This window comes from Caloenas nicobarica, chromosome 2, assembly GCF_036013445.1.
Source record: "Caloenas nicobarica isolate bCalNic1 chromosome 2, bCalNic1.hap1, whole genome shotgun sequence".
Lineage (NCBI taxonomy): Eukaryota > Metazoa > Chordata > Aves > Columbiformes > Columbidae > Caloenas > Caloenas nicobarica.
In genome coordinates this window covers 44,091,232-44,334,862 of record NC_088246.1, presented here as the reverse complement: position 1 = coordinate 44,334,862, position 243,631 = coordinate 44,091,232, and the positions used below count along the sequence as shown (strand labels likewise).

The window sequence follows — 243,631 nt, the reverse complement described above, 5'->3', positions numbered from 1 at the left end:
GCGACAGGTATTTAAAAGGGGCGGGGCGAGCCCCACGCAGCCAATCGGAGTCGCGGGCGTGAAGGCGTGGCAGCGCGCGTAGAGGGGGTTGCGCTCGCCGCCAGCCATTGGTGGGGTAAAAAAGGGGCGGCCGTGACTGGCGGTGGTTCGCTCTAATCAGGCCGAGGCTTGTGAGTCACGTGGGCGCTCTCATGAGCGGCGATCCTCCCCTGATGGCAGCCGGCGCCGCGCCAGGGCTCCGCAGTGCGTGTGGGCTGGCGGGGCGGCACCGCTCCCGCCGTGCCCTGCGCCGGGGCGCCCTGTGGAGCGGAGTCTGCCGGGAGCCGTAGTCCGCAGGGTGGGGGCGTGCTCCAGCCCCTGAGCGCGCGAGGGGCCGCGCCAACGGCTCTAACGGTTCCAACGCCCCTCGCTTGTCGGGGCGGTGCGTTTGTGGCAGGAGGCAGCAGCGATGCCAGCCGTCCCTGGGCAGCCCTGTGGGCTCGTCTCCCGCCCCTGAGGGGGCCCTGGGCCGGTGCGAAGTGTTGGTCATCCCCCTTTCAGCCCTCCAGGCTGCTTCTGGTTGTCTCTCACGGTATGAGCTTGCTCTTGGGTGCTGTGCCCCTTTGAGGCTCACGTACTTTAGATCTGTTTGTTTCACATGTTTAATTACCATTGTGGAAATAGTGTCGGCTGCAGCAAGCATTGTGCCAGAGCTTGAGCCTCGGGCAGTGAGGAGGAGCAGCTGAACGCAAGGCCTGGCAGCCCTCACCCTAGTGCATCCACTTACCTCTGCTGGGATCACTTTGTCCAGTTTGGTGCAGAGCCTGGCAAATGGAAACCTTGGTGCTTTTTTGCCTTCCTCCCCTCCCCCCCCCCCCCTTTTTTTTTTAAGTGATATATCTTTTAGGAGTTTTCATAATGAAATGCTCTTTGAGAGTCTCGTAACTTCCTCAAACGTTTTGTGAAACCTGTGGTTACAATAAGGGCTGAAGAAAACTGAAAGACAGTGAAGTTTTGCAGTCACGCTTTTTGCATGGTCCTGCTGACCTTCCATCTACTCTGAGATGGCAGGAGACTGCCTGCTTTTAGAGAAAGTATGTTGCTGAGCACAGGCAAAATAAAAGCTAGATAGTTGTTTGCACTCTTTACGCCAGCAGCTCATTTTGTGACTTTTATGTAGGGCTGTATTTTTGAAATTAAATAGCCTGGGTTTTGTTGTCTGAGCACCAGGCATTCCCTTTGATACACAAGCATGGCTCTCCAGAGGTCCTGAAGATTTGCAGTTCAATTTCACAGATACAGATGGGGACTACGCTGGGCCTTAGCTGACTAATATAATTCTAATTAGCCCTTGCTATTGTCTCTGCTTTTATTTTATTTGCCAGAGGAAGAAAACAGCATGTGTCTTTGTAAGAAAAGTGCAAGCCTTTTTATTAAAGTTTTTCTTTTATTGGAAAGCACTAACAATTTGTAGAGGATATAACTATTCTTCCTCAATACTTGAATTGGTCGCTGGGGTTGAAAGCAGAGTTATTGTATTGTAAGGTGTGCGTGTATGTTTTAAGATGAGCACTTTGATATACTGTTGCTCCTAAAGGACTCCATTTTACATACTCTTTTAGAATAAGGCTTCGGAAAATTTCCAGAAAATTTTGAGATTCAGTTTTGCTGAATCTGGCTCTTAAAAGGCTGTGTTTTTTGTTTGACAGGATTTTTTTTGTTGTTGTTTGCTTTTTAGTACCATGTTCTTTCTTATTTTTGTTAGAATAGGCCAATAATATGTCAAAGGTAAAATAAATTAGGCATTTGCCCCTTTTCTAGTGTTGTCAGTGAGGCTTTTTTGATGAGCTGACCAACTGGCATTTCAAGTGAAGGATTTTTTTTTTTAATTGGCTCATGAACAAAGAACAGAAGTGGCTAGAAATTTGCAGCTATTAAATGTTTTCTAAAATGCATTGACTGATTTTACAACAGACTCAGTCCTGGTCTACTTTTCTGAAATGGCAATGTGATATTTCCATTCTCACAGTTGGGATCCTGCGTTTTGGTAACAGCAGTTCAAGCTTAACAATGCAGTAGAGTAGCTGCTTTAAATGGTAGCATTGTATGTAGCATACCTTTATCTTTTCTTCTCCCCTGCCCCTGGCCATTTTTCTAGATGTTAAGGAGCCAGAAAGGACTGATGATGCATATCAGCTGGAGATAAAATGTGTGTACCAAAACTTCTTTTTATGTAAAATTTACTATCAGTGTTAACTTTCCTTGATTGTGAGTCTGGTTTATTTAAAAATTAGTGCAGATCATGATGTGGATAAGGTTATATGGTGTTTACATTTCAGTACTATAGTTTTTATATCCAACAGGGAGGTTATTGCATTCTGACTATACTGACAGAGTTATATCAGACAATATTTTGAGCATAGACAAGCCCAGACAGAATGTGATTTATCTGAATACTGGCTAATAGTAAAGTGTTTCTGTCATTGGTAACAAATGATATTGTTGCCTATTCATTTTCAAACTGTTCAAAATTCTGTACTGTTGAATACCTCAGAGCTTGGGCAATGAAATTTAGTGGCAGCAAAAGCAAAGTTCTAGTAAAAGCATTTATTAATGTTTCTGTAAATATATTGTTGGAATTTTTGTATGACATAAGGTTTAGTAGTCTTGCAATAAAATTCATCAAATGCACACAGATGAAAATTCATAGACTGCTATAGTTAGATGGAAGGATTCAGTGATTTTGATACTCTACTGCCACAACAGCGACGGAAAGCACATTTCTGTAGAGGAGATGCAAAACATGCATACTGGAAACTGCATTCAGCCCATACTTGATGGGGAAAGGTGTTTTTCATATATTCTTTAAAAAAAAAAAAAAAAAAGCAACACTTTTTTTGTCCTCCTATCATCTTGTGTTCTTTCATTTGTTTTAAGGTAATTTGGTTTGATTTGTTCCACTCTGTGTGGTGGTGTTTTTTTGAACACAAAAAACCACAAAAACATCCACATTAGTCAGTGAGGAGTTGACTTTGCATAGTGATTGTGAACCATTTTGCATATAGAGAATCAATTCCCTATTCTGAGCGTGCAAAATAATAGCCAAATACGTTAAGGAAAAAAAAATTATTTCGTTTTCAAGCTTCCTTAATAATGGAATTATTCAGGGGATAATGCCAAGTGCAGAATCCATGTTATGGTTATACAAACCAGAGCATCTTGGAAGTTGTGGAGCTGCGTACACTAAAATGTCAGAGGAGAGTACTCATTCTTCAAAACAGCTACAATATATCACTGACCTTCAGTCTGCTATTTGAAAGAATGGCAAACAAAATTTGTGCTGAAAAAAACTACACATGGACACATCCAGGCAATAAGTTATTAATCAGAAGTACAAACTTGTGGTTGGTGGGAACAATTCATACTTTTCACCAAACTTTATTGGCAACAGTTCAGAAATGTTTATTGACTGGAGTAGGTACCTTAGTTTAGAAAGCCATTCAAAGAGCAGTTCAGGTTTGAGGTGAATAAGCAAGTCTCTGAAACAATCCCTGCAAATTTATGGTCCTGCAGATGAACAAGTTAATAAGTTTGTTAAGATTTTTTGAGGAGGGCTTTAGAAATTAATGACACAACATTTTCTGAACTGAAGAATGTTATAATGCAAGTAGCACAGTTGAACATAACTTGATATGGTAGAGGATGATTTCAGCTATGTGCTGAGATTATCATTGTTTAAAATGCATGACAGTGCCTAAATCAGAGAAAACATAATACTGTTGCACATAATTATCCTCAAGAATCTGAGGTTTAATGCATTTAAAAATAACTCTCTATTAGTCTTCATATAGACAAAATGACACGAGTTTAAAAGAACTTTAAAATCAGTTTAATCAAGCAGGTGCAACCCTTTGTGGATACATGTAAATCAAGCCAGTTGTAAACTGATACAAGATTGTCTGCAAAGAGCTTTGCACCTGTGCAACCATAATAAGGTTTTTAATCGGTTTGAATTAAAATTGCACAACTGTTGTGTTTAGACAAGGCCTTCATCAAGCATTTAATTCAGTAACAGTAGAAACTTGACTTACTCCTGATGATGTTCTGCTGGTGATTTTTCCTCTTCTTTTCAAATAATTTAAACATGTTGATATTCCTCCTCTGATTCTCCTATCTTAATTATCCTACTTAATTTCCCTTTCCCATGACCTGCAGGGTAGAAAAAAAAGAAACTCTGGTTTGCATGCAAAGACACAATGGTTTTTGCTCTCTCTAACCAACACCTAGCATATTCTTCTGCCACCAGCACCTTTCGTATCAACCTCATCTTCACTTCCTGAGAAGAAATTGGGCTTTTCCTTCTGGTGGGCTGGTGCAAGCTCTGCAAAGTCTCCATCCCTTGTTAGAAAACCTGAGGGAGAGGCACACACTGGGCCTTTCTTGAAGTAAACAAAAAATTGCATACTCAACATTAAACATGTATATATTCTTAGCCACATGCACAAGTGCTGTGTAACATTTAAAACCTGTGGACCTCTGAAGTACCTTTCTTGAGTTGTGTTTTGTCATCTCTAGTGTTTGCAAGCACCTTAACCAGAACTTGCTTGTTCTTGACAAATGCTGCAGCCAAGTGTTTTTGCAAAACTTTCATTTTATTCCTTCTGGTAAGAAGGAATGTGCTGCCTTGGGGATGATCAGCAAAAAATAACGTCTTAAAAAAGGCCATTTTCTTCAGGGACATCACTAAAAGGCCCATCAAATAGCTGAAGGGTGATGTTTAGCATGTAAATGCTAAGTCCCCAGAAGTTGTAGATACTAGCTCTTATTAAAATATTATGTTGGAACAGCAAAGCTGCTAAGGGAACTAGCTGGAGGTAAAGCTAACCTCTGGGGAGTAAAGTGAGAGAGATATCAATTTTAAATATCTGGGATCTGTTACTGTTTACTTGCAATTAAGGTGAATTTTGTCGCTAGATTGAAGTGAGAGGGGCAAGCAGAATATAGGAAAGAGGCATTCTGCTGTTAGCTGTAACAACAGCTGCATGTTCTGGCATCAGAGCAAGATGTGGAAACAACACAGACCAAGGGGCAGAGAGGAAAGAAAATTTTTCTGCTGTTTAAAGCCTTTTGAAATCGGTGGGAGTTTTTTGTTGGTAGGATTTCGATCACCCTTAAGTTGTATTTTTTTTCATTGCCTCCCTCACCAGAACATTCCACGTGGTTCCTGGCAGTGATTGAATGTAGGGGAAGAGGGTATTGTTCGCACATTTTCTGTAAACTATTATCATACTTCATCAAAGCTTTACTCTTCCGATTTTAGTTTGGCTGATAAATTTGAGCAAGTTGTTTACATTGCAAAGTTCTTCTACAGTATCAAAGAGATTTTAGTGCATTAACTAATTCAGCAGGAAAAAATGTGAAGATCATGTAGTATAATACCAGCAAAGAATTCCCCCTGCCTGAAAATTTCTCTATAAGTATTGTGCAGTATTTTTTCATAATTGAGTTTGTAGTCTAAATGCGCATGGCCTTGAGGAAAGAGGAGTTATTTTACAAAGGGTTGTTTCTAGTACTTTTCTGTTGCTAGCAATTCAGACAAATTATTGTCTCCTTGCTGTTTCCTAGACTGCTTGTAGATATTCTTCTAGTCAACTGCTGCATTAATAACTGCATCAGAATTGCAAAAGAATTTAAGTAATTTTGTTGTGGAAGGAACTGTGCAAAAATGCACAATGCAGTATGAAACAGGAACTTATGGGTGCTTTGGGACAGTATAATTTCAACCCATCCTCATCCTCACATATAGATCTGAAGTGAGGACTTCATCATTGTCAAGAAAATAATTCAGCAATGACTACTTTATGACTTTACATGACTGGAACTGTTTTGGCTGCTGCAGTGGTATCAAATGATTAGACGCTTCAAAAATGGAGAAACTGCTGAATGGCAGAAAAGCTACTAAGAGGCTTTTAATGACTTCTGTCCACATGTGAGCTGAGACATTATGTTCTGTGATACCTAATCTCTAGGTCTTTAGTACTTACCACAAGAATCTCTTTTTGTAAATGACTGTAGAAGTTAAATCCCAAATGTATTGTTATCCAGTTGAATTTCTGACATGTTTTTGATTTTTGATTTTTTTTGTAGATGTATCTGGAACAATTAATCTTAATGTTTAAAATCTGATCCCGAAGAAACTGATCCCAGAACAATTAGTCCTTACTGCTAAACTCTCTTTATATGCATCCATCCTTTAAATATTTTTTCCACTTTTACAAGTCTTACGGCACCAAAATCCCTATTGATATGTCATGCCAGTTACTGATACGTGCTCCCAGACTTAAAAACCCAGTTAGTATTTCAAATTAATTTCCTAGAAGAGAATTTGTAATTGCTAAAGGAAAGCAGCCACATAAATCTGAGGGGGAAAAAAAAAAAAACAAACACCAAACCTTTTCTTATTTGACAATATAAGAACTGCTGCTGCAAAAACAGGACCAGAGGAAAAACTCTGCTGCCAAAGCTCCTGCGCCACTGTTAAAGGCAGACACTTGCAGGACATATTGGGCAGGTTATGCAACTATTATGTGCCCTGTTTTCTTTCCTTAATGTGGCAATCTGCCAGGGTAATATACCCTAACGTAACAAACTGTCTCGACTTTAAAAAACCTCTCTTGTTTTCTGGTGTGAATTCTGTCCTCTAGAACTTGGTCTTGTTTTTTTCCCCTCTTATGCTTGCTGTACTTCTGCATTTAAAAACATGTTGGGGGGATTCCGTGAAATTGTCTTTAATGTGAAGATACAAAAGTTCCTTACAAATGCTGGTTGAATAACTCTACTCCCTGGCACATGCATGCAGCCTGCCTGTCCCCTCGCTTCCCCACCTTGTCGATATGGTGTCTCATTTTTGCATGGAGCCAGTGTTACTTGAGACCATCCAAAGTTGCTGAGACCTGTGTGCTAACTCTGATCTCAATATTGCTCTTTTTGAAGCTAGAAGAGATGCACGTTGGTTTTGCACAAAGGACTGTGTTCAGTGTTGCTTTAGCTTCTTCGTGACATGGAAATCATACAGTAGGAATAGCCAAACTGTTGACCTTTGTAATTATATGGGTGAGAGACAGACAAATCTTCCAGCTGTTCCCTCTACCGATGCTTAAAGTGTGGACTATTATAGACAATATTCAAGTTTCATCCTGAGAGACTTTTCAGTTCCATAAGCTATTGTGTCAAATGTGCGTTGTTAACGGAGAGAGGGAGAGGGCAGGATAGCACCAGCATCCAAACTGTATGGCAGCTTCCCTGCCTCCTCTTGTCCTCTGTCATCTAACAGACACACAATGTCATAAGGCGCTTATCGATGTTAATTTGAGAGAGATGTATTTTGTAAGTGTAGTTGTAGTCTTTCAAATGTAAAGTTAATGTCTCATGGGCTGCAGGGATTATCCATCATGGAGCACTTCCTCCCGTTCCTCCTCCTTCACCTCTGATCTTGGTGTTCCCTCTATTGTTTCTATCTCTTTTTGTTCCCTCCTCCTCTCTCTAGCTGATGTTTTCTTCTCTTTCTTAGATATGTTCATAGAAGTGCCACTAACTTGGTTGATGGGCTCAGCTTTGACCTGCAGTGAGTCCATTGCTGAGCCATCTGGAACCCTTTGTGTCCAGCATAGGGCAGCCCTTGATCTCTTCTCACAGAGGCTGCTGCTGCAGTCTCTCTACTACCAAAATCTTGCTACATACACCCAGCACAGGTTTCCAAGTTCACACAGGCAAGCTGGACAGGGAATGTGACCAAGCTATCTGCACCACAATATCTTTTTGCTGGTTACTAGGAATTTTTTACTTTACTCAAAGGTCTTTTTATTACATACTATGCTTGTTTATACAACATCACACATTCAATATTATGCTCGGAAGCTGTACATCTTTATGGAGTCACACAACTTTTTATTTTGAGAGGATCTTATTTATCAATGTCAAGAATAAATTTAGGAATTTCTAAGATGATGGGCATCTTTTTTTTAGAGAAAATGCCCCATTATCTTGACGTACAAAGTACTTTAATTTGCTAATCGGTTCTACTTTCATCTCCTTCATGTGACTTCCACTTGAAGCAGAGATACACTACATGGGGTTTATTGCATGCAGATGGTAAGATTCATGTGGAAATCCTAGGCAATTTTTATTGGGCTCTTAATTACTGGCATTTGAATTATTAGGCATGGTAATCTTATATCTGCAACATTTATCCTTCTTCTGGAGAGAAAAGTGACTTGTATTAGTCTGTGACTTTCTTGTTTTCTTCATTAACTGATTGTATTAGGTAACAATGAGGAGAAGACAGTGTTCAAATGCTTTTTTAACAGTATTAGAGTCATTTTGTCAGGCTTGGGAAAAGTGTAGTGTCATTCCACCCTACTGTGGCCTGTAGCTTAGTGTGCATTGTCCTAACCTGAACTGTCAGGTAAGAGTTTTATGTGGTTTCTTGTAATGTGATAGGAGAAATTTTCTATTAATACAGTCACCACTAGTTGTCACAGCCAGGAACTAGGAGAACTGTGAAAATTAAGTACAAAGATTGACTATCTTCTACTTAATTCTCTATATTAGTTGAGATAGAGCTATGCCTCTGAAGATCAGCCAGATCCTCTAGAGTATCATATGCATTGTCTGTCAGCATAATGCAATTATGTTTTGGAGTACTATAGAGACTCCTAAAAATTCAGAAATGCAAGGTCAAACCCTGAGTACTTTTAGGTGTGCAATCCCGAATCATATTAATTTATGATGGCAAAGAGCTTTCTCTGTCTGTCACATATTAGAACCACCTGAAAAGCCACAGATCCCCAGTAGGATTAAAAAATGAAATATAAATATTTTAGTTCCTCTGCCTCCATATGGTATTATTACCCTTTTATTCATAGAGCCAACATCATCTCACCTAGTTTCTTGATAAGGAAGCAAAAGCATTCAGCTTCCTAAGCACTAGTGCAAGGTAGGTCTGTAAGAAATGTCTATGGTAAGCTTTCCTTTTCTCCAGGATGAAAAATATAATGTGTTCCACCTATCCTTGCTTCAGAAATGAATACCTCTCAATGCAGGTTTTAATTTGGTAATTAGACGTTCTTCATGTTTAGTTCATTTTGAAAGCAGTACTCTCATCATTCTTAACCATTGCTTTTTATTAACTATTGGGAAGCCACCCTTTTGTATATTGGGATATTAACTGTCATTAGATTCCATCTCACTAAAGCACTGGTCTGTAAACTACTTCACCTCTTATTTAATTGAGAACCTAAATGTGGAGAGGCTTTATGTTAACAAGGAAAGAATGAATATTTAAATTGGCCAGAATGGTATTATGGCCCTTCTGAGTCTCTTAGTACATAGTTACTGGCATCACCTCCTTTCCTGTGCTTATGTAGTCCTTATTTTCAGGCATCTACAAGGCTTGAGAAATGCTCTGGAGTTATAAATAATACACCAGTAGCAGAGTTGAGATGTCAATATTCAAAACAAGCTCATCGGTGTATATATGTCATGAGCAAACAAACACTGTGTTTCTACCGGTGTATCTAGTCAACTCTGAATTTTTGGAAAAATAGTTTCTTAGACCTAACTTACATGTGGCAGAGCTATTTCCCACTGGAGGAATGGAGTCACAGGGGCCAGTTCTTTTGGTAGCAATGCTGTTTACAGATTTCAAAATGTGGCCAGTGGATCCCTATCATGGCTACCTATAAGGAGTGTGCAAAAGGAAGCCCAGTACTGATGACCTGAGGTTGACTATGGAGAAATACATCTTCAATGGAAAACTTTTTGGAGTATAAAAATTGAAAAGGACTGAAAACAGCTATTTTGTTGCGATGTTTATGCCCTTGGTCTAGTGCGGGGTCTCCTACCATGAGCAAGGAGCTGCCTCAGTCCTATCTGCTGATGAATAGAGTTTACACATAGAGTAAAAGAACTGTGAGGACGCAATAGTTTATTTTGCTTTTTAGACTCTCTTTTGAATGTCTGTCCCTAAGACTAATAAAATACAAGTTTCTCAGGGCTCTGAAGAAGAGTACTGCAGATTGACACATGTCTTGGTGTGATGAGAGATGATCTTCTATTCTTAAACCATCAGTAATAAATAGCCCTAAATTTCTTGCACTTCAGCTGTGTTGCAAGGGTACCAACTGTGATACCTGAAAGAGAAGGGAAGAAAACTGTGATGATAGTTGTGGAAGACTTTACTTCAGTTGTAGATAAATGTAAGAAATATTTTAAATCCAAAACTTTTATCCTATGACTGTGGTGGGGGGAAAAGAAAAATGCCTGTGCCTTAAGGAGCACACATGAAATCCTAATCAGTAGGAGCATTCCTGGTGCTTAGCTACCTGGTTAATCTAAACAACTTGCCTACAGTAATAGAGTTAAGCATTTCTTGCTGTGAGTTTTCAAATTCTTTTGAAGATGGAGTTGCTTGGATTCTGACAGGGCTGAATCCATGACAGAAGAATGGGGACTATGAGAGGAGAAAAACCTGTAGATTTTCCTTTGAAGGTTTCCACCTCGGTGAGGTAAAGTGCTGCCAGAGCACACTTATAGTGACATATGTCTTAGACTTGTGTCTTTTATGTCATGCTCTTCTTAGAAGCCAGGAAGATGCTGCTGCTGCTGACTATTAATCAGGATCAGAGTGATAACTTCTTGCAGAAGTGCTTTGGTTTAGGTATTGGATCAAGAAAGCATCTTTCATGTCAGTTTTCCAGGTATATTGTTTCAACAGTTTTTAGGTATATTGTTTCAATTTTTTTTTTTTCCTAGGAAAATTAACAGAAGAGTTGTGATTAAAAAAAATGGCTTTGCTCCCTCTAGAGATCAGGTTGCCTTGGGCATTTGTAGTTTGGTTATATGTCTGGATATAACAAAAGAGACAGATATGAGGATTAGGTGAGGGCATCCCTGCAGATTCTGGATGATGGGAGAAAAATTGCTTGCAAGCTCAGAATCGTTTTATAAGATCCATTTTTATAAAATCTATTTTGGCATGTTTTATCTGAAGACTGTAATTTTAACATTGTTGAAATGTCTGAGCATTAAGTTGAGCACTTAAGTTAGTATTTCTCTCTAAGCATGTGAATAGCCCCATTAAAGTGCATAGAGCTAATCTTATACTAAAGCATTGTGCTGAATAGAGTCGCTAGAGAATGTAATGCGCACAAAGAAAAATATATCTAAATATATGAATATCATTCCCAGGTTTGCTGGAAATATTTTTGCTTTCTATATGTACTTCTTAGTATGTGCTTCCCATGAATGGAGCTTTAATATAATTCCGCTGTTCAGCAACCTGAATGCAAGAAGCATGCCATAAATATCTTTGCCCTCTCTCCCCCAAAGTTGCATTTGGGAAGTGTATCGTGCTATATATTGATGTTACTATTTTATTAAGAATTTATAAAATGCTGGACAGTAATAAGATCCTTTTTTCTTCAACAGCCCGAGGGCTGGATCTGTGCACTGTTCCGTACTGTTATATACGCATAGAGAAAGTGCAAGACATCACCTGCCCTCCTACTCCAATCCAGTACAATACTAGTCACTGCACTCAAGAAACTCATTTTATAACTCTGCAAACAGGATTAAGCCACTGTTGTCAGAGTTATTAATAATTTGTTTTGGAAGAATCAGCCCACAGAGTGGATCTGTGGTTTCTGTTTTTGGTGACGGGGGTGTATATGCTCTCAAGAAGGTGCATGGGATGTATCCTGAGGGATGTGAGCGTGTGAGGAACCCAAAGTTACTCAAGGCTCACCCAAGCATAATAAAGAGTAGCTGATAGGCATGGCCAGTGCACAGCCCAGTTACTGCTCTTTCTGTCCTATAGGAAACTCTGTATGGTTCCAGCATATGACCCTTCTGTTCCCTGTGGAGGGGAGAAAGCAACAGCTGGGGCTACCTATCACTATGAGATCAGCTGCAGCATTCCGCTGTAATAGGTGAGTGGCTGGCATCATGTGGAGCATTATCTGCTAACGTTTCCAAGGAAGGAGATGTGTTTGAGCTCCCAGGGGTGGCTCAGACTGTACTCCCTGTTGGGGCAGGGATCGATAACTGAGGCTTCCTGCTCAGTCTCATGTTTTTCTTTCGGATTGTAGGTGGTCTGAATTGCATGGTAGAGCAGCTTTCTCATAAGTGGCTGTAGGTGGAGCTCAAGGTGACAATGTTAATTTAAGACATTTTGTTAAGTATCCGAAATTAGGCTGGGAAGACTCTAGGCCCCTGTGTCATTTCAGGCATTCTCACGGATGTGATCAATCATTTATTGATCTAACTTGACTAATAGATTTACAGCTCAAATCAGGCTTAAATTCTTGTTGCATACCCTTTTTTTACCTGTATGACTTGCCGTTTCACTTTGCTCTGGACATACAGCAAGCTGTGCTGGACCACGATTGAATGTAAACATGTCAGAAAGCATAATATTTTAGAAGTATAAGTGTAATACAGTACTTATGAAACGGTAGTTAAATCTAAATAATGGATTTTATTTTGTAGCAATTTTAGAACCATTAGTGGACTTGTCGGACTTTTCAACCTTGTTATCTCCCAGAATAATGGACAGAGTTTTCATAAGATGCTGTGGTTGTCAAGAAATCCTTTTTTTTTTTTTTTAATCCTTAGTCATTTTCATGTTCTATATCAATCACAAAATCTAGATAGGAAAGACGTATTAGGTTACGTAGTCCTTTGCCTTGCCTCTGCAAGATGGTTCTCTACCAAAAACTTTTCCAGTGCTTCATGCAATTCAGTTTTAAATATCTCTGCAAATAACAGGATTTTGACTGCTTTCTAAGGGAAGTCATTGAAAAATTTATTCAAAACTATTTCATTGTATTTTAATGTATATTTAGCATACATATATAGATAGATAGGTGGATATAGATAAATTTTAAAGGGCAGCAATTTGTTATCTGATCTTTTCTGGGCTAGGGAGAAAAAAAAAAATGAAGTATTTTCCAGTCCAATGCTATATATACCCCAGTGCCTTAGCAAGTATTGAGGCTTTGCAATTATGTTTTCATAACTATTTTGTTGCAGCAGGGCCCTGAGCCCCCAAAGAATGAGAGTATATACTCTTGAATTCTTTCAAATACATCCTGACTGGAAAAAAAAAAAAGCTTCTCCTGTTACCATGACTTCTTATCATAGCCATTTAATGTACTGCTAATTGCAATGACAGGTAAACAAAAGAGTAAGTAAAAATGAGATTCGTAAATTATATCTCTTTATTTTAAATTTATGTCTACACATCTCTGCTACTGTCCTTAATAATTCTTGCTGCCAAGCACTGCAGAGCTTTATAGGCATTCCTTCTGAACTAACAATGTTATTGTTGAAACAAATTGCACAGGTCTTATTATTTGGGACCAGTATTATTCAATATATTCATCAATGACTTGATTGATGGGAGGAGTGGCTGACACGCCAGAAGGCTGTGCTGCCATCCAGCGAGACCTGGACAGGCTGGAGAGTTGGGCAGGGAAAAATTTAATGAAATATAACAAGGGCAAGTGTAGAGTCTTGCATCTGGGTAGGAACAACCCCAGGTTCCAGTATAAGTTGGGGAATGACCTGTTAGAGAGCAGTGTAGGGACCTGGGGGTCCTGGTGGACAGCAGGATGACCATAAGCCAGCACTGTGCTCTTGTGGCCAAGAAGGCTGATGGCATCCTGGGGTGTATTAGAAGGGGGGTGGTTAGTAGGTCAAGAGAGGTTCTCCTTCCCCTCTACTCTGCCCTGGTGAGACCTCATCTGGAATATTGTGTCCAGTTCTGGGCCCCTCAGTTCAAGAAGAACAGGGAACTGCTTGAGAGAGTCCAGCGCAGGGCAACAAAGATGATTCAGGGAGTGGAGCATCTCCCTTATGAGGAAAGGCTGGGGGAGCTGGGGCTCTTCAGCTTGGAGGAGACTGAGGGGTGACCTCATTAATGTTTATAAATATGTAAAGGGTGGGTGTCATGAGGATGGAGCCAGGCTCTTCTCAGTGACGACCAACAGTAAGACAAGGGGTAATGGGTTCAAGCTGGAACACAAGAGGTTCCACTTAAATTTGAGAAGAAACTTCTTCTCAGTGAGGGTGACGGAACACTGGAACAGGCTGCCCAGGGAGGTTGTGGAGTCTTGTTCTCTGGAGACATTCAAAACCCGCCTGGATGCCTTCCTGTGTAACCTCACCTAGGTGTTCCTGCTCTGGCAGGGGGATTGGACCAGATGATCTTTTGAGGTCCCTTCCAATCTCTGACATTCTGTGACTCTGTGATTCTTTTAATCTCTCTAAAGGATTAAAGGTCAAGTAAAGAAGGATATTATAGAGACACAAGAAGTTAACATTCATTTTCATTTTGTTTCACCCTTTAATGAAACCGTTACTATTCCTGCTAGAAGATGCAACAGAAATAATTTCTAGTGTTTTAAAACATTGTAGCACATCTATTTGCCCATAAATACAATGATTTGTCACCTCTTTCGGATAGTTTACGTGATAACAATGACTTGCTGTGTAAGAGTGTACAATGAGAGGGTGATTAATAGAAATGTTAGAACTGAAAACAGGTCAGTTTAAGTAAATAAGCCTAAAAATACAGCTTGCTAAAGCAGTTCATATCAAACTAAATATAGTATTCTCTCTAATTTAAAAATTGTATGTATAGCTTTAATATTTAAAGTTTTAAAATAAAACTTTTATTCATTTTCTGAATAGGTAGAATCCCAATAGATAAAGGACTTCCAATATTCCTAGTCTTGGTAGTAAAATCATTCATGGTTATGATTTGGCATGCTTAAGTTCCTTAATGAATTGTATCTTAATGAAATAAAATAATTGCCTATGTACCTGTAGGTCAGTTCATGACCAAAAAAAGGGATGTGAAACTCCTGTGGCCTTCATCTTTTAATTACACACAGCAAGTTCCTGATATCTTCCCTCTATAATGATAACGGCCTTCAGAAACAGACTTGCTCTCCTCCCTTCCCAAAAATATTGATATGACTTATACCTATGCTAAAAAGTTTTAAGTACTTAATGACTTTTAAAATAAATTGGATTGGGCATTTGTCTACATTCTTTTCTAAGGACTTTGGTTTTGTACATAGGATGCCTGTGAGGATATTTTGCTTAAAGAAAGTAAAAACATGAAGTAAAAATGAATCTCCCCTCTGAGAAGGCTTTTACTACTTTCGATTCTTGAAGTTGCTGAGCAAAATAAACAAATGAGCAAGATTGTTGCCCAGGAAGTTAAAAATAGAAATCTTCAAAATGTATGTGCCATTCCTGAGGAGAACCTCTTGGACTAGGATCTGTTCCCTGTGAGAAATCTTCCCACCAATGCTTCAAGTGACTGAGGAAATATCATGTACTTCACTAGTTAGGAATTTACTGGATAACCAGCACTGGCGGGAGCCAAAACCGCTCTGAGCAAATGTGATTAGATGCTAAAAACATTACTAAATTGTCATTAATCAGGCCTTATGCCCAAATGGCAATTTCCAGAAAGTAAAATCTTATTTCCTTAAAAATTTTGTCTTTGTCTCTTTCCTGCTCTCATTGTGAACATTTTTTAATTTTTAAAGCTGATGAATATCTATGGTCATCTCTCATATCATACATCTACACTGCGACCTATACTAGCATTGCAGCTCTAGCTCCTCATGATACACCTGAGCGGGCTTTAAAACAGGTAGCTTGGATACCAAGCCTAGCATAGCCAGACAGGGGCCTGGAGCTCCATTTAAGCTGTTTGATGTATTTAGCCTTGAACAGTCTTTGCTGAGACTCATCCTGCTTTGTGATGTACTTCTGTCAGTCACCAAACAGGGTAGTTAAGTCAGCTTGGGTATATCCACCTAAGCTATGCTGCCTAGTGGAAAACCAGACACTCGAATTTGCATAGGGTAAAGGAAGGTCAGACTGCTGTGGAGGCAATAGAGAGATTTGCAACACCTAAGTGGTTTGCGGTGACTTCAAACTGAAAAAAATTACAATACAGGAGTTACATTACTGTCTTGAAAGTTTATAATATTTGATTTCTCTCCCCAGCAGATGCATAAATGACCAGATTCTGAAAGAGCGATGGATTTAGACAAATCAACTTTAACAGAGAATCTCACAACAGTCTAGAGCAGGGGTGTCACACTCATTTTTCACCAGGTGCCACATCAGCCTCGTGGTTGCCTTCAAAGGGCCGAATGTCATTTTAAGACTATTTATACAGCAAATATTTGTAAAATATTTGTAAAAACAAATATTTGTAGTAATCTACTAGATATGAAACTGGTTTTGAGAGCGACAGGAAAGTAAAAGGCTTTCAGAATAGAATCAGAAAAGGTGTGTGACTTCTTTCCACTCCATGGCAATTCAATAGCAGTAGTTTCACCAGTTTCAATAACACTAGTGGAAACTCAATAGTTTCCACTCAATAACTGCAATTACATAATAACTAAAAAGGGATAAAACGTTCAGGTACTCTTATGCAGCCTTTGGCTTTTTCAATACTTCTCTCCTCTCTGAGCCTCCTCATCCTCCAAACTGTTACACATGAACACATCTTCTAATCAGAAATACCAGAGAAATTACAGCATACTACTCCTCCACACTTAACTTGAGCAACTTGAAATATTCCCGTTAGCACAAGCAGAAGAGGGAAATGCTGACATCAAGTAATAATGCAATATATAGGTGGTAAAATTATAAATACTCCAGAGAAAAACAAACAGACAGAACAAAGTTATTTTAAAAACTATGCTGTGCTCTCTCCTGCAAGGCCCATTTGATCTGTGCACAGAGAAATCCCAAAAGGTGTTTTCTCTAACCATAACTTTATTGCAATGATAATTCTGTAATGCAGGGGTGTCAGGAGCCTGGGGACAAGGAGCTTGGTGCTGCTGCTGGGTCAAAATAAAGTGCTGGGCTGGATACAACAAGTAGGGGGGCTGCATACAGCCCTCGGGCCAGGTGTTTGACACCTGTAGTCTAGAGTATTCAGCCAGTCCTCAAGTCATTTAACATAAAAGCAATCAAGCAAACCAATGCCAATTTCTTATATCACTCACACCCTTCTTAGATTACTTATCTGAGATTTGTTTTTACAAGTTTTCATTTTTATAGTATATTTTTATTACCATTGGCAGAAAAAAAATTTTTTTTCAAGTGGGATGTAACAATATTACAGTGTGCTTGCCTTTGTTCTAGACTATATTTATTGTTTTTTTCTTAGTAGTAGTAACAATAATAATATTTAACACTTTTATATTACCCCATGTATTGAAAACAGCTTTGCTGCCAACAACTTGGTGTCTTCTGAGGGGTAGCTAGATATCGTATCTCCGATTTAGAGATAAGCTGAGACAGATCTTTAACAGCTAGCCTTTGGAAAGTATCCATAATTGTTGATCTTTTAATTCTTTGTTGTCCAACTGTAATTTCCAAAGGTTCCTGGCACACCTGCCTCTTCTGTTACCTTCAACACAGGAATCAAGTATTACTCTGAAAATAGGAACTGAGGAGGATAATTGACGGAGTGTCTGCATTTGTGTAAGATGGCATTTCCTCATACGTACATTCAGTTCTTCAATCTCCAGCTGTTTCATTACTATACCCAGCATATGCTCCACCCATCTTGCGGCCACAGTCCCACTGCTGCAGAGCTGAGCAGGCCAACCTCAGTCTCTAGAGACTCTAGAGGGTCTCTAACTACTCTGCTTTTCCTTCCTTCTCACTTTTCGTCCATCAATCATCTCTATATTCCTGCTTGTTATCTGCTGATTTATCCATGCATTCTCTCTAATTGTAGTCCCTTCCTACCATTCTTCTATTCTTACGTTCCTATGCTTGCTTGCAAATGGCTGAAGAATCTTAGTGGTATAAGTGTGATGAATTTACCAGTCCAAAAGAATGTTGAAATTAAAAGGAGTGTTTCCATCATATGTTACACCCCACACTTTCTACCACAGTCATTTTTATGCAGGAGTTCACATTTGGTTCTGCTTTCCTTCCCTCCTACACTTACATTTTTGCCCCTACCCCCCTCCGCCTCCCCCATATGTGTTTTGCTTTCTCCAGTCAATGGTAAGATTTAGCAAACGGATATACATTACTGATTAAATAAAACCACAGTAAAAATCTATTGGTGTATTTGTGGGTGTGTAGATGCAACATTCAGAATGAAAATACCACCAATTTTATCTGTTTATGAAAAATTTTGTAGAAGAGCCTGTCATGAGAGCATTTCTAATGCAGGAAAAGAGAAGGCGGCAGCATGAAAGACTGTGAGACCTTGTGGTACCTGTACTTATATTATTTCATAGTGGAAAGCTGATGAGTTTGGTGTGTGATATTTAATATGCATTGAAAGATGCTTGTATTTTTAGGATTTCTGCAAATGCTGCTTATAGATCAATTTATCACATAGGATAGCATATGAAGGTCTTTATCACTGAGTTTTAATCAAAACTGTGTAGAAAATAAAATTGGATAATCCTCTTTTTCATTTGGAGGATTTTTTTTTTTAATAGTTCATCTCTTCCAATGTTGGCTTAAGTAAAAAAATTCTGATCTGAAATGGGCTTTTGAACAAAGGTCTGATTTAAATATAGATAGAAAAGGGCAACATTTTTTCTTTACTGCATTTTAGTTCATTCCAGCAAAGTTTGCCAGTGCATGTTGATAACTATTTACAGAAAAATCCAGACAAATTTCTGTGCCTTTCCCCCCAAATATTTTGCAGTGCATCTTGAGAATATAGTATTCCAATAGCTGTTTCATGGTTAAAGTTGTAAAACATTTTTTATTGGAAGCTTTTAATGTTGACTTTCTTAGAGGAGAACTTTTTTCTTTTAAAGGTTGGATTGTGATGTGTAGTCAAAAGAAGGTACTTGGAAATGACCCAAGTTCAGCTGCACAAGCTGTTTGTTGAGAAGATGGAAACTGAAAAGAAAATGTTTTCGTTTTTACAGCAAAAGATTTGTTTTTTGAAAAGCCTTATAAAAATGTCTTGTCTGGAGACTTAATGCTCTTGACTAGTATGAGAAAGCCAAGGGTTATTATTAAGTACATAGGACTTGGTCTGTAAGATTGTGTTCAATGCACTGGAGCTACTACAAATACTCGAACATCAGTTAAAAAAAAAAAAAAAAAAAAGTTTTAGCTGAATCTTGTGAGATTTAACAGGTCTTTTTACACATTCGTCAGGAGTGTGTCCCTGGGAAGCAAGGGAAGAGCAAAAGGCAGAGAAGCTTCCCTGTTTACAGACATCATACTTGGGTCTGTAAATGGGCAAAGAGATGAGATCTCTGAGCCCATTTAAGAGTTTGGTACAGCTGAAAGGAGGATTCCACGTTCTGTTCTCCCTGCTTCCTCTTCTGCCTTCCCTTCTGCCCCATGGTCCAAACTCCTTTTTACAGGCACTATTACTTGTTCAACTACTCATGAGCTGATTCAGCTCATTAAGCCAGCAGAAAGAAGGGAGGAGGGTTTTTTTGCTGAACCAGGCAGTCTTTTGCCATTTTATTTGTTATGTTTGTCATGGAAGAGTCTGCACAAACATATAACAAAAAGACAATCATAGTCCTGAAAAACATATGGTATTTTAGAAATCAGAAGAGTTTGGATATGTGCTTAAGCCATTATTAGTTCAGGGCCCAAAAAAGAAACACTTTATTTTATCTTTCCTGGTGGAAAAAAAAAAAATCAGGATATTCTGATGGGCAACAGCATACCAGAATCACAGAACTGTGCTCTTTGAAGTTCTGCAATCCCTGTCACCCCAGAATAGTTGAGAAGCAGGTTTTTTTCATTTAAAGGTCTGCTTGGATGTTAGCATGTCACAAACACTGGAGAAGTCCAGGGTAAATTGACTTCCTCTTCAGTCTTAAAGCTGGCACACTTTCCTCCCCTTAACCTCTCTGGTTTTAGCCCCTTGTGTTTTCCAGAAAGTTCAGAGACAGATTGCATTCTCTACCTTGTTCATAAATGCAACTCCCCCCACACTTTTGTTTGTCTGTTCAGTGCTCTGAAACGGGTGAGTTGTGTTTCCTTTCTATTGAAAATGATGATGTAATGGGTAAAACATCAGGAATTATTAATCAAAATGCTGAAGTCTTAATTCCACGTGGAAAAGGTAAAGGTGCTAAGCTAAGCTTTACTACATTACGTTTACCACATTAAATCCATTACAACTTTTTAGTTTTTCTGCTCCTTTAACAGCTCTGGTCACATGAATGTTGTTTCAGACCATAATTAATGACAATAATGAAGTGACTTTGTTTTTTGGTAGAAATTATCGTTTTTATTTTATTCTTTCAAGTGAGTAGAAAACACCATATCAGTCTTGATTTTTTTTTGAAATGTGGTTGCTACTGAATCAAGATGATAATACTTTATTTCTGCAACTATACTAAGACATCAGTAAAATATGGTGTGAAAATAGTAGGCCTCCCAAAAGGCCTAAATTAGACATGACATCCTTGTAGGTGCGTGTGTTCAAAAGTAGGGTATTTCAAGCCCTACATTTTAATCTAAATATGTGTTTGCTATTAGCAATGGAGGTCAGACCTTCACAGATTATCCTGTGCACAAGGACAATCTTTGAGTTTGCCTCTTATGAGACATACTGTGGATGCTTTTAACCTTAGCTACTGACAGTGGTGAAGACAAAAGGATTTGAACCAATGGTTCAGCATCTTTTAGCCTGGCTCCAGCCTTTTTTTTACCTCCAAATGTAGAGATACTCTCTGAACAGCAAAAACTGCAACCCATCTACAGTGATATGATGCTCATTATTGCATGTCATGAGACTGCAGGGACTCAAGGAACTATCATTTTGTAAGGAAAACCTATTTATAATGCCTGGTATTAAATTTTAAATGGATATTCTTGTATGTCTTCAGGAAAAAGCAACCTTCTACAAAGGAATTAAGTCTAATGCACACCTCAAATATAAGTATCAGTAATAGCATTTGTTCTATGGACAGTAAAAGCACAGAAGGAGCTCTAGATGACAATGGTAAATTAGCCGAATTTACAACAAGCAAACTGGTGCATAATTTGACCCAAATATCAATAATATTATAGAGTCATGTAGTTCCTTCCCCTCTGGAAATGGAATATTGAACATCCAGAAAGCAGAAAGGTTAATAATGCCATTTGTCCCGCTGGCTTTCTAATACCATATAAGATCTAGATTAGGTGGAAGTTGTCAAACATAGATTACATAGATTACAGAAATGGAAAAAAAGAGTTTTGAGTTTTATTTTGTTCTTTTTGCCTCCAGCAGTTGAACTCGGAATGAAAAAAAGATAAAAGAAAGCTGCTTTCATGACATGTCAGTAGTTTACAACTCTTTAATTATAAATCTTAACCTTGGCCTAGATGCCTTCCAAAATGGAGTTTCCTAAACTCTAAAATCTTGGTGTAAGACTAGCTAAAGAGCAATGATAGAGCAAGTAGTTTTCAATGTGAAAAGTATAGAATGAGCCTCACTTGGGTGTTGTCACAAAAAGAGTTATTCGAGAGCTTGTTACTAAATCTTGTCCTTCAGTGTGCAGATCCAGAGTCATTGTGATTACTCACTGTTGCCTTTGCAGCTGAACAAGCTGTGTTGCAACTGTTTTTAGAAATGTTTTGTTGCCATTAATTTAGCAGTCACTTTTCTTTTTGTGGTATTTCCTCATTTCAGAACCGGAGACTTATCTACACGGAGCAATTCATGAAAATTAATGTGAGTCAACTAAAGATGCGACTTAGAAATAGATCAGTTAAACGTCATTAAAACCCCAAAGGACCTTCTTATCCAGAATTGAAGTGGTCCTAATTTAATTTAATTTACTTCTACAGTGAAGTTAGATCATTCAAATGTAATTCTAAAGGAGAATATCCACATTAGGGTTTAATATAGTTTTGCAGCTTCTCCTTAAAGTAACATCTTCAGTTAATTCACTTTCCTGATTGTCCCCATATAAATAAATCCCTAATCCCACAAGTGTTTTTAGTTCTGGCTAATCCTTGACACTTCTTAATAAGAGACTGCATAATCCAGATAGTGTCTATACCAGTTGCTGAGCTGGAAAACATCCAATTTCCAGTCTCAGCTGCATCTGGTAGGACTTGGACTCTGACTATTCAGCTTTACCAGCAAACTATAGGAAGTTGTAAGACAGGCTAAACCTAATGCAATAGGTTTTTCTTCCCCAAATCAATTAGCTGATACTAATACAATCAGACTCTCATCTATTAACCAAGCTAAAAAGCTTTTAAGCTGATCTGCAGGGGATTAGCATCTTCATTCAAACTTTCCCTGAGGGGTGAACCATTTTCAGTTAAATGTCATGCGTGAGAGGATGCTCGAACCTTGCTGTAATGTCAAAGTGTAATTATTGGACAGAGATCTTGAGAAGTCTGCGTAGGCGGAGATTTAAATTCCATACTGGATTTCTTAGGTCTCAGTCAGCAAAGGCTGCCTAGAGGATGCATAGGTTCAGTATATGTTTCAGCAGACCGCTCAGTACCTCAGGCATTTAGGCAACTTTAGGTGCTTTGTGTAGATTATGCCATTATATATTTCTCCAAGAGGACTTAATGCTGACAGGAAATTATACCATTTGAGCTGTGGTGTTAAACCAAGTCTGAACTGTTATGCTTCTGCTTTGTTTGCCTTTAAGTGGAGCTTTGAGGTAAAGACAGAGGTGAAGTACAGATACAGATAGTGATGACACTGCGGAAGTAGAGTGTCTCTTATGGTATGTAGAGATCTGCATTTCAGTCTATGACAAAAGCATGTGATTGATCCTGGTATGCATGGGTCCTTCGTCGCTTGGGTTCTGGAGTTGAAAGTAATGAAGTGGGTTGACAGACACATCATTCATTTGTACAAAATTGGCCACAGAAACAGTGCTCGTAATCATGCTGGCCTTATGAGCTGCCCAATTCAGAACAGACTCTTGACCTGAATTGCTTTTGGATTCTATCAACTGTATTGATCAGATCTCCGCTAACTACAGTGTGAGTGAAGACAACTAGCTCATGTAGGATGCTACGTTTAGATGTCTTAAACTAGAGGTAAGTCCCATCCTTATAACTTTTTACTGAACATATATTTTTTTTTTACATCTTTTGATCTGTGTACAAGCTATAACACGATGATAGAGTAAATCCAACATTAGAGGTCTTAGTCTTGGATGGAAGCCACCCTGGCCACAGGACAAAACAGCCCCCTTCACATGTCTAAGTTAGACTTGTCTGAAAATTTTTGATGGGCTAGCTTTGCTCCTGCTGACTTTATGCCATTCAGTTATGGATGATCTGTATCATCCCAATATTAGGGGGAAGCAGGTGTTTCTGTAGTGACATACAGCTACCACAAAAGTGTGAATCCAGTATAATCTTCAAGTTTTGTAATCTAGCAAATTCAATAGAACTGTGGTTACATGGCCACAGTTAACCCAGAAGAAATGTTTACTGCTACATGAACTGGCAGTGCACAGAACTACATCCTCATATCCCACTGAAATAAGTCATGCATTTCTTCTTGTAGGGAAAAACAACAACAACAACAAACTCAATGATATTTTGAAAGCCTTCTGCTAATTACACTCTATTTTAGATCTCAGTCAAAAGAAGGCAATTTGAGTGGCTAGGTACCTACTACCCTTGTTCTCAGTTTATGGTAGTGCAATAGTATCATTGTCACTTCTTCCTTCAGCACCAAGTTTTCCAAAAAGGTTTCCTAACCACATATTTTAAAAGACCCTCAAACCTTAGCTTCTGAGCTCTGATAAATCATAGCCTGAGGTGGTCTGATTGGAAAATGAGAAGCCACTGAATAAAGAAAATGCTGAAATTTCACTTTCCATAGAGATTACCAGTTTCATTAGCTTCAGTGAAAACCACATTTCCCTAAATTTAGAGCTGCAGCAGAGCTCAATACAGATAATGCATTTAATATATGCTCTGGGCAGTGAAGTTGAAACTATTTTCAAGTAATTTTCTTCAGTGTTGGATGCAGCCATCCTGTAGGTTTCCCGATAACTTAGGATTCTTCTTTCTCAGAACAGCAAGTGATATTCTTCAAAAGCAGCCAACATTCTCTATGACAGGGGCATATCATCATTTCACATAGTGTAATGTTTTATCACCACCTGGTAATATAATGGCACAGTATGATAGCACATGCACTTCAAAGATACGTTTTTTCCCAGTTCTGTACTAATGTCAAACACTGTTGAATAATATAGAGGCTTTTCATTTTTTTTTCCACATGCATCTTAACTTCACCAAAATAAAGACAGTTCAAACGTGATGGCAGGGCAAAAAAACCCAGATATATGCTCGCTAGAAATATGAAGATGTAGGTATTGTGTATTTATACAAAGCAACAAAGGTGTGCAAACAGGAAGTGAATGTAAGGGATACAAAGCAAAATTTTATGGCAAATATGATTTTTTCTTCATAGTATTGTTAACTGCAGAAGAATGGCACTGAATTTCACTGTATTATGGGCAGACACCTGACATTTATCTCACTTTTGGTGACATCAAGTGTTCAGTTTTCTGCCCTGAAGCATTTGATAATTACCTTTGACAATGTACAAGTAAGCTCAATTACATAGTAAATATTAATTTTTCAATAGTTAAGGTGATGTGACTTCCTGGTCCATGACTATGGCTCTTGGTGACAACAGTCCAACAACAGTAATAGTAAACAGAATTTTATTGGAATGTTTATGTTTGCTCTGGAAAGATTATTTTTAGCAATGTGGGTTAGACTTCTTCTGGATTAAATCTGCAGTTTGCTAGGACAAAAATATTTGTCTCTAATTTGTCTCGCTCTACATTTTAAACAATTTGTCTATTGAACAGGCTGCCCAGAGAAGTTGTGGAGTCTCCTTCTCTGGAGACATTCAAAACCCACCTGGATGCCTTCCTGTTCAGTCTGCTCTAGGTGACCCTGCTGTAGCAGGTGCGTTGGACTAGATGATCTCCAAACGTCTCTTCCAACCCCAACCATTGTGTGATTCTCTGATTCTATATGGTAGTATAACAATATTTAAGAATTTACATTAAAAAAAAATTCTTCAATGTGGAGCACATTGTGCTATTGCGAAGAGGATGTTATACGTCCCATCAGTACTGGATGGCCACCTTGCCTACTCTTTATTTTAAATTAGAATAAGTATAAATGATTGCACAGGGATAAGACATAGGGGAGTCTGGCCAGATAGAGTTAAATATCTGGTGACAGAATTAACATGAGGTGATAGAATTAATGACTGTTGAAAAAACAACTCTTTTCAATGTTATGTGCTATATTCCACATGGCTAGGTTGTAACTAAACACTTCAAGCCTCTTGCACGCTGTTTCTCTAAAGGTCGTATTTGTTGCAGAGGTTTTTAGAAGAGACTTGTGTTTCTTAGCAGGGACTTGTGTTCCTTGGGATTGATACAACAGGAAATTGCAGTCCTTCCCACATTGCTAAACAGGCGGGAGCATTGCAAAGAATAAAGATCTACTATAGAAAAGATGAACTGATCTACTGTATTTTGTTTTCTTTCTAGAGTGCAATTGATTTTACAAGGCTCAAGGGTGATTAGAATTACAGATCTTAGAAATAAATGGTTTTGGCATTGTTGTTAATTTAAACAGTGGGATTATCTGGAAATTGCACTGTTGGGGTCCCTACCAGATTTTTCAGCTTTTTCCTTTTTTTTTTTCCTTGGTAGGAAGGAAATTGTAGCCAAGAAATTAAATTGTACTAGAAGGGTTCCCACAAAGCATATGATAAGGGCAATATGGAAGTCTGTGGTCAAACTAGGAATCAAATGGTACAGATAACAATTCTGTCTCAAATCCTGTCATTTATGGTTCACGGGAATTCTGGTCCAAATAAGCAATAACTGAGGCACTGTTCCATATTTAAAATCTTGCCTAAATTCAGAGGGATAAATTTGATGTATGGAATCTGACTCTAGGGGTGGTGAAGAGCTGTCTAAGAGAGACTAGGTCTTTTTGGCTGACAGATGCAATCACTGCTTCCATGAGGCCTAAGCACTGAGGAGTGCAGGGGCTCACTGCTAGGGATGATTTGGTTTTGTAAGTTGATTTAGTGGCTGAAACAGTGTTTTTCAGATAATTGCTGGAACTGAGCCAATGCAGTGTCTACTGTGAACTCTATATGGTGAATTATAGATTCTACTAGTGATGGATACAAAGCAGAGGTGTCGCTTAAAAGATTTTGGAAGCGAAGCTCTGTATTCTGCTCTAGTGAATTGCACAGCATAGAATTTTTCTTGCATTCATTGACCTCTGTAGAAGAATAAGGACATAAGGGAAAGAAACACAGTTCTTAATATAGACATGTGACAAGTGGATCTCAATTGTCTTCCACTAGCTGGGAACTAAGTAGAGCCTTTTCTCATTTAGCAGTTGTGGGAAAAGCAAACCCCAGTCTGTAGTGTAGAGGATTACCTGTTGTCTACTAAGTTTCCTAGTAGCTTCAGTTAGATTCCTCTTTATTTTGTCCCCTCGATTGTGATGAAATGTTACTCATTGTGCAACAGATGACACATTCTGCACTAGAACTAACTTTGTAGTGCAATGCAGGTTTGTCATATCAGTGGTCTACTTCCCAAGGCGGTTGTCAGTCTATATAAATGTTGATGAACCATCTTTACCTCTGGGTCTTGGCCCTCCCAAAAGTGACAGCTTTCCACATTCTGTTCTATCAAACTGTACTTCCTCCAAGGTTCTTCTGACCCTTTTTTTCCCCTCACTGCTTCCTTCCAGTTAGCCTGCTTACCTTTACCCTTTCCCTATATAACTCTGATATGCAGCCTCCTCCAGGTGTGAACTTGCAAGGATGAGGACACAGGAGATGAATGTTCTTGGCAGCAAGAGAAACAGTTTGGGCTCATATTTTGCTCCTTTTGTGTTTCTTCAGAGACAACTCCACTTTGATAGTGCTTCGCTTTTGAATTCCTGGTCTGAAACGGACTATAAACCACAACTTTCTCAAAGTGCTGTGAGATGCAGGTGAGACAGAAAATGTATATGAAGAGCCAAGTGTTATTATTATTGTTAGTAGAAATAGTTAACTACCTTTTTTCAAAAATAAATCTTATAGTCTTTAGTAGCATCCTCATGATAAGGCCCTGGAACTCTTTGCACAACTGGGGCCTAAATGAAGAAAAGTAACAAGCTAAGGAAGGACAAATGTGTGGGTGACAGTCATCGGAATGTGTAGAGTGATAGTTGGCCATATGACTGACTTGTTATGATATCTTTGTACCTCCTAAGTTATATGAATAACTGTTACTAGCCTCCAGCCATACCTACACATTGTATGTGAGCTGCATGGCCCCAAAATGCTTTGAAACCTTTACATTATATGTTTCCATTTGAAGCAGTTTTCCTTGAGCTGGAGCTTGAGCTCACACTTTGCAGTAGGAGTAAGTGGGGCCTCCCTGGAAGAACCTTCAGCCATCTCATTTGGCTGACCTCCATGACATGATGCTGTCCTGAGGGCAAAACAGTCAGAGTATCCTGTAGTGCATCCATGTAAAAAGTATACATAACCAGATGTGCTTTCAAAAGTGCATGGAGTTTCTCTACTAGGTGTGCTAGTTGGATTGCTGTAGAGCTGACTTACAGAATCATAGAATAATTTTGGTTGAAAGAGACCCTCAAGATTATTGAGTCCAACCATTAACCTAACTCTGGCCCTAAACCATGTCCCTAAAAACCTAATCTATACATGTTTTAAATACCTCCAGGAATGGCGACTCAACCGCTTCCCTGGGCTGCCTCTTGCAGTTCTTGACAAGCCTTTGAACAAAGAAATTTTCCCTAATATCCCATCTGAACCTCCCCTGGTGCAACTTAAGGCCATTTCCTCTCATTCTATCACTTGCTACTCAGGAGAAGAGACCAACGCCCTCCATGCTACAATCTCCTTTCAGATAGTTGTAGAGAGTGAGAAGGTCTCCCCTCAGGGAGGCCCAGGAACTGCTAACAAATGTACAGTGCCATGGTGGCTCAAGAAGTTTTGCAAAGGAGACAAGAGCCTTGAAGATGAGGATTGCAGCGGCCAGCCATCAGAAGTTGAAAACGACCAATTGAGAGCAATAATCAAAGCTGATCCTCTTACAACTACGTGAGACATTGCCGAAGAACTTGACATTGACCACTCTATGGTCATTTGGCATTTGAAGCAAATTGGAAAGGGGAAAAAGCTCGATAAGTGGGTGCCTTGTCAGCTGACCAAAAATCCAAAAAATTGTCGTTTTGAAGCGTCACCTTCTCTTATTCTGCACAACAACAACGACCCATTTCTTGATTGGGTTGTGATGTGTGATGAAAAGTGGATTGTATACGACAACCTGCAATGACCAGCTCAGTGACTGGACTGAAAAGAACCTGCAAAGTACTTCCCAAAGGCAAACTTGCACCAAAAAAAGGTCATGGTTACTCTTTGGCGGTCTGCTGCCGGTCTGATCCAACTACAGCTTTCCGAATCCCGGCGCAACCATTCCATGGGAGAAGTATGCTCAGCAAATGGATGAGACGCACCAAAATCTGCACCACCTGCAGCCAGCATCAGTCAACAGAAAGGGCCCAATTCTTCTCCATGAGAACGCCTGACCACATGTTGCACAACCAACGCTTCCAAAGTGGAATGCATTGGGCTACAAAGTTTTGCCTCAGGCACCATATTCACCTGACCTCTCGGCAACTGACTGCCACTTCTCCAAGCATCTCAACAACATTTTGCAGGGAAAACACTTCCACAACCAGCAGGATGCACAAAATGCTTTGCAAGAGTTTGTCAAATCCTGAAGCACGGATTTTTCCACTACAGGAATGAATAAACTTGTTTCTTGTTGGCAAAAGTGTGTTGATTGTAATGGTTCCTATTTTGATGAATAAAGATGTGTTTGAGCCTGGTTCTGATGATTTAAAATTCATGGTCCAACACTGCAGTTACTTTGCACCAACCAAATAGTAGTTGGAAGCCAGGCAAGATCTCCTCCTCATATGAGCTGTGTCTGTCCCTAAGAGCTTCATCTATACATGTTTTAAACCCCTCCAGGGATGGTGACTCTACCACTTCCCTGGGCAGCCGGTTCCAGTGCTTTACAGCCCTTTCTGTGAAGAAATGTTTCCAAATATCCCATCTGAACCTCCCTTGGCACAACTTGAGGCCATTTCCTCTCGTCCTATCATTTGTTGCTCAGGAGAAGAGACCAACACCCTCCATGCTACAACCTCCTTTCAGGTAGTTGCAGACAGCGATCAGGTCTCCCCTCAGCCTCCTGTTCTCCGGGCTGAACAGCCCCCGTTCCCTCAGCTGCTCCTCATCAGACTTGTGCTCCAGGCCCCTCACCAGCCTTGTTGCCCTTCTCCGAACTCTCTCCAGCACCTCAATGTCTTTCTTGTCATGAGGGGCCCAAAACTGAACACAGGATTTGAGGTGTGGCCTCGCCAGTGCCAAGGCTGGGGGGATGATCACTTCCCTGGTCCTGCTGGCCATGCTATTGCTGATACAAGCCAGGATGCTGTTGGCTATTTCTACACGATTGCCTATGTGCAGCTAGTAAACTCAGCTAGCCACTTGTTTAGATGATACCAGTTAGTTGACAACTTACTGCCAGCATTAAGCCATAAGCGAAACAATATTTTTAAAATTCATAGTTTGTTAAATCTTCTGACTTCACACACCATATATTTTTGTCATCCTATTTTTTGTGTTCAATAAATGTGCTCTTCTATAATGTTATTGTTCTGTACTTTGCTTTTGTCCTTTTTGCTCTAGCTGTGCTCAACAAACCCCTTGCAGTGACAGTTCATATTAATATTAGAAACTGACTTCCAAAAACTGGATCTTTAAAAAACTACTGTTTATTATAAATGACCTTGCCTCATTTATAATTTAAAAATCAATTTCCTAGTAGTATTATGCACATTCCAGAAGACAAAAAGAAGGTTTATCCATAGAGCTGATGGAAGCTAATATCAGTGAGAAAAAATTACCTGTCCAACTGAATATATATGGATGTTGATAATAATTACATGATATGGCCTGCTTAAAACTGGTCATACTGAATCATTCTCATGACAAAAGAAAACCACTATAATCAGTGTCAGAGATGATGGAGTTCTATTGCAAAATATTTATTTTTGAAGAACAAGTAGTCTTTTTTTAATATAAATTTGTGAGAACAGCACACATTTTAGGATTATGCTGAACAAACAACCCCAAGTTCTCCATGAATTTTAGTTTTTCCTTCAGTCATTCACAGATTATGTTTGTGCATTCACCCAGCCTGGGTGAGTAGGAAGGTATTTTTGCTTGTCTTCCATTCACTGCCCAGTGAAGGGCTAAATGTAGTTGGTGTGTGACGTGCCTATTCAGTGTGGAACATCCCATCACGTAGTCTCCCCATGAAAAATATATATGTTCTATACAGGGCCGTACCCAATTCAAATGAGGAGTACTGCAAGCTGTGGAGCTGCTGAATCCTCACGGCTAAACTGAAGAAGTGTGGACTGGACAATCAGGTAGTGAGGTGGACGGCAAACTGGCTGAAGGGAAGAAGCCAGAGAGTCGTGGTCAATGGGGCAGAGTCTGGTTGGAGGCCTGTATCTAGTGGAGTCCCTCAAGGGTCAGTTCTGGGGCCAGTATTATTCAATATATTCATCAACGACTTGGATGAGGGAATTGCGTGTACTATCAGCAAGTTTGCTGATGACACCAAACTGGGAGGAGTGGCTGACATGCCAGAAGGCTGTGCTGCCATCCAGCGAGATCTGGACAGGCTGGAGAGTTGGGCAGGGAAAAATTTAATGAAATATAACAAAGGAAAATGTAGAGTCTTACATCTGGGCAGGAACAACCCCAGGTTCCAGTATAGGTTGGGGAATGACCTATTAGAGAGCAATGTAGGGGAAAGGGACCTGGGGGTCCTGGTGGACAGCAGGATGACCATGAGCCAGCACTGTGCCCTTGTGGCCAAGAAGGCCAATGGCATCCTAGGGTGTATTAGAAGGGGGGTGGTTAGCAGGTCGAGAGAGGTTCTCCTTCCCCTCTACTCTGCCCTGGTGAAACCTCATCTGGAATATTGTGTCCAGTTCTGGGCCCCTCAGTTCAAGAAGGATAGGAAACTGCTTGAGAGAGTCCAGCGCAGGGCCACGAAGATGATTAAGGGAGTGGAGCATCTCCCTTATGAGGAAAGGCTGAGGGAGCTGGGTCTCTTCAGCTTGGAGAAGAGGAGACTGAGGGGTGACCTCATTAATGTTTATAAATATGTAAAGGGTGGGTGTCATGAGGATGGAGCCAGGCTCTTCTCGGTGACAACCAACAGTAAGACAAGGGGTAATGGGTTCAAGCTGGAACACAAGAGGTTCCACTTAAATTTGAGAAGAAACTTCTTCTCAGTGAGGGTGACAGAACACTGGAACAGGCTGCCCAGGGAGGTTGTGGAGTCTTCTTCTCTGGAGACATTCAAAACCCGCCTGGACACCTTCCTGTGTAACCTCATCTAGGTGTTCCTGCTCTGGCAGGAGGATTGGACTAGATGGTCTTTTGAGGTCCCTTCCAATCCCTAACATTCTGTGATTCTGTGATTCTGTGAATATGATACATCATAGATCATTCTTTAAGAGGATACAATTTGAACTGCGTTGCAAAGCTTTAAGCTTTTTATTATGTTGCTCATTGACTTTTGCTATCTCAAAACCTAAATCTCTTACATTTCTCTTTTACTATTTAGACAATTTGGCTGCCTGCTGTTAGGTGCTTATAATTGAGAGTTGACATTTATATGCTTTCTGGGTATGCACAAGTGAAAGGAGTCCAATGTTTTAAAACCATTCAGCAGTGATAAAATCAGACAGAACCACAATAACTTATGATGTGTATAGATTTCACATTCCAGACTTCATGCTGTTGTTCTTTTATTGTTAAGTTGTTTGTACCTATATAGCTATCATTTTAGCAAACACCTCTTCAGTTGTATGAAGTAATGGGCAGGAAGGCTAATCTGGCAGAAAATATGGAAGCATTTGCATCGGTAACCATCTTTATAAAAATGTTTATCATTGGAGCTGAGAAGCTTTCCCATTTGTTGTCGAGAATTGTAAAAAGTTTTTCTCTCTTGAGATGAGGAAATGGCACCAGGTCATTACTGCTCTTCACAGAAACACTGCAGGGAAATACTTGCTCTTAATATTTCTTGACTCAGGCTCTAAAAGTAGTTTTACAGAAATAGGTATTCTGGTCATGTACCTCCAGTAAATTAAAATCCCAGAAAAATGCTAGAAAATAGAAATTGCAAGTGTGCAGTGTGCAGTGCAAACTTCAGTGTGTCCTTAGTTATAATTTTTTTATGACCTGAGGTAATTTGAGTGAATTTCGGATCAGATTATATGAAATGAGATGAATCAAGGTCTGTTCTTGGATGCTGTTATTCATCAATCAATTAACTCAAGAAATTTTTTAAAATTCTAATCTTCCTGCTTCAGCTATATTGAATTAAACTGTGACACCCAGGCAGTTAAATTTTCTCCTTGAAATATATACTCTGATACAGTATTTGAACATCCATCTGCTTTCTGAGGTGAGCAGATGTGGCCAATTCTACTGCAGTGTGAAATAAGAAAACATACTATGTCTGCCTTCCTGGAAACATGCAATATGCCTCTATATATGTATTTATTTTTAAGTAAGACTGAATATATTTTGATGAATGAAAATTAGCTGGATTTTCTTAAAAGCAATATAGCCTTAATTATGTAATTGGTGCCATGTATTGTATTTATAGCTGTTTGTTTAATTTCTAAATGTGAAATGAATCTTTCCCTGATGGTTTACACTAAACAACACAATGCTTTAAGCATAAGGTCTGAACTGCCATTTCTTTTTCAGATTTGCCTGAATTATTACAGGATGTTTCTAGATTAACACAGGAGCTATTGACTAAAGAGCCCTCCACAGTAGATGCCACATTTTAATGATCGTGTTTTAATGTCCCATCAAAATATTGTGATATATTTTGCCATGTTTAGCTGCTTGAGTCAAAAAGTATAGGAAGAGCTTCGGGTTTATTTTTAGTAGCTCATATGTTTTAGAACATCTCCATATACATTTGAATTTAGAAATAGTAATATTTAAATTTTTAAGCGAAAGTAATTTTAAATGTGCCTTTTATCCTTATCTGGGCTATACCATCATAGTCTCTGATCAAAGAGTAAATCTGAATATGTTAAAAGGTTTTTCTATCAGTACAATATACTGCTTTATTAGGCACAGACTTTTCAGTCTTTACGGGTGACAGAGTCCAAGTGAGATAAGGGGTAAAAGTCCAGTGATGGGGTTAAGAAAAGCTCATCAATGCCCCAAATTGGTAATTTTATCTGCATATGCCTGTAGAATATGTGCAACATGAGTGGAAAGTTTTGTGGCTTTGGTGTTAATTGCAGTCTCAGCATCTGTGTAAATAGTTGCTTATTAAAAAGCCAGGTCAGCGTTATAAACACGGAGCCTTCTTGTATTATCATCCTGTACATGATGCAGAAACATGTCAGTAGCAATAATTCCAGAGAGATGCACCTCCCCCTTTGAATATGATTAACTAGAAAATAAAGCTAGGAGTAAACAGATGGCCTGGAGGGACTTTTAAAAATGTGATGGTGGATTTCCAAACAAAATAACCTACACCAACAAGAAAGTGGTTAAAAAAATAATTGAATCTATGCACAAAGGAATAAAGATGAGAAAATGACAGTAAAGGTTTTTTTTACTGTCCTTTTGGGAAAAGATGGAAAAGAAGTGAATAAGATACTGTTGTGCCTGCAACACTGATAAGAGTACTTAATGAGTAATGTGACCCCACTGAAGAAAATAATGGACAAGAGGCTGTTGTGCTATTTTTGTTATTTTCTTCTTAAAGCCAAGCAGAAGAGGAAATAATTATACTAAGAGCTGAGAACTCTCGTAGCCTCCTGAAGCTCCAGCAACAGTAAAGATTCCTTGTTAATGACAGATTTTTACATGGGGTACAAGTTTCTCACAGGATAGACTGTCAAGAGACATACATCCAGTGCAACAGCATGGCTTCCAGTAACCAAGACTGTTGCACTATCCAGGGAAACTATTAAAGCACTAGCAGATATTAGGAAAAAAAAATCTACTGGCTCAAATTAGAGAAAGCCAGGAAGTAGGAGACATTGAGCCTGATTCTGTGATCCTGGACAGACATCAGAAAGCAACAGGAAAGGCAGGGATGAGGACTAGAAATACTTATCCCAAAACTGAAATATGGTAAGCAGCAGTGTGGATAATGAAGGAAACCTATAAAAGAGATGTCTGTCACATGTGAGCAATCCCAAAGCTAACACACACATATTTTATTTATATCAAATAATGTTTGAAGCTATGTTATTGGACCAGCAACCAATTAGATTCCAGCTGCACTATAATACCAGTTGATAAATGAGACTGAGAAGTGGTTAGGTTTAAGAAGGGTATCTACTGAGTGATGAAAGATAATAAAACCTTTCTGAAATCAGTGGAATGCATACATACTGTCTGTAAGAATGTCCCCTCCCCAAAAGTTATATTATTTGTTAGAATTTCCAGTAGTCCAAATGCAGGTGCATCTCCCATTGTTGAACAGCAATGAAGACCTTGATGGAACAGAGAAATGAAAATTATTTAGCAGCATCCAAATAGAAGGCTGATAATATATTTCAAGGAAAAGGACACCTACAGTTCAGGGTTATTTGAGAGGCATGTTTTCACATTTACTATGTGAGACAATGAAATATTTTTAAACTCCCCATAGAAAGGAACTGGCAAATGTGCCAATGAACTGCCATACTTTGTACAGTAATTACTTACAGCAGACTGCAGTGGTAATCTAGCTCCCCAAGAAATGAGGGACTCTTCAGGTAATATCAGAACCTACACTGAACTCACACTGAAAATAAATCATTAGTCTTATCCAAAGACCAAGGATGTAAGATCTGCTTTAAAATAAAAGTACCATTTTAGGTGAAGTCCAGTACAAGTTTTGGCATGATAAGGCAATGCAGCTACCTTTACTGTTATCATTGTGCTAGCACAGCTGGCCATGAGTAGCTTTAAGTATCTGTCCATCTTCAAAGGAATTCTAATGTCAGTTGAAACACCCACTAGAAAAAGTCCTAGGAGCAGTACTGATGATCTTCTTGAAGGTAAATGAGGCATCAAGGAATGAACAATGCAGGTCCGTAATATCAAGGTGCACCAATTTATAATGAAGTACTGGGAAGAGAATATTAGCAAAAACACAGACAAGGTGACGGTAAAGTGAAATGAACTCAATAGACTTCTAGGAAGTAACAGCCAGGCCTTGAGATGCTATTAAGAATATGTAAGACAAATGCATGAATAACTGTCTTCCTAGATACTGTGCGCTCTTACCAATAGCCATTGAAGCAGGTTTTAGCTCATAGTGATGCAGCTTGAGAAGAGTCATGGGTCCAGGAAGAGGCATTTGAAGAATGAAAATATTCTAGCTGAAGCATTTGCCTAAAGTATTTGTCCTGGTGGGAACTGAGGATGCTGTGGCTGCTAAGGCAGCAGCTTATAGAAGTTGTTAGAAAGCATCAAGAGACACAAAAAATGGCTATTAGAAAAAGAGCCACAGACTGAGCTTTTTGCAAACAAACATTTTCAACAGCTCACCTCTAAGCACCAGCGCTGTGAGCAGTCTCGTCTGAGAAGCTGCATTCAGAGTACACTTTGGATGACTGAGTGTTGTGAAGACTCCAGAACTACAGTGTGGAGCAAGAGTCACTACTAGTAGCAGATACTTGAACTGGCTTTCCTGAACACAGTGCACGCATCTCAGATTGATTCCGGCAATGGACTACATTGTATTTGCTTCTTTTCTTGAGTTGTGTGTGCACTCTCTCTCACTCTCACTCTCACTCTCACTCTCACTCTCACTAATAAAACACTGTACTGACAGTGGGGATTAATGAGAGTAAAATAGTTTATACTCTGGCATTGACCAGTTTGTGAGGAGTAAGTACCACACGAAGCTATCTCTTGCATGAGATTATGGATGAGCTGTGTGGTTGAGACATTTTTCTCATGGAGAATTGAGTCATAATCTTAGGAATTAATATGAACTGAACAACATCTCATATATGAAATTACAGACATCACTAAGACCAGTTAGAGAGCCTGTCTGCTTGGCAGACATAAATACCAAATTGAAGGCACATATGTAACTGGATGATGAATTCAAATATGGTATGCAATACAGTCTTTCTGGCAGAAAGTGAGAATAGACTACTTCTGGTAAAAGCCACCTATAAGACACTACACACATTTCTGGGAAGTGCCTGTCTGAAGGACATGCAGGCAAGAGCTCTGACTAGGGACCCCCAAGGGTGTTTTGCAAAGTATGTGTTTGGCCTGAGATTACTGTACTCAGACAACAGTCCATATTTCACTGCAGCTGGATTTAACCAAGTCAGCATCAACAGGACTTTGAGCACATGGGCACCTTCTCACGGGCAATACAGAATGATGGTATGGCACATCTGGCAATCAAGGTGATCAGGAAAATTTAAAGCAAAACAGAAAGGAAGACAGACAGGAAAGATCCCAACAGATAAGCAAGAGAGTTTGTGGGAGCAAATAAGGGAATGCCAAGCTAAACAGACAGACCAGGGCAACAGATGAGTGAAGGCCTTCTCGTTGTGCTCAGATGATCAGGTTTGGGTTCATGCAGTGGAATACTAATTATTTGAGTAACAGAAATAAAATGGAAGAAAACCCAGGATTTTTGAGTAAGACTCAGGAAACAGTTGTGCTGATGCATGAGGGAAAGAGGAAATGCCCAGAAAGAAGCATAGTGCAGGGAGCTACAGTGAAAACACATTAATGGGCATTGGAGAAAATTTATTAGAACTTCTTGCACACCCTGAGAAGTCCTAAAAGAACAGCAGCTGTATTCAGAAGAGACTATGCTGTTACTGTGCACTACCTGTCAAAACATCTGCACACACAAGGGGAAAAAAAAAATAGATCAAATGTATTATGAACATCTCACATAACGCAATAGTAACCTTCCATTTTGAATATGCATTCAGTTTGGCCACTTTATTTCACCTAGGCTATAAGTGAAACAGGAAATAGAAAATACTAATGAGAATGATTAGAGGCATGGAAAGACTTCCATACAGGCAGAGATTAAAAAGATTAGGGTATTTACGTAAGAGAAGAGATGAGTAAGAGGTGACATGAAAGATGTGTATAAATTATTAATGGTTTAGAGAAGGTCAAGAAGGTGCACCAATTTAACCCTCTCAGAACATAAGAACAAATGGTTCACAACGAAATTGCAGCCTTTCAGTTTGATAGCAGGAAAGACTTTTTACATAAATGTGGCCTCACTGCTTGAAGATTTGAGGTGACAAACTTTGTGAGACTAATAAAAGGGTCTCGCTACCTTGTGTAATCATCCAATAACATATGATCTGAATGTTTAAGAATCCTTAGCGTATTGATGCTTACAGCAGGCTCTTAAGGCAGGAAAGTATTATAATGCCCCTAATGCAGTGAATATAACTGATGCCAAGGGAACACTAGATCGTTTGCCCCAGACCACAGACAGAATCTCTTGTACAGAAAAACTGAATTTTAGTGACCTGGATGATAGATTGGTACCTTAAGATATGAACAATCTTTTTTTGCCATTATTTATTCATGTTGATGATGACCAGTCTTTATGAGAAAGCTGGCCACACAGCTTCTTATAAAAACATTTGAGTCATGTGCCATGACTCTTCCATGGTCACGTGGCCAGCACATAATGGACTGACCAGAGTCCACATCACACTTACACATTAAATTAGATTAATCCTTATGGTACTGGATTTACTGAACATGCCCAAATCAATGAGACTGAGTGTGCTTGCTAGATCGAATGCTTCCCTGAAGTGATGGAAATATTGGTGAAGCACGATGCAGCATATGTCTGTCCATACCCATCAAGGAAAGCTTTGGCTATTTTTCAACTTCTTCCTCCAGAATCATTGATCTATCCCAGGCCCTGCTGTTTTCTTTCACAAGAGCCCTTCACTGCCATTTTCCCATTTTTTCAGTGACTACCACATGCTGGGCTGCTGGAAAAGAAAACTGGGCACAGAACTACTCAGGTGGCTGGCAGCTCCCTCCTCACTTGTACCTCAGGAATAATAAGAAAAGAGAGCAGCCAGACTCAATCGATTGTTTTGACAAGTCATATATGGCCTGTGTTTCTAGATGCCCCTTCCCACTTTACAGGGACATTTAGTACACAACAGTAATGCTAGCTTGGATTAGAAATATTCAAAGGAATGACTATCATCCAGGATGTGAGTTCTGAGGATATAATATAACTGCTACCTGCCATAGGTGAGGAAGGAACTTTCTACATCAATATGATATCAAACAGTTTCTTATCAAAGAAGAAAGTTTCAATTGTTGCATAGATTATCTGCCTGTGGCTACTGTGGAAGACAGGATAACAGATTGAAAAGACTACTACTTTGATTTCGTGCAAAAAATCATAAGTAAGATGTAAACCGGTAAAAATGCGACAGTAAGCTATTTGGAGGAATGAATGAAAACGCAGCTTTTGCTGTTTTGTCTTTGTGCCAGCTAATCCAGGTTACAAAAAAGATGTTGCACAAATGCACTTTTTTTTGCCTTAATAATCAGAACACTTTTAAAATAAAAAATTATTTCTTTTTGCTTGTTTGTTTAACCCTGGAAATTTTAGAGTATGAGGCTATAAAAAGTCTTCGAAGGCATTATGTTTCTGTGTGTTGGCTCAAGGTGAGAGAATCTTTCTTTATGGGACTGTGTTATGATGTGGTGATAATTGCCTTCTCGCAGAACACAAATATATCACTCTCTGGTTGCGTTACTGATTCTTTCTTTGAGTGTACGATGGTACAATGCACTCCTACAATGGCATGAAAAATCTACCATGCAAACAGAATTGTTATTTTTTAAAATATCTCTTCTATCTCTGTAATCTTCAATATGCATAAAGCTGTAAATATAAATCTCAAGCTTTGCTAAAAAGCCTGTTAAGATACCTGTGCTGTTATGAGACCTATTTTAAAAACAAAACAAACCAAAACTTTTTGCTTCCAGCTCAGGACTGTCACTTTACTTACAGTAGAGACAGGCTAACAAAGACTGCCGATTTCAACCCAAGAAAAAAGGACTGGCTGAGACTTCCTGCAACTTAAGCTTCAGAGCTCTGCTATTACATCAACCGTAACTCTCGTGCTTTTCCTAGAAGTCTCTCTCCACCTGTTTCTGTTCGTGTCTTCCTTTTTTTTAAGGCATGACTAGATTTGTTACCAATGCCTTCTATAAAAGCACACATGGTTCTGTGTCCTTGGAAAATACCTCAAACAATACATCCTGATTTTGCCTTCATTATTGTCACAGCTGCTCTGCTCATAGCTGTTCTGTGATCAGCCCTTAAGCATGCCGTGATCTGACAGGGGCTCTGGGCAGCTGCACAACTGAAATTGCATCACATGCAGCGGGAGTATGTGTGCTGTACTTGCTCTAAGGTAAATGCTGGTGCAAGAGAGGAAGGACATTATAATTTCCTGGTAAATCTGTGCCTCATGGCCAAGATAGGTCCTTTTTTCAGTCATTTGCCCTAGTGATTTCCTACATTCGCTGCAGAAAGGTTTGCAATTAGGTCCTCAAGTAAACAGCGTTGCAGTCCGCACTCTTTTTTTTTCCCATTACTCCTGTCCTCAGATCATTCCAATTTTTCTCTGCAGTGACTTGATTTTGTTTTGTACTGACGATGCTTTTTTTGCTTTGTGTCATAATGCCACTTATTTTTATGCCATGATCATGAAAGAAAATTTAAAGAGAATCGGCCCCAGAACTGATCCTCGAGAAACTACCCTTAAACTCCCTCCGGTGTCAAATCGGCCCTTTCAACACTGTCAACTATTCAACACTCTATTTCCATTTTTCCTTTGGCAGTATTCATCTAACAATTCCTCTTTTACTTCTTTCTTCTCCAGCATTATTTATTAATTTCCCACATAGCCCTGTATCAGCTATTTTACTGAAGTCCACACAGAGGACATCTAAGGATTTTCTTTTAAAGCCAGGTGTCTTTAAAAAAGAATGCTGTCAAGTTTAGTCTGAACTTACCTGTGTTTGAATCAGTTTTTATTTATTTCTGTCTACCAGCATCATGTGTTCGAAAGCACTGTGTTCCACTGAGGTCCAAAGAGTGCAGTAACTGGATCACTTTTTCTGTGCCTGCTGCTTCATCAACACAAGCTCAATAATTGCTGCTGTCTGATCATATGACAACTTAAGACATTTATTAAAAATATTTTCAAGTGAATGCATGTGCTAAGTCTTTCAGAATACCAGCTTGGAAACTGGCAGATAACCTATAGCTCATGAAGCCCCTTGAGTTTTATTTCTGTGTCCTCTGTGGTCACCACCATTTCTCACTTGCATTCCCAATATCCAGCTTTTCTTTGCCCCCAGGTCAAAAACATGGCCCTTTCTGTAGTCTGGTGAAATATTAATTTAGTTTTGGACCTAGTCATCTTGGTTTTCACCTTTTGACACAAATCAGGGAAACTGCTAACCCTTGAGACTTTCAGGGCTGTTCCAAACGATTCACCCCGCTGAGCATTCTCTCATAATCTGGTATCTCTGAGAGCATTTCAGCCAGTTCCTTTGTAACTGAAGATCCAGAAGAAAATCCCTGCCCCAAGAATAATTGCCAATCATTCCAGCCAACACAAATTTAGCTTTTTGCCAAAGCCTCTTAGGTGGTTGATGCATATATATGTATATACATACAGAAATTTAAAAAAAAAAATCCTCCATTCCTATAAGTCTCAGGCTGAGGCCTTCTGATCTTTTTTTTTTTTATTTTAATCACTTATTATCACTGGAATTTAAATGGTAGGTAAGCTTTTCAAAGACGTGCCTAACCTAACTTTTCTTTCAGTGGCTGCTGTCTTGAGGTACATTTTTAGCTGTTAGCACATCTGAGCACTTCTCATCCTGTTCTTAGCCCCTTCCTCTGAGCTCTGAGTCAAACTTTCCTCCATGTCATCTTCTGTCGTACTCTGGTGCTGAGGTGGTGTCTGTGGTTTCTTGTGCTTTTTCTGTCTCGAAAGTTCTCTTTGGTCTGAAATTGGTGTGTTGATAAGAGCAGATTCCTGTGTTGCTAAAAGGACTGACCTGGGAGACAGGCTTATCATGGCAGGTTTTTAGCTCATCAGGATCAGACTTTGCCTTTACAAACCATGAGCTAGCTTTATGAGTTCAATATCCCCATTAAAATAAGCAGCTCAAAGTAAGGTAAAACACCAGAATCACCATTGGCTTCGCCTCCTTTGCATTAGCTCTCCAGCACTGGTAGAACCTTGAATATCGCACCCTTGTGTCACCAGTTTCGATATGCAGACTTCTTCCTAGCTTCTGTGATATACATTCACCTCCCTTGTTCATCTTAGCAGAAGAAACTGGATTGTGTTATTGACCTCAGTAGACTGGAGCTCATGTTCCTCAAAGAAACATCATTCTTCACGGTGGTTTAGGACTTCTATGTGTCAGTATGATAAGTGATACAAAGTCTCTGTTGATGCACTGGCACATCATTTGACATGGCAATATGATCAACTATGTATGTGGGTCTAAAATAACCATATTGCAGGAAAAAAATACAATGCTAGAGAGCATAAAGTATTAAGTGCAAAGGGTACCTTGTGGATCTAGGGAATCCCACAGTAGAGGTACAGCACAAAAATGCAGAAAAGACCTCCACCGAAATGACCCAATTTCTTCTGTACTGTGATGGACTGATAGTTGTGAAAAAAAACCAGGTCTTATATAGTCAAATAAACATTCATAATGTGTAAAAGCCTCCTGTTTGCCAGCTAGAAATCATTATATGTAGGCACCATCCAGAAAAAAAAAACCCAAAAATTTCTTTGGGGTCTGTCAAATTACTACTGGGTTTGAGGTGAGTTTGGGATTGTATTTTGTATGAAGTGAGTATAATCTCAGTATCTCATGTAAGATTTGCAATAAGATTTTGCTTTAAAAGAGCACTGACCATTGATCATGAGTGAAGATAAACACCTGAACTACATTTCAGAGATTTTTTTCAGAAAAAATATCACTACCCTGCAATGACTACTCGCTTCATAAATTTCCCATTTCATTCTGAAACAAATATGGTGTTAACTGAGAGCATCTGCATGTTTTCATTTTTGTTCAGATTAAGCTGTGGGGTTTTTTTGTTTATAGGTAGAGGGGGGAAAAGAAAGAAATGTGGCTCTCAGCTAAAATTTACACTGTAAATCTTATTTTCAATTTGGGGCAAATCCTGCATCTTTATTAATGTGACTCAGTAACAGGACTCCTTTCACAAGTCAAGATTACTCACTCAAGTAAACTAAGTAAAATAAAGCCATTATCTTTTAAGGCTAAACAATAAAACCTGTGAATTAGACACTTATAACAGAACCATTCACAATTTTTAGTTACAGTACAGCTACCAGCCACATCAGTAGTATATGGTAACACATGCTAATTTTTTTTGCCTGCTGTTTCAGTGTGGCATATCATTAAGGAAGGAATATTTAAGTCCTATTTTTACGTTTAAAATTTTGCAGAGAGAAAACAACAGAAGCTGGAGGAGCTGTATGAACAGCTCTCATGTTATTTCAGGTGGTTTTAAGCGAAAAGAAAGCAGTAAAAGATAATTATTTCTTGTGGTCAGAGGGGCAATTCAGGTGGCCCAGAGGGACTCAGGGTCAAATGCTATGTGGTGTGCATGACCTTAGAGCCAGAGAACAGTCTCTGGACTCTTTTATTAAGATTACAGACTTAGCCATTCCAATTAGGTGCCAAAAAAAGGATTTGAAGGCATACTGTGGTTCTCTAACAACGAGAAGTTTATGACAGATTCAATGTGTACTGTCCAAGACTGCCAGACCTGTTCCTCTGTGCAGCCTAGTTAGAAAACTGAGAACTCTGGTTTGGGACTGCAGGTGACCAAATTAAGTACTACTCCTAACTCTTCACTTACAGCCAAGTCTTACAGACTGTGGATAACACATACTGTGAATAACCAGTTGCTCCTGAATATAGATTCCTTATTAGGCTCTTAAGTCCTCTTTGTGCATGATGATAGACGGTTTTAATATTCCTTACAGTGTCCGTCTGTCTGTCTTGGATGGCTTTTTAATTAAAAAGTGTGAAAGGAAACTAATGAAAAATGCTATAAAAAAATTCATCATCATGAAAACGCTCAAGAATTCAGATAAAATTTTCTAATGAAAATTCTTTTGCAAAAAAAAATGGTCACTTAGTAAAGCTAAATATTTCTGCAGAAATATACTCATTTTCATGAGATGTCTGCTGGGTGGAAGCTTTCCAGGTGCAGAGACAGAAAGGCTCAGCCCTTGTATCATGATTCAGGTGATGGCACTTATCTGGGATATGAAATACTGACAGATCAGTGGCATGAGTTGGTTTATAGAGTTGTAAGTTATAGTAAAAGATGTATTACCTTTATTGACAGAAGGTTGACTGGGAGGTGCTTTCTCTTGCCTGCATCTCTTTCAGAATTCTGGCTTTTGAATATTGTGTTAATTAATGATCTTGTAACTTGCTCAAAAAAGAAGTCCACTTCCATGAAATCTTAAGTAAAACATCTGGTTTGTTCATATTTCTAAAGATCATCTATTTTACCTCCTTGTCTAATACAGAAGTTGTTTCCTATTTTCCATTTTCCCATACAATTTTTTGCTAGTAGATTGTGTCATTTTTGAGTCCCAGATGATGCAAATTATTTTTCACTTGTAATGAAATGAGAATATTCTTGCTTTAACATTATGGACTGCTAATAAAAAGGACTCCAGTGAGATATCCTTTTAAGATTTTACTGAGAAGATGAGAGACGCTTTGCTGTCAGAAGATGGAAAGCTGTTGGATTTTTTAAAATAAATTCCAATTATGTGTGCGAAAAGTGAAAAAACCTACCACTGCCTTGTATAAATCAAGGTCATAAAATGTATTAATATCTTCTGAATATATATGGTCACTTTTTCTGTGGAGGTGCCTTGATATGATTCACCTTGACAGTGTTCTGCTGAGGAAAAAAGAGGAGAACTGAGAAAATGCAGGATGACTGAGAACCTGTAGAGTATTTAGAACACACTAAGGAAAATCTTTCATATATTGGACTTTAAAAAATGCACCTTCAATGGATGTTCATGTTTTTAAGAGAGAAGTTTTCTTCTTCTAAAATGGGCAAATTAAAAAAAATCCCCACAAACAAAACCCAAACACATAATCACATATCTCCAGAGAAAGCCTGAAAGAAAACTCTCCATTTGCCAGTTTCTACATTGTTAGCCTTTATAGCTCTATTTCCTAATTTCTTATAAAATAGCAAGCAGGATGTTTGATATATAAGGCCAGAAAGAACTGTGTGTTCATTGTTGATGGTAGGTAAAACAAATTCGTATTATAGGATCTGAATTGGCCTGGGATCTTCAGAATCTCTTTCCACCGTGTTTTGAGCTTGTAACTGGGGAAAGCTGAACAATCACATGGAGCTGGTATCCTTGTTACTTAGAAATATGTGATATTTTGGAAAGAACAGAACTGTAAATTTGAAGCTATTTCCACACAAATGTTACCTGGACAGGCAGTGCTTCTTCAGCATCAGATTGGACTATACAAGTGCCGTGTTAGGTATTTAGAAGCCACATTCCTCTGATTGTTAAATAGACTGCTAAATTCAGTATAATGGTAACAAAGGGGATATTAATCAGCATTAGGTATGCCTCATCCCTTATCACCTATTTTAAAGATAGAGACAGTGACTAACAGCATATCAAGGAAGAGTTTAACCTTTCATTTTTTATTGAATTTCTCTTGTGTCTCTATTTAAATATCTCAGTATAATGCCAGTGCATTACACTCTTTATGCTTCCCCTTTAGACAAACCAGTCTAGGATGTTGCTGATTGAGTTGCAGTATTGCCCTGTGAATATATTACCACATTTTTAGAGGAAATAGTTGTGGGATACAATCTGATTATTTCTCACCTTAGTATGTGATGCTGCAGAATAGATTCAGTCCTGCACTGATTAAAAATGAGTGCATGTAAGAATGCATCTTCTTCCCACTACTTCATTGTCAGTCACATTTTTATACAAAAAATGTATTGTATCCAGGTGATTCTGTTTTGCATATCTTCTAATCATTTAGTCTTTCCATACAACCTGTTCTCATTCGTCTGCAGTAATAAAAACAGGCAAGAAAATGACAAAATGTCTTCAGAACTTTGCCTTTTCATTTGTTCCATACTGTATGTTATACGTTTCATTACTGAGGTACTGTTTTGGCAGATTTGTAACTTTTTTTATTTGCCAATGCAAGGCACAAGCTGATCGATTTTCTGGATAGACAGTCCTCCTGAATGGCACACAGTCTAGGAAGCAGGCATGTGACTTTGGAGCAGTTTTCAGTTGCATTTTTAAAACAGTAGCCAAGCACAGATGTTCTGCATCCCCCGTTTTGATTCCATTATACACCTGGCTGACCCTGAGGTAACGAGTTAACCTTTGTGTGCCTTTGTTCATCTCTGAAATGAAACTGAAACTATTTCCTAATTTCCACATAAATTATAATGCTCACTTCTACATCAATATTTGTACAGCTTTCCATGATCTTTAGAAAGAAGTTGCCAGTGCTATTACTATTTTATTGCTCTACCTTTTAAATTATGTAACTGTACTACTTTTTACACTTTGAAAGATGGATTTTACTTTGAGATTTCATAATTGTCTCCTATGACACCCCTGCTCTGAGAATCGATATCTTTAAAAAAGAAGGAATTTTACTCTTATTTTTAAGGAAGATAATTTAAAATATTTTGGATGTTGTATGTAAAAAGATTAATCATTTGGAAACAGCTAAATTTGAATATGATGTTTGTCTGAAAGAAAGAAAACACACTGGGATAAAATATGTAGGGAATCTACAGTTTTAAGTTGTTCTTAATGACTTCTCATTGGGTATGTGATCTCCACCAGTTTTAATTAGTTCTGTGCCACCAAGGCTTTTCCATTTTTTTCCAAAGGACCCCTTGGTTCATTCAGCACACAAGATAAGCCTGCTTTGGGGTTTAATAAAAACTGAGGAGCAATGGTTGCTGTTTCCTCCGAACAGTCTTTTATTGTGTCACCACTCCTACTTCTGTTCTATTAGTGATTCTGGCTTTTCATGTCACTCTTCTTTTTCTTGTTTTTGAGGACTGCTGGGTGTAGGACATTCTTCAGTCCAAATTACCAGCCCACTATTCTCTGTTCTTTCAGACATCTCATAGAGTCATCCTCAAGGATGCCTCAAAGAAGTGAATAAGAAAGAAAGAAGGATAAAAAAGGATAAAGAAAAAAGGATAAAAAAAAAAAAGAAAACATGAACCTGGTTGCTCCTCTGTTTTTCTTGGTTTCTCTTCCCACTATTGAAGGTTAATTCCTGGTCTAACGAAGAGGCAACAATGTATCACCGATTTCAGGGGCAATGAACCAATTGATAAATGCTGAATGTCTGACCTACTCTCTTTTAAAAAGTTAACTGTAGCACATCAGGAATATTGATGTATTAATGAACAATAAAAGAATATAAGAGAAAATCATGGTTCTGGTAAACTTAAGAGCAGTGGGTATTGTACACCTGGACTTCACTGAGGCATTCAACACTGCCTCTCAAAAGATGCTCACAGAGAAGCAGAAGTACGGACTAGATGAGCAGGCAGTGAGAGGGACTGACAACTGAGTGAACACCTGAGCCCAGAGGGTTGTGATTAGTGGCACAAAGTCTAGTTGGAAGCCAGTAACAAGCAATGCACCCCACGGCTCAATACTGGATCCAATACACTCCCTTCAGGTATTTATATACATTCCGCGACTTGCTGGCAACCCTCCTCCTAATTCAGCCCAAGATATTGTTAGAGTTCTTTGTTGCAAGGGCACATCGCTGGCTCACGTTGAACCTGGGGGAAACAGCCCCCTGCACCAGTAAATGATGGGGGCCACCTAGCTGGAAAGCAGCTTGGCAGAAAAAGACCTGGGGGTCCTGGTGGACACCAAGTTGGGCACAAGCCAGCAGTGCGTCCTTGCAGCAAAAAAAGGCTGGCTGGGCTGCATTAGGCAAAGCACAGCCAGCAGGTCAATGGAGGTGATCCTTCCCATCTACTTGGCACTGGTGAGGCCACACCTGGAGTATGGTGTCCAGTTCTCGTCTCCCCAGTACAAGAGAGGCATGGACATACTGGCAAGAGTCCAACGAAGAGCCATGAAAACTGTTAAGGGCCTGGAGTATCTCTCCTATGAGGAAAGGCTGAGAGAGCTGTGACTGTTCAGCTTAAAGAAGAAAAGGCTTGGTGGGGGGATCTTATCAATGCATGTAATACCCGAAGGGAGGGCACAGAGGGCAGAGCCAGGCTCTTTCCAGTGGTGCCCAGAAGCAGGACCAAAGCCAATGGGCACTAACTGAAACACAGGAGGTTCCCTCTGAACATCAGGAGACACTTTTTTAATGTGATTGTGACCAAGCACTGGCACAGGTTACGCAGAGAGGTTGTGAAGTCTCCATCCTTGGAGATACTCAAAAGCCATCCGGACACAGACCTAGGCAACTGGCTCTAGGTGGCCCTGCTCATCTTGGGGGGGTTGGACAAGACGACCTCCAGAGTTCCCTTCCAACCTCAACTCTGATCGACTTTGATTAAGCATTTTAGATGCAAAACAACATGCAGATTCAAAGTACCTTGAAAAACATAATATCTGTGGTTTAGGGGAAATTTTCAACACAGTATTGGAGATATTTGGGATTTTCATTAGTGTGCATGAGAAAATGCTGTTATATCTCAAAATGTCACAGAGTAAGTTTACCTCTAAATATGCTCTGACAAATATAATAAAAAAGGTTTCCAGACAGCATACCAGATGGATGTCAGAATTAGATGTATTCTTGTGTGTAAAATGAGGCTGCCCCCATATAAACATTTTTTTTGTGCAGAAAGTGGTAATAGAAACATGAAAATAATTGAAAACTGAAATATAAATGCAATATGCATTAATGGTATTATTGGAACTTCATGCCCTTTAACTCAAAAAAAAGCTTTATAAAATATTATGCTGAACTGTGACAAGACTGAAGTTATTAAGAAGGACCACAGTGGAAGTGCTTCTGCATTAAGAATTGAATATTTTTGTGGGAAATATGGGATGAGAATCTCTAATGACAAAAATAGAGTGGACATGTAAAAGGACATTTGGACACCCCTGATCTCTGAGCACAGTTATGCAGAAATCTGTGGTTAATTCAAGCAGCACTGTTCTTATATTATTGCTAAAGTAGAGCACTAAAAAAAATTCTAACATTACAGATAACAGAATTTATTCCTTTGATGTATAATTAGGTAGACACCATTATATTTTTTTCTTTGAAGGTTCTTAAGATATGTTATCTTGCACTTCAGCTGACTTTATAATGATTCATTGCAGCAAATGAAATTATACAATGTAGAAAGATTTTTACTGTGATAAAAGTGTGGACTAAAAGCAGTCTCCTGTGCTATCCACAGTTTTCCGTGGAATTCTTCCTATTAAAAAAAAAAAAGTGAGAAATATAGGAAGAAGTGGTTAACATACTCAAGAGAAGTCAAATGAACAGGCCTGGAAACAAATCTTGCATCTGTTTTAAAAGGAACAGTAGAAGCACAACTTACCTTCTTAAAGGATATGCACAGTCAGTTGGAATATCACTTTAGAGGATTCTTTCTGTTCTTGTAGGCTTTGTTTTCCTTGAGCCTGCCTGTGCCATAGGGGTTTTTCTTCCAGCAAAGTGTATCCAGTGAACCATCTTGCTTCCCACAAGTTACACTTGCACTGGTGCATCGTAGTTGTCCAGAGCAGAGGTGTCCAGGCTTGATGAGGTGTTGGAAGTCAGAAAGGAAAATCTAATCCAGTCGCCTCTCTTAGTTTCTGATTTTACAGTAGGATTGGGTGATTCTTCTTTGTGATGAATGTACTTCTATGCACTTCCTAGCAATTTTGCTTACCTATGTTGAGTTTACACACCAGATGAGGGCGAGCTAAGCAATCCATGAGTCCTTTCCCACCTATGTCACCATTTGGTATGGTCTTTATACTTCCCGGTCACATGGCAGGGTAACAGCTGCCTGACGGTGCTGTTCACTCCATAGTTTCTTAAGAGGAAGAGTATGTACAATGAGATTTAGGTTAAAATATATACTATTCCTACTATGTGTTAATTCTAGAAGACAAGGAGAGAGAAAGCCAACCTGTACTTGTGTGGTGGGGTTTGGACTGCTCCCATAATGCAGCCTTGGAGCATGGGATTATGTTCGTCATAATGTTCGTTTTGGAGATTTTGTTGATCTTTTAGACACCCGGCCACCTGGTAGAACTAGAACTTCATTTGTTGCCTGTTGAGAAGCCACTTTCAAGTGAGGAGAATAGATTTGATGCACTGACAGCAGCATGCATTTCTGAGCTCTCTGACTGCTGGAATTTCCAAAGCATTAAGAGGCTTTGTGTTGAAGTACATGGCAATTGTACACAAGTCAAGAAAGGGCAAAGACAGAAATACATGTGGCTGAGGTCCTCTTTTGCCAGAACAGCTGAGCAGATATAGTAAAAATCATTACTCACCCATTTGCCCTAAAACTGAGGAAAGATCCAGGGAGCAGTTCCAGTTCTAAGTAAACAGTTCTGCCTGTATATCTTTGACCAAAAGAGACTGTACTCTGATTTCAAACTCTTTGAAGCACTTCCCTATGCCTACCAGCACAGTTTTCTTCTTCAAATAGCACTACTTCATCACATTCAAGAACGGCTCATGCTCTCAGTAGTGGTAAAGTCATGTGATGAGAGATAGATGGTGTTACTGATTTCAGCAGAAGGTGCCAGGCTCTGAGTGTTTTAAAAATCTAATAAGTATGTCTATTTTGATATACTAACATAGATTTAGGAAAGTAATTTTATGGGCCAATGTTAGAAAAAAATCTTTGGTCCTTTGTTTCCTAGTGCTGTGATGTTTGAAGAAAGTTAGTTTAAAATAATCCCTTGAGAAATCAAGTGCAGATATTAAAACCAGAGAGACACAAGCAACCTGGCTTTGGTTTGCTCTTTTGTAGTGCTTGTTCATTTTAATTGTATCTTGGTATAAATCCTTGTCATTAAGTGCTCATGTACCTTACAGGCAGCATTTGATGCTTTCTTCTGAATGGATTGGGTCAGTTCCAGTAGCAGATACTGTAATATTTATAATTGACTTTGACAGTAGATTATGTGGAAGTGAATGTCCCAAGGCCTGAAAGTAAATTACATCAGCCTCAGGTTCTCAGCCATTGTGGTTTTTGCTGCTTTAATATTGATGCTATAGATTCCTTACCTTGTTTGGTTTGACATTTACCCGCCTGTTTGCCTTCTCATTCCCCTTCTTTACTTTACATTCCTACCCACTCACTGACTAAAGTTTTATAATTCAGTGGCACCTCCGTGAAAGGCAGAAATGACTGACTACAGGAAAAAAAAAGAGGTGGAAGAGAGGTCCCCTTGTTGTGTTTGCAGGTAGTGCAGTTGCAGTGTTGCAGATGAGAACTAGAAAGTGGAACAGTAAGGAAACAGGTGGTTCTTCTTTATTGTGTTGGGTTTTTTTTTTCTGTCTCGCTACTGTCTCCTTTTCCTCTGTGGCATAGCACAACTTGTTTGCACTTGGCTGAAGGAATCACGTGGGACTCTCTGTCTGGACATCTGTGCTTTTCCCTCTCCTTTTAATTCAGCTTCATGGCTTCTCCATTGCTTGGGCCCTGTGGGAGATTCACTTCTTTAACCCATGACAAGTGTGCCCCTGCTATGTCTCCTCATGTTCTCATTCAAGAATATAAAGATGGAGTGGCTACATGCCTTCATTAAATTCCTTCCAGCTTCTTCAGAAATCCTTTGAGTGACTTTGTTTTTTTGACAACTGTGATCATATTGATCCATTTTCACCTACTCTTGATGAACATACTCCTCTGCATGGGCCTACCTGTGTTGTCATGCTGGTCATGATTATGTTAGTTGCTAAACAGATTGAGAAAAGGTAGCAGGTGTCTTCAAAGGTCTTCAAGTATGTCAATATACACCCTAATCCAGGCTCCAGTTGTGTCAGTGATTCAGGAAATTTCAAATTGAAGGAAGTACACTATCAAAGTTACAGGTCAAATGACGGAGGAAGAGGAGATGGTAAAGTTTTGACTACATTTTCCTGAAGCCAACTGCTAGTCCCAGTTGTGCTGGAGCTGTAGTACAGATAAACACCTTCACAAGTGTCCTAGTTTCAAAGATATGCATAGGTGTGAAGTGAAGGAACCCTCTGAACCCTCTGTAAAAAAGTGTTCTGTAGTTATGCCTGTGTGATCAGGTGCTAGGGTTGTATCAGTCCTCCAGTTATGTTTTGATCGATAGTCTTGGAACACTTTGCACCTGTCTTTCAGGAAAGAGTCTGATGGCCAGTCACTAGGAATGGCATCTGCACCAGCATGTAGTGGAGGGAGAATAGCTGTCTTTTCAGATTTTGTCACTACAGCATGACTTACCTGCTACTCCTGCTGCCTGAGTCCTCAAGTACCATTAACTGTGAAGAAGCTGTGTCCTTACATCAGCCTTGTCTTCACACATAAAGACAAGGAGTTGCAATGTCTGTAGCAGAGAGTGCCACACAAAACTGTGACTTTTTTTCCCCAGGATTCATTTGCAGCTGCAGCAGGGGCCACAGAGACCACAGTTTAACTGCTAATGATTGAAGCAGAACCCCCAGGTGTCTACTTTGGTAGACAGGCGTTCAACAAACACAAGTCAGAGGAGGCTCAGTGCACTGGTGACTAGATGAAACATAATGGGTTATGATGTACCTGAACTGGATGGGATGATCTGATGGTCTCCTTTGATTTAAAGCTGTATAAAGCCATGAAATATCTTAGTGCTATTCCTTGCTACGGTATGTGTCTGCCTTTGGCATTTTACTCAATGCAGTGAAAATAGGAAAAGAGGACAAGCTCCATGGTGAATCAGATGGTTTTTTTTAAATAAATTCAGTTTTATTAAGCTAATGGATTGAATCTGTAAGTATACTGTGCATATTTAAGTACAGTGGGACACTTTTCAATTTCCTCTGCAAATTTTCCAAGGGCAGTGCGAATTGGTGAGATTAACTAGCACTGTACATCAACAATAGTTTCAACAGCAAAACCAGAAGTGTTGGAGGATCAGCCTTTATCATGTTGCTTTATTTTAGAACATGTGCCAGCACTTGAATCATAACAGCTGAGAATGGCCTTTCTCCATAACCGCCTATACCCACAAGGACGAGCTCAGAAACTTTTTAATGAAAATGAGAGATATTAGGAAGTTTGCTTCTGGGAGAGAAGAGGAATTTGTGGGCTGACTTTTGGGGAACACCTGCCCCTAAAATTTCTTAGCTCTTTAGAAATATTTTGGCCACCTATGAAGTAATCACCAAGTATTAGTAGTACATCTGAAATAATTGATTTTAGAAGTTTTTAAAAATTGATAATATCACTTTTTACTAATGAAAAATGTTAATAATAAAATAAATGTTGGCCTTCCTATTATCTTACAATAAGATACAATATCAATATTTAATAGGAGGAACAACAAAAAATGGAAAACTGAAATAATGCAGAAGGGACTTTTGGTTGCAGTGAGAGGAATATCTGTTCGATTTTTGGCCTCAGTCTTGCAAACTGCTGTGAATAAGCCATGTCCCATGTCAATCCTGAGTCTAATTGATCTCAACTAGTTTCAACAGAGAGCAGTTTCTTGGATCAAGGCTTTGTTTATTCCTGTGTGTGCTGAGATGTTTTGCTCTGTCATTTTAGTGTGAGTGATACCCAAACCATTGGGATTCCTGTAATGGATGAAACTCAGGCTATTACTTCTTTTATTTAGAAATCAGATTGGACATTTTGGACAGTAATATTTTTTCTGTGTATTTTGGCACTTCCAACCAGAGTGATATACCCGGTAAATCTCTTTTGAGATGTTCCTGCTTCAAAACACATAGAGAAATTCTCTTTTATACGGTTTGACATTAAAAGATGATGACAGTAAACCCTTTGATACTGATTTGCAGAATCATGAAGAATTTACTGATTTTGTTACTTTTTCTTTATGTTTTTTTTTCCTAGTCTTCTAAATACGCTTCTTTTAATATGTATTGGTTTTAAGGGAGCATTATGATTCAGTCTAATTAGCTGTAGTCCTTGAGTCTGAGGAGCAAAAGGTTTTACATTTTTAATTTGGATTGCTAAAGCTGTAGGAATATTTAATTTCTTCCAAGCATAATGATTAACTCTTTCTGGCTTACCCAACAGTATTTCCTCAAGTAGGATTAAATTCCAACCAGGAGTAAATCAGATATTTAGAATAACTCTGCATATGCAAATATTTCCACCTTTGGGTCATATGCAGGTGCAAAAGACTACCAGACTTGAGAGCTTCTTGGCAACAAATTGGACCTTCTACTATCTTTACCAGTATTAATTTTGTCCTGGCTGATGTGAAGGTTAGAAAGCATTTTTAAACAACTTTACAGGTAAAAAGGTCTGTGTAATTGTGGTATTCTGATCCAGCATTCTGATTTAAGACTGTTTTAGTTTAATTTAAACCCATGCACACTTTGTTAAACTAGTGCTACAGTTTATAGATGGCTCTGTAGGTTTCCATCTAGAAAACTGGCACCAGTACCAGCTAGTTTAGACAAACACAGATCCCTGAAAAATGCAGCAACTGGAACAAAATACAGTTTATCCCACTTTAGTCTGGTCATCTAATTATTGTGCAAATTCAGACCAGTTTTATTCTGTTCTCACATTCCTCATCCAATGCAGTGCCTTGACAAGATATTGCATATCAGCTGATCTACAGTGACTGTGCATCTGCCCAAGACAGGTGAGAAATTATTTGAATTAGTTTAGGTTTCATGGACAGATGGCTAAGCCAACTTTGGTTATCTCACTATTTGTTACAGGCTAAGAAAACTGACATGGACCATGGCCATGTATCAGCTGATACACAGTACCCTGTTGTCCTATTGGAATTTGTGTGCGTGGCAATTTCTGAGAGTTTCCAGACAGCTTATTATCTCTTTAAAATGTTAGCCTAAATTAAACAGAAGCTGCTTTCTTCTGTTGACATGCATATTCCCAAATGAAGCTAAGCTGGTTTTTAATCCTTCTATCAGTCTATTTTATCTCTAAATATACAACTTGCTTTACATCACAGTAATTTGTGTATGCACATACTTCTAGGAATTTCCACTGATGTAACTGTTTTGATAGTTACTACTAAACTTGTGTTTTGCCAGTTTTTAAAATCTACATGACCAAATAAATGTTTTAATTGATCCTGGTATTGTCATAGCTAGCAATAACAACACTTGTGTCACTGTTGTATAAAACCCCACAGTAAAATGAACTAGAATCTGTAGATGTAAAGCAAGAGGAAGTTAAGTCTTCTGGTTCGTGTTTATGCTGTAGCCCTGCATGCAATGCAACTACTAATAATTAAATCAGGTAATTAATAATTGTTAGATTATAACTAACATTGCCACTAGACTGCAGATCTTATGTGGTAGCATTGTCTGCTTTTTTACACAACCGATGTTAATTACTTACCTTATTACAAAAAAAGGATATCTACACACATCCTTTTGTACCAAAGTAAATAGCTTGGTTCTCATCTTATTTCCTTTCCCTTGGCATTTCCAAATATAAAACTCAAGTAAAACCTTTTATTTTGCTCTGCTGTTATTTCCAGCTTGAATGCCGCAAATATGCAGACATTGCGTGGTTTCCCTAGCAGGTGGCTATGACGAGCTTGGAACTATGTGAATAGCAGTGATAAACAGTTGTTGACTTCTTCAGGCTTTTTTTGTGTCAGAATTGAGATGTACCCCATAGTATGGCTCCAAGTTTTTGTTGCAAAGGAAAAAAGCTGAGACAGTGCCGCATTTTTAATGGCTGAATCACCTGCCTATGTCCCAACACTAGAATCTCATTTTAGAACTCTGAAATTCAAGTTTGTCCATATTGATAAGCCTGCTGCCTGTGTTAATATAGTTTATATTATTATAGTATTTGATAACAGTGATTTTTGATGTAATACTATTTGAAATTACATGGTGCGTTTGATTGAAGGATTTCAAATTGTCTTAGAATAAAATATTTGATTAACTGTTACCTCGGCATTACCAGCAGCTTTGCTTGGAATACGTTATGATGTGCTCACCTAGAGAAGGATTAGATTGTAGGTCATGAGAAATGTGACCTTCTGAAAACGTGGCTTGGTTACAGTTCTCTTCAGGACAAATATTTACATTTCTAATGAAGGGAGTGGTATATCACTTCTAGCTCAGAAGAAAAAATATCTCAGGTTTGTCATTGTTATGGCACACAAGAGAGTGATTGCTCTGCATGTATAAAAAAAGGTGAATCTGAAAAGACTTTCTTGTATCCTTATAAAGGACAATTATATAATTAAAAATTAACATTTGAAATTTATAGAACAGCTACAAATTTTGTTATAAAAGAAATAAGATTACAATGTAAGATATTATGAAGTGTTTTTCAATGCCAAAAAGGAGATGTCAATGCATCATAAAAATCATAAGTTGCAAAACACTGTTACTCATGACATCCCAAAGTATATAAATGTGATACATTTTTAAGCTTCTGTTTATTACAGAACCATCTATTAGCATTTAATGAGAGTACTGTCAAGACTATGTAGGAAATAGTTTATATTTGAAGGGATCTAGTAATTTTAAATATTTTAAAATTAATAATTCAGCATGCTATTGTGTCTTGGTCCTATAACTTGTCCTGTGCATGTGACTTTTCTGCCTGGAGGGAATCCCACTTAGTTCAGAGCAACCCTTTGGGTGCAATTGGATTTTTTTGTCTGGGATGCCATCTGAAACCAGGCCAAGAAATGTAGTCTTAGCACTCCAGGCTGCTTATTGATCTGGTGACTCTGTTGGCTGTAAGAAGGGAAAAAATACATGCATTTTTTTTAATGTAGGCTTTAAGTGTTTGTTTCTCTTGCTGCACCTCTGAAAAGTTAGGTGCTTCTAACTGCCCAAGAATAAATGCCTCCTTTTTTCTCCTCATGACTAGACTAGATGAGGATTTAAGAGAACTGGAATCTATGTTTAGGTCTAATAGTAGCTTGGCAAGTCTTAATGAAGGTACTTCACAGCTTTTTGCCTCAACTTCCTTATCTGTAAAATGGGCATAGTGATACCAGCCTCTTTCATGTGGCGCTTTGAGATATACTGATGAAAAATCCTGCTATGACCTTTTCTGTAGCTACTGTCTCCTTGTGAGAGGCCTTATTCTGTTAGATGCTGCCTGGATGGTATTGAGACCTCTTAAGGATTAGTAGTGCTAAATACTTAATGTTCAGCTTGTGCTCAGAAGTAGGTCTAAATAATGATGCCTTTTTTTTCACACATAAGTTTGTTCTTTATTTTGTCCTCTTACAAGACTGCGTTATATTTTCTATTTAATATTTTGGAAGTCTTCAGCTAGAATAAGAGGAGGGAATTCTGCATGGAATTGAATGTTGACATGTTAACTGGATTATATAGCTTTCCCGGTTTTGCATTTTGTTCAAGAGAATAAAGAGTGCAGCTGAGCTGATGCCACCATTACTTCTAATGTTAAAATACATATGCTTTCTCATTGTTTGGGGCTAAATTATCCTTGAGTCTTGTGCATAATAGTTAATTCTGACTGCAGCAATGCTCAGCAATACTAATGAGTGTGGGTCTGATGCACGACAGGTTGCCTTTCTGCCAAAAAGCCACTCATACCTCCTGCAGCTGCTGTTTTTGCTGTTCAGCCTGGAAGGAATTTTATAGGCCTGATCTTCCTATTCCCCAGAAACAGCCCAGTGCTTCAGGAGAGAGATGAGGCTGAAACTCATGTTCAAAATGTTGTCATATTAACAGGATCCTATCAACAGCTTCTTGAGATGAAAATATATTAATACGTAAATATATGTAATTTCTCTCTGATGCCTCCTATACCATGTCTCCCAGATTTAAGTACTTGACATATTAGTGCACTTACTTGGTAGCCTGTTAACATTATAGATAATATAAGGAAACTGCTTAATAAGTTTGTACTCTATTTAAGCAAATTGCAAACTGCTGTTTAGCAGCCAGTTAACAAAGCTGCTCACACAGCTGAAGTAATTTACTAATTTTAGTATGGAGAAGATAGCATGAGATTTCTTCTGTCCTAAGGTGAGGAACGTTTATTCCCAGATATTGCTTTGTTGATTGCCTATGGAAATAATACTGTCTTGTTCTTTCTGAAGTTGTGAGATAAGGTGACCATAGTAAGGAATCCAGTATTCCATCACCTCCTTGTATCTGCATAGATGAAGAAAGAGTAAGACTGAAAAAGGCAGCAATCTGATTAGTTAGAAGTGGTTATAATTTGTTTTGCTGTAGGTCAACAGTTGTCTGGAGGATGAGATCAGAAACCTGTTCTACTTTGCTTTCTTTGGTCTTGCGCTGAAATGGATCTTTTGCTACTTGGCCCTTTACCCAGGGATCATTGGGAATTTAGCTCAAATGATTTAGTATGCTTTTTTTTTTTTTTTCCCCCAGCTGAAGAGCGAATTCTTCTAGGTGTACAAATTATACTTGCTTTATTAATGATTCCTTTACATGACAGGGTAGTGCCTAAAGGCATCAAATCAAGATTCAAGTAATTCTGTTTAGAACTTGGCTATTTGATGAAGCTGCATCCTTTATTGCAGAAGTGCCTAATTTTATGCACTGAGCAAGTGAGTTATTTCAGAAGGTTTCCAGAATGATTTCTTTAGGCAAAAAATTAATGGCAAGTGTCATGAGAGTCAGCAGCAAGGAATGAAGGCAATTGATGCAAATATTGAGCAATCTAAAAGAAACTAATGACAAGGTATGGCTCAGAAGATAATACATGGAGGGTGCAAAATTTTCTGTGTAACTCATAAAGAAAGCTACAATCCTTAATCTTAAGAAACCGATTTGTTAGTAAGGAGGGAAAAGAAATTATGTTAAGATTACAGGTTTCCTGAGTTGTGGTGCGATCAGTCTTTCAGAATTTTATTCTCAGATCTCATGTGTGGCCACCTCTGAGCACACACAAAATCTTCGTAATTATTTCTGGCTTGTTCTTTTGTTTATGTCTTATAAGCTGATCTATTACGTGGTAACTGATGAGAAGAGGAAGAAAGGGTTATTTTAAGTTAAATAGATCTCTTTGTGTCAGCAGGATCTGGCTGATCATATCTATTTATTATTAAGACCAACAGGTCAGGTGGCTAAGAGAGTTTTAGTGTTGTTTTATTTAAAATACACTTTAAAATACATACAGCCTGAAATCCTGAGTTCATGATTGATTGTATAGCTGGGGGCTTGCGTGTTCGGTGAGTTGACCTCTCTACTCAATCTGGAGAGCTCAGCTTGAGACAAAGTTCAGTTTACAAGATGTTTCAAAATCATCCTGGACCCACCTTGTTGCTGCCCAAGGATTTGTGGAAGAAATTGGCACACGAAGAGCCTGAGGGTAAGTATTGAATTCTTGTTCCAAGAAGGCGTATCTGTGTTCTCTAGCCTGAAAACCCTTAACAATATCTTGTGAAGTTATCTGTTTCACGGACCATTACATTAGAGAGGCTCCTTATGCCTTAATTTCACTTTTATATTTTTGTACCGTTGAATTATTATATGCGACAATGCCCTTCGCAAGGAAGCATCAGCACAAAATGATTGTTTTCTATTGCAAGCCCATAGGTAGGGATGCTTTTTAAATTGCATCCAAAGCACATTCTGCTCCCATAGATGCCAATTAGCAAAAGCAAAGAGGAGTGGTCGTTTGCTGGTCAGAAGTCACTGGGGCAGCAGCACACAGGTGTACCACAGGTAGCTAAGATGGGGATTGGAGGCAGCCTTGTCATGTTAGTGTAACATGTGGCCTGAGTTCTGCTGAGGGAGGCTATTTATACCCTGGTACTGTAGCACTCCTGCAAGAGGGTCTGTTGATTCTCTGGTACATAAAGACAGGACCAATAGTGTGACAATGTGGGGAATATGCCCCCATCAGGACAAGAATTCTTTGTTTTATGAGCAGCGTTTATGGTTGTAACCTCCAATGCAGAGAAGAATATCCATTTTATAGCAGTGCAGAGTGCATCTGGGAAGCAGAAAGAGGCCAATCAAGGTCTCAGCAAACATTTCCACTGTGGTAGAATAGAAGGATTTCTACTAGAAGAATCACCGATTTTCATGTGTTCCCTGCTCAGCTGCTGATAAAAAAGGGGAGTCAGGGGTCAGAGGTGGGAAAATCTCGAGAAGAGAAAGAAGAAGAAGAATAGTGTTCTGTTACCATAAAGGAAACATAGCTGTAAAAGAAAAGGAGGTATGTCCAACCTATGTCTGGACAAAGCAGACAGCTGAAGGAGCTGGGGACAAGTGAAGTGTTGTCCTTCCTTAAGGACACAGACCAAATCCAAATGCTCCAAAGGGAGAGGTTTTTCAAGGATTTGTGGGTTTTTTAACAAACATTTCACTAGCTAAAATTAAAGTACATGTTTGTAGGAAATTCTTTTGAATGTCTGTTTTATATGTATAAATATACACATACATATACATCTATATTTTTTAACATGATCCCAAACAGCTACAGCTAGCTGTAATTCTGGGAGAACATGCCTAACAGCAGAGTTGAGTTTGGTTTTACCACTGGTGCCAGGCCCTGGGTAGTTGGACTCAAGGATCCCTTGCAGAAGGCTTTAGACAGGATTTCTATATCCAGAAATTTGCTGGAGACACCCAGACTAAACACAGTATTTGGAACCTTGACAGATCCAGCTAGCTTGGAAATGTGTGGGATGCAGCTATTGGGTCCAATTACAGCAGATTGATGATTGTCTATGAAAAGGACTCAGCCAGGACTATGGCAAATAGTAATTCGACTTTCCATTACATTTTTCCAAAATCTTTAATGAGAAAGAAAAATACATATGCAAATATTTGCTGTCTCAATACAGAGCTGAGGCCATAAATAAAAAAATAATATGTTTGTACATTTTTCATGTGGAAAAGAGATGCTTCCCCTTCCTCTGATATTTTTCCCTCTTCTCAGCTTTTGACAGTTCCAGAATGGAAAGAGAAGGGAATCCTGAAGTGGTGTTAGAGATGATAAGTTCAGACTTCTAACTATTTGCCTGTCATCTGTCTATCATGGTACCCAGAGCATGCTGTTTGTTATTGATGGAAATGGATATGTTTCCTGCAAACAGTTCAATTAAGACAACATGTTTTGGTTTTATTTGTATTTTTCTCTTTGAGAAGTCAGCACTGTAAATTAATCTTTAACATGTGCTAGGAGTTAGCCTTTAAGGAGGATTTATTTAGGTGATATGTTTGTGAAGCATATTTTTAAAGAGCAAGTATTCTTAAATAATTTTTGACTAGAATTTCCTAAAGTTTCTCTTTTTAAATTTTTTTTTTCTCTCTCCTTGTTCCCTGGTGTCTGAAATAAAGTGGCCTATTGCTCCTTCAGTGATCTACATCTTTGAGTCCTAAAAGAGAATTGTGGGTTTTGCATTTGTTTATTTAGGAAACTCAGAGATTTATACCTTCATAAGAGGCCCATTTATTTTAAAATCTGGCACTGGGCTTCTCCCAGAAAGCTCAAAATCTTGGCTAAGCCTAATCTTCTGTTTAAAGGCTTAAAGCCCTGAAGTTGGTGTCTCTTCTCAGAAGAACGATATCTCTGCCCTTTCTATGATCCTTTATTGAGTGTAGTATGTTATAGCAGCTAGAGAGTTCTCTCTGATAAATATGGTCATAAGTAGTAATATTTTGTATTTTCAATCGGTGGCTGTTGGCAAGCAGATTCCATTACGTGTTCTTAGCTTTTTGGCTAATGTCAAGCTAGCTTGGATTCTGATGATTTACTACTTTGTAGGATCTATCACTTGCTTTTATAAGCTTTGTAGAGAAAAACTGATACACTGTAGAATCTATGTTGAAGAAGCAATTGGAAGGAAAAAGAAAACATTCAATTTTCTAAATAAGTATGTGTTTTGGGTGTCTCAGAGTGTGATTCTGTCAACCTTCTTTGGGCAGGAGACCTTTAAGTGTGTTTGGTACAACTCCACACGCATCACTTAGGGGAGCAATATATGGATTCTTATTCACACCTGAAGTGTAACATCTGTCATTAAACACTCATTTGTATTACAATGGCACTAGTAGATCAGATTGGTTCCTAGGCTCCTATTGTAGTTTTCAAGGCTTGTTTCTGTCTTTGTTTATGCTTAATAGTGATGACACATCCCTTAAGGATAAAGGCATTTTAATAAAACTCTTCTAGCAGGAAGGAATTTTGGTACCTGCATCAGTGTTGATAGCAGAGAGCATCTGCACAGTTTGCTGTCATCATGTGGAGAAAGAGCTGACTTCATTTCTGCAGCAGTTATGACTATAATTTCTCTTGATTGTAGTCTACTTTCATTTAATTTGTGCTCAAGGGCCCTTCACATAGAATGATTTCTGCTGGGTGAGAGATCTTGCTACAGCTGAGAGGTCACAATATAATATAATCTATTGATTGTAATGAATACTTGGTGTTTGCTGTATTCAGGATACATGAAGGAATCCATTTTAAGTCCTGAAATAAAAGTAAAATGTAGGTTGATTGTGTCTACAGCTTGCAATTTTATTCATGAGAGTTACTATCAGGTAGGAGAGGGCTGTCACCAGCTTGACTATGCATACCCTTTTTTTTTTTTAAGTTTACATTTGTAACACAGCCTTTTGGTGGTGTTATTGTCTGATATAAATGCAATCAAAACTCTGCAGAAGGAATAGTTGTGTGACGCTTACTGCTTTGTTAAAGTCTGGAAAAAAAGATTATTTAATGCAATATGAGAAATAAGATTGTAGTTCCCATGGAGTTAAAAAAGTGTTTGCTAACTCTAACCTGAACACAACATTTTTCTAGCAGATGATAAGTAAAAAGAAATGACTTCTCAATGGGGAAAAAAATAAAATAGTCTACAGGTGTCTTCCCAAAAGACAGAGATCAGGAGAATAAGGACAAAGCCATTCATTCCTCTCATTTCTCCCTTTGTTCCCAAGATCTGTTGGACCATCTGTGGGTTCCCTGTGTGCACAGGTCACAAGCTCTCAGATAATTTCCAGGTAAAAATCACTGCTTCTGAATTAAATTCAATTCTGTGTGCACTTATGAAGGAAAAGACCTGACTGTTGGGATGGGCTGCAGGTGGTCAAGAGCATTCTTACTGATGAAGTGTTGAGTAATACAGCTGGAGACAATATGATCAGTTTTGTTTGTAGGACCTGAGAGCACATGGTGAAGAAGCAACAACTGTAGTGTTAGATCTAGAGAACAGGCACTTGGATACAGAAGATCACTGCCCATCATAATGCATCATACTTTTTGGCATGACTACTGTGATCATCTAATGAAACAGAGGATTTTTTTTCCCTGTTTGAATTCAATAGCCTTACAGAAAACCCATCGCTATATCCAGAAATTAAGATGCTAGAGAAGACACAATTTTCTGTATATTTATTTGTTAAAATCCAATGAAGTCCTACTTAAACAGGAGAAAAAGAACAGGAACAAAAACCTTAAAACCTAGACCCAACCAACCTGGGGACAAGTCTGTAATTATATAAATTATGCAACATTGTTGACTTCACAGTCATGGTACATCTGCACACTATGGTGGAATTTGTCCCAGAAGATTTGCCATACCAAATTAAACTTCAAACCCATCTACTCTACAAATTTGTCTCTGAACATAGCCAGCACCAGATGTTTCAGAGGGAAGGTGGAAGAAACCACCTGCTTCATATAGAAATGAGGCTAATGTGTTCTTTATATTAGGTGCCCTCCTGAGCAGTGCTTAGATTTAGATTTAGGTCAGAAGGCAGAAAATGCAGCATTATTTCACAAAATATATGGCAATTAGGTATTTTTGCTGTTTTCATAAATGCAAGTTTGTGTATAGTATTTGAGCAAAAATAGATTTTTTTAAAAACTGTTTCAGTATCAAGAAGTCTTTCATCTCTGGCAAGAAGATAAACCTGTTATGTTGAGAGAAACCAAATTTGTCAGGCAAGGCCCATGACAATACTAGAAGAGGAAGTGATGACTTTTGGAGCTCTTTTTAAGGGGATTTCATATGTAGGAAGAACGTTTCCATTTATTTATTTAATGTTTTACAATAGCTGTAGCAGAAAATGAAACCCTTTCTGGACATTCTGAACCTTCTGTCAGTAGTCCTGCTTATTTTCATGCTCGTCAGAATTAATACAAATTCATTGAGACTATTAAGTTTCAAAGTGCATTTCCTATGATTGTCATTTGGGTCAGGATGGACTGAACTCACTCATCAAATAGTGTGTGATAATTAGATCTGTATGAAGAAGTTTGGATATTTACTGTCTCTGAAATGGTGATTATTAATGCATAGAATACTACACAGTTACAGAAATGGGAATGTCTTTACTTCCACTTCAGCTGCTCACCTGAGCAGCAGCCGTTAATAGTTTAGAGGAGTAGAGCATTAAGTGTGCTGGTTTTGGTTGCATGATCTCAGTCATAGACATTCCTGAGGATCCTCCAAGGTCAGGTATTCCCAGAGGCAGAGTTGTGCTGCTCCCTCTTTGGGTTGAGGTGAATGAGTTTAATGAGGTGGAGAGCACCTTCCAGATTAAACTTTCCTTGCTGGAGAATCATTGTAAGCTTTTGCTGTTTCATTGTTTTAGCAAGTCACTGGGTAAATACTCTTCTGTAAGTTAGCTCTGCTGTTTATGTCAGTCATATATATAACAACAGTCTAACTGTGCTTTATCTAAAAAGAGTTGCATCCCTAAGAGCTACATAGCAACACATAGAAGGTCAAACTGTGGGCTTCCAACATCAGCCTAATTTCTCAAGGGATATCAGCTCAGTAGGCCAAGGCACCTATTCTTTTACATTTACAGAGCAGGGAAAAAAAAAGCTTCACATAATTTGAGTAAGTAAAAATAGCTGCCATATGAGATGCATAGTATTTAAACTGAAAAAAAAAAAAAGCCAGAGAATATCATATAGAGTGGCAGACCTGAGACTCATTCTTTCCCCTCTCTTTCCTCATGCATTAAGTGCAAACTGGTAACTGCGAAAACACATAGCCCATTAGATTTTCTCTTATGTCACCAAATGCAGGCTGGCTTCTAGCAATGGCTGGGTTTCACGGTTGATGTTACCTTGCCAGTGACACTGTGTGCTGCCAGTACTGAGAAATCATAGTTCATCAAATTCAAGAGATGATTCAGGACTTATGGCCTGATCTGAATCCATCGGAAAGATTGTATTTGTTTTGGTGGCTTTAGACCAGGTCCTAACAACATAAGGAGAAGTTTTCTTATCTTGTTTCTTTATGACTCTCAAAGGTAGAATTTAGACTAGCTAGGAAGGTCCTGAGAGGGTTCCCTGTTAGGTGATTTGCACATTACACCTCTGAGTTCATAAATTGATATGTATGCCAGTCTTCAATCATTAAAGAAAAAATGTCTCACTAGTACCTGGTTTTAACTTGGTTTTGGCTCTTAATGAATCCTAATGTGGTTAAACTGAGAAGTGTACAACAAAATTCCTCTGAAAATTCAGTTTTTAAATTCAGCTTAAAAAATCAGGACAAAATCATTGTACTGAGGCTTTTTCCCCTTAATGTTTATACTGTAATTTCTTAAGTTGCTTTTTGACTGTTGGATATATTTATATCCAACTAAAATAAAAATAAGAACAGAAAGGCAGGCTCTCCTTTTAAAAGGCTTTTAATGCTTCTTTTTTTTAAGTGCTTGTAAACCTCAAGAAAGTCAAGCCTGATTTTCAGTTGTTTTATTGGAAGATATGGTTTAGGTCAAGCTTCATGACGGCCTTGTGGTCAGGCAGGGATCACATCCTCCTTTGTATCTAATCTGATTTTTTAAAAAGTCACAGCTTCTGTTTTTCTCCTGTACTGGCTCTGATGGTTAGAAAACCCTTCTCTATAAATATCAGAAAAGTTGCCTCCTATTTCTGTCTCAGATCTCTCCTTAAAACCATCTATTTTAAAGTGGTATCCCCAAGAACTCTGGCAACATACTAGCTACTGAGGTAATGAGATTGCTAGTGCACAGAAAAATAAATGTACCCTCATTATATGATAAGCAAACATTTTTGTGCACGTTCTTGTCTCATACACTATAAGAAAGGAGGCAACTGGCAAACAAAGATAAAATGATGTAGGGAAATGGTTTTACTGATGTCTAATGAAGGCAGAATATGGGTAAAACATTTTTGAGACACATGACAGAGGTGTTGAGTTTTGACTTACTGGAGATTTGTCACATCTCAAGTTCTTCATTGTAGTACTCCTAGAGGAGTGGAGGAAGATGAACTATTAGGTGTTGGTGAGGACTAAGATTTGCTTTTCTTTCAAGTTCATATTTTAGTTTGCATTCAAGCCAAGGTTCTATAGGCTTGAATGACTACCTACAAAATCATAATTATCCAGAACAGAATAATCTTAATCATAATCTTCTAGAACGCAAAACTGGTCCTTCAACACAATTAAATGTCTGCACTACCAAAGTCTTTGAAGGAAGAGACCTCCTCCAACTCACAACTAATGAAAAGTAGTGTTGAGATCTACTCATCACCTATTTGGTTGAAGGCTTGACCTTCCATTAGTGTGATCTGTGATCCAAGCTGTTCACACAAACACCTGCTAATGGAGATCTGCCAGGCAGGTTGTAGCCTGGTCAGAGCTGATTGATTCACAATAAAAAGCCAAAGCTTTTCAGGCCTCTAATACCTGATGCATTAGCCTAAGCCTAAAAGAGACAGATCTTTCTTATCTCATACAACAGGGCTGAAATTCAGACACTAGGAACAGCTTCAAGCCTCCCCATCCCCCTTCTACAAAGTAAGTTTCATTTTTGCACAGAAATGAGGGAAGTAATTTTTTGCTGGCTTGGGTACAGTGCTCTTGTTATCAGACTAGAGTCATAGCTGCTAAAGCAGAATGTAGCTGAAATGTGTGGAAATATTATTAACTTCCAAATTAAGCACAGTATTTGTAAGTTGCAACTGGGAGTAGAAGATTTTTAATTAGGAATCTTGACAAGGCTTAAATGAATTGTTTTTGTCCCAGTAAAAACTGTGGCCTTGATAAATTTCTGTTACTGAAAAGCACGTTAATTTCCCCTGTTCAATTCTTCTTTCAGTGGATGTTATACATCATAGAAACTAATTTATGGGGGGAAGCACTGAGCATGAATTGATGATTATTTTAAGAAAAGCTCAGCACAAAACTACTCACATGAGTAAAAGCGGCTGGGATTTGGCTCCCCCATTCAGACTCCACAAATGCTATTATCAGGTGCTTCAGAAGTTGGAATCACTTTTCCCCCATTTTTGTGGCACACAAGGATGTAGCCTAACATGGAGGTTTGCACTTCATTTTAATACCACTGGCTTACAGAAGTGCTGGCAACAGTTTTGTGCTCTGACATTTCCCATTTAAGAACAAAACAAAACAAATAAAAAAACCATTACCACTGGTTTTCCAGTTCTAAACAGGTTAGCTCTTAAGCCTATAGAGAGATGTTCTGTTCTGCTTCCAGCAGAACATGGCTCATGCCACAACTGCTTATCACTACCCTTTGTGGCATGAGAAGCTGCCACTCATTCAGGGCTGCCAGCAATGCATAACCCTTTTCTATCAAAATTAATCTAGTCACCCTACATTTATCATGTAAGCTATTCAGGTGGTTATTGTGGCTAAAGCAGGTTAGGGAGTGCATAAATGTAGAAACATGGCACCCTGCACATACAAGTCACAACCTGTTTCTTTCCTTCTGTCAGATTCTTTTGCCATAACCACATTACTATCATTTCCTAATAAAAGCTGATGGTTTCTCATCTAGTTTTTCCACCTGGTTTTCCCACCTCAGTAAAGCAACTCCAGGAAAACTTCATCCAGGTGGAACTATCCCCAGGCATCCACCTTTTTCTGCACAAGAGTCTTCTGGACTGATACCTGTTAAAGCCACCTGGCTGGATGGTAGGATAGTTTTCAGCGATCTTTGTTGGAACTATCATGATCGCAGCCCATGGCAGTGTTTCTCCAACATGGTTGGCAGGGATTTGGAAATGGCACTGCTACAGGAAAGACAGAGGGATCAAGAAGCTCTGCTGGTTTCCAGTGGAACACCTGCCCTAAAATAATTCATGGCACTCACTCCAAACTACAGAGAAGTGCTGGGGAAAGCCCATCACAAATATCTGGATAAGAATGGACCATTTCTGCTAAGGATTTTTTTCAAATGGTGTATATGTTGACAGCTTTGTCAATAGTCCTTAAGCAGGTGTAATTCTGATGGCCAATTCCAAAAGGCCAGACCAAGCTGCTACAATTATGCAGACTTTGCAGATTCAGCTTCTGTAAAAGGCTGTGGTCTTCTGAATACACACAATTCCCAGACAAGTAAATGATTTCAAAGGCTGCATTTGACCTCATGCTGTCATCTTCAGTAATTATGCAATTCAATTAAATTAAAGTGAAAAGTCAGTCACGCAATTTTGAAAAATAACATCTTGAAGGTGTAAAAAGGAGGAACAAACATTTATGTATATAAAATATATGGTGTACATAGCCATAGTGTGTGTCAAAAGATAGCAGTTGCAGTTATGCTACTAAGGATAGTTCAATTTTCTCCAGACTGTTAGACTACATTCATCTCTGTGGCATGTGAGAGTCTTCCATTAGTGCATTAAGCCATATATCTTACACATCTGTTACATGCTTGTTCTCAGATTGTCCTTCTAGGAGGAAAAACTAGTCCAATTAGGTCTTTTATTTGGTGGGCCTGAGAGATTTTATTTATTTGTTTGTTCTTTCAGTCTACTTGCTTCTATATCAATATGGTAGATAAGGAAAGATCAAAGGACTCTTGCCTTGCAATTGAAACACAAGGTACAAAGGTTTGCCAAAGGCTCATTAATCCATCACTGATGCTGAGGTTTCCAACTTATCCTCTGTTGCTTTGTCATATGAGCCTCTACACAGGGCACTTGGAGTGCAGAAGCAGTGTGCCCTGAATGCCAGCCAAGTGAAAGGGGACAGCTGAGGGGTAAGTGCTAATGCAACTGAGGGCCGTGGGATCTGAAAATAGAAGGAAAAGAATTGCTGCTGATGTGAATTTCCCAGCATACATGTGAGAATATGGGGATAGAGCCAAATAGGTTCAGAAAGGGTCTTCACTAACACCTGCCTAAAATGCAGCCTGTGTCAGGCACAGAGGATCTGTCTTTGTTTAGATCATCCATTCACATACTTTAATGTAGCACTTAACTGCCAGGTCTCCATAACCCTGTTGAGCTTCGGACTCATTCTTTCTCTCTCTCTCTCTGCCTGTTTCCTTGCGTTAATCTTCATCGCCTTCTTAACAAAATTATTCTGATGCTCATGTCCAACTCATCAGAGTTCCAGTTCTAGTATCTTCAGTGTCTCAGCGTTTTCCATACTGTCCAACACAGATTAAAGATGAGGACTTGCAGACTTATTAGAAAACCTCTTTCTCTCCTGTGCTGCTTAGGAAGTTACACTTCTTTTTGACGTTACCTAAGATGTGTCTTAGGCAAATATCCTGTCTTACCTTTATTTACTCATAGTTCGTAGCTCTTTGTGCTACAGTGGCAGCTTTTAAAGAAGAATAACTTCTTCTATCAGGTGTCAGAGAAATCTGGGATGTCTGCTTAGTGCTAGGCACTTGAGCAATGCATGATTGCTGTAATGCTGAGTAGGATAATCAGCTTTTAGGAGTGTGTGATCACCAGTGAAGTGCACTGAGTTTTATGCCAACTTTTAAAAGCACCCACTTAGCAGCTGGTCAGCTTGACTCTGGTGCACTACAAGGCAGCTAGGTAATCTGACAGACTGGTCATGGTGTGAGACAGCAAACTGTAGGACAGCAGTCAGAAGGCTGCCAAAGTCTAAAAAAGGACATCTGACATACAGATGCAACTGCATGAACTTTTCCTTCCCCTGCTTTAACTCATAATGAAATGAATGTAATGCCCTTTTGGAAGAGTTTCTCCAGTTGGCAGGAGCTTGCTAGTTCACTTGGGAGAACTCCATCATGATGCTGCAGGGATTTCAGCCTGAAAACACAATACCAGAACATCCCACATATTTACTCTTTCCCTCCCATCTGATGTAGACTAGCCCCTAGCCACACCAAAATATGCCATGCAGAATGACTGGGTGAACAACTGAGTCATGCTGATTTGATCTAGTTCCCTCATCTTACAAACCAGCTAGTTTGAGTTGGATGCCTTTGTCATATATATGGTAAAAGGGAGGTTTAGGTTGTGTACAGGAAAGGGGCATTTTGGAGATACAACTTGATTTAATTGTGGTGTAAAGACACATCCTTTCTTGCACTGTATGCAGCCTGAAAGGAACTTACACAGAAGTCCATCTCTTACCGCTGTGATCCCTATTAAGGGAGACGGAGCTTTGGCTGGCAGGGAATGAGGAGCCCTGGCCACCTTACATTACACAGGTTCTGGACCAGGCTTCTAAAAAGAACAAAAGTTCAATGTTTTATGAGCAGCAATTTTCCTGGCATGTTTTGCCAGCTCTGAGTTATTTCTATTGCTGCTCTGAGCTGGTGGGAACTGATCTATGAAAGAAGTATAGCTGCATTTAAGTAGTACTAGACTCAAACAAGTATACACTGACTTTCATAAAGTTTATGAGATGAGCTTGGTGTTTCACTAGCTTGGTAAATGTAGATTTAGTTCACATCTGATTCACATCTTCCTGGGACCTCATTCTCATTCCTGTCTCTCCTTAGTAAATCAGTATCTCATGTGTACATATGTAATAGGTAAATACTATCTGCCTGTGTCAGATGTGAGATGCTTATCTTCCCCCCAAATTATTATAATGAGATATATTTGCCCTCAGTGCAGCATTTTATGATCTTAAAAGGCCAGCAAATTATACCACAGGCACTATGAAATATCCTAACTACATAATTTCATGCAATTTAATCAACATCACATAGTTTTCTGGATATAATAATGTATTTTCAAGCAGTTAATAGTTAAAATTTATTAGAGAACAAATTTAGGTTTGTTTTAGTACTTATTTAACTTCCATACTCCACGAAAGATTTAAAACATTCAGGTATCTCATTTGATCTCCGTTATACTTGTGCTGCTTGTTCAACAGAAAATGTACTTTTCCTAAATACATTTTTCTTTCATCAACACTTATGACTGACTGAGAATCAAAAGAACAGAACTGGCTGCCAGAGCCTCATGTCCTGTCGTGAGCCACAGCTCTGCCAGTTTGTGCTTTGAAAGGTATCAGTTCTTCAGAATCAGCAATAAGTCTCACTAGCACCCTCAAAGTAGTAACACAGGGCCACAGACATTCTTTTGCCTCTTCTGAATGTGTTAGAATGTGTTATTCTAATAAATAGAATGGAAATCAAATTACACCTCCTGAGGGATGTAGCGGTCAGAAGATACATGCCCAAATAGGCTCCCAGGCACTCAACAGCCACAGCTGGTACTGCAGCCTTTTCCTCATTGTGAGGCAGAAGGAACATTGTCTTCTGGCAGCAGCAGCCTAAAAGACATCCTTGGGACATCCCCCAAAACATGTTTCTTGAAAAACTTGGTTGCTACCTGCATAAAGTCTCTTTGATATGTGGGATCAGAACCTTCCTTGTAATTGACTGAGATGGGCTCTCTGTGTGCTCCTCTAAGTACAGGCAGTCTGCGTTCCTGCAAAAATACTAGATTTGAACAGTTAACAGGAGAGCTGAAAAAGAGAGATTGCTAGAGGTTGTTTGTTTGTTTTTGTGGGTTTTGTTTGTTTGTTTTCCCTTGAACCCTAAATAGAAAAAAAGAGGAAAAGGAAAAACGTGTTCTACTCTACTGACTTGAAAGATACGTGGCCATGAATTTCAAGAGCTTACTAATGTGACTGTCACATCTCTTACACAAAAATGATCATTTGCATTTTCCATTTAAGAACTTGATACTCTTCGTAAACTTACTTGAATCCTGTAAAGAGAGATGACAGTTCCTAAAGAGAAAAAAAGCCACCTTATTATTATGTCACTTCTAGAAATGCTAATGGTGGGATATGAAGGACAGCATAATTGCAGTGTTGCTCTACTGATTCTTTGGTTAAGGTTTTCTCAGTGCTTTAATTATAAACTACTTATTTCAGCAGTTTAACTTTCTAAATTCTCAGCCAAACACCCTTTGGGTTTGTTTCATAGTTTGCGGTACTTGTTGGTGTAAAAAGAGCCTCCTCTAGGCAAAGTTGAAGTCCCAGGCAATCAGAAGCACCCACCTCAATGGAGGACAGCTGGACTGAAGGGTCAAGGAAAGAACTGGCTGCTTCTGTGTAAGAACCAAACTGTCTTTGAGGTGAAGGTCTGCTGAAGTAAACAGGAGTGATAAAATCCTTGGAAGAGAAGTCAGGAAGAGAGCTAGGCATATATCAACCAAATTTGACAGGCCAAGTTGAAAAGCTGCAGAATATGTAAATGAAATCAGGTGAGGTCAAAGCGCAGTAAGAAAAAGAGAATTCTGCAAGTCTCTAGCCAACATCTTGGAGACCTGCTACCTCAGCATATCTGAATTCGGGGAAGGAAACTTAACACAAGCAAAGAACAAAACCTTTGAAAGATCATCTTAGATGCTTGTCCAGCAGGCACAGTTCTTCATGTTCTGCAAAATGATTTTCCAGTCGTTGAATCCATTCTTGAGGCTTTGGTCAGGGAAATTTACTTTTCAGGCAATGTATGCCTAAACTCCGTTGAGATTTATGTGCAATGCTTTTAAATTCATGCCTACGTGAATTTATGAATAAGAGCTGACTTACTATGCAACCAAATACTTTCTTGAAGCGGGGCCAACAGAAGGGACAGATAGTTCTGTTAAGCCCCTTAAGAAAGGAAGCTAAAAGCAGATCACATCATTTGAACAGCACTGCAAACTTCTCGAAATTGTAAAGCACAAATCCAGTGATTAGCAAGATTCTTTTGTTCAGGAACAGCAGTTTGAGAAGCCTGATCTGTAAAGCCTCAGAAACCTCATTAGGAGTTTGTAATATTTCGTTTATTTACTGTCATAAGTGTACAATGACAGTTTTGCCTCAAAAGCTACTGCTGCTTGTCCTTGGTGGGGAAGAACATGAAGGACAGAATTTTAACTTTTGTGATAAGACTGTGTTGTGATTAATTTCAAAAGTGATGGCACGAAAGCTAGGGAGTGGGATTGAGGGACGGGAGCAAGCACATGTGGTTGTGGAATAGTTTACAATAGTTTCTAAATAAGAGTGAGTATTACCTTGATTTCATCTCATTACTGTCCGTTGACAAGTCCTTCCTTCTCTCCTCCCTTGCTCATCCATATTTCTGGCTCGAGGAAAGGCTTTTGGAAAGTGGAAGCTCTCTGAACAGTTCCAAATACCTCCTTTCCTTAAAAACCATTCTCCTTGCTCCTTGACAAGGGAGATAAAGCTGAGTTAATTCTAAGAAACCAAAAAATTAAAGGGAAGGTTGAATCTGTACCATCCGGTAACATTCATTTTTGCAGGTCTGTGCTCCAGCTGGTTTTCGTTTTGTTGTTTTTCCCCCCCTTCATTCTCCTGCTGTGAGATGCAGTGCTCTGCTGTGGAAATAGGAGTGAATTTGTGTGCCCGTGTGTGGAGAAGTAGCCAGCGTTCAAAAAATGTTAACAAAGATTTATGAGGCAAATTATGTTGTTTGTTAAATACCCAGATGGAAAATCAGAAACTCTAGACATGATGAGTAGTAAGAATATCAGCAAAAGGCTATGATTCAGACAAATAGAAAGCCTCATGATTTAATTTAAAATGAAATAGTGTTCTCTTTCATGAATAACAAAAGGGTGTTTTGATGTTACGTGTGTTCCCTCCACCAACACCCTTCCTGAACCTGAGTCCTATATTCTCCATTTATGTTCTTTTGCTGCTTATATAGGAGTTACATAGGTAGCTTAGTGAGGGGCAATACCTGGTGAATCTGTAACGATACTGATAATAGAAAGAATATTCTGCCACAAATTATTGCAATTCAGTTGGTTTCAGTCTAGGAATTAGATGGCTTGGGGAGAAAGACGGAGGAGCTGGAACTTGTCAAGAGAGAGTTTCACAGGCTAGTAGGAACCCTCAGTACAGGGTGCAGAAGTGTAAGATCCCTTCCTCCTCTCCTCTCTTCCCCAGACCTTTAGGTCCTCGCAGGTTCACAGGGGTGGCAGCACTGGCATTCATCCAGAGGAAGGAGAGCTGCCGGCTAACAGGGAGGCAGAGCCAAACCAGTTTCTCTAGCTGCCTGCTGCTGGGGCAGGGGAGCCGATCTGCCGGCATTGCCCCAGGCTCAGATGGGCAGGAAACAGAGGCAGAGACACAGATAGCACTGACTAGAGACACCATGGTAGTATCAGCACTGATTAGTTTTCTAATTATGTGATACTGCGTATTTTTTGAATCACGATACTGCCGTGTCAGCAAAGCGTTGCCTATCACTAAGGTCGTTATGCTGTGACTTGCTGTTGTCTTGGAAAGCACAGGGGAGCTGAAAGGCAGTGTTGTCTGAAAACGTTTCATTTCCAACATTTCATTTGCAGCAACATTGTCAATGTTTCTGAAAATGACGTTATCCTTCAGTTCAAAAGTTTTCCTTTTAAACACTGCTCGTTGCATTTCAAATAAAAATGACGTTCTCCAGCATGCAGGCCTTTAAGCAACCGAGACACTTCTGGAAATGTTGATGTACCTCTTTTGTGTACTAATAAGAACTAATAATGTTGTCTTTGTAGGAGTTTCAGCTGTTTAGGGGATTTCTGCTGCAGAAAGACTGCTTAGTTTTGAGCATTTCTATTCCAGTGGTGCAATGGCAAGTAAAACAGCAGGTAAACATCCATATTTGTTAGTCTAGGCCAGCAGTGAAAAGTGGGTAAACTGGATTTCTCATTGACCTGTCTGCCCATGCTCTGCTCCCTGATATGGACAATGATGTTAAGACTGGGTGTACTACATATCAAGTAAACAGAAAATTAAAAAAATAAAAAGCAAATGAGTAAGTGCCACTGCAGGTAGGAGGTGTTACTGATCCAGACAGGTAGAGTCAGTGCCTTTTTTTGGCTCTGTTTCTCTGTTAGTCAAATACAGGGTGCTTAACACACATGCGGTTACCCACAAGTTTACAGTATGTGGGCAGCAAATGAGAGCCTGCTGCTGTATTTTATTACTGCTGTGTGCTATGTGTTTTCTCCATGGTATCTACTTTTACCTAATCTTAGCTGTTAAATCACACTACCATCAGTTAACACGACCTTTTTAGAAGGTAGAATGGAATGGTGATTTGGTATAATGCAGATGACTCTTCTAAAGTTGTTTTCGTTTTTGCTCTTTACTCCTCTGGGAAATGTCCAGCATCAGGAGAAAAATTCAAAGTACTTTTCATTTGTTGAATTCATGGTTACTGCTCAGTTGTTTCGTTTTGCCAAACTTCAAAGTGAGAGATCTGAAATTCTTCAACAAAATAATTTAGTTAGAATTTTAAAGAAAATTGTGATTGTTTTTAAAGCTTGGTTATACAGCATTAAGTACCCAAATCTACCTTTATATACCCTGACAAAGTTTCTTAATCTTCAGAGCTGCAGTGGTGTGAGGAAACTAATGGAGCAGATTCTCTGTTACTGACTAAGAGAAAAGAGACTGAGATTTTTTCTCCTGGTGTGATGCAGGTGAAAGTGTTACAATACAAGCTGCAGTAAAGGACAAGAGTAGAGATAAATGCAGTATTCGAGAGAGAAGGAAAGACGTTATAAAAAAAGACCTGAACCACCTAGTGATGTGTTTGTTCAGCAGAGCTTTTAAAAAGTGCGCTAATGGCCCATTTTATCTATCACCCCAAGTCAATGAAAAACGCCCATTGACTTGAATAGACATTGGATCAAGTGCTGAGCTTTTAGGAATAATTACACTCAGTACGCTGAAGTTCCTAGTATTTCTCTTCAGGCTGAATGCTGCTCCCTCCATTAGGTGCCCTGACTTCAAACAAACAAACAAGCGATCAATCCCCTTTTCCTACAGACGCCGTAGTGCTCCTGGTACTACTCCCAATTCAGGTTGCAGACGTTGAAGAAGCTTTTTAGATCAAAGCAGTAGTCTAGACCCAGCAAACACTGCTGGATGGGAAAACCACACATAAAATGTGTCTTTGTTGCACAGAGTCTTTGCTGGATGGCTGGAGCACAGCTGGTGGGTTTGGAAACCTTTTTGACTTCTGAAGGTGTTTTTTCACTTCTTGCCCTCAGATCATTATGCTATTTGGCCCCCAAAATGCCGTAAACCACAATTCCCAAGGAATCTCTTTTAAGTACACTGGCAAGAAGGGAGACTACTATTCAGTCCAGTACACGACACCCTCACCTAACTTTTTTGCTAAACTGAACCATTACTTGATTTTGTCCCTTTGCAGTAGGACTACTGTTAATTTTCTTTGCCACTATCACACAGTTTGCTCTGTAAAAAACAACATAGTATTGAAACCCTCAGGAATACATTTTATCATCAGAAACCAATGCAAAAATCTGTAAAACCCAATGAAGAATAAATAAGATGGTGGCTGGGAACATAACTGGATTCCCTCTATCCCAATATAATAACAATAGCAATAATATTAATAATAATTGAAAAATCCTAGTGCAAATTCTTGCCGTCCTCTTGTCACATGGATGAAATGAAAAAGCATGAGCTCATTCTGAATGGCAGGAATTAAGCCACAGGACACATCCCACAGTTTAGCATCCACTTAGTAAAGATACTGCCCCACCTGATGTAGACAAACACACCAAAGTGTATGTGACTCAGGAAGATGGTAAAAAAGGAGCTGCCTAGACTTATAGTATTAGGAGGTTTGTGTATTATCTACGATGATCTCTTAGCAAATTACTAATACCCCCACTAAACTGTCTTTCGGAAGGCTGAGTATTTTATAAGTTTTTATGTTTATATCAGCTCAGGACTGGATAAGAACAGAAACTGAACTACTTATCCATCTTCTCTGTTCTGAATTTATCTCTTTCTTAGAAACACAACCATTCTATCATAAATAACTCAGAGAAGGAAACTAATAGGTGAATAAATTATAGAATAATTTAGGTTGTAAGTGATCTCTGGAGCTCACCTGGTCCAACACCACAGATATCTGGTTTGGAGCTGCTTTTTCTGTCTCTCAATAGAAAATAGAGTCCCATGGGTCACTAGAAATGTCTTTTTGGACTCTCTACATACCTACATTTCAAATCCAGAGGGAAAAATAAGGTTTATGATTTAGAAAAATTAGTTTAGAGCCCCCATACAAAAATTTAAAAAATTATTCTCTGCGCAAAATAGCGAGGGGAAGTTTTCCTTATGCTTGCTATGGAAAAAACAGCTGAGAATATATTTTTTGTTCTTATTTTCAAGATGGAAAACTTGCTGCACAATGCTTTATTTATACTGACAGATTGGTACTTAAGCAAACAAGCAGACCATAGATCCCTAGCTTGGAGATGAGTTACTGCAAATAAGCAAAGAACTAAAAAGCATATAAGTGAAATATCTAAATACAGAAAATCCTTGTCCTCTGCAAAGGTATATGGTAAAAGAAACTACCACGGTTGTGTTCAGGGGTGAACCTGACAGTAAAGAGACCAAACTAACTTTTTTTTTTTTTTTTTTTTTTTTTTTCCCCCACTGATTTGAATGCAAGGATCTCAAAGCTCTTTTCTCAAATGTAAGATTAATAAAGCTTGGCCATCTCTCAAAAACTGATGTGGAACGGGACAGTCATTTGCTGGCAACATTACACAGGGTCATGAAATGAAGTGGTGAATATCATCCTGAACTGAAAACAAGGTCATATTAAGATAGGCACGATATTATTATGCGCTATGTAATTTGGCCAGCACATCTGGTTTACCTCAGCCAGTATTGCAATGAGTCTTTGTGAACATTCAGAGCTCCTGTTCTACGTATCACCTGTGCTAGTGACTTTCTAGCCACCCTTCTTGCTCTGCTCCTGCATCAGGCAGAAATAGGTTTCTCATGTGACTTCCTGAGCCACAAATATGGCACTTAAAGGGCCTTTGAATCAAACTAAAATAATATTTACTGATTTTACCACCAAATACCGCATAGCAAGGCTCTGATACTTGGCTCCCCTGAGCCATCAGAACTCTGGTGAGCCTGATACAGGTGGCCAAGAGGGGCATGCAGCTGTGCAGAGTCTCTTGAGATGACGTGAAGTTGCCCTGACTGTTGGAAATTCAGAAGAGAGCAGCCTGCTCTTCAAAATGCTACACACTGTAACAGAAGTCTGAAATCGCTTTCTGTGAGCCTTTCTTCTCCAGTCCCACTTCCCTTTCAGGCAGAGATGTTCTGAGTTCTTAGGAACAAGTATCATTTCTTAACATATTTTAGAAGAGCTTGCTTTGATGGTCCTCTTTATGCTCTGTTGCGTGAAATTAATGAGAAACACTATTGTTACTTTACAAAAGAAGAAACAAATACATTCCTATCTGAAGATAAAGAAAACTAGTATTAACAGAATAATTTTGTACAGGTACATTAGAAAAAAAATTATTAACTTGTTTATAGGTGATCGTTGCAAAGCAGACGTCTGCATCTACCTTTCCCATTTTATATGTTATTAGAGGGATTTTAAAAATGTTAACTGTGTAGGTCCAGTGGCAGCTTCGGAGGGGGTCTTTACCACCATCTATTGGTGAACTAGGAGAAAAGGCAGAGTGAGCTGACCTAGCTGATGTTCCTTATTGTACCAGTGCAAGCTTTTGCTCCATTTTGAGGTAAAAAATGTTTTTTTCTTCTTGCTCTGGGACAAAGGGCAACAGGAGTGTAGTTATGTCCTCTGAGTGAAGAGCTGTCATAGCCAAACCTTAACAGCTGGCCTGTGATCTCACACACCTCTCAATGGAGAAGGAAACTTCTAATTCATGAAGAAAAATGTCTTTCTAATATCAAGTGTTTTATTAATTAATTTCTTCTTGCTTTCTGGCAATGGAATTGGGCCTATTTTCTTTGCTGGTTTCAACAAAAGTCACACTGGTACTTGAATAGAGCCCCATTGCTGCTGACGAATCTTGGAAGAGTGCTGTAATTGCCAATATTTCTGCACAGTCCAGCGAGAAGAGTATTTGTGAAAGGACATCCCTTACAAGTGAAAAGTTTGCAGAATGAACCTGTGCTCCTAAAAAGACAGGCAAGAAGACAAGTGAAGGAAGTCAGTGCCAGGAACTGAATCAAAAAAGTAAATCTTTAAAGATGTCTCTAGATATGAAATGAGTCTACTTTACTGGATTCATCAACACTGCTTGCATATGCAAATTCCTCATGAATAAAGCTTTTGTAATGCAGACTCCAAAAATGAATTCAGGTAGAGGCAGTGACAGCAGTGAATGAGCACAGAGACAGTTTAAAGAGATTGCTTAGTTTTCAAATCAACAAATTGCTGTGGTTCTACTTAATCTATCAAAAAAGGAAAAGAGAACAATCTGGCAGCCAGGCAGGAAGATATAATGGTAAAGAACATAATGTTCCAGCTATTTTAGGACCCGTTTACACTATGAAACTGATGGCATTAGAGAACAGTTGTTGAACACATTTGTGGAACAGCTGTGTTATTGCTAAAGTGTAAATACTAAAGTGTGTATAGACCTGTAGGGGTGCTCAACAAGAATATTTTTTTGGGGAGGGGCAGGGAGCTTCTCTTCACTTTAAAACCATGTTCTTACTTGATTTCACTTTGAGTAAAGATGGACTAGCAGAGTTAAATGACTTCACGAACACTCTTTATTCCCATGAAAATGGCAGCAATTATATATGATAACTTTGATAGCTATATCAATCTTTCTTAAATAAGACTAAATAACATGGATCAAAAATGGGCCTTCAGTATTCATTCACAGATATTCTAGTCATTGTTTAGGTATTTCTGTTCCTTGAATGAGACACTTTCCCTCCCTCCTTCCCTTTCTCTCGGTGGGGCTGCCATTTTGCTTATGCTTCAGACTGAACCTCCCACAGAGAAATAAATTGAGAATAAAGCAATGCATCTCATCACAAGATGATATGAGAAAGACTTTCAAAGTCACTGTAAGGTAACTTTTATTCTCCTAGGAAAGATTTTGTTCACAGTTTCACTCACTTATCAAAGCCTCCCTGACAAACCTGACCTGCATGATGTGTTCAAAGTCTGCATGTATTAATTATTTTTGGATGAATAACTGAAGCAGAAGGATGAATTACTTTACAGCAATTTTAGCAGGTGTCTCATTGACTTATCTGTCTGTTTGCAACCATATACACGTGCAGATGTTGGAGAAGTATTTGCTGTAGCCAGAGGAGATTGAGCAGTCTGTGATGGTGAAGTGATGGCAGCTCAGGTCTGCTGGAGCACAAGGGCTTTCACAATTATTTTCAGGAATACCAAGTTAAGCTATATCTGCTTTTCCTCCTGTCTTGATATGAGAGATATGACTGCCATCTCTCTATTGTTAATACATCTGAAAATTAATTTATTTCCCTAATTGGATTATTGGCAATTTCTGAAAATAACTGTTAAAGTAATGTCATTGGCTGCATGCTGAAGCATGGAAAGTGTAGCATTGACCTGGAAGTTACTCGCTAGCTGCTTGTAATTAGAGTTTCTTTTGTGTATCTGGATAGCACAGTTGCTTGCACTAATTGTGCATAGGCATATTGCACATTTTCTACTCTGCTATGTGAATAAATGTCCAATTTACATAAACAATGTTGTGATTTGCATATGCAAATGGGGATTCAAACTCTACACAGGAGCTGAACTTCAATTTATGAAGAAAAGAGCAGGCGTTCCATCTCTGTTTAGTCTATATTGAGACAGCCAAAATGTCCCTACAATTTAATCTTGACTCATATTTCTTGCATTTACAACTATGCTGTCTAGGACAATTTATATCTGCCTTTTATTATTTGTAGTGATTTGAATGTCTTTACATTAGATTATGGCTTTAAATTCAATACGTTCTTGCTGTGCTATAAATTCAAAACACGAACAGTTCTTGTTCCTGAGAACCAACAGATGAAAGTGAAACAAAGCAAGAGAAAGAAACTACCTGTCAAAGTGTGTAGGAAGAAAGAAACAAGCAGTATATATGTTAAGAAACACAACAGATTATAAAATGTGTCTTAAGAACACGTGTGATTGTAGCACTGACACAGTCAAGGAATCTTAGCATGGTTACTATGACATTATTTCTTCAAATTTACCATTTTTCACCCACTTTTCAGTATCACATCTTCTCTCACTTTGAATACTATGGTGAAGAAAGCATTTAGTGCCTGAACAACATGTGGGACAGACTTAGAGGGCATACTTGCTTTATGCAGGCAATCATTTTCTGTTTCTGACAGGTCCTGTTTGCTCTCCTTCCGGGAGGGCAAAGCATTTAGCATTCCCTGGCTGCAGTGGCCCTCTGGATTTGCTATGCTGAAAACTACCTAGTTTAGGTAAATCTATTTACTTTAGTAAAAGAAATAAGAATAAAGCATGGGATACTTCTCTCTCTTTCCGACAGCTTCTCTCACAGATGCTCCTATGGGAAGAACAAATTCTTCCTGAATAAATTAAATTTGACCTACTACGATTTAAATTAAAATAGTAATAATTCCAGTAGTATTATTGTCATTGCAGAAATACTCTGGGTTTATGGTGCCTAAATGTGGGGTTTTCTAGCTTTCTTACACTTACCTAAGTCACTGTTATGAACAAACACTGTGGCACTTGATGGTTTCCTATTGTTGATAAAACTTCAAAATAAAACTCTATGTAGACTTTAGTTTGGTTTTGTTGTCTTGAAAATAAAATGTTTTTGGCAAAACACTTGAAAATGTAATGTTTAATTCAAAGCAGTTGTATTTTGGATTTGAAAATGTTTCCCTGTTGGCTTATAATTTCCTTCCTTCCTTCATAATGGAACTATGACAGCCCATCCCATGTGAGAGAAGATCTTTAATGATGGAAAAGAAAATCCAGCTAGGGAGCAGAATGTGCAGGGGAGAATGGGAGCATTCAGCAACCAGTCTATGACCTTCATGAGGCATTGTAATAAAACGTCCAAATAAAATAGTTAGGTTTTCATATACAAACCAGAAATTGAGACCTTTCCAGCTTATAATATTTTTTGTTTTGTTTTTCACATGAAGTAAATATTTTCTAAGACAGGAAATTGTTTAGTAAAAATGCTGTGTAGCTGCTAAAAAATGGATTACTGTCACAAAAACTAAATCTAGGAACTGGAAGAGATTTGGAATAAAAATTGAGAGAATCTTATAAAAACTTTACTTCTGATTTTGTTCATTTTTATTTGGGTCTTTTAGTAGCAACAATACATAAAATTGCTTTTCCTTGAAAGCATCTAACGACTTTTCCTGGTGTTTCTACAGTCTTCATAGTTTTCTTACAACTCCGAAACGGTATTGTTTGTTCTTCAGTCTATGGGATGTCCTCTCATCATCCACAGCTGCCCTAAGGACTTCAGCTCAATCTAGATCTTCTTTGTCTGATATCACCTCTTTGAAAAATTATGTTTATTTCTGGATGTATGAGGGATACATAATTATTGAGGCAATATTAAAACTATAGGAAGCTTAAAAGTTATTAGTGGTCCAGTCATTCATGGAAATTCACCTAACCTGGCACATCCAATTGGCAAAGGTGCTTGAGGAAATCATAACAGGAAACTAGATCAAAATAATGTTCTGAAGTGGAGATTCTTTTCTGAACAGCAAGGGAAGGATTAGAAAACAAACTGGGGTTTTGATTACATATAGGAAAGTGAAATTAATAAAACATTTTTAATTCAGAGGGTTTTCTTCTTGTTATGTGCTGCCCTGTTCAACTGAGGCTCCCCCACACTGTAGTTCCTGACAGTTCTAGCCTTGACATTTCTAATAACGCTTTCAATACCTCCTGAAAATTCCTGTAAGAGAGGATTTATGTGATGAGTTTATCAGAGCAGACTATACAGCAGTGTGTTTTCACCCCAGATAAATATCCATGTTCCATTACTGAAGTTGATAAAATATTTGATGGACAGCAGTGTCCTGCTGCCAACTGTTCCTATGCTACTGGTTATTTATTTTTCAAATTCAGAAATGCATGAGCAGGTTATATATTCAGATTTCTTCCTAATCTTGCAGCTGATTGCCTAAACCCCTCTGTCTGTGGCTTATACTGGTCGAGCATAGAAGCACTTGCTTTGATAAAATAGATGCTGCAGTGATTTGACGTAAATGAATTTTTCATGCAGACTTTCTCTGGGGCTGCTGGCACTAAGTTCCCATGAAAAGCACATGCCTGGCAGAACTGTCATAACCCAAAGAAACCAAGACTGTAGCTGATGGGGAACAACATAGGATGAATAACAAAAGCTCGTGTTAAGGTAAGACTCACTTGGAGAATGGTGGCTCTCTATCCAAGCCAGGCAGCTGCAAACTGTGAGATACAAACCCAAATTACTTTCACAACCAGCTGGTCATGGGTGACTCCTACTGTATGTATGTTGTGACATTACACAATGTAAATCAGGGAAGAGACTAGCACACTAAATCCACTGGCCTCTAAAATAGCAGCTGTTGCCCCTCTTTCTTCTCGCTACCCCAGCTGATTTATCTGAAGTACTCTCAAGTATTCTCTATGAACTGGGATGCTGAGAACCAAAGGTATTTATGACCACTGAAGTAAAACAAGATTTCAGCAGTTGCCTTGATTAACAGAAAAGAACTAGTTTCTAGTGTAACCAGTAAAGCAATGTAACCATATGACTTTCAGAAATGTTATTTAGGTTATGGCAGTATTTGCCTGGCTCCTTCTATAACTTCTCATTAAATTATGGGAACAGGGAAAAGAAAGATAACTGAAAATGTCCCAAGTGTGATGCCTCAGGCTTTGCCTAGAGTCCCAGGATACTACCCATCCATCTGCTCTTTGCAAGAGAAATGCTGGTTTGTGTTTGCCACAGAGAACTATTTTCCAAGGCTTGGCACCAGTGATACCAACTGCAAACTAGGATCATTAGCAGTGTTGCAAGAAATACCCTTCAGCACTGAGTCTCCTAAAAATGCCTGCAGATCTGCAAGCGTCATTGTCACACTGAAATTTTTACTATCTGCTCAGTTCAGTAATTTTCCCCCAAGACACCTTGTAGTGGACTTAAGACAAACTTAACAGGCCAAACCAGGCCAAACAAGAGTTAAGGCCATGGTGTTGCCTGCCAATATGGAAGGAAATGTTACAAACACACACACAAAAATCCAGTTAGTTTTAATAATTAGGTAGACATGCTTATCTTAAATGTGTCTGTGTTCTGGGTAGTGTCCTTTCCCATTTATTTTCGCTGCTTCAGCTTCAAAATTCTCTTCCTCTTTTCAGTAGGAAATTTCTCTCTCTCTCTCTTTTTTTTTTTTTTTTTCTTTTTGAAAGCTTTAGTGTCTTCAATCACCCATAGTCCATATCTTTGGGAATTCAGGTTTGGAATGAAAATGTGAGAACTTGATGCCTTTTTCTGGAGGCAGGCATTGAGACCTGGTTTGTTGTCTAGCTACTCTTATCCGGGCTAGGCTGAGGAATTTATACTTTAGCATCCTGCTGGACCTATTAATGTCACATATTTAATGTTATAGAAGAGATGAATTACATATACATTCTCTAAGTTCATGGTCTTCAGCATATTACCAGCTTTTACAGGAGATGATACATGACACATCAATGATGACAGGTGCTGTAGAAAGATAACTAGTCCCATATGCACCACCCACATTTGCCTTTAGTGTTTGTGCCTTCAGTCTTACAGTCCATCTTCCACTCATTAGTTAGAGCTTCTGATTACATCTTCTTAGGACTTCCTTCAGAAAACAGCACCTTCACCTAGCCAGGACCTTTTGCAGAGGAAGTAGTACACCATCTTTGTGCTCAGCTGGGTTACTCCCTTCTGCAGACAGTGTCACCCATTTGTAAGACCTGACATTTACTGCCCACAACACTGCACTGAATGGGGTTTGGAATCACTCATCACTACCAGCATCTCTAATTTACTATAACTGTTCTTCTGGTCTTCTAGCCCTATGTATATATATCACACTATGTTTCTTTAGGTCTTGTTTATAGGGCCTTTCCCTGTGGTACACGAATTACAAAACCTTTTAGCAGTTAGTATTAGTTACAATCTTCATTCATCCTTCTGTTCACTCTTTGCACTACCTTTTCAAGACTTAAATTAATCAGGGAATTGATTTTGTGCCAATTTTGTATAGAAAGCCCTCAGTAATGGACTAACAAAAAATTGAAGCGTTAACGTGTGTCTTTGTAGTATTAGATCTAACAAAACATTTGAAATGTGGGAAGTATAAGTGATTTTAGCCTCTTGAGAACTGCTGTATTCACTCAAGTATATGCTGATTTTAGAGTCTTCTCTTATGAACTGGAAATTTAAATATTGCTTGAAAACACCTCCTGCTGAATTTATTGACCTGTTGTTAGGAGTTTGACACGAGGGAGATCACCTCCAATTAACTCAGGAATTAAAAGCTGTTCCTAACATTTTAGATCACGAAACTTTATGCAGCCTTCTTAAAACACACTGGAAGGGTTTAATTGTGTACCTCAAGCTGAGATGTGTATAAGTGTTTGCAAGATTGGATTTTTGGATAATAAATCCTTCAAGGCAGAAAATTTATCTTCAAGCTGTTTCAAAACAATCTAGAATGTGAATTTAAAGCATGCCAGCTATTTTTGCACAAACTCTTCATGTGGCCATGTTAATCCAAACAGAAGATCTTTCTGAAATTGCCTCAAACTAGTTTGGAAGTGGATTAGTATAAAGGCATCCTTAGCGGGGAATTAGGGCAATTCTAGAAGGGGAGTGACCATGGAGCTGCTTTTGTGGAGAAACTCTCACCAGGCTGTTTTCACACATCGATGCGGCTCATCACAGTGGGGTCCTGATATTGACGGGAGCTTTTTTATGCTCCTGCACCACATAAGCATTTATGACTGACAGCACTGCAGACTATTGAGTTGTTTGAACTGCTTATAGAGGCACTTATTTTTTTGAAACATAATAGATACATCTTTTGGGTAGATTTCCTCCTGGTAGCAAGCTGTCACTTCCCAGCTTTTCTGCTGTGGTGAGATGAATGCTTAGAAAGCAGGCTATACTTGATTTTATTCATAAAGCATTGCGCATGTGATAGAACATTCTGGCTCCATCTAATTAAGCAATAATTCACCATGGGCAGCAGTGTCTTTCGGAATGGTTATTGACTGCCTCTGGGAGTTTATTTTCCAGAATGCTTTACTAATATGAAGTAAGTAGTTTTGTCCTGTGTTAAGTTTTGCTCGCTTATGCAGTTTTTACATTATACACTCAGAGTAATGCCCAGCTTCATAGAGCACAGCAATACCTCTGTGCTAATGATGCTCAGCCAAGACAGCTGAGTGTGGCCATTTACTGCTCAAGGTGTGTCACCTGAATGAGATCTATTGCCCTCCTTAAACTGTTAGCAAGGACACTAGAGCTAAACTTTACTGGAGGATGTATGGAGCTATGATCAAGGATTTACTAGTACTTTATTGTTTTTCCTACTTTTTGTTTCGATTTCGTTGAATGTGGCTTCAAAATCAAATATAAGAATGAAAGAGCAGGAGGGAGGCCGAGTGGAGAAGTGCTGTGGAAGAGGTGAGAAAAGCGCATATTGAACCATCTGTGAAGAGAAAGGAAAGAGATTGTGAGTACTAAAAACAGCAGAGGAAGAAAAGGGGAGAGGCAGGAAGTAGGTAGCATCATTAAAGAAACATGGAAAAGCTGAGGGGAAAGGAAATATGATTGTAAGAGAGGTTGAGAAAGGATTACTGGTAAGAAAAGTAGGCTGTGAGAGGGCCATTTGTGATGGAAGGGAGGGAGTCTGGAAAAGATCTGGTCAGAAGCAATGTTGATAATTTGAGGATCTAGAAAGGTAATGGAAGAAAAGGCTCAGAAGCTCCAGTGAGTTACCAGTAGGTACAGGCAGGAAGCAGGCTGGTGGCTGTGGAGATTGGGCACTTCAGGGACCTGTTCTGTAGTCCTTAGGCTACAAGAAAATTTGGTAGAGCTGATCAAAGGGGGAAGACAAGAACTACCTTTAAGAAGGAAGAAGGTGACTAGGAAAGACTTTCACACAGAATAGCTTCAATGTCATCCAGGACTTGAGCTGAGATTTGATTCTTGTTCTTGTATCTCACGAGCTGTGTTATGGCTTCACAGCTGTGCTGAAGTAAATTAGATTTTGGGGCAGTAGCTGAGTAGCTTGTGTTTCTGCCCTTCCTTTGGAACACTGCAAGAACAATTCGAGTGAAGCTCTTTCTTTGCATTGTTAAGCCTAGTGCCTCCTCAACCGCAGGGTCTGTGGTCTTTCAGGCTTTGCACAGAGAGAAGCAAGAAACAAATCATCTTCCCTTTGTGTCTTGAGTCTATATTCTGTTAACATTTGTGAAAAGTTGTAGTGTCTGAGTTGTGTAACATAGCAATTTCCTATATCTTTCTCTCGCTTAACTTGGTCTTATAAAACTTCGTGTGAAATCCCATGTTGCGCTATGTTGTCTGGAAATAACTTTTCTACATATATAAAAAATTTGAAAACACCAATAACCATTGTGGGGAAGAATGTGCATTGTGAATAATCTATCTGTAAGAACACTTCTGAGAGGTTCTCCCCTCCACCCTTACTTCTTCTTCTTGTGGAGAAGCTAAATACACGTAAAACAGAATGCTTAGAAAACGTCATTAATCATGGATTTCTTCTCTTTTCCCTTCCATCCAAAAACCAAAGTAGATGAGCTGGAGAGTGGCAAGGCACAAGATGGTGATGGAGATATTCAATTATCTGTCACTTGCATTTAAATATAGCAATATATTGCTACAGTGCACTATAGACAGTGAGTATTCTTTTCTGCTGGCTGCTGTATCTGACAGTCAGGTAATATTATGATTAAGACATAAGATTTTATTTCTATATTCATCACGGAGTTTGGCTTTTATGGTCAATATATTTTGTTTACAGGGCATGTGAGATTTTTGTTTTGTTGCTTTAATGTCTGGCTAGCTGAAAATGAATATTTTTCTAAATCAATAAAAAGCCCTAAACAATGACACGTGTATGTGGAAGATAGCAGTTTTAATTGTCATAAATATACCTCAAAATAGAAAGTCTTTTCAGTGCTAAATTTAGGGGTTTACCCGCTTTGCTGTTGTAGAAGTTTAATGATCTTGGAGAAGGCTAACCACACAAAACCACTTATTTTCCAGGGTTGTTACAACCTTCTAGCATTAACTTCCTATATTAATCTATGCAAACTCGTAAGAAAGGTTAGTCTCATCTGTTGGGACTAGGTCATCATGGCTTTATTGCTGTGGCAAGTGGATTTAGTCAAAAGGGCTTAGTAAAAATGTGTGTCAGTTGCATCAGTTCTGCTCTTCTAGAGAGCACATAGACAGAGTCTAATGTGAAAGAAACCATATGCATGTTCAGCTGACCAGTGATGAGACATCTGCCAGGCCTCATGGTGTTGTAGGAACCCATGGTACGATTGGAGGCTTTCTCCCATTCTACCTGCCACAGTCAGAGACTGGTGATATTTTTAACTGGCTGGGAAGTATGTGGTAATGTTCAGGTAGGACAGCTACAGTTCAGTGGGTGGTTGAGTGGGTCGTATCCCTCTGAGCTGCCATTTAGTTGTGCTTTGGCCATCAGCTCGTTGACTTCATGACGTGATAGACAGAGGGAATGCAGGCTGAGACCAACATGCTGTGAATGGATTTGCGATAGTTTTTCTGCTAAGAGTAAGTCTAGTTTGGTGTAGGCAGAGTACAAATGAACTGAAGCACTGTGCTGGCATTATGTAGCAGAGGATGAGCTGGGGTCATATGCTTTCCAGATGCTATCTGAAACTTGGTAATTCCTGCTGTCAGTTTCCTAAGTACTTCAGTGAGATGGCAATTATGTGTGGAGCCATACTGAGATATTTCTGCTCCTAGGTCAAAATGGCATCTGTAGCATATCCTTGTGTTTTTCTTGAGTTTTGCAATGGAGTCTGCACCTCCCAGTCCCTCTTCCTGGAGGCCAGAAGGAACATTAGTGCGGATTCAGTGTATCCTGCTGCAAGCTGCTCTTCTCTACCTGGTTTAAACTGTTCCTCTGGAAAGTGGCTGGCCTCAGTTGTTCTCAGTCCTGCCTGCTGGGGTCAGTGCAGATGTAAGGCAGGGAGAGTAGCAGCTCTTCCCTGAGAGAGCTGGAACAGTGAGAAGTGTGGAGACATGAGTTCTCCCTGGCGCATAAGCACTTCTTTTTCCAAAACCACATTTGCAGGTGAGAATTGCAGGTAGTATTTGGGCTGAGTTGGCAACAGTAGGGCTGTTCTCTACTCGTTCTCTGAAGCAAGGTTGTGATACATGGCTGACAAGTGTCACAAAACCCAAACTTCACCAGGCTTGACTTCAGCCTCTCTGTCCTAGAGTCAATTACCATTTGCATTTGTGTCACTTGTTCAGATTTCCCCTAATCTAATGGCAGTTTCCATCCTCTGAAGCCCTGCAAAATAATCAGAGAATCACAGAATGGTTTGGGTTGGAAGGGATAATCAACATGTATTTGACCTCCCTTTTGGTGATAGGTGGAAAATCTTTGAAAATACTGAACAAATCTCATACCAGTATCATCTCCAGGTGATGGATCAATGCCCCAGAGCCACCCGAAAGTTTCTACCTCAGAGCATCTATCCTGTTTGCATATCAACTGCTCTAGGAGGAACTCTTAAAAGTCTGGTAGGAGAACGATGCTAATGTAAGGTCAGAGAGGAAAGTCCTGTATTTACTTCCTTTTGAGATTCATTTTCAGTATTTTTGATTTATCAGTTCAGCTGATAAAAAATCCAACCCCAAAAACCTTCAACCATTATCAACTAAAAGCTTCTTGAGCAACAGAGCATATGGTGAGCCTGCCTTAAATTAGCCTATTTTATTTAGGTCACATGTGGGCTACTCTGTAGACCACTGAAGGTGACTAATCTCTTTTGTTTTGCAATGGAATTGTATTAGGTAAGATCACAAAATTATTTAATGAGGTTTAGCCATGAAGATGCAAGCCCATGTCTGGAATGTGCTCCTTAAACTGTTCCATCTAGATCTGCAAGCTCAGACTATGACAATTAAGATGAAAGTGAGTTTGTCTGCACTGGAAAACTTAAGAATCAGAAGTAATTAATGGATTTAAAGTGGATTAGTTAAATCAGATTAATTCCTGATCTTCCAAAGCAAATTAAACTAAACCAAGTTAAGGCCTCTTTCATTCTGAGTAAAAGCATCCACTTGCCAGCTTAATGCAGTTTAACTAATCTTCTTAAAAAGTGAATTTGGATTACTCTTCCTGAATATTCTTCTACACTTGGTTCCTTTCCATTAAAACAGAAATGCTTTCAGTACTGCTTTCTTCAGGGCTTTAGGGCATGGTTGAACCCAACACTCAAGATTAGATCCTATGAATAGTCAGGAAGAAGTGTCTGCATGACTGCTAGGAATAAAGTGAATAGATCTTTATGCAGTTTTATGTGCAAAACTGAAACAGTTCAGGCTATGCATCTTCCATATTTTCAATGTTTATACTGTGGATGCCTACAAACAGGGTGACAAAGGCATCTAATTTTAACACCAAACTGGATGGAAGAGTAGCAGAAGGGCAGGCAGCTTGAATCACCTGATTTCTTATTGTTCTAGGATCAGAGTACTGTAAAGCTGTTACAGTCTTCCTCATGTAATCTGGTGCTCTGCTCTCTAAGGTTAGCAGGTGAGCTGTACCTTAAGTCCTGCTGAGTGCTGAATGACTGGGAAAGTTTTGAAGCTCCTCTCTGTTGTGCGTCTACACTTTGAGCTCATGGCTGCCCAGGTGGAGAGATCACTCTGCGTTCCCAGCTCCATGGATTATTTGTGAGAGTGGCAGAACCTTTGTCTCCTGTGGTTTCACTCTAAGGAGTGTGCCTTTTTCACTTTTTGTTGGTCTGATCCTGATGGAGACAAAGTACTAGGAGCTTCTGCTTTTGATCTGGCCAGCCTGTGGCAAGTCTCGCCTACTGTGACTTTGTCTGGCTATGTTATGGTTAAAAGAGCATACAGTGCTGTTTCCATTGGGTTTTTTTGTTGTTGGATTTTTTTTTTTTCTCAGGTCAGTCATCTAAAGCTAGTTGCTTCAAAAAGGAGTTGTACATAATGGGTATAAAGTTGAAAACTACACTTAAGCTCTTTAGCACATTGTATATGTACCTACAAGATGCTTGTTGTGGAAAATTTTTATGATGCAGGTTACTGACTAGAACTTAGGACTGCAGAATACGATAACCAGTATTTAAAAACATCATCAGGTGAGTCCTTTTCTTTCTCTCTGTATTTGTCCCTATTTGAATATCTTACAAGACTGCAAAATGTAGGTCAAGTTAAGCAACCGATAGCACCAGGGTAAAAAGAGGGATCTTAAAGTATTTCTGTTGATTTTTGCTGGGACAGTGTGTAGTCTCAGCAGTCTGCGTGCTGTCATTTGCACTATTGGCACCTAAAGTCCTTGTGATCTTTCTGATTTTGATAGGATTTGTCATGTGAAAAAGTCTGTTATTCCTGTCAGCGGAATTATAATGCACAACTATGCTGCTGCTTTTTTAGGTCTGCTAAACCACGATTCACAAAAGCATCCTAAAGCTGTCCTTTCTTTATTGACTGACATCTCTGTTGCTGGAAATGGATTACTTTTGATTGTAAGAGGGTTTGAAAGAATAAGAAAGATGCCTGCCTTGTGAAAATTTTGGAGAGAACAGGTTATGTCGGGGTATTTTAGCCAGCCAGTCTCAGAAGCAGGATGGGCACATTGTTCCAGTGTGGTGCTCAAACTCATCAGACACAGCTTCTTGACCTGAGCTGGTCACTACGTACGGCTCTGTGTTGTGCTATTTAGATTTACTGCTTAAAGAATCTTGTGTGTTACTTCATTGCATGATGTAGATAGGCCTGAAGGAGATACCTGAGCTACCAAGTAGATGTCTAGAAAATGTTTAGGTAAAGGTTTTTGAAGATGGGAAATGGCCTTATCTTCATTAACACTATGGCCTCTTTATACCACTCAGGTAATGTAAAATGAACTTAGAGTGGAGGTAAGGACAGCTCATACTTATGTAAATTCTCTTCTGTATTACTGGTGGTAAAGGAGGGCTTTGGTCTAGAACAATTTTTGTTCCTCAGCAATAAAGTATCTTCTCTTCAGTATCTGTTAAATAAATAAGAAATCATAATATTTCTCACATAATAGACACTCCAAACGACTGTTTTCTCATATATCTGTGGATTTTTTTAATGTGACTTTGTTTGAAAGGACAAAGTGAGTATCAAGATATGAAAAGTTTTCTTCCTTGACAACAGGCCAGGTTTTACTCAAGAAAAGGGCAAGGCACTTTAAATGTTGATCTGTGGTAGTTTCCCCTTAGCCGATTTGATCTGATATATCACTAAATCCCAACACTTTGTAATGCAATAAACTCCCAGTCTTTGATTACATCTGACACCAACAGAGGAGCACTGATCAGAAGAATCTTCCTTTGATTTCTCTGGGTAGTGGATCAGATGCAGCAGTGAAAAGGAAGGAGCTGAAGAACAAATGAACAACATAAAAAAAGTGAACTTTTTATCTCTGTCCACAAAGATGTTCTTTAGAACTACAGACTACACAGTCCTTTTTTATTCTTAGAGTGAGCAAAACCTTTCTATATACAGTACCTGAAAATCACAGAATAATATGCAATGTCTTTAAAAAAAATAAATCACTGTGTGTGGTGATATGGGATTTCCAGTGGGCTCTTCTAGTATACAATCCTTTACAACTATACATGTGAAGTCTCTTAGCCCTTTTTTAAAACACAAATGTAAGTCTCAGATCAGTTCAAATGCAAACATAGCATTTTTCAGCCTTCTGTGTTTAAATTTTATTAGAGCTAGTTGAACTGAACCAAACTTCCAGACTCCTCTTGAATCTAAGATTCCAACCACTACTTATACCCGTAAGTCTACAGGCATACTCTTGGGATGCAGATGCCACATCCTTTCTGGTATCACCATACTGAGAACAGAGGTTTGCACAATGAGTTCTCAGTCTCAGATTATTGCTGGCCCTTCATGGACAAATTCTGAATTTTTCCTTCATCTTCAGCAGTGTAGGGGCTCTAGCTATGACATAGGCTTCTCCAGCATTCAGAATACTCTGGGTTTGTCCAGGATCCCACCCCAAGATCTTCCTCTTCCAAAGTTGATGTCATTGCCTGTGTATGTCCTGAACTCAAAGTCTACTCCTGTATCAATGCAGGTATAGCAGGTTTTAGATGCCTCAATCATCTGCAAACCTGAACAGGGTTTGCATGCTCTTAGTCAATGCATGTTTTAAGAACAACAAGAAGGAATTGTTTATTCTTCTTAGCTGCATTTTTAGGTAGAAATATTTCCTTGAGTTATGGATTAGAGCTGTAATTTTTTGTGTTGCCTTCCTTATTCACGCTGTTCCTGTGACTAGGATAACTGATGATTAGAGCTATTCTAAAGTAACTGTTTTCATACAAGTAGCAGGGCTGAAGTGAGAAAGGAGAGGAACATTAATTATAGAGCACACTTTATTTCCAATGCCAGCTCTTGCAAGGACAGGAATTGTTTCTGGTTCCTCCAGAGCCTGTGTTTTGGCTCATGCACCTTTGGAAGCAGAAGCCAAGGTATTTGGGGAAGTTTCTTGTTCATTTAAAATAAAATGTACAGTAATTAGACAAAGCAACCAGTGCCAAATGCAATACAGCACATATGAAATACTTAATTACAGAGGAAAGTTATGTGTTCCAATTGACAGAGTAATCTGTACTCTAATTTACTTGTCTTACAACTCATTACATCTGAGATATTGATTTTCCAGTAGATGGCTTTAGTGGATAAATAAGTGCATTTTATTTCAGAGACCTTGGTTTGAGTCTGGTCTGTGAACCTCTGTCAAATGAGCTTGGAAAGCTCAGACCTCTCTATTAGGTGGTGTCCATGGAATAATCAAAGCAGACTGACTTCAATAGTGCTAGTAATTTGTAAATAAAGGGCAGACAGAAATGAGTCACTTAAAATGCTGTGGCTTTTGAGACTTATAAGACAATGTCCTAGCAGGTAGCTGAAGTGAACAGTGATTGCTTTTTAATTACACGTACCTTGACTTTTAGGGTTTAGTATCTCATTTATTTCAATTATACTGTGTGAGACTTTCTACCATGAGCCAAAAGGGGTGGAAGAAACCTGGAATCATTAAACCTTGTCCTGATCTTTCATAAAAAGTTGAATACCTTCAGAGTGTACTTCACTTCCTGAAGTAGTAGCTCAATTATGGGTGAGATCAGCTGCTAACCTTGGCTGAGGAACCATGAGAAATGATTAGCCTTTGTAACATTTAGCTAAAGCACTGTAGTTGCAGAAGTTACTATAAATCATATTTTTTTCAGAAGTTTGCATCATTTGTAGCAGTTGAACAGATCAGCAAAACTTGTTTTTGTTAAGCAATTTGAAGTAACAAGACCTTCATCCATACGTGTCATACTCCTAGTACCTTCTTGTTTTGTTTGTTTGGTTTTTTTGTTGTTTTATTTCCCTCTTTTACAAATAACTCCTTGGGCTGTTATCTTTTGCATTTAACTTTTTTTTTTTTCCTCCTTGAAGTGAATGGTTGATTTGTTAAATATTTATTTACTAATTTATTAGTGGAAACATTACGATATCCAGTTTCAAAAGTAACACAGGGGTTGCTGTAATTGATCAGACTCAAGATCCATCTAGAGCTGCATTTCCAGAGACCAGCAATAGCCAATACCACATGTTTTAGAGAAAGAATAAAATCTAATCTTTCATGAACAGTTTTGCAGTAATATCCCTATACACACTAATATTTGAAAGCAAGCAGGTTGGTGTTACTGAAATGTATTTATTTTTGGTAGTTTCAGATGGAGACTTTCTTGTGCCTGCTGCAATACCTTTCCCTTTTAATCCTACTGAACTCTTTTTCTGATAGTATTACATATTGTGGAACTGAGATTCATGTGTTTTATCTGTTTAAAAAAATCTGTTCTAGTGTGTTTCATTATTAGCTAGGATCCCATTGTTGCATTTTTCTATACATCATTTATTTTGTAGATCCGTCATATTCCCAGTTTTTTTGCTTTCCAAACAATAATTATAATATTTCATTTTCTTTGGTTTTAATCTATTCCAATATGGAAATATTTCTGTGTCTTTAATTGTTTTTGTTGTGGTCCTGCCACTTACTGTTTCTGCTTTGCTTTGTGTGTGTGTGTGCGTGTGTGAGATTGGATGATCAGAACTGAAATGTGATTGTACCATTGATTTTATATAATGGCACTTCAATATTTCCCAGATGACTTGTTATCTGTTCCTTAATGAAGACTAAAATGTTATTTGGGGTGTTTTACACTGCCACTGTACACTGCACTTTTCAGAAAGATGTCTAATTCTTTTTCTAAACAGTTACAGGTACAAGCCATCATAGTATGCAAAGAGTTCATCTTGTTCATTCCATTATTTTACATTCAACTCCATTTAAGATGCATTTGCTATTAGGTTATTCAGTTACCTTATCACATTAGGTTCCTTAGTTACTGATCATTCTTTAAACCATGTGAGTTGGCAAGAAAACAAATAGGCCCTCTCTCCCCTCAAAAAAAGGTAGTTTGCTTTCACTGTATCATAATTTTTGGATCACTTACATTTTACAGTATTTCTTTGCAATCTTAAAGTCACATGGGAAAATGTCTGCTGCTGTGGAGTGTGTTTTTCTTTTCAAGGTATGTCCTCACTTAAAGGCTTGAGCCCAGGGAATAGAGTGCAGGTTCAGAGCCCAAATTATTCCAGTACTATTGATTATTCTTAGAGTATATGTAATTTTTTCCCTCCACCTGATTTTTGTGGCAAGTTTGAACTAGTTTTCTTTTCAACACTTTCTTTTTAGGAGGAGTTTTTTTTTTTTTTTCCAAAGATGTTGCCTTGAGACCAAGTGTCACCTCAATTTTATCTATTTTTTACCTCTCTGTATCAATTAGAATATTGTTTAGTCGAGTGTCTGGCAATCTTTTTGGATGACTGCTGTATCCTGCCTGGGTGCTAACTTGTCCTCACCAATATCTAGATCTCTCCCCTGCTATGTGGCAATGTAAACCATCTGGCAACTGAATTAGGTAATCGCAGCAGAAAAAAAGCTTCTCATTCATCAAAGGAAACCTTGGCCATTTGAATAAGTAGGTATGATAAGAGGACTGCTGTACGCTTTCAGTTTCTGATTTCCAGAAAAACCCAATAGTGTGGTGTAGCCCCGAGGCACAACAGCTGAGTATTATTTAACTAATAGAATGTGCCAATAATGTAATGAGATCACTAAGGATATCATAAGGATATGTCTACAGGACCCAGGAGTTACTAGAACTACTGGAAGCAATATGGTCACCTCAGGCTATAACCTTGCTGGAGCTGCTTTTCCTTGCGGATGTATCAAACCAGAAATAACTCGAGTATTCCTGCACAGCCTTGCTTTGCGCTGCATGTGCACATCTGTGTAAACTAAAGCAAAACCCTCTCTGGATGGTCCCTAAACTTGGGGGCTCTAGTTCATTGCACTTTTTTTTTTTTTTTTTAAGTGTGGATACTTGTTTTCTCCTAGAGTATAGATGTATTAAAACTAAGAATTGGCAGCAGAGGAGTTTATATTTAGAGTACAGAAAAGTCCGGAGCTCATTTAAGTAGTCTTGATTAGAAAAAGAAAAACATGGCTGCCTTTCAGCCAAACACTTGCAAATTATCATGGTTTTGATTTATAACTATTCTTTTTCATTTCACACATGATCGTATAAAACTGACCTGTATGCCTAGGTGCAATAGACCAGAAAGACTGAGTGGAATATTAATGAGAATAACAGAACTATAAAGCCTGTCATACTGATATTTGTGTTCTCAGTGTCAATGCTACTTGGCATCATGACAATTCCATTTTTATCTGTTCATTTCTTAAATTGCCTAATTGCTAGGTTTCAGCAGTACGCAGAAATTTAATGCATCATTAAAAGATCACTTAAGAAAGATTTTCTTAAAAAGATTCTTTTTTTCTCTTATGCGTCTAAGTCTTTCAGGATCTTTAAAGTTTAAACTTGTAACAGTTTCAACTGGTTTTGGACAGTAACACTAAAAAGCTACTAATTAAAATAAAGACAACAGAAAAAATATTTGTTACAAGGTATTCACACCTTGCTCAGTAGGATGGAGTGCTCCAGCGCTTCTTTTTTTCTTGTTTAATCTGAACTTCGTTTTATGCAGCGTAGGCTAGTTAATGATCTTCTTATTTGCACGGGCCAAGATTTTGTCACTTCATAATGTTTTTGCTTTCTCTTTAGTCTTTATTCCTTCACTTTCCCTCCAATCAATTTAATTCTATGAGATGTATTTCAATCATCTATATCAGTGGTGAAAGAAATAATATTAATTTCTGTGTGCAGTCATTTCAGTAGTTTCTTTATGAAGCATTACGCTATCAGTTCTGGTAATAGTGACCTTGCAATAAGAAAGTAAAAATCTCAACACAAGTTCTGATCTTATGTGCTCTTTCCTAATGATAACATGGAGCATGATCTTGACCTTGTCTCAGAAGTGCTATTTTTGATCTTAGATTCAAACAGTGAAGCTAATAAGAAAGTAAATAACACTCATCCCATGTTAAAGCCAAAGGAAGACATACTGCTCTTTTTTTGTCTCGTTTCTGGAATCTATAGTGGTGGTGTTTTGGTTTGTGTTTTTGTTGTTGTTGTTGTGGTTTTTTTTTCTTTTTTTTAAATCTCTGGTGCATGTGGGCTATTAACAAGACCCTAATCTACTTTGGTTGGTTGGTTGTCTTTTTTGGTTAACTTTTGTCTAGAGATTTGCTAAGAACTATCTAACTTAGTAAAAGTAGATTAGTAGGAGTTATACAAGATGGTAGATCTGTCAAACTGTACTCTAGGGATCTGTTCTTGCCTAGATTGTGAATAATCTGTTGTCATATTATTTCTCTTATTTTTAGTTGATACCTAATGTCTCTTAGAACTTGTGTGCCTGAGAAGTTAGCATGAAAGCTATGAGTATAAAATGCAAAAGGTATGCCATGGCGTCTCTGTGACACCATTCAAGTATGCACTAACAGCACATCTAATATAAGTTGACTTATGTGAGGTGGAGAAGGCTACCCCCTGCTTTGTGCAGAGTGTCTGCGAAGTGAAATAAAATTGAGTGGCTACTGTGCTGAGAATTTGCATCCCTTGTACTACATGCATTCAGAAAACGAATGTACTACACTCAACAGACTGCTGTACTGAGGTCTATCCTATTGAGCTCATATGCTCAAAATTTCTGCGTGCACCAAGGGAACTCAGTGCTGTTTCTTCCCTTATACCTCTGATGACTTGGTAGCTTAGGTCTAAAACTGACCCTAACATCTCCAACCATTTGTGTACCTTTAGCACCCTTTCTCACAATTTCAGCTATATATATATCTGGAGCTACAGTATAACTGTTCAGGGAAGCTGGGATAAATGCTGTGCACATGCCTTTCAGAAGTGCCAGTACTCCTAATTGCATGGGAAAAAACCAGAGCTAGCAAAACAATAAATCCTGAATATGTTTCTATGCCTCAATTTTCTTGCTACTCTTGAAACATCCTTTGGGCTCCTGGATCAGTCCCTCTGAGATGGTCCGGAATTGCTTTCTTGTAGCTCATGACTGGTCTCCTGAGCCGCTGAATCCTTCCAGCTTAGCTTCTCTTTAACCCTGAGCATTCCTGGAGCCAGACCAGCGTCCCTGCTATAAAAGAATGTTCCTCCCTTATCTCCTTTCCAGAGCTTCCTCTTCATCTTCCTGAGGCTTCCTACATTACAAACCTCCTTTTTAACACTTGGTTTCTCTGGTAACTTTCCACTGCACAGGATCCCCATCTTACAGACAGGTAACTACAGCAATAAGCATCCTCCATTAGTTTTCTCTGTAGAGAGAGAGACACAAAGACAGAAAAGCCTTTCACAAGGCAGTGGTTGTCTTCGCACTCAGTTCAAAACAGTGGACAGATTGTTTTTCTTGCATTCCTCAGATCCTCAACTTTTTGGTGTGCAGTCTTTCCTGGATGTCTCTGCACATAGGATTATTTGCAGTCTTAACAAGTGTAGTTGTCAAAACAGGAATTCAGAATACATGTATGGACATTTTGAAGTCCCAGCATCCTCATTTGTCTCATTTCCTTTACATAGAGAGTGCCTGTACACACACTTACTGGTATGATGTACTTACATGAGCCAATTTCAACCACTCTGTGCCTGTGCGTGCATCCGAGATGAAAAGAGCGAGAGTCAGATCACATACAACACAAGTCACTAAGAACACAGGTAATATTAATATTTACCATCATTTTTCTCAGGAAAGGTCTCTGACGGGATCAAAGATCATGTTTCATTGTACAATTTCTACCAAGCCTGAAAATGAGATATGACCTGTCAATGAAGTGTCTGGTTATCAGGAAATGCATTATTCTGTCTTTTGAACCCTTGTGTTTGGCAATCCATGGATTTAGTAGCCTTGAGGTCCTGCCACACAGTATATTTCATGTGCCACTTTACATTGACATTTTCAAGGCTGACATGGCCAATATATATAAGCTGTCTTAAAACTTCCAAGACACTTGAAAAAAACAAATGACAACAAAAACCCCACAGCAACAACCATCAAGAACAAAACCCCCACACAAACAAAACTTTTATCCCATAACTCCTAAAAAGGGAGCTGTATACACAAATTAAACAAAGCTATAACACAGGTAACAATTTAGCTTCTCAGATGGACAACTCACCACCACCACACAAACATACATTACTGACTTCTTCAGTGATCTTTGTTTTCCAGAGCATCTTTTCCTTGTGTTTCAGGAGGGCCCTGAAACATCTTTAAAAGGAATGAGATATGCAAGTATCATGCTGTCTGCTGTAGTTGTTTCTGACTTCACTCTTTCTCACCACCATAGAGCAGAGTGAAGCAGAGGGACAGTGGTATTCAATCTTACTTCCCCATATCCATATGCAGCTGGATGATCTAATTTTAGTTCTGTCAGCTTTTGCAGTGATAAGTTAACAATATAGATCACATATAAGCAGCATCACAATGATTTTTAAATGAGATTTATTCATTTAAAGTGGATGATAAATGGCTCTCTTTTATCTGACTCTTGCAAATAAGATTAAAGCAAGATTATTTTCCTGGAGTAAGAGAACAGCTGGCACAAAGTTAATGTCTCTAGGTCATACTGTGCTTGCCTGACCTTGCAGAGACTTATAATGATGTTGAGGATCATCCAGGTAGTTTTTCTGCTTCCAAAATCCTGTTTGTGTATTGCAACTAGATGCTACCTGGAGCACTGATATGTTATGAGTTATGGTGACCAAGAGGCTTTGGCGGGAACAGGCAGAGGCCTAGATGGCACAATCTGCCCTGGCCTTTCAGGGAATCATGTGTGCATACGTGCTGAGTCTTTTAAAAAAATGTGGAAAGCACTGTCCTGTATTCCTTCAGCATTTTAGAAGGCCTAACATATTGCACAGAGTAACTTGAGTATGCTCCACTCAGGGTTAGCCCATCCTGCTGAACGTTTGGCCTCAGTTTCTTCTGGATTCCAAGAGACAACCTGATTTCTGCCCCCCACCCTCCACTTCAGATCCCATGAAATAGCATAAGGACTGTCTTACAGTCCATTGCAGTTCTCAATTGGTAATGTGGCACAAATAATCTGTGTTGCATGTCTTCAATATTATGTGAGAGGATGGAAGAAGCCAAGTCTATGTGGACTTGATAGTATCATATAGGCAGAGTAACTCCTGAAGTGAGCTATTCTCAGAATTTGTTTCAAAGGAAGCGAGTTGGTTCAGTCTGAGGTACTGGGAGACAGCTAACTCCCTATTATCAGTGAGAACAATGGATATTTCCCTTGAATGAACTGTCTCAAACTACAGGATTAAACTTTTCCTCTTGCTATTTTTTGTATTCAGGCAGAGGTCCTGGCCTTGTCCCCAGAGCTCTCTTGGCAGGAGGACGGCTGTACTGAAGAAGGTAGCAGTATTGTAAAGGGAGAGCTGACAATGACACTAGAGTTCTGTTTCACTGACTTCCACAAATTCCTTTCTGCCTTGGATCCTTGCAGGTGTGGGAGGTAGAAGGAAGGTTTTACTAACCAATAGTGATTCCTCTCATGTCTTATTCTGCTAATAGATCTACATTTTCCTATGGTGATATTGATCAGAGAAGATATCCTGTGGTAAATGTATCTGTAGCTTTCTATTTCTTACCTATATTATCTCTATTTACATAAGAAATAAAGTCACAGTGTTGACTTGCCATATGTCATTGGTGAATGAGTTTTGACTGGTATCCTTACTCTAGGGAAAGAACAGGACTTTATTATGCAAAGTACATGGTTTGTAATCTTGTGTCTACTGTGCCACTTTTCTTTAGCATCTTTCTATGACAAAGAAATAAAATCCTCATCGCTTGATTTTTCTGCTGCTTCTCAGATATTATTTTTCTAAGAATTCTGAGCTGTGAGTCTGTCTACAAAGTCTATAGTTGATGGCATTTTGCCTCATCTGTCACAACCTTGAATGCTCTAATAAATGAACTGTATTGGGCTGCAGATTTAAATTGGAAAGTAGTGCAGAGTAATAAGTTACTTTATTGGTTTCTTCCTTTTGATCCCTGATTGCTATTCTGTAATTTACTCTGAACCTAATGATCTGAACATTCTTTGTTGCTAAAAGTAGTTATCTATTTTAAAGCTTTGGGTCAAGTCCAATGTTGAGTGTCAGGCCAGTGTGCAGAAGAGGAAAAAATAAATTACCTGCTCCAGTTTGAGTTGATGCTCTATAGATCTCCAATTCAATAAGTGAAGTCACTCCTGCACCCCCTACAAAAAGAACAAAAGAATACATGAATTACCAGATTCTCCAGATCTGGTGGTGGTTCATCAGTTGTCCCTTAGCATCCCTTTGTGTAGTAATGCATAACATGTAGGACAATTAGAGAGCTGCGGTATAAGACTGAAGATTAAATTCAACTAAATTCTCACATGAGACCCTGTTGTCCTCTTGCGGGGAGTGTTTTTACATATAACTCTTCATAAAATATTTTTTAGGACTTTTTTCGTTTTGGAGAAAAAAATAAAAGGATAATCCGCCATGAAATGTGAGGGTAGTCAAACACCTGGAAGTGTTAGATATTTTGAAATACATATATAGACATATGTCTATAAACAACCTCTGAAAAACGTTGAGAGCAAAATATCCTGCTGTGATTCTGTGCCTGGTGCCTACAGAAAGTCTTCAATAGAAATAGTCTGTGTTAATCTTCTGTGCTTGGACTCTGAACTGTGATGTTCAGCTCTGCAAAACATATGTGAAACAAGGTGTATCAGTGATTCTACTGAGCAGGCAAAAATCAAAGCCTGAACAACAGAGAAAAATGTTCTCTCTTTTAAACCACTCTCCAGCTTTTCTGGAGAACATCACTACAGGACTGTCCTAAAAAGAAAAAAGCAATTGGGAATTTCAGAGTTCTCAATGTCTTTGCAGGGCATGTGAGCACTGCCATTAAAGGCATGCTGAAAATAAACTCCTTTAAAAAGAAAAAAAACTTTGTTAACAGTCAATAAGAAGTCATGAGGACAATATTTTATACATCGGAAACTGAGATTAGAACAAGTAAAGGTTATACCTCTCTTATGATCATCAGGCTTGATAGAACTCGGTTGACTTCCGGGTTGAATGAAGTTTATTTAGTAGTGTTTCATCTTAATAAAAATTAAAAGGCATTGTGGGCTAATCTGAATAAAATGTATGTTGTAATTTATGCTCTAAAATAATTTCTAAGAAATTTATTCAAACATGGAGGAACTGGCTCTTACTCCATTTGTGAGATAAAAGAATGCACTGCTGGATAGTGTAAGATGGCAAAGTATAACTCAGAAATAGAAGACATTGAGTGTAGTACATTTTTCTGTGTACCGACTGTGTTCTATTTGCCTTTTCTTTCTTTTTATCATTACATCTACAGCTGTTAATTTGTGAGATATTTCCAGCAAAAATGTGAAAGCAAAAATATGAGAATGAGAACACCTCATTCAGTGCAAGATGATTTTTAATCTAATTCTCATCGTTCATTAGTGATAGAATTGAACCCAGACTCCAATTCTGATACAAATTTGCATATTTATGTTGGCCAGAATTTAATTCAAACCAGCCATGAATGATAAAACTCATTCCAGTGAACCAATGTAACCTCACAGATTTGACCAGCTTTGGATAGGGATGTGTGTGTGACTCTGTACATTATTTCTGAATCTTTGCATCAGAAGTGGCTTAACAGTGAATGATAATAATTTGTTACATGTAATTCAAACACTGCAGCTGTTGTATGTTGTAATGCTTGGCCTCCACCATATTGGGTGGATAATGTCAATAAGAAGCACATTTGACTTCTTTAATTTATCTTAAAGAGAGGAATTCTGGTTGATCTTTGCATCTTTGTGTAGCAGAACAGAAGGAGGTAATAAAAAAACAACTTTGGGGGGTGGGACCGAATGTATGGAATATAAATGGTGCAGCTGAATGAACACGTCCTATTAATTTCAAGGTATTTTTGTTTTCTCGTCTTCTATGTATGAGTGCTATTGTAAGTAGTGAAGAGAGAAAAGAACAGATTAGATGGGTAAATGACAGCAGTAGAAGGTATATTTGCAATGGGATTAGGAAAAACAAAATGATGCTGTTTGGCATGATGGAAAGGATATAGCATTCTAGGCATGGGAACAAGTATGGAGAACAATTAGGAAAAAGCCCAGAGGTTGTGGGTTCACAGAGAACGACAAAGGTGAAAAAAAAATATCCTGAAGCTACATGAAAGTGCATTAGATTGAAAGAAATTTTAAAGGGTGGTGTAGTGGAAACCATGATACAGTCAGGCAAATCAACCTAAAACAGGCGGAAAGTGAAGTGATGGAGTTTCAACTGGTTGTGGAGTGGGAATGTGTTTGAGGAGCTGGGAAGGGCAGGTGAGCACAACTGGAGAACAAAGCAGAGACCTTGTTTCAACAGCGCCACGAACAGGAAAAACTTGGTATATGGCTGAATGAGATGGTAGGAAACATAACTGTGGGGGAGATGTGAAATAACCTATGATCATGGACCCCTGTTTATTTCTCCTACCAAGCATGTAATATTGTATCTTCTGATTTAAACCTGATTCTGTTTGGATACAGCTATGGCCTATCTAGGGAAAAGTGTAAAAATTGGCATATCATAGGGTTAATATTGCTAATCTTTTGGAGTCAGGCAAAGCGTTGATTATCAGCTCACCATTTTTAATAGTGCCTTGTTTGCCCAGAGAGTGTTTCATTACTTTCTCATATCAATATAAATATATAAAATACCACAGCTCTATGTCCAAAAACATGGTCTGTGATCAGCTTTCGGATAGCAATTTTTGATTGTGTATGTCAGCTGTTTCCATTGAGAGAATAGCCATTCAGATGAAACAAACAGCATTAGTTTACACCAAGTTACAGCTTTCCAGAATGGATGCTTTCATTGCTTGGCATACTTGGTACATCACCTACTATTGAAGTAATTAACAAAGTTTCTTGGCACTTTAATGTCTCTCGAAGCTCATTTCGTGGTACAACTAATTTGACAGCTGTCTGAATTACAACAATGTGTGTTAATATTATGTTTTCTTAATACTGGAATTAAAGTTTGTCTTCCAGACCAAAATTACTGTCTCAATCTGTACTTTACAACACTAACTTTGGCATTGATAGTCTGATAAATTGCTCAAAACCATTTTCAACCACAGAAGATATGATTTTCTTCACTTTGGATGAGTATCAAAAGTGTTTAGATCTCCATCCAACTGCTTCATCTTGCTGGATATTACTTGATAACACAATGTTATTTTGTAGTGACAGACCATAATTTTGTTCATATTCCAAACGTTGCCCTTTATCAGATATAGAAGCAACACTTGAATACTAAAGTTCACTTTGCAACTTACAGTCTAAAATAGTACCATAAACTCATATCACATAGAATATCCTAGTGCAGAGTTATTTAAGGAATAGTTTCAGAAAATATGGTACAATCTTACCCTTTTTGATCCAATTTGTAGCTTATATAAATTCTGATGAAAGAGTCAATCACAGACAGAATGTGAAAAGCAGCTGAAGCAATGGGACAAAACTCGCAGGATTCAGATTTTGGTATCAGGTAGTGATAATCCACAAGGAAAAGTTTTCTACCAGTACAGTTTTGTTGTGGTTTAACCTGTCAGGCAGCTAAGCACCACACATGGCCATTTGCTCATACCTCCCCTGCATTGGGACAGGGGAAAGAGTAGGGGGGGAAAAAAAAAAAAAAAAAAAAAAAGGAAAAACCTCATGAGTTAACATAAAGACAGTTTAATATGATAGCAACAGAAAGAATAATGATAACAATAATAATAATATTAATATTAATAAAAGAATACATAAAATGGGTTGTGAATGATGCAATTGCTGACCACCCAGTGGTGGATGGTCAGTCTGTCCCCGAGCAACAGTTCCCCTGGCTGACTTCCCCCAAAATATATACTGAGCACGATGTCATATGGTATGGAATGTCCCTTTGGCTAGTTTGGGCCAGATGTCCTGGCTGTGCTGCCTCCTGGCTCCTTGTGCACCTGGAACAGCATGAGAAGCTGAAAAGTCCTTGGCTACTTAGCAACAACTGAAATATCAGTGTATTATCAGCATTGTTCTCATCCTAAATCCAAACCATAGCACTATACCAGCAACTAAGAAGAAAATTAACTCTATCACAGCTGAAACCAGAACAAGTTTATACCAGGTTTCCAAAATGAATCAGCAGAACTAAAGGTCATTCAATATGAAGATCAGTTCTCAATAATATATCAAACATGAATTTCCTGACATCCTATCAGGTGCATTTTAATTTTAGTCCTCTGTGTTAGCCAAAATACTGTGATTCTCTGTAGGAGTCATAAACTTTTGCAGATCCTTGACATTATTAAATCCTGCCATATTGTATACAGTTTAAAAAATAATTTTACATCTTTTATTTTTCTTCTTACATCACATTTTTGTTTTCTTTTAGCTTTGACTGATGTTGCATATACATTTCAGAACCCTGCATATTTGTGCTGATGACAAGAGAATCTCTATACAGGAAGTTTTCTGAGCACTCTAAATGTAGATGACAGGATTTTATATTACTTGGCCATCTGACTTTTCAGAGAGTTGAAAGGGATTTGCCTTCTGGGGAGGGGTGGGGGGGACGAAGTAAAGGCAGCTTAGTCATAGTTAAAATTGTGCAGATGTATTTTCAGAATGAATTTTTCCTTCCCCCCCCCCCCCCCCCCCCCCCCAGTCCTTTATCTAAGATACTTTATCTCATTTATTTCATTTTCTACATAAAGGAGACCGTGATAGGTCAGTCTATTGAACAATTTCACTGCTCTGTTGTGTTGATTGGCAAGAGTTTATTTTAGAATAGTTACCATTCATAACAACATTTTCTTAAATTTTGTAGACCCAGGAGTTTACTTTCAAAGAACAGGTGAACACCTGGAGAAAATAATACATACAATTACTCCTATTGCAGTGACACAAATGATCAGAGTTCTTTTGTAATAGGTGCTTTATATATATGGGGGTAGAAAGAATTGCTACCTCAAGCAGCTTCTTGTCTAAACAAGCACAAGTGGGAAAAATTAACTATTATTGTCCTCACTGACACAAATTGAATAAAAGAGCAATTTACTGACTATCCTTAGGTCACGCAGGAAGCTGGTGGCAATGCTGCTGATTGAGCTTTAAGTATTCTGAGTTCCAGTGCAGCACTTTATAAAAAAATAAGTCCTTATTTGTTAGACATCTGAGTGAGAACATCCTGCAATATATCCTGACATTTCTTTAGAAAACATTCTCTTAGTGCTAATCTTAACTTTTTTTTTTTCTTAGACCCATAAAGCTTTGAACTTATATTAAATTTTTGGAAGAAAGACTGAGAGGTGGTTAAAGGTGGTATATACAGTAACTAAAGTACTCTTGGGAGTCAGTGCAGTTTTATTGCATTTAGTCTGCTCAGCGAAGTAATATATATCTAGTTCCAGGTACTTGCTTCTTGTCTCAGTTTGTATAGCGTTGGTACAAAATTGGCACCGTAGATATTCTTTACAAGAAAGAATGATGTATGCCCCACATAAAACAATTTTGAACAGCTCACAGGAGCTGAAAAATGCTAGTTAATTTTACCTCTGATTTTCTGCAGTGTGGAGGAGTAGTTGCCAGGATATTGGTTGGCTGACCTTGCAATCTGCAACATCATGGCCTGGTGTTACTTCTTGCAGACCAGTTGACAGCCTAAGTTTGGATGTGCTATAAATGTGTGAACGCTTTCTGTATGTGTATGTTAGTGCAACTCTCTTGTCTTTTCCTTCCAGCTTAAAGCCTTAAGTCTCTTGGTTATTCTTGCTGTGGTTTGCTGAGGACTCAATAACTAAAGGGTGATGTTGAAGAGGAGGGAACAACTTTGTCGTGTCCCCATTTCAGTCTGAAGAGACCTGTCAACACACAATTCAGCAGACACTTTGCCGTGAGGGTGGGATTCAGGGAAGAGAAGCTGCACCCTGACTCAGTATATCACCTCACTTACACATCTTTTTCTTATGAAATGGAATATCCCATGCAACCTGATAACACTTTTACAACATTCAAAGAGGAAGATGTTGTTTTCAGCTACCAGACTTGATAGAGGAGATTTAACAACTTTCATCGGGTTGTCATGGGGAATTTCACAGCCAAGCCACCTCAGCATGGAGCATTATCTGCTCTGCTGTTAGCCAGGAGCTGCTACAGAGCACAGGATATCACAGTCATATAACATTTGTTTCTGTTACACAAATATCTGAAAGAACCAAATTGAGAACATATTTTTTGCCACCTGTCTGGTGCAGGGCTTCAATGCAAGCAAAATTTATTGGTGAACCTTGTAAACATGAGTCAACTTGGTTAACTCTTTTTCCTTGAAAGCAGAAGCAGTTGTTCATGCCAGTCCCATTTTTGACCTCAGTGCTGGACAGGTAAAGAGTTAAGCTATTACAGTCTTCTGCCTGATTTTATCTGGGTCTTCTAATGTGCTGAGCATTGTGTTATTTCATCACTTAATAATTTGACAGAATTAGTAGCAATTACCATATGGGTGGTAGCTGAAGGATTGTGACTCTGCCTTATGAATAAAACAGGAAGTAATGCAGGTCAATCTTTGTTAGTTATTGGGTTGTAGTGTTTTGTAGGTTCTCTTGGATATATATGAAAATAGATTGCCCTTCGGAGAGGAAGAATATTTTAAAATATTGTCTAAATGCACTTGCAGATCATGAATTCTAAGTCCTGATGCTTTTTCTCTGTATTTTTATATGATGACAGCATGCTGTCTTACAATTTTGAGGAAACATTATTACACCATTGTATAAATCCACATTAGGCTTGGATCTTGAACGCTTTAAACAGTTCTGGTTCTCCTATCTCAAATATAGCACAAAATAACTTAAAAAGTTAGAGAGATGAATAACAAAGTTAATCACAAGTATTGAAAAATTTCCATAATATGAAGAAGTTGTGGGTCCCTTCCAACTTAGGACATTGTAAGTTAAGTATGCTAACACTGTTTAGCCTGGAGAAAAGTTGACTAAAGGACAATATGCTAGAAGTTCATAAAGCCTAACGTAAATAAGATGAGTAAAGAAACTGTTCATTGTCCTTTCCAGTGTGAAACATAGACCTCAAATGAAATCAGGAGGTGTTAGTTTCACAGCAAAAAGGGGCACTTCTGTGTGTAATGTGTAGTTCAGTCAAGAAAGTTATCACCACAAGATGCTGAAAATTTTCATGGTTTTATGGAGCATTTGACAGATTTATGGAAGAAAACTCAAGGAGGGAAGCTTAACAGAAAGCTCTTACTTCTGCCTCAATAAACTTCAGGAAGCTGGGGCAGTTTTGTGGGTAAATATTTTTTTTCTTCCACTCTGCTAGTACTGGTCAGCGGCAGAGTTGGTGGTATGGCAGAGATCCAGCGTGGTACAACTGTTCTTTCCATTCTTGTGTCTTGGAATAAATATCACTGCTACGATTGGGAAATTTGCTCTGTTTTGAGGTGAAAAGCTCTATCTAGATACAAAATTCACTTTCTAAAAAAAATGTCCTTGTGAAGACTGATAAACTTTTATAGCTAATTAGAATATAGGTAGCTGTTGAATGATTGTAGAAGAAATAATGGTGAAACTTTGAAAGGCCAATGCTGAACTGTACAGGCACCTTTTCAAACATGACCTTTCAAGTGTTCTGTTGTCATATACAACTGAAATATCAGCATTTAGGGTTGCCTGTGTGCTCAGATTGGATCTGCCAAGGCACCTATTAATAGATGAGTTAGGCATCCACTTCTTGCTGAGGTTCAACGGAAGTTGGTATCTTCTTTGTTTGACCTTCTGAAAATCCTTGCCTGAATGCCTGTGTATGGTGCTGTGTCTGCAAATTGGAATCATATTATTTGGGGCACCTGTAAGAAAACTTGGCCAGATATCTTAACAAGGCAAAGATTAACATTCACCTGGCACACACATCCTGGAATAATGAGCCTCTTCCTCACAGAGATACAGATCTGAATAGCAAACACTTTCTCCTTTTGTTTGGATTTGCTATTCACCTCTGCTTTGATTTCATGTTCTGTAAAGATATTCTAGAAACATTTTTCTCTCTAATGACTAGCTAAATATAAAGGAAAGACTAAATCTTAAATCACTCCTCCAAAACCCAAGCTATCTCTCTGAATATGTTTCTGGATTAAGTAGTGCTTTTTTTTCCCCTACAATTCATTTTTTTCCCCAGTCCTGTTAAGCCTTTTGTAGTAATTCTAGAGGTACAGCAGCATGATATGCCTACCCATCACTAATTTTCTACATGGCCAAGAAACGTCAGGGATTTAATGCTGGTGATATCTTTGGAGACCAATTCAGATATAAAATAAAAAGAATCCTGGTTTACAATTGATTTTACTGAAGTAACTATTTTCTAGGCATCATTATTGTATACAGTAGGAAATAGGTACAGCTATATTCTTAGAATAAAACAATTTGTGAGGCCTGTCATAAAAGGTTAAGAGAATACATTCTTTGCTTCACATCCCTTTTAACTGCCTCCATAAAATTTAAGGAATTGCAATAAAATATGGGTAAGTGCTTTCACTGGTGAGCTCTGTTTGACAGTACTTAAGAGATTACCTTGTGCTCAAGACCAACTGGAATATTTGCATGTAAGAAATTATTTAAAATTATATTTCTTTTCTGGTGTGTGGATTTGTGTGTGTGTTGGTTTTTTGTTTTTAGTTTTTGTTGTTGTTGTTGGGTTTGGTTTTGGGTTTTTTTTTGTTTGTTTTTTTTTTTAAACAGAAAGATCTTTGAACAGTTCACTGCCTCCTTGGCATTTCTTCATTCCGCTTTTCATTTCATGTGAAGTCTCCTGGGCTCTGACCAGTTCAAAAAGCAACTTTGTAGTTTTCTACAGTAAATGACTGACAGTATTGGAAACCATGCTCTTTGTCTGACAGACAACTGCATGCACACTGCTAAGCATTTAGACTGAACTTTTAATTTAACCCTACCAACTTTTTTTTTCCTCCTTCCCTCAACATTGTCTGAACTGTATTTCCCACTGTGGTAATGTATCTTCTGTTTCTGAAGCAGCTGCATCTTTTCTGTGATCCTAAATGCAGCTTTGGTGCACAGTTTGCGATCTTATGAAGATGTACTTTGTGTATGTGCTGTTGCATATAATAACCTGAGACATTCATATCAAAGCCAGTTGAAAGGTGGCCCATTCTGGTAGAAATGGAACTTGTTATTCTCTCATCACTGGTAGGTGACTGATATGGTGTCAGTCTATTTACTGACAAAAAAAAGTGTGTTAGTAAGACTATCAGTTTTGTGGAAATTGTAAGCAAAACAGCTAAAGGGTGAATACAGCTGGAGCTTGAATAACTCTCCTGTGTTAGTGTCTTTGTGCCAAGGTTGTGGCATGTTGATGAGATGGTTTGGGAATTTTTCTATATGCTTTAAATACTGTTGCAGTATCTCAGCAGAATACTGTGAAGAGGTCTCGTTAGTTCACATGTTCAACATTGTGTGTGTACTTTGTTGCTGCCACCAGTCCTAAAGCTGCAAGATTCTACTGTTGGGTTTGTGGAGTGGATCGAGGCTGTGGGATGTTTCTATGAAGCTGGCTGCTTATTCCTTGGGAGAGGTGGGGAATAGCTGTTGGGGTAGCATGTTTTACTCTGCTGGTCAGACATGCGTACCTGCCCGGGGCTGGAATTTAAACTGTAGCAACTACCTTCATAGAAAAAGAGAGGACAAAATATGTGTGTCCTTCATCCATACTCAAACTGGGACTTAGTGCCAGGAGGCACCACAGGGACATCCCAGCTTGCGAAGAGATTCTCTAAACCAGATCTAGCCACCACGATTGCCATTTTTGAGCCACGCAGGTCCAGATAAACAGTGTTGATGCTTGAAGAAGTAAAAATGGCAGTCCTTGGTCCTATGTGAAAAGTACTGACAATGTGTAACTTTTCATACGTAATTAATTCACTTTAATAATTGGGAAATGTGAAAAAGGCAGAGATCTTTTTAATTAACAAAGTGATGAAATATTGGTATACATAAAAATAGTATGAATTTAGTATCTTGCACAAACAGCATGCAATCATGCAATGTTTTTATTCCAATATAAGAATTTATGGCATTTGAAAGAAATTATACTCTCTTACCCATATGTCTCTTTTCTATAGTACTCAATTTTGAGATGTATATGCGTTAGCATCTTAAACACTGCATTGTATTTGTATAAGTTTTATCTGTGCATGTTGCAAGTGGGTGTATAAATGTCTCTTGAATGTTATCAGTTACAGGTGATCTCTTGCTTTGAAAGAAGAAGTACACTACTACATTAGAAGTTTCAAATTCAAATACACAGTTCATAGAATATTATTCCAAAATGCTACAAACCCCATTAAAACGCAAACTTTACTTTGCTTCTATATCTGCTTGCCTAAATGCAATCTGTAGGCCACAAATCTCACATCTACTCATGTTGTATCAGATATATTTCTAGCGTAGACTACAAAATACCTACACAGTGCTGAGCAGGATGTGTATCTCCTCTGTGTCAAAAGATGGTTTTGCCCATCCAGCAATGAACTAGAGCCTTGGCCATTCTCCATTATACTATTCTTTTGTAGTCAAAGGATGTCAGCATGTTCCACTATACTTGTACTTGTCTGTAATTGCATGGCATACAGGATGATACTGTCCAATGCTATAATTAAGCAGAAAGCTCAGTTTATCTTGAGATGTCTTTTAACTACAAATAATAACCATTCTCAGATTGTTAAATCCTTTGATATGATTGAGATGCAAGGGTGTGAGGGGATCTAAGATGCAAGAAGTGAAAACCCGAGACTGCGATTTAGAGCAGCCTTGGGAACACTTTTTCCAAGCAAACACAAGCAGCTCAAAGGAAACACCGAAGTTTGGAACTGGGTGATATTGTATTTTCATGCATACTTGCAATATAATAAATGTGATAGAAATTATAATAGTTATAATTACCATATATTAATAGTCATATTAGCTATATTCTGTTATATTAGCATGATATAGTTGTCTCTTTATACATAAGCCTGTCAAGGACTTGCACAGACAGAACAGTTTTTTGCTTATATGCATAATCTTATTAAGATATTTACCCAAATAACCAATAAATGTATTTATTAATAATACAGAGCAGGTGAAGGCTAGTTCCTTTTGAATGCCATTGCTCTCATGAGCCTTCTGGACACAGAACAAGAGTGAACATCATTAGAGGGCTCACAGACTGCTTAAAAGGATATTACCCTCTTTCTGTACACTGGCTATTGTAGAGCTCTCACACTTCAGAATGTATTATTACTAAATTGCTTATGGATTCTGAATAAGGCACATCAATGCATCTGTGAGTCTGATTTTATTTATGGAATGATTCTGAATGAACAGCATGTTTTATGTATCTTATCAAGTCAGTGAAGAAAATTTACAATTTTATATTCCTTTCTGTAATGGTTTAAAATTCACAAGTCAGTGTTTCGATTTTTTTTTTTTTCACATTTCTACATGTACTGTTTTTTAGCTTCAGCTGACCAAATATGTGAAGAATGTCCCTATTCACCTTATTTTTCTGATCTTCCAAGTAACATGATGTGTTTTCTAGGCAGCATACTACAAAGACTGCAGAAGTCACTCTAGGTTGGAGCAGGTTCATGGGAGCAATGATGATAACATTTTGTAGACTGAGTCTATAATTTATTAGATGGAAAGAGCAGACATAAAAAGCAGCCTGAATTGAAGGGAATGCTGAGAAGTGCATGGATTTTTAGGAAAGGGATTTGTTCACTCGCTGTCCAATTCCATTGTCAGCATTTTTTCCATTATTTAAGTGGTTCCACATCTCTGGCTTCCCACTTCTTTCTTCTCCAAGGTGCTCATGTTTAATTTGTTAGCTCAGGTTGTATTCTGTAGATTTTAAAAGACTGAAAAGTTTGTTAGGAGAAGGAATGGCAAAGGATGAAGACTGGAAGGAGAGGGTATTTCAAATAGGCAAAATTGCATGAGAAGTAGGGATAATGAGATGACAAGGAAATTAAGAAAACTTTTATAGAATTTCTTCCCCCACTGCCCATGCTTCCACCTTTTCATTACAAAGTCTTGTCACTTCTTTACAGCTTAGTCTTCCTGAGATGGAATCTGCCTGTTCTGGTTGACATTCAGTCCTGTTCCTTCAGTCCTGTTCCTTCAGTCCTCTTCAATACTGTTGTCAATGTCATTGTTGTTTTCCCAAAAGCAGAAGAAATGTCTCCCTGTCTTCAGTTCTTTCCACTCAGCATGTGGCTGCAATTGGGCTTTGTATGGCTGTGAACCTGTAGCTTGTCTGACTGTTATGATAATTGCACAGACCCTTTCTTTGCCTTTCCTAATAAACTGACTTATACAACCTCTCTGTTTTCCTGAAATCCCATAGTTGCCTGTAGTTCCAAGGGATTGTTTTGGATGGCAGGTTGCAGTCTCCTTTTCTGCATAGAATGCAGTAGGATGAATCTTTTGCCATGTACTAACAGACAGGTACCTCCTGTATGAAGAACATGATCATTTCTGAGTCACATTCAGCTTGCTCCTTGCTGTGTTTGTAAGAGAGTTTAGAAGTGGAAATAGAATCTAGAGTCACATTTATTTCCCTCAACTGGCTTCAACACTTGTTGGTTGTGCATTGCTTATTTTTTCTTGTAAAATAGCAAAGCTTTTGATTGACATTATTACACCAGGAAGACTAGAATTACATTTAACTCTACAGTGAAAATCCAGAGCTGTAGACAAAATGTAGAGCATTTTGACTATTTTTCATTACCTTCATGTTCTCCCATCCTTGAAGAAAACGAAATGAAAAACAATGAGCTTCCTTTGGAAGCTGTAAGGTGCTAATATTCCATAGCGAGTAGGACTTATAAATAACCAGACAACATAAAAATACATACCTACAAATATTTCAAGAATGTTTTCTGAAGTACTATTAATGACACATCATTTTTAACATTAATGAACTGTTGAAGATAACTTTTTGTCGTATCAACTTATGTATTGCTACCATTATGTTCATCTTAATTGATTCTCTCACAGGAATTACAGTTGCTAATTCTGTATTCTCCGTATGTGAATTTCTTCATTAGCAATTACTTTATGGCTCATTTTAACTGTGAAAGGATGGTTTCACTGCATTTTCTTTTCCTTTCTGATTGTGGTGGGGTTTTTTGTTTTGTTTTTGTTTGTTTGTTTGTTTGTTTGTTTGTTTTTCCTCCCCAGTAACACCAATATGGAAATTCATCATGTCAAACTTCTGGAGAGCTCTGATTCTTGTCTCCCTCTTAGCCCTCAGTCTGTTAGCCAAGCAAATATGATTTGGAGGTCATATTGTTAATCCACTGTTGCAAAGCTAGTCTGTATGGTTCTTCTAAGCTACAGATGTCTAAGCACGAAGGTCTGCAATGCACTGAAATGATGCTGTTGTCAGAATTATTGACACCAATTCTGCATTTTCTGCAGAAGTTAATGACAGAAGGACCAACTGACAGGCAGCCCATGAAAACCTGCATCTTGTTATACTCAAGTGTCTCTTATGGTAGAAATTAGGTTTTTGTCCCAAGTAGACAGAGAGATACACAAAATCAGAAGTGAGCACATCAAACTGCTCACCAAGAACTTTGTGCATTGGGGGTGTCTGCTAATTCCTGCTATTGTGGGTTGCTTTTTCAGTGGTGTTGGGGGTGGGAGAACTGTCATTTTTTGCAGCTTGTGTAAACACATTTGTTGTAAGGAGATGATATTTGCTGGACAAAACTCAGGGGGCCAGCAGTCATCTTTTTTTTCTAGGGTGATAGGTGGAAACACACTCTCCCTGCTTTGCCTTGCTTGGTCTGAGTGGAGTTTTTGCCCTTGCTATATGTGCAGTACTCAGTGGAAACAGTGTTTGTTGATGAATGATAGCGTTTTATATCAGTGTTTTATACCAGTAAAAAAAAAAGCCCATCCCTGTCTTCTCATGTAGCTTTCCTCAAAGCAAGAACAAAAATGTGAAATGTTTAGCAGATTGTGATTTTTTTTTTTAATGTTATTTAGAAAACAGGTTCACTGACACATATGCACAGTATATATCTCTGGTAAACAGAAATGCGTCATCCACATTTCAGCTCATTTTTTCCAGCAAGAAGATTTTTGAAGACTTAAAGAGTTGAAAAGAGCACAGCAGGAAAAGCAAGGGATTGTTTTATCAATCTCTTTCACACTAAGCACGTGATGTTTTTCTGAGCAGTAAGAAATTTATTTTCAAAAGACATTGTCAAATCCATTGAGATTCATTGACTTCTGGTAGCAATGCAAGCTTGAGACAGTAGTGACAGGCTTTCTTCCAGGGCACTGCGTACCATACAAAATAAGCTTCCTTCAACTGGAATAATGTTTGAGTTACGGCAGCACCATGAAAATCAGCAGCCATTTAGACCAGCCAAGCAAGAAGTATGTAGGATTTCTGATTAGTCATGTACAGGTCCTTTCAGCTTTGCTGGTGATACTTTCTGTGGGCAGCCTGTGTGGGGAATCCCACAGGTGAGCACCCCTGGCTCCCTTTCCAACCTGTCCTTCCAGGAACTGCAGACAGGGCAGGTTGCTGCAGCAATACTCAGGCACTATTTTTTTCCAGAAGGGGCTCATTTGGCCTTTGATTTTGAGCTAACAGTGAATAGATGCGGCAGTCTCAGGGCTGGGTGTGTTTTACAGCACTTGGCAAATGACTGCCTGACTCACAGCTATACTTTGCAATTGCAGTGATATAAAACATCTCTCTGTTTACTCTCTTCATTCAGGATATGTATTCACACACATAAAAAAAAAGATGTATTTTTTCAATTCAGTGAGTGGTGTACTGGCATTGATAAGGTGAACTTTACAGAAAGTAATTGGGTACATGCTGTTATCATTGCATTACAGGCAGGAACTGAGTTTGGATTTGACTGCACAAGATGTGTGCCTACAGGGGGAGCAGCCCGAGGCAGCCCTGCAAAGTCTGTAGGGCGAAGAGAGCCTACAGTATGGACTGGGGCAGCTGGAGCATGTAGGGCTCCATGGCTGTGTCTATACTGCAGAAGAGACTAGGGCCAGGATATGAATTCCTGGGGCTGCTGATTGTCCCTCATGCTTAATACTTGTTCCTCAGCCTGGTGCTGTTCTGTGTTGTCAGGATCAGGTTTGTTTTCCCCACACTCAAACGGTATCCTAGGATGCTTTGTACCTTCAAGGCTTCTGCTACCCCACCGAGTGTGCAAGCTATAGCCTCAATTTCGTGCTGGTAAAATGTTATTTGGATGAGTTGTGACAAAGTCATCACATTATTCAAAATGCTCTGAACTGAGAATAATATGAAATGAAATAGTGTTTATGCACTCAGGTTGTGATGCAACTACAGGGGACCGAAGGGAAATCCCGGGCCAAACATTGTGTAGAGTGGCCGGGCAATGCCACTCAGGGCCTTGAGCTCTATTTAGTAAGATGTATAAAGTCCAAATCCTCAGTTTAGTATATCTGAGCTGATGTAAGAAAGTGTGCTATCTGTGGTCATTTTCTAGCAGTGAAACAAAGGTGGTAAGGTGAGCAGGTCAAGGTGTTCACTGCTGCTTCTGAATATACTCTTAGAGTTAAGCGGGAATCTCATGGACTGGTGAGGCAGCAAGAATTGAAATTTAGAACCTCCAGACTCTCAGTCCTTGTGCTCCTTATGCCCAGAAATGCTACACTGAAATACAGTAAAAGAGGAAAAAAAACATCCAAAGAAGGTAAAATTATGGTTCCTGATGACATACTGTTTCTGCCATCTCATCATTTCAATGAAGGATTGCAGTAGAGGAGGACTAGTTCTACTCCGGAACCTCTGGGAGCTGTGACTTCATTTGCAGTAGGACTGAATTCTGGAGTAAGAAGAAGTTTAAGTCAAATGCATTACTAAAATTACGTGTTGTGGATGCATGAGGGATTAAAGAGTTTAAAAACCATGATTTACTCCAGTCAGCCTTGAGAATCAAAGCTTTGGCTTCATTGCTGTCTCAGGGTGGACTTAGTACCTCATGAGATGGTTTCATGGCTCAGTTCAACACAGATGATTTGGCATTCAAAGCTGTCAGCAGCATGGATTAACAAAGCATTTACAATGTCTTTAAAGTTATTATTACAAGCCAACTCTGATACACTTTCTGAGTGAAACTGCAACTGTTTGTGTCTGAATGCAGAGCTTCTGCTTTTTTTCTTTTTCTTTTTTCTTATTTTCTCTAAAACAAAACAAAAATCCTTGAAAAGATTGGGATAGGTGATTAAAACCAGCAGGAAGTGTATAAGGGAATTGTTGGTGGTCTAATCAGGGATTTAGAGACTCTAGGAGGAGAGAAGTATTTTCTAAGTTTAATACAAGGGTAAATAGTATTATCAACATTTTGCAAATCCAGTAACTTATTCAAGATCATTATTCATAGCCCTGGAGTTTTTGTATTTCTTTTCTTAGCTAACTGTATCATGCCCCTGTCTCCAGCAGAAGGGCAGGAAGATGCATTTAAACTGAACTTCTTGTCTGGGATTATCTCATAAGGCAACCTTAAATTTTGGCAGCAAGTCAAAGGTTTACAGCACATCGGCAAATGAAACATAAGGACAGTTCACGGTACTGCTGTCAACTCTCTCTATATCAACTTCCAAAAAGCAGAGGCCAGAGTAATTATCTCCTTGTCACTTTTGGGGTCTTACTTTATAGCAAATGAGGCAATCAAACTGTGTTATGGGAAGGAATTATAACACTTGGGTAGTTTCAACACAGTCCAGTTCCTTTGCAAGGCTCCGTGGCCCTGCCACAGCAAGTTTCTGGCCTGCTCTCAGCTTGCGAGGAAATGATCTGATGGTCAGTGTACCTGATTCCTCTCACTGGCCTTTCCCAAAGCTGGAAATATCTTATGTGCTTCCTTGCTATGTGCTTGCTGGAACAGAGTTCCAATCCTTCCAAATGTGTCTCTGAGGAAATGAATACCCTGCATACTGAATATCTGTACTTTGCACAGGTTTGATGCCTTAAGAAGAAGATGCTATAGACAGACCAATGGAGTAATTGAGAGATGTGTGGATAAAATTTAACTTCTAACTTATAATGTACATATGAACATTTAGACAAATTGAGAGAAAAGGCAATGTGATGGTCTAATTATTATGAAAAATGATATTAGTGTTTTGTACAGTTATGACTATATTAAGCCTATTTTGAGCAACTAATATGCAGATCTGATTCAGAAGAGATTAATTAGCGATATGAACACTTAAGCTATATAATTTACTCTGATCGAAGAGGCAATACTAAAATGTGGCATTAGCAGATGTTGAATGTAGTGTTGCTCTGAATCCATACACTGAATACACTAGGTAAAGCTCCCCTTATTCTAAACAATTAGATACTCTAATCCCCTGGATTTGACTTGTATCTGTGCTTTGTTTCTTTGAATTATTCTCCAAGTGTTGTTGCTGTAGCAATAGCCAGTCTGTGATGAAATGAAGCACATTCCAGATTCAGCTGTATAGGGACCCTTTGGCAGGGTCAGGCAAGGTGCTCATTGAAGAGAACACCTGATCCCTTCTGTTTAATATTCAACACTATATTTTTGTTTCTTGACAAACTCACTGGTCATCACCGGGTATGTCTCTGGGCACTATACTAGGTGCTGTGAATTATTCACCGCCACTCCTCTCACCCCAAAACAGAGAAAGTGTGTTTGTGCATAACGCTGGTCCCAGCAATTCCCTAAATCCACATTTTCTAAGGTGGAAAGAAAGCTACAAGCCATCTTCTTAATTCCATTGACAATGAACTCATTAAAGCAATACTTTCATTCACTCAAGCTCATAGGTTCTGAACCAGAATTTCACCTGCAGTGTAGATGCCCCTGAAAATTGAAGTGTGAAGTAAGGGAAGAGACAGACAAATTATTAAATTGCAGTATGTTAAATACACACAATAAAAACTGAGTGTGATCAGAGTTCACTTGGGGGACAACTTTTTCTGCATGGTATAGTTCTGTTTCATTTACTATAAGCACAGAAACTACACCTGCATGCCAGCATACATGCTATGCAAATTTGCCTTAGTACTGTAAAATCCTAAAGTATTAGCAGGGCAGGATCCTATAAAAACTGTGTCCAAAATGCCTAACTATGTACGGTTAATACAGATATTAAATTGAATGCTCCTCTTACTATTATAAATGACTGCTTTGCTGTCTTTGCTAGCAGAATTGTGGTATTCATCCTGTCACTAAGAATAAGAATAAAATGACCATCTGCATTTCTGGAGAGTGATGGCTACCCAGAGTGAGTTCAATAAAAGAAAATTATGGCTTTGTGCTTTGCTAGAGGAAATAAATCATGGAGAGGTCTTGCAATGAGGCAAAAAATGAAAACATCTTGTGGAAACTCTTTATAGGATGCCAGTTGAGCAGCTACTTGAATTGTGATACCCCCAAAATGAACATCATGCAAGAATGATAAGTAATGACCTGTTCACGAGGAATTGAGCGCACTGGATTCTTAGGGATACTGGTGGATACATATTGGGAGAACACTAAAGGTGTGCTGGTGACCTTTGTGTAAAACAGTGACAGCACCTGAACACAAGCTATCAGGCCATTTTCTCATCAGCTTCCATTTTCTTCCTTCAAAATAAATCTCTTCAGTGCTAGTTCAGCATATCATTCTCCCTTTCTCTGACCTGGGGACATTTGCAGCAGCCTATTGCTTTAGCCTGAAATACTACCTCATGGAAATCAAAGCAGGGTAAAAGATGGCCTCAGGGACCTGTCGGAGGTGGTATAGACCACTGTCCTGGTTTTGTTAAAAACAAGTTTCTCTTTTAGTGAATTTCCCTCTCAGCTAAAGTCGTCTTACTAACTGCAGTTTTCCTGAAATTTAGGTACATGTTTTGGTAGACATAGCAATGGAATGCAAGGTCATTGATAACGATGCATCTCACGAGATGTGCAAGCAGGAGGTGAACTGAAAATTGACCAACTAAATATTCCATCCCATTCACGTCATACTTCATATAAAAGTGGGGGATCACGAGGATCTCGTCCCTATTCCTTATGGCCGACATTGGGAGAGGACCTTGCGAGTCGTCCCTGCGAACTGAGGCCTAGTGACAGACTGAATCCAGCTCCGGTTGGCTGCAGAGTCCAGTCCTGGACTTCGGGTGCCGGCCCCACATCTGCCGGAGCAGGTGCCGGGACTTTAAAGATTGGTTTTGTATATTTTGTATTATTTTCTCTATTTTTATTGGTAGCATTAGTAAAACATTTTTAATTTTTCCAACTCTCTTCTCTCTGTCCTTCTTTCCCTCCCAATCACTTGTCCTTAGTGGGAAGGGGGGAGAGGGAGGGGCTGAAGGGGAAAGGCGGGGAGAGGGGTTTAACAATACATCTGCCATGGTTCATTGTCACCCCACAATCAAACCATGACAACCACCTTTCTAGAGTTTGAATAAGCCATACTTGAGATTGGGCTTCTCTGACCAGACACATCACTATAAAACATCCAGTTACATCCAAGTACTAAAAGCCTTTCTTGGTGATAATCAACTGAAACCTAAGCAGAAATTTTTGGTCTCTTGAATCAGTTCTTCCTAAAGAAGGCAGTTGATTTTCTGCTTTTGTTTCCTCTTTCAGTGTAGAGTCAGCACCTAAAGCTCTAATGCTTTCTTCCCAATTTAGTTCTCCTGAGTAGGTGATGCATTACATGCATGGCTTTGCAAATGAACAGAAATATGGGTTAAATGAAGATGGAGTAAATGCTCTGGAAAGTGGGTTTCTATGTAAGAGTTTTGACTGTCATTTCATAAATATTCATTGAGGTCTACAATATAGTAAGATATTTTCAATATAGTAATAAAGTAAATTATCATTTAAAGGCTATTTGTAACCATTTTCTTACATTAATAGTTAAATATCAGTTGAAGGCCAAATTTTGATATGAATTTAGTAGGAATAGCTTAAGGGGTCTCTGATGAAATCAAGTGTAATACAGATCATACTGTGGCTCCAGACATTCAGAACTGTACTCCTATCTATTTCTTTTCCAATTTTACAGTCTCTGCTTAAATACCGTGGTGATTGTCAGTGAAGAAATGCCTCCAGGTGGATTTTCCCAAAGGAGTCAGCATGATGTCAATGGGAAGAGTGCTTTAGAAAACCTCAGCTTGAACAAATATCGAAAGGGCCAGTAATCACTGGAATTCACTTAACTGTAAACACTATTAAATGCACTGTGGGAAAAAGGGATAGAAGGAGGAAAATATGTTTTTTGAATCCGAGGTTATAATTCTTTTTTGCTAATTAAAGAACATTTAGACTATATTTAGTCTCTAAAGGACCACTAGATGTCAGCGCGTATCTAGGTTAGCACAACGGGAGCGATAATCGTCTGGTAGTAAAAAAACCTCTATCCTGTAATGATGTAGTTTACATAGCATACAGTCACTGGCTAAAAGTGTCTTGTTTGACTCAATAAAAATTTCAGATATCCAAAGTGTGACAGTGACTGATTTGGCCATCAAAATAGGGGAACTTTTGCATATGTTACTTCTTGAACTTGTTCTTATTTTGCAAAATACTTTCATTGTCATCTGTATTCAGTCCATTGTCTTTCAGGAAGCACTGGTCATGTGAAAGTCTACCAGGTGCAGCTGTATAGTGAGGATGGCTATTGGGTTTTTATCTAAAGATTTCATGGCCAAACTTGTTTTAATCATGAACATGACAGCTAATTCTGTTGAAAGTGGGGAAAACCAGAAATCTGAATAAACCTTCAAACATAATATTCATAGCATAATACGCTGTGCAACTGTTCTGTGGGATCAGGCAAAAAACCCTAGCGTATTCTGAATGTGCTCAACTCGCCTGTATTGTATACAAGAAATAATGAAAAAAATTAGTTATTATACATTCAGACTGTTCAAAATGCATAGACACACTTTACTGCTTGCATTATTTTAAAGTTAGATCAAAAGCCTTCCCGATCAGTTTTGCCACACAGGAGTAAGAATTAGTATTTGGCCATATATATGTTCGTATGCTGTGTATTCATTACTTAATATATATCTAGATCCAGTGTCAAAACAAGGAACAGTTTGGGTAGTTTTGACAGGTAATCTATTCTTCTTAACCATCCATATCTTCAAGACAATTGCATTTTGGCAAATTAGACATATAAACTAGAAACTGTTATTTAAATAGGTTGTTTTTTTTCTACTGGAGTGGAATGCAGGGCCCTAAGCTATTACAACATTTCAAACAGACACTACTACAACTGCTGCTACCAGGAGTTAGGGGACGTCATGTCGCGGCTGAATCAGGCTGTAGTGACCTATAGTTCATCCCCTGCAGTGCTATCAGTTGATTAGTTATCAAGAAAGGGGTCCATGCTTCTTATTCACCCCACTTCGTTGGAGACACTCAGTTGAAGCACATGGGTTAGCGGCAGAACAACTTCCCTCCAGAGACTGAAGGGCAAGTAACAGAGGGAGCTTGTGGATTACGTGCCTCAGTGGAGGACCTGAAGTTAGCTGGGGTGAATCTGAGCCCATAACATGAAGGTACTATGAAACATCTTGTCCCTTGGCTCATGAGTCACTTACGAGCAGTAAAGCCCCAGTTTCTTTGCTTCCACCATGTCTCTGCTGTGGCAGTGGCGCTGCTCGTATTCCTTGCACTGAGTTACATATTCCTGCCGTCCCTGTGGTCCCATGCACCATGTACAGGGAGCTGGAGAAAAAGCAGAGAGGTTTTTTCAGTGGCTCTGGGTGGTTTTCTTCGCCTGCCTGCGGATGTGACCTGGTGCAAGCGGGGAATCTTGTAGCAGTCACAACCATCCTATTCGCACTTGGTATATTTTGCGTGCCCTGTCCCACCATCTGCCAAAGGTTTGCACCGTATATTTTGAGAATGGCAGAACATTCAGCAGGTTGCCAGGTTTAAGTGCATTACAACAATCAGCCTCTCCCATGATGGCTGTGTTGATCACAGCATCAGCTTGCATAAGGAGTTGCTTCATCCTTGCAGTATTTCAAAGCTGATAAACAGCTGACCAAGTACAGAGAGGGAGAGATGCAGAGTAAGGGGAAACTTGGAGTCGAGTGAGATCAAGCCTGCTAACAAATTTTGCTCACAGAATATATATTCCATTGAACTACAAACTCAACTAACCTTACTCACACTGTGCTTAAGTCAGGTTGCCTAGCAGCAGAGATCTTAGCAGGATTTAGCCACAAACTATGTCTCGCTGTCCATGTCTCATCTGTTAGTAAAATTTAGGATCTATAGGAATTTCTATACCAAAGGTGGAAGAAAGCAAGGTACGGCCCCTCTGGACCTCATACAAGCAAAGCAATGCAAACGTAGGTAGACTCGCTTTATTGTTCCTGGAAAATGAAGATTATCTGGATTGCACACACCATCTCATCTTTTTCTAATGTGAAATAAAGGAATTGGTCTGTTTTTTTAAACAGATTGCTGTAAATTCTGTGTATTTGAGCAGAGTAAATAATGGTGAAAAGTTGGAAGGAGCTGAGGGGGGACTAATGCTTGGTTTAGAAGTGAATTTAATTGTGACTACTTGCTGTCTTTGTATCGTGTGAATATTTGAGAAATGTGTGAGGCAACTGGCTGAATAAATGTGAATGTTGGAGTCTGTTAGAAATACTTTGCCTGTCTCAGATAAAATCAGTGATTTGTATAATTATCCTGACTTGGCACGCTGATCCAAATGGCTCTTATTCCGTAGCACAACCCTGTGCAACTCCTTCCCCTGGCCCAAAGCAGAGGCTGATTGTCAGCAGTGCTAATGAAGAAATGACAATATCCCTTTAGCTGGCCATTGAGTAAGAAGAAGTTCAGCAAAGGGGAAGTGAACCTTGCAGTTTTCCAATACATTCATCAGAACCAGCCCAGGATGAACAGGTGAGTTTTTGGCTCACCATTGATTGTGATGCTTCTCAGACTTGATCTTTCTCTGTGCATGTCTTTTACTTCTACTGAAAGTCTTTGGCTTCTCAGAGTTTAAATCCAGACAGACAAATAATGCTCAAGGATTTTAAGATTGGTAAAAGGTAGGATGACCATTTTCAGTGTTAATGTGGTACGGGAAATATTTTCATTTCTGTTTGATTCTAGAAGATGGGTTATGGTATCTGCTGGTGAAAGCTTGCAAATCTTTACTGCAGTCTATGCTGTGAATTAAAATAGACAGATAATTTGGCTGTATAGATTTGTAAAGTGTTGCAACGTGATATAAAATATGTATGCACATTATTTCTTAGTGTTGTGTTTTAGCTCATAAGAAAGTGGCATCCTCAAAATCCATTCAAATCTGCCCCTATTGCTGAATCAAGCCTTTTTCTTGTCGAGGATCTGTGAATTTTCACTTGGTAGCACTTCCTTGGTACTCAAGTGCTGTCAAGTGTTCAGCTTTGTCTCATTTTAGTGAATAATTGTTGGTTAAAAATAAAGCCAAAACCGAGTTTTTTCAGTCATTCTGCTTTGCTGCTTTGAGTAGAAAAATATCTGCCTTCCTGAATGAATGAAACATATTATAGCAGCTGATTTCACATTCACATCTCTAATGAGATGGAAACATTCAGTCTCCAGTTCAGCCATTAGGTATAAATAAAAGGTGTAAGCTGTGAAGGGATCTATTTTGTCCAGTTCCTGACATCAATTGCTTTTCCTGCTACAGCTTGGTGTTTACAACTGGAAGGATCAAAAAAAAATTTTTATCCTCGATGGTGGACACTGGGATTCAGAGAAATAAAGTACACCTTTCTAACACAGAAGATAATTAATCATTGGAAACCATTTATGTAGAACAGTGGTGGATCCTGGACAATTGCTATATTTTTAAACCAGGATTCAATATTTTGTTTTGAAAGATCTGTTCTAGTTCAATTGCATACAATCATTGGACTTGATGCAGGAATTAATAAAGGGAAATCTTATGGCTTTTAATATTTTGAACTTCACTAACAATTAGGCCAAAATCATCAGTTCATTGCTAAGAGGAAATAGTCTAGTAACCGTGTCAATGTACAGTCCTTGCCTCTCCATGTCAAAACCTTACTAAAAGGGAATTATAGAATGAGAGGTGTATTGATTAATTATATATTATTTTTATGAAATGATAACATTTCTTCATGTAGAACATATTATTTTTCTATTTATGGCATTTTATAGTTGTGTGCATCTCGCAAAGAGGCTTATTTTCCCAAAGTAAGGCTAGTTTCATCAAATAACCATCATGGCCACATCTTTTTGGACAGATTTGTTTGGGGATGCAGTGTGCTGCCCTGTGTATCTATAAATTCTGAATATTTATGTGTCACAAAAGTCAAGGGCTTAGAGTGCTTTCATGTCCTAAACCAGCATAGGAACTCTGCAGGCTGAATGGCTGCAGTACTGAATCCCTAGTTATTAATTCTGGAGTAGTACATGTAGCTTTAAATGATGAATCAGATAGAATGAAGCTGGCCATTAGAGTGCACTTGATGTTAATTGAAGTCACGACTCATTCATTTGCATTTTTCCTTCCCACAAAGAATGTTTAAGTAAGACCCTTTTCTCCTTTTAAGATCTTGAAATCTGTGTGTAGCCATATATCAGAGAAGGTACTGATCGCAACAGTTGATCAGAAGGTCCTTTAATCTGGTATCATGAGCGTGTATTGCAATTCGAACTCCTTCAACTTGAAAACTGACCAGAATTTTTGGGCAGGCTGCCTTTCTGTGGCACAGCTGTAGGATACTGTGGCCAAGGGTGGGATACTGAGATTGTTCTGGGTCGCTGGTCACACTTCATGTGGACAGTGTCTCCTTGCCCAAGGCCTACTCATCAGTCTAGTTACTCGTCATGCACACACATTGCTGAAGAAAAAGGCAACCAAAGTCGATTCTACATATTTCTCCTGTTTTATTTTTCCTGCTGAAGATCAAGGAAAGATGAAGTCACAATGAGCACATCAGTAATCTGGTTACTGTAAATGCATGCAATAAGTGACAGTCCTGGGCTCAGGAAGTTTTCAATTTCAGTTGACCAGTTGTCTGAAGAAATGAAATGAAAATGTTGCAGAACAGTGACAGAATTAGTTGTATGTTATCCAGCAGTCAGGGAGCAAATAGAGATCCTGTCTCCACCAGGCAGGAATGGACTGGCCGGGATTCCTTAAATATGAAAGCCTTGCAACAACAAAATGTCTTTATAAAATGTATCCTTTCTTATACCCCAGAAAAAAAAATCCTGTAATATTGTGTAGTAAGGATATAATTTTCAACCAAGTTCTGCAGTTTGCTCAAATGATCTTTACAAGTTGGGTTTTTTTTTCACTTTTATGTTAGATTCTAACAGACTATATAAACTAGGGATTAATTTGGGTCGTTAAATATTAAAAGGCTAACACTTTTCCCATTTTTCTCACAATTTAGAAGTGAATTACACAGTTGCACTACAATCATTCATCTTAATTTTACTTTTCATGTCATTTTTCTCCCAGCATTAATTTTGTCCATGTTGCAGCATCCCACTCAGGACATATCTCACTGCAGTCCATTGTCTGACCAGTTGAGCCTGCAGCAACAGGGAATCTTACTTAATTGGAAAGATGCACTGACACGGAAAAGGTACATGTAACTTCTTGCGCTAGCTATACCTTTTAAAAACGCATCATTACAAAGGTGGCAAACTGTCATCTATTCTTTGATCTGAAAGATTTTCAGAAGCTGTCAGAGTCAGACAGTATAAGGGCTGAAGCCTAAAATTCCTTCCATGTCATGTTATGGAATAGATGTTAAAAAAAGACTGTATGGGAAGCATCAGGTGAGAATTTTTAGAAGCTTTTCAAAGCAATCAGTGAAATCTGATTTAAGAGTACCACTTCATTTTGCACTTAATAATGTTCTACAGATAAACTGTATTCCAGTGTGCCTTACGAAGTTAAATAATACAGCTACTGAGATAAATAACAGCAGAAGGAGACAGTCACAGCAAGTTATAGGCTCAGGAAACAGCTGTTTTCAGCTGAGATTTAAAATGAAACAGCAAAATTACAGTGCATTGTTATATACCACAGGCCAGAGGTTTTTAGCAAACTCCACCATACCTGAAAGCTGTCAAACAATCAGCAAAATTAATCAGACAAGAAGAATGGTTGAAAGAGTTCGATGACCTGAGCCCTACTGACACAACTTCATTTGAATCTGAACCTGAGTGCCACTGCGGACTGTGCCTAGTAGAGAAAACCAAGTGTAATGTGACATTAATTTTCCTCTCTCTGACCTTGCTTGACTGAATGCACTGGAGCACTTAACTCTTTTCGCTCCCATCAGACAGATCTAATGTCAGAGTCCAATGGTACTGTAGCCTGTCCAATGACACGGTGTGAGCTCAGGCAGTTCATTCCTGGAGTATGGTCCAAAATTCAACTGTCCTTGGCAGCTGGCAGTTGTGAACTCTGCCTATTCTTATTTTCCTTGATCCCAATACCAGAGCAGCTTTCCGAGTCATCAACTGCAAGAGCAGCATTCTTCTGGAGATGGAAAGCAAACCTCAGCCTAAAAAATATGATAGAATTATCTCAATTTACACCTACTGAGAAGCATGCTAAAGCAGCTGTAGCCAATCAGCCTCTGTATTCTTAGCTCAGATTCAAATCATAATCAGAGACAGTTTTAAATTTTTTGAATAGTACAGGGAGAAAAAGATGGAGATATGTGCTGTAATATTTATCTGAAAAGGTCTTGTAGGTATAGTCAACTATTTAAAGATTTCACCATTCATATAGCTTTTTTAACAGTCAGTTTCTTTCAAAACCTATACACTTTAAATTTGACACATTTCAAGCAGAGAGGTGATATCACTACAACACCACATCCTAAGCCTGAAGAAACAAAAATAATGCTATAGAAGTTGCACACATTTTACCACCATCTCAATTTTTTACTGCAGAAATGTTGATTTTGTTAGATTCTTAACTGTCTTTTCCCCATAGTACCCTCAGCATCCCAGTGACAAGGAGCCAACTGCTTTTCCCAGCCTCCATTTAACACTCCACCAGGAGGAGTCATGCTGTGCCCAGCGTTATTGAGGCTCACGAGGAAGAAATGGGAGTCTGTTCAGCCTGCTTTTTAGGATTTGCCTAGTAGCTCTGGAAATCAGTGGCAAGATTTGCCCTGATGTCACCAGCTTGTATGTATAGGCAATGCTTGTCTAAAAAGACAGTTTTTAAGGTGTTCTCCATAGCTTTCTCCTTCTACCACAATAAAAACCACAAGATGTGCTCCACAGAAATCTGGGGTGGAAAATTCCACTCTGGATATGATTTGTGCTCATTTTACAGCCTACTGAATGTTGAACAAGGCAAACTAATCTGCAGATATCTTGTAGGACTATGGTACTGTGTTAATACTAATAACTCTGATGGGTGATGGATAAAAACATTACATTTGAGGAGGACCTGACAAGAACACCTATCTTTGTTAAACTTAGTGAGTTGGTGTTGCTAATGGCATTCTGAGAATCAGGATTTCTGAAAAGGAAAACAGTGCTCTGTATTTCTTGATTTCCTTTAAAATCTTCACTTTTAAGCAACACACGCAATATTCAAGATGCTCTGCTTTGTCATTCCTGCAGTAGAGCCTTACTTACTTAGGCCTAATTCATTTTTTGTTTAATCTCCCTGTGGCTGAAAAGATGCATGGACTCAATTTGGCTGATCATCCTTCCTACTTATGCCACTTATGTCAGTTTTGAATATGAACAGGCAATCAGTGTTGTACAAAAGGAATACAGTGTGATGACAAAAAATGCAGTGTAGCCGAGGCATTTTTTTTTTAAATATTAGGGCTAAAAGGATGACTGTTTTCCAGAAACCTGTTTAAAATTACTATAAAATAAATGCTCTACTCAGGAAAATGATAGAATGCAATTGGAATCAAAAGGATAGTTTGAAGGGGATAAAAATCACTGCAATGCCAGATGGAAACGTCTGATGTGTTTTCAAGGAAAGACACTAGCCATATGCTGTCTGGCATTGCTACTCATTGCCCAGTGTCTCAAAGTCTAACTTAGGAAAGGTATGAAGAAATGGAAAATATCTTTAACACATAAATCGTGAGGATCAAGTGAGTTTATCAGAGGAGAGAGAATGATCTGATGTATTGTAAGTAAGTGTCCTACAGAACCAGTAGGTGAAACTAAGCTTTTAATAAACATCTGCCAGAAAGCACAATGTTGAAATACACATGATGGTAAACATTTTGGAATCCATAAATTTTTCTGGGCAACATTCCTATAAACTAATGAAGACAATTTTGATGCAGATTTGGCTCGTGAGCATTCGGCCACCCATAACGTCATCTAGTGGGAAGTGTTCTCTTTGGCATTGCTAGTGCCTACGTCTCTAAGCAAGTGCTTATTACAACTGAATCCAGCATGGAAGTGTGTAGGGAGAGGTAAAGATTTGGGGTGAAACTTAAACCACATTTCTTAATACAAAAGGCAAGCATAAAGCCTAAAGGTTATCTGACATTCCCCTGAACCAGCAAATTCTTTGAAGAGAGTAATGAAATGTAGGTGAAATTGGCTTTTTCAAACCATGAAGCTTGCAGGAGAGTGATTGTGAGGAGAATAAGACCCCTTTTTTGTGTCTGTGTTGGTGGTAACAGCGGGAGGATATATCTTCAGAGGGCTGTGATTCTGTGGGTAATGGAGCTGAACATAGTGCTCATTGAAGCCTAGCCAAAAACCCTGTTTGTCAAAGACACCGTGTTTGCAAATATTAAGTGGATATTGAAAGCATGGTTGTGAGCAATTTGTATTTTTAGCAACAGGAAAGCAGGATAGAAAACTGTGTTGCCAAGACATAATATATGTAATACACACTTCTCCTGGAACTAATTACTATTTTCTGAAACGACTGCAGTTGTATGCTACCATGACTGAAATGAGAGGGCTTTGTATAATGTTAACGTCAGGAGATATAAGTTCTAGTCCCAGCTTTTGCAAGAAATTAAACTTATTTTAATTCCAGTAGTGCTTAGCCTCCCCATCAACACTGAACTGGCTTTTGGACTGCTTTGCCCTCTTTTAAAATTGGTAGCCTAAAAAGATCAAAGTGTTTCTCAGCAGTTCAGGAAGTAGACACCTGCATTTATTTTTACTACTGTGAAAACGGAGGCAGATGAGTAGTCTGAGTTTCTAAGCACTCCACTGACTTTAATGTGTCTACTAAGATGGATGCCAGCATATGAAAGAAACAAGACTCAAAAGTCTTCTATGACACCAATAGGCTAAATTTCTGGATTCACAGCAGAATATCAAAGCTTGCTTTCACTCAGTGTTTCATTCTCCTCTGTATATTTTCCTCAGCAAGAAGACTGCACCCTTGCAGTATATACACAAACAGCTAAAACCAAGATATGCTGTGGGTCATTAAAAGGTGCACAGACCTGATTTCGTAATTACAAGGTATGGATCATTTTGTGGCCTTTTGAAGGCTGAATATAGAGTGTGTAACTGGAAATATGGGTTCTCATGTACTGCAAATATTAATTGGCTGAATGTGTTTCCAATATAAACTTGAGTTTCCATTATGTTGCTAAAAACCAGGCTCAGAGAAATCAAGCTGACAGCGTATGAGATATCCTACATCATCAAGAAAAGTTGTTGAAGTAAAGCAAGCGAGCTGATACAATTCTAGCTCCCAGTGCTGCTCACTGGTGTCCTCTGGAATGTGTCAGGCAACCGAATATGAATGGGCTCCAGTGGGAGGGATGGCCTTTTCCTTGCAAATATTTCTTCAGCTCTTATGTTGCCCCTCAGCAATAACGGTTGGCTTTTTATAGAACACTGTCTGATTCGTCGGCAACCTTTAGGTATTTTATTGATTTAACATTTCTTTAGAGACGCAGTGAAATATATGACCCATGGACAATGTCATTTTTTGAAAGCCAATGCTGATGTCAGGGGTATGTTGCCTGCTTCAAGGTCTGCTGTCTCTGGCATTCATTAGAAGTTGTTCTAAATATACTTTATAATCTGTTTATAAACTACATTTCTTTTTCTACGCTTGGTGAGGGTGCTGTTTTACACTGCTTTCAGTGTATATTTCAAACCCACTTTCTGAATTGAATAATTTCATGGTGAAGTAAGCTGAATGTAAGAGAATATACCTTGGTTGGGACACTGTGGTTTAGTATATCAAAGCAATAAAGAGCGAGGAGCAGGTTGGGAGAACCTTCAGAATTCATTTTCTTTATTACTTAAAAGTAATGAATCAAAATGTAGTTGTTTGTGCCCTCTGAATGTTAATCTGCCTGGCTGTTGAAATCGCAGTGAAAGGTGATAACGGGCTCTGAAAGAATCATGTGTAGCTCATCTGAACATAAGGCTGGTTGGCAGGACACTGAATCAGAAGCTAATGAGCAGGCAGGGCTGGGATTTGGTGCATGATGGAAGTAGGTTCACCACACCAGGGTTCAGAAATAGAAACACAGACCTGAGCAGCCAGGTTTGTGTTGAGACATGGGTGTGGTAGCTGTGGAAGCTTCTGATCATGCAGCAGCTGCCACTGACCATTTGACGCCAGCACCAAAACATAGCTCTAACTTTACTTTTCGGTTTCTGAAAACTCTGGCCCAAGTCTTCAGGGGGTTTTAAACTGTGCTGCAAAGGACAAAATGTGTAGCAGAATAGAGATATTGGTATTCACTGTCCTTTGGCAGATACTCTGTAATACCGACACGTCAGGATGAGCATCCTTTAGCTCCTGTTCCTATACATCTGTATGTATCAAACCAAGATGTGATTGAAGGAGGTCTTACTTTCTCCCTCCCCTTCCCCACACTTCCTTTATCTCTCCAGGCATCCCCACAGGAATTAGCATTGCAGCTGCTGCTATTTAGCCAGTATTGCTCCACAGTCCTCACTCTCCTTTTCCACTGTAGAGATGGAGCAAGAAGACATTTGATAAGCTTGAAGTTGCTCTTAGTCCACTGAAAGCTTGAGCCAAAAAGCTAGGAGACCATGTAGTATGAGAGCACCCTTCCACACCATGCAGGGAATGGCTCAGGGAGAGCACTGTGTAGGTTGGCCAGAAGACTGGAGTTGGTACTTGCTGGATTTGGTGGCAGAGACAGTAGCTGTTGTTGCTACACGAGGTTAGCGAGTTGTGGAAATAGCCCCATGTAGAAACAGGGGGATTTCTCAAACTGATGGGGCAGTTTCATGCTAGAGCCAGCACTAGTGTAATACAGACTGAAAGCAGCTGGCCAGCTGGCCTTTCCGAATTCTGGCACAAGCTGCAAATCACAAGGTCCCCCTCTTACATAAGCAGACCTACTGTAACACACCCGGCTCATCTCTGAGGAGCTCTAAATAGCCAGGGCTGGGATAACTTCTCTGTCACTCCAGGTTTCTGCTGACACATGATAAAGTTACACTGGAATGGAAATGCCATGGTGAATTAGATTGGAGCACAAACAGGAATGACTTTTGCATGTTTGCTTAAAGCCACGTGATAGCTGGTTCTACAGAAAAGTGGAATGTAAGTAAGTGAAGTCTTCTTCATCCTGCTCTCTGCAGTGGCCAACTTTTGTAGCCAGTGAGGACTGCATGCATTGAATAGCTGCTGGTTGTGGGTGGACTAGATTTCCCAAAAGAAAGTCTGATGAAAACAAACCTGTGGTCCCTGCCCATCCCTCCAGTGCTGGCAGCAAAACTAAAGCAGTAGATGTTAGAGACCCTCTGAACTGGCTCAGAATTTGTCTGAGGACTTCTGCTGCCACAGGCACCCTCCCCCCACATTTCTAACGAACCTGGTGTCTTAGAATTGATTCTGATGTTCTAATCTTTCAAGCAGGAAGCACTGAGAGCAATACAATTTAATCAACAGAGTACTTATTTTATCAAGTAAATGGATAATTGTGACATTTGACATTCTTATGAGACTCTGTTTCTTGAACATTTGCCTAATTATCTCCACCTTTAAAAATTCTGTTCAGATTCTAGTTTAGCAGTTCACCACATAATCAGATTCAGCTTTTCTGAAACATTTTATTATTATTGTTGTTGTTATTGTTAGACAGTGCATTCTCTTGGAAATGTCAAGTATGTTGTCAAATATTGTACTAATTTCAGTTTTCCTTGTCACAGCCCTGGACTTTATTAAGAAAATACATGCTGTGAGTAGGTCAGTTCAGTAACCAGCTCCCTCCTAAAGGGCAATGGGATCATTTGGATCAGAGGCCAGGAATCTCTGTATAGTTAAAGGGACTCTCTTAAGGTCCCTTTTAATTCTGTGTTTTGGGTTTCTTGGATCAGGCATTTATGGCAACAGTATCTCTGCATTCCATAGGCATGTGTTTGGCAATGAATCTGTGTCACCTACCTACAGTTGTCAGAAGTTAGGCATTCTTCAGACTCCCTCCTAAGTTAATAGAGGAAGAAACAGCATCTCCAGGAGGCAACTTATCCCCCACATCTGTTATACTTAATCACAGGATGAGAGAAATTTGCCTTTGAAATGTCTGCTTCTCCCAGCTGATAGAGGAAACAAGGACTCTGTATCATGTGAGCTTTCTTTCCAGCCCTCCACATGAAGTTGGCATTGAGTCCACGGAGTACAAGATGTTTTCCTGAATGGTTGAGAAGGCAAGTGGCAAGCCAAATAATCTGGTTTTCAAGCCTGTGACTGGAGAAGGAAAGACACAGAGATGTGAAGAAATGTCTATGTGAGAGATCTAGACAGACATTAATGAACATGTGTCCTAATTATCATACCAAAGTTATAAGCCCCTGCTTACACACAACATCTAGTTTGTCTAGCTCAAACACTGGCAGTTCAAACTCCCTCTTAATTACAAGATTTATGCCTTTGCCTTTATCCAAAGGACTGATCAAAGGAATTAAAGAGTAGTTCAGTCTCAAGTCCCCTTGCTTCATGTTCTCATTATCATAAATGTAAAGGTGCCAGTTAGAGTTGGTCTGACATTTTTCTAATTAAAGCTTTAAAATTTATTAGTGAGGTGCATGTCTTACACTTTGGCACCTTTGGTTACTCCATCAAATACTGTTTGTGATCTTCATGATGAAATGAATATGGTGGGGAGCTGAAATACTTGAAATAATTTGTCCTCGAGGTTTCTTGCTCTTGATCTCCATTTTTGTTTTTAAAAATTGCTTTCCCGTGGTGCAATGTTTTGTGAAGTTCTGGCAGGGTTACCCAGTAGTTCAGAGTTTAGTCCTGAGTCATCCACAGGATAATGAGTCTCAAGTGTATGTTTTGCATGGCTGGAACTCCTCTAAATCTACCAGCATCTCTGCCACTTGTCCCAGGGCCAGTGGTGGGTAAGGATGGCTCATTTCGTGTATTGATGTTAGGGCACCTGGAGCTTTTCAGTCATTTAGAATCTAATTTTCCTTCTGTTAGAGTTTACTAGTCTATCTGAGTGATTTCATGTTGAGGCTTGTCTCACAGACTCCAATTTATTCCAATTTGTCTTTAAAAAGACCAGGAAAAATTTTGGTCCCACTGAATTTGGTAGGAAGGATCTCAAAGGTACTCTAAGTGGAGCTACAAACATCTCTCCTCTTGCATGTTTGACCTCATGGATGATCTTGTCCTTTCCATTCTTCCTCCTACTACCTCCTTTTCAAATACACTCACATTTTCTTGCAGGCATTTTATCCCCTCAGCAGTCCCACAAACACTTTACATGCTCTGCACTCTGCCAGTAAGTGCCCACTTGGTGGTGGTTTGTACTAGAGTAGTTTGCTCGCTACCTGGTGTGTCCTGGCAAGCAGGGTGTCCTTCTTCGGAGAGAGGTGAAGAAGCACTGCTGTCCTTGCACACAGAGATCAGTAATTTCCTTAACAGGGGAATAGTGGCTTTAGCGCATCTTCATTGCCTGCCTGCTGAGATTGACACTTCGGATTACTGTGTACATTCGGAGATCTAGGAAGGACATAACAAGTTCCCTGTGCCTTGGTTGTTACTCCTTTTACAACACTGATTTTGCTAGATAGGCATATAAAGAAAATAAATCAGTATGTGCTTTAAGAATACAATATCGTAGAATAGATTTAATTTCATTGCAAAGCTATCAACATTGACAGCAAATATCTTTAAGGCAGAAAAGAAGGGTAATGTATTTCTTCTTTTTCTCTTATCATCTCGACACTTGACCATAGAATGCTTTGGGTTGGAAAGGACCTTAAATATCATCTAGTTCCAACACCCCTGCCATGGGCAGGGACATCTTTCACTAGAGCAGGTTGCCAAAGCCCCATCCAACCAGGCCTTGAACACTTCCAGGGATGGGCCATCTACAGCTTCCCTGCGCAGCCGGTTCCAGTGCCTCACCACCCTCATAGTGAAGAATTTCTTCCTTATATCTAACCTAAATCTACCGTCTTTCAGTTTAAAGCCATTACCTCTTGTCCTATCACTACATAGCCTTGTAAAAAGTTCCTCTCCAACTTTCTTGTAGGTCCCCTTTAGGTACTAGAAGTCTGCTGTAAGGTCTCCCTGGAGCCTTCTCTTCTCCAGGCTGAACAACCCCAACTCTCTTAGTCTGTCTTCATAGGAGAGGTTCTCCAGCCTTCTGATCACCTTTGTGGCCCTCTCTAGACTCACTCCAACAGGTCCATGTCTGTCTTGTGTTGGGAGCCCCCCTAAAGCTGAACACAGTACTCCAGGTGGAGTCTCATGGAAGTGGAGTAGAGGGGGAGAATCACCTCCCTCAACCTGCTGGCCACACTTCTTTTGATGCAACCCAGGATACAACTGACTTTCTGGGCTGCAAGTGCACATTGCCAGATCATGTTGAGCTTCTCATCAACCTAACCGCCAAGTTTTCCTCTTCAGGCCTCTTCTCAATCCATTTTCTGCACAACCTGTATTTCTGCTTGGGATTGCCCCAACCCGTGTGCAGGACCTTGCACTTGGCCTTGTTGAACTTCATGAGGTTTGCACAGGTCCACTTCTCAAGCCTGTCAAGGTCCCTGTGGATGGCATTCCTTCCCTCCAGTGTGTCAACTGAACCACAGAGCTTGGTGTCCTCTGCAAATCTGCTGTTATAGACTGAGAACCTTTGTAGAAAGCACAGATGCAACTTCAGCTCTCATCACATTACCCAACACTTAGCAAAACTGGATTTTAATGGGTGCTTGATGTCATGTTGGAAAAACATTATTTTGTGCTGCTCCATGGCAACATTATTTTCACATTAAAGTCCTTGAAAAAAATGTGCTTGTATCCTGATTGGATTAAAAAAACGGATCTCACTTTTAGAATATCTATGTGTCTTTTAATAATGTCCTACTGAAAGCATTGATTATGGTTATATGTCCAGCAAAGTTAGCATACCTTTTTGAATTAAAGCAAACTATTAATCTCTCTTGAACCACATTTGTTTGAAGTAACACAGGTAACCCTACTTCATGTGCACATGTTACTTTTGGGATAACAGGTTTCTGCTCTATTGCACCTAGGCATGTAAATGGCATTGAAACCAAAATCCTCTGTAGTAAATACAAAAAATCCACACAGCTTTTACAGCTGTGCCTGCCAAGCAGTGAGGAGGTACAGCGTAAGTACACTCACCAGAAAGCATCTTGTATGCTAAAGGCACTTCTACAAATAGGTAGGCTTCAGAGGAATTCACAACACCTCTCTGTTTCAAAGTCTTCATTAAAACAAATATTTTTCTACTTACTGGTGACATTTCTGCAGTTTTTCAGAAGAGTATTCATATTTATACTAACCTCTTGAGAGGAAATTCAGCTCCATTCAAAAGCCAGTAAAAGGTATAGACAACCATTTATGTCTCACTTAAAGACTTGTTTTGAAGGTTTAAGTGGAATTTTCTTCACGGAGATGAATTTCATTCTCCAGTAGTTCTAAGTATGCTGCTAAAATTGGCTATATGTCACACTGAAGGGACAGCTCATCTCATGGTCCCTGTGATGTTCCTTAACCTTTTTTACACATACGATACCTATAAAATCCCTTTATTCAGAGCAGAAATGCATCTTATTTGCTTCCTATCTTCCTTCAATAATAAATAGGCCATATTTAGTTGGTCAGAAGAATTATTGAATTTGAGATTAATCCAGTAAACTATGATGGCTGAAACAAACAAACTAAAAAGAAGAGGTGAAAATGTTGACAAGAATAGTTCTGATATTTTCCAAACATGAGTGCTTCAGCATTAGAGATTTGATTCAGAAAGGAATTTAGATTCCACTTGCAACAATAAAAAAGGGGATGATACCTTCCTTTTGTCCATTAATAGCCCATATTCCAGTGGCTCTTGCTTGGGTTTTAGATGAGGAAGTTTTAAATCCAGGCTGAAACTAAATCACAGCTGTGGTTCTCACATCTTGGAACAGCTCTTGTTGCTCATCTCTGGGATGTTGTGTGTTGACCCCTCCTGTTGTAACATTTTTACTGCACAGTAATACAGAAGCATTTATTGCAGCAGCTCAGAGAGGCCAGGTATTAATAGCTTCCTTTACAAGTAAGACTTGAAGCCATCCAGAGTGATTCTCACTGTCCCTCTCTCTTCAGGTATTTGAATATGGTCTACATTAATGATAATTTTCAAATTGAAAACAAATAGTTCAGTGTTGAATCAAAATATTGTTTTCCATTTCTTGGTTTGGTGGTTGAACCTGAAAAATTGGATACATTTGCTTTTTATTCAGGACAGGGAAGAGCTTCAGAAGAATAGGCTTTTAGTAATGTACATATTAATTATAAAGTGCACTATTCAAGCAAGAAGCTTTAAGCAGGTTAAACAGTAGCATATTATGCAGACATAGCTATTTCAGCTGTGAACTCCCACCAAAGGTAAAACTGATGTAAAATCTTATAGACTTTTAATTAGTGAGATATAGCTGAATCACCTTAATAGATTGCACAGATAACAGACCTGGCCTGTAAAAATATTTTGTGAATAATTTTCCAGTTTTCAAGGAACATGGTTGTAGTAAACAAGCCAAGAAGTGGGCCTACTAAAATAATTAATATAAACAAAGTACTGCGTAGCCCTCAAGTTCCAGGTTTGGAAAATTCTGTCATTAAAACAACAGGCTGGAGGGAGAACCATTAATATATAAATGGCTGGTCATCCTCTGCTATGGCAAGAATCATTCATCATTCTGGCTATGGCAAGAATAAGACAGAATTCAGTGCCTGAGAATTGGGTCTGGTGAAGATAATGATTGAAAACCAGGTGTGCTATGTCCTTTGTTAAAATCCTGCTACATGGTAACTTTTTGCAGGTTCCCAAGAAGTATTCCTTTTCATACAAAACTTTATTTTTGGTGCAGAATCAATACTTTTCATCTTACCGAAGTATGAAAAATTACATGGCTTCTGCATTTTTTTGTTTTTAGAGGAATGTATCCTGGAAGATTCCCAAAAGTATGTTCCTTAATACAGGCTAATTTTCCCTCTACCTCCAGCATTTACAACTCTCCTCTGTCAAGTCAGTCTATTTTATGTTTAAAATTAAACTTCTGCTAGCATTTTGGGTGTCATGTCCCAATTGTCTTATAAGACTTCCCACATACAAGGTATCCTCTTTTTAACACTAGTATCAGCTATCCTAGATGAAGTTTACTGTATACCAGCTTCTCCTTCCCTTCCTGTCACCCTCATGAAACAACTTTAAGGGCTTCTGCTTGAATTGTTATCATTTCCATTGGGTTGCTAAGCACATTTTAGACGTAGGCTGTCATTTCTTTGCTTGCTTTCTCCCTCCTTGCCTTTGCTCCGTTTGTTTCCAAGTCCATTTGTGATATGTTTGTGGAGTTGCCCTTCAGCTTCATTAGAGCACTGATTTTTTTTGGTTAATTTATCTAATTCCCCGTCAAATGAGGACACGGTACTTGTAAATCATTTAGTTTCTCATTAATCTCTTCAAGTGCTGGTTCCATTTTCCAGCTGTCTTTCTATTTACTCTCTCCAGTGAAAAAAATCCAGTGTTCCCATCACTTGTCACGAGTAATGTCACGGTTGCTGTGGATCCATTGGACTGAATAATCAACATGATATTTTTTATTAGAAATCAAAATATTTGCTGCTGCTGCTGCTGCTGTAGAAAGCCACACCATAAATCCCATGCAAGAAAGTTCACTAAATGAAATGCAATAAACAGAAGAGATAAAGCCTGCCCTGTCACTTTGTGCCAAATCTTATTCATTAAATTTTCTTTAATAATAGCCGTAGAATTTTAAGATGCTGTTTAGAAGAGCAGAAATCCTGAGCACTGCATCCTTATGCTTCGATACCTCTCTGGCAGACATCCCATTGAGATGAGAGGCATAAGGACTTCAGCATTTACTTGAGAGATGCAAGTATTAGCTCAGTCAAACCCACAGATAAAGAATTCTCTGCTGGTATCCTCTACTATAAAACACTGGTATCACGTCAGCCTTACAAGCTGCTTCCAGGTAGATTGGCAGGCTAGGCAGGGTGCCTGCAAACTAGCAAGGAAATAATTTTTCTTCTGAAATGAAGAAATGCATTTCAGGGCAATAGGTGATATTCCACCTTCTGGGTCAGCACCAAACGGTGCCCTAATAAGGTAGGAAAGAGAATTAGGCTAAATTCGCTGTTAAATGAAAGGGTTTCATTGCCTGTAGTCATTACATTAGTTTTATTATTGAAGTAGAATAGGCCACACCTTGAATTTTCCTTGGCCCAATCTACCCTTCAGCTGCACGAGAAGAGTAGACTCTTGTGTCCTCTAGCATTGCTGTGTACTATATGACAGCTTTTCAAAGTGGCTTTCGTTGCATTTCAGAGATGTTTGCAGCTCATTTCGTTTTAAGCATATATACACTGTCTGATCTTTAGATCATTAATCACAGCCATTGTTATTATATTATTTTGAAAAGAGACAGATTTTGCCATTAGACTCTTCCTTGGTGTCACTCATCCTGACTTTTCCCATAGGCTTTGCGCAATAGTCACTGCGAACAATTTCAATGCCATGGTTGTTGTAGTTGCCACTCAGTGACTCATCTTCCTCTGGCTGTAATGGGATTTAAGGAGCATTTACTATTCTCTGCCATGTAAGGGACAGTTACTTAGCCAAGAGAATGATAAGCATCTTAGACTTACTATAGATAGAGAGGTTAGGCTGATGGGAAGGATTAAAACATGTACACATTTTGTATTTGAGACAGCAAATAATAAATTCTGTCTCTTCAAGAACAAAAGGTCTATGTAGGGAAGATCAAACCACAGTGTTTCTTCATGTGGCAAAAATATCAGAGGGGATGGAAGAAATTGGTGAAGCCTTGTTTGTAAAGTATGCAGTGGTTAAATTGCTGCCCCTTGCTGATCAGTCTAATCTTTTTAATGAGGCTAGGTAAGCATAAAGGAGGCAGTAATGATGCTGATGACTCAGAGATTTCTCTCTGTGAAAGAAAACAAGCAGAAGCTGTTTGTCTAAACAGCACAGTACAGTGACTCTCCAGGTGTCCTTTTCACCTGTAAAATGGTTGCTGGATGGCAAGCTAACCAAACTCAGAGGCTCCCAGTGTCCCTGGGTACAAGTGCTAGAATACAAATCAGTATATTGTAAGAGTGTGATCTTTGCTATGTTTCAGCCACCCTTCAGCTTGCAGTATGCATTTTTCTTAAGCCTGGATTTGTGTTGGTCCTTTTTGTTTAAAAAATGATGCAGCAGCACAACAGCTCAGAGGTGAGGACCAGCTTGCAGAGACACTGGGGCACTTTGTTCAGCTCTGCCGGATGGGTTTTAACCCATCACTCTTGATGAAACTGCCTTGATCCGAGAATAAGGGACAGCACTTCTTTTACATCCCTCCATTCTCATTTTTGTAAAATAATTACAGATTTAGGGGGTATGCTTTGTATTCAGTGATTCCCCTGTGGAGAGTCCTGGGACATCAGCCCTTCACCAATGTTGATTTCACTGTTTATTGTGATTTTTCATTGCAAAATTTGTAGTCAATTCTACAGTCCTGGGACTCAGAACTCCCTGGTGAGAATCCTGACCACTAGGTGACAGAGTCAGGTTACTTTCTTTCACCCAAGGAGCTTTTAATTTTTATGCAAAGTGAAGCAAACTCAGCCAGACAGATGGTAAGGACTCCTGCCCCACAAAATAGCCAGATTCTTACCACAAGTTAAGAGCAGTTTTCTGGAGAGGCCAGTTTGAATCTCATCAGGCAGAAGCTGGGTTTGAATGTGTGTTTTCTGATGCTTCATTTGCTGAATTTACCACTAGACTGTGGTACAGAAGGAGGAGCAGTATTTCATCTGTTAGATGTGCTTCAAAAGGCAGGAGGGGTAGCACCCTTCCTTTAGACATGCTGATAGACCCCCATCTGGATCGTCTGCCACTTGGAACACCAGCTGGTGGGACCCAGCAGGGTGATGTCAAGTACCTGTGTGCACGGCCAGAAATACGTGTGACATGTAGATGCCCTAGCCTTTTTGTGCGTCTGGTACTTGGTAGCTCTATCACTTGAACAACGTGTCTTTCTGTCGTTGAAACCTCGTACTAATAAAACCACAGTAATGCCAGCTGTACAAGTTACACAAAGAAAACTAGTGAGAGGAAAGTTTAGAAAATCAGAATGATTTCTGCAGGGGGATTTTTTTTTTCACCTGCAAGACTTAATTAGTAGGACTCCAGATTGTAAAAGTGCAGTTCTTGAAAATGTGTTGGATTGCATTGAGACATGTGCTTTTTATGGGATGCTTTCATATGCGAGTTTTGATGATATAGTGAACTTTTTGAAAAATCCAGCAGCACTTCCTCAGGCAGCTTCAGCTCATGCACACCGCTTTGGATATTGGAACCCATTTTGTTGCAGGCCAAAAAGTTTCACATATGACTTCTTTTTTTTTTCCTAAAGTTCTTACCACAATTTTATTTTTTTATTTGTCCCTACAAAAAGCTACATGATCTTTACTATAATCTTGGATAGTTGTAGCAGGCACAGTACAATGTACGTTCAAATGTACAGGGTAGGTGAGAATGTCATGTACAGTAATGAACATCTCTGTGCTTTGCCTGGGGAGCTGTTAGCCTACTAAGCACAAGAAAGCAGAGCAGAGCACAGTGCACTTCACAGTATGTAAGGATAGCTGAGCTCTTAGTAATATTTTTCTCTTTCTATCAATAGACTATAAAGCAAAAATGTTAGTACACATATTTCTAGGCAACAGAGCATTTTTGCACATTGGTAAATACCATAATTCTCTTCTGCTTGTCAAGATGTGCTACCTACGAGCATGAGGCTTCAAAGAAAGCCATTTAAAAACATAATTTTCCAGTCTGGATTGACACTTACATGCCCCCCTAAAAACGAGTCACTGAGACTGCAATTTTGAAATCCTGCGAGAAAAGGCAGTATCCTGACATGCCTGTGCACCTACTGCTGGAAACCAGTTAAACCGAGGGAATATTTATAGCACCCGTGAGAGAATAAAGTTGGTCCCTAAACTGTGACAGAGCCCATTTCAGTCCTGCCAGCTGTCTCCTTTCTCAGTTGAACATCAGAAAGCAAGTTTTGTTCAATGGTGGCTTCATGCTGCTCTCTGCTGCCAGCTGAAGCTTCAATGTCAGCGTGAGCCAGTTATTAGACCCTTCTGTCTGTACTGGCTGCAGCTCTTGCTCTTGATCCCTGATCTCTTGCATCTAACATCCGCTTGCCTTCTTGATTGTGTAATGCTTTGCAGAAGTTTTGTAGTCCATCTGTGTGCAGGAGATTTTAAGTACATGCTAATTTTATTGTAAATTATTGACAAGATGAATACGGAAAGATCTGTTTGTAGAATGCTTTTGATAATGGAGAAATCTGATCAGATGTTTTCCATCCAGGAAGCTTCCTGTCCTGTTTTCCCCTCTTTATATGCATCATTGAGAGTGTCTCCTGCTTGGCAAGTGGTCTGAGATACTGAGAACTAGCCCCCATAGTGTTCATAGCTGCAAATGCCTGAGGGGCTTAATCAATTTTAGTCAGCCCAAGCTGGCTCATTATGTTGGTGTCTGCATGTTTGGCTCTGTGATGGCTATCACCAATTCCTTCCCTGCAGTTTAGGATGGGGAGGCCCAGTGAACAACTCCAGAGACATACTCAAGAGAGCCCAAAGAACAGTGTTTAAGGTGGTTGGATATCATTAATTAAAACCGAAAGTGAATTTCCTTAGCTAAACATAGTAGCAATCCTTCTTTGACCTTTCAGTTATTGTGGATTGTTATTTGGATTATTTTTAGGATGTTATTGGGATGATTGTCATTAGGATTAAGGGCCCCAAGGTCTTTTTGTCGTAAAAAGATAACATGTTCTTTTCATTTTAGATTAAGGATATCACAGACCTGTTAAATCTCGTGATTGCTCAGGAGGCACCTGGCATGGAGTCACATCTCATTTTCCTCACCTTCCATTTTCTGCCTTTCCTTTGTCTTAGCCATCCACCGTATAGCACCCTGCCCTTTCTCCTGTTTTGTGGAACCTGATGATGGAGGATGTGCACGACCAACGTGATCCGTAATCTGCCTGTAGTGGCACCTGGTCCGTGGGTTGGTGGAGGGGCAAGGCCATGGTGCTAACATGAAGCACACATATGCCCTCGTGTGACATCTAGTATTTGAAGAGACTTTCAGAACTTCCTCATCAAGAGCCTTTTACCTAGGTAAGCCACAGGCTTACCAGATCCAGTTGACTATCACACAGTGGAGGCACTGAGACTTAAATACTGGGAAAGAAGCAGCTCACAAAGATTACGAAAAACCCCAAAGCAAAACAAACCTTCAGTGAAAGCTATGTGAATACTTTAATAGCCAGAAGTGACTCTAATACAAAATATTTGCTATGCTAAGGAGTCTGAAGGCACAATGCACAGAAAGCATCTACTTTGGCTACATAAATCACAGATTTTGAGAATATTACCAGTGTCCACCGTGCAGATCCCTGCTGATTATCTGCACTGTACAGCATATATTTTTTGTTTCCCTCCTACAAATTGATCTTGTACAAACTTGTCTGACATATGAACTTCCAAAAAATATTTGATTTTTTTTTTCAAGTCCAGAGACTGTAGCACTGAGACCCTGAGTTCATCGAGTCAGCTGCCAGAAATTAAATCCAGGCTGTTTGATTCATGACCATGTCTTTCCCATTATACCTGAGCACTGATACCCTAAACACTGAATTCTGGGAATTTGATTCTGAACTTCACAGTCTTGGCCTCTTCATCTGTGTGCACGTACCCAATGGGGGCTATGTCCTTATATGCTCTGAATTACTATCTCTGTTTAGATATTTCTGGGACTTGGAATTTGCTATTTTGGATTCTCTTGGCAGGGAGACCTGAACTTGGCCCTCTGCCTGCTTTCTTTGGCCTTTAGCCTTTGCAGTGCTATGTTGGTCTTTCCTGAGACCTGTCTCCATCTCAGCTGCTGAGAGAACTCTGTGAGTTTTCTCATCCTTTGCCCTCTGTTTTTGCAGGAACTCTGACCTGATTGTGATCTACACAGGTCAGTGATAATGCAAGGAATGGAGTTTCCAAGAAACCTTGCTCTTGATCTTCTTTTTTTTTTTTTTTTTAACATTTCCTTTCCCAAGTATCCATCTTAGCACCTTTGTTTTTCACTTGGCCTCGATTTAATGTCTCTTGGAACTTCATACTTTGCCCACTTCGTAGGATTTCATCTACTTGCTGATGTTAAACCAATTTGAAATGTCTTGCAGATCCCTGATTCAGTTGTAACATTATGAAAATATCAATATGGAGAACATTTCCTGAAAAGAAATCAAAATAAAATAGTTAGATACTATCTTATTATTGTTTTTAAAAAAACCACTAAATATTCACATCCATTGCACTTTGGCATAGATTAATGGAGCAGAAAATGTCCTTGTTAGATTAAATGTTGTGGAAAAAGTTCACATGAGATCATTAATGACTTCAAAATACAGCAGTTAATTTTCATTTCCCTTCTTCTTTAAAAAAAAACCAAACAACAAACTTGGTGATCTAAACTGTGATGATCTGAACTCTTTCAGCAGAAGTTTTACAGATTTCCTGAGCAGCGTCAGATGACTTTCATTGTTGGAAAATGTTCTAGTTCTATCACACCTAAATATACACCTATTCTCTTTCAGAGAACTTTTAAAAAATAACTCCTCTTGACCAAGTTTCAATTATTAAAATCCTTCCGTCTCGCTGAGGAAACTCACTGAGCTCAGAGTGAGATCAGAGCCCTTCTTCCGGTAGATAAGTACACCTGTAAGTGTAACGTGAAGCCTAAGATGCATCTAAGGTCGCCTTACCTCCCTGACTGCCAATGGGTTCAACACAAAGCCTTCTAGAGGGTTTTCCAGGTGGCAATTTGGCCTTTGCTGCACAGTGCTGTGGAGATTGTGTAGGAGCAGTGACTGTGTCTCTAATGCTACATAAAAAAAGCCAGGGAGCATTATCTGCCTGTAGGCCAGGTAGTATAGCCTAGCTTATGTTAACATGCCTAAATTATCTTTCCCTCTTCCAAGACGATGACTGAGCCCAAATAAGGACACACCAATACTGTTCTGTCCCTGAAACTGAGCCCAGGTAGGATGTGGGAGAGAGGGAGTTAGAGTGGGTTAGAATTGGGCTGGGAGCATGCTAACACCTAAGTGGCTTTGATGATCATGGTCCAGAACTCAGGTCAGTACCCAGCCCTGCTTAGGGCCTGCTTAGTTTAAGATCGAATTTCCTCGGTATTTTAAGTTCCACTGTAACGACAATGACTGTGATGGCAGGATTGTAATGACAACAATTATCAACAAGGTTGACCAGCAAGGAGAAGAACCTTTGCTATCAATGGTTAAAAATTTCCAGCAGTAGAAAAGAAACTTAGTGAAGAAAAGGTGTGAATACTTACTCCACTTATTCCATTGGTTTTGAATTGGTTTCATATTCTCTGACTATGAACGTGTAAGTGGGGTAAGACTGGAAAGCCTTTGCTCCTTCAAGGGAAAAAAGATGATGACCGCATGGTGTCTTCGCCTTAGAAGTTTTGCCCCAATTTGAATCCTAGGTAAGTTCTTTTTGGACCAAAATAGTTTATTTCCATGGAAACTCTGCATTTGTGCATTGCTGCTCTGAGCCAAGTCCTTTAAGGCTTTTGCCTTGAGGTACTCTCTCCTGTACAATTCTGATCATGTTCCCATATACCTTCGGTACAAACCTTCCTTTTCATTCCTAAAAATGCATGTTTTCCAGCTCAGTTATAACAAGCATATCTCCTGTAACCTCACTTATTTATTTAATGGTCAGTGCAGTAGGGTAACAAATGTCAAAACATGTCACTCTTTCCCTTTCGGTTGCAGAGGAAAGTTCAATATATGGCATGTCAGGGATGGAGAGAGAAACATGGACCTAATTAGCATTCCCTAAGTGATTTTTCAGCCAGTTCTTTTTTTTTTTTTTTTTTAATATCTTGACAGGACAGTACTGTTTTCATAGGTCTCTGATCTGAAAGTCGTAAGTGTCAAAATGGATCAGTGTTCCTTTCTGCTGTGTCATGACGGTTATCTTGATTTATTTTTCTGCTTCTAGAAGAATAATGATCAGCAATTCAGTTGGGTTAAAATATGAAGGCATCTTGGAATTCCAGTTCGTATTTTTTCCTGGAAAATTCCACTTGAAATATTTTCTGCTGAACAATGAAGTTGATAATATCTTAGAGATATATGAGGATTTTTTTAGTAATACTTGATCATTTGGAGGTTAAGTTTTGTTTATCCAGGAAGAGGTACAAGGAAAGAGCTTATTGTGGCACAGCTTTGTGTATGATTGTCTTTGGTCCCAATCCTGCAACTTGATCTTTGCAGAGGGACTTCTCTGAATGCTGTATAGTGTCACCTGAGGTCATGGAAGATGTTTCTGTATTATGTAATGAAGCTCAGCACACAGACCTCTGGGGTAATACTGGCCTGCGCTCACACATGTAGATGTGGCAGAGATGCCAACCCAATGCTCTGCAGAACCCTTGAACAAACAACCACTACTGCCAAAGAGCCACTGATTATGATCAGCTGCAAAAGGGTTCACTGAAGGGAGGTCTAGGCTAAAAAGGTTGGGAGTCAGTGGTCTACAATGTGCCACACTGAAGACTCTTGTAACATTTTTATTTCCCAGTTGAGTTGTCCACAGTAATGGCCAAAGTGTTGTCAAATGCATGGGGTTAGTCCTACAAACCCCTTTGGGGTTTGACTTTGACCTGGAACTCCTCAGCCAGAAAACAAACATCTGTCCTCTACTCTCCATCCATTGACAGAGCCTGTACAGTTTAGTAATAGGTAATAAATGGTAGTAAGTAGCAAGTAATAAGTAATAATTCCCTATGACAAAGGAGAGGCTCCTGACAGGCTTGTTCAGCGCCTGGTGAATTGGTCTGTTCAGCCTGCCCCTGAAGAGAGAAGTGACAGGAGGGTACCCCACTAGGAAACTGCAGAGCACAGTCCTGGTGGTGAACGTGAGCTGGAGGCAGTGAGCAGTATTGCTGAAGGAGTGGAGAGAGGCAACCCTGCCCACAAGCCTTCTTCATCTGGAGCTAGATTGCTAAGTTCCTTTCATCACAGGTAGCTCAACTCACAGTATGGCCAAGCAAGCGAATGTGTCAAGTGCTAGCAACCTATCACCCATTTGGTGAAGCTGCTAGAACTGTGTGTTTGAAGTTATGCTTGCAGTTAAGTCTAAGTCAGTTGCTAAGAAAACAGCTGCACTGGGTTTAGTGCTTATAGTCACTTTGCTGTTTGCTACCCTCTCTCTGCCAAAGTTACTATTCCTGTAGGAGACCTGGCAGAAAGGAATGTGTACCTGTTCCTCCACCATTCCCATTCACAGTCTGGTATCCTAATGGCAACCCATGTTCTTTGGTATTGCAAACTATCAGGTGCATTAGGAGATAAGGCGATTTTGTTTTAAACTTGGTGAGCAGGGCTTAAACCAACATACATCATGTTTAAATTAACTTAAATTTTAAATGAATTTAAATTCATTGAAATCACAGTTTTGGTTAAACTAATGGTACTTCGTTGTGAAGTTAAATCCTCAGATTCATATCTGAATACTCAGAAAAGTGAGCTGTTGTGGAGAATTTTTTTCTTTGTCCTGGAATTATGAATTTGTTGCAGACAGAAGTAACGGGTTTTGGTACTGCACTATCATAAATGTATGTTATTTGAATCTTTGTTGCACCAGATCAAATGCTTCTGTGAAAACCATGAAAATGAAATCCAAGAAAATTGCCTTCATTAAGGTATAAATGAAATCATTTGCTGTACTTACAAAGACATTCCCAACCTGCTTTTGGCATAAAATGTGTCTTTTACAGCCTATCTCAGCACACACGTCTTCTGCCTCCCAATTATGAATGCCTTGGGGTGACCAAGTAAGCAATAATTCCAGCTGCTGCTGACAGAAGAAGACACTGCTGCACTGCATTATTTTTCTGATGAATGCATCTTCCCAATGAGCTGAAACAGGCCTTGCATTAGCAACATCTGCAACAACAGGAATTTAGAAAGTGGGTCAGGTATATTGATGGATTGGAGAAGGAGAATGGATGAAGGAGGGTGTGTGTGAGCACGTGTATAAATGTGGATCTACTTTTGTCTTAGTATTTTCCTTCAAACACCTCACTAATTGTTTCAGGTCCTCTGGCTGTAGCCACAGGGAGAGCTTTCAGCATAAATTGTTTTTCTTGGAGCTTTAGTCACCATCGCTGAAAAATCTGACTTTGTTGAAGTTAATAGTAATTAATTTTCTTGACTTGTATGCGGAGAGCATTTCCTCTTGTGATTCCTAAACTAACCCAGGGCAGGATATAGGTAACACATTGATTATGCTATTTGTCCTCAGCACTACTTTTTACTATTGGCTCTGGAATTGTGTATGTGGCAATGGCAGGAGGTTGCTTAAGGTTAAAAAATGTCTAAAATAAGATAAATTACAGGAGGGGAAGTACTAAAATCTGCAGACCAAGGATTACAATTAGCTATAGAAAAAGTTAGATGGGAAACCTACGTTGTTTTGAGTCTGGTGTTAATATATCAGGCAGCCACACGGGAGGACGTATTGTGAAACCATCTACAGTGCAAAGCTTGATTCCCTGAGGTGAGAAAGGAGACAGTGGAAGCAGCAGCATCTGCAGTCAGGCTGAGAAACCTCTGCTTTTGTTGTTTAGTTTAAGAGCAATATTGAGCTTATATTGTGTTGATGGCTCTGGAGACTGGTTTTCTTTTTGCTGGCCGGGCAGGGCAGATTTGGAGCACGCTTCCTGGGAACTGCCTATTATGTTGGCTAATGTATGAACTGGATGGGTCACCTGGAGGGAATGGAGATCTTGAAGGAAACACCTCAACCACCCAATTCAGTCTTTTGCAGTAGCAGGCAGCCCTGTGATAAATGTTTGGTACAGACAAGTCAACAGAAATGCAATTCTGTGTATATCCCAGGAGGCACAGAACACTTCCCCCAAACTTGTAATAACATAAAAGTCCATAATACAAACGGCAGAACCACAAAAGCACACCACAACACAGGAAAATAGCAGAAGAGATTGCAGCATTACTAGTGTGTTCAGACTCAGAAGTATCAGGAGAATTTTTCCTCTAAAGAAGTCTAGAAGATCCTACAAAGTAAACAATCCCTCACACTATTGATAGAGACCAAAATCTTCCAAGCCTTCCCTGCCAAATCCCTCACACTATTGATAGAGACCAAAATCTTCCAAGCCTTCCCTGCCAATCTACTCTGGAATAACTTTTGGCCCCAGACCTGGTGACCAGCTTAACCCTCGATGCCTGAGCAAGATGTGCCATGATTTGGACAGCTGTTTATCCTCCGTGTCCATTCAGTTTTCTCACTGCCTCTGTCTTCTGAGACAGCTAATGAGGTTCTCTGTCAGTATGGATTGTGGATATAGTAATAGTGAGACACACTAGAAACTGACTGGGCACAGACTTTCAGACACATCTTATGTTGACCATTCGCCCACCATTTCAGAGATCTTGTCGAATCTTGTAAAAAAAAAATCTGAAAATAGTTTTTGTTTATGTTTGTTTGTTTTTCTGTTAGACTTTGCTGCAAGGTGAAGGATAACGGGCTCATTAGAGACTAGCACAGGAGTCTTGTTGGTTTGCTTTCCTATGTTGCCACCATATGTGCCTATCATCTTTTTCACTGTCATTGTCTACAGTAGCAAAGACCAGACAGAAAATCTGGCCTATACAATGTAATGAATTAAATCCCTCCAGGTGGGACTGCTGTCAAACTAGGTTAACTTTTAGACTCTTTATCATAGACAATGTCTCTTAAAATTACCCTATGGGGTTCCAAGACCACTAAGGGCCATATGCTTCTAGCCTTTAAACAAAACAGAAGTAGATGTGTAGACATTGTAAAAGATAAATCCAGTAAAAGCTTCAACCCATTCTTCACACCAAGAGGCTGTACATAATATTGTGCAGCAGCAGGGCACAGCAAAGAGGGGGCTGTGAGACAGTCTGTTAATAGTTATGTTGTCCTGGGGCACAAACTGGCATTTCAGCTCACAAATCACCAGGTGCTTTCTAAACAGACGAGCTCAACTCTGAGTTGCAAACCTTTGAAAGTCTCATGCATAGTTCCCAATAGGTGGGAAAGAGTTGGTTTATAATGCTTTAATATACCAAAAGTTCCATATTCCTTTTAGAGCTGAGTAGATACTGGAAAACTCCTGAATGCAGTCCTGTTATTTACCATTATGCTGTCACCTTTTTATTGAATTGACTTTTTTTTGGACTGGTAAGGGAGAAATACTAATTAGCTCTCTCCATTTTTGATAGCTTGCCTTATTATAAAACTAATTACTGTCTGACTTTTATTGTTGCGAGAATTAAAATACTGAAATAAGCCTCAGAGTAACAAAATTTAAAATATGAGATTTTTTCCAATGATTCTGTGCTGGGTCATACACTTATGTATTTCTTTAACAAAACCCACTCATTTTCTTTGGAAAAGAAAAAAGAAAGGAGAGTACTCTTTGAGATACTCAAAGTTCTGTTACTGTACCAGTTCTTAAAATTAGCCTCTGATAAAATGAGAGCAGTAAAACGTAAAAATATTCGGGGCTAGAATTCTTAAGCAAAAAATCCCATTTTCTATCAATAGAGGTTTCTGCTTGAAAATTAATAGCACGATTATTACCTTCATTCTAGTACTGAGAATACTCAGGAATTTGCTTGACATCTGAAAAGAAACCAAAGCACCCAGAATGGAACAAGAGCCCTTATTGTCACTCTGCCACTGTAAATGAACTGAGTAACAAGGGGCTAGGATTACAGAATATGTTAACAGATTTACAGAAGAGGGTCAAAAATATTAGCAGTATTGTCCTTTGATGACCAAATACTGCAAGAAAAAGCGAATGGCCTTAAAGGGTCATCTTGAAAACCTGGTAATCTGAGGTATCTAATTTTGTTACAGTGGGGCAATTTATGTTAAGAGACTATATTACTGAAATTTTATCGAAAGTTCTAAACTATAGGGATGACCTTTGAAGAGGCATTAAATAGCTACATGATTAAGAAGAATTATCTCTATCAGTTTAAGTAGCCCTATTTTAAAATGCAATATGCCGTTTTGAGCTACTGATTTAGCACTTCTAAATAGCAGTGATAAGAGAATCTGTTTCAGTGGTTGTGTCAGTTTGTCTATGAACTACTACACTGACACTAAAACTATGTCTAGATGAACCTTTAGAAACGGGTTGCTTATGTGCAGGATGCAACACAGACAATGTAAACTTACGTGTTTTGGTTTTATGTTGCTGTTGACATTTAATGTTTGAAGATGGTTATGATGCAGAAGGGAATGTAACTGGTTTTAATGGACCACAGTTGGCTGTGAAGTGTGTAATTTAACGGCATCTTTATCTCTAAATGTGTTATATACCACTCTGTACTGCTTTATGTAAGTAGGCACTAAATGAATATGTTAAAATGATGCATTTTCTCTTTATTTAATTTTAATGGTATGCATATTTATACATTTTAGGTTTATATACTTGTCAGATATTCCCTGAAGTTTGGTTTAGTTGTAAAATGGTACCGGCATCTTCTCTAAAACAAGGTGGAAGTTCATTTTGATTTTTTTCCGTTGCACTGCTGACAGATCTTGGTTTCATTCTTTCTAATATGCCTTTAGAGTATTTGTATTCTTCTGTGTTGTCAAGTACAGAGGACTATGCAGTGCTGTCATCTCTACTATTTTGAGTATAACTGGTTGAGTGAGCAATCACAGTCTGTATTTCTTTACCTGTGAAATCCAAAGAGACCCAAAGAGAAACGGTTTCTTGACAAAGAATGCCTTAAAAGTTTGAATGGAAGGCGTCTCAGGAGAAAATCAGTTCTGGGTGATTAAAATAAAAAATATTATTGGAAAGAATGAATCCTTCTTCTTGCCTGGGCAGCCTGATATCAGCACACCTCATGAAAGAGTCTATGCAACTGAAAGATCCAGGACTTTGAACCATTTCCCTCAAGTTGCAACTTTTGGTTTGCAGCTGACTAAGTGTTCATCTAATTTTCTTTCTAAAAGAATTTTCAAATATACCATGTGAATTGTTGTTTTCAAGAGACCAGTTCACATAATCCTAACATCTAATAGTGCTCCTAAAGTGATGGTGAAAGAAATAGCAGCGTCCAGGCTCCAGTTGAGCAATCAGTTCTGAATGTCTTTGCCAAAGAGAAAATGTGGCTGAAAACAGTCAAAAGGCCGCCTTGGTTCAAAGTTCTCCTATTCTGGCATTTGTTTACACACTGCCATTTCTACACTGGAGACCCTGTTTTGTTTTGTTTTGGTTTTTTATTGATATACTGATCCTATTGCAAAAGGTCTGGAGGTATCCACGTCAAAACTCTGCTCCAGAATAAAGGTTGTGCCACATATTCTGTTCTATCAGCACCTTTCTCAGGTAGACCTGTCCCAGCTTTGCCTCTGCTCTATTGGCAGAAACAGCTGCTGCTTTTCATGCGTGTCTTCTTTGGAGGAAAGTGGTCTTTCTAGGCCTTAAGAAACAGAACAGAGGTTACAGTGTTTCAGCAACAAGCATACCCTTTTCCCCTAGTTAGGGGCTCGGACTTCAATTCCTTTTTGCTGTGTAACTATTTTAAGTCACTGGCTCATTCTCAGTCTCAAAATGTGAAAAGAAGTCCATGTGCAGGACACTATGGTAGATGCAGGAGAGGGGAGTTCTCTCTCAGGAATGTAGTAGGTAACTTTCAGCAAGACACAGGCATTGACTTGACATTTCTGTACACTATATTGTCTGTATGCAAGCTGTTTTCTTTAATCTAAGAATAGGGACTTTTGAAAAGTTATGTAAGAGCTGAAGATGCTAAGAGGAGTGAGCTGCTTAACATAATTCTTGTCCTGAGAGCTGCTTATATTTCTTGTTTATGTCCTTTGATCTCAGAAAAGTTGCTTTGTCACAAACCAAAGTTTTTCTTTACTATAAAAGAGTTGCTGGAGAATCATCTCTGTTTCTTGGCCTTAAGCTTGAATTTGCAAGGCCAGCTTATTACATACATAGCTTATTTGTAGCTGATGATGTAGTTCAATGTTGTGAAAGCTGTATGAAAATCAGATGCATCAGGACAGATTCAAATTGCAGTTGAACATGTGTCCATTGGAGGCAACTGGCTGCCTTACTTTCTGCATGGGGATCTAGATATTAAAACCACCTTCAGTTATAACAATAACAATGTTTGTCATAGCTGTGGTTTTTAACCAACAGTGTACAGACAGAAGGGCCATTTAACTACTTAATTTCTGCCTGACATAGGCTCGCATAGGCCAGAAGTGCCTTCTGGTTTCATATAGCTAGTACTGTCCTGAAGAAGTTAGTCCTCTCCTTATTGCCGTTTCATTTCTCCTGATAGACAGGAGAGTAGTAAGCCACCAAAATAAAACTGGCTCTCTAATCTACATGCAGTATTTACATTATTTAAAACATGTTACCATTAAAAAAATACTTTGTTCTGGGTGTGGGCTGGTGACATCTGTTTGCTTCTTGTCTGTGCTGAGTCTCTGTATCCCAGCCATGACATCAACTATTACAGTCGCTGCATACAGCAGATTTCATTGTACCTCAGACAGCTTTAGTCATGGCGGGTCTTTGCACAAATACAAGAAATTGCACTCATTGCAGTGAAGTTGTCAAGGTCACATCAGACATGAAGATGGCTCAGATATTTTTTTTTTTTTTCCCCTGAATGCAGTTTCATGAGTCTTGGTGTACACTGTTTATACACATTTGCCATGCAAGTGAGTGTTGGAGTTATTTCATTTGCAGCACCTACAGGCTCCTTTTTTGCCAAATAACATTGCTCAGTATGGTTCTGAAATTGCCTGCTGCTTTGCATCCTTCTGAATGTTATGTGGTCTGTGACTCTTGTTTTGCAACAGTAAATAATTCATATAGAATCTATCTTTAATTTTATAAACTTTGGATTTTTTCCCTGAACTTTACAGAGACAGGAAGCTCTTACATTAGCCCTCCTTACTTAATACAATTACAAGCTCTGGAAGACAATGTAGATGGGTTCCACTTACACTCTGCGGTGTCTGTATCTTCCTCCAAATGGTACCACAAAATGTCCTGCATTGGATATAGTGTTAGACCTGTTCGAGTGCATTTCTTGGGTTCATTTTACCTTTTGGTGGCTGCAAGTTACAAAGGACATACGTTCTGACTCTAGAAACAATATTCATGCCTTTTATTTTACAACTTGCTAATGTGACTCTTGCAAGCTTATGCCACAAAGGTATTTCAGGATGGCATATGCTTAACTTGCTCAAAATTTCTTAGTTTTTATTCTTTTGGAAAATGACAAGAGATATATATTTTTTTTAGGTGGGGAGCAAACATACAAGATACTTTGTGTGAAAACTGGGTATATAGGGTTTTCTTAAGATACCTGTCACTACAAAATATGAAAGTGGAGAATTTGCCCCTTCTCTGCTTTGTCACCTCCACTATTGTGCTCTTCTGAGTTTGTCTCAATAATATCCAGTGAAGCCTGATTCAAAAGTATCTGTAACAGATTTTGGGGAAAAGCCATGCGGGAGAGCCTACTTGATACAGCTGACCAATGAGCGAAACCCTGTCTTTTTACTAATTGCATCTTCATCTTTTGTAATGTTCATATATAGATTTTATCTCCCAACTTCCAAGATAAACCAAGGACTGATCTTTGCTCAGTTCTGCCAGCACATATGGCTGTCTGTTAGAGCCCTGTGCACAACAGCACTCTGGCTGCGACAGCGTGTAGCTCCACATGGGCCATGTGCCAGATATGCAGCCTTGAGGAACAGTCTGCAGCTTGTCTTGAGTGTTGGGTTACTGTTGCTACTTCTTTAACGATATCTAAGCTCGCTAGTTTAAAGATAGCTCGTACATGTGCACACTAGCTGCAGTGACCGCAGTAGAGCAGTATCTGGTGTTTCTCTAATTTTTCTCTATTCCTCTTCTGTGATCCCCTTTCTTTTTTTATGCTTCAAATAGGATGTTAAGATTCTTACATGCCTTCCCCCTCTCCTCCCAAAAAGGAGCTATGTGCACTTCTAGTATCTGTGATTCTGTGATTCTGTGATACAGACACATAATAAGGATGTAAACACCTTGCTTTTATTACCCATTTACCCCTAGACTTCTCTGTTTAGAACGCAATGAAACAGGCTAATGTGAATTTTGTATCAAAAGATTTTTCTAATGTTATAAACCATAAGAATGAAGCTTGTATAGTCTTTTTCTTTGTAATCAATGAGATCTTGAGATAAAATTGGAGTTTGAGATTTGAAATATCCTCATTTATTTGTTACAGTTCTTGAACATGATTTCCTTATTCCTTCTGCTCCCTCTTTTGTCTGCCTGATTCAAACAGCAAACAGAAGCCCTGCTCTAATCGGTTGATCATCCTATTTTTAATTTGCAGGAGTGATTTAATCCCTCTGAATTACAGAAGGAGCAAGTGACTTCATAAACCTGAGTAATGAGATTTGTTAAGCATTATTTTATCATGAGGATCTTTCCTAGAGTCCATATCTACCCCAGGAAAATATCTGATTAAAACATAATCAGTGAAACAGTATCCTGATTCCCAAATCCTGCAAGGTTCCTCCTCCTATAAGGTTTTAAATTCTTTTGCTTCCCACCAAAATCAGCATTAGGGAAGGAAAATGACATGACCTGGTTTGCCAACATTGATTAAAGGAGAAAGTACAAGACATATCAGTTATTAAGAAATAGTGTCACAATTTTGAGATCAGATACCTTAGGTATTCTGCCCTTTAATAAAGTATGTTGCAAGGCTTCTTTTATTAAACATGGGGATAATAACAGTTAGAACTGTAATTATCATTATTGACTTGAATCAACAAAAGTCAGCCTTGAAAGGTTGAATGTTCCAGGATTCCTTTACATTTTTTTTCAAGATAACACAGATGTGATTTAATAGATTTAAATACACAACAAGGGTGTCTGAGCTAGGTCTATGAAATCACAAAAGACTTGCCAGCAATTTGAGTGAGCTTCCATCTGAGCAGCAAGTGGGGGTAAATGAGACAACGTGAGGTTGTCACAGGCCTGAGCTGGATGTCCAGCCCAGTGGTGGGATGTCGTTTCAGTGCCTCTGACTCTTTTAGGCTGATGTTGTCTCCTGCTCATCCTACCCCTGGCAGCACCAGTAGGGACAGCAGTGAGTTCTGGTATTTGATGGGTCCTTGCCCTGCCTCCTAAGGATGCAGAGGCTTTTGCTCCTTATGAACTGCTCCCTGTGCTTTCCCCCATCTAGACTATTTGCAGTATGTGCATCTGGAGATGCCTATGTGTGTCTCAGGGAAATGACAATTGACTACCTTTATATGCAGAATATAATCTCCAGAAAGTGTCCTGTAGCCGTATTTTGCTGCTTGAATTCGGTATTCCTTCTGCTGGCTTTGTTGTCTTTGCTGATGCCTTTAGGGTCCAAGCCTCACCTACTGATGTTTTGTTGCTTTGAGCCTTGGATGTTCTGAAAAATGTGTTTTGCCAGCCAGCTAACGTAATATTGTTCCTTTGAAAGCATCAGATCCTGCAACTTGAGAACTTTAACTACCTCTTCACTTTACTGTATAGAATGATCAGTCTTCACCTTTGGTTGGCCTCCAGTACCACAGCAACATTATTCCTCTAGGCATCAAAAAGGTATTGAATGCCCTTCAACCTCTTAATGCTTTTCCTTCCCTGTCTTAGTTACCTGCATCGAGCTACTAATGTTTGCATTCCATGGGTGATGTTGATACCGATAGATCTAACCATGCCGCTTCCATTATTAATGCCCCAGGATCTGATTTTCACAAGCACAGGGATCCTGCAGCTTTTATTCACTTCACTTGGAGCAGAGAACTCTTTGTAGTTCTAAAAATGGACCTCACAGCTTCTCCTGGGGAAAAGACAGACAAGGAGCTAAGACCGTAGTCTATGAACCTTCCAGGTTAAATTTGCAAAAAACATCTCCTAATCTTGAAAGCCTCTATCTTTAAGACCATCTAAAGGGCTTGGCATTTTTCAAAATAATTTCTAGAAGTCAGAACCATCCAGAAAGTGTTAAGATTTGCAGATCAAAATTAGGCATTTCAAAATCTTTGAGGCTTTTTTTGATAACATTTCTTTCTTGTTTGGAAAGTGCCCTTGTTTCGAATTTTGGGGTAGCGGAATTGAAAAAAAGTTTACGTGCTCCAAAATGGATTATCCCTCTCCCACTTTATTCTTTCTTCCTTCAGTAAGGAAGGCATTGTTATTCTACTGTTCTAACTATTTGGTTATGGTCATCAGTTTTCTACATACTTTAGAGGAGGTTCCTTACTTGACGAAAAGGTCATGTCTTTATGTAACAAACTTTAGGGAGAGGGACAGGTGATGAGAACAGAAAGGGTACTGAGGTAAATGTTGCCATATCAACTTCATGAGCAGAAGAGAAAAGATGCAGGTTCACATCCTGGTAAATACAACAATTTAAGAAGAATGATAGTTCATTAATGTTTAAATATAGTTCTCAATAGTTTATGTGCAACACAATTCAGGTGTGTGGTCCTGGCTGCTTTCAGAGAGGTAGGTATTACTTGTCAGTGTCAAACCTTTTAGTCTTCATTGCATACCACAGCTCATTATGGGGGATCGTAGCTTCAGGTGAGATAACTTGATTAATTTATACACAAGCTGGGTAAGAAATCCATAAATATTTAAAACTGATGTATATTTACTAGTGTAATATTGCATGTAGAATTAGTTGTCTGCCAGTTTTTCAAAGCCTGCAGTTTAATTATCACATTACCTAAGTCTGATGGCCAGTGTTTTTAATGGATGCATGCTTCTGCCCTTCAGCTTCTTACTGAGCTCTTCTGAGTTCCTTTGTGACCCAGATGAATTGAAATCTTGCCAGCTTAGTGCACTGACAAATGAAAACAGGTGACTAATGTTGATTGTCTTTTGATATTTCACACTCTGCTTGCCAAGAATGCCTCATGTACTGCGATCATTTAAAATCCTACACAATCAGGCTAGTCATGTTTTTCAGAGACTGATTGCAGTCAGTTGACAAAGAATATCAGCTTGAGCAGATGCTCACCAGTAGCCACCCTTTCTCATATTTACTTAGTATAACAAGAAATAATGAAGTAAGACCACAAAGAACCATTTAGACACATGATGTGATCTACTTCGTATCCTATGATATTAAATTTCATGCATTTAAAAGCACTGAGAGCAGTAACCAGCATTTGGCTAAAACCTTTCTCCCAGAAAGACATCTTGTCCTGAGTGGGGGACATAAAACCATTAAGAATTTCTTGGTGGCCTTGTTAGCTTATTCTGTGATGTATTGTCACCTTAAGAAGAAAAACTGCATGCTTCATTTGCATTTGTCTGACCTCAGTTTCTACCACAGCTTCTTGTTACGTTATCCTCCACCAGGTTAAGAAGCCCTTCAGAATTCAGTAATTTTTTTTCTCCGTAGAGGTATTTATGTGCTGTAATCAAGTCAATCTTTTTGATATGATAAACAGATTGAGCTTTTAAAGTCTCACTTAGCAGCATTTTTCTTCAATTCTCAAATCACATTTTCAGCTCTTAATCTGCCCCTCTCCAATTTTGCAACTTTTTTTTTTTTTTCCCCAAAACATGAGCAGGGACACAGTGTACAAGATTGGTCTCACCAGTGATATATCCAGAGATAAAACTCTCTCCTCTACTTCCTATTCCCCTGATGCAGATTAATCCTTCCTGTTACCAGTGTCAGAGCGACCGTTTATGATGAGTTGGTGACTGCAACCCCTAAATCTTTTTCAGTAAGTGCAGTCTGCCTCTCAGTACACAGCGCCTACAATCCTTCATGCTTGTTACAGGGATTTAGTTATAGTAAATGTATTTTGTTTGACAAGGCCCGGTTTGCCACTCAACTCAGGCTACTTCATGTGGTTGCTTTGTCCTTACTACCTTTACCATTTCTCTTCTCTTCATTAAAAGAAAAAAAAAAAGAAAGAAAAAGAAAAAAAATACTGGAATTATTTCCATTCCTTTATTTGAAATATTTTTAAATTAAATATGTTATTCCCATTATTATTTGGGATTCTGACATTGGCCCATATTTTCCTGTCATTGCAATTGTCCTTTTTTGACTGGCAGTGTAACCTTATCACTCCTTTGGAATTTCACAAGTATTCCAAAGTTTACTAAAACAAGTGGAAACACCCAAGTATCTATTCTGGAACTGGGTGTAAAAGTTATCTACGTTTGCTTCTAGGAGAATGGCTGTGATACCTATCTTTCTTAATTACTAGCAGGCTGGAGCAGTTCTTCATAGTCCCCTTGAGATCCATCTACTTGTTTCTTTTGTAACACAGAAGTGCTTCTTGAACATATTTACACTTTCCACATCAGCACAAACCCACTTATGAACTACATTTGCTGATGGGCCAGAATCACCACTGGGTTTTCTTTTATTCCTAGCACACTTATGATGTCTCATTTGTCTGGCTCTTACAGCTACAGTTTTTTCCCTGCCTATTAACTTCCTTTATCAATTTTTGATATTGTAACTTGTAATTTATATCAACTGTGATTTATATAATTTCTCATTGTTTTACATTTTATTTCTAATGGCCATCTTTGAGCTTTTATGGGGAAGCTCTGCCTTCTGTGACTGCAAAATCATAGTGGTTTGGCCATTTAATACAATGTTTAAGACAGCCCCTCTTCCTGGTGTTCTCACTTTTTTGCATTGACAGTTTCCCTTAGTGTTTTTCTCTGTTTGCGGAAATCAGCTCTTTTGAAGCAGCAGAAATATGTAGTTTTGATTTGGGCTGTTCTTTATTTACGCACGATAAATGCAATCAGGCCATGATTGCTTATTCCCAGGCACCTACAAACTTTTAATTTAGTGATACCTACCATTTTTATCTATCACAATGAGGTTCAAATGTCTATCATTTCTTGCAGTATAGTATATCTCTTGGGCTACAAAATTACCTTCAGCAAGTTGTAGAAGTTATTAAAGACCTTGTAGAGGCTGCAGCTGAAGCTAGAATAGGGCTACATTTGTTTCCTCACAAACAAGGGAATTTAGGGTACTACGTGTAACTAAATGCCTGTTTCACGTCTGAATATTTCACTAGCTTGCAAAAATCTTTGCCAAACTTCAATCAGGCCCGAATTTTAATGGAAGATGTGTGCTTTTGAGGGCTTTGGTAGGTAATTTTTGGAGACTTCCAGGCCTTCCTGTGACAGCAGCACTAACGCCTTTTGTCAAAAGGAAAGCCTGTTTGCATTTTTCTTTTCTGAAAGTAGCAATTACAAGGAAATAAGGAGATGAGAAATAAGAAGGCTTGTGTGGTGTTGAATGGGGCTGGTGTCCTGGAATAAACTGGAATAAGGAGGTCAGCCACAACTCAGAGGCTTTAAAATATCCCTTAAGGGCGGGCGGTGGCAGCCGGGGCAGTGATGAGCAGCAGCCTGGCAGGGCTGCCTGCCGCTGCCGCTCACCCCTCGGGAAGGCTTTTAAGGCACCGGATCAGGCTTTTGAGGCACAGAACAAGCCCCGTCACAAGCAACGAACTCGGGAATAAGGGCAGCTCCCGGGCATTAAAGCGCCGGACTTATTTCTCGCAGCCTCCCCGTCGCCGGTCCCCTCACACTTGCGGGCTGCCGGGCAGGGAAACCCTGCGGGAGGCTCCCCCCGCTCCGGTGTGCCTGGCCGTGCCCCATCACCCGCCCCCCCGCCGCAGGAGGTGTCGGGCCAGCGGCGCCGAAGGTATTAATAGGCGCCCCGGAGGCAGCGGCCGGGCGAAGGCTGCGGGCGTGCGGGGCGAAGGCTGCGGGCTCGGCTCGGGCACAGGACGGCTCGGCGCGGCTCGGCGCGGGAGCGGCCAGGGCCACCCCGGGGAGGCGCCTCCCCTCCCCTCCGGTCCGCACCCGGCTGCCACCGCGAAGGCGAGATGGAGGGTAAACGCTGCCGGGGCCAGAACCGCCTTCTCTCCCCCCTCTCCCGCCGTTTCAGCCGGGCTGCGGCCGTCGAGGCGGCACTCCCTCGGCTGTGCGGAGGGGCTCGGAGGAGGGAAGCGCCTTGCTCTCTGCCCCGCTCGGGGCTTTTAACCCCTTCCTCTGCCGGCGGGCGGGGGCTCCCGGAGCTTCCCCGCCCTGGCTGCCGGCGGGCCCGGGGAGAAGAGAGACCCCAGGGCAGAGGAGGGAGCCAGGGGCGGTTCGCAGACGAGGTGCGGGAGGGGTAGGGCTGCTTTCGCGATGGGTCCCCGCCGGTTCAGAAACTTCCCCAGTAGCGTGTGAAGATGAATAGAAAGGCTGCCTGTTGAATATCTATCTATAACCTCCTTTTGCTGAAGTACAGCAGTAACGTAGCCAGAACAGTTTAATAAGGTTTGCAACAATTATTATAAAAGCATTGCAGCACAGTATTTTTGTTGAAATAAATGATCTTTAAAGAGTGGTGCCTTTTTTTTTTTTTTCCTCTTGTCTCTCTCCTCAGGCACCAGAATAAAACAGGCACGGCAATATGGTGATTTGCCTTGAGGGAAAAGGTCTCAGGAAGGAAGAAGTTAATGCTGTTATGTTAACTTGTTTACCTGCATTAACAGGAAGGCCTTGCATCGTTATGTAATGAAAAATAAAAGTTCACCATATGTTTATGAAAGTTGGGAACATGGAAGTCCTATGGATAATACAATAATGAGACTTCTGGAGAAGCTTAGAAAATGCAGAGACTAAATTGTGGTATGCTTAGGCTTTAGCTATGCTATTATTTGCAAGGAATTCCTTGATCTTTTGAGTGGAAACTGGTTGTGAAGTCAGAAAATAGTAAAAGCATTTGCAGATGGCTGTCCCCTCTCCCAGAGAATGAATATTCTTGATAAAGAATTTCTCCACTTACCCCAAATTGGGAATGTCTTATCAAAACAGTTTCTTTTAGTTTTACCCTAAGCATGGATAAGACACTAAAAAAGGTTTTACTCCCAGGTTAAGAAAGTCTCCTAGCTTGTCTCCCAGAGGTTCAGTGTCTTGCGTTCATGTGTGACCCAAGTCATTAGGGCTTTATTGGTGGAAAATCTCCAAACAAAATAATGTATTCGAAATAAAACTCCAGAAACTTAATATTTTAAGAATGATGTTTCCATTTTGCTTAATTTGCTGTAAATTGAATGGGCATTAGAAAGTTATATGACAATTCTAGTGTGTGGTAAATGTGTTGTAGTGTGCATAGTGGTTTAAGGCTGTACTGTGCAAGTAATGACAGCTGTACTGTGTGAGTAGCAGGAGCAGTACTGTATGAGTGACAGCAGCTCCAAAAGTGATTTGCTTCAGATGCAGCTTACCTTAATATCCTCTGCCACGACAAAACTGAAGATAAGCTTCTAGTGGTCACTAAGACCGAGATCCTGGTGTTTTTTGGCTAGGTAGTAGTGTTCTTGTTCAATTATTGCCTGAAGTATGCTACCAAAAGTCTAATTTCCTTCCAAAACCATTGTTTTGTGCTGGTGAGAAAGAATGTGTTTAGTGATAATGTAATCTCCATCCTTGTTGCTGCAGGTTTTCTAGTCTCTCTGCCTTGTTCATGAGTAGCATATGTAACTTCTGCGTACTTTATCTCTAATGAGGAATTATTTATTCTCCCTGTCATCTCTTCCCTTTACCTTTGGTGATTTGCAGTGTTTTCTGCCAGGTTCTACCTGGCTGCATTGTAGCCTTTTCTGCAGGTGTTGATTGTTGCCTTATTCAGGAAGTCGGGTGATTTGGGATCTGGGGAAAGATTTTGCTCCTCTTCTCTTGAACTATTGGAGAAATGGAACTCTGGTTCTTGAAGCAGTAAGGTCTTTGCTGCCTGCTGAAAGCTTTTTTTTTTTTTTTTTCCTAGCAAGTGTGAATCCACAGTTAAAACCAGACCTTCCAGGTTGATCTATGCAGTTCCCCTTTCAGTACTGATTTTGTGTACTCTTAGCTTTTAAGGTTATATGGGAAAACATCTAGGAGACAAAGACTGAAGGCAACTGCTTGTTGCAGCAGTAGCATTGTGTTTGCTTTGCACAGCTGGAGCAGGTGCCAAAATGGACACAGCTGGAGTGGAGACTTGGATGTGCACAGAGTTACCCTTGCAGTGACTGCTATGGTGAACACAGTGGAATTACTCTTGGGGCACAACACTGGGTTTTTGTAATTTTTTTTTTTTTTAATCACCCTTAATGTATCGGAAAACGACCACTTGTGAGGTTCATATTGCTTCGTGCTAATTGAGCCTAATTTTTCTCAGACATTACCACCACTGTCTGCAAGGCCAGCCTCAATGACTGTGTAGGGATGAGCAAGCAGATTTTTTTAGGCCATGGTTCCACTAACAAAAAAGATAGCAAAATCCCATTGATGAGAGGGGGTCAAGTTGTAGATCCCTACTCCTACCTGCAAAAATGAATCTTGACTGAGTATATTCTTCAGCCATTTGCCATCACAGTAGCTCTCTGAGGCTGTGGCACTTAGAAAGCCTGGAGAATTCTGTATCTCCGGGGAAAAAAAAAAAAAAAAAAATAGATGAGATGTTCCCTTGTGGGGCATAAAGGCTGAGTCTATTAAGCAGAATCTCAAGCAAGTTAACTAGCTCATCAAGTACAACAAACAGAGTTGGAGCTGAAATCACAAGAGGAAGGGAGCAGCCAGCATTTATGCCATATGCTGCTTTTTAACTTCTGAATTGCTGGCTGCTCAGTGTCTATATGGTCTGTTTGGGATGTTATGGGGTTTGTGTCTGCCAGCAGACTGGAGAGATGAGTCAGCAAACAGTTATTTCATGTAAGATGTTGCTATGTTGCCATCTCAAACAGGTGTAACATGAAGCATGGTGAAACATACTGGAAGTTAGGGTGACTTTAAGGCTCTGGTAATGTGACACTCGGGTTAGTATTTTGGTCAGAGTGGGGGGGATAGGATCTCTCCCCTGGCTTAAAATCTGATCTGATAAAAAAGATACCACAATCTTTGCTAGTATCACTTCATCAGAGGAAGGGAGACATAGGTTTGCAAGAAATGAACTTTGCATCAAATAAAGCCGTTCTATGTGAGTGCATTCATTGTGCTCTAAAATTAATAAGAATTTTCTTGGTAGTTAATGAACGTTTAGTGTAGAAGCTTAATTTGGCATTTGAGAAGTTCAATAAATAATTTTTCTTTCTTGATTAAGGCATCTTTTGAGCTGCCACTTATGCAACCAAGAATTGCTGCTTTTTAATGCATTGGGAGATCTTATTGCATACTGATTCAGCTGTTATTGCCTATTAAACAGTTTAGATTTCATGTGCCTTAATTTCCCTGCCCTTGATTATTTTAAGCAGCCTGCTTCTTAAAAGACCATTTGTATTTCCATAAGCATTTGTTACATGTTCAAGACAGAAAAAATGGATACAGTGAAGTAGATGTCTGTGTATTACTCTGACTTCCCCCCCAACAATCAGATTTGGGATAGTCAGTCCTAAGGCTCATCCCAAGTCTTTACAGAAACTACTACTTCAGGCTTTGCAAAAAACCAAAAGTTAAATCTTTTTTGACCTTTTTGCTCTGTCTTGTGTCACAAACTCTAGAAGTTGCTGGAGGTGGTTGTTTGCAAAACATTTATAGCTCAAGGATACTCAACATGACATGGCTAAATCAGGGCCATTTCCCCCCTTTTTTATTCTCCCATTTGTGCAGACAAGTTATCTTGTTTTAACATTAATGGTGTTTATACATGTGCAATGAGGGAATGATAAATTTGAAAGGCAAATGGTTGTTGCTTTGTGACATGTCAGCGGAGGTTGTTTCTGTTGATTATTATTGTCAGGGCTAGTCTAGGGATAATAAAAGGTGACTTTGACCTGGTTCAAATGTATGTATGCCCATCTTTATCACTGTTTCTTGAGTATATGTGATCTTGATTTTTTTGTTTTAATGAAAAACTTAACAAGTGACATCAAATAGAGGTGTCTTTAAAGAAAAAGGCACTGGACCAGATGTTTTTCAGTGCCATAAATATGATGACAAAAAAGTGGTTCTTAGTGACCAAGGCCTTTTGTCAGTGAAGCAGCAATAACTCTGCAAAGCAGCTGGTCAAATCTAGACAATTTGGAAGAGCTTTTGGCTCTAAAGCTTGGGTGTTTCTGCCCTTTGTCATGTCTTACCTTATGTAAGCTGAAAAGCCTCATGAATATGGTCTTATCCATTGGCAAATGTCAGGGTTTCAACAAGAAAGGTTGTCTCATAAGCAGCTTGGCATCCCTCCACTAGTTACACAGGACAGCTTGTGTCTAATTGAGCTTCTTAAACTCATTTTTCTCATGTAGACCTGCTCCGTTGTCCAGGGATTATTGAGCTCCCTTTGGGGCCAATATATTATGTTAAAAAGCTGTTACACTTGCCCGAAAGGGAAAGAGCAAGCAACAAATGCTGTATGTACCTGGTATTTGGTTTCAGTGCTGATGCTGATCTCAAATGATGGGTTAAAGTTTTGGCATGGTCAAAAAAAACCCCACCCAAACCAAAACCCCAAATCCAATTAAATTATCCACCTTCTGCCTTCCTTAGAGGAACAATGGAAGACTGGAATCACGGGTGCAGTCAGACTGTTCATGGTGTGGGGATTCTCTTTGGGCCTTTTTCGGCTGCCATGCTGGGGCAGGAATCACATGGTGTCATTGGTGAGCCCAAGCATGCATAGCATGGTGCTTCTACCAGGCATCACCCAGGCTGCTGCCCTCAAAAAGGACCATCAATGTCTTCTGCTGGGACTTGCCAATGTGTGTTGTCACGCAGGAGCTTGGCCTCTTGCCGTTCAGGAGTAGTTTCCCAAAAACACATAGGAAAAACAAGGCAGGTACGATCTGAAGTGATGGGTCCAGAGCCCTGCTGGATCCTTCATCTGTGTGACTGGTCTCTGCTGATCTGACCAGTAATGTTATACTAGACTGTACAAGGTGGATTGCTCTGTTTTGAAAGTAGATTGAGCTACTTCGCTTACATAATATGCTAATAAATTATGAGTGTCTATGTAGGAGCTAGTTCAGAGGATCTAGTGGGCTGGAAAGTTACGTGCTGATTTACTACACACTATCTTCCCTGTTTTAGTAAATAAGGGCATATCTCAGAGCAGTGTTTAGACAAGTTAGTGAGCAGTAACTGGAAATCTGTTGTAGGAAACAGAAAATATGAAGATGTCAATGATATTAAGAAAAAGTGAGAGGAAAAAAGTTGTTTTGACTGTAACTTGAATGTAGAGGTAAAACTTTCTAAAATGAAATTTAGACTTTACGTCTATTTTTACACTCTAACTTGCATTGAATCCCAGAAAACTCAGTGTTAGTAAGTTACTGCTTTCTTAGTTGATTTTTTGAAAGATGAGTTAAAAATCGTTTTTATATTATGACGAAAAATATAGCTCTTGCATGAAATTACAGGCTGTCGTGAACTTTTAAAATCAAGTTGCAGGACTTCCATTTGGAAAAATGCAATTGTATTTTCACTTCGATTTTTTCCAGTGGGAAGCAGAGAAATCTCAGGGATTCTTTATATTCTATGTTGGTCACACATATATTTGTTACTTCTGTCTGAACTCAGCCTCCTGATGTTGTAAACTTTGCTATACTATGCACACTGCCTGTGATTGACTTGAAAGTTGAAAATATATTCACTTTTCCACAGAAAAAGGAAAGTTCGTTAAATGTTCATTATCGATGTGCAACTTCTAATTAAAATTAAAGCCATTTTTTTTCTCAGATGCTTCCTATGGTATTGGCAGATGTTAAAAATTAGGACATGTGAGCTGAGAGAATCTCATTGGGGTCAGGGAGCTGGGATTTCCATTTCATAGTTAGCATCTGCCATTTCTCAGTTTTGCATCAAGGTGGATTCCAATTTTCCACAGCCTTTCTTCTTAAATGAAAATGTTACAGCATGAGTCATCCCTGCAGTTACTTGGTTAGGGCATTGAGAAGTCATTATTAAATATTAACATAAATTCCTGAGGTTTGGCTGCATAAAAATTCCTGATCCTTGTTTCTTAACTTCTGTGTGCTGGTTTGTTTTTTTTTTCCCCAAGTATATCCTGCTTAGTACTGCTGTGTACAGCAAGCACTTGGCATGCAGTGAATGGGCACACTGTGTAGTGAGTGTTCAACTGATAAGGGTACCCCCTCTGGACTCTGGAAACATCTCTGAAAGCAGAACCTCTCTCCTAGCATGGACCTTGCATACCCTGACAGATATTCATTGCTGGAGCTCCCCTCCAGATTTCAGTCTCTCCTTTCAACCTTTCCTTTCAGAATGGGAAATTCAAGTGTGGGAGAAGAATAGGACTCATTTGTTGTACTGTTGCCCTTCAGCATTAGTAGTGAGCTCAGTGTGTCTATTGAGGGGCCTTTGAGCCCCGACACAAGCGCTTTTGTTTTCCTCGAGTCCTGCTCTATAAAGCTCATGTTTGCATTTTCACAGTTGGTGGATTCCTGTCCACTGGGGGCTGTTGCAAACCCTCTGAAGGGAAGCACCCAACTTATTGCCTCTCCACAGGCCTGGTCCATAAACCTGCAAAACAGGAACACGTAGTACAGGGGCAATTGCCGAAGCCCTACCATACCTGTGACTACACTTTTTTTCATATAGATGGCTTTGCCAGAACACCAAGTCAACATATATACTGGATTCTGAGAAACCTGCCTCTCCTTTACTTGTCAACAGGTCTGAGAATTCAGTTTACTAAAAACCAAGGTGTTTTGCCTTAAAAATGGAATGGCTTTACTTCAGTCACAGACATACAGAAAGCAGTGATTAAGGAAAGAAAAATGTCTTTAAAGATTGTATGTATGCCAAGGGACTCCAATAGCTGCATAATACAGGACAGGTGTGTGTTTTAGTACTTTGATACATGATATGGTGCCACAGTAATCCATTAAACATGGTGGTGTGGAGTCTTGACACTGAAGTTCACTTGTTTTCTTTTGCTAGACACAGTGAAAGAAAATACTGAGGTCTTCTGAAAGAAGAACCATTACTAGATCATACAGAGTGAGGAATTTAAAACTTGTTTCTGATTAATGCTGCTAATTATTATTGTATTTGTTACAAAGCAGAAAACAGCCCTTGGTCAAAGCCAGCCTTTTGCATTCACTTGAATAGTCAGTGATGCTCATACAGTGTAAGATGAACAGGATTTGGCTCTGGCATTCAAGCACAAGCTACTCGTTCACAACTACCCCCTTCTGTTTCTGCCTTTTGCTTGTGAGCAGTAAATCTTTCTAGGCTTTTTATTCTACCCTCCCAAGTGTTGTCAGAACATGCCAAATAAAAGACTCCAGTTTCTTTTTGTAGTGCAAGAATTTAGCAGTGAAAGTTTCTATATGTTTATGGAAACACAGATGCAGCTTTTAAAATGCTTGGTAGTGCTTACATAAAGATACAGAAACATCTGAAGAAAATGTTTATTTTTTTCTTTGTGTTATTTCAGCTCTGATTCATTTGCGTTTTCTGCTGGGAAAATAATATTGATCATAAAAATGAAATGCTGGTTGGAAATCCTTAGGCTTCTATAATAGAACATTTCATTCAGTATGAAATGTGAGAATTATGGGCTTTCTTCTGCCGCTGCTGAAGCCAGTGGCTAAAATGCCCGATTGCCTTCAATTCAGGCAGAATTGAGTCTTCTCTTTTGCAGAAGGATATCTGGAACAGTCAATAGTCCTTCATTCTTGATTTAAAGAACTTCCATTTGGTAAAGATTCAGTTCTGTTTCAAGCCTGGAGCCATTTGGCTGAAATTGCATTTGATATATTTTCTGGAAGTCTGTTTTCTGAGCCTGCTTAGGAATCTGTTTCTGTATTCTTAAATAGAAAAGAATGTATTTATTGCAGCCATGTCTCTAGTTTGTTTGCCTGTTATGTTTGGAAACAAAAAACGTATATGTGACAAGAAGCTGTTTCTACAAAGTGGGCTCCATCAGGTGTGTTTGAGGCAGATATGCAGAAGGTGCAAAATTCTTTGAAAATAATGTTTTCAGCATTTGAGGTATGGTGGGGGTTTTTTTAGGTTTTTTTGGTGTTTTTTGTTGGTTTGTTTTTGTTTTTTTTTTTTTTTTTTTAGACAGCATGAACTATCAGCTCATAAAGACTGTGTGTGTTTCTTAGCTTGGATGCTGAGCTCTGAGAAGGTGTTAAAGGCATGCTATTTATCTTGGGTACTGTGACACAAAAAGTGAACCTTGAATCTTTCTGGAGGTTCACCCATTTAGAACATAACAAATTGGTCATAGGATCCTTGAAAAAATGTGATAAAAAGAAAAAAATGTTATGGAAATTCAAACTTTTATCACCTACTTACTTGTCCTGTTCAAGGCTTTTACTGCAACCAAGAGGAAACAAGTGGTGGGTTTTGGTGGTGTCTGGTTTTTTTGGTGGTTTTTTTTTTGGGGTGTGTGTGTGGTTTGTTTGTTTTGTTTTTTTTCTTTCAGTAAAGAAGAGTTTGGAATTCTCACAAGAACTCCAGAAGTCAGACAATTCAACTAGAAGACTATATATCACAGGATTTGCAGTAAAATCTTGAGGGATAGGAATAGCGTATATATCAAACAGTGGTTGGCAAAACTTGAAGACCTTTACCTCAGAAAATGTGTATATTTTGGGGCTTGATTTAGCTGCTGATTGTGAAATAGTTGTTCCTATTAATTTCCAATAACATTCTTACGGTATGTTCCAGGGCAGAACTTAGCTCAGCAAGTTCAGATTGAAACGGTGATAACAAAAAAAAAAATATTGAGAAAGTGGTAAATAATTTTATTTCATGAAATATAATGTAGGCTAAATCTGAACTCTTGGCTGGAGCCTTACCCAGGTAAGGTGCTGTTGAAATGAAGGCTCTTTCCCCTCCCTTTCTTCTCACCCCTCTGCTTTGCCTTTCTCTTTCATAGGCTGTGCCTGAGGCCCAACACACATGTGTTGGGACTAGGGGTAGAATATTGCCCATTTTACAGAGGATGCTCCACAAAGTGTCCCATGGTGACTGTAAAATTGTACGTAGAGGTGCTTCAAATAGGGAGCTGTTGTTAGACCCCTAACGACCTGGTAAAAAAAGTAACGTAAAGTTCTACCTTTGATTTTCACAGAATTTCTGGAAGAGATCATTGTAAAGCCAAGGAAGTCCTCATATCACATCTCTGTGCAAAAGTGTCAGAAACAGCACTGTTGGAGTTACCAACAGAAAGCTTTTGCACAGCTCTGGTTCCAATAGAGACCTGAGAGGTGGAGCAGAGCAAAAAAGAAAAAAGAGTTAGAGTTCCCTTGCTCCACTGTCTTTTCTTCTTGTAACCAAAGGAAGTATTGACATCTGTGCTCTGTGATAGATATAAATCTCACGTATAGCATTTTAGATCCTGTCCTCTTTCCCATACAAAACAAAACACTTTTGACATGCATGGAGGTGGTAGCATCTCCAGGTGATGTTGAGGCTGAGATTCTTTTTTCTGTTTATTTTAAACTCTGGTTAGTACTTAAGGCAGCTATTTATGCATCAAATAACTAACTCTCAATCCAAATATAGTCCCCGTTCTGTCTGCCCAAAGATCTGATGCTGTCCAATTCCTTAATACCTGGTGTTTTAAGTCTTGTAAAGTTGGCCTACTATCATGTGTTTTCAGAGTGAAATCTCTAAGACTTTTTCAAAGCTGCAGTTTCTGTACAGTGTCTCTGCTGTGGTATGCTGGCAAGAATGATGAGAACTGACATTTTTGATGTCTATAAGTTTCCCCCTTTGCCTGTTGAAGATATAATACTGTTTACCTGCTTGTTCTGTATCTGTCCCACAAGAGCATTTATGCCTCTCCTATAACAATGCGCTGAAGGCTATTCTGTTCAGCAAAATTTAGTATATTGCCCCTTTTGGATTAAAAATAGGAGTAATTTCAGAAGTGCAGAGGGTCAGGGGTCTTGTTTTTGTCATCAGCATTATGGGAAGCCTAAGGTTCTATCTCACGTTAGAATTGGATCTTGCTTGTCATCTCTCTCCTGATAAGTTAAAGCAAACTGAAAAGTTTCTCTGAGTCATCAGCAAATAAAAGCTCATGGGATTGACAGGGTTTTTTTCAATCAATGGACTTCGAAGTCATATACCTTTCTAGGCAACATTGTTTTTCTTCTATATCCTCCTGTGTATGAGGAACTGTAATTACGATAAGTGTGATGAATGTGTCAGACTGCAGTGTCTGGCAGTCTTCTGGAAATTCAGTTGTTTGGTTAGACTGGTCAAAAAGCTATCTTTCTTCTGTGTTTTGTAACTGAAGCAAAAAGTAAAGCCGTTTTGGAAATAGAATTTTCTCCGTCATACATCTTTACCCTTCCACCATCCTCTCGGTGGTTGAAGAAAACCCTTCAAGGCAATGCTGCCTGGCTTCATAGGCCTCAGCTAGTCCAAGGCAAAATCAGTGGACAGGTGCTCTCTGTAACCCAGATAATTTGGATATGGTAGTTACTGCTTCTCCTTTCAGCGCTATACTGTTTCAAATGTCTGTTCCCTTGATATCTCCAAATGTCTCCCTTTCATCTTTATCCTCACGTTGATTAAAACCGGAGTCCTGATCTCACCATATGAAATCGATACATGAAACAGATATGTGGTTGCTGCTGTTGGCCAGTGTCTTATAAGCATCTTGGATGTGCTTTCGGAAGCAGCCATGTGTTTATGGAACACATCAGGAGAGAACATCTGGTAGATAAAGGCGAGGGAAAGGAAAGAGGTCATCGTAGGAGAAGTGAATAAACAAGATAATCTGCACAACAAATTATTGTAATTAGTAACTGAGGCTACTTATTAGGCTAAGGGCAGAAAGAAGTACAGGTATGTGATATTGACAGCAATCTCAAAAGGTTTTATCTTCATAGAGTGTGGGTCACACTTTGCAAAGGACACAGGACAGAGCAATAGGACTGGCTCATCGGAAAGAGCAGCATAACGATATGGGAAATGAAGCTGGAAATTATTTCATGAAAAAAGGGGAGCAGGAGGGATGACATGTGGAGGGAAACATTTTCAGCTAAGAAAAGTGCCTGTTATCTTGCACTTTATTTCTTTTTACCAGCTGTATCATGTTCTGGGCCAGAACTATATTTTCCTCTGTGTTTGGGAGGTGCCTTGCATGCTTTTGTATGCTATGAAGAGCAGTAGATAGCATACAGTAGGCTATTATTTCATACATAATAACAATCTAGATTTGAAGTAACATGTCGGTTTTTGTCTCTCAAGATTCTTCCACCAAAATCTAGGATTTTTGGGCGTGTGAAAAGTTCATGTGAATCTTTCCTTAGGTTAACTAAATCTTCAACAATGAAAGAATATTTTTTTAGTTTATTATTTAGTTGTCCAGGCTTTGCTCTAATGGTGAGTTATTTATCTTACAGTTGGTATTTGCAAACAGGAGATGGCCCAGAAGAAGAAGAACGCCGTTTTGGTGGATGGGGTCATCCTAAATGGCCCGATAATGGACTCAAAAGCAGGAGAGAAGTTTGTGGAAGAGGCCTTTAAGATTATAATGGAAGAAGTCATCCAGAAAGCTGATGATGTAACACAAAAGGTAAAGCCATAGAGTGTTGTAGAGAATTTGTAGCAGAGGTAATGAACAGTGAGTCAATTTTTTTTTTTTTGAGCTGTAATTTATTGCACTTTAAGTAGCCTCAAAATTGCTTCTAGTCTGTGTCTGGCTCTAAAATAAAAAGATGGCCTTACAAATTAAGAGAGATCATACTATAAAACCTTTCAATAACATAATTGGCATACATATTTGCCAGAAAATAATTAATTTTTTTTTTTTTTTTTTTTTTTAAATCTCAGAGTACAGTGGTCACTTCCTTTGAGATGACAAAAGAGTGCAGCCTTTTTATTGTTTGGGGTAGGGGGATTTATTTGGTTGCTCCTTGGGGGCACTGGTAATGGTAGAAGAACAGTGGATGTGGTACTACTGTGAAAGGACAACATCATGAAATTGCTACAGCTTTCATAGAACCCCTTCTTAAGAGGCTGTATGGGAAGAGGAGCCGGAAATAAATCATGCTTGCCTCTGGGCATGAACTGGTTGCTCCTACCCCTTGGCAGAACATCATCTGAAAATGCTGTCATTACAAGTCTTTAGCTAAGGACAGAATTTGTCCTGCAGGCTTCTTGCTTTTCTGCCTTCCAGCATTCCCCACTTGAACTTTTATGGTCAAGCAATGCCTGAGACACAATAAATCCAAGATCCCATGAAACCAGTTTACCAGAGTTATTTTCTGGTGACACGCTGCCCCGCAATGGGCAGTTCAGTGAAACCAGTGCCGAATGTGGTGCTTAGCTTGTACCTTTATAACCTCTTCCTCTTGGCTAACCAGTTTACTGCTGGTGTCTCCCACCCCTCCCCATCACTAGGTTTGTGAATGGCGAGCCCCTGAAACACTGAAGCAGATTCTTGACCTGGAAATGAGGGACACCGGAGAATCTCATCAGAAACTCTTGCAGCTCTGCCAGGATGTCATACAATACAGCGTCAAAACCAGTAGGAATGTGATTTCTAGTGAAGTTATTTTGTATGCTAACTCAGCAAGACAGGATAATGTTTACAAAGTCCTGTCACCTTTCAGGACACCGGGGGGTGTGAATGTTTGTTTTCTGCCCGCCTATACAAGTGTGCAAACGTTTGGCCATGTTTCCATTGTTTGGCTGAATGCTGGTCACCACAGGTTTGTATGTGTAATCATGGCAAACTAATAGAAAACTAGTTCCTGTAATGGCATTGATATCAATGGTAGGTTCTATCATTTTGAAGTCTTGTGAAAGTCACCTAGACAGGTATGATTAAACAGTGAAGCAAAGCAGGCAGGAGAAGGAGCTTTGTGTGTGACTGCCTGCTGTCTGAGTGGTGAGGAATGGAATCGCCATCACTGCCCTTCTGTGAACAAGAATACAGGCTTAGTGATGATTATCTTCCATTTACTATTGCTCTTTTTGAGTGATAGTCTTATAAGGTGTTAATTTGCTGATAGGCAGTAATTCTTGTTCCAGATATAGTGAAAAGAGAGCCTGCAGTGCTTGAGACAGTGCACCACACCTCTGCAGGATTAGTTCTCTACAGCTAACCTTTTCTGCAGCACATGTAGTACAATTCAATCTTAGCGAAAAGGGATGAACAACATCTGTTCAGAAAACAGTGCTGTGGATCAGTAGGTCAGGATTTCAGATGTGGGATAGCTTAGGCTGTGTTTTGGAAAGTGAGAAGGACATCTAATACAGTTAGTTGCACATTTCCAGGACATGTTCCCTCCTATAGTCACTTTTGCTACAAAGTAAAACTGTAAAACAATTTTGAGAGTGAACTGTGTCTTTGAAAACCATAGAAAAGTAGCAATACTGATCTACAGGGGAGTGCACTAATAATATGCAGATATAATTACTGAATTACTGGAAGGTGTTCTGTTTATCTTGTTTTTGCAAATGGCCTTTAGATTTTAATTTGTTACACTGTCTCACCTTAAAAGGATATTATATATTAAAGATATGCTGTGGAAATAGACCTTGATTGAAGTATAAACATTTATAGAAGCCCCAGATATAATTTAAAAGTAGCCATATAGTTTATCTGGTTTTGCATGTGAAAGTGCTATGCTGCAGATTAAAATTTAGATGGTGATCTCACTGCTGAGCTGACTGTTTTTTATAGTCAGCAATAGCATAGAATTTTCTCGTAATTAGTTGTATCTCAGTGTTTCAGAGCAGGTAAACGTTTTCTTTTAACTTGTTCTTTTAAGCCTGCAGCAAGTTTTTCCAAGCTGTTATACTGCCTCTCTCAATACTGAGACTTTGGTGGGAGCACAGGCATAGCTGCCTGGGATCAGCAAGTTTCCTGTATCCTACTGCTTAGCAAAATTTAGCTGACCGTCCATTGTGGCCTCTCAAGACCACTGTTAAAAGCCACTCGCTATAGCCAATTGTCAATGCCTTTTCTTTTTTTGATTTGTAAAACTTGTGGACAAGCCACGTTCATTCTGTGCACTACTTACATCTCGCAAACCTTCTCTTGGGACATGGAAGTGTTTATTAAATTTATTTTCAAAGGATTGTCTAACCTAAGAAAAGGACAGTAAGTCCAGAAAATACAGAGAGAATTATGGAGTGAATTGTGGTTTTCTGTGATCAGCGTTCAACTGAGAGGGTCTGTGATATATTCTTTTTTCATGTATATCCTGTCATTGCTTACTTTTAATCTGTATTTTCAGGTCATCCAAGGTTTTTCAATCAGCTGTATGCTGGAATAGATTATTACTCATTAGTGGCTCGTTTCATTACAGAAGCGCTGAACCCAAGTGTGTAAGTGTAATTCTTTGTCCTCTTGGTGATGAATTAACATTATTTTTGGAATAACAGCTTTTTTTGCTTCCCCACGCCTTCTGATTTCTATTTTCAGTGTTACAGAGGTGGTAGGAATTGTGCAGGAATTTGGGAGAGAAAATGGTCTGAATTGTCTGAATGGCTCACTAGAAGATTGGCTAATCTGATGAGGCCTTTTTTTCTGCTTTGTGAGATGGGGCTTAAAAGGAGAGATCTTTGTCTTTCAACATGTTTAAACCTAGACTTCTATCTTCCTTAGTGCTTAAAAATGAATTCATCAGACTTACGCAGTTTTTCGTTTCCTTTGAAGCATTCTCCACAGAGTTGAATGCAAATGGTTACCTGTCTACTGTTTACTTGAAAATGCAAAGCCTAACCAAAAAGTAATTGTTGCTTGCAATAGATCATTATGGCTGAAATTTAAGCGTGTGACCTACATTAAACGTAAGCTCTGATGTATTGCTTTGAGAGTGGAAGTGTCAATGGGATGCTGTCAGGAACTAAGCAATTACTGTACTGTGTCAGATCCATAGCGGTTTTAGTTTAGAGTTCTGCTGATGGCAGTCAGCTCCTGATAGATTAGAGAAAGGTGCAAGAAACTTCTATCTAGTTTTAGCAGTGTTCTGTGGCATGAGTTCGGTAGTCTTAATACCAATCATGGTGCTTTTATTTTTGCTCAGATATACATACGAAGTATCCCCTGTGTTTCTGTTGGTGGAAGAAGCGGTCATCAAGAAAATGATTGAGTTCATAGGCTGGGAAGAAGGTGATGGTATATTTAATCCAGGTAGGAACAGTTCAGATTTCAAGCCGAGTCATTATAGACCAACTAATCCCAGTAATTCCATGAACATTGGGTTCATGTAGAATATTTGAAAATGCACACAAATATTCAGTGATTCACACACATGACTATTTAATCCAGGCTTATCTTTTGCATTTCTAGTAATAATTCTATAGATCTGATCAGCGAATGGATGAAAACAGTTCTACATTAAATTTAGTTATGTAGAAATTAATTGTTTGTAACTGCCCTCCCTGGTCTTATTAATGATACCAACAACCTTATTGGACTGAGTCAAATTGGTTGACAGACAGGGAGCTGATTTATGTGCTAGACACCAAACAGTGGTGCCTGAGGATGCTGATCTGTGTAACCTACCTCTCAACAGTGGGAGCCAGAGCTCATCTTAGTGGGAGTGTCATGAACTTAATTCCTTTGAGTTTTGATAGTTGATTCTTTTTTTTTTTTTTTTTTTTTTTTAAACTGTTATGATAAGGTCAAACAAACAAATATTTCTTCAGCTTCTTGATAAGCTACGGTTTTCAAACGTTCTGTAAGGAAGTGTTCCAGCCCGCTGTGTTGAAATAATGAAGCATAATGACATTATTCCACAGATTATTTGGATAATAAATTATTAGGCCAGATGTGAAGCTTTTCTATCTAATTTTTTTGGGAGAATAGAAATTAAATCAGTATATGGACTTAACTCCCTCTCTAAAACCAAAACAAAGTCAGTAATTCTAGCCTGTATGTGAGTAGTAGAAAAATAAACCAAAATACTCTAATTTTTTCTTTTGAAAAAGCATATTAATGGTGTGGATTTTTTTTTGCATCAGATTTAATATGTATTTTCAGTAGAATCCTTGCTTTTATGGCAGAATTGCTTAATTGAAACCTACTGAGATACTGTCAAAAGATAAAGAAATTGTACTTTTTGGTGCTAGTTTTATGTAAAGGTTTGTCTTATTATTTTGCTTTTATTTTTTCAAATGAATAAAACCCATCCAGATCTTACCTTGTAGATTTGTAGATCTTCCAGTTCCCACTCACTGTTTTTTGTTTGTTGTTGTTTCTTCTTCTTTTCTCTCCTTTTTTTTTTTTTTTTTTTTTTTTTTTTTTTTTCTCCCCAGTCGCTTTTCTGTCCCCGTAATACTTGGAGGCCTGGTTGATCAAGGGATCTCCTGGGCTCTCTCTGTACAGTGCAACCACAACAGAGCTCGGCACGGGCAACTGAGCTGGCAACGCTTCAGCCTAAATGGGAAGGAGCAGTTGCAGGGTATCCTTGGTCAGGGAGGACTGTTTGGGCACAGTTCTTATTTGTCGGGAAATATCCCCAAAGAACATTAAAACACACTCTGTTTCCATACTTGCTGCAGAGCCCAAAGTTCATTTTATGTCTGTAGGCTTTTGCAGAGGAAATAAGTTCTGATGGATGCATCTACAGGCTAACTGTAGATTTAATTTGGTTTAATTTGTAGTAAGCTGAGCACTTGTGGATCTGTGACGTGGCTCTCTGCAGCTCCCACTCTGCCCTATATCTGGATACAGAATGGCTGTGGTACAGAACCAAAACCACCCTAAAACATTTTGCAAAAACCTGCTGGGCCTTTAAATAATTCTTTTTTTTTTCCCCTAATAGGTTGAGCACTCAGACACAGAACAGAGGCTAGGACTCTGGCTAATATATTTGTATGTCTCCTTCTGCAGGTGGCTCTGTTTCTAATATGTATGCTATGAACTTAGCAAGATATAAATTTTGTCCTGAGATAAAGGAAAAAGGGCTTTCAGGTTTGCCAAGACTAGTCCTGTTCACTTCGGAAGAGGTAAAAACAAAACAAAAAAAGCTTTTCATTATAGAACTTCTAAACATGAACTGTGTTTTTCAAGGGCTGCAAAATTATATCATTTGCATATATGATGAGGCACTGGTGCAATAAATTTGTCATCAGCGTATAATGTGAAATATTGGAGTGAAGTGGAGAAGTCTGATGGTAAATTTCCCTGCATAAGATTCCTTGCTTTCAGAACGCACACACACACACACAGAGATATTCCTGCTCTTTGAAATTTCTGGTACAAGAATAGGGGGCAAACATGAAGCAGGATGCATGTGGCATGTTGTGGAGGTCTGCAGCATTTGATTCCCCAAAGCATAAAGTCTAGCAGGAACCATAGGTAGGTTTTCGATACCAAAGTATTTTTTCTTGCAGATTTAATTTGTAGTAAGCTGAGCACTTGTGGATCTGTGAGACGGCTTTCTGCAGCTCTCAATCTGCCCTATATCTGAATACAGAGTGGCTGTGGTACAGAACCAAAACCACCCTAAAACATTTTGGAAAAACCTGCTGGGCCTTTAGATAATTCTTCTTTAAACAATTGAAAATATGTGGCTAGTGTTAAAGTTTTTCGATAATATCTGTCCAGAGTGCCTGAGGGAAATTAAGTTATACTTGTACATTTATTCTGAAGCATTTTTTTGAGGCTTTTTTTCCCTCTCATCTGCCCCTCTTTTTAAGAGTTTATCATTTGGTTAGAACAGAGTTGTTATTAATTCTGATTCCACCATATAAAGGCTGCAGTAGAAGTAAGAACCTTGTTGTACTATGGTTTATATAGTTACTGGAATAATTTTAGCTCTTAAGTTTGCACTCCAAACAGTTTGCAGTCTAAATAGACAAGAGAGTTATTTTGAAGAGGCCTGAGGGATATAGGCATTGCATAAGTTGTCCAAGACAGCACCTGTATTTTGGAACTGAATCCAAATGTCCTAAATAAAGGAATTTAGTTTTCCCAGGCAAAACATTTTTAGTTTTTTTCTTTCTGGAAAGTGTGTATATGAAACGACATGCCAGCTCATACTTAATCTATCACGTTATATCTTAAAAATAGCTAAGAATGAAAAAATTAGGTTGAAATATGTTCTGTTAATGCTTTTGAAGTGAAGCACATAGAATTTGTATCATCAAGTAACATTTTATTTCGGTGCAAGATTTAACTAAAATATATGCTCTCATACTCTAAAACAAACAAACATTTAATTTCATGACAAAAGAAATTTATTTGACCCCCAGAGTAGATTTATTTTGATGTCTTTGCTTCACCAGAAAGACCCAACCCGTAAAACATAGAACTGACCAGGAAAAATAAGTTGGTAAATTATTTGTAAGGGAATACTCTTGATCTGACACTTTGCTTGATTCACAAAACTATGTTGTCTTTAGTAGTCAGTAATTGCTTGCTGTAGAACTGCCACTTCTAGTAGCTAGATATTGTGGCTATTGTCTAAGATCTCTAGTGTTTATTCATGGTTATGGGGGAGGCGATGTGCATATTTATATATCCTTATTTTAGATCCATCTGTACTAAGTCCAATTTACATTACCTTTTGCAAGTTTGTTTGGTTCAGATATGTTGTATTGATGTTGTATTGAGAATTTATTTAGTAAATGGCCCGCACTGAAGACCAGTACATAAATGCTTGTGTCACACCCTCTTAATTTTTTATTATTTGTTTTATTTTGAGTTGGCTTTTATTTAGCATTTTGTGCCCCTTCCCCTTCCCCCCTTGGAGAAGCAAATGATTAAAAAAAATGATCCTGGAGAAAGTTAACAGCCTGTGTTTATCTTCAGAGTGAATCAGGCAAACAGTGTTGGCATGGAGAAGCCATGAGACTATAATGGACTAGGAGTATTGACAGAGTCAACGCACATGGCTGCTCGAGGCACTTGTGTCATTTTAGGGTTTGGCTTCAACACTGTGCTCAAATGAAATGATTTTCGCCTTGAGTTGCCAAGTCCCAAAGTTTTAGTTTGGCACTTGGGAGACTGAAAGTGTTGCCTTGCTGTAGAGAAGGGACATGCATGGTCTTGTCAGTGGTTTAATTTTATGTGATCTGGGAATATGTACTTTTTGTATGTTCTTGAGTAACATTAAGGTCTATGTTTAGTGCAAGGCTCACCCAAGGTGCTCGTGTGCTCTGTTTGGCCTTCAGGAGCAAAAAAGCCTCCTTGTTCCTGCAAGTAAAATGCTTGGCTACCTAAAATTATGGTGATACACAATAAACACTGTTTATACTACTACTCTATAGTTCTCTTGCTGGACCATTGCAGAGTGATTCCTCTTGAGACAGCAGCAGCAGACGACAAATTGTTATATCCCACTTTCTTCATACATGATTTGTGGCTCTGTAGGAGCTGGATACAGTTGTAGTTATAGATGTCAGCCCACCTTTTTATCACTTTTTGCTATTTGAGTCCCATCTGAACTTTATTCTGGCCCAAAAATATATTGCATTGATCTGAAGGGTAGAAATCTGCTAAATCTGAGGTAACCGAGGATAGAAGACGATGTCTGAAGTTGAAATGTGCATGCTGATATGAGCAGTTTTTTAGATGCAATGAAACTAAATTCCTCCCCAGTGCAACTTGATCATGAAAGTAATAAAGTGAGAGAACACAACATTAACTCACCGTCTTGTCCCTTGTTGAAATTACAACAGACAAAAATGACAATAAAACAATCCCATAATAATGTAATTGCTTTATGCAATCATGTTTCTAGGAAACTTTTCAAAATGAAGAAAATACAAATTTATCTTTTGTTTTAATGAGCACAGGTGGAAAGTACCTTGTCTTTGCAAATGTTATTAGGAAAACTAGCTCTAGCTATAGTTAAAATAATACAGTAGCACATCTTAAATGCGCTGTTCCAATTTGATCTTGTGCTCAAAGGCATTCGTTTCTTACTACAAATGGCTACAGATTTAATAATGTGTCCAAACAAACAGAACTGCAAAAGACATGGCAAGAATAATCTGAACTCGGAGTATTTAAAATTATTGTATAAAATTACACATATAATCTAGATACAACTAATACATTTTATCTGGATATTTATTTCTCTTTTTTGAAAACGCACTTTGAACAAGTGAATTAGTTGACACTGTTGTGACTGGAGCTGCTAAATGTTCTCTGGTGTATTTTTTTCTTCAAATGATGCAGTGTAATTTAGCATAATGACTTCTAGTAATGATAGCAGGAAAAGAAAAGAAATTCTTGTACGTTTTCAATCAGTATAACTGAAATACTTTTTTTTTCTTTTTTTAAAAATTGAAGAAAGCATATTCCAAATCTGTGTAGTAGTATAAGTCTTGTCCCTTTTCTATCCTGCTGAAGACCTGATAAAATTTTCCAAGAAGCTCAGAAGTACTTGTGGACATGAGAAATCATGTATCTTGCAGCATGTTTTGTTTTGGTGTTCCCTTTGTTCTCTTTCCCTCTGCTTTTTGGTATAATGTCTCAGGTGCTAAAGCCTCTTTTTGTCTTTGTCCCAATTTCCCATAGCATTTTTTAATAATAAAATACGTGTTTCAGTGATTGCCTGTTTACTAGTATACTGAATTTGCAGGTCTACCGCTTTCTCAGTTTGGAGCAATCTGATTATTCCTAGTGATTCATACCTTTCTTTTGAATCTAATGGATAGAAGTCAGTGATGGAGGCAACTTGTATTTTAAGTGATTCACTAATCAGTTGAAAACATCTCCAAACTTCTACAGAACAACACACAGCCACTTTACAATCATTATTACCATTATTGATGTAATTTGATGTAATATAAGACTAATTATCCACCTATGTATGTTATTATTCTTGTAACAATCTAAGTGAATGAGCCCTAAAGACTTTGTGGATGTGTCATGTTACAAAATTAAGTTTTCTTAAAACTACCTGATAGTATCAGGTACTGTCTTTTTATGCCTTTATTTAAAAATTGGGTGATGGTGGGGGAAACCTTTTTGTAAAAAAGAAAAAGAGCCCTTTGAGATGATCCATCTCATCAAAATAAGCGTGACAGACTTTAATACTCTTAATATATTCATACCCACACATTAAAATGTTGTACATTTTTCATAATTATGTTCTGCAGTAACTGCATTTGTGTGAACTCTCTAGAAGAAAATGGAATTAATTAACCACCTGGCTTCACCTCGTGTATGAAAAGTAGCAATTCTAGACATCGTCACAGTTGCTGGAATATGCATTATTTTAACTCTTCAGTAATAACGTGAAAAAGAGGCAATTTTGGTTTTTTTGAGAAGAGCAGTGATAACCCAAGGCTTTGGATGATCTTGATTCTGAGAACTATGTAGTCATATGAGATGCTGAGTACTCTCAAAACTGACTCCATTTCTGTGAGTGGGTAGGCATTTGATATGCTGCGGGTTATTCAGACTGGTTTTGACATTTTAAAATATCTTCAGATTAAGGAGGTTACTGTATCTTGAATTTCCAGGCTAATCTTGAAGGCACATTAAGCAGAGATCACTATACTTTTATTCTGGAATAAGACAAAATGTTCTTATACTGGAATAACAGTGTCCACAGTAGATGTGAATGTTGGAAATATGGTAAGATATACCTTGAATATTTGTTTAACAGGAAAAAGCTTGTAGAAAGTACAGAGTGGACTGTAGGCTTGACTATCCTTCTCACTGGAACCATTTTACCACATTCTGATTGAAGAGACACCGGTTTCTGACATCCTTAGAGCAGGTGAAGGGGCCTCTTTTACACTCACTTCATGGGTTTCATACACTAATGCTTCTCATTTGCTGTGAAGTGAGAAGTGGGCTGTGTGTATCTGTAACCATTCAAAGATTCCTCTGTGATGAGACCTAGCTAAAATTTTTTGCTGAAATAGTAACTTCATTTTCTGGAAGATGCAGAGTAGTCCATACTGGAACCTTTTACAAAATCCATACTAACTTTGGAGATGTGCTGAGTCCTGTCTAAAGTCTGCTTGTTTTCCTAATGACTTCTAAGAGCCACATTCATGTGAACAACCTTCGTATGTAATCACCAAGATTTTCATGTCCTTTTGTGGAGACAGGACTTTGAAAGCCTTGGAAGTCCCAATTGTGCCACATCTAAAGGCTTTGGTAAGTCTTGGGACTTGAGCTCCTTGATCCTATGAACAGAGTTGCTGGATCAGGCCAAGGATCAGTTTGGCATAGGATCTTGTCTCTGTCACTGGACAACAGCCGATGTGTAGAGAAAGCATATGGAAAAACCACAAAGTGGAAGAGGCTTTAGATCTCTCACAAGATACATCTTAATTCAAGTTGCAGTTTCCAAGGAGTGGTGCTTTTGGACTTTCAGACCTATAGGTTGCTTCTGGACTGAGTTCAATAGCCTTTGGACATTTCTTTTCATGTGTTTCGTAACTCTTACACTCATCAACACTTGTGACTCAGTTCCGTTAAAACATTTTGAAACCATAGTTCCTCCTTGGTGACATTTCAAAATTTCTGTTTTTCATTGTAATGCAGAACCAGCTGTCACTGTTTAATGCAGGGCAACAATAAACCGTGGCAGATGCTTTGATACTTCCCTCCCTTTTCCCCACCTCCTCAGCTCGCCGCCCCCGCCAACAAGGAAAGGCAATAGGAGGGCAAAGAGTGGCAAAGAGAGAGAGAGGACTTGCAAGCTGGAAACAGTTAAGAAAGTTTTACTAATGCTACTAATAAAATAGAGAAAATAATACAAAATATACAAAATCAATCTTGAAATTCCCGGCACAGCTCATCACTGCTCCAGCAGCTGCAGGGCAGGCACCCAGAAGTCCTGGATTGGATTGTGCAGCAAACTGGAACTGGATTCAGGGATGCAGGGTCTGTCACTAGGCCTCAGATCACAGGGATGGCAGGCAGGGTCCTCTCCAGATGCCAGCCATAGTCGAAGAGAACGAGACTCTTGTGATCTACCACTTCTGTATGGTGTTACGACGTGGACGGGATGAAATACTTAGTTGGTCAGTTTTAGTCACCTGTTCAGTTCACCCCTCCTTGCAAATATGCCTCTCTCACTTATGAGACATACATTTTATCAGTATTTTGCATTCCATTGCTATGTTATCAGCTACTGTCTGCAAAAGCAAGCAGCCAAATTCAGAAAAGTACAGTTACTTAGAACAACTTAGCTGAAAGGAACATTCACTAAAAGAGAACATATCAGCACATATTTTAAACACAATGCACATATTTTTTTTTTTGTCTTATTTTCCCCAGCTTTCAGTGTGTGCAATTAATTATCAAATACAAAATGGCCTTGGTGTTGTGTATCTTTGTCAGTTGGCTTTTTGTGTTAGGAAATACAGTTGTGATGACTGTTAGCTGCTATTAAATTAATTTCAGTGTCACTGTTGGCTATGCTAAGTTGTTTTATTTTTAAATTGCATCTCACTTTTTTCATGCCTCTTTCATTTACAGTGCCATTACTCCATGAAGAAGGCAGCTGCCTTCCTGGGTATTGGTACAGAGAATGTTTACTTCATCAAAACAGATGAAAGGTAAGTAAGTAACAGCCATGGCTGTGGTCTCTGAGCCTTTTTAAAATGCAGTAGTGCTGTACATAACCAACCTACTTGAATGTAACTGAAAAAGTTTTAAATCTGTGTCCCTTAGAGGTAAGATGATACCTGAGGAACTGGAGAAACAAGTCCAACGGGCCAGGAAAGAGGTGAGAGGGGGAGAGAGAGCATGAAGGAGAAAGAAGGAGTGTGTTCAGACTGTGTGCTTGTGTCTGAGTGAAAGGTAGGAAAGCTAAGAGTGAGTGAAATCTTAAAAATAGGGCAGTTAATGTACCAGTGTCTTTCTTACAGGTGCAATCTGCCACAAAGTTGTGTAACAAGCCAAGACTTCTAAGTGCTATAGTCTTATGAGGGAGAGAAATTCTGCAGGATGTTTACTGCTAATGAAAGTCCTGAGTACAACACTGCTCTGAAGTATTTAGCACATTTCTGCTAGGATTTCTTTTGCCCTTGATCCTTTTTTCAAATGGGTGTAGTATTCGTTTTTCTCAAATGGTAAATGAAAACTGTAGGTTTTTCATTAAATTGCAGCAGCTATTGCTCTATCCTTTGCAGTGAACAAGAACTGTAACACGTGACTTAGCCTCTAAAACTATCACACAAGCTACAAATGTTAAATTTGTTCCTTTCTAGTATTGTAGCGGGAGTGCAGAGATTCCATCTCTTTCCCCCCGGGGACTTTACCAAGTAGAAAGTCAAAGGCCAGAACTTGGAAAAGTACTGATGTATGTATTTGGACAACTTCAACATACTTTCCCACAATCTATAAGACAGCATTTATTATAGACAACATAATTAATTATAGAGAGTTTGGAGCACTGAATGTGAATTCTAAGGCACAGAGCATCTTCTTTTGGCTTGGTTAGCTCACCTTATTTCTCACTTCCAGTTTGCATCAGAGCAGTAGGATTCAGAGCTTTGCCTTTAGTCCACAATCTGTGAATCCCAAGCAGCTAGTGCAATGTCCATGGTGTGAATGATGCCTACCATGGACTCCTACCTTGGGAAACCTACTTTTGTGTCTGACAGAAAAACCAAGGCAGTGCTGTCCTGTCATGCACTGACTGGCATGGCCACAACCGCTTTCACTAAGATCTGATTTAGATACATCTTCTGCCAAATGACTCTCTTCTGTGAGTTTCATGCTAGACAGAATAACTAGTGATACATGGCGGCTCTAATGACCTAGCAAACTCTCTTGTTTGCCTCTCTCTGTACTTTGCATTATCTGTTGAAGACAAAAATCTGTACTTTGCTCATTTGAGCAAGCTGGAGGGGGGAGGGAAGGACTGAAATAAAATGGAGCAAGAGGAAGCAGGTTGACAGGAGAATGAGCTCTTTGCTCTTGCAAAAACAGAGTTCTTGTTTGTTGACATAATAATAAATTTAATTCTTATTTGAAAGAAATCCTCTGGCATTTATGTTTTTAAAAGAGGTCAGCCTCAGCATGGTGCTTTCCAATTTAAAATGCTCTGCTTACAGGAGAACACTATTTCATTTAAATGTAAGTTACATGTGCGTTGGAAGGTTTTCGTTTCATCAGAGCTTCAGTAAGTGTGTCTGTCCTTGACAAAGTGCTACTTTACAACTTTTACAGAAGGACACTTCAGTGAATTACAGTAAATACTCTAATGACTCTAAACAACAGAGGATGTATTTACTAATGATAGGAGCACAAAATGATCACCGACTATGAATAGGAAGAATCTTAAGCCTCTTTAGTCAGAAGAATTTTTTAAACAAGAAGAATAAATATTTAAATCCTTTCTTTGTGGCAAAAATGTAATGGTAACAATATTTGGAATTTGTAGAGATTCTAGACTTGTCCTCATATTCAGCCTTTTTGCCTCCTGGCTGCTGGGGGACCTTTGACTTTGTAGTTGTGGGAGAAAATTGGTGAGAATGTTAATACAAACTAGATGCAACAGATATATCTTTGCCTCACTTGCAAGTGTTTTGTACGTGAGCTTCAGGCTGGTTTGTAAGTTTGATTGACTTTTGTGGAAGGTTGTACTAGGAATGAATGACGAAGAAGTGAATTATAGCCTGGTAATTTTTTGTCAATATATGGGATTAATTTAGATTCATTCAAAGGTTACTTTTCATTGCTTTCGCAATTTGTAAAGAAATTTTAAAATACAACTAAATAATAATAATTCTGTACCATTCTGACAGTCCTCTATACTGTTAAAGAAGTATAAAACTGTCAGAGTGTAAATATGAATCAAGCCTGTCTGCCTCTGTAGCAGATGTTTAAAAGTGACAACGCTTCTCTTTTTTTTTTTTTTAAAAGAGAGATCAGATTTCAGCTGAAGATATATAAAAGAGTTGTGTAGAGTTTGATTCTTCAGCTCATGTCTGATTTTAGTGAAGCTACATTGAGTTACATCAGCAGAGAGACTTACATCACGTGAGAGATTTAATTCATTGCAAATAGACTCCAGGGATTCCAGATTATTCAGTAACTGCATTGACGTGCAGTGAGCTAGATGCTGATACATGTGGAGAAGGTTCTTCAGCATGTATTTACCAGCAAGTGAGGCTTCATAGTCATTGCTAGGGCTGATAGCCTCAATGTCATAAAGTTGTTTCAAGCTCCACCAATTCTTTTCACTGTTTCATTTGCTGCTCCTAAGTAGGCACAAGCACGTACATCTGCAAGGGTAGATGCCAGCAGGTATACAGGACCTAGTCTGCTGTTGTAATCGCAACCCTGTTTTTAGTTGCATGGGAAAGCAATGAGCAAAGCCACTGAAACCGAAGTGGGTGGCTTGGGATGGTTGACTGAGGCTGCAACCTGACAAGAGTTTTCCTTATCCCACCTTAAAACCATCTGAGATTTCCAGTGGTGTCTCTCCTGACATTCAGTTACCATCTACAGCCCTCCCTTTTTTCTAGACAGGCACAGGAGCAAGAGAATAGTGCTTCACTGTAGACCAGGCTTTGGGGTCACCTAGCGATGGCTCTCCCAGTGCTGCACCTGCAGTGCCAGCGCTGCCTGAGGCAAAACATGTTCCCTAACTGAAGGTTCCTCTTCAGCAGGCAGAGAACAGGGGCATTGTAGAGACAAGGCAGGTGGAACCCCTAGGGGCATGAGCCCTTTCCTTGCATGGGTAGCCTGATGGCTGAGCCAGAAGCTTTATTTTATTCGGCAGAATGGCAGTGAATACGGTAGTAAAATGTGGAAGACTGAGAAATTAAAATCAGTGTATAAAGAGAGATGTCAAATATCTGGTATGTTTTGATCTTGACAAGACTAGCATCTGTCAAAACAGTCTGAAGTCTGCCCTGGGATGGTGTTAACTGTAAATGGAAAAGAATGAAAAAAAAGAGTCAGCACTTTTAAATGCAGTAACTTCTGCTGGGAAACTAAAATGTCGACTGTCACATCTCTGTCCTACATTCCTAGACCTTTTTATACTTTAGGTCGGCAGAGATACTGAAGAAAATGAGCAGTGCGAGTGACAATTTCTTGTTTTCAATCCTATTGCAGGGGTCAGCACCATTTCTTGTCTGTGCTACAGCAGGCACCACAGTGCTGGGAGCATTTGATCCTCTGGATAAAATTGCTGATATCTGCGAAAAGCATGGCCTCTGGCTTCATGTTGACGTGAGTTTGTATACTGTGTAGTTGATGTTCCTTTGTAGAAGTAAGTTGGGGTCTAATAGCACTTTTTTTGCATAGAGAACAGAAATACATTCTGATTTGCTGTTTTTCAGCATATGTAACAGAGAAAAATAATTTGGTTGTGACAAGCAGTCAAAGCTATTGTCAGGTTATATTTCAAAATTATTTTAAAAACAATTTCTTCTACTTGCTACCTTTTAAAAATGCTTCAAGTGTGATTATATGCAAATACAACCCCAGATTCTTTCCACATTCTATTGGAGAATGGACATGTTAGAATTGTGGTGTGTGGTTCATACAGGTTACAATAAAGGTATATTTCTGACTCAGCTAGTCATAAATTATTCTGTTTCATATTTACACATTTGAATTTCCTGTAGATCTTACGTTTTCCTCAATTGTTCAGAAATTTTTCTTTTCTCATTTCTTTATAATTTTAGATTTGGCTATTAAAATCCATTCAGGAACCTTTTTGGAATAATCATTGAACCTTTTTATCACCTGAAAGAGTTAGCTGTAAATGTATTTCTCTAAAAATAAGTCTCTTCATATTTTCTAAAAATGAGTTCTCTTTATAGTTGTAATGCCACAATCCAGAAAGGCTAGATTAAAAGCCATGGAGCAATGGAGATTTTTAGACCTGCTCTAAATTTTTGAAGTTTTTGTTTAATGTTGAGTGGCTAAAGAAAAATCACATAGGGAGCGATGTGTGTTTCAAATAAATGTCTCTCAGACATTTATAAAGTTGTTGTATATGTGAGTCAAAAGTGTTTTCTTATTGATTTGGAGGCAAAGATGCAGAATTTAGCCCTAGTATTCAAAGTGTCTGCAAAGCATCCTCATGGCTGTGTGCTGGTGAGAATGATCCAGATGATTTTCAGCAGAATCTGTGTTGGATCTTAGGTGAGTTGAATAGACATGGCTGGAGCCATCTCCAATGGCTGTAAGAGGACAATGTGGAGTTTCCTAACACAATTCCTGTAGCTGAATAACTAAAATTAGTTGGGATGAGCCTGGGCCATATTCTGAAGTATATACTTCATAGGCAGTTGATAGTGCTTTGTAATGACTTAACTTTCTTCTAATTTTGCCTCATGTTAAACTAAGGGAAAAATGTCAGTGAATATCTTAAAGTTAATTTTCTGTTTGAACAGTGATTGTAGTTGTCAGATATTAATTGATTCCCAGTAGAAGGACAAATGTCTAGTAATAAATTGGGTTTATTGTCTGGAAGACCAATTGTTCTGTTAAGATGGGATTCATGTGATGAAACTCTCAGCAGTTCTCAGGGGTTCTATTGGTATTTTTTCCATCTTTCACCCTCTATGAAGAGTTGAGTGGAAGGCTGTTTCTTTATTTTTTGTTTTTATTTTCTAGTTGTATTTATATCAGAATAGAGTATGGGAAAAAGACTGAAAGCTTTCCACATGAGTGACATCAAGCATACATCATATACAAATGTGCTATGGTAAAATGAGCAGACTGTAATCCACAATGTGACCTTTTTTCACTCATAGCACCGTTAGAAATAGGTTTATTAGGATAATATGTGAAAATGTACAGTGAGACCAGGCATCTGCCATTCAGAAATAGTGTACAAGAAACATAGTGAAGAGTCAGATTTTTTTCTTTCTTTTTAAGCAAGCCTACCTCCTTCTAGCCTTAGAGGCAAGAATATAATATTTTTGAAAGATTTGAGGATCTACATTCCTCTGAAAGGCCTGGTTTCTTGTTGAGTGATTTACATGTTACGCATTCTGAGTTATAGCAAGTGAGTACTGCTGTTTGGGCCTGCTGTAACTTTGGAGGAATAAAAGATACAGAACAATTAAAACAAAGATTAAAAACCAGGCAAAGTCCTGTCTAATTTAGGACTTTTTGTGTATCATTTATGGGAATCAGGATAACCTACTGCAAAAGGTCTCAAGAGCTGTTTATAGGAATATCAGTGGAAAGTCAGTGGTGTTATTTTCAGATTTACACTGGTGTATCTCATTTCGGAATATTTTCTGATCCCCAGAATTGATGTTTGCCTTAGGAAGACTCTTTTCATTAAATATAAAATGATAAAACTCATGATTCTTAGGAAGGGCAAAAGGGAGAACTTCAACATAAAATCAGTGGGCTTCAGGAAGATAAATTTAAATAAAGTCAGAAATAGTAGATGAGCTCTCACATGGAGACAAACCTAAAGAAGAAAAGGGAGTTAAGGAAAAAATTGTTTTAAGAAGATAATACTACTAAACCCAAACTGCCTCAGAAGTCAGGACATTTAACAGTGTAAGTGTGGAGACTATAACCAGATCTATTTTGTGCACATTACAGTATTCACACACACATTCAAGTTTCTTATTACGTTCTATCATACATCTATGATGCTTTTCTTAATGACTTGTTTTGTATCATCAGTATGCACTCAAGCTCCAGCACTTATATATGTTACATGTTCGTGTAGCTTCAAATCACAGAATCACAGAATGTTAGGGGTTGGAAGGGACCTCAAAAGATCTTCTAGTCCAATCCCCCTGCCAGAGCAGGAACACCCAGATGAGGTTACACAGGAAGGTGTCCAGGCGGGTTTTGAATGTCTCCAGAGGAGACGACTCCACAACCTCCCTGGGCAGCCTGTTCCAGTGTTCTGTTACCCTCACTAAGAAGAAGTTTCTTCTCAAATTTAAGTGGAACCTCTTGTGTTCCAGCTTGAACCCATTACCCCTTGTCTTACCATTGGTTGTCACCGAGAAGAGCCTGGCTCCATCCTCGTGACACTCACCCTTTATATATTTATAAACACTAATGAGGTCACCCCTCAGCCTCCTCTTCTCCAAGCTAAAGAGACCCAGCTCTCTCAGCCTTTCCTCATAAGGGAGATGCTCCACTCCCTTAATCGCCTTTGCTGCCCTGCACTGGACTCTCCACCAGTTCCCTGTCCTTCTGGAACTGAGGGGCCCAGAACTGGACACAATATTCCAGATGCGGTCTTACCAGGGCAGAGTAGAGGGGAAGGAGAACCTCTCTCGACCTGAAATACTACATATGGGTGTTTCTTCCCTGCTGGTGCTTACTTTGACTTTTTTTTCCCTATGTATTTTTCCTACCAGTACAGAAAATCAGGTTTGGTCTATTAGCCTGTGCTTAGGTAGTTAGTTTAATCACACTGTGAACACTGTGATTCCCATTGTTCAGCTGTAAGTGGCTTGTTGCATATAAAACACAGGCATTTTCTCATACCTAGTTACCAATTACATTGCTTAGGACAGAGTTATGATAATAATCTTTGTGTTTTGAGCTACCCTGCATTGCTCTCAGCTGGATTTGTCATAAACAAAATGTGTCAATCTAGTCTAATCAACCTACCTTCCTTCTCTACTCTCATGAATGGAGGACAAGCAGTTAACTTTATTGTGTCTTGACAATATCTCATCTGAAAGCCAGAGGAATGTTGCCAAGCTGCAGCTGTGGCAGGGAGTGAAAACCTGGCTGGAAAATCATACCCAGAGAGCAGTTACCAGTAGCTCACTGCTGAAAGGGGAGAAAATTTTTAGTAGGATTCCACAAAGGTCCATTCTAGGTTAGAAATTATCTGGGTATTTCAATTAATAACTTGGATGAAAGAGAATATGCTGACTAAATGTGAAGATGACATAAAACTGCAGGAGGCAGTGGGAGGACAGGATTAGAAATCAAAGAGCTCTTGACAGTTCATAGAAAAAAGTGGAAAAAGTAGGCTACAGTTTAATAAAGATAGTGCTCTAGGTTTAAGCTGTAATAATCAACAGCATAAACACAGGCTGGGGATTGTTGGCTAGAGAGTAGATCTTCAGAAAAAGATCTGGGGTTTGCAGTACTTCACAAATCAGTGATTGTAAGCATTTTCAAATAGGGTTAAATGTCTTTCAGAATTGAATAAGAAGATGCATATAATAATTGTTGCGTTCTGCTTGGTGTTCCATCTGCTTTATCTAGATCATGTCCAAATAAAAAGTTGCATTTCAAGAAGGTTAAGGACCTACAGGAGAAAGATTAGAAAAAAGTAGAGCAGTGAGGATGAACAGAGCCATACCCAGAAATTATGACCCATGAGGAAAGATTGAAAGCACTGATGTTATTTAAAATAGAAAAGACAAACAGACCATACATCATACTCTATAGTTGCTTTAAAAGCTGCTGCAAAAAGAAAAGGAATAATCTGTTCCCCTGACCACTGCAGGTATGACAATAGGTAACACTGTCTAGGACTGACATCTTAAATCCTTAGGGTTGTTATTGTTAAATACAACTCAAGTGGTTAAGTTGTGCAGCCCCAACCATTAGAAGTCTTTTAAAACAGAGAAAACCAGTGATAAACCAGTGATTCTCTGTCTTCTTAGGTGCCTTCTCTTTTTCTTTTCTTTTTTTTTTTTAAAGTGGTTTTTTTTTTTTTTTTTTGTACCAGCCCTGAGTCCAGAAGTGGTTGGTCTTTGAACTGGGTGAAGAAATATGTAGCACAAATTTGTCTTGTAGTATTGTGGCTCAAGGAGAGACTGAAAGGTGGTGGAGATGCCTGAACCTCCAGTTCTCTCGTTCCTTTTTCCCAGATCTCCAGCAGTAGTTTTTAAAATAAAGGCAGAAAGTAGTGCCAATTGTGCTGCACAGGCAGCAATTGCTGTTGACTTCTGTACCTTACTTTTCACTTTGATCCTAAGCGCAAGCTGGGCATGTTCATTGATTAATAATCTCTGGAAAAGACAAGTGTTTGACAGAAATGAGTATGGCTGATCTTGCCTTTCAGGGTGGCACACTGTTGAGATTACCTCTTGAGGGCCTTTCTAGTCCTGTTTTTCAGAGACAGTGTGAAAATGTCGACTTTTTTTTCAAATACAGACACCTTTGGATGCAGATTTTTAAAAGATTTATTATATTAATATTTCAATAGGTTACTTATGAATTATGAAGATCAGGGAATAACTGAGTGACTGTTCTGACTTTATTGAATCAGAATGAGAAGAGCAATATATGTCTATGAATAGGAAGATCAGTTTGATTGTCTTCCCATAACATGGCTAATTTGGGCTAGCTGGAGAAATCCAGTTTCAAGTCATGGCTCTGCCACAGAATAACTGTGAAGTTTGAGGTAAATCACTTCTTACCTTAGGTCCCACCTGTAAATTGAGCAGCAGCCCTTTCCTCAGCAAGGCTGTTGTGGGCATGACAACATAAAATATGATGTGGTGCATTAATGGACTGCATTAATGAGAATGATGTGTTAAGACAAACTACTAACCCTTCATTTCCCTTGTGAGCCTCTACCGTTCCGGTCTCTTGGAGACAGCAGAGCTTATTCCTAATGTATGCCCTATGAAGGAAATACTGATGCTAAATTCACGAATCAGCTATCATATCTGTTTCTTTCAGGGGAAAACAAAAAGAGAGCAAAAGCCAAACAAGCATGTGTTTTCCATGTTTAGATCAGGAATCTTCCTATCAGTGTTTTCTTCTTTATTAGCCCAAAATTTATCTCTTCTTTTTTTTTAAGTGGAGTCCAGGTGTGTTTGGTGGACTGATGTCTCCTGTGTGTATCTGAGGAGCTTTGCTTATTTCACAGAGTATTTCAGTGGATTCTGCTTGCATGAACATTGAAAATAATTTTTTTCATATTTAACAAAAATATCTCAAATGCACTATACGACATGTCTACTGTTTCCCTTGTGTATGCCTCAGAAAGGAAACAACTAGCAGGAGGGAGATATGCTAAATGGGGCTTCCTGCTCTCATTGCTTAGGTTTAGGCTGGAGGAAAAGAAGCACTTCTAATTCAGTATCAAGAACGGGTCTGGTTATGCAAGGACATGTCAGTTCATGCCCTTGCTGACACAGAAGGGACAATGGAATTTGTGGTTCACATAGTGGCACAAACCATCAGCTTCTCTATTTTATACATAGTCCCAGGACACCATCTTTATTTCAGTAGTTCGATACTAAAGGCCTAACTTAGACCACTGACTGTGTAGTAAACTAAATTTCAGATGAGATAAAACATTTTCAGAAATCATTTGTTGAAGCATTACCAAAAGAACTTTAAACAAATAATATTGTCTTGGCTCTATAAATGTTCCAACAGGCTTCTTGGGGTGGCTCGGCTTTGATATCAAGGAAGCATTGCAGACTTCTTCATGGCATCCACCGGTAAGTCAGTTTAGTTCATGGGAACATTTACCAGGGACTGAGATGGAAATTGTGTGGCCTGTTGGTCTCCATGACAGCTGCATTTTCCAAAACACGTATTATTATTAATTGTTTCTGAACCTACGGATATGTGGCGTAGGGGAAACCTGGATTTGTCTGCTTGGATTGTGTTTGGCCACTTTTGAATCTCTAGTACCCATGATTGTAGGCGCAATTTTCTCCTCCCACCCCACCCTCTTTTATAAATTTCACAGGGCTGATTCTGTCGCCTGGAATCCTCATAAAATGCTGTTGGCAGGAATCCAGTGCTGTGCTCTTCTGGTGAAAGACAACTCTGTAAGTCCTCCTGTCCTTTTATTTTTTTTTTTTTTTAATGCAGTAGACTGTCATTGCTGTAATGTGGAAGTGGAAATAATTAGGAAAAAACTGAGAGTCAGTCTTACTACATGCGGTACAAAGGTTGAATGATATTTTGAATTTCACCACAAAATTAATAAAGGGTGAATAAGAGAGCAGGGCCAATCTGATCCAAGTCACCATACTCACCAGTGGTCAAACTTTGCAGCTGGTGCCCTTGCTAGTTAACTTCTGTACATGATTTGCATTCAGAATTGAGTACTTTGGCACCAGGGTCTGCAGCACTTAAACACCGAGCTCATCAAAGTCCTCAGAATAGCTGTCATCCATTGGGACTGCAGCAGTACTGCGTCTGTGTTTAATGTAGCCAGAGTTACTCTTTGTGTCCCCCTGTATGGGTGCACCAGAATAAGAAAGGAGAGGAATATGAGTCAGAGCACGTGCAGGTGCCGAGCTGTCATTCCTCATTCTGCTTGTTCTTCCTCTTCACCAGGGTGATTTAGGTTTTCCAAAAGCCATGACTAATTAAAAGATCTAGCAAGCAAACGACAGAGCTCATAACAGATCTTAAGTGCCACAAAAATGAGATGAGTCTTCGAGGTGGTTAAAGTTCCTGCTTATATCTTTGTGGAATTCTGCTGTCTTAACAAAGAAACCAGTAAGACGTTAGTTATTTCAAGCCCCATATCATACTCAGCCCTGCTAAAACTTATGTCTACTTTCCACCATCGGGGGTGAGCTTTAGCTCATACTTCATAGGTTGTAAATGCCCCTGAGGTTTGCATCACTATTTTGTGGCCATGGTTTACAAATCTCTGTCAAAACAGCTGATAGTTTCTATTCAGTTGGTAGTGGTTAGCTGTCCGTGTAATTGGTTACTAACTCCTGGTAGTAAGAACTGATGAGGACCAAAGAGCATAGATGCTAATCAGCGCTCTCTTGGAGCTGATTGCCCCAAGCCAGGGGCGAGACATGGCAGGACAGCAAGGAGAAGTGTGCATCCTCATTTCCTTAGACTAGAGTCTGTGGGATTAAATAGCATTAGACTTCAGAACTAACTGTCCATCACTTCATATTTATTCCAGGATGAAAACCAAGCAGAATGAAGTTATTGACTAAGATTAATGTGGTGTTTTAATTGCAGGCTTGGGAAGAATTCAGTGCTGTATTTTTAACTAATTAGGCCCAGTACATAGATATAGCCCCAGGTAATGATTAGACTACTTGGGCTGCATAGTGGAAATTTCTCAGGAAGAAAGAGGAAAGAAATAGAGAAGAATGAAATATTCTAGCTGCCCTGGCATTTAGAATCACTTTACAAACACTGTTCCAACTTCAGGGTCCTGGCAACCTTTCTGCATCCTCCTCCATGCTGTGTAAAGTCTGAAAGAGCAATCCTATTCCAGTTCTAATCACAGCTAGGCAATGTTGTGCTGGAAATACTTGTAGAGCTGAATCCCAGGCCACTGAGGGGTGAAAACACAATTATTACTGATCATACAATCAGATCCTGTTGTACAATGAAACACATTCTGCAAAGTAGTTTTTTTTCTGCATGAGGAGGAGAGAGTGTTTAAGTCTGTGTTTAATTCCTGGAAAATTGGCACTTAGATGTTTTGTGTATGTGCCAGTACAGTCTTTATATGCAAACAGACGCACATACAAATTTGAATACTTTCTTATTAGCTTTTTGAAAGTATTGGAATATAAATCCTTAAGAAAAAAAGATCAAATGCATGTTTAAGATGCTTTGGCAGAAAGGCTTTTCTTCACTTTGATCCTTTCCATACCAGAACAGGCAGCTCAATCCAGTTTCCCCATTAAAAATGCTATTTTCATACCAGTAACTGAAGGGAAGAGTACATGTATTGGTCTTTCACTATGGAGCTTATTCCACTGCTCCTAAATTACATAAATACCTATGGCTGTGGATGAAGCACACATTTATACGTTAATATAATTCCTTCAGTGGGAATAATTCCCATCAGTGGGAGCTGGAAGAGTTTGGCACACATGGCTCTGCTAATGAATGTTCAAGGAACCTCAGGTAGTTTCTGAAGCGGGTGAATTTTGCAATAAATCAGAGCAGCAAATTGTCAAACATAGATCTTAGGTCCAATTTATGAATCAAGCCCTAGCTCCCTTTGAAGGTCTGATTAAGCAAGTTATGTTAGCCTGTCTTCCCATTTCCTTTGAGGTCCAGTTGGAAACTGTGGACTACCTCAGGAGTAGGGTTAGGCATTTACAAGTGGGCAGATAATGCCCGTCAGTTTTTCTTTGTCTCTCTCTCTCTTTTTTTTTTATAGATTGTTTTACAAGCCCAAGCTTTGTATTTTACTTTATGTATGTAAAGATAATCTTTAGAAGGAATCATCATATTTCTGTGTAGTGGTAACACTCTCATTTCCCATTAGCAAAAGTAATAGTGGCTGATTTGGTTTGGGTTTTTTTGCCACATAGATCAATATAGCTATGTAGTTTAACAATGTTAATAGGCTTAAGACATTACAGCTAGATTATTAGAATAAAACATTGTATTTAAATATTTTCCTGTATAGATTTTTTTCAAAAAGGTATGAACTGCAGTGAAATGCTGATAAGAGTATCTTCTATCCTTAGTGAAATAAAATTGAAATGATTTCCAAAGAAGGTAGAGAAAGAAAAGAGAAATACATGTTTGACTTGATTAGAAGAGAGAAGCATTTTCACCAAAGGGAAAAATAGATTGGTCAATCCTCTGTAAAAGCTCAGATCAATGACAGTAGTTCTCGAGTGCTTGAAGCACTCAATGCACAGCTTTCCCTTTTTCACTGCCGTATGCTGAGTAACTTTTATCACTTCTGTAATAAAATAGACTTACTCAGAAAACACTTGTATGGCTGTGATGTGAATTGCAGTGACTGCACAAAGCTAGATGGACCGGTATTCCCAAAACATTAGCGAGTCAGCTTTGTTCTTATATGTTCTTAAAATTCTATCAATCAGTCTTAGGTTATACATACTCCCTTAAGACCACTGAGCTACTCCAATTTGTCCTTGCTGTAATGCATATAAACGTGAATATTCTCACAATATAAATAGAGAACTAATGTTTATCACCAATGCCAAAGTTCTGTGACTCATTAGAGAGCAGCACTAGATTAGGTAATTAGCAATCAATTTTAGCTAATGAGCAGAATTTTCATTTATTAGTTAAAAATAAATTCTCAAAGAATGTAGCTAATGAAAACCCAGTTTAGCACAGAATAGAATTGACTGAGGTGATCATGATAGCCATCTACAGTGTCATCTCTTCCTCATCATTAGCAGATATCACAAAGTATTTATCCCAAAGATAGCTACTTCCCTGATTCTTTTCCAGGGCAGCTGCAGGAAACACTCTATTCCTATTGCTTTCTGCTTGGGTTTAGTGCAACTGAGAGCTCCTTCTCACCTTTTGAAATGAATTACAGGGGTGGCCTTTTGCACTGCACTGCTTTTGGGAATTTTCAAGTACGTAATTCAAAAGATTGCCCTTATTGCTTCAGATGAGGCAAATGAGGAAGATGTTTGTCTTGGGGAAAAAGATGTTTTGTTAGTGAAATTGAAATTCACTTTTAACCAGCAATGGAAATGAGAAGAGATCAGAAGGCTTGCTGTAGGTGTGTTCAATGAGGAAAATATATTGAATTATGAAACTGGAGCTCTTATATATTGATTTCAGTATCAATAATTATTCATTTATTTGCCATTAATTGGAACACACAGCAACTATCCATAGACTTCATTAAAACCAAAGGTTATTTGATACTTCATAGCGGATTGGGGCCTCCACGAAAATAGTATTTTCATTTTCTAAACTTTAGCAGCCTCATTATAAGGTAGAGCACTACCATTGGTCTCTGTATGAAGGGTAGAAAGATAAAAGATGTTGAAGTAATGGGGCAGTTCTAATGAAATCTTTGCAATTCTTCTGAACAGATGGAGCCGCGCTCAGTTACTGTGTGGAAAATTGTTGGGGTCTTCTTGGAACCAAGAATATTAAGTTAGGAAGTGTACTTATTTCCTTTTTCTTATACTTTTCCGTCATTTATCTAGGAAAACTGAGATGACTTTTTATGTCTTCAGCATGTCTGAGTCTATTAGTTTTGAGACAGCAGCAATCAAGGAGTAACTACTTTCTTGAGCATAAAATGTTTCTTGGATTTTTTTTCCTCTTCTGTTGTCTTCCCCACCCAAACTCCATTCTGTGATGTTCCTTTTCTCTTCCCTTCTCTTTCTCGCCCACCTTGCTTCTTGCATTGCTCCGGCATATTTCTTTCTTTCTCACAAAAGCATGATTTCTGTCTCCTTTCCTGTCTGCTCTAGTGGTGAGCTGGAGGATTTCACTGTACTTGGCTCGGGAAATTGACAGTAGGCACTGTCTTCAGCAGGATTTCTTGAGCATGTTGCATTATTAGTAAGATAAGCAGATGGAAAAGGATCATCAAGCAAGCATGTCTTGTCAGCTTCAGGTGCAGCAGGAGAGGTTTTGTGGGTTTTTTTGTTTGGTTGGTTGTTTTGTTGTTGTTGTGGTGGTTTTTTTGTGTGTGTTTGTTTGGTGTGTTTGTGTGTTTTGTTAAGTGAAATATGTTTCCAGGAATTTGAGTTCACTCAGATATATTGAACTATTTGTTCTTGTTGCATTTTCACTCTAGAGCATTTGTTTTAAAACCACAAAACTCTGCAGCTGTACTGGGATCTTAAGTGAACTCCTCAGTTTTTCTGTAATATTACCAAATGAGTTTAGGTTTATTGTGACAAACAAAAGATATTATGTCTCAGACAACAGGCATGAAGGGAACTAATATCCCGTGATGTCCTCTATTGTGCAGCTGTATAACATTCTGATAAGGCAGAAGATAGTCGCACATTGATCAACCCTACTATACATTCACTGCAGAAATACTGTGCAAAATTTTAAAGCAAGAGACAAAGCAATTAACTGAAATTCATGGATGTTGCTGCTTTTTTTTGTCTTTTTTTTTTTTTAATACCACGTCTAGTAAACTTGTATTTCCACTGCAAATCAAGGTATGAATAAGGCACAATGGCTTGACAGACTCCTGTTCCTGTTGTGCATCGGGTAGCCAGAGAACAGAGCTGTAGAAAAGCTGTAAAGGATGGATGCTTCAATGCTTGACTTTTCTTTGGTTTCTAATGTCTTCTTTCATTTCTAATGTCATCTTTCTGTCTTTCTTTATCTAATGAAGTTGGAAAGTAGTTGTGAGAATCTTATATACTGCAAAAAACTGCACCCAGCATTAGCTTTCCAGCTATGGCTACTGTGCGCTGCAGCAGCATATTATCACTCCAATGGCTGCAAAGGGAGAGCAGCAGCTGCCCCCTTTTTTTTCCCCAAGCTGTCACTTAAACTGTCTTTTCACAAGGCTGGATGTGCTGGTCCTGTGGCTAAAGAGTTCAGACTGAATTTGCTGTCCTTTTTGCAAACCAGCGATATTACAATGGGATTGTCAAACCCTTACAGAAGTTGTGGAGAAACCTTTGGTGGTGTTCTCCTTTTGTGCTCTACGAACAGATGAGCAGGGTTTTTTGTTTGTTTCGGTTTTAGTATTGATGGAGTGAGTTGAAAAGGTTAGGAAAGAGAGAGAGAGACTCATTCTGTGTATGCCAGTGGATTATTTTTCCTTTGGATTTTTTTTGTCTTGACCTTTTTTTCCTCTATTGCCAGTTCAAAGTTATTAGTAATGTATTGTAACATAGCTCAAGAGTTGTATCCTTGTTATGGGAATACGACACTTTGGTTAAAAATGATGTCAGACACTGTCTGCCATTTTAAAATCAGACTTGCAGCAGATGCAGAGAAAAGGATGAAGTGTGAAATTCTTTTTCAGTTGGTTCAAATTGAAGAGTGATGTTGAATTGGAAAATGAGTTGTGCTCTTTGAGATACTGTTCAGCAACTTCTGTTATGCTGTCCATTTCTATTCCTTGGTCTGTTCTGCACAGAAGATTTCTCATTCAACTATCACTTAAATACATGTTTGCAGATTTGAATCAGATGCTGTAGCCATGTTTTTATTCTCATTTGAATTTCTATTCTAGTATTATGTTATAGATTGTGGTTTATTTTTCTTATACACTTTTAATACCAGTGACAATTTTACAACCTTTTCTGTCTCCTGGGCTACTTGTGGGGCCATGCTCATCTCTGCTCTCGTAACCTGTTTTCTGCCAGGCCTTTTCTCTACTTCATGGTATTACAGACTATACTTCAATATTTCATTCTTCAGCCAATGGCCAGTGCTATGCCTCTTCTCTTCCCCTGCCATCTTTAAACCTATAAACGCCTCTGTGCTTTCTGTTTCCCAGCTTTGTTGCTTGCTGGAACTTGCCACATTACTCGTTTATCTTTGTCTGTTTTCTGCTGCTCTCCTCTGCCCAGGCAGCCTCTCAGAAGCTGGAGGCTGGAGATTGCTGAATAAAAACGATGTCATTAAAAAAACATAATTAGGGTATGCTAAAGTACCTCTTCTGAGGTTTATTTTCAAATGTTAAAATTGTCTGAACTGTGAAAAGAGACAAAAATTGTGACTGTACTAATCTCCTTGTAGTGTTTCCATTCAAACAGTCAGATAGCCTATGAGAAATCCTCAGTGACTTTATTTTCTGGTAAGGGCTAAACATTTATTTATTGGGGCTAAAATCTTCCCTACCTGCATCTAACTGTGCTGTATATAAATTTCTTCGTTTGACAAAGAGGGAATAGACTGAGGTATTTGTGAACACATAAGCAGCTCCTCAGGGGCTGTTTTTCCAATCTATAGACTGGAGCAGTGGACATGGGCCTCTCCTTCTTCTCCCTCTTTCCCACCCATGTATGTCTTTGGGTCACTGTTTCTGTGGTATCCCCTCCCATGGTTTCTTGAGAACCAAGTCAGAATTCCCCTTGAACCTGCAACTCTTTGGTGACATTATGAAGATTATAATTAAAAAAAAGTTTCCTTGTCAGTGCTGACTTCACTTGGCTTAGGTTCATCTAGCGTTCTTACAACTACACTGTAAGCTGTTAATAGTTTCCCACATATCCTTGTCAGATAGGAAAAAAAAAAAAAAAAGAAAAAAAAAAAGGCTTTGGCTTGTGTCGTGGTTTGAATGCGGGGTGACAATAAAACAGTGGCAGATGTATTGTTAACTCCCTCTCCCCCCCTTTCCCCTTCAGCCCCTCCCTCTCCCCCCTTCCCACTAAGGACAGGCGATTGGGAGGGAAAGAAGGACAGAGAGAAGAGAGTTGGAAAAATAAAAATGTTTTACTAATGCTACTAATAAAAATAGAGAAAATAATACAAAATATACAAAACCAATCTTGAAGGTCCCAGCAGCTGCTCCGGCAGATGTGGGGCTGGCACCTGAAGTCCAGGACTGGACTCTACAGCCAACCGGAGCTGGATTCAGTCTGTCACTAGGCCTCAGTTCGCAGGGACAACTCGCAAGGTCCTCTCCCAACGTCGGCCATAAGGAAAAGGGACGAGATCCTTGTGATCTCCCACTTTTATATGAAGTATGACGTGAATGGGATGGAATATTTAGTTGGTCAATTTTCAGTTTACCTCCTGCTTGCACATCTCGTGAGATGCATCATTTTCAATGACCTTGCATTCCATTGCTATGTCTACCAAAACATGTACCTAAATTTCAGGAAAACAGCAGTTAGTAAGACGACTTTAGCTGACAGAGAAATTCACTAAAAGAGAAACTTGTTTTTAGCAAAACCAGGATAGCTTGTGAAGATAAAAAGGTTTGAAAATGCTTATCAACAATCTAAGCCTCTATTGTGTTTCCAACAGGGCCTCCTGAAGAAGTGTTATTCTGCCAAGGCCGCATACCTGTTCCAGCAGGACAAGTTCTATGATGTCAGCTATGACACTGGTGACAAGTCCATTCAGTGCAGCAGGCGTCCGGATGCCTTCAAATTCTGGCTGATGTGGAAAGCTTTGGGAACCACAGGCCTCGAGGAGAGAGTCAACAGGGCACTGGCTTTGGCTAGGTACTGCTTTGCAGTTTAGAATGTGTCTAGTCTGTTGAATGGACTGATGTGTTGACATTACTGATGCTCTGTATCCTGGAACAGATTACATTGTTAGTTTTTTCCCCTCTCCTTTTGTTTATATATAATAGGAGGAACTAATAGTAATAATAATTAGAGTTATTACAGTCGCTACAGTATTTAATAGTAGTTATTACTTTTAGCAATAAGCATAGATGTCGATAAACATACAAGTCCAAATCAGACTATCAATCTACATTGTTTAAGATTTATATTATCTGAACCAGACATAGAACAGATTTAGCAATATACCCTCTTCTAACTCATAACTGTGTGTTCTGGTGTTAATGTAAAAGTAGCCCAGTGTGCCAGGCTCTGAGCTGTGTCTAGCAACACATGAATTAGTCATTTTTCTGTTCACTTCTGTTCACCATTAGAAAGCTGGTGATGTGGGGGAATTTGTATGAGGACACGCTGTTAATGTTAGGATGTAGTAGAGGTATATGCATGCATATTGTTCTGAGATACTTCTTGATTTTTCTCCATGAGTTTGCTGAACTTCTTAATGCTCACGGTATATTCTGTTAGGGACTGAAGTGCCCTTTTCTTGCAGTCTTCCCCTTCTCCGCCCTGTTCAATTTTAATAAGTTTTTGGTCTTCTGCAAAATTCTTGCTAGAAAGCATTTCAAAAGTAATGGTGGTGTCTCTGTTTCTGGGAAGAAACTTCCATATGCATGTTGTTTCATCTTCTGATAGAAGAAATAATATTGAAGATGTCCCATTAAAAACAATTCACTTGAAGTATCATATTTGTTCAGAATTTATACAAGATAAGCCACAATTAAAACTTCACCAATTCCCGGGCTAGCCATAAGTCAAATCATTAATTTTGGAAAACAGTCATCCATATCATATTGCCATTTTATTTTTTATATGAACTACTTAGTTGAAAATATTTGAATGTTTACTCCAGTGAAAATTAAAGGACTAGACTCACTTTAATGAAGTCACTTAAAGAAAAGGTTACAATACCCATGACCTAAACCCAGAATGGATTAGAAAAAAAAAAAAAAGAAAGAAGCAAAACCAGAAAATTCCAAATGAGCTGTAGCCAGTTTATTTAAAGCCACTCATTGTTTGGCTGGTTAAGTGTTCCTTAATATCTTCTGGTTAAATTGCACCTTGTTTTTTCTCTGAAGCATTGTGCTGTTCTGTGTCTATACAGAATAAGTAATTCATTCCACTATCAGTAGGAGAATTCAGCCTTATCAAGGTCACTGGCCAAGGTCATTTGACTCAGAGTATAGTGATTAATGACCTTTCTGGGATCGGTATTTTCTTTGAATGTTGGTATTCAGCTGGTAGCACTTCTAACGAGTGACTGGGTTGTGTCTCTCTTTTTTTTTTTTCTTCCCCTTAAGAAGAAATTTAATTCTAAGTCATTATCTGATGAAGTGTGTTCTTTACAGTTGCTGCATTGCTATATTGAGTTTGCATGGACATGGGCACTTTGCAGCTGAGACATCAGGTTTATTGGGCACAATGCCAGGTTTCCTAGCTACTCAACAGCTGTGCAGCTTTTCCCCTGATTTGTTGCAGTAGGTTTTACTTTGATGTTGCGAAGATAGTATTTCAGCATTTCTGAAGACAGACCTGGATTAAATCTGGAAGTAGTCCACTGACTATAAAACTTGAGAGCAAGATTGCCTTTTTTTTTTTTTTCTTTTTCCCCATTGCCAGGCAGAGCTGAAAAACTTTTTGGGTAGTTGGGTACATGCAGGCATGTATTTTGGTTGCATCAACCTTTGCATATTGGCTATTTCATTCATTTCTTCTTGTTTTGGAGATGAATAATTTTTTCAGTGTGTTAGATATCCCAAGAACATTGTGATGCTGTTTGGAAATGCTTATTTTTGAAATATCTACAGTAGAGCATCCTGCTGATCACTTCAGAATCTTTTCCCCAGTTATTTTGGATGTAGGGATGTTGCTTTATGAAGTACACTACAAAGAAAATAGAAGTAAACTGCTTTTAGAACACAACGATAAACACCCCTGCATTTTATGCTTCAGCATCTTTGCTGTTTTTCTGTCTGATTCCTCTTCTGACACCCACTCTTAGCAGACATGTCTACTTTCACTGCAGATCTCCACCCCTCATTTTCTGCAAGGCTTAATCATAGCAAATGCCACTTCTCTGTGTACTCCAGTCCTCACTGACACTCAGGCCTTTCTGATGTTCCACAGCCGTGACACGATAATAAAACTCCCCTGTCAACTGTGGAAAGATGCACAGAGTAAATTGCTCTACTGCCATCAAATGGTCCTGGCAAGATAAATCATGAGTGATGAATTTTCTAATGGCTGAGTTGTTAGGCTATTGGCAATGTAGTTAAGAACATGATTAGCAGCGTTGTGACTGACATCAGATATCCTATGTCAGATGGTGGTATAAAAAAAAAAAGGCATTTCTGGTAACAGGGCTGGGTATTAAGCATTGTAAAATAGGTCTACCAATTCAAGTCCTCAAAAAAGAAAGCAATCATATGTAGAGGTTTGGGTTTTTTTCATGATTTGAGTGCCACTGTCTTGTGAATAGCCTGCTAGTTTTGCTGAATGTTGGTTTTATGGCACAGACAAGTACCTTCTAATCAACAGGACAGAAGCACTGAGCTTATTTTACTCAAGAAAATTCCCCTACAGAAACAGGTCCCCCCGAAGATGCTCACATGATAACTAGCCTCCTACTTACCTTTCAGCATGCCCCTCTTTCAAGCTGAGCAGTAGTGTGGGCATTAACAGCCGGGTAACAAACAAATGCACATGGTAGGATCTAAATGATCACGGCAGAAAAGACTCAGAACCTCGTCTTCTTGTAATGAGAGAAAACATCTGCGCAGTGCGGCACGACTCATGGAGCTGCGTGTCGTGGGAACTGGCACTCCACCACAGCAATCGTTTTGCAGGGTTGTGTGCTAAGAGGTAATGAGTCACACACACAATACTTGTTATTGATCAACAGCGTGACAACTCTCTGTGCTGTGTTTTGAAAAACGTATATCATCTAGGGTATTGTTTGCTGCCTCCCTAGCCAACCTGTTTCTGCAGCACATCTGCTGGATAGCAGGCATTGCAGATATAACTCTGCTAGAGGTGTCCCTGTGGGGACAGGTTTCAGGCATGTGGATAGGACCAGGGGGGTTATTTTGACAATATTTTTCTTCCTCAAATAGAGGATAAAATAATTATTTGTGTGGTGACCAGTAATGCAGCTGCAGGCAGTAAAGTGCCAATTTATACTGCTGAGGAACAGATTTGTACACAATCAGTAGTTTTAACTGTTTCAGTTTTATTACTGTTAGACAGGAAAATCTTTGTGTAGAACACTAAAATTCTGTTGAAATGGAAAAGCTATGTGAATTTCAGATTATTTCTTTGGAGTTTTCCTTGGGAAGGCTTTGAAGGTGGGGTATAAAGAGAGAAGTCCCAGCTATTTCAAAGTGTCATCTTTGCTTCAGAATTCATACGTGATGTGTGCAATGGCAAGGTTGAGGTAATATTTTAAAAAATGTCTATAAATTGAAGCTGTTTAGATCCAAAGTTTTGATTCAAACCCATCTTCCCATTGAAGCCTTCTGTGTTTTTCATAGTGACAGGTGAAAGAGAAAAGAAATACTTATTTCAATGCATTGTTAGCATAGGATGCCCAGGGGTTATTGTGCATTAGTAGTAGTGGCTCACTGAGTGGAAATGTGTACTCTTGTGCATAGTGTGGAACAAGGACAGTACTGGGAAAATTGCTGGGCTTGAAGGATGTGGAAACTTTTAAATTCTGGGCTAAACTAAGAGGTCCTGGTGACAGTAGTAGTGCCAGAAATGTCAGGGTGACCATGAAATGAGACAGCAGCACAGCATCAGCACTTGAGAAAAATAAATGGAGGAATTAATTTGTAGAGAGCATCATCAATGGAAATTTGCATTGGGAAAGTTCACAACCTGATGCAAATAGAATCAATTTGCGCCATGTGGCTCCATTGAAAATCTGTGCCCGAGGACAGAATTTGGCCTTTCCTCAGTGCTGCTTGGCTGGCTGTATCCTTCATTTGTCTCCAGGAGCTGATAGCTACTGCATTTTCACAGCAGGTAGAAATGAGGTTTAACTGTTGTTTCTTTAGAAGAAAAAAAAAAAAAAAAAAAAAAAGGAAAAAAAATGTATACATGTTCAAGACCTCTTTTATTGTTGTCTGTATGTATTGCTTTGTTCTATGCTTTAAAACCCTGCATTTTTGATTACAGATATCTAGTGGAGGAAATTAAGAGAAGAGAGGGATTCCAGCTTCTTTTGGAGGTAAGCTAAAATGGAATTTAACTGTTGTTTTTATTGGGGGTTGGGGTGGGGTGGTGTCTGTTGTTTTATTTTGTTCTTTTTAGCCGATTGCCAATTTGTATTTGAAGTATATAATTTAATAACTTTATGTAGTGGAGATACACAGGTATGATTGAACGCACATAATGTGCTCTGTATTCTCTACCATCCCTCTAACTGTTTTCCTAGTTTCTGGGCCTGTTTGCCACAGAGGGTATAGATGGAGCACTTTTCTGTGAAAGTGAAGAATCTGGCTGCAAAAAAGCAGTGCTTGCCAGACTTATGGATAAGACTGTGTGCTGGATGGTAGAATATTTTTATCCTAAAAAATGGGCTTTTCAAAATTAAAGGGTTTTTTTCCCTTGATTCTGTGTCTACACCCATCTTCTAAACCTGTCAGCTAATTACCTGTTAGTCATCTTGCTTGGGGGAATGTGAGTAAAGGGGACAGAGCTAAAGTGCTGTTTTCCACTTATCCTCAGGTTTTTGGTTAATAAGGCTAATATCTGGGGATGTTGCAAAGATCTGTCCTTTTTAGAAAAAACTTCTGCATTGGTGGAAGTGTATGTGAGCGAAAGACAGCTGGGTATGTAGCATGGGGAAGAACAGAGCACACGGAGAAAGAAGAGAAATGGAGTTAAGTGCTGCACATGGAGACTGACACACCATAATGATGCAGATTTGGTTTACACTTGCTGACACCATGAGTATTCCAGGTTAGGCTAGAAGAAATACAAAATATAAAAAATGTTTTATACCATTCATACAATATAGATTTCTCTATTTAATTTTGAAAACTGTTAATTTGAAAGTGCATGCTGGGAAACTTTACATGGAGTGGACAATTTTGGGCCAGCAGCACATGGTGGGGTTACTGGAGTGGCGAGTCTGTTAAAAGCTCTCCAACCTCTGTTACTGTGGAGCTTTGCAGAGAGCCCAGGTCTACTGTAGATGTGAAAGCTGTTGGTGAGAGCAGAGACTGCTGTTTAGGTCCTGCAGGAACACAACACCTGGATTAAAAGTGAGATTGGAAGGAATGCTGTAGTATGGGCTGTGCGGAGGAAGTTGAGCAAGTTAAGAAAAGGTTTTCAGGAGTGCAGGGAGACAAGCAGCGAGAATTCAAAGACAGACTGCTGTGAAGCGACTCAGCCCAGTTAAGCGAGCCCTTTCTGAAAAGAAAGTTGGACTTCCGACAAGAAGCTCAGGAAGACAATCCTCTGATACATGCAGTGAGGAAAGTCCTGTAACAAGAACCGGTCTATGACCTGGAAATGCTACTTGTGCTTGAGTCATCTGGAAATCTTCTGTGGTATATTTACTTACTTGCTTGGATAGGAGTTGTGACAAGACAACCAGAAACAGAGTGAAGCATGACTGGGAGTAGTTAAGTTTTTTCTAGGGTGGATGGTATTTTCAGAGGGCGGTGATGTGTATTTGATGTGTGAACGGAAGCTGAGATAATCAAGAAAGCAATATAGGCAATGGCAATATGATAATATATGCCATCTGTCTACTCCTGCCATCCAATTTTGGATAGATTTAAGACAAACCCTGTCAGAGCGAACTAGTGCTTGCACTCATGAGGAAGCCGCTGCCTTTTCAGGGTCTGTGTTTATGTATGTACTCAATGTGTGCTCTTTGGGGAAAGAAACAGGCCTCTTAAGAGCTGAGTTTTATTTCATTCAGTGGCAGCAGGTGGCAGGTTTGCAGCTCTGTTCCTGCTGGCAATGATATTCTTCTTGATGATTAAATTGTATTTAATGCATTCTTTGAAGCGAGGCGGAAAATGATATGAGCAGTTCCCAATGCCCTTTCATGAAAGAACACGTCTCAGCTGGTGGGCTCTCCTCACTCTGGAGGCTGCCTGGGATTGTAATAGCAGCTGCATTCACAGTGGGGCAAAGAGATGGTGTGACCCAGCTACCAAATTTCCTTTTAACTTCTTTTCTTTCAACCAGTATTAAAGAGGGTGGCATGTGGGAGGGGAGAGAGGTGTGTGAGTTTATAATCCACGTTATAATCCAGACGCCAGTTAAATATTGTGTTGCAAATAATGTAGGTCAAGACTGACTGGTTTATGGGTAGTGTTGGATGAGATTAGAAGGCACATCTGTTTCTCCTGCTATTGCTACCTGTACCGGTTTTAAAAAAAAAAAAAAAAAGTTACAAATTAGCAGGAAATGTAGAGACACACTGCACAGGTCTGCTGGGAACATTTTCTCAATCATATATGAAACAGAAACCTCATAAGCACAAAATGCCTTATTCTATACTGCACAGTGAACAGCCATTCTTGTTGGGAGTCTTGCAGCTAACTCTCTGCTGAGATTTAAGGCAAAATTTCTCTGGAGGGAAGCAAGGATGTGGAGTCTCAGTCTTTGCTTGAAAGACCTGCTTAGATATTGGACAAGATATATCCAGGATATGGCATAAACCCTGCTAGGGGTCCTGAGATTCTTATAAAATGTGGAAATTGAGGAAGTCAGCATTAACTCCAGCACTGTGTAGTGTGCTGTATGATATAAAAGGAGACTGCCATTGTTCAGTAGAAAAATGGCTGGGTTTGTAAGTGTTGAATGATCACAAAAATTGAGTTTGTGTGTTTTGTGTAAAATGCATCATAGGAAATTTCCATTTAAAAAATATTAAAAAGAAAATGTATTATTCTCTTTAAAGTTGCTTCAATTTGGAAATCTGTAAATTACCTCTCTATGCCTCTCTTACACTTTTTACCTTACCAAAGTTTTTAGTGAGCAAAGCAGAGCTAAATATATATATATATAGGAAGAATAAATGAAAACGGAACCCAAACAGGTTTCCTTTTTCTGGCAGCAGGAAGAGAAGTGGATGGTATGAAAACTATTTCTAGTTGCAAAAAGGGAGACAAAAAGTGAGTTGGAGAGGGAAGTTTTAATGAAAAGGGTATAAACCCCAAAGCTACTTTTTCCACCAAAAAAACTAAGCAGAACTTTTTGATGGTCTATAACATGTATTCCTGTCCTATTTGCTATGTCTCATAAGAAATCACTTGTTCTCTCATTTAGCCGGAGTATGCAAACGTTTGCTTCTGGTACATTCCACCAAGCTTAAGACAAATGGAGGATGGACCTGAATTTTGGCAGAAGCTACACCAGGTGAGTGTCGCATAAACAGTGGTATCTGTAGCTTACTGATTTATCTGTGTGCCAGATAAGAATGTGAAATAGCCCTTAGCTTTGCTCACCATTAACCTATCAGTAGAATGGGAATTTAGTCCTTAAATAGATGTTGGTAGGGTTTAAGTTTGTTCTCTGTTTAGACAGGACTAATTAAGAAAAAAAATGAATGTAAGAGGTGCAGACATTTACAAGTATTCAGCTTACTATCAAAGCTGTTAGCAGCTGGCAGAACTGAGAGACGAGGAACATTGCCTGTATTTCTCATCTAGACATAGACTGTTCATTATGTGTTCCAGACACTTAAATGCTGTCCTTGGAACTTGTTTTGCATTGTCTATGATAATCTATGATAATTCAAGTGAGGAAGTGCTTAAGAATGTATTTCTGATGTTAAACAACCCATAAATGACAATGGGAATACAATGGGAAAAACTTCATTGGTGAGCGTTTTGGTAATTCTCTGTCATCCTGGTAGACAATCATTATCATGAAAAAAACCAGCAGTAACATTTTGAAGTTACTAATGGGGGATCAGTAGTTAAGACTTACTTAAGAAGCCACTAGGCACTGTGGTATTATGTTTTACTGAATAAGCTTTTCTGTGAGGACTTGAATTTAATTCATTGTTTTCCTCCTCTCTCTAGCTGCTTTGGTGTTCTGCATTTATTTTTTCCTAGAATTTTTTCCTAGAAATTTAAACTACAATGTAGATGTGTATACCATATACATGTTGCACATGAAATACATTCTATATATACAAGCTATACATACTATATATACATGCATACTTCCTGTAACATCTGCTGTCCTTCCAGCAGCTTTCCTTTAATAGGAATTGCTTTCAATTTATGCTGAATACTGGTGTCTTTAGGGGTGAGGTCTTCCTTAACCCTGTCTTCATTGCATTGGAAAGTAAATTTAACTTTTGCAGTACAAAGCCGTGCATAGCTGCCATGTGGATACAAGGGCTTTGTATTTACCATGCTTTCACAAAGTGTGGATGGGTTATGATTCTTTCAAGTGGGGCTTCCCTTCCTTTTGTCAGAGTGGAAGGTCTAAATATACGTATATGCATAAATAAGCACACACACACAGAGCTGTATGACAGCTCCTCTGGAGGACTGAGGATTTGGAAAGGAAAAATGAGAAGGCATAGAAGAAATAACGCTGCGGCTACCACCTTTTGATTTATGCATCTAGAGGGAGGCGATTAAGGAGGGAAGAGATGAAGCACAATGAATGGCTTTGAGCATGTATATTTTGTGAGTGGCTTTTTGAGTCTTAACATAGTGGTTCTTTGCTCTGCTGCTCTATGGTGCTTCCAGTCAGGGTGGGGAACAAATGCCTGGCATTATTTGATGTACTGATGCAGATAGACTGACCCTGGAAATGCAGATTTCCTAGCCAGGGTTTTGTGGGAGAGGACTTGGAGGGAAAGGAGCTTGTGTGCAGTTTCTCCCAAGAACTGAGCACTGTTGCAGATCTCAAACACTCTTTTCATGGGCAAGGTGACATTTTCTTGATTCTTATGCTTCCTCTGATGAAGCACTAAGAAAATCCCCAAACATATTTTTTTTCCCCTCCTCCCTGTAAAACCCCTAAAAAACCCACCAGATAACAGAAGAAAACTCCACACTATATGGCACAGATTTATCTCCTGAGGGATTGGGAGAGGAAACAAGTGGCAGGTGCTAGTTGTGTTGCTTTTGGCATTGCTGGGAAGTACTTGAACACTACAGAAACGAGGCTGTTACACAACTACAGTGTGTTATTTCCCCTCTGATTCTCTACAGGCCCAGGTCTGGGGTTACTTTGCTTTTTGGATTCTGGGGTCTAGTTTGGAGCACAATATGTGTCAGTGAACAGACAAGATGACAGCACGGGGTCACACAAAATAAGGCTGGCTTGACTTTTCCAGCTAATGTCAATTTATTCTAACATTACTGATGCAAACAGCATAGTCATTATATTAGTAATGCATTAATCAGTACAAATATATAGCTGGGCGAGAAGGAATGCATTCTGATCAGCAAGGTGTAAGTGATAAGAAGATGAAGACTGGAGAGATTGTAGCATTATGCCATCAACAGGCAGATGGGGACGTGTACAGTCTCTTGACTGAAGGTACTTCTGAATATTCCCATCATTTCACTAAAATGAGCATTTAAAAGCTTTAGTTCACAATTCACACAACATTTTAACACCACAATTATTTTGTTTATCCAGAAATCAATCTTCATTTTTGTTGACCTGCATATCTGACAACAATTAAGGAAATGTATGTCTTAATAATCCCTTGAGCAAGCAATTGATTTTATTCAGCTGCTTGTTCAGCAATATTGTTCAGAATAACATGCTGTCTTCTAAGGTTAGTTATGTAAGTTTTAGTGCTGGCGAAAGCTGGTAAGAACTCTGATCTCAAGTCCTCTGCTTCATGAACAATTTGCAAAGTCCTGTGCAAAATTACCCTGAAGGTTTTCTGTTGTACTGGCTTCTCCAGCTTCCATGGCCCACTTTATGTGGAAATGTGTCAGAGCTGACTGGGTTGCAGTGTGATACCTGATTCTGATGTCAGTCTTCTAGCTGTCCTACATAAACTGTGTCACTCAGAAACCCTTTTTTTTTTTTTTTTTTTTTTGTGGTAGGCTGTTTGTTTTAAATTCTGAGGCCTTGGACTTTATTGTAAAATTTGCCCTCTTCAGAGTCTCCAATATGCCAAAAAGAAATGTGGTAGGAAAGAGTGGCCTGAAGGATTTGGGACAGCCACTAGCTGGTCATTTGAGTCATCACCTGAACACATTAAAGAATGAGAAATAACATGGTGGTGGGAAGTAAAGAACAGCATAAATGGCACATTACTCTGTCACCCAGTGAAACTGAGACTTCTGTGCACATCCACAGTCTTTACAACACTTTAATTTTTTGGGATTACCACAGGATTTGGCTGTGTAGTGAAACTGGTTCTATATGAAGGACAGCAAAGCTTTGGATGTAGTTGGGTGGTGCATGATAGTCCATGCCCTGAATATTTTGTAGTACTCAGTGCATAGCACATGACATAACCCATAAAGGAACCTGTGATGTAAGGTGCTTTTCACTGACATTCTTCACAAGTAAGTGAAAGAGGGATTTCTTGTAGAAACCATACAAATGAGCACTCTGTGGTAATTGGGGACCGGCTGTTACATTCAACTAGAAATATTTTCAAGTGGTTTTATTTTGTCATTGCAAACTGGGGACAGTTGTCTCTGGTGTGGAACTGACACAATTGATAGGGAGAAGGAACAAGCCTCACGACTGCTGTGCTAGTGCTGTCTGTGCCCCCTTGTGGTATTTTTGCTCCCCTTCCTCTTATGACATACTTAAGATTTACTTTGTTTACTGCTGAAGATGGTCAGTGTGTCACAGAGCCACAGTGAGAAAAGTTTAACTGGAAATGGCAAGCCAGAAATGGAAGTGAGGGAAGAAAGTGGGAGTGAGGAAAGAAAGTAAAAAATTAAAGCCCAGACCATTCCAATTTTCATGGAGGGTTTTTTTGTTTGGTTGGTTTTCTGTTTTGTTTGCTTGTTTGTTTGTTTTTTCCGTAACCAAAAACATCTATGCATATTGTTACTTGTAACCGTCTTCTCTTTAGAAAAGGTGGCTTTCTCAGCTTCTGCTGAAGTGTCTCCAGATGATGCAGAATTAGCTGCTTGTTAGTAGTACTGTCTCTGGAAAGCCTCCTGGCAGCACAGAGGGCACAAGAAAGGCTTGGAGGGATTCATCTGGAGCTATTGCTGTCCTGTTGCTCAGCCAGCTAGCCATGCCATGTGCATTCTGGATCAGCTTGTAATCTGCTCAAATTCAGTGTGGTCTACAGGACTAAGAAGTAACCACCTTTAACAGAGCCTTCCTCTTGTGGCAGTCTGTCTTTGCTGAAGGCTCTGGAGTATAACTATAGGTAGACTACTGCGTATTGAATACTGTTCCGTAAAGAAAGTTGGTGGTATATTGCTAGGTACCACTTCAGATCTCAAAATTTGGGTTAAAAAAGTTCGAGTATGTTCCTTGTAGCTCTTTTATACTTTAGAAAGTTTTTCCTGTTCTATAGCTCTAACCAACATATGCTGGAGTATCAGATTTCCAGTAGTTCAGTAAAGCTTTTGTACATGGCTGTTAGCTTCAATTATTCAAAATTCTAAAATCTTAGTCTCAGACTCTACTTGTGTGGTGGGTTTGGGGTCATTCTTTTTGGTAGTGTTGTTTTGTTTGCTTCCTGCCCTTGTCTGGATTTTTGGCCAAACACAAAATTTATTTGCTGTATTAGAAGGCTCAGGATATAATTTAATACTAAAGCCTGGAATTTCATTTTTGCACCTCCCGTCCTTAGTAAAATGTAACCTTATTCCTGCCTTTCCCCTACACTTAAGAGAAGAATATAGCTGTCTGAAGGCATATTTGTAGGCATATTTGAAGGCATATTTGTAAAATAGCCTGTCAGGCTGACTGGTGTTGTGATACATTTATATAATGAGAGGTTTCATATCAAAGTAGAAATGTAAGAAGGTTGAAGTGGTGTTGCCTTGGCAACCTCTGAATCTTGTGGTCTTTGTGGTATAAATCAAACACTAATCAAGGACATGATTCAGTATTCTTTATGTATTCAAAATACCTATTGACTATGATACGATATTTGAATGGGAAGAGAAGACAAAACCTCCAATTGGTTAGATTAATGATATTTGCCCTCCGTATTTTGCAATGACGAGAGAAAAATTAAATGGATTATAACCACAACAGGTTTATGAACAAGAAAGGTCCCCAGCATGTCACTGCAAGTGTGTTTCCACTTGGAATTTTTGAGCAAAATGTTGTTACTTGAATGCCTGGCATCCTTGTGTACCATACTTTGAGTTTTTCTTACACTTGAACAAGAAAACAGTTAAACAATATTTTTATATGTGTGTTTGAAGAGTAATAGTAGAGACCTCCATCTGTGAACTTTGCTTACATGACAAATTTTTACAGTAACAAGTAGCCTACTGACTCTGGCATTGAGCTCTGTTTGACACAAGTTTCTGTGGAGGGCCACATCAAATGACAGGAAAATCAATGGTAGGATTTACACAGAAGTATATGGGAATTAGATTGGTTAAATCATTGTGACTGACATCTAGAACTGTTCATCAGTAGTTTGTGAATACTGTATGTTAATCTAGTTGTTTCTGGTCCCATGTGCTTTCTTGTTGCATTGAAAGAATGTAATCTTGTAGAAATTCATTTGGAAAAGAACAAAAAGAGTGCATTGAGTTCTGTGTGTGTTTTTGTTGTTGTGGTGGTTTTGTTTGTTTGTTTGTTTTTCCCTCAACATGTGAGGATTGTTAAGAGACGGTGCCATCCCTTAACCTTTTTGCTTTCTCTCAAAGCAGCCTACAAATCTGTTGGGGACTTCAAGAAACAAAAGTCTGCAAGTAGAAGAGATTGCTTTGGCAGGTCATAAAGATAGACCCTGCAGGGGGATGGACTGATCATTTCAGGGAATCAGATGGGGATCTCCAAAGGTGTTGTCTGTAGAAATTTTGTTTGTCACAGAAATTCTTCAGGGTCAACAAAAGCTTCAGATTCATCCTATGTAACTTGAGGCAGTTAACCAAGGAAGCTACTTGAATGGTTGGCACAGTTTCCCTCGATCTTTAACACAGAGAAGAAGGGGAACTCCCAGATCATGACTTAGGCAACGTGAAGTCAGAACCACCCTTTTGAAAGACTTGTTCGTCTTCATTATACGGACCCCAGCTTAGCTGCTTTAGTTCATAAACAGAAGCAAGAAGAACCCAACAGTAGATACTGAGCATGCTACGTACTCTTTTAGGCCCCTATTTTATGGGCTCCTAGATGTAAGAGCTGCAAGATCTCCTCCCAGTTCAATGGGCTGAGCTGAATTCTCTGCATTGTGCTCAGGAGTGGCAAAACTGCAGCATTTTTGGAGAAGCGAGAGTAGGAGGCCCAGTGGAGGCAGGGCTGCAGGCAAGGACCTTAGGGGAGAGAAGCACAATAGGCCCTGAAACCACAAAACGAGTAATAAAATAATAATGAGTGTTTATGTTGTAGTGTGACCATTCCTCAGCAAAGTATCATGCTCAGAAATTTAATAGTAAAGTAAGCACTCACTTGTTAAAGTAACAACATATCTTATTTTTCAGCTACTAGTACATGATACAAACCAGCAGATGAATTAAGTCTTTGTAGTTTAGCTGCATAAAAATGATTGTTATTGTTAAGCAGAGAGATCTGAGCTCTGATAAATAAGAAGGAACAGTACAGTGGAATATAATAGCAGAGGAAAATTATAGCAGTGTTACAGTACCTTATTAATGAAAAATTTGCACACTTTCCCTTTTAATATATGTTCTTCTTCAGTTTTATGTAACTCATCAGTACAAAATTGTAGCTGTTAATTAAGGAAGATGTTTAGCATGACGTTAAGTGTCTTCTCTGTAGAATTTGAGTTGTAAGAACACAAAAATAACATGACTTTTAAGAGAAAGTTAATTCAAAATAGAATACTTTGGTTTTTGACTGCATATCGGCACATAACTGGAATTCATGTCTTTGTCTGTTATATTTATTCTTGCATGAGTACTGAAGTAGTAGTGCTAGACTAAGAGACCAAACTCAGAGGAGAAGTATGAATCAATGCATTTTACATTGACAGTGTCCATCTTGCCTTAGTATTAGACCCAGGTGCTAGCAGCACTTCAGTATATATTCTACATTGGTGGGGGTGTATACCTGCTTAACTTTCAGCCACATATAATGGTTTGTGAGACTGACCTGATCTCACGCTTGCCCTTTCATGGGATGACTGGCATATCAGATGTTTACATGGGAATAGAAAGGAGGTATATTTGTATGACTATATTGTAACCTACAGTAGATACAATAAGACAAGGCAAAGATGTGAACTGTTCGCAGCCCATGCTTTCTATAATAGTCCCAAGTGATATTCTAGTAATTATTGATACGTCAGTTGTAGAGATTTATGTTCTAGCTCTTTGCTTGGCCCTTTTTCCAGACTGGTGTTTCAGGAGGATGGTACCAGTCAGGCTCCAGTCAAAAGTAATCCTCTTCATGCAGCAATCTTTACTTTTTTAGGACAGTGATACTCTTTCAATTGAGTTAAATAGGCAAGAATCAACACTTTCCACTTAATTCTCAGCATCTAAGTTCTGCCCTTAGGATAGCTGACTATTTCTATTCTACCTCTCAGTCCCTTCCTAGATTTGTAATATCAGGTGATATCTAGAACTGGCAATATTTATATCCCATCCAGCAATAATAGCACATCTGGCAGCGAAACATCTCTCTTGTAAGAGCACTGTTAAACAGTTGATAAATCTACCCCTCAATTATTGGAATAAAGAGAAGAAACCCAAATGGCTTTGCTGCTGTGTGCTTGACGAGATGAGAGTGCAGGGCAACTTTTATCAGAGACTTAACTTTGAGCTGTGCACGTTCAAGACCCACTGGGGACTGAGGTCTATTGATTCCCAGTGCTCCGCCTACAGAAACGATCAAAGCTGTGGGGAGGGAGTCTGCTACAGCTCCATATGCTGCATCCAGGCTGAACAAGGATTTTGTCTTTCCTGAGCCACCTGCAGAGCAAGATTGCTCAGGTCTCCAGAGGCGAAGTAGGTTTCACACTAATTGTTTCTTGCTTGAAAACCTTTTAAGGATAATGAAGGGTCCAATCATTCTCCATGTGGTAATACACATAGTGGCATTAAATGAATCTGGGGGAATATACAAAGTGGAGAAATATATTGTGAGGAAATAAAATCATGAGACAGATTCAAAGTAAGGGACTCAAACCTTCCAGGGAGATCAGTGCAAGAGGTATTTTCATCACAGTATGTGATGCTCTGTGAAGGTACATTAGCTAGTTCAGGTACTAGGACCTGTATGGCCACGTGTAATTACGGTACTTAATTCACGTTAAAAACTATCTCACTAGGACTAGTTAGTAAACATGACTGTTCTCTCAGGACCCGAGCGAATCACCTACAATAGGTGAGGTATTTTTTTCTGTAGATGTATTCCCCTCTCACAGGGGAAGCACAGGTTCCACTTGTCCAATGTCTTAAAAATTTTGCATACTGCCTGAGGGCCATTCTAGCTTTCAGTTCAGAAATAGAAAACAAGCAGATTTTGAACCTTCGCATTGTTAGAAGCTTCACACATATAAAATCTTTCTGTTTACATATGGGAAGCATCTAAAAAGCCTTATTTTCTAAGTGAAAGATCGCAGAAACAAAGGCCGTGGGGATACAGCAGGACTGCATTCTCCACTTTATTGCCACAGATTCAATTGACTAAAGGGTGCTTAAGCGCTACATAAGCACTTCTTGCTATTTCTATGTGAACAAGGACAGTACTATTTAATTTGTGTGGCTTTCAAATAGATACAGGGTGTGACCCAGAGCAGTGAACATTTTGCATTCATTGCTAGGGAGTCTCACAGGTTCTAGAAGGACCAAAAGGGTAAAACTAAACCCCGTTTCATTTCCAGAAAAGTGAATTTTGGGGGGGATTAAGTGGAAGTGACACAGTCCATATAAATTAAGTAGGCAGTTGGTGACATACCTCAGAAATTCATTCTCTCTGTGTTTGTGTGGACTTGAAAAGGTAAGACATCTAAGTGCTCCTTATTTGGAGACAATGGTCATCTTGATTAAAGGGTTATACTAAGGTAAAACTGAAGCACTGGAATGGTATATCCTACTATGAATGACCAAGGTAGAAAAGAAAAATAATTATCATTGCTGTGAACACAGGAACGAAGAGTAACAACATTTTCTCTTACTATTAGCCTGTCCTTACGCTAATAGGCAAAACCAGCTAATCTGAAAACTAAATCAATTCTGTTATGTTTTTTAAAAGCAAGACATTAAACTATTTTCATAGTATGTAAAGCCAAAGGGAATTTATACTGAATCTGTCCCACTAGTTAGCCCTTGTTATATATTTGAAAGGCAGGTAAATGAATGATGAATTATCGATATTTTACAGATAAAGAAAATAAGGAAAAAAGACATGGATGTAAGAGTTTCTGTCATTGTTCTTTGCATTAGGAGTACTTAAACATGTCATCCTTATTTGTACCTCTTGTCATTTCTAAATAGTGTAATAAAAACAAGCATTTTACACTTGGAGTCACGTTGCCACACAAAACAGTATTGCATTTCTGTTCATTACTGCTGTAGAAATGAAAAATTATATATTTTGTAATGCAGTACTGTGAAACTTTTCAGAATTGTTCACTTGCACTTTTTGGATGTAAACGTTTATGCATACACATGTATATGATTATGTATTTACATATTGGGATCATGTAAAAGAAAATTATTCTTGAAAAGGCAGAGGATGGAATAAGGCATGGTATTACGAAAGTAAATGGATTCTTAGAAAAACTTGTTAACAGAATTACAGAACAGTTGAGGCTGGAAGGGACTTCTGGAGGTTATCTTGTCCAAGCCCTCTCCTCAAGCAGAGACACCTAGAGCTGGTTGCCCAGGACCATGTCCAGGTGGCTTTTGAATAACTCCAAGGATAGAGGCTCCACAACCTCCCTCGCAGAGAAAATGTGTTTCCTGATGTTCAGAGGGAACCTCCTGTGTTTCAGTTGGTGCCCATTTGCTTTGGTCCTGTCACTGGGCACCACTGGAAAGTGCCTGGCTCCATCCTCTTTGCACCTTCCCTTCAAGTATAAAAATGCATTGATCACGTCTCTGCCCCAAGCTTTCTCTTCTTTAGGCTGAACAGTCCCAGCTCTCTCAGCTTTTCCTCATAGGAAACATAGTCCAGTCCCTTAACCATCTTTGTGGCCCTTTGTTGGACTCTTTCCAGTATGTCCATGCCTCTCTTGTACCAGGGAGCCCAGAACTGGACACAGGATTCCAGGTGTGGCCTCACCAGTGCTGAGTAGAAGGGAAAGATCACCTCCCTCAGCCTGCTGGTAGTGCTTTGCCTAGGGCAGCCCAAGCTACATTAGCCTTCTTTGTGGCAAGGACACATTGCTGGCTCATGTTCAACTTGGTGTCCACCAGGATCCCTATGTCCTTTTCTGCCAAGCTGCTTTCCAGCTGGGTGGCTTCCAACATTTATTAGTGCAGGGGGTTGTTCCTCCCCAGGTGCAGGATTTAACATTTACCTTTGAACTTCATGAGGTTTTTGTCAGCTCATTTCTCCAGACTATATTGTCTACATGTTCCAGTTTCTCTTAAAAAATGATCAACATTTTTGCTATCTTCATAGTCTTTGGCTACTTCCCGGAGGAAAACAAACAAACCGACCCACCAAAAGGAACAACAAAGCCAAACCAAAACAAAAAACCCCAACAACAACAAACAAACTGACAGCCCTACAAAAGCCAACACAACCTTATTCCTCACAAGTAGAAACTTTCCAATAAATTGTGACCTCCAAGTCTATGGTTTATTCTTTGACAAAAATACAGTCTGCGTTCTTAGCCTGTTTACAGTCATATTTTTTCCTTTCTGAGATATGGCAAATTACTATACTCTTGTGGTATTTTGTTGGTTTCAGTTAGTGCATCCTGATTCCTGAATGCATAGTACTTGTTTGCTCAAACAACATATATATTCCTCTGCTTAAATAGGACTAATTCCTCTTCCTTTCCTTTGCTTCATTTTGGAGTTAGAACATATTGACTAATATTTCAAATGGCCTTTTGTGCCTGTCAGTGAAGAGAACTGCTTTTAATAAAAAAGCAGAGTTTGAAGACGCTCAACAATTAATTTAGTTTTAGTTGACCCTATTGACTATGTTCTTATAAAGCAGCACTGTGCTCCCGCATAACTGTGCACCCCTTCATTATGGTCTCTCAGTGCCACGTGCACATTAATAACCAACGATGGAAGAAGAAGAAGTTTGAGTTACAGGCTGAACTCCAAACTACAGATTTTCTGAAAGTGTCATAGATCATGTTTAATAGCCTGTGGATCAAAATGAAACCCAATATACATCACAGGGGAACTCAATAATTGAAGCATCCCAAGAATGCCTAAGTACTGGAGTCTTGAGGGTACTGGAAGCTTCATTTTGTGCTCAGTTTTTACCTGAATAAAAGCTGTCTCATCCCCCCATCATCTTTTCTTTTTGTAACAAATCATAATCATATTTTAATGCACTGACTTAAATTATTTTATCTGGCATTTAGGAGAGCAACGAACTCCCTTTTCTTCCCCATCCACCTCCTAATTTTCTGTGAAATGAGAAAAACAGTCATTCAGAGGTATTAACATTTCAGAGTGTCTCCAGCACACTCAACTCACAGCTATCTCCTCTCTATGCTGAGTGTCTGCAGAATGGTCCCACAGGGGCACTGAGCATGTTCTCTGGGTCTGTGAATCTGGTCTGCGCACGAGCTCCGAATTTACTCCTTTCATATGAGAAGCCCTGGGGGCTCTCTGAAGGATTGTAACGGGGCCCTTGTTGATGAGAACTCAATAATTTGCAACCTGGGGCTGCACAGCTGGTATCATATGTGTATGGGGAGGATGTATAGTCTTGTCTCAGGAAAAAGGCTGTCACAGAAGGGTTTTGTGGACTTGGCACTCTGTGGTTTATGCAGGGGATAAATTCTATTTGTCTGTGAAAGAGGTGGAAGGAAGGTTGAATTTTGCAGCATTCTACTGACAGAAAAAAAAAAACATTGGATGAAACTGTAGGAAGCCTGGCTGAATCGAGGCCCTTGGGCTTATTGTAGCAAGCTGGGTTGGTGCGGAACGTGCTGGCTGATGCAGAGCCCTCAGTGTTCTGTGTAGCGATGCAGCTGTGCAGCCCAATAAGCCTCATCCCATGGTGGGCAAGGCTGCTCCCCGAGGAGCTGTTGTTTCACCTTGTGCCCATCCTGCAGCTGCCCGAGCTGTGGCTCCCCCCGTCCCTGTGAGGATTTTGGTATGCAGTTCAGAGGATCAGGAAGTTTTGTCTTTTCTGATATACAGCGGGAGTTTGAACCGGATACAGTACATGACTGAGGAATGCAAATGAGGGAATAACAGATGATTTTTAGGTGAAGTGCTTTCAGTGAACATTTTAGGGTACGCTAGGGTGTGACTGCCCAGCTGAGCTGCTGGCTTGATACGTGATAGTTACATATTTTCCTTAACCTTGCTAGTACGTGATATTTCCATGCCGAAGGATATGTGTAGGATAAAAGCAATGCCTGGCCCTCCCATTGGTCCTTTGCATAGGATGAATCTCATTGAGAGCAAAACCAAAGAATGTGGCTAAACAAAACTGTTTTCAGCAGTTGTTTGATTGTTAATGCATGATTTTTCTTGTTTTGCACACAGTAAAACTGCAATGTGAAATGGAAGCCACCACTTCTTGGCTGGCTCCTTTTAAGTGCAACCTCTCCCTCTGCAAGGGTGTGGTAACAGGAGCTTCTCTGAATTCTTTAAATATTGTATGAAGATACTTCAGTATCAGAAATTGCAGATGGGCTGAATGGCAATCTCATGAATGACTAATGAGTGCTGGTGGCATCTGTTGGTAGTGGCCTTTTAAATGAACCCTTTCTACACTACACAATAAAGTTTCCTCTGGTTACAAAACTTTCTGGTGGTATTACAACTATTCTGCCCTGCAAGCTGATACCTGCTGTGGTTTCTGAATGAACCAAGAGGTTACTATCATCCTCTTGGTTTTGGCATGTTTAATAAATAACAGCAGTGCATTGGTTTTAGTGCAATAATAGTGATTACAAGATAAATAGCACAGTGGGTGTTGGGGTTTTTTTTGGTCATTTTATAGGGAATTGGAGAGAAGGAAAATAAAATCTGAGTTTCACCGTTAAATAATAGACCCCTACAGCATGAGTTACAATGTATTTGATGGAAAAGAAGATATCTTTCTGCTTTAGCCAGAAAACAGAATCTGTTTAACAGTATAAGCTTTTATTTTACCTCACAGGAAAGGTAAATTTCTTCTGTAGTTTGAAACACGGGTGACAATTTCAACACTGGTTAAGCCCATTTGGGGAACTATTTCATGGTATTTGTTATATCAGACATAGTTGGGGAACTCCCATGTCACGCGAGGTTGCAAAGAATATGGGCATTAGGGCATATGCAACATTTATAGAGAAGAATGACAAACATTCTTGGGTTACAGGTATTTGATGAACGAATTGTTTAGTGGCTGGTTTAAGGTATGAATGAAACATTTATGGCTTTATAGTTCTGCTTATATTGGACAGCTTACGTAGATTGTGTGGAAGAGCAGTAATGCATAGAAGTGTCCTTTTTTCCTGGTAGTCCAAAAGATGCATTTTTTGGGCACCGGAATAGGAGTGCAAGTACCACAGAGGAAAGCACACTTTCTGCCAAAGAAGAGTGATGAAGATTATGTACTTTCCCTGCCATTCCTCTCTTTTTCTGCCCTTCTCTGCTGCTTGCTGCAGCAGCAGCCCTTGACCAGTGCAGAGTTTGTGCTCCACCATGTGTGCTGGGGGAGATGCATCCGGACAGGGGATGCAATTCCTCTCCCCATTCCCTCTTTTGCTCACAGCAGATGAACCAGCTGCAGTCCCTCCAGAGATATGTGGGAAGGCATCAGCTGGCTTTACCTTTTTCCCTTGAAAGTACATGTAAACTGAATTGTGGCTGCCAGACAGGAACGTATTAGCCACTGTTCAACAAGCTTTATTTTAAAAATAAATGAATAAACTACTTCACATGTTGGCAGCTGATTTGCATCTTATCATAAAACTGAAGCATATGATCAAAAAGAACTAAATAACAGAAGGAATTGCCTGGCCACCTCTGTATTTTGGGTACTTTTCTCTGGGTAGCCTGATGATTTTTGTATAAGCTCATCTTCTAGAAATGCATCTATTCTTGACTGGAAAATGTCAAGAAATGGTAAAACTACCATTTTCCTTGGCACCTTCTTTCAGTGGCTTCCATCCTGTATGAAAGGAGGTTGATTGAGAAGAGAGGAAAAATGTGGTGAAAAAATACCTTTCCACACTAAAATAGCCTTCTCTACTCTATTTTCCCCTTTTCACATACTTATAAGCTATCATCAAGTCACCTCTCATTCCTTTATTTATAACTAAATAGATTCACATCTTTAAGTCTTCACTAGCCATTGAATCATTTCTGTCATCAGCATCCCTCCAGTTTTTCATTGTTGTATGTTTGGGTCTGAACTATGTATTGTTTCCAGCACCTGAGTTTCCACTATTGCATGTGGAGATAATGTTGCCTCCTTAATGCCTCTGTGCTTGTTTATAAAATCGTGGATCTTATTCACTTTTTTTCTTTGACTGTATTTCTTTGGGGCCTTGAGCTGATGAGGCTTTGTAAAATACATATATTGTGATGATGAATGGTAAAATGAAAACTTCTTTTAGGGGTATAAATGATTATTTCAAGAACAAAAGACATCGTCAAGACATTTAGTGGTTTTGTGGAGTTTTTTGCCTTTTATTTATTTTTTTTTTCCCATTGGCCCATGGAAGACAGACTAACATCCTAGATTAACCAGTGGTCCCAGGATCTGGAGAGCTACGTTTAAGAGCAGCCCTGACTGCTCTTATCCACATAAATGACCTAATTACAAAACTTTGCAGTCTGTCTCTTGGCAGAACTTTTTAAAGGTGATTTTGACTCTGATGTAGAGTGAAAAGAATTGCAGAGAACTCAGTTTCTCGCCGGGAAGGATTCTCGGTTTCTGGTATATGACCTGGAAGCTCGTATGAATTTTGTTTTGTTGTTGACTGCTATAGTCTTTTCAGAGTCACTCTTTTTAGGATAGTCATCCATTCTGAGCTATGCGTGGGTTTTTTTCCTGCATACATAACTTACCTTTTGGCTGTATTGCAAAGCCACTGCTGGAGTGGGTGGGTTTGAGCACTCCAGGTCTGCCTTCCTCTGTTTTCTCCCTTTATGAGTCTCTCAGTTGCAAATGGTGTCAGCTGTCATTTATTGACTTCCTGAAAACCAGCAATGGGGATTAGTATCAAGGCTAATCCTGATCTTTGTGAAGCCTCACTAGCAGCAACATTTGATTGATGCCCTACTTACTACCTGTGGAGATATGCTAGTTATTCAAATCTTCCTTGGTTTCGCTTTATTCCTATTGTGTGGTCCTAATTTTTTGTGCTGTTTCTGTGTGAATTTTTCCCGCTATTTGTCATCTAAATGGCTTGTGTAAGGCTTTCTTATTAATGCTGTAAGTGCAAGTAAATCATCAAGAAAATTTGTAATATCAGCAAAATAATGAAGGCAGACTGACCAAAAAAAATTATGTTTGGCAAAGATATAAATGTAACTGAACACAAAAGACTAAATCTTAAATCTGTTTTATCAATTTTAAAATAGCTATATATTCTTATGCTTTAGTTAATTATAAATTAAATCAGAACAAGCATTTCTTTTTTTTTACCTTTATGCTCATATTGGCTTAAGCATCCTTATTTTACTAGGTTCATCTCCTTACCACTTGCAATACTGATGCTTGTTTTCTGAAATTCCAAAGATTCCAAAAATTATCCAAAGATTCAGAGAGCCTTTTTTAATCTTTGGTACAAGCCATCCAGGCTTGTGAGTCTGAAAATTTGCCCTCGGTAGATCTTTGACATCCTGATAGCTGCTGATGGCTTGGAAAATTCATCAGATTTGTGATAGAAATCTCCACGCAGAAATTGAAGACTTATTGAACACTTCTGCCTTGCCTGCATTTTTAATGATTAACCATAGGTTGGGTTTAGCTCGTCCCTAATGTACAGACTAAAGTGTTTCTTCTTTCCTTAGTCCTGTTCATCAAGGGTTTCTTTTCCTCCTGATAAATTTTCTCAGTGTCACATTTGTATTGATTCCTATCTGATCCGTTGCCCCCTTTCAACTTGTTAAATACTGCTTTGCTACCTTTGCTTTGCCAATAAACCTGGATGGGCTTTTAGATAAAGCTGTCTGTGTTGATTGAAGGATTGCAGCTTTTGGCCATCTAATCTCTTCTTAAAGAGCTTTAAGCTTTCATCTATATTTTCCACCTGAAGTTTTTTGGAAATTAGGTCTTTTGAAATACCGTTTGTGATTGGGGCCATCCCTTTCCTTTGGCTGCAGCGAGTATAGTCAGGTTGTGATCAGTTCACAGAGGGCAGTGCTGATCTATAGACCAATGATTATTTTCTCTGTGCCACGGTATGGTTGGAAATGCAGATGTACTGTACTGAGTCCGCACCATGCCTGCTGGTGAGTTGGGACAGGGTGCGTTGCTGTGCAAAACTGATTGTTGTATGACGTGGGGACAGCCCGGACATGCTGGGTCAGTGTGTGTGACAATGGGATGTGGCGACTGGGGAAGGGAAAGAAGGCACAGCCACTGTTGGGTATCTGTGTGTCTTGGCTGCTTCAAGGATGCCTCAGTTCGATTGATATCATGCAGTTTTCTACAGAGACCCTGGGTGTAGCATCTGCGCTTGCTGGAAACAGCTAGGGATGGTGGTTCGCACCTGGCTGTAGGACCTGCCCTGCATGCCCAGCTCTGGGTACTGTGGGTGGGAAACCTGCAGCGCCAGTAGCTGTGTCAGGGCTCAGAGCTCAGGTCCAGCTGGGTGAAGAGCTACAGGTGCATTTGGGGATAACACCTGGAGCACAGCTTTTCCAAGAGAGGCTCTGAAGCTGTCACTAGTAGTAAGGCCAGGGGACCATGGGGTGGCACCAGAAGAACAGCAGTATGTTTGAGCTGCTAATTGCTGCACACAGTGCTCCTGTCTATTCAATGCAGTGAGGAGAAAAGCCTATGTTTGAGGAGGGGAGGAAATTTTTTCCGGTTCTTAAATCAACTTAATTTCTTCAGTAATACTGCCAGCTCTGTCTTGAAGGCATGAGCTGGTAAAGACTAAACTACAGCAAACACAAGTTATCTCCTACTTTTCAGGCAGCATTTGATTTTTTTTTAATTCCTTTGTATAAAATTATGTATTGCTTACAAGGCTTAGATTATGAAGTTATTTTGAATAATTATCACCAAGAGGTCAGTGTCTAATAAAACATGAGACTACTTGTAAAGATTTTACCGTTCTCGTCTTTCTAGGAATTTGAGTGTCTTAAAAAGGGTGTGAATCCAGTAATCCAGTAATGTTTGAGGAGTTAGTATACAGTTTTCACAGCAGTTGAGTGATGGTTTGTGTGGTGGTTTTTTTGTTGTTGTTGTGTTTGGTGTTTTGGTTTGGTTTTTTTTTTTGGGGGGGGGGGGAGGTTTTGTGTGTCTTTTGGTTGGTTGTTTTTTTGTTTGTTGGTTTTTTTTTCCCCTGAGCAGAAATTCAGCTGATGATCTGAATTTCAGATGTGAAGGGATATCTAAAGACATCTCTTCTAGCTAGTTGCTTTATGTGGATTTAAACATGGGTAGGTATTGTATATCAGTGACTACAGAGTACTGGTAAGTCATGGTTCGAAAGTATCTGCCTGCTCCTTGACCTGGCCTCACAAGAAAATGGGGAGAAGTAGAATTTTTCCGTGTCAAAAGAAGGCTGTTCCACTGTCTACAGGCAAAAGCTGCTTCCAAGTGTCTCCTGAAAGTTCTCTTGCTAAAGATGTGTGTTGTTTTGTTTCAGTCTTTTTTAAGTTCCTTGATGTGAAGATATGGAGTTTCTGTGTGTTGAGGTACAGCATGCTTTCTGAAACGTGAGGCTACTTGCCAAGATCTGGCCTTGCTTGGCCACTACTGTTGGAAAGCATTGTCCAAGTTATCCTGAGTCATCTGCAATGGTCAAAACCTAAAGCTGCTGGGGACTTTCATCCCCAATGGTACTGGTGGTCCAGTTGTATTATTGATTTACCAGCCTTGAAGTTCCCATTGCATGGTTGAGTGCTGAAGTACAATCAGAATTCGGGGTTTAGTTATAACAACACATATCATTCATTTTTGTAAGTGAAAAATTTTGCAAATAGTCTTTCTGACAATCTTGACAAAAAAATCAAACAACAATGAAATGAAATGAATGTGACAATTAGACACGTGAAAAAGCCACAAAGACCTGAGGAAAGGGGTCCCTGCCTGAAACCGTGTTGCGTTTTCTCACTAAGTAATTTGGCCTGAAAAAGATACTACTTCATTATGCAGGTTTTGCTTTCCAGATCATCGTAGCCACAGGCTACTAGAAAACAGTGTCATCATGAAACAACTGGCTTTCATCAGGCAGCTAGGGGCATCTGGAAATTGCCGCTTTTTCAAGTTCACTAAGCCAATGTGAGGTCTTCTCAAAGTGATGGAAACAACTGTTAAATCTGCTGCTGCTTAACTTTAAATCGGGAAGACACTCCTTAAATTTGTGCAGTTCCTTAATTCATGCACTAGATGGTGGTCAAAAGCAGCCCAAGTTGTATGCTCGCTTCTGCTTCCCAAGGTCACAGCTGACAGTGGAAAATGAACACACAGGAGTCTGACCGGTTTTCCTGACAAGCTTTTAAACTTTTTCCTCTGTCCATGAATAATTAATGCATTTAGCAGAATCCTTTAAAGATTAAGGTAGAAATTAAAGTGTTTAGTAGCACTGCTAAACTCACATAACCTGTTGGAACTGTGATTTTTAAATCAGTTGTTTGATAAACACGTAGGAAGTACTTGTGTCTGTTTGATCACGAAACATTCATTAAATATCCCATAACTTCAAGCTGAGGTTAGTGTTGTTTCCACAATACAGGAATTCAAATATTCTAGTTCTTAAAATAGTTGCTATAGACTGAAACTCGGTTTCTGAATGCACAAATTAATTACCGGCGGTTAACACAAGGTAGTAATGGAAAAGGGTGAACACTACTTTGAAAACATGATTAGAGATTTTTGTAAGATTAAAACCAAACCAGGCAGAAACCATTTCCATACTGCCCACCCTGAAATTATAAAAGCTGCTCTAATCCTGTACCTTGGGAATACTGCTGGCTTCAGCAGGTAAGATTGCAACATGTATTTTGGATTCTGTAACTGGGAAAATGCATGCCACTGAAAAGAATCACTCAAAAATACTCCTTTGACCAAAAAAAGAGAAGGAGCTAAACCACTACGTCATTGCTGCTCTAATTTAAAAACTTCTGCTATTAAAAGTAAAGGAGGCACAAGATGTTAGAGCCTCTCTGTAGGTCTGCAGGAGGAGACTGTGATGCCCCATCAGTCCTCAGGCAAAGCAGTTCCCTGGACCTCTGGTTGCACAATGCAATGAATAGCCTTCCACCCACTGCACCTCCTCTCCACTGTCCTAGGTGGAAGAAGGGCACGTCTGATAGCTCATATGCTGCTGAAGTGAGTGTTTGAAATATTAATCTCCAGGGTGGATTGACAGGGGAGGCCAGCAGTGGGAAGGAAATGGTGAAGGGAGTAAATGAGAGAACTTGAGTTTTAGGACACATTACACTTAAAATTCTGAGGCCGTTCAACTGATATTTAACAGAAAGAATTAGATTTATAATTTAAAGTAAGTTCTGAAGTAAAATAATTGGACTGGTGAAGCAATCTAACTCTCACTAAATTGCTTTCCAGGGAGCCTATCCTGAATGGGGCTGCACAGCTCCTTCTGATATTTAAGCATCCTCAGGTCTCCTTGACTTGAGCGGGAATTAAACTCATTGAACCCGTCACCAGGCAATTAGCTCCTTATAGGTCTCATTTTTCTGCTGCAAAGTGGTAGGTGCCTTTCCCTTCAGTCAGCAGCCATACCCTGTGATCCTCAAGTTCAAACCTTAGCATGCATGTACCATTTAATGGTTCTTTTGTGAGACATGTACTCAAGCATTGGTGCATATATTCTGTTCCTTACTACTTTCTGTGGATAGAATCCTCGAGAGTTTTGTTATACTGACCACACTTGTAGTGTCTTTATCCCATGAGAAGAAGTTGCCTGGTGGTTCTTATCAAGTACAGGGGTGGAGAATTATTTTTCTTTCTATATCTACATGGTGCCCAGCACAATGTCTCCTAGGCGTGATGACGGCCGAGCATTGTCACAGTGTCATTGCTCTCTCAGGCCAGAGCTGGAGTGAATAGTAATGGAAGAGTACAGAGATCTTAGTATCCTTATCTGCTGTTCAAGCATGAAGCACATGCAAACTGTAGGAAATTTTTTATTGTGTCAAAGTTATTCACCGTTTAAGAGAAGATGTGTTGAACAAGTGTGCATAACCAAGAAGTGTTCCCAACCGTGAGTCTTCCCATTTGACTCAGCCACTGGAAAATGTGCAAGAACAATTATAAGACCCAGATTTTGCCCTACTGTTAGCACTGCACAGTACCGCTTTTTGTAGTTTGGAATATTCGATCTGAAGCAGAGAGGATTGTTTGCTGACTAACATACCTTTCACGATGAATACAGCCTCCTCATGCAAAATGGCTTCCTTCTTTATCCAAGCAGAACTCCAGTGTGGTGTGGTTATTTTTTATTTTTTTTTATTTTTTCCTCCTTGAGTATGGGCTAAATGAGGTTGGTCTGAAGTAATTCTGAGCTATGAAACAAGAAAATTAAAGAATCCTATAATCAGTTGCTAGTCAGACAGAAACACAGGTAGCTGATGGTATAGGGATATATTTGGTGACTTCTATTTCTAAATGATGTACACATTGCAGACACACAGCGGAATTGTGATTTCATTGGTAGCTTTCATATTAAAATCTTTATGCAGGAGGCACACCTGGAGCTCCACATTAGATTTTATGGCAAAAGGTGCTATTGAATGTGATTGAAGGTATCACAGTATGCCTCTTAACATTTCTGCTGTAATTCTGAGTGTTCCTGTCTTCCGTGTTATCTTCTTGTTTCCCAAATGTTTATCAGAACTATTTTCACAATTTATTTCTAATTTTTTGCTTGCAGTAATATGCAAAAAAAAAAAAAAAATGATTACACCTTGCATTCTGAAAGGCTATTCATTGCTTTCATGTGTGTAATTCATACTGGTGTCACACTCTGGACTTCAATTGGAATTCTGCCTCCATCACTCTCATAGCTTAAAAAACAAACACTAAATAAAACATGTGGCTTTGTCACAAAGATAAACCAAAATCAGAGAGGCAAATTAAGTTAGAACCATAAACACTCTCTGAATGCAATCTACATTCTGAAACAATCATAATTTAGACATGTACCACTAAACAAATATGGGAAAGCTAAGGCGTTAGTGTTGAAAACCTTAGCTGTTTCTGTCTAAGCAAGCTGTATGGGACTTGCCTACTAAAATGTGCCATGTAAAAATAAAGCTGTTAAGGCAAGGTTGACATCATCATTTTTCTTTGCAGATCAGGTGTTAGTTTCTGGCACTAAATTTTAGAGTTGAAATAAATTAATGCAAAAACCAAGGTTAGACCATTCACCTATTTTCTTAGTTCAAAGTCAAGCCATCACAAAACGAAGAAAAGGAATGCACCATTCTGAAATACAATAGTGTTATTGGTAATATATTAAAATCCAACACATTTTAAAAAATACTTCTGTCAAAATAATTATTTACATTGAATTCTGTCTTCCAAGGAAAAGAGTACTTAATCCAGCAATGCATTTAAGCTTATGACCGATTTCAAGCATGAGAACACAGAAGTACTCGCACGCTTGAAGTTAGGCACACGATTAATTGGACAAGGTTAATAGCCATGCTGAGACGAGATCAAGCATTTGGCTATAAGGACCTGACTCTGCCAGTCATCCTTGCGTTCTTTTTCTGCAGTAAGACACCTATGAGATTTCATCCCATTCAGCACGAGAGTAGTGTAGCCAAATGCTACTTATGCCTCAAATCTAAGAGATGAAATCTTAAGCTCCAGGGTCAGGCCTTCTCCCTTAATATTGCATCCCACAGACTGCTTTGGCAGCTTAAGTTTCACGGGGGGTTTGATGGAAAGTGTCCTCTAGGGAGATTACTTTGCAGGTGTGATGGGAGAAGGGCCATTAAGGGTGAATAGTCAGGCTTAGCCTAGTTAGCACAAGGAGAGAAACCCTGCATTTTACCAGCTGCAGTTGATATTCTTCCTGAGTTCAAACCTTTGAAATAAATCAGGAAGACTAGGGACCTCAACCCAAGCTTCCCTATGTCATAGATGAATGCTCCAAGCTGCAGACTTTTGAGGGATTTAAGTCTTGCTCTGATTCTGCTAAGTGTTCCTAACCTACGGGTCTCAGTGCACAGTCGGCCTTTAAACCTGCAGGTGTGAGCTTTAATATTTCTTTGGGCAGGCAGTGGGAAGGCAGGCAAGGGTGCCAAACTGAGGTACTTCAAAAAAACCTCATAAGTCACAAAATACAGTTCCTGCCCAAATCTGCTATATTTCTGAGTGTGACCTCAACCCTTTTTTGTCTCTGTTTTCAGGTTGCTCCTATAATTAAAGAAAGGATGATGAAGAAGGGCAGCATGATGCTTGGATACCAGCCTCACCAGGGCAAAGTCAACTTCTTCCGCCAGGTGGTGATCAGCCCTCATGTTAGTCGAGAGGACATGGACTTCCTGCTGGATGAAATTGAACTGCTTGCTAAGGATTTGTAGGTGTAGCTCCACAGCACCAGGCTCTGCTCACGTGTGATATTTATGGAGAAAGAATAGCAGCAGCATTCTGGTGCTATTTTGTGAAAGGTAGTGAAAAGCTTGACATGTAGTTTGGAAACTGTCATTTTACAAAGTGATATTGAGAGCTTTGCAGGTAGAACACCCCTTCGCAGGAAAGTATTTGCTGATGGGGGCTGAAGGCGGCCAGGGACAGGCCAGTGCTTGCAGCACCACTGCTGCCATTCTGAGAAGTGTTTCCTCGAGAAGGCAGCACTTCTCAAAATGCTGTCTAGGTCCCTCGGAGGGCAGCTATTTATGGGGTACCTGTGCACAGTGTAGCTCAAACTGACCACTTACATACGCAAGCAATATTCCTCTGAAGTTACTATTAGGAGTGGATTTAGCTCAGTGAGCTTTAAAATGCTAGTAAATACTCTATCTACTCTGTCAATATTTTAGTTTGGTATGTGTTTAAGGGTAGAGGCTTGGTTGGTAATTACACTGACTGAACATCATGGACTTGCTCCTCAAAGCCCCTAACTAGGTGTATTGTTCAGGTTTTCCACCATGAGCGCAGTCAACGTGGGGTTGTGCATTCACCATCCTGGGAGGTTTGCAGGACCTGCTTGCACAAAGCCCCAAGCAATTAAAATTGACCCTGATTTGAGCAGGTGGAACCAGATGACCTACTAAGTTCCCTTCCAATCTTATTGATTTTGAGATTCTATGAAATACAAGGATTGGGCCCAGTCAGTGTTTGCCAGTGTTACCCACCCAAAATATCACCACGGAGCTGAGGATATTGGAATAGCACTTAAGACTTCTTACCTCTTTGTTAACAGGAGTTGCCTGTCATTTCTGAACTGCTGTTCACCTTTCTCAGTTTTTAAAGCAATAAGGTTTATTTAGCAACTTTTAGATGCACTTCCAAATTCTATCAGAGAAAAAAAATATATTTACATGAAAGAGATGTATTTTTTATGTATAGTGACCGTATGTTAAGAGTATAGCAAAATTATGTATTTGTTATTGTCTGTCTGAATTTTCTTACAGATTTGAGATGACTCAGTCTTATGTTATCAGTGTATAATTTATATTTTGGCACTGAGATTGAGGTGGTGGTGGTCAGTGAATGCTTGCTTGTGAGTTTTGGATATGAACAGTTTGAATATTTCTGGACAACCCGAAACTGAGAAATTAAATTCTAAACTTTATGTTTTTGTTAAGAATTACGGTTTACTTTTGATCTGCTTTTATTCTACAAAATCATCCATTTTATAAAGATAGACATTTACTTCCTGAGCTGAAGTTCTTGGAAATAACCATGTCTTTTACCTTGTAATCAATGCCTACTTTAATGTTTGTTCCTTATTCTGCATTTGAGGTGGCACTGACCAATATGAACCTTTCTGCTATCATGTTTTCTGTCCTGCTTAAAGCTGTCTTTAAACACAAGGCTTTCTTGTTTTCATTTCCTACATTGTACTAGGACCCAGCATTTGCGTGACATTCCTACTTCTAATCTCTAGGACGATGGTATGGCAAGTTGAAGGAAGTCGTGATACCCAAAGAGGTCACATTATCAGAACAGTAGATAGGAGCAAGAGTCACCCTGCACCACTTGACAGGTGCCTTTAACAGTGTCCTGGAAGTGAGTATTCTTGTGCTGTTGCCGTAAGCCACTAGACTTTAAGCCAAAACCCATGCTGATATTAATACGAAAATAAATATTGCAATATGGGCCCTGAATTCTGCCCTGTAATACCCACAGATAACTTCATCATGTATTGCCTTGTGCTTCCCGCTTTGCCAGCGCTCATGATCCTAATTTCAGGGCCCTTAAGACTTCTTGAGCCTCCCAGCCACTCCAGGTGGATTGCAGATTGGACAAGGGCTGCTGGATGGACAGGGTGACTTTGCCGTTGCTTCTGGAGTTAGACAGGACTGTCACCCTTTCTCCTTCTCTTTTTTGACCTTGAAGGGAATGACAGAATACAGTGTCAGGATGTTTTGATTATGGTCCATATTCTTGGTGAGTACTTGATTTTTGATTCAGAGGGAGCTTTGTCACCTTCCATCAGCTGAGAATTTGGTCTGTGGTGTTTTGTGACACCACTGCTATCAGAGAAGTGCTACTGTCTTGTTTCTCTTCGTGGTGTTTGCGCATTTCTCGGTTTCCAGATACTGTGACACTTATGGGACATGTCAAACTGAAGTAACACAGTTCCTTTCTATAGCACTAGTGGCTGTAGTATTTTTAAATGAGAGCAAAATATAATTTCTTCAATGTTTGCAGAAAATAGGTCTCCGATCAACATGTGCACTGATTTCCTCAAAGGTATAGGTTAACCTTCCAGTGTGATGTGAATACCTTATCTAATCTCCATACATTTTCTATTATTTATGACCCCTTATCGCGTCTCAGGTGTGCAATATGATGGTCTCATTTCAGGACTAATGTCATTTTCTCATGGTTGCCTATCTAGGAAAAGTATGTACAAAATGTCTATTTTGTAGCTGGTGATTTTAATAAAAAGTGAAGGAAATGACACCCTTATCAATACAGTCTGTGTTTGTCATTTTTCAATCTAAAACTGCAGAGATATATATGTGAAGAAGGTACCTACAAGCACTCCAGGTAGAGAAAAAGCATACTGCCAGCACAGTGTTAAAATGTGAAAGCCAGTTTAACTCTGCTTCAGGATGTGGTTTATTTATGTGCTGTGCCCATATAATCCTTAATAAACATCTTGGATGAAATCGCGTTAAATTTATCTTACTCTTGCTTACAAATGCCAAAGCTAAATTGTCTTTGGAGAATTGGCCATTTAATTTATTTTTTTGCTATTCTAGTGAGATGGGGTCGGGCCATGAGTTTCCTCTGCTTGTTGCTGACAAGCACCATCTCTCAGGGTGGGAAACCAAGTTCTGGAAATAGTGAGGTACAGGTAGAAATCAGTGTAGAAGCTGATCCATTGGCTGCTTGTAATTTCTTGTGTCTACTTCTAATCATCTTTTTTCAATAGGAAAGGAAGGAAATACTTAGACAGAAGGGATGCTGAAGCAGTTTTTGCTCTTAGTGCATCTTGTGAGAACAAGAAATGTCCTTTAAGAAAAGTCGGGTAAAAATGGTAGAGTTGCATTCCCAGAATGCCAGGTAAAAGCCTGTAGAAACCTGAGGCTTCCTCATACAATACAGCTCACAGCATGAGTTCGTGCTCAAATAATTTTCATCTTTAAATCCTTGGACAGTATGATTTGGTTTACCAAACTGATATGAACTGTTGAAGGCAGAGTAGAATAATTAAGAAATACTGAATGCCAAGTTCTGCTTTCTCCTGTTATGTCACATATGAACTTGATGACAAGCCAAAGGTAAGCTAAAAGTGTCATTTGAGTAGCTGATTTTCAACCATGCCAAATCTGCCCAGCCCCTCTTCCCTGTTGGCTGCTTCCATGGGCTTTCAAGGGGAGAGTGAAGTGTGTGCACCCTGGAAATCAGCTGTAGGTGAGGCCCACTCACACACCTGCCCTCCTTCCTGTGGCATAATTGGTAAATGCTGATAAATGGGTTGAGTTTATAAGCACTGTGTCTAGTGCAGTATCTGCTAAATATTGTTACTGTTACATCCTGAAATAATGCAATTACACACATTCATTATGTCTTAATTGCACATGCTAATTGCAGGTTAGATGCCATCAAAGCAGCACTGCCTGGCAAACGCACTGTGCAAACCAGGAGAAACCCTGGTGGAGGGGTTTTCTTTCTTTAAATTGAATCTACTCTCCCACAATTACATGTTTTTGCTTCAGATGTACAATTAGATGTTATTACTCTAATTCTGTAACTACACAATAATCAACCAAAGATTACTTTAAGAGGCAAAACAAAACAAGGAAATTTGCACAGCAAGAGGTACAATAAAGAGAATGTCAAAGGTTTCAAGGCAAACCCAGAGAAGGAAACAATGGTCATGCAAATGATTAACCTCTGCTAAATCCAATGTACGTGAACAGGTCACATGGTTGTGCCGCAGGAGTGGAGCGGCGAAGCAGCACCGATCACGGAGACATGAAAGAACTTGCTTATACCCTGACACGGCAGCGATCTGCCCCAACATAGCCTGGCCCATCCACTGATCCTAGACGAGGCCTTCCAGAATGCAGGACACTTTGTCGTAGAGTAAGGATGGATGTTTGTTTAAGGATGTCCAGTTTGTTTTAAAGCAGTCTCAAGAAGAAAAGTGATACTGAAAGGGTAGTCTTGATAAAGTCCAACAGCGATGACCGCTTTAAGCCTTAAGTAGCCCATGTACAATTGAAGTACAATTGATCGCATTTTAAAAAATCATTTAAAAACAACAGTAAAATCTTTATTTTATGGAGGACAAACACAAATAATAGAAAGTGAAGGACATAGACTGTTAATAGTCCTTAGGTCTTGCCCACCATCCCTTCCATGTTCCCTCTGCACACGCTTGCCTGTAAGTGATGCTTTTGTCCCCGTTGACCCCCCAGGATCAAAGTTGATCATGTCAAGTCAGTCTTGCTGTTTGGCTGCCATCAGGGTTTATTGACATTATGGGTTTATTAACCTTCCCCTAGGGATTGCTTTGTGGTTGAAGAGGGCAACACCCTCTTAGCAGTTACAGTGACATATGCGATGCCCCTCTGGAGTAGAAGCTGAGCGTGCAAGAGCTCCCAGAGGAAGCGGGTAGAGAAGATTCAGGTAGCCATCAACAAGTTCCCTTGCACCTCAGAGACCTGCTTTTCTCCTGAATTTGAAGCCCCTCAAGCCCATCTCAGTGCAATTCTGACTCTCGCAGCAGGCCTGTCTTTATGGTCTCCTGCTATTTGGATCTTTAGCCTCAGTCCTGCCTTTGTGCAGGAAACCGGCAGCAGGTAGCAATGGGAGAAGAAATAGAGCTGTAAAGAAAATAAAAGCTGAGATTATAGTTACAGAGTACACTGAATGCTCCCACAACAGTGTTTGCCCAGAGTAACTTGGTTTCACAGGGGCTTTGCTGTGAGCTGTGTGTACAAGGTAAGAACTGGAGAGAAGGGGCTGGCATTGCAGTGGGCCTGAGTTTGCCCCTCTGAGAGGACTCATTTGTAGACATGGAGCTAATTTGGAAATAGCCTTATAATTGCTACTCAGGAGAGAAAAGGTCTCAGGCTTCCACTGCCTCTCACAGAAGTGCTATAGGTCATACACACCACATGGGATTGCATACACACCTTTGGCCCTCACCGTATTTAGGTACGTGGCTTTAGAGGGACTTGGAGGACCAAAGCTAAGGGCCCAAGTCCAGAAACAGGCAGCAGGGTCAGTTCCCCTTGGGGAACCGTATGGCATCTCCAAGCTGGGTGCTTGAAGTAGTCTAGTGGAAGGTATCACCTGCCACCCACGAGACTTGGTTAATGCTGGCCAGGTGCAATTTCTATTGCATTTCATTTTAACCTGACTGCCAAACCAGTCTCCCTCTCTGATTGGACAGAAGTCTTGGTTACATCTTCCTCAGAAGATAAAACCTTCCTTTTTTGTCCCACTTTTGTATTTTATGTAGAAGTGTCTGTTGGAGTTTCATTTTCTCATATTGGCAGACTGTGTCTGTACAAACATTTTTCTTTGCTTAGAATCTAGGTGAACCAGAACCTCTTGAGCAACAGAAACAGCCGATTATTAATGATGAAAGCACAGAGCTGTTCTCTTACAAAGGCAATGATGCTGAGTATTTTGTGCCCTCTAGTTCCCCATCTGGTTTGTATCAACTTGATCTGCTGTCAACAGACAAGGACACACATTTTGAAGTGTATGCAATCACTAGTCAGGAATTGAACCAACCTTATACTGAATTACCTTAAGATCCCAGAATCGATGTCACTTCTCTGGGACATACAACAGTGACACTGGCGTGGAAACCAAGTCCCACTACTTCCTTACTGAAACAGCCACTTATGTTTGCAGTACATCACAAACTGAAAAAATTTCTCAAGATGAATGCATCTTCTATTTCTGAACATTACATTTTCAATGAAAAATGTCACAATATTTGCCTTTATTCCCACTGGAATTCTTCTTTTCCGAAACAACTATCTCTGCTTATTCTTCTGGATCAAACTGAGACTATGCTAGTATCACATCTACTAATCATGCTGTTATTATTTAGGTCTTAATGGAGTCAAGTGGATCTGAGAGAAGTCTGAGAGGTGCAGTTCTTATTTTGAAGGATGGAGTAAAAATAAGGGCACTCTGGATCCTGTCACTAGTCCACTGTCACATCTGTACCCCTAGTTTCACACCAAAACATATATGAAAAACTTCTTAAAGAATATAATAGGTGGATACCTGGCATAAAAGGTCAAAGACAGACAATATATGAAATACAAATACAAATATATATAACATATAAAAGGTATTTTTAAGCACAGGGTTGGAGAGGTAATAAAAATGGAAACATAAGCTCGGAAACAGAAGGTTAAATGGAGCTCAGCATTCTAATTGTTAGTATGTGTTCCACTGGGAAAAATGTGCCATGCTGCAATATACATCTGAGGAACATGCAGGGCCATAAGAAAGCAGTACAGGGTCGCCCACTTTCCTGGCAACTCCTCACTAAGGCGTTATTTACCGCAGGACTGTAACAGAGAAGGGATCCTACACAGGTTTTTGTTTGTTTCAAAATGAGTCATTGAGCCATTGCATGCCATGGTAAGATAATCTTCAACACCTTCACCAACTGAAGTGGAGCTTATCTAATTTTACTGAGAAATCTGGCAGCAGCCTTACAACATAAGCTTCAAAGAGCCCGAAGGATAGAATGGCCCATGAGTTACACAACACAAGTTAAAGTTATGATGGTAGCAAACCTTCTGAATTAATAAATTCGTTAAACACAGACATACAAATTCACTTCAAGAACTGACTTGTAAAAACAATGTATGGTCTCAGAGCCATGTTTGTTTAGATTCGAAGTAGCAATTTTAAGACTTATAACATACCAGAGAAAGAAAATCCTGATTGGAACACCAAACATATTCTTAGCACCTGGCACAAAATGCAATAGTTGTGGTTGCTCAAAGTCCTTTGAATATTTAGCTTGGAAGTACATCATGTTTCAATACATTCAGTTATATAGGATGTGAAAATGCATGTTATCTAATTCAGTACATAAACAACTGCGTACCAGGAACCTTGAACCTCTTTTTTCTTTCCCACTCTCTGCTTGGAAACCTATCTGTAAATCTTTATGAAAGCAGAGATCGACTCTCATTTTCTGTGCCAATACACAAATCTTTGGGCCAAATAACCACACAGAGGTTCTCCCAGATCTGCACAGCACTGCCAGTTATGTGGGTTCTCGGTACTACATCTATTGATTCAAATTACTGCAACTTTGGAGTTATTTAGGAGATTTTTCGCCTTTAAAAAAAAATTGTTTTGGTTTGGGGTGTTTGTTTGTTTTGTTTTGTCTTGTTTTGAATAAAGCAAATAATTTACACTTACTTGTACTGAACAGAGAACCTGAGGCTGAAGGCTGCTGTACACTCTGAAAAGCTTTTACCATAGGTTAAATACTGGCAGTCATCAGATGTTATTCATATACTAGCAAGATGTTGGTCTTTGACAAAACCTTAGGAAAAGTCAGTTTTCACCCGCCCCTGTTTGGCTAAGTTAGAGAAGCTCTCCCATTTTCCTCAAGTGGTACTCATTTCAATCTTGTCTTTTAAAAAATATACTGCTACTAATAAAACCAGCAACAAACCTTGTACTCATGAGTGCAGTGTTTAGTTCTAAATTCCAGTTGTCATGCAGTTCTGCTAATCCAGCCAGCAAGCCTTCTCAGGTTTTAAGGCTACTTTCAACAAGCACTTCAGGTTAAAGGGTTACTCCAGGGAGACCTTCTTTTTAAGTCTCAGATAAAGGAATTCAAACCCACAGTTTAGGCACGAATGTGTATTTTATCTTCCCACTTGGCCAGCACCAGGAACATAATTCATGTTTGAGAAGCACGGTTTTTGCTCACAGTCATTTTTGTATGCTTCAGAAGTGCAAGCCCATTTCCCAGACAAGTAAAACAAATTCAACCTTGGTATAATTAATGGAATTAGCAAACAAAGAAATTATGCTAGGAAGGGTAACTTCCCTGAAAGCACTGCATACTGGGTTTTGGTTCAGGGGTCTACTCTCAAAGCAGTCTGTCTGGAAATTTCCCCTGGTTTGTGTAACAACTTAATTAGTGGGTACCTGGTACAATTAATGTCAGTTGGGTCCCTGTCTCGTAATGGGATGTACCGTATCCACACAGGCTGAAAGTCAGCATAGGGGCAGGGGGTCCCCTAAGCAGATCTCATCTCAGGATTTGGGCTTTAAAATATGAGGTCCTCTAGAGACTACAAGGACCATGTGAGTTGACAGCATTTGATAAACAATGTGTATAGACTAATTAAAATTGATTCTTTGGCCAAGAATATATTTAACTATTTGGGAAAGGGAGGTTGTTTGTCTTTTTTGTTCACCCAACAGTAATCTATATTCTTCTTCACTATGAACTATTTGCTTATGGTGGAATAAAGTGCACAATTTAACTGTATATTTCCACTCTTGTTCCCCTTTTCCAGTTTCACTGTGCAAGCATTCCCTCATGTCCAAGTTCAAACAAACAGGTAAAGTCCTGGCATATGCAAAGAATATATTTGATAAGATTCTGGATGCTGCAGTATACATGAAGTTCTTGCCCTACTGTGGAAAGTTAGGAAGGACCAGAGTACCCCTGAAGTATTAACTTTTTCTTATGTGTCCTCTTCCATTTCATAATGTTTGCTACTACTTAAAAGGTCTCCCTGGCATTCCAGTGATGATAAAAGTAGGTTAGATGTATGTGAATGTTTTTTCTGGCCTATTATATACCTTTTATTTTTTTGCTTGGTCCCTTCCAACCTGGTATTCTATGATTCTATGATTCTTCTCCCTGATCTTCACTCAAACACATCTGCCTAGAAGGCACAACAGAATTAGATGCGCAGTTTCGCCCAATAGACAAACTCAGGGCAATTTCATTTCCTCTTCTGGGACGCAACTAACAACGATCATGTTAAATATGTGGGGCTGTGGCATAGCAGCAAAGCCACCTATTGAACCCATAGAAACGTGTGGAAAACCCTGTAAAACCCCCGCTTTCTGCTGGCCTTCCCTCTTGCCGAGACATTTTATGGTGATATGGATGTCAAATCAACCACACCAAAGAAGATGGCTTTTTCCATCTGTTTTTACCTTGCTTTCACCAATTCGAGGAGTTACACAACGGGCAAGTCAGTTCTACAGCGAAACATCAGTCTGTGGCCTCCCCCAGCCCCACAAAGCCAGGGAGGATGCAGGTGGGCTTCATTACCAGCCCCAGGACCAGGTGACTCCACTGCTCTGAACAAGTTTATAAAAGATGTCTGTCCCCTCTTTGGGGAAGAGGAGGTTGTTGGAGGTGGGTGTGTCTTTGGGTTTGTTGGTTGTTTGTGGGTGGGTGTGTCTTTGGGTTTGTTGGTTGTTTGTGGGTGGGTTTTTTGAGTTTTCTAGTGCTGTATTGATACACATGCTGGTTCTCATTACCTGTTTTGTCTGCTCCTGCTATGCTTGTATTTCAATTCTGGGTTCAGATGGTAGTTTAGACTGTTGTGTTGTAGTAAGTATAGGTTGTGAGCTGCTTAAAGTTACAGGTGTTTAGTGGCTTAATTTGTCTTGATTTGAATCAGTGCTAAGCATATCTGTATAATCTGTATTTGCATTGCTTGCTTGTTTAATTGCAATGCTAGCTATATGCTTAGTGCTTGAAATAAAACAGAAATAATTAAAGCAAATTTTCTTA

The 243,631-nt window shown here is 39.2% G+C and overlaps 1 protein-coding gene and 1 long non-coding RNA gene across 4 annotated transcripts; both read left to right on the top strand.

The window, feature by feature from the left end:
- The first annotated feature begins 22,969 nt into the window (after positions 1-22,969).
- Positions 22,970-29,647, top strand: LOC135986015 (uncharacterized). Its single transcript, XR_010605833.1, has 4 exons — positions 22,970-23,079; positions 24,879-24,978; positions 26,957-27,048; positions 27,789-29,647. It is a non-coding gene; the product is annotated as an uncharacterized LOC135986015 (long non-coding RNA).
- Positions 29,648-132,874: 103,227 nt separating this feature from the next.
- On the top strand, positions 132,875-236,253 carry GADL1 (glutamate decarboxylase like 1). 3 transcript variants are annotated; one of them, XM_065627559.1, is made up of 15 exons: positions 132,875-132,953; positions 173,427-173,599; positions 174,427-174,553; positions 176,271-176,361; positions 177,063-177,169; positions 178,874-178,989; positions 185,435-185,514; positions 185,630-185,684; positions 189,029-189,145; positions 195,263-195,327; positions 195,582-195,663; positions 203,510-203,709; positions 208,006-208,057; positions 211,120-211,209; positions 233,598-236,253. In XM_065627559.1, exons 2-15 carry the CDS (start codon positions 173,447-173,449, stop codon positions 233,769-233,771), a joined length of 1,509 nt encoding a protein of 502 aa, XP_065483631.1. In that variant the 5' UTR covers positions 132,875-132,953; positions 173,427-173,446; the 3' UTR covers positions 233,772-236,253. The 3 variants fall into 3 exon arrangements, with proteins under 3 accessions (XP_065483631.1, XP_065483630.1, XP_065483629.1); XM_065627558.1 differs by lacking the exon at positions 132,875-132,953 and adding an exon at positions 161,698-161,776; XM_065627557.1 differs by lacking the exon at positions 132,875-132,953 and adding an exon at positions 161,847-161,967.
- The last annotated feature ends 7,378 nt before the right edge of the window (positions 236,254-243,631 follow it).

Excerpts from the sequence above, each read along its gene's own strand:
- GADL1 (XM_065627557.1), top strand. Across the intron at positions 176,362-177,062 it reads GAAGCGCTGAACCCAAGTGT|ATATACATACGAAGTATCCC; the intron begins GTAAGTGTAATT and ends ATTTTTGCTCAG. Across the intron at positions 195,664-203,509 it reads TTCTGGTGAAAGACAACTCT|GGCCTCCTGAAGAAGTGTTA; the intron begins GTAAGTCCTCCT and ends TGTTTCCAACAG.